Source organism: Artibeus jamaicensis, unplaced genomic scaffold (genome assembly GCF_021234435.1).
Source record: "Artibeus jamaicensis isolate MK-2021 breed Jamaican fruit bat unplaced genomic scaffold, CSHL_Jam_final contig_1998, whole genome shotgun sequence".
Classification (NCBI taxonomy): domain Eukaryota; kingdom Metazoa; phylum Chordata; class Mammalia; order Chiroptera; family Phyllostomidae; genus Artibeus; species Artibeus jamaicensis.
This window is the reverse complement of record NW_026521407.1, coordinates 24868199-25113068: the sequence shown is the minus strand read 5'-3', so window position 1 is coordinate 25113068 and position 244870 is coordinate 24868199. Positions and strand designations below refer to the sequence as shown.

The 244870-nt window shown below is 53.1% G+C and overlaps 2 protein-coding genes, 2 long non-coding RNA genes and 1 pseudogene across 12 annotated transcripts; 1 reads left to right on the top strand and 4 right to left on the bottom strand.

Annotated features, from left to right (window-relative positions):
• Positions 1-16890: 16890 nt before the first annotated feature.
• LOC119055910 (galectin-9-like) lies at positions 16891-31485 on the bottom strand. 5 transcript variants are annotated; one of them, XM_053656908.1, is made up of 10 exons: positions 31368-31482; positions 27318-27409; positions 26013-26214; positions 25121-25231; positions 23828-23923; positions 22213-22248; positions 20971-21012; positions 20424-20512; positions 20126-20288; positions 16891-17497 (listed from the first exon to the last, which is right to left on the bottom strand). In XM_053656908.1, exons 1-10 carry the CDS (start codon positions 31404-31406, stop codon positions 17351-17353), a joined length of 1017 nt encoding a protein of 338 aa, XP_053512883.1. In that variant the 5' UTR covers positions 31407-31482; the 3' UTR covers positions 16891-17350. The 5 variants fall into 5 exon arrangements, with proteins under 5 accessions (XP_053512883.1, XP_053512888.1, XP_053512887.1 ...); XM_053656903.1 differs by lacking the exon at positions 16891-17497 and adding an exon at positions 18301-19095 and having other exon boundaries at positions 31368-31484; XM_053656913.1 differs by lacking the exon at positions 23828-23923.
• A 22852-nt stretch (positions 31486-54337) lies between these two features.
• LOC119049892 (60S ribosomal protein L39-like) lies at positions 54338-54578 on the bottom strand (annotated as a pseudogene).
• A 3390-nt stretch (positions 54579-57968) lies between these two features.
• On the bottom strand, positions 57969-206645 carry KSR1 (kinase suppressor of ras 1). Of its 4 annotated transcripts, XM_053656033.1 has the most exons (21): positions 206039-206645; positions 122299-122439; positions 99313-99460; positions 94973-95432; positions 92771-92775; positions 90169-90229; positions 87133-87216; positions 85564-85625; positions 85361-85467; positions 82203-82371; positions 80310-80351; positions 77632-77686; positions 76800-76848; positions 75656-76035; positions 72986-73082; positions 69531-69664; positions 68731-68862; positions 67431-67566; positions 65527-65660; positions 62867-62947; positions 57969-61014 (listed from the first exon to the last, which is right to left on the bottom strand). In XM_053656033.1, exons 1-21 carry the CDS (start codon positions 206264-206266, stop codon positions 60936-60938), a joined length of 2784 nt encoding a protein of 927 aa, XP_053512008.1. In that variant the 5' UTR covers positions 206267-206645; the 3' UTR covers positions 57969-60935. The 4 variants fall into 4 exon arrangements, with proteins under 4 accessions (XP_053512008.1, XP_037001920.2, XP_053511995.1 ...); XM_037146025.2 differs by lacking the exon at positions 62867-62947 and having other exon boundaries at positions 206039-206644; XM_053656020.1 differs by lacking the exons at positions 62867-62947; positions 92771-92775; positions 94973-95432; ... (1 more) ...; positions 122299-122439; positions 206039-206645 and adding an exon at positions 90659-90679.
• Positions 206646-224808: 18163 nt separating this feature from the next.
• Positions 224809-230027, top strand: LOC119049897 (uncharacterized). Of its 2 annotated transcripts, none has more exons than XR_005082634.2 (2): positions 224809-224887; positions 229533-230027. It is a non-coding gene; the product is annotated as an uncharacterized LOC119049897 (long non-coding RNA). The 2 variants fall into 2 exon arrangements; XR_008390135.1 differs by having other exon boundaries at positions 224837-224887; positions 227207-230027.
• Positions 227302-242169, bottom strand: LOC128626210 (uncharacterized). The gene is made up of 4 exons (XR_008390136.1): positions 242009-242169; positions 239026-239223; positions 238028-238153; positions 227302-227376 (listed from the first exon to the last, which is right to left on the bottom strand). It is a non-coding gene; the product is annotated as an uncharacterized LOC128626210 (long non-coding RNA).
• Between the last annotated feature and the right edge of the window lie 2701 nt (positions 242170-244870).

The window sequence follows — 244870 nt, the reverse complement described above, 5'->3', positions numbered from 1 at the left end:
GCTGGATGGGGGCCTGTGAGGGCCAGGGCAGGGCCAGGAAGCCAGAGGGCAGGGCAGATCATTGGTGGGAGGAGGTGGAAGGAAGGGTGAGGAGGAGCTGACCCAGAGGAGAGCTTATTGTTGGTTCCACTGTGGGTCCCCCAGTGTTAGGGGGGAGGCGGTGCTGGGGAAAGTGGCTTAATGTGAAGGGTCTGCCAGCCCGTTGGCCAGTGCAGGGGGACCCAGGCCTTGTCCACATGATGCGAATCCACCATGATACTCCATCAAGAACCCAGGGCCTCAGGAACCAGGGCTCGGGCTCAAAGCATAGTCCCAGAGCCAGGAGTAGCCACTGCACCTGAAAGTTGATTTGAAATAAGGTTTCTTGGGTACCACCACACACCTCAATCAGAGTCTGCATTGGATAGACATCCCAGGCATTTAGTGTTCAGGTTAGCGTGCAAGAGACTCTGGGCTAGGTGACCACTGTGCCAAGCAACACCACCGCACTTCAGGTTGGCTTGTCCTCTCTCCTCCCACCACCCCATCTGAGTCCGGGGACCAGGGAGCCAAGGTAACACAGGCCAAACTCCAGCCGGTAGCCAGATCTCACCCGACCCTCACTTACCCCTGGCTGAGTGCCTTCCTCCTTCCCACTGGGAGAAGGACACATGGGTCAGTCCCCTGAGAAGCCTTCCCCACGGAACACCTGTATCCTTCATGTACTGCCATGGCCTTGACTGTAGCCTGACCTCACCTGCCTTGTCACCCAGGTGCCACATGATATTGGCCAAAGTCTCATGAATCAGTGGCCCCGGACAAAATGCAGCGGCTTTGTCAGAAAGCAAATGCCAGGGGACTCTCTGCTGAAGAGCTGGCACCCTGGGCAGCACCGCACCCCTACGGCACTCCCCCCCCCCCAAAGGTGCCTCCTGTGTGAGGCTGGGCTGAGGCCGGTGCTCCCTCCCCCATCACAGGTTCCCAGACGTGCACCCCCTGTGCAGCCCTCGTACCCGGTTCAGAGAAGCCACAGAGTCAGGCTGGGCCGGCACCAGTGTCCAGGTCTATATAACTCAGGGCTGTTTCCTTGTGACACACACACGCACACACACAACAGGCCTAAAACAAAATGCATTTCATATAAATACCTCCATCAAGGACTCTTACAGGGAGGGTTTAGATGGCCCTCAGAAGCTGCCTGGGCTTTTGTTGCTTTGGTTTTTGTTTTTAAATAGGAAAGCTTAAACAACCTTGCCCTGGAAAAGGGCGGGCCCACAGACAGAGTCGTGCAGCAGCTTCTCCTGGTGGTCGCTCACAGTGGTGCAATCAGGGGAAAAATCCATCCTCACCCACTGGCCAGGCCTGGCATTGCTGCTTTACTCTCCAAGTACCAAGGACTCCCCAATATTCCAGTATTCAATGAAGGGCGGGCTCAAAGGAGACAAGTGGTTGCCCTCGGTCCAGGCTGCTACTTATAACAAGTCAAGCAAAGGGGCAGGGAGATGAGGAAGTAGGATGTGTGGCTTGAGGATATAATTTCCCATTATCTCCCTGTGGCCTCAGAAAATGGAGAATTGAGACCATCCTGAAATTCAGCTGTGGCAGCTTTAACTTCCACCAGCAGTTGGAGCTCTGGGCTGACTAGGCTTTCCCGCTGCCCCACCCTCTTTCTCCTTGTAGGGTAATACAGCTCTGAGATATCTTCATGAGAGCGCTTCTGGTTCTTCAAGGGAAAACAGAAAGCTCGTGTCAGCTCTGCTGGTGCAGCCACCTCTCACTCATCGGGTCCAGGATGGAACCAGCCAGCGTCCTGCGTCCTCCCAGCTTCCCAACCACACATACACTGCTGAGCCATCTGCCTTCCCCATGGCCATGCTTAGATTGCCCTTGACTCTGATTGAGACTCTGTAACCCCCACCACCACCTGCTCTGCCCACGACCACCTAAACATAGGGTGCACAGGCTTTAGGATGCACAGAATAGCCTGCCTAGTGCTTAGGCCACAAGATGTTCCTTGTTGGTGTTGTTTTACTGTGTGTCCTCCTGTGTTAGGGGTTAGGGTGTGGTGGGGGAAGTGGCTTTCCCAGCCCTTGACCTGCATTTCTAGCCTACACACCAGCTGTCATACCTTAAGCTGGAAGGAATAGTCCTGGATCTGTTCCTCACTCAGGCTCACTGGCAGCCACCAGGTGCTTCAGTGTGTCACACAGATCGTGGGCCCTGTGCATGTCCCTAAGACATAGAGGTGGCCATGTACCTCCCTGCTAGCTGCTGCTGAAGGATGTCTTGATCGAGACCTGAACCAGAGGAGATGGTGGATCCTAGCCCCTGCTGCTGTGGCAGGAGGGTGGGGATGGTCGACAAAGTTTGTAGTGAGGCCTGCTGGCCATGGGGAGGCGGTGAGGGGGCGCCATGGGTGGCAGGGTGAGGACCCTCCACCCCAGGACTCTGCACAGGGACCAGGCTGAGCATGAGGACGTGCACTGGCACCTGCCCAGCCCAGGTCTAGGGTGGAGAGAGGAATGCCAGTCTCACCGCAGCCCTCCAGGAGCAGACGGTCCAGGGGGGCTCCCTGATGTACTCTGGATTCACATGCTTCAAAGAGGCACCATGAAGCCACTTGCCCTATGCAGGGCCCTGAGGCCTACCTGCCACACCCCATAAAGGGAATCTCTCACTGGGCTGGTCTATGGGACCTCCGCTGTTATGCAGAGCAGGGCACAGAGCCCTGGGCTCCCCAGTGACATGGAAGTCCAGGAGTCCACTGGGCTCCCAGTGACCCAGCCCTGGCCATGCAGCATGGCTCTGGGAGCTGTTCTGACAGGACTTATATATAAGGGAGGGTCCAAGAGTTCTCCTGACTCCCCGGGTTATGGCTCAAGCGGGCTGGGGCAGCAGGGCCCATCAGTGGGCTTGTGGCAGGGGCAGCCGGTGCCCTCCAGCCTTGCTGTGGTGGAGTGGAAAGCCTGCCTCGAAAGCCTCTTCTGGGACAGCTGTGAAGGGCCTTTAGCCCTTCAGCAGCCTGGGCCATGGGGGTTGCTACTATGAACAGTGTTCTTCATCTGTCCACCCCAATTGTCACCTGAAACAGTCCTCCTGTTGGTCGCCCCAGCTGGGGTGGGCTTCACAGCTGTGCCTGGTGAGCTCAGCTGGGGAGCCAGTGTGTGCTCACTCACAGCACCGTGGGGTCAGGTTTTTCCTACTGGGGTGGGCAGCAGCAGCGAGTGGGCTTGGTCCCCCACACATCTCCTCCTCCTCCCACACACTGGAGCAACCTTCCCTGGTGCCCAGCACCTGGTGTGGATCCTGGTGTGCAAGGTCCACCTCCCCAGGCCTTGGTTCCACACAGTGCCTTGCCTTAGCCAGCGCCTAGCAGCAGACTTAGAACTGGCACAGACAGCCCATCATGAAGGGGAGTTCCAGCCAAGTCATCCTGAGATAAGAGACAGTAGACCCCAGGCTTCGAGAGGCTGCCAGTGTGCTTATTTCCAAAAAGGAAGTTCTATTTTGTTTACATTTCTATACCTGGAATAGGGGCTATTTTTCAGCCCCACAAAAATATGTCATCTTTAGATATTATGGCCAGAAGGACAGATAGGGAGAACTGGACAATTTTTCCTATGCCTCTTAATATTTGGGGCTATGGTCTCCTCACTCAGTGGGGAATGCAAATCACCCTACTCTCAGTGTTAACCTCAGAGGGTTGCAACCTGCACTGATTTGGCAAACAGATGTTAATCCCAGACCTAGGAACTACCAGGTCCTGAGAGCAATAAGGTAATAAACTCATTGCAGCTTGCAGAAACAGCAGGACCTGTCTTTCCAAGCAGACACTTACTTGGGTGTTCTACATGCCACTTCCCTCACTGGGGAATCAGTGAAGAATGTTAGAGCTCATTGGCTGGAGGCCTTCAGCCACGTAGGCCGTCCACAAGAAATCAAGACAGATAATGGTCCCGAGTACATTGCACAAGCCACCCAGGCCTTCTTAGAAAAATGGGGAATTTGGCATAAAGCAGGCATCCACTGTAGCCCTACAGGTCAAGCAATTGTTGAAAGGGCTCACCAGACCTTTAAAACATTATTAAAGAAACAAAAAAGGGGGAGTCAAAAATATCTCTCAGGAATTTAACCATGCTACCAATATATCCATTAAAATTTTTTGAATTGTGATAATAACTTAAAATCGCCCATAGACAAACACCTTGTGCAAAACAATTCTACAGGCCCACACCCTTTGGTCTTATACAAAGACCCACTAGGGGAAAGAAGATGGGAAGGCCCAGTTGAACTATTAACTTGGGGAAGAGGGTATGCTTGTGTTTCCTCTCCAGAAGGACCTTTGGAGCTGCAGGCCAAGAGGCTGAAGCCATATCATGGCTACTCACCCTCGACTCACCTCTGCTCCATTGGACTCCCCAGATCCACACTTCTCTAAGCTGTGTGTTACCCCACTGAAATGGAATTCCAGTCAGCATTCCTGGGCAGACATTTGTCATTGAGTGGAAGGCGCATTGTCTACCAGTCTCAGAGGACAGACTGATGAGCTCCAGCTTGAGCTCCACCAGCAGCTCAGTGACAGCAAACACCTTACTGAACAGAAGGTGTCCCAGACCCTCCATGATAATCTACAATTGCTGGCCCCTAAGAACTGGTTCTATGGACTGAATTTAGAGGTTTGGGTCATGACAGCCCTTGGGTGCCTCCTTAACTTTCTCCTTCTCCATAAATTTGTGCTTTACAATGTATATGGAGGTGGTTTCCTCGAGATCTCGTTTAGGAACAGCAAATAGTAGGTTTCACAGGCTTAACAACTATAGTTGTATTCACACAAAAAAAGAAGATTTGGGGAACTGCTCTGCCTGGTTTCAGAAGCTGTAACCCCAATGGTTAAGGCTGAGTAAGAGACCTTGAAACCACAAGCCACTAAGGAGACAAAGCTTATCTTCCTCCTAGAGACACCACCTCTGCCCTCTTTTTATTTCACCCTGCCTGGCCCCAGGTGGATGACTGGTTAGCCAATGATGGGTAAGATTCCTCCAGGGAGGAAACAACCTAACACAGGCAAGGTTGTGAAGGGGCCCTTAGGGAAGGACTTGGGGGGGGGCTATAAAAAAAGGAGTAATGGACCCTCACCACTCGGCTTTGACATAGTCTAAGCCCTCATGCTGTCCACGAGAAGTCTCCTGATCTCTTGGCTGCCTTAATTCCCCTTCCTGACTTAAGCCTGAAACAACACTGGAGGGTGGTGCAGCCCTGGGCAGGAATAGGTGGTTCCCTGGGGCTATCATACCTAAGAAAGAAGACATAAGATCCTGTGAAACCTGCTTTGCTAATACTCTCAATTTAAATGATAAGGAACCAAGCATAAAGTGAGTTTGTTTCCCAAAGATTTATGGCCCTTTAGGTAACTGACCCTGACTCAGAATAAGCTCTCATAGTTCTTTGAGTATTATCTACAAGAAGAAATCAGCAACATCCTTTCCTTTGTTATCTGTAAAAGGTAACCACCTACAGCAAACCTGAGCATAATGAATGAGAACCTTCTTTGATGTGTGCTATTTGAAAGCAATAAAAACCTGTCCAGGCAAGGATCTGGGTGTTTCCCTCGCTCAGAAAGTGGCTGTGCTGCCCCTTTTTCTCCACAGGACTTCCACAGTCTGTGTGAATTTGTTCATCACAGCCACAACATATAAAGTCTGCATCAGAAAGAGCTGTTCAAAATGTGTGTCTGCCACTTCTCACCCTTGAGAATGGCCACTGCCAAAAACCTAGAAAGTGAGAAATGTTGACCAGGATGTGGAGGAAGAGCCCTTTGCACTGTTAGTGGGCGTTTCAATGGGGGTGGGGGAGGGGCAGCTTGCCACATGTAGTGTCATGGAGCCCTGGTCTGGGACTAGACCCCTCTTTGGTTTGGGAGAGCTCAGTCCTCAAGAGGCTGTTCTAGTGCTGAGATTGGCATCAGCACCTTGGGAAGGGGTCCCGGGGCCTCCAGTGAGGGGGCAGAGGAAGGGGTGGGCTCCTTCCTGTCTCCATTATGGCACAGACTCTTCCCCTGGTTCTAAGAGGCCCCCCGACCCAGGTTCCACCTTCTCCAGCCTGCCCTGCACAGGTCCTCTGCATGGCCACCTCCCTCCATTCTCATCCTCTTCCCCTTCTCCTCCCGTGGGCACATGGTTTCTTTCTGTCTGTCCCTTTGGTCCAGACCCAGCCTGACTGCTGATGACCATTTTTTAGCCTCTGCACTTCAAACAAAATGAGTGTCTTCCCTTCAGCCAGCAGCTCGGTCTTCAGTGCTTGCAGGGTCCTGGGTGCTGTCAGGAAGGAAAAGGAGAACTGGGCCTGACCCAGCCACAGCTACCTGACCCTGGGGGGGGGGGGCGAGACGCCCTGGAGGACCCAGTATTTCTCCTTGGAGGGTGGACTAGAGGGACTTGGAATGTGGCACAAGAACCAAGAGAAGTCACCCAGGGAGGTCAGTGTTGTCTCCCACTGTGTGCATTGCTCTTTCCAAAATCACACTGTGCAGCAGGTCAGCGCTCACAGTGACTGTGTAATACACAATTACTATGTACTGTACAGACTGTGGTTTGTGAGGGGGAGATTTTGAGGCTGGTGTGGGTCCCACCCCTCACAACCTTGGCCCTTTTCCACAGGTCAGAACACTGTCTATGGGACTTCAGAAGCCATGAGGAGGACAGGAAAGATGCCCGTGGGTTTTGGGCACAGCTGAGTTCACCGGGATTTTGAACACAAAGCATGTTGGAGTCCCAGTGGGACCCTGGGAGGGGCCGTGGGGGGGTGCTCTAGGGAGCTTGGTCCCTCAGTGTGGTCTCAGTGCTGTTGACCACATTGCTGGCAGTGTTGTCCAGTTCAATTTTGTGAATACTCCTGTTTGAGTTATTTCACCTGTGTTTTTCAATCTCTCCCTTTTAAGGAGAAAATGTGACTCTCGTGAAAATGCTTTTAAGAAACCCCTTTCACTTCCGGCCAAGATGGAGGCATAGGTGGAAACATTGTGCCTCCTCACACAACCAAATTTAAGGACAACAAAGATTTACAAACAAAAACACAACCAGAACAGACAGAAAATTGAACTGTACCAAAGTCCGACAACAATGAACCATTCATCCAAACCATTAAAAGGGGCGGAGTTGGTGGCCAGTGCGGAGGGGTCCCAGGAGGAAAAGGTGGTGGTTGGTGACCCAGGCGCAGAGAGGAAACGAGCAGACCCAGTGAGGCACACAAGGCGGCTGGCTGACGGGGACACACATTCATGAGCACATAAATCAGGCAAAGTATGGGCAGTGAGATAGACAGTGCTACTCAGGGTCCCAGGGACGGGAAATGAAGCCTAAAAGCACCAACTGAAAAAAACTTGTTACATCCCGTCCTCGCGAGCAAGAAGGGTCGGAGACTGCTGGGCAGTCAGAGGTGTTTTATTGGCCAAAGTTTCAAAGTTTTACCTGCGCAGGTAAAACTCGGGGTGCCTCCAGAGACACACGAGTGCCAAAATGGCTGCAAATGAGAGTCACACCTAATGCTTACAGGCTAGGGTTCTTATAGAGGCGAGGAAGCAAGCAAATTCCAGAAGCAGAAGGTGGCAGTTAGCTATTGGCTCAGGGGCTATACTAAGGTACGTGATCTGACCAAGGACTGGTTACTAGAGCTCGTGGACAGCTCGTGATAGTATGGCTGATTGGCTCTTAAACCTCATGCTGTGGTTGTGGTCTTTTTACCTCCCCCCCCCGCCCCCGCTTGGCGTTCCAGGAGCTGACTTAACACAATCAGCTCTGTACCTCCTTTAAGTGCACCCTGTCCTTATGGTTGAGCGAGCAGCTAAAATTGAGAACAATCACTTCCTCATTTCCCTGGCTCCTTCAAAACTTGTAGGGGTTGAGGTGCCGGGAAAGCTTATTGGAGAAACCCACAGGGTCCTAGAACATGCACAAGCCCACCCACCCAAGAATCAGCACCAGACGGGCCCAATCTGCTTGTGGGGAGCAGCAGAGGGGACCAAAATCCGAGAGACCAACCAATGCCATTGCTCCCTCTCTGGCCCCGCCTCCACATACAGCATCACAAACCAGCTACTGGGCTGCCCCACCCTGGTAAACACCTAAGGCTCTGCCCCTCATACATAACAGGCACGACCTGACCAAGAATCACTCAATCAGAAGAACAAATCAAAGCCCCAGAGCCAATACTTTTAAGTGACAAAGAGATAGCCAACCTATCAGATGAGCAGTTCAAAACACTGGTGATCAGGATGCTCACAGGACTGGTTGATTTTAGTCACAAATTAGATGAAAAAATGAAGGCTAACCTAAGTGAAATGAAGCAAATTGCACAGGGAACCAATAATGATGGAAAGGAAACTGGGACTCAAATCAATAGAGTGGACCAGAGGGAAGAAAGAAATAACCAAACAGAAAAGAATGAAGAAACAAGAATTCAAAAAAAATGAGAAGAGGCTTAGGAACCTCCAGGACATCTTTAAACATGGCAACATCCAAATTATAGGGGTACCAGAAGGGGAAGAGGAGCAGCCATGAGTGGAAAACTTATTTGAACAAATAATAAAGGAGAACTTCACTAATCTGGCAAAGGAAATAGACTTCCAGGAAGTCCAGGAAGGTTAGAGAGTCCCAAAGAAGTTGGACCCAAGAAGGAACACACCAAGGCACATCATCATTACATTAGCCAACATTAAAATGAAGGAGAGAATCCTAGAAGCAGCAAGAGATAAGGGGACAGTCACCTACAAAGGAGTTCCCATCAGACTGTCCACTGATTTCTCAAAAGAGACCTTACAAGCAAGAAGGGGCTGGAAAGAAGTATTCCAAGTCATGAAATAAAAGACCTACATCCAAGATTGCTCTATCCAGTAAAGCTTTCATTTAGAATGGAAGGGCAGATAAAGCACTTCTCAGATAAGGTCAAGTTCAAGGAGTTCATCATCACCAAGCCCTTACAATATGAAATGTTAAAGAAAGTTATCTAAGAAAAAGAAGATAAAAAATATGAACAGTGAAAGGACAGCAAACTCACAGTTACTAACAACCACATCTCAAACAAAAGCAAACTAAGCAGACACCTAAAACAGGGGGGGAACCACAGAAATGGAGATCACATAGAAGGTTAGTCACAGGGAAGTGGGAGGAGGAGAAGGGGGGAGGAGGTACAGAGAATAAGTAGCATAGATGGTAGATAGAAAATAGACAGGGGGCAGGGCAAGAATAGTATAGGAAATACAGAATCTAAAGAACTGTGACACATGGATATGAACGAAAGCGGGGAATGGTGGGGAAGGGGGTATGCAGGGTGGAGTGGAATAGGGGGAATAGGACAATTGTAATGGCATAATCAATAAAATATATTAAAATTTTTTTAAAACCCTTCCTTCTCCACCCTGTTCTTCCCCTTTACACAACAAATCTGGTAATTAAGGTCATCACTTTTTATTTTTGCTTTCCTTTTAATGAACATGCCATTCAGAATAGAATTGTGTGACTATGTTTAAGTGGCAAAAACAAAGACATAAACAAACACAATTTTGTGCAATTGACAAAAGGCTACTGCAAGCAGGATGAAACCTTTCCTGGTAATGACAGTCTGGTCTGACCTCCCATAGGGCGCCCCAGCCAGCAAGACACGATATCGGAACCCACAGACCAGGGCGGGACAGCACCCAAGTAATCAGTCAGGGACAGGACAGTTCCAGGAACCAGAGGTAGAAAGCCACGGGAAGGAGTCCCAGGAACTGGACAGCTGCGGGACAGAAACACCCAATGAGAGGAAAGTAGAGCAGGTCAAAGTCACCAGATTACAAGACTACTTCCCCACAGTGCGCAGTCTTCCCTCTCCAGAAACCCTGCACGGACCCCCGGGGTGGGAACTGGTCTGAGCTGGGAACTGGCCTCAGGTGACTGCTTCCCCCTCTTGCTCCCAGGAGCCCTGCTTTTAATAAACCGCTGCTTTGCTATTAGCTCACTGTCTTCTCGTGGTTTCTCATAGATAATGCACACATGCCCACACACAGAAAGAAAAAAGAAACCTGTAGTGCAAGTGCCTGGTGCTAGCTTTTTTGATAGTAATGTAAGTGCCTAACATTAAGGCACCATTTCAACCATATGGCATGTTGCCAGCCATGCAAGAGCTTCTGTCTAACCAGTTAGATAAGCATCCAGGGTTCTCCCACCCATTAAGTTCGCCTTTAGAAAGCCTTGGGTAACCTAGATTACTGACCACGTGAGTGACCCCATGTGGGGTCACCTTCCTGCACCCTAATTCCCACCTAGGCACCCCTGCCTTGGACCCCAGTGAAGGCAGAACTCCAGGACCCTGACCTCTCTCTCTTCCTGGAACCTTCCCACGTAGCCAGCAGGACCTGTCAGTAATGAACCTGTGTCTGAAGCTCCCTGATGACTGCTGCTGAGGTGCATCTGGCCGTCCTGGTAAGAACCGCAAGGGCCGGTTCAGTCACCACACTGGCTCCGGTGGGGGACACGTGTGTGGGGGCTCAGCACAGGTGGGATGGGCCGAGTGAGTGCCCCAGGCCATGTGCACGGGCACCAGAAGGCTGAGGCCTATGCAACAGAAGAGCACGGCAGTTCCCTGAGAAGCTAAGCCCAGAATTGCCACCACGGGACCCAGCAATTCCGCTCCTGGAAATAAACCCTAAGGAACTGAAAGCAGGGGCTTGAAGATATGTTCGTACACCATGTTTCCAGTAGCATTATTCTCCACAGCTGAGAGAAGGCAAAGACACAGGTGTCCATCCATGGGTGATTAGATGAACAAAATGGATATACATATGCCCCTGGCTGGTGTAGGTCAGTGGACTGAGCACGGGCCTATGAACCAAAGGCTTGCCAGTTCGATTCCCAGTCAGGGCACATGCCTGTGCTCCTGGCATGGGCCCCAGTTGGGGGAGCCAGAGAGGCAAACACACACTGATGTTTCTCCCCCTAACTTTGTCCTTCCCTTCTCCTCTCTATAAAAAAGTACATAAAATCTTTAATAAATTTAGAGCACATGCTCGGATTTCTACATCAGAGCTATTAAACTGGGAAACTCTGGAAGGACCAGAGCAAATCCCTTCAGAGTGGACAAAGGAGGGCACCCAGGCTTTTGAGTCCGGGCACCTGCCCCGTGCAGCAGCCTGGGGACTTCCAGACCTACTAAAGCCCTCTCAGGTGTACGTTCAGGAAAGGCCAGCAGTGGTTCCAGGTGTCCTCACCCAAGTGCTTAGTGACATTTTGCAGCCCATCACTTACTTGTCAGGGAAACCAGACCACAGTGTCCAGGGGAGGACAGCCACCTGCGATCTCTTACAGGAAGCTGAAAGTTTTCCTTGGGACAGTTTATCACCACCATTTACCCAACCCATCAAGTTCTGCTCTTGCTGGAGCAAAAGGGAATGTGGGGCTCACGGCCCAGAGAATGGGCACGACCCAGCATTTCTACTCGACAACCCCAACGTCTCCCTCAAACGGTCAGGTAAACCCTGCTCTCTTCTCCTGGAGCCTGACTTGGCTGCGCTGGTCCCTGGCGGTGCCAAAATTACTGATGAAGCAGATTCTAGCAGAACTGGTGCACAGGGCTGGCCCGTAGAAGAAGCAGAGTGGCCTCTCTGTGCAGATGGACGCAATTCTATGAATGAAGGAAACCGAGAGGCTGGGTGCACAGCTGTGACTCTTCAAGGAGGAGTGGAGGCCACGGCCTGGCTGCCAGGACCCCCTGCTCAGAAAACCAAACTGCCTGCACTGACCAGGGCCCTGCAAGGGCTGCGTGAAAGGAGAGTGAACAGGTACAATGACCCACAGTCAGCTTTCCTCATTTTGCAATCACACCGTTCCATCTGGAAGGAACAAGAACTGTTAGCCTCCAATAAAGGGGGAAAAGGACGCAGCAGAAAATTTAACTATTAGAGGTTGTTCAGGTACCTTTAGAGGTGGCCGTTACGCTCCCCTGGGGCATCAGAAAGAGGAGACCTCAGCCACTTGAGGAATAATCTGGCTGCACAGAAGCAAAGGAGGCTGCCAAGGGCACCTTGATAGTGGTCTTGGTAGCTATTTGGACTTTTCAAACTTGACCCTGAAAATTCAACTGCAGACTTAGAGAAAGGTGAGAGCTGGGGTTTTGGTGCAAAGGAGAGCTGGGGTTTTGGTGCAAAGGAGCTGCTAGTGGGTGGAGGAAGAATGAGAAAGGAGCTCCACCACTGCCTGACCTTTAGTAGAGCCAGTCATGAAGTCGCCTGGGGCCACTCACACTGGAAGGGACTCATTAACTGTGTGTAGAACAGTGGCTCCCAGGTCCTGGGATTCTAAAGCCATAGGAAAAGTAATTGCTAGATGTGTTGTGTGGCAAAAGGAAAAAACCCCAAGTCAGGCCCCCCTCCAAAGAAACCAGGGAAACAATACCCAGGACACTGCCCACTTGAGGACTGGCAAATAGACCACTGAGATGCCAAGGTCCAAGGGTGGAAATGCTTCCTAGTCTCTGTTGCCACCTTTTCAGGGTGGGTAGAAGCCTATCCGACTAGAATGGGGAAGTGCTCAAGCTAGCGAAAGGCTTAATGAAGGAAATAATTCCACACTTTGGCCTACCCAGCAGCATCCAGGGTGATAAGGAACCTCTTTTCATTTCAGAAATTACAGGGAAGTTTAGTAAATTTCTAGGAATCTACTGGAGACTCCACAAAGCATGGAGACCTCGGGCTCCTGAAAGACAGAGAAGATGAAACCCACCTTGTAGAAAAAGACAGCCAAGCTGTGCCAGGAAACTCATCTGCATCGGGATCAGGCCTTACCTATTGCCCCGCTCAGGGTACCCGAGGTTCCCTGAAGTGGGATTCATTGAGTCCTTAGGAAATTGTGTACAGGTGACCGTTTGGGGTGGACAGACGAAGAGAACTGTTCATAGTAGCAACCCCCACAGCCCGGCCTGCTGAAGGCCCTTCACAGCTGTCCCAGGAGAGGCTGTCCAGGCCGGCTTTACCCTCCCCCACAGGAGGCTGGAGGGCACCTGCTGCTCCCACCGGGAGCCCCCTGCTGGGCTCTGCTGCCCCAGGGCTCTTTGCCCAGGACCCTGGGGAGTCAGATCATGCTCTCGGCCCTTCCCTGATGAACTGGTCCTCTCAGGGCTCCTCCCAGAGCCATGCTGCATGGCCAGGGCTGGGTCACTGGGAGCCCAGTGGACCCCTGGACTCTCATGTCACTGGGGAGCCCAGGGCTCTGTGCCCTGCTCTGCATAAGAGTGGAGGTCTCATAGACCACCCCAGTGAGAGAATCCCTTTTCTGGGGTGTAGGCAGGTAGGCCTCAGGGCCCTGCATAGGGCAAGTGGCTTCATGGTGCCTCTTTGAAGCATGTGAATCCAGAGTACATCAGGGAGCCCCCCTGGACCGTCTGCTCCTGGAGGGCTGGGGCGTGACCAGGATTCCTCTCTCCAGCCTACACCTGGGCTGGGCAGGTGCCAGTGCACATCCTCATGCTCAGCCTGGTCCCTGTGCAGAGTCCTGGGGTGGAGGGTCCTCACCCTGCCACCCATGGCGCCCCCTCACTGCCTCCCCATGGCCAGCAGGACTCACTACAAACTTTGTCGACCATCCCCACCCTCCTGCCACAGCAGCAGGGGCTAGGACCCACCATCTCCTCTGGTTCAGGTCTCGATCAAGACATCCTTCAGCAGCAGCTAGCAGGGAGGTACATGGCCACCTCTATGTCTTAGGGACATGCACAGGGCCCACGATCTGTGTGACACACTGAAGCACCTGGTGGCTGCCAGTGAGCCTGAGTGAGGAACAGATCCAGGACTATTCCTTCCAGCTTAAGGTATGACAGCTGGTGTGTAGGCTAGAAATGCAGGTCAAGGGCTGGGAAAGCCACTTCCCCTACCACACACTAACCCCTAACACAGGAGGACACACAGCAAAACGACACCAACAAGGAGCATCTTGTGGCCTAAGCACTAGGCAGGCTATTCTGTGCATCCTAATGCCTGTGCACCCTATGTTTAGGTGGTCGTGGGCAGAGCAGGTGGTGGTGGGGGTTACAGAGTCTCAGTCAGAGTCAAGTGCAATCTAAGCATGGCCATGGGGAAGGCAGATGGCTCAGCAGTGTATGTGTGGTAGGGAAGCTGGGAGGACGCAGGGCACTGGTTCCAGCCTGGACCCGATGAGTGAGAGGTGGCTGCACCAGCAGAGCTGACAAGTGCTTCCTGTTTTCCCTTGAAGAACCAGAAGCGCTCTCATGAAGATATCTCAGAGCTGTATTTCCCTACAAGGAGAAAGAGGATGGGGCTGCGGTAAACCCTAGTGCGCCCAGAGCTCCAACAGCCGGTGGAAGTTAAAGCTGCCACAGCTGAATTTCAGGATGGTCTCAATTCTCCATTCTGTGAGGTCACAGGGACATAATGGGAAATTATATCCTCAAGCCACACATCCTATTACTCCATCTCCCTGCCCCTTTGCTTGACTTGTTACCAAGTAGCAGCCTGGACTGAGGGCGAGTGCTTGTCTCCTTTGAGCCACCATTCCCCAGATAATGGAATATTGGGGAGTCCTTGGTACTTGGAGAGTAAAGCAGCAATGCCAGGCCTGGCCAGTGGGTGAGAAGGATGGATTTTTTTCTCCTGATTGCACCACTATGAGCGACCACCGAGAGGAGCTGTCGCACTGTTCTGTCTGTGGGCCCGCCCTTTTCCAGGGCAAGGTTGTTTAAGCTTTCCTATTTAAAAACAAAAACCAGATAAGACCAAATTCAAGGAGTTCATCATCACCAAGCCCTTATTATATAATTATATTATTAAATGTTAAAGGGACTTATCTAAGAAAAAGAAGATAAAAAATATGAACAGTGAAAGGACAGCAAACTCATGGTTATTAACAACCACAACTAAAACAAAAGCAAACTAAAAGGACAGCTAGACCAGGAACAGAACCATAGAAATGAAGATCAGGTGGAGGGTTAGCAACAGGGGAATGGGAGGAGGAGAAGGGGGGAGAAGGTACAGAGAATAAGTAGTATAGACAGAAGATAGAAAATAGATAGGGGGGAGGGTAAGAATAGTAGGGGAAATACGGAATCTAAAGAACTTGAGACACATGTTCATGAACTACACGGGGGGAATGGTGGGGGCGGGGTGTGCAAGGTGGAGGAGAACGGAGGGGGAAATAGAACAAATATAATGGCATAATCAATTTAAAAAAAGAAAGAAAGAAGTCTTTCCATATAAATAAATAAATAAATAAATAAATAAATAAATAAATAAATAAATAAATAAAAATAAAAACAACAAAAGCCCAGTCAGCTTCTGAGGGCCATCTAAATCCTCCCTGTAAGACTCCTTGATGGAGGTATTTATATGAAATGCATTTTATTTTAGGCCTGTTGTGTGTGTGCGTGTGTGTGTCACAAGGAAACAGCCCTGAGTTATATAGACCTGGACACTGGTGCCGGCCCAGCCTGGCTCTGCGGCTTCTCTGAAACGGGTACGAGGGCTGCACAGGGGGTGCACGTCTGGGAACCTGTGATGGGGGAGGGAGCACCGGCCTGAGCCCAGCCTCACACAGGAGGCACCTTTGGGGGGGGGGGAGTGCCGTAGGGGTGCGGTGCTGCCCAGGATGCCAGCTCTTCAGCAGAGAGTCCCCCGGCATTTGCCTTCTGACAAAGCCGCTGCATTTTGTCCGGGGCCACTGATTCATGAGACTTTGGCCAATATCATTTGGCACCTGGGTGACAAGGCAGGTGAGGTCAGGCTACAGTCAAGGCCTTGGCAGTACATGAAGGATACACGTGTTCCGTGGGGAAGGCTTCTCAGGGGACTGACCCATGTGTCCTTCTCCCAGTGGGAAGGAGGAAGGCACTCAGCCAGGGGTAAGTGAGGGTCGGGTGAGATCTGGCTACCGGCTGGAGTTTGGCCTGTGTTACCTTGGCTCCCTGGTCCCCGGACTCAGATGGGGTGGAGGGAGGAGAGGGGACAAGCAAACCTGCAGTGCGGTGGTGTTGCTTGGCACAGTGGTCACCTAGCCCAGAGTCTCTTGCACGCTAACCTGAACACTAAACGCCTGGGATGTCTCTCCAATGCAGACTCTGATTGAGGTGTGTGGTGGTACCCAAGAAACCTTATTTCAAACCAATTTTAAGGGGCAGTGGCTACTCCTGGCTCTGGGTCTATGCTTTGAGCCCGAGCCCTGGTTCCTGAGGCCCTGGGTTCCTGGTGGAGTATCATGGTGGGTTGGCATCATGTGGACAAGACCTGGGTCCCCCTGCACTGGCCCAGGGGCTGGCACAACCTTCACACTGAGCCACTTTTCCCAGCACCGCCTACCCCCTAACACTGGGGGACCCACAGTGGAACCAACAACAAGCTCTCCTCTGGCTCAGCTCCTCCTCACCCTTCCTTCCACTTCTGCCCACTGATGACCTGCCCTGTCCTCTGGCTTCCTGGCCCTGCCCTGGCCCTCACAGGCCCCGACCCAGGCCTGGGCCCATCTCAGAAGCATGGGGGCTGCGTCTTGGCTGCAACTCTGCTACCAAGCTTCTTGTCAGACATTCCATGCAAAGAGCCTGAGTCCAGCTGCTTTCTCCCACACACCTGTGGGATGTGTGGGGACCCACTGAGAGCAGAAATGGATCAGGACACTCTCACCCAAGTGTGCCTGGGCTCCCTCCTTGGCCAGACCTCCCCAATTCCAGGAACCCAAGTGCCTCCAACACACTTGATAAACCACAGCCATCCCGTGTACGCGGGCACCAGGGATATTTCTTTCTCACTTTATTGAAGGACAATGGAAAAGGGGGGCCTCCAGCTGAAGAGGATCTTCTCTGTTGGCAAAGACCAGAGGGTATCAATCAGGGTCACTTTCTTGGAGAGGGAGGGTTGGTGATCATACAAGGAAAGGTTAAAGTTGGACAAGAGGAAACCTGAGGAGACCACCTCCCATGTGAGTGACCAGCTGGTGGCTTGAGCCTGAGGTGGACTTGAATGGAGGCTGGGACATGGGATCCAAGGTAGACAAGGGGTCAGCTGGGAGCTTGGGAAGGCCCACGGCCCTCCCTTTGTGCCCAGGGGACAGAACATAGGGCTTCAACCTGCACACACCCGCTTTCTTGGATGTTAGGATTGGACAGCTGGAGCCCCAGGTGGTACCCAGGCTGAGGAAGGCAGTGTCATCCAGCTGCCATCTGCACCCCAGGGGGGCTGCAGACAGAGGCAGGGCCACATAGGGACCTGGTTCTTCCAGATCCTTGGCACGTTGGAAACGGCCGGAGAGCTGGGCAGGGACAGGGACAGGGAAGGTGGAGGTGATGAGCAGATCCAGACAGCGACGTACTCTAGGCCGAGTCCCCAGGGACAGGAACCTGCCTATGTTTGCACGTGGGTCACCTGGACATCACCTGCCACTTCTAGGTTGTTGATGGCGGCCAGGTTCTTCAGGCGGTGGTTATACTCCAACAGGTGATGACCATTCACTGCCACCTTGAAGCAATGACCTTCAGATATGATCCACACCTGGACAGACAGATGGCCGTGTCATTTCCAGTGCACTTGGAAAGTCAGCAAACCTAAATGCAGGCTGGGGTCTCCTCCCTCTTCCTGCCTTTGACTTCCATCCATTAAGGAGGCTCCACGCCCACATCCAGTCACACGGGATTCACTTCACAAACACGCTCTCCTTCCCGTCCTTTTGCATGTTCTGTTCCCTGGCATAGAATGCCCTTCCCCCAGGCGCCGCACCACACACCACCCCACATGGGCAACTGCTCATCCCCCTCAGGGTTCACCCCTCTCCAGCTGGCCTTCCCTGCGTTCTGCCACCGCCTGACCCCTGCTACTCAAGTCAGGAGCCCCCTCAGGTCCTGTCCCCGCCCCCATCCTCACTCTCCCACTGGACCCTGAGCCTCCAGGGGCAGGGGCTCTGCCTTGTGCCCCCATGTCCCTGGTACCCGCACCCAGGAGTGCTCCAGGCCGGCACTCCTGCAGCGGCCCCTCCTAACTTGTCGTTTTTTGCCCAAATACCCTCTGCGAGGCAGTGGGAGCACATGTGTGACAACGCCGTCATCCCCCACACACCCGGCACGTGCAGCACGCTTCCTGTGGGCCGGGCTCTGTGCTCAGCCTGTCCCAACACGAGGTAGGTGCACTCCCACATCTCCAAGGTCAGTGTTGCTAGTAGTCCCATGTTTCCAATGGAAAGACAGAGGCTCAGAGCAGCCACATCACTTGCTCACAGTCACACAGTGTGTCTGAGTAGAAGGAGAATGCTCTGAGGCTGGAAACATTGCGACTCACTCTGTCAAAATCCAGACTCCTTTCCGTGGCCCTCAAGGCCCTACAAGGGTGGTGTGCTACCCGGGGGAGGAGTGTCAGGGCCTATTCAAAACACGGATGCCCAGGCTCCCCCTGCTTGGCCCGGGGCGGGGCCAGACCTGGGCCTTTCCATGTCAGGCTCTCTGGGTGACTTGAATGTGTAGCAGGGGTTGGGAGCCCCTGCTGTGCTCTCCTGGCCTCCAGCCTCCCGGGCTCCCCCTTCCTGCACAGTCCACGCCCCTGACCCTCACTTTTGCAGTAACAGCTGCTCCCTCCAAGGTCTCTGAGGAGGAACCCCTCAGGTCTTCCTGGGTGGCTCCTTGAAACCCTGAGGTCTCCACTGCACTGTGGCCTCTGAGAGCTGCCCCCTTGTCAGGCAGCGTGGCCCTACCCAGGCCTCACTCTACCAGGTGAGTCCTAGCTTTGGTGTCTCTAAGTCATGCTGGAAGAACAGTTGACTTGGGCCACACATTTGGACCCAAGAAGAACACCCTAAGGCACGTCATAATGTAGTCACCCAAGATTAAAGATAAGGAGAGAACCTTAAAAGCAGAGAGAGAAAAGGAGACAGTTACCTACAAAGGTGTTCCCGTAAGGCTGTGAGCTCATTTCTCAAAGGAAAACTTAGAGGCCATAAGGGATTGGAAAGAAGTATTCCAGGTTGTGAAGGGCACAGACCTACATCCTGCCAAACTATCATTTAATATGGAAGGGCAGCTCAAGTGCTCTCCAGATAAGGTCAAGTTGAAGGAGGTCATCATCACCAAGCCATTATTATACGAAATGTTAAAGGAATTTATCTAAGAAAAAGAAGAAGATCAAATACATGAACAGTAAAATGACAGCAAACTCATAACTACCAAGACCTGAACCTAAAAACAAAAACAAAATTGAACTAAGCAAACAAGTAGAACAGGAACAGAACCACAGAAATGGAGATCACATAGAGGGTTATCAGTGGGGAAGGGGGTGGGGGGAGAAGGGGCAAAGGGACAGAGAAGAAGAAGCATAAACGGTAGGTACAAAATAGAGAGGGAGAAGTTAAGAATAGTATTGGAAATGGAGAAGCCAAAGGACTTATATGGACAAACCAGGCACGTGAACTAAGGGGGGCATTGCTGGAGGGAGGATGTGAAGAGAAGAAGGGGAAAAGGGGGAAAAATGGGACAACTGTGTTAGTGTAGTCCATAAAGTATACTTTAAAATAAATACATCGCCATCATAATCACAAAAGATCTGGTGAGGTTTGAGGTGAAGTTTCGGTTTTGTGTCGGGCGGCAGTCACAGCCGTCTGGCTGCATCGGCCCGAGGTGTGCACACCCCTGCTGCACAGCAGGCTCTTTGGCTTTCAGCAAAGCACCTGTGGTGACCCGGGGTGATTCGCTGCCATCTCAACTGTGAAGTTCAGGGGCAGGACCTCCTTGCTGGCTTAAGGCTCCCTCCCTCACTGCAACACCTGGACTACTTCCTGCACTAAGCAGCCTTGATAACAGACCTAATGAGTGATCAATAAGTGAGGGAGTGAATAAAGAAATGAATGACAGCTCATTTGGGTGCGATCTGCCACTTATTGTCTGTGTGACCTCAGGCGGGGACCCTGCCTTGAGTTGTTTCCCACCTGTGAACAGCAGATAACATCACCTCTTTATGGGGGACAGTAATGCTAAGACCATAACAACAAATATTTGGTGACCACATTCTGTTCTTCTGGGCCCAGCCCTCACCCCAGAGGCCTCAGCTCCCAGCTGCTTCCTGGGGCCCACAGACACTCCCACCCCGCGCCCCACTTGCCTCTGGGAGCCCCTCAGAGCTCGAGGCTGCAGCACCTACCGAGAAGCCCTGGCCTCTGGAGAAGGGCATAGCTCGGGGGAGGCCGCGCTCCTCGGGTCCCCAAGAGCCATTGATCTGTGTGTTTCGAACCACAGTGTTTTCATCGAAACGGGGGTTCAGGTGGAAGGCGATGTCACTCCCAGATCGCAGGTTGATGTGGAACCTGGGGGTGGGAAGCTCGCAGGAGTTTCCTATGCCCACTGAGCTCTGGACCCTGCCCCTCTCCATCCTGCACAGAGCCAGGGGAGAGGCAAGAATGAGCTTGTGGTAGCTCTCTTTCCCAAGAGCCCAGGCTTACCTCCGAGCGCTGGGCAGGACAGTGCCTGACACCGTGATGCTCTTGGAAGGGTACATTCCACTCGGGATGGCAGTGAAGTAGGGTATCGGCTGTCAAGGAAGAGGGGCAGGTCAGCCAGCAGCAGCCAGAGCAGCGACCACTGTAGGGGGAACCTCCTGCCAGGTTCCATGAATTCGGACTATGCACTGAGTCTGACCACTGTTCCTGGGAGTCGTATCTCTTCAGGAAAGTGGTGCCTTCACTTCGTTGTAAATGCCAAAGGGAAACTTTCCAGGGATCCTCAAAGTAATCAGTGGGCTCAGACTGTCATGAGAAGGACTTAGGCCTGACACAGGGGACACTGGGGCTGAGGAGGGACAGTCACTAGTAAGGTGCTCATGATGAAGGGACACTGTTGAAGGCAAGAGCTCCTTTCAACGACTTCTCATTTACTTGGGTGTTGAACTTCAGCTTCCTCAAGGACTGCTTTTCATTTTGTGAGCCGCCCTTCACCTCCCACGCTGCCCAGCACACACCAACCCTCCACCCTCCCTGAGAAATCACTTACATAGGTGGGGTTGGCGTACATCTCAGGTGAGATCACAGGGTTCTGTTGAAAAGAGACCAGGACATCGAGTGTGGGGTTGCGCCCACACACTCTGAGGGGATGCTCCAACGTGAAGCATCAGCCCCTGGGCCCCCCCTTCACCCCCTCTCCGGGCGGCCTGGGTGGAACTTCCTGCCACAGTCCGAGACCCACCACAGCCGCCCGGCCTGGGCCCTCCACAGGCAGCTCTGCTCCCTCCAGGGCGCCCGTCTGACTTGCACCAGCAGGAGGAAGAGAAGCAGTGACTTTTGTGTGTCACCAGCAGTGACATCCCAGGGATGTGAGCATGCAGGGCCTCAGACCCAGATGTCCTGGCCTCAGGACACTGCACCCCCCACCTAGTCACACAAGGACGGTTTTCCTGCTGGTCCCGAGGGTCCTGCCTCTTGGGCTTCTGGGCAAAGGCAGCCTGCTCTGGAATTCCCACAGGCCCAAGGGGAGTCAGAGTTGCAAGTCTCCTGAGCAGAGGACCCAGCCCCAAATGTTCCCATCCTGCTTGCTAAACTGCTTCCGCCCCTTCTCTGGGACGAGCGAATTCAGTCCTTGGTGAAGGGGGATGTCACAGGGGCTGTGAGCTGAGCAGAGTTTTCAACTTACAGAGCACATTTGTCCAGGCGCACTCTGCCTGGCATGCATGACTGAGTCTGAAGAGAGAAGAGCAGGCTTTCACCAGCTCTCACCGCTGTGATGACCACCACCTGCCACCAGAGGGCACCATTTTGCACACACTTTGGAAGTGGGCTCTGAGCCAGTAACCAGCTCAAAGGCCCTGACAAGGCCCCCAAATCGGAGCACAGAGATCTTTCTCCTCTCAAGGCGATGAGGTAGGGGCAAAAGATTCTTCTGGAGAAGAAATATGGATTCACTTGAGGCTGCTAGTCCCATCTTTCTTCTCATAGGAATCTCCCCTGCACAGTGAAGCTGTGCAGGACTGAAGTGAATGTGGGGAGCAGGGCTCCTGGGGCTGTGCTCAGACTGGCAGGGGCTGGGGCAGCTCGGCTCATGGCCCCATCCTCGGGCCGGCCACCTCTCCCTGCCACCCAGACCGGCCCACCACCAGCACCACAGTGGGGCCGATGGTCGAGGGGGCTGGCTCCAGCTGCCCCTGACCTGTGCTGGAGGCCTAATGCTGGCCCTGCCTCCTCCTTCTAACTCACAGGAGAACAGAATGAAGAGGTTCCATAGAGACAACAAGATACTCACCATGAAAGCTGCGTTGGCTTGCCAGAACCCTAGGGGCTGATGGGGAAAGATCATCAACATGAGGGTTAACATTGGTGCCTCCCGAGGCAGAAGCGACGGCAGGAACTGGTAGGGATGCGTCCCCAGACTCACCCTGGCTTCCCTCCTGCTCCTGAGCAAGCCTTCCTGAGCCCGAGGTCAGGTCAGGGCTGCAGGAGGGGCGCACCCCCACTGGCTCCTCCAGAGACAGCACTGTGTCAAATACTCGTGCAGAACACGGAGCTCGCCCTGGCTCCCTGAGAGAGGCTCAGCCATCGATGCCTTCCAGCCCCACCTTCCACCCGGAAGATGCAAACTGGCATTTACGGCGGACTATTGTGTGCCAAGCTCCCGCTCAGGGTTTATGAGGGAGGTATCCTTAGCTTCTGTTCTGCTCAGTGAGACAACCAGGCTCAGAAAGGTTAAGTAACTTGCCCAAGCCTGTCCAGGTGGCCAGTGATAAAAGGCAATGGCCACCCAGTCGTGTCTGACTGTACGCAGCATTCCTGGCCCTCCCCAGGCCAGGGCCAAGGTCGGGCTGCCCAGCAAGGCTTCCTGGACCTCCTACCTGCACCGTGACGGGTCACAGGAAGGTTGGGTAGAGGGACACCCCTTGCCCTTTGTCTCCACTGCTCAAGTGGCCTAAGGAAGGGCCCAGCCCTGCCCTTTTCCTGTCCTGGACCCTTTCCCCACCCAGCAAACTGTCCTTCCTGCCCTGGCTGGGGTCCGCTTCTGCTGGCTGTGCAAACCACATTCCTCATTCATTTATCCAGTCCCTCCTGCATTCTAGGCCCTGTGCACAGGGCAGGGGATACACATAGGGACAAGTCACAGTTCCAAGGTCATGGGTGTGGGGAGGGGGCATGTGGAGTGACAGGGACAGACAAGTAAATACAGTTACAACAAGACAGGGGGACTGGCATAGCACAGCTGTAAAAAGTCCGGGACCGGAGGTGGTAGGGCATCCAGCCATCTGCCCCACAGGGGGGACGGCCCGAGGCAACATTTAAGCACAGCACTACAGGGGAGTTAGTGACTGGCTGGGGGTGAAGTGGCAATGGGGACTTTTGGCACCAGGACAGCAGATGCAAAGCCACAGTGGCCTCAGACAGCCTGGAGGGAGCAGTGGAGGCTGTGTGAGTTTAGTGGGTGGGATGGGAGGCCGGGAGGGGGGCTGGGCCCCTGGGGCGAGGATCCTCCACATCCCATTGGGGAGTCAGAGGTCTATTGAGAAGGGCTTGGGCCCTTTGGGCTTTTTAAGCAGGGATGCTAAAAAAATGTGATCGGATTTGCTTGTGAGAAGGTCACTGTGGTGGTGGGTGGGTGTGAGGGGGGCACCAGCCCAGGTGTCCTGCACTCAGGCCCTGGCTGCGGGCAGGGGACACTTTGGTGCACTGCAGAGATATTAAGGGAGGGAAGAACCAAGGACGACTCCCAGGTCCTGGCTCTGGGTGCCAGGTGGATGCAGAGAGGGAAGCTTTGGTGGGCAGCAAGGGGCCTGTGGCCCTGGCTGGCCTGCTGCCTGGAACTCGCCTCTCTCAGACCCTCTGTCCTTCCTGCTGGCTGCCCCCCTCCCGGGTTCTCACGTGAGACTCACTTTTGGTTTGCGCCCCTTGGGCTTTGGGGGGAAACAGGCTGTCTGGGAAAATTGCATCCCGGAGAAGGCAGGCTGGACAAGGACGACACGGGTGTTCTGTTAAAACAGAAGGAGCCACGGGCTGAAGAGAAGCTGTAATGGAGCCAAGGGAGGGTGGAAAGGCGGGGTCCGGGGCAAGGGGTGAGAGCAAGGCAGGGGGGAGGCAGTGGGGGCCAGCGAGCGCTGGGTAGGGAAGGAATATGAGGGTGAGGACCAAAGAGACAGGAGCTCATATTCATTGAGGGCCTAACATGGGCTCTTCTCATCTGAGGCAGTGCATCCAAATGCCAGAGAGACGACCGCCCCCATGCAGCTGCGGGGGCCCTGCGGGAATGGGGGCCTGGAGACCCCACTCTTCCGAGTTCTCACACCACACCTGGAAGTCAGATTTCGACGGGCTCTCCCCCAGGTCACCAAAGTTTTTGGTCAAATGCACATAGAAGTCACCACCCGAACCGCTGTTCAGTGCAAGTGGAGCAGCACCAAGCACATTCCCGTCACCACGCGGCCGTCACCCGGCTCAGCTCCCAAGCACAAAGCTTCGCCTGACCTTTCAGAGGTCGGCAGCACAGGCAGAATTTGCAATCCCAGAGAGAGCGTCAGAGTCCCTGGTGTGGGCCCCTGTGAGCCATTTCTTGTTTAAGATTTTATTTATTCATTTGTAGAGAGAGAGAAACATCCATCAGCCACCTCTCACACGTGCCCTCACTGGGTATAGAACTCACAACGCAGGCGTGTGCCCTGACCAGGAACTGAACCCCGACACCTTGCCTGGTGGGGTGATGCCCCACCCACAGAACTACACTGGTTGGGCCCGTGTGAGTCGTTTTGTGACATCTGACATGTGTCCTCTCACTGAGCTCAGGCAATATCACTGGGGTGGCAGTGACCATGTCTCTGCCACAAAGGAGGACACTGAGGGTGGGAGAGGGGAAGTCACTGTCTAAGATCCCACAGCTGATGTGGTGGCAGAGCTGGAACCTGAGCTCGGCTTCTTTCCGGAACCACATGGCCTCCGAACCAGGGGGGCAATAGAGAGTTGACAGAGCAGAGCGGTAAGAGGAGGGAGGCTGAGGCAGGTGTTCTGGGCACAGATGGTGCCACAAGTACAGGACAGGACAGGGAGCCAGAGGTCTGACCCCAGAGTCACCTGGGCAGGAAACTGCCTGCCTGGTACATTTGGGCCCAGCCAACAGGGCCCTGCACCGGGCGCTGCACCCAGACCTGGCACAGGGGTCGGTTGGACAATCTGACCTGGAAGCTGATGTTGGTCAGCCCCACAGCACCAGTGACAGAGATGGTGTCCGCTAGGTGGAACGGCACGCGATGTGAGTACTTCGTGAAGAGGTTCCCATTCACTGTCACCTGTCAACAAGAGTGCCCAGTTCAGCTGTGGGGTCCCAGACCAGGGCAGGGAGCACACCTGAGCCTCCAGGAACCCTGGTTCTAGAAATGAAGTCCTCTCCGGTTTTCACCTCCTTCCCCCTTGGGTCGGGGCACCAGCCTCCCTGGCTGCGCCAGTTACGGGAACATGCATGTGACCTAAAGAGCATCCAGGCCTGGTGAGCCCTGGGTTCCAGCTGTTGGCTGCACGGCTCTTAGGATAGTTTGTTTATTGAAGTAGCTTTGTCTTTCCAATCTTAGCTCACCGGAGGTGTCATTTCAATGTGCACTTTTGAATATGCATAAAATGCCCCTGGGAGCAGAGGAGAGGGTCTCAGGTTGCAGGCTGATGGGACAGGAACACCCAGGTTCCCACAGGGAAGCGCTGACACAGCCTCCCCGGGCCTGCAGCTCCGCTCCACCTGCAGAGCACTCATGGCGCCCAGCAAGGCTGACCATTCCCAGAGCCTGGACGAGGGCGGCAACAAGGTCACCCACCAAAAAAAATTCTCCCGAGCACCTGGAGTATCAAGGGCTACTGCCAGAGCCTGGAATGGACTGGGTAGCTGAGGCCAAAGACCCGGCAGTGACTCATTAGTCCTGACTCCCTGGTAACACAAGCCCGGGTGCGCCTGCAGGTGCAGGTGAGCCTGTGTGAGGTCCTGCGGTGGGCAGAGGCCCTGCATGGGGCGTGGGGAACTGCTCACCTGGTGGGGGGCAGGGGCCCAGGCAGTGGGAAGGCGGGAGGAGAGTTCCTGCTCACCTGGAAATCCGTGCTCTGTACCAGGAAACGGAGCTCAAAGGGATTGCCCTTCTGGAAGGGCATCTGCATCTTCCTCTCCTCTGTCCCCCAGCTTCCTTTCTGCTTTGTGTTACAGACCACATACCCGCCCTCTTCAAAGCGAGGGTTGAAGTGGAAGGCAATGTCATGGTCACTGAAGCCCGTCTGAAAGTTCACAGCAAACCTGGGCCCAGGGAAAAGAGAGAGTGTTCTGGTTTTCATCCAGTGGTAGGAGCAGGAAGGCCTCTTGCCCCTGACCTGCGTGTGTGTGGGAACCTGCGTGCACCCCGTCAGGCAGCTTTGCTCCCAGGATGTCTCTGTCGCCTTCCTGCTTGTTTACCTAATTTGCACTGAGTGTGTTTCTGTGTCTTTACTGCATTATGTCCTTTCCAGTGTGACTTTCTAAAAATAAGTAGAAAATGGGTAATGAAAATGTTGACACTATCCAGAGGAAGCAAAGAACTGATGACAGATTTGTATCGGAGGTGGTGATGGGGATGTGCCTAGAAGCAAGAGGACTGGGTGGGAAGTGGGCACTTGGCAGAGGGCGGCCCACCTGTGAGCGCGTGGGCGGGAAGAGAACAAACGCACAGAACTGGTGACGTTGATGGAATATTTCTCTGGGATCGAGATACAGGGACTTCCCTGAGAGTGTTACATGCCCAGAAGGGCTCCCCTGTGCCACGTGCACAGACCCCACCCAGATCAGGAAGAACCCACACCTGCCCCCACCTGGACCTCAGCAGAGGCACCTGGGCTGCGGGAGGGTCCAAGCACCCAGCAGCCACAAGCTCCGCCCTGTTCCCAAAGTGCCCTCTCGGGTGGGAACCGGAGAAGACGTTTGTATTTTGAATGGACTTGGTATTATCTGGGCAAGAACTTTAGACAGAAAGTGACCACAGTAAATTTAACTGCAGATTTAAATATTTCCATTTAAGCAATGGCTTCGAGTAAATGAGGGCAGTTGTGGGTAACAAAGGAGGTGTTATTTTTGCATCTCTGAGTCTTTGAGTGCATAGTTCAATCCTAGACCACAATAATCAGCGTCTGGGCTGCCTGAGACCGTGAGCTCCTGCTTCCCTGTGTCTACTGGACGTCTGTCTATGATAACGGCGTCCCGATGCTGGCAGAGAGCAGGGGTGCCACCCAGTGTGGGCCTCGGCCAGGCCCTGCTCCCCCGGCATCCCCTGAGCCAGGCACAGGCAGCTTGGAGGGTGTGGGGGGAGCCGACCCCAGCTGACAGGCAGCATGGCCGGCTGAGGGGCACAGCGAGGCAGTTCCAGGTACCTGGTCGCACCAGACTGGTGCACAATCCCATTGAGAGTGATCTGAAGCCCGTCCTGGAGGCCCCCTTGGATGGGCCCAGTGAAGGGGACGATCTGTAGGGAGAAGAGGCAGGGTGTCAGTGGGCCGGCCTCCTTCTGGCCACGCTCCCCCCCCCACACTTGCTTGGTGGCCGGCCTGGTGTGTCAGGGGGCAGCTGGGAACTGAGGCAATGGCCCCAACCCGGGTGGTTGCACACACACTCCGAGACTGGTAAGGACACCTCCAGGCTCTGAGTTCCTGTGACCAGGAGCTGACCTCCCCTAGGAGGAAGCAGCATGTACTTGACCCTGAGAGGGGAAGGCACCAGGCCAGAGAGAGGGGCTGCTGGACCCCAGGCCAAACTCCCAGCAAAGGCCCCAGAGCCCTGGCTGAGGACTCAGAAACCCAAGGCACCACAGAGGCCGCCAGCCTGTCCCCAGGGTCACCCTTCGGCTCACCTGGGAAGGTCTAGAGGAAGGCATCCTCTCAGCTCCCGCCCAGCCCACCAGAGAGCAGTGGGGGCCACGGCCTTTGCCCTCCCAGCCACCTCGGGTAGCGCCTCTTCCTGGGTGCTGTCTGCAGCCAGGGGCAGCTGCCTCCTCCTCCCGCCCCTGGGCTCCCCGTTGCCTCCCCCAGGCCCTGCGCACCCTCCGGAGCCCTCACGGGGTGTCTCCACACCTCCCAGGCCCCGTGGGCACGGAGTTTGTCCCATTGTGTGCCCCAGGCCACTGGGAAGCAGCCAAGGCTATGGTGAGGTGCTCATCACTGCACAGCCAGACACAGTCCAGGTCTGGATCCTCTTTCTGCTGCTTGTTGCCTGAGGGGCCTTGGGAAGCTGATCTGCCCTCTCTTTGCCTCAGTGAGCTCATCTGAAACGTAGGGATCCATCGTACCTGTCAGGAGCCAATCAACAGCGGCCCCTTGACACAGCCGGGACAGATGAGATGCATCTGCAGAGCAGAGGCAACTGTGGCTGGATTTCCTGTCTGTCTCTCCTTGCATGTCTATCTTTGTGATATATAGGTGGTGGGATTTTTAGACGCCTGTATTTCAGGCCCAATGATCCACAGAATTCCAATGAAGTTGTACCAGATGATTTCTTGGCCATAGAACAAAATCCTCCCTGATGGGGTAGCCCCTGAACGTCTAAAAGTTGATGGAGTAACAGCCCCTCCTCCACCTTGCACAGGAATATATATTAATAGAATTAGGTAAAGAAACAGGAGCAGCTCGTTAACTATTACAAACTGAGCATGTAGAAACGATTGCTAAGGAGTTAGAGTCCAAAGTACAGAAAGATTCTAGACAGGAAGATAGATGGCTAAGTTAGACACCACAAAGGCCTTGTAATAAATTTCCTAGAACCACTGCTAAGTCTAGCATATCCTTTTGACCCATGCCAAATTCTAAGAACTTTAATAAACATCTATTCATCAATAAGATGTTTAAAACTCTGTACATACAGCTATTTCTAATTGTCTGATTGATGGCTCTCCTGGGCAAAATACCCTTTGTTTAATGTAACTGAATCTATGTAATTTCCTGTACTTTTCCTAGTTACCTCTGTATTGATTTTTTCTGCTTAACTGATCATGCCATACACCTGGTCCTTTAATGTTATATAACAATCTCTATAAAAATAAAGCTTAATTCTAACTTTGAGAGTTCAGTCAGACCCACAGAGGCCGGCCTGTCTCCGGCATCCAACGGGGTCTCTGACTCTTCATTCATCACCTGTGCCGTCCATTCTTCGGGGACCCTGAGACCTGCAGAGGCTGGACCCCGGCACTTACCCCCTGTGTTGGAAGGACGACTCAGTGAGAAGAGTCTGGGTTGGAGAAGGGCGCATCCCAGCTGCCTCTACCCCACCCCCCCACCTCCCCGGTCTCTCTGGGCAAAAATCCCCACACTGGCTGCTGCTGGACTGTTAAGGCTGACCTCCAGATGGCCTCAAAATCCGAGGTCGTCTGTAATCCGCATTGCCCTGGGAGAGAACTCCCAGCTCCTGGTCAGTTTAATGTTTTTCTTTCCTTTGTTTTTCCCCTCACCCGAGGACAATTTTTCATTGCTTCTTAGAGAGAGAGGAAGGAAGAGAGACATCAGCGAGAGAGAGAAGCATCCAATGCTTGCCTCCCAAATGTGCCCTGACTGGGAATCGAACCTGCATCCTTTCCTTACAGGAAGACGCTCCAACCAACTAGGACAGACCAGCCAGGGCCCATGCTTTTCACCACCATCTGGCTCCTTCGTGACGAGACACAGAACATCCTCCCTCCAGGCTCGCTGAGTGCTTCCCCAGACCACACGGCCAGCCCTGTCCTGCTTGTGCCTCCACTTCCATCCTAGCCCCTGAGGAGGCTGGGCCAGATGGGCTGCTGGGGGGCAGGAGTGGGGGGTGAGGTCCGCAGAGGTGTTCAGCTCTTCAGCAGAACAGCCGGGTCGTGTGACCTCCCAGCACTCTTTGGAGGAAGAGGAAGGTCACTCCTGACTCCTGGGAGTTGGGGGGACACCAGAAGGGGAGACCATGTGGGGTGGATGGGTGCTCCTGGCCCCTGTGGGGGCAACACCCACCCTCATTTCTGTCTGGCCTACAAGGCCCTGTTTTAACCGCTCATGCAGGATTTTCCTTCGCATTTGAAAAACTGTGTGTCCAGGAATTGAAGAGTGAAAGCCACCAGGATAAGAATATGTCAGGGCCTGGGAGGAGCCCTGGCATCCCCCATCCTACAGGAAGGGGGCCTGAGGTCACACATTCTGACCCTGGTGCACCAGCCAGGCCTGGCTCAGCTTTCTCCAGCCCAACCACCAGCCCTTCCTCAAGGAGAGCTCAGGGGCTGGTGACTGTGGGGAAAGCAGGCCATGCCAGGGGCCCTGCTGAGGTGGGCTGCAACTCGAAGCCCAGGCAGCAACTGCCCCCACCGACCTGTGCCCCCAGCACTCTGCTGCTGCTGCCCACCCGCCTGTCTCGTGGCCCCACCCAGAAAGACTCTGTCAGTCCATCTCCCCCGCCCTCAGGAACAAGGCTGGGGGAGGCTTCTAGAGACACTATGGTGTCGGGACCAGGACGGGGTCACCTCGCAGGCCTCCTGGGCCTGGGGCTGCCACTTGCCTGCCTTCCCCCATCACTGCTCCCTCTGTGGGCCCCTCCCTCCTCTGGAGGTAAATACAGGCACCTCCCTTCTCTGCCACTTACCGTCCGGGCACATTTGGCCTCAGTGTCTCAGAGCCTTAGTTTTCCCATGAATGCCGTGGGGATCATAAAGCTCAGAGGGTCCAAACAACCCACCTGCACACAGGGCCCTCACACCTGGCACAAAGGTGCAAACCAGCCCCAGTGTCCCACTCTGCAGGGACGGCCCCGCTCCTCCCTCCCTCCCCAGAGGGCCCCTCTGCAGCCTCCCTGAGCTGCCCCTGCCTGTGTGCTCAGCCCACAGGGAGCAGACCCCTCAGGACTCTTCCCTGCTGCCCCCACACCCCTCATCAGACTAAACCCTGAATCACCCACAGCGTGCCGGGCACTCTTCAAGCACCCTAGAATGGACCTCACCGAATTCTCACCCCGATTCTCGACATGGCTCTAGGATTCTCCCCTATTCTACACATGTGGAAACTGAGGCCCAGAGAGGAAAAAGTAGCTTGGCTGTGGTCACCTATTTCCTAGGCAGTAGTGACTGAACCCAGGGAGGCCACCTCCAGAGGAAGTGAGACATGCTGGGCTCTCGTGCTCCCCAGACGCCCTGTGTACTTCCCCTTTCATTCCCACAAACCATCACTGTCCTTGTGATGAGCTGTGCGCTCCTTCCCCTGAGCACGAGGATGGACGGGAGCCCACTGGGAGCTCAGTCAGCATTTGTCCAATGCACGGATCCGGACTGCCCCTCCTGGCACTTCTGTCCTTCTGTGTTCTCTTTGGGAAGCCCCCTCCACCCCTGCCACCCAAGTGTGGTGTCCTCAGAAACCACGAGGTGCAAACCTGCACAGGCAGTAGCTCAGCCTGGCAGCACCACCCCTGCCTGATGCACAGAAACTCACTGGGTTCAGGAAGGGAGGCTGGTTGCTGACGAAGTTCATCTTTCCACCACCTTTGTGATCCCGGCTGCTTCTCACACCAGCCAGGAAGTCCTCTGCACTGAGGAGGAGTCAACAAAGAAATAGAAACCAAACCAATCTGCCAATAACTCAGTGGGGAGGAGCCAGGAGCCAGAGGAAATGGGTCCAGACAAAGAGAAGGGAAGGGCTCTGGGGGAAGAGGGGCGAGCATGGAACTCGGGACAGGAGAGTAGAGACGTCCCCCCAGGGCTCTCTCCTTCCTCTCCTGCTGTGCTCCACCCAGAGACTCAGTCAGGGGGGTTCCCTGACTCACAGAGCCTGGCCCCCCTGATGCCAGCAGGTGTCTACATGGTGCCGCCCATTAGTGAGGCTGTGTCTCCCGAGCACCCAGTCAGTGTCCAGAAACAATGGGGCTGCTTGACACGGTCGCTCTGGTAGATGTGGTGCTGGGGTGGTGGGAGGCCTGGTTATACCCATTTTACACACAGGGAAACTGGGGCTCAGAGAGCTAGCGACACGCCGGAGGTCTCACAGCACACTGGTGGCCGCCTGCACTCTCTGAAGATACTTAGGTTCTCCAAAGGGTGTTTCTTTTGTTTAAAATCCTGCTCCTCACGTGAAAACATTAGCATGTACAAAGAAGTGTACAAGATAGAGTTTGTGTTTGTAAATGCAAACCCTCACCATGGGGGCTGTGACTTCCCTGGTTATAGGTCCGTCCTGGGAGCTTCTGCGTTCCCGCTTGGACAGCTTACCTCTTTCCTCTCCTCTCTCCCTGTGTGTTAATAGCCTCACATTTTTATTCATGAACCAACCATTGCCAAAAAATCACAGAGAAAAATCATTTTTTCAATAATTTCCCAATGGAAAAACCCAGCTATCTGGATAGTAGTGACTTTTTAGCGATTTCGAGAGGCAGACAAGCTGGATGGAACCTAAGTGTGGAGCCGTGTCTCATGTGCCAGTCCTCGTGCACCCAGTCCGGTTCCTCCCCAGTGTCTCCTCTGGGAGCTGTGCCTGGTCTGTACCAGTGGAGCCTACTGGGGAAATGGGCCGATTCAGCTGCTGTTTCTTCACCAGGAACCTCTGGATCCTGAAAGTCTCATGAGAAGACATGGCAAAGAAGGATCAATGGACCACGATGGTGGAGACAGACAGACTCCTGTGTCCCTTCTCTTTCCTGGCTTCAGAACAGAGAGATGAGAAGTCTCGGAAACAGTGGAACATTCCAAGTGACATGGAGGTCAGGGTGACACATTAAATAAACTGCCTTTCAATGGCTTCAGCACTGAGGTAAGGAAAACGGTTGAACCAAGACTTGGCGGAGGAGGGGCTAGGAGTGGTGATGATAAACTTACCCGAAGTCAAGCAGGTCCCTTCAATGTGCTAGACAAGAATCCAATGTGCTACAGGTCAAGCCTGAGTGAGCAGGTAAGGGGTACCTGGGTGCCAAGTGGGTAGAAGGTGCCCCAGGGTCATGCATGTGTGTGCACCCCTCTTCTTTCTTGAACCTCGTCTAGATGCACCAGAATTTGCAAAGACTGGCTTCTTGGAGAGGCTCCGGTTTCCCCTCAGCCCAACCTCCACCCCCATTATATTCCTGGATCAACTAGAATTTAACTGACTTGAGGGGCAGACAGCACTGCTGGAGCAGAAAGGAGGGAAAGGAAGACAAATTCTTTGCAATCGTGTGCAACACCGGGGACACCAGGGACACCAGGGAATATGTCATCATTGATTGAGATATGGAACAAGTGGAACTCTCATTCCTTGCAGGTTGGACTGTGAAACAATACAACTTTGGAAAACAGCTCAAGAGTGGTGAGAACACACACCCATGTCCATGGCAGCGTTACTCGCCATGACTCCAAAGTGGGAAGAACACAGATGTGAATAAAAGGAGGAGGAAGGAGCTCATTGTGGGGTTCACAGGATGCAGTGGCCCCAGCAATAGAAAGGAACTGGGACATAGGAAAAGCCAGAGAACTCAGAGTGGAACCGGGAACTTGGGAGGGCACGCAGGCATCTTCTGGGCACTGGAAGTGCTCTGGACTTGACCTGGGTGCTGGTCACACGGCTGTTTCACCTCATCCAGCACACTGGGATCTGTGCATTTATCATGTAAACACTGTCTCAACAAAGTCCTGTGGAAGACACCCAAGACTCCCAGAGCCCCAGGTGTCACGAGGAGAACAGGGACAGCTGAGTTCCAGCAGACAAGCAGGAGGCATCCCTGGTGCTTTGGAAGTGACTCACAGGAAGTCCAACTGACAAGGAGAGCCCCAGGGCCCCCTGCCCTAGCTGTGCAGGGTAGGGCATTCTCAGCCCAACTGAGACCCTGAGGGGCATTCTCCAGGTGCAGTGCCAGGGCATGGTCAACCTCAGCAGGGTGGCATCGGCACCGTGCAGTCACATGACCCATTCCCAGCGCTCAGGTCCAATCTTAGGAAGGAAAGGGGCCGCCCTGGAGAGAGTCCCTTCCCAGACTCTGTTATTCAAAATCCCAGACCCTGACCTGAGGCTCTGAGTTCTCTGCAGGGTAGATTGAAAGAGCCGTTCACAATGTCTGCCTCTTCTCACACTTGAGAATGGCCACTACCGAAAACCAGAAGGTGAAAAATGTTGACCAGGATGTGGAGGAAGAGTCCTTTGCACTGTTAGTGGGCGTTTCAATGGGGTTGGGGGCGGGGCAGCTATGCCACATGTAGTGTCATGGAGCCCTGGGCTGGGACCAGACCCCTCATTGGTTTGGGAGAGCTCAGTCCTCAAGAGGCTGTTCTAGTGCTGAGATTGGCACCCGGCCCTTGGGAAGGGGTCCCGGGGCCTCCAGTGAGGGGGCAGAGGAAGGGGTGGGCTCCTTCCTGTCTCCATTATGGCACAGACTCTTCCCCTGGTTCTAAGAGCCCCCCTGACCCAGGTCCCCTCACGTGGTCCCACCTTCTCCAGCCTGCCCTGCACAGGTCCTCAGCACGCCCACCTCCCTCCGTTCTCCTCCCCTTCCCCTTCTCCTCCCGCGGGCGCACGGTTTCTTTCTGTCTGTCTGTCCCTTTGGTTGGTGACGCATGCACTGGCCTGCAGTGCCCATGGCATTATGGATGGAGAATCAAGACAAATTCACATGGACTACCAAGTCCTGTGGAGGAAAAGAGACAGCACGGCTACTCTCTCAAGGGGGAGCGCCTCAGAGGACCCTGCAACTCTCTCAAGGGGAGAGCACGCTGACCCTTGTCAAACAGGTTTTTATTGTGTTTGTTTTTTTTTGCACAGAAGTTCAGGTACAACTTATTAATAATTGTCAAACAGTAAGGATCAAACAGTAGATAGCATACAGAGAACTATTAGGGCTTCTTCTAAGTCAGGGTCTATCAACTAAAAGGCTACAGAACTTTGGGAAAATAAACTCGTTTTCTGCCGGGGCCTTTATTATTTAACTAAGAGCATTCTTAGCAAAGCAGGTTTCACAGGGTTTCACATATTCTTTCTCAGGCCTAATTACCCAGGGAGCCCGCCATTCCCAGCACAGGGCTGCACCACCCTCTGTCATTGTTTTCAGGCTTAAGACAGGCAGAGGAGACTTCCTGCAGACAGACTGAGGACTCAGGGTTCGTCAAAGCTGGGGAGTGAGGGTCCATCACCCCCTTTCTGCTGCAGTTCCCCTAGTCCTTCCTTGAGGGCCTCCCAAGTGATCGTGTCTGGCTTAGGTTGCCCCTCCTCTGAGGGGTCTTACCCGTCATTGACTAACCGACCAGGGACTGGGGGCAGAGATGGATGAAGCAGAAGCAGCACTGCTGCCAGGGAGATAAGCATTGTCTCCTCATTGGCTGAAGGTCCAAAGGTCGCTCATTTAGCCTTAGCCATGGCAGGTTACAGCTCCTGAAACCAGGCAGGGCAGTTCCCAACAGATTGGGACCCAGCCTGACCAGTGATGTCCATTTCTCAGGCTGAGCACTTCAAACAAAATGAGTGTCTTCCCTTCAGCCAGCAGCTCGGTCTTCGGTGCTTGCAGGGTCCTGGGTGCTGTCAGGAAGGAAAAGGAGAACTGGGTCTGACCCAGCCACAGCTACCTGACCCTGGGGGGGGGGGGGGCGAGACGCCCTGGAGGACCCAGTATTTCTCCTTGGAGGGGGGACTAGAGGGACTTGGAATGTGGCACAAGAACCAAGAGAAGTCACCCAGGGAGGTCAGTGTTGTCTCCCACTGTGTGCATTGCTCTTTCCAAAGTCACACTGTGCAGCAGGTCAGCGCTCACAGTGACTGTGTAATACACAATTACTATGTACTGTACAGACTGTGGTTTGTGAGGGGGAGGTTTTGAGGCTGGGGTGGGTCCCACCCCTCACAACCTTGGCCCTTTTCCACAGGTCAGAACCCTGGCTATGGGACCTCAGGAGCCACGAGGAGGACAGGGAAGATGCCCCTGGGTTTTGGGCACAGCTGAGTTCACTGGGATCTCATATTCTGTCTGCACACAAAGCCTGTTGCAGTCCCAGTGGGACCCTGGGAGGGGGCGTGGGGTGCTGCTCTGGGAGCCTGGCCCCTCAGTGTGGTCTCGGCGCTGTCGGCCACGGTGTTGAGGGTTCAGTCCAGTTCTGTTTCGTGAGTATTTCCTTTCCAGTTATTTCACCTGTGTTTTACAGTCTCTCCCTTTTAAGAGAAAATGTGACTCTTGTAAGAAACCCCTTCCTTCTCCACCCTGTTCTTCCCCTGTACATGATAAATCTGGTAATTAAGGTCGTCACTTTTTATTTTTGTTTTCTTTTTAATGAACACACCATTCAGAATAAGTTTGTGTGATGGTGTTTACATGGCAAAAACAAAGAAACAAACAAACACGATTTGGTGGAATTAACAAAAGGCTACCGCAGCAGGATGAAATGTTTCTTGGTCACACACACAGACACAGAGAACAGAGAAACCTGTAGTGTAAGTGTCTGGTGCTAGCTTTTTGGATAGGAATGTAAGTACCTGACATTAAGGAACCATTTCAAAGTTATACATCTCAAATACTCATGTTGCCAGCCATGCAACAGCTTCTGGCTAACCAGTTACGTAAGCATCCAGGGTTCTCCCACCCATCAGTTCCCCTTTAGAAAGCCTTGGGTAACCTAGATAACTGACCACATGAGTGACCCCATGTGGGGTCACCTTCCTGCACCCTAATTCCCACCTAGGCCACTCTCTCTTCCTGGAACCTTCCCACGTAGCCAGCAGGACCTGTCAGTAATGAACCTGTGTCCGATGCTCCCTGATGACTGCAGCTGAGGTGCATCTGGCCGTCCTGGTAAGAACCGCCAGGGCCGGTTCAGTCACCACACTGGCTCCGGTGGGGGACACGTGTGTGGGGGCTCAGCACAGGTGGGATGGGCCGAGTGAGTGCCCCAGGCCATGTGCACGGGCACCAGAAGGCGGAGGCCTATGCAACAGAAGAGCACGGCAGTTCCCTGAGAAGCTAAGCCCAGAATTGCCACCACAGGACCCAGCAATTCCGCTCCTGGAAATAAACCCTAAGGAACCGAAAGCAGGGGCTTAAAGATATGTTCGTACACCATGTTTCCAGTAGCATTATTCTCCACAGCTGAGAGAAGGCAAAGACACAGGTGTCCACCCATGGGTGATTAGATGAACAAAATGTACTGTATTTTTCAGACCATAAGACTCACCTAGGTTTTAGAGGAGGAAAAAGAAATATTTTTTGAAGAAATAATTTGGTGAAATATTTTAATAACACTAATAGCATAATATTTCACCAATGTAAATGTGAACAGAACTCAACAGCCGCATGAACAACCATTATTCCTCCCAAATTGGGGGTGGGGGCGTGCATCTTATAGTCCAAAAATACGGTACATACATATGGAATCAATCCTTAGAAAGGAAAAAAATTGTAATTCAGCAACATTTATTTTACATGAAATCATTTTCAAAGTGTACATTTAAAACCATCAATTTACGGATTTCTTTGAATTACAAAAAATGAGAGGCACACGTGAAGTCACCGAATGAATTGTGAGGCATGGAGACCTGGGGGTGGTGCCTGAGGTCGCTTTTCAGGTCGTCCCTTAGTCCCTTAAAGGGTCTGGGCGCAGGAGTCTCTGCCACAGGGCAGGCGCACCTTCAGGAGGGGCACATACAGTCCGTACTTTTATACGGAAAGCGTTACTGCACTGTTGCCCTCCTCACTTACGAAAACTTCATTTTAAATTGCACAGACGTTCTCCTTAAAATTGACAAATCCTGGAAGACAGGGCTTAGAACCCAATTATCTGTCTAAATACTTCATTGCAAGTAAGTAGGTTTCCATCTCACCACAGAGTCAAGCAAATCTATGAAGAATTACATGATTCCAATGGGATGCCAAATTTTTTTCATTGTTTACCCATGTGTCCCTGGTCAGCTAAATTCATTCTCTCTCCACTCTAAATCAAATCACAAATGTCCAAAGCATCAAGTGAGAGTACCTACAACCCCAAAGCATCCGTGTAAGTGCTGACTCAGGTTCATTTCGTGTACCATCCTCCTGTGCTATGAAATTATCGCAAAGGCGCAACAGGTACAGTCTTTGGAACAGGTTTGGTTTTCTTTTTTTAAATCACATGTTTATAAGCAGTGATTTCAATCACGTTTCAAAAAACCAAAAATACTCTCAGCAGACTCATTTGTTCCTGGACGTTACGGCCTTTGAAATTTTCCCCGAGGTTCCCCAGCTCGGAGGTTAAGCAGGTAGGTTAGTCCTGCACGAAGAACCAGAAGAACCAGTCGCTGGCTCCCGATAGATAACAGGTCAATTTCGTTAAACTCATTTCAGGAAGCAGTAAAGCTGGTAGGCTCCCCAAGGCAGGCTTAAGATGCAAACAACTTCTGATACAATACTGTATTATCTGTGGAAATAAAAGAAAAACAAAAGTTAATGATTAGAGAAGTCTGTTAACCCAGTCTGAGTGTGGAGGGCAGCCAGTCAAGAAAATTTCTACACGCCTGGCTTGGGAGTGAGAGGACATTGGCAATCTGACAGATAGTCTTAGTTTGTGGGTCAAGTGTCTCTAGACACGAAGGTTATCCATACACGATCTGCTCTGTTCACTTCTCTGAAGTTTATATCAAGTGGTTCGACTTGAGGTTTCATGGTTTTGGACAAGGGTGGTTTTAGCACTGGAGGATTCCAAGTCCAAGCACTGGCAGTAGACCCCAGGAACAGCAGTTTGGGGGGCTGGAGTCAGATGAGGAAACTGGAAGCGTTCAGGATCTAGTCCAGTTTACAGGTAGGAGACACTCTCTCAAGGACAGTTCACAGGACTAGAATCGGATATCCACCGGGGTGCTAGAGTTTTTCGTAAGAAATCTCACAGTGGGGTTTTTAAAAGTCTCTCGGGCCGAGAAGCCCAACCAAGAACTTGCCATCAACCTTCCCCTGCAATACAGATAGATTCGGGTGCAGTCCTCTCTGCTCAAGGTCCCCCAAATATCCTGAGGCTCCTGGGCTTCCCAGGAAGTGACCTTCCTTACTCACCTTGTTACGCTGTGAGGAACTCTGCAAGAAAGGCTCCGGGCTGGTTTTTCCAAGAGGCTTAGATATATTTGCTCCAAAAATGTCAATCTTACTTCCCAAAAGCTGTCTGGTCATATGTGAGTCAAGGCACAGGCTCAGATATGAGATTCCAGTCAATATTTGACATACACAAGCTTTGGTGAAATAACCAATGTCCAGAACGGGGTGGAACAGAGTGAAATTGAGGCAGGAAGTAGGAAGGAGGAAACTGGGGAGGTGCCCCAGGGCGAAGGTAAAGGACAGCAATGCAGGACAGAGACCCTGTTCTAAGACCAGTTGTTCCCAATTTCTGGAAAGGCGACTCGTGGTGACTCGTGAATGCACCTGTGCAGAAGATGCTACAGGACCCCTGCTTCATTATAGTAGCGTTATAATAAAGGAACATTGTTCGACCCCTTCTCCAGTGGCCAATCAAGGAAAATCATGGGAGACACATGCACAGTAGCTTTAAAGTAATACAACTACTTGTACATGTGCCATAACAGCCCCCCAAAACAAGCCAGGAAGGATTGCCCCGTAAGAATAGAGTTCCTCCAGGCTGCCCGAGGTCAATCTCTGCTCGGACTTGGCTTGCTCCCATGTTCTGTGGAGTGTGCTATTGCTTAATAAATCTGCTCGCTCTCTCTCTCTCTCTCTGCTATAAACTCTGTATGTTCACTTTAGTTCTTTGTCTGCAATCATCAATAGCCTGGTTACCTCTGCCCATCTGTGACACAAGGTTTCCTGTCTCTGTTGACCTTCAGGTTGGTTATACAGATGACAATTAACTAGAGGAATTGCACTTGAGGCTTGAGTTTTTGCCAGAGCAGTGGATGCTCTTCCAGAAGAGATGGGAAACATGCTCAAAACAGTGACCATTTAGCAAAGGTCTACAGGGCACTGGAAGACCCAACTCAGATCAGCTGGAGTCAGTCAAGAACAAAGGAATTTAGAAGCTTCGCATTTTCCCTTCTAGGGGACTAGCTGTCTATGGCCCTTACTAACATCTTGCCTCACCCACCCTCCCTTCCCTGACATATCAGAGGCCTGAATTTTGAGCTTTATAAGATGCATCTGGGAGTCAGTTCTCCCGTCTTCTTGAGCTAGGGCTTCTCGATCAATAAATCTTTCCTCACTCCAAAGCTCTGATTGGTTGAATATTGGTTTTTCTTTGGAAGAGTCGGGCACATGAACCTCACACCTGTAACGCAATTGTGTGCTGTTTTGAGAAAAGATTCTTAGTTTTCTCCTCCCAATCTGTCTTATGTCATTTTAATTATTTGACCAGCCCTAATGTGACAGTGGGCAGCTAATTAGATATTAATGAAAGAGAAGGGAACCAGACAGCTAACTAAGCCAGATTAACTAGGAAAGACAGCTTCGCAGACAACGGAAGAGTAGGCAGGAAAAACCAGTTTTCTCATCACCCTGAGGAACAACCAACATTCCGGATTAAGGGGGCGGGGCAGGGCAGGGATACACTGGGAGGGGAAAATTCCTCTGCTCAGGCTGTCTCAGTAGAAGCCAGATAAGAAAGCCCCACTTTGAGGCCTGTGCAGCAGGAGCCAAAATGGTCATCATAGAGGAAAGGAGTAGGCCTGGGAAAATCTGGGGAAAAGACCAGATAGGATAGGAGCAGAAACTCCGGAAGATCTAGGAAAGGGATTAGATAGTTTGAAAGAAAATTTACCCCTTACAAAACCCAAGGAAATACAATCAAAGTTTAACAAAGGCCCGAGGCATTCTCTCTCTCTCCCTCTCTCTCTCCAGCAGCCCCGAGGCCCAAGTGCAGTGCGGATTGGGGATGAGAACAGATGCCAGGACAATGGCACAGCAGCTCTGGGTCCCGGCCCTACTCCTGGGCTTGCGTGGGGACAAGTGCGGGCCTGCAGGCCCAGTGGCTGAACTTCTTTCGGAAGCAAGGAGCTGAGCCACCGGGTCGTGCACGCGCAATACCTAAGCGCTTTCTTTGTTTTCATGCCAAGAAGTCTTGCCACTGTCCCTCAGTCCTTCCTTGTGTGTATCCCTTAATCCCATGGAAGAATCCTACTTCCTCTGGCAACAATATGAGCCAAAGGGGAAGGGAGAATTTTCCCAGGTGACCTCGAGTACAGGTATTTGTAAGACAATGTCCTCTGATCAGTGATGGCTGACTCTGTGACAGAAAGTCCAGGAGATTTATGGGCCTTGTTTCTGGGAGCAGCTCAACCGAAAAGGGAGAGGCACCACTTTCCTACGAAATGCCAGCGGCTATGCCTCGTCATCACTTCAGGTGTGGGGAATCTTGTGTTTCACTCTTTAATGCGTGACTCACACCTTGTTTGTTCTAGCATAGGCAGCGGCTTAGCTCCACCACGTTGCAGTACATTCTAACACAGATCACATACCCGCCCTCTTCAAAGCGAGGGTTGAAGTGGAAGGCAATGTCATGGTCACTGAAGCCCGTCTGAAAGTTCACAGCAAACCTGGGCCCAGGGAAAAGAGAGAGTGTTCTGGTTTACATCCCGTGGTAGGAGCAGGAAGGCCTCTTGCCCCTGACCTGCGTGTGTGTGGGAACCTGCGTGCACCCCGTCAGGCAGCTTTGCTCCCAGGATGTCTCTGTCGCCTTCCTGCTTGTTTACCTAATTTGCACTGAGTGTGTTTCTGTGTCTTTACTGCATTATGTCCTTTCCAGTGTGACTTTCTAAAAATAAGTAGAAAATGGGTAATGAAAATGTTGACACTATGGAGAGGAAGCAAAGACCTGATGACAGATTTGTATCGGAGGTGGCGATGGGGATGTGCCTGGAAGCAAGAGGCTTGGGCGGGATAGTGGGCACTTGGCAGAGGGCGGCCCACCTGTGAGCGCGTGGGCGGGAAGAGAACAAACGCACAGAACACTGGGGGTTGATGGAATAGCCCCCAGAGATGGCGACTGATGGGGAAGGCACGGACTGAAGGTTAGCTCTCCCGGCACGAGGACTTCCTCCAGGGGGTGGGGCCTGTGTCCTCATGTGGGGCGTGGAGCGCTGCCTCCCAGTCCACAGGCCTGGATCCGGGCCCCAGCTCTGCAGAGTTTGTCCTTGGCGGTGACCCCGAACCACCAGACCTTCAAGTCACCGCACCCAGGAAAGGGAGAGCGCCTCTCCCGTGGGAATGGTGAATGAGCCAGTGTTCTCGAAGCCCCCGTGCAAATGAGTTTTCGTTCCTCTCTCCGTCCCCAGGAGGAAGCCCTCACCATCAACACTTCCTCTGGGTCACGCTTTGGTTCTAGGGTGAGAAACTGAAACCAAATCTCCTTCCGAGGAGCCTTGGCTCACAAAAGGGGAGTGATGAGTGTCTGTGCTGCCTCTGCCCAGACCCATGTCCTGACCCCAGTTCCAGTCCGAGGTTCTCCACCACGGGATCGCTGTCAGTGCCCCCAGCCAATGCGCAGAACTCGGAAGGCCCCCTATTTTTGTGTCTCCTGCAGCTGTCGCAGGGCCAAGGCCAGGGGGTGGCCCTGGACAGACATTCTATTCATTTCCTGCAGAGCCCATGTGATTTCTTCATAGAGGAGGGAGATGCTGGGTGCTGTCCTCAACACCAGATCACTCGGTGGCCCTCAGGCAGCAGGGCCCGCCGGGAACTGCCCTGGCCCGGAGCCCAGCCAGCACCCCCACTCTGGGAACACTGTGAAAAAGGGAGACTCTCGGTGACTCTGGAACCAGAAACCAGTAGTCCGCGTTCCTCTTTAAATGGAAACCCTTGTTTCTGAAATACCTCTGCAAGTGTCTGTCCTTCTGTGGTCCTCCAGCTCCATTCCTGTGGTGCTTTGCCCTGGGGAAGAGGCAGGGACGGTTGGGTGGGAGCAGAAAGTGCTCCCCTTGGTGGGGTAGGGAAGGCAGAGGGAGAAGGAAAGAGAAGGGAGACAGGTTCGGAGGTGTGGTCCCAGTTTCCCTGCCGCAGGGTTGGGGGATCCGGGCGCCTCACTCTGCTGGGAGTCCTCTGGGGGCACCCAGGGCTCTCTGACTGGTGCCAGGGTGAGTGTGGTACAGACACCTGGCAGGGACGGCAACGGCAGGGAACGTCCTCTAGAATCTGCACGCTGAGATGAGGTAGGGCTGGGCCTGGGCTTGCTGCGAGGGGGTCCAGGCCCCAAGCAAGGCGACAGGAGGATCACTGGGGGGGAACGATATCTGGGATTGAGACACGGGGCTTCCCACAGAGAATGATGCCCAGAAGGGCTCCCCTGTGCCACGTGCACAGACCCCACCCAGATCAGGAAGAACCCACACCTGCCCCCACCTGGACCTCAGCAGAGGCACCTGGGCTGCGGGAGGGTCCAAGCACCCAGCAGCCACAAGCTCCGCCCTGTTCCCAAAGTGCCCTCTTGGGTGGGAACCGGGGAAGACGTTTGTATTTTGAATGGACTTGGTATTATCTGGCCAAGAACTTTAGACAGAAAGTGACCATAGTAAATTTAACCGCAGATTTAAATATTTCCATTTAAGCAATGGCTTCAAGTAAATGAGGGCAGTTGTGGGTAACAAAGGAAGTGTTATTTTTGCATCTCTGTTTCTTTGAGTGCACAGTTCACTCCTAGACCACAATAATCAGCGTCTGGGCTGCCTGAGACCGTGAGCTCCTGCTTCCCTGTGTCTACTGGACCTCTGTCTATGATAACGGCGTCCTGATGCTGGCAGAGGGCAGGGGTGCCACCCAGTGTGGGCCTCGGCCAGGCCCTGCTCACCCGGCATCCCCTGAGCCAGGCACAGGCAGCTTGGAGGGTGTGGGGGGAGCCGACCCCAGCTGACAGGCAGCATGGCTGGCTGAGGGGCACAGCGAGGCAGTTCCAGGTACCTGGTCGCACCAGACTGGTGCACAATCCCATTGAGAGTGATCTGACCCCTCCTGGAGGCCCCCTTGGATGGAAACAATGAAGGGGACAATCTGTAGGGAGAAGAGGCAGGGTGTCAGTGGGCCGGCCTCCTTCTGGCCACCCTCCCCCCCGCACTTGCCTGGTGGCCGGCCTGGTGTGTCAGGGGACAGCTGGGAACTGAGGCAATGGCCCCAACCCGGGTGGTTGCACACACACTCCAAGACTGGTAAGGACACCTCCAGGCTCTGAGTTCCTAGACCAGCGGCTGACCTCCCCTAGGAGGAAGCAGCATGTACTTGACCCCGAGAGGGGAAGGCACCAGGCCAGAGAGAGGGGCTGCTGGGCCCCAGGCCAGACTCCCAGCAAGGCCCCAGAGCCCTGGCTGAGGACTCAGAAACCCAAGGCACCACAGAGGCCGCCAGCCTGTCCCCAGGGTCGCCCTCCGGCTCACCTGGGAAGGTCTAGAGGAAGGCATCCTCTCAGCTCCCGCCCAGCCCACCGGAGAGCAGTGGGGGCCACGGCCTTTGCCCTCCCAGCCACCTCGGGTAGCGCCTCTTCCTGGGTGCTGTCTGCAGCCAGGGGCAGCTGCCTCCTCCTCCCGCCCCTGGGCTCCCCGTTGCCTCCCCCAGGCCCTGCGCACCCTCCGGAGCCCTCACGGGGTGTCTCCACACCTCCCAGGCCCCGTGGGCACGGAGTTTGTCCCATTGTGTGCCCCAGGCCACTGGGAAGCAGCCAAGGCTATGGTGAGGTGCTCATCACTGCACAGCCAGACAGTCCAGGTCTGGATCCTCTTTCTGCTGCTTGTTGCCTGAGGGGCCTTGGGAAGCTGATCTGCCCTCTCTTTGCCTCAGTGAGCCGTCCGTAACGTAGGGATCCATCCTACCCACTGCGTCGGACGGATGACTCAGTGAGAAGAGTCTGGGGAGGAGAAGGGCACATCCCAGCTGCCTCTACCCCCCCACCCCACCTCCCCGGTCTCTCTGGGCAAAATCCCCACACTGGCTGCTGCTGGACTGTTAAGGCTGACCTCCAGGAGGCCTCAAAGCCGGAGGTCGTCTGTAATCTGCATTGCCCTGGGAGGGAACTCCCAGCTCCTGGTCAATATTTACATTTTTCTAGTTGTTAATATCTTCTCCCAGTTCTCCTCTAAGCCAATTCCCTTCATAAAGGAAAGGCTTCTAGGAGCCAGGCAGGTGATGTATATGGGTGAGATGACCCAGTTGGGGACAATAGGGGATGGTAGAGACTATGGCAAAGCAGATACCACGTCTCTCATCTAAAGGGACAGTGTCCTCTCAGCTCTCACCAGAATGACTTAATTCATTTAGGACGGGTTAATCCCTCAGGTCCTCACCAGGCTGGGAGGCTGAGGACTCTTTTCTCCTCTTCCCACCTGGAAATTCAGGAGACAGGGCCAGGCCCTGCAGGCCAGGGGTCGGCAGCCTCCTTCTAGAGGCCCGGTGAGCCCACGAGCGCCCGGTCACAGCAGCAGCGGCTCGCCGCAGGGGGCAGTGCGAGGCTCTCAGTCAGAGGGCACTGCTGCCCAAGGGCTGGAGCCACTTCTTGTGGCCAATTTCCCGGTCTGATTTCTGGTTATGTTTGCAACAACCCTGGCCATTATTAGTGTCACCTCCACAGATGAGGACACTGAGGCACAGGAAGGTTTGGGAACAGCCCAAGGCCGTGCAGCTGGTCAGAAATGCAGTGGGGTTTGACCGCCAGAGGCGTAGTTTCAATTTGACCACCGCACAGCTGATTCTCATAATGAGACACAGAACATCCTCGCTCCAGGCTCGCTGAGTGCTTCCCCGGACCAAACGGCCAGCCCTGTCCTGCTTGTGCCTCCACTTCCACCCTAGCCCCTGAGGAGGCTGGGCCAGGTGGGCTGCTGGGGGGCAGGAGTGGGGGGTGAGGTCCGCAGAGAGACCCTCATGGTGCTCAGCTCTTCAGCAGAACAGCCGGGTCGCGTGACCTCCCAGCACTCTTTGGAGGAAGAGGAAGGTCACTCCTGACTGCTGGGAGTTGGGGGGACACCAGAAGGGCAGACCATGTGGGGTGGATGGGTGCTCCTGGCCCCTGTGGGGGCAACACCCACCCTCATTTCTGTCTGACCTACAAGGCCCTGTTTTAACCGCTCATGCAGGATTTTCCTTCGCATTTGAAAAACTGTGTGTCCAGGGATTGAAGAGTGAAAACCAGCCACCAGGATAAGAATGTGTCAGGGCCTGGGAGGAGCCCTGGCATCCCCCATCTTACAGGAAGGGGGCCTGAGGTCACACATTCTGACCCTGGTGCACCAGCCAGGCCTGGCTCAGCTTTCTCCAGCCCAACCACCAGCCCTTCCTCAAGGAGAGCTCAGGGGCTGGTGACTGCGGGGGAAAGCAGGCCATGCCAGGGGCCCTGCTGAGGTGGGCTGCAACTCGAAGCCCAGGCAGCAACTGCCCCCACCGACCTGTGCCCCCAGCACTCTGCTGCTGCTGCCCACCCGCCTGTCTCCTGGCCCCACCCAGAAAGACTCTGGCAGTCCATCTCCCCCGCCCTCAGGAACAAGGCTGGGGGAGGCTTCTAGAGACACTACGGGGTCGGGACCAGGACGGGGTCACCTCACAGGCCTCCTGGGCCTGGGGCTGCCACTTGCCTGCCTTCCCCCATCACTGGTCCCTCTGTGGGCCCCTCCCTCCTCTGGAGGTAAATACAGGCACCTCCCTTCTCTGCCACTTGCCATCTGGCACATTTGGTCTCAGTGTCTCAGAGCCTCAGTTTTCCCATGAATGCCGTGGGGATCATAAAGCTCAGAGGGTCCAAACAACCCACCTGCACACAGGGCCCTCACACCTGGCACAAAGGTGCAAACCAGCCCCAGTGTCCCACTCTGCAGGGACGGCCCCGCTCCTCCCTCCCTCCCCAGAGGGCCCCTCTGCAGCCTCCCTGAGCTGCCCCTGCCTGTGTGCTCAGCCCGCAGGGAGCAGACCCCTCAGGACTCTTCCCTGCTGCCCCCACACCCCTCATCAGACTAAACCCTGAATCACCCACAGCGTGCCGGGCACTCTTCAAGCACCCAAGAATGGACCTCACCGAATTCTCACCCCGATTCTGGACATGGCTCTAGGATTCTCCCTATTCTACACATGTGGAAACTGAGGCCCAGAGAGGAAAAAGTAGCTTGGCTGTGGTCACCTATTTCCTAGGCAGTAGTCACTGAACCCAGGGAGGCCCCCTCCAGAGGAAGTGAGACATGCTGGGCTCTCGTGCTCCCCAGACGCCCTGTGTACTTCCCCTTTCACTCCAATAAACCATCACTGTCCTTGTGATGAGCTGTGCGCTCCTTCCCCTGAGCACGAGGAAGGACGGGCGCCCACCGGGAGCTCAGTCAGCATTTGTCCAATGCACGGATCCGGACTGCCCCTCCTGGCACTTCTGTCCTTCTGTGTTCTCTTTGGGAAGCCCCCTCCACCCCTGCCACCCAAGTGTGGTGTCCTCAGAAACCACGAGGTGCATACCTGCACAGGCAGAAGCTCGGCCTGGCAGCACCACCCCTGCCTGATGCACAGAAACTCACTGGGTTCAGGAAGGGAGGCTGGTTGCTGACGAAGTTTATGTTTCCACCAGCTTTGTGGTCACGGCTGCTTCTCACACCAGCCAGGCAGTCCTCTGTATTCTGGAGGCCTTAACAAAGAGATAGAAACCAAACCAATATGGCAGTAACTCAGTGGGGAGGAGCCAGGAGCCAGAGGGAACGGGTCCAGACAAAGAGAAGGGAAGGGCTCTGGGGGAAGAGGGGCGAGCATGGAACTCGGGACAGGAGAGTGGAGACGTCCCCCCAGGGCTCTGTCCTTCCTCTCCTGCTGTGCTCCACCCAGAGACTCAGTCAGGGGGGTTCCCTGACTCACAGAGCCTGGCCCCCCTGATGCCAGCGACTGTCTACATGGTGCTGCCCATTAGTGAGGCTGTGTCTCCCGAGCACCCAGTCAGTGTCCAGAAACAATGGGGCTGCTTGACAGGGTCGCTCTGGTAGATGTGGTGCTGGGGGTGGTGGGAGGCCTGGTTATACCCATTTTACACAAAAGGAAACTTGGGCTCAGAGAAGCTAGGGACATGCCGTAGGTCACACAGCACACTGGTGGCAGCCCTGAGGCAGGACAGTAAGAAGCTCAAAAATTCTTGGGCAAGTGAAATGGGCAAACAGACAAGAAAATGAATCAAAGCCAAAAAAGTTGAGCTAGACTTTCTCAGAAAGTGCATAACCTCCCTGGCCATTAAGCTGGGGTGGAGAGGAAGGGGAACTATTGGGAACCGAGAGATAGAGAACAGGAACGGAGGAGCCGGCCTGGGGAGAAGCAGCAACTTCCCTTTCAGCTCCCACTCCCAAGACACAGCTCGTCTGTGCTCCCCCTGGGAACTTCCCCTCTCAAATTCGTAAGTTTGCCCCACATAAACTTGCTTCTGAAGGCTCAAGGTGAGGTGGGTGCTAGGGTTCTAACTCCCAACCTTCTCAGACTGCTGGCCTCTGATATTAATAAAGGTGCACTTACAACCCTTCCCTGCCTCCGATTTGTGGTTGAGTGGTGACTGGCAGCATGAGCCCTCCAGTTGCCCTCCAGTTTCAATTCCTGCAACTCTGTTGGGACAGATTTCGGGACTGTCTGGTAAGTCGGAGGATTTGGCAGGGAGTCCCATTGGCCACCTTGACTGGGGGGCCCTGCTGTGCAGATTTGGAGACTCCCAGCAGCTGTTGGGGGATTTCACTTGAGGACACTCCTTTTCCGACTCTCAGGGCCCCCTGTCACCTGACTTTTCAGTAAGAAACTGGATTTGTGCTCAGAAAGTCCATCTGGTTCATGGCCTTGGCCATCTGGTGGCCCAGGGACCAAATTTGGGCTTTTCTGTAACAAATATCTGGTAAAGTGGTTTTTCTGGGGGGTTGACAGACTCCAAGCGTCCAAACTGGGTAAGTCCCCAGTGTGCACAGCAGGACCTCCCTGGCCCCGCCAGGACCCCCGCCCCGCCACTCTGGGTCATAGGCGTGGCTCAGTGGCAAGAGAAATCCCAGTTCCAGGGGTGGAATTTGGTTGGAGCAGTCTTCTGGCTTTGGTATATGGATTGTATGTATTTTTTTCCTTTCTTGTTGTCTGTTAGTCTTGTTCTCTGTTCCTCCACGGGAGGAGGTCAGTTTCTGTTGAGAATTCTCCTGTGTCTCTCTTGTCTGTCCAAACGAAAGGTGGTGTGCGGTGAGTTTCTAAGGCTAGTCCCAGTTCCCCCTTTTAGAGGAGGACTCATTCGTTTGAACTTTGTATTTTGTTTTGCTTCTGTTTGGAAAAGGAGAGGCTCGATCTCTATCCCATCAAGAGTCCATGAGGTCGCATTTTAGCTGACTGGTTGACTTACAGCGATAGGCCAATGATTAGTTAGAATTGTTTTGCCAAAGGTCTGGTCAACAAAAGATTCCTTATGTGCAAGTTTTCATGTTGTTAGGTCTAAGGATTCTACTCAGAAAGGATTTAAATTGATAATCTAAAAAAATGAGAAGCTCTCACTTCCCTCCCAGACTGTAAAACTCAGAAAGACAAATAATAAAGAGATAAGTTTTTAAACATTCTAAATCCTCCTGGCCGCCTGGGGGCCGGAAGTCCCGGGAATAATGGGGCAATTAATGCCAGTCCTCAGACTCTGCTGGTTGTCAGAGCAGGAGGGGCGTCTGCCTCCGCAAGGTGGGGCCGGAACGGGCCTGATTGGTCCCCGCCTCTCCTCCAGCCTCCTCAGAGTTGTCAAGGACAAAGATGAGAACTATATCAAATGTCTTTTTGATCATGTGGTCTGGAAAATTATTTGATACTAAACCTGGTTTAAGTTTAATATCTTTTAAAGTTATTAACATAAAGTATAAGTTTGTTTTTCTTGGGTTTGCAGGAATAAGTTTATTTAATATGTCACAAAGATTGCTTGGGTAATAATTGACCTTCAAAATCTCATGAAGTTGTTAAAAACTAAGAAGTAGATGTAACGAAAATAAAGAATTTTGATAAAACTGTTTGGTAATAATTTTATATATATATAAAATTTTCCAAAGTCTTTGATGACTTGGAACTTTTGAGTTTTGCTGGGCTAAACAATTAAATATCTATATATTTTGAATAACAGGATACTGAAACATTGATTGATCTGGGTTTGCCTACTTTGGCTTTTAATTATAGAGAAGCTAGAAAATGCATTTAGTTATGTTAATGGATATAGCTTATTCTTTATTTAAAGTACGTCTTGAAAATGTGTGTGTTTGCCAAAGAAACTTTGCAGTAGAGGTTATCAATATGTTCATAAAAGTATCAATCTGAGGAATGTTAATTACCTACTTTTAGTTGTTGCTAACTATCAAGGCTTCTAAAAATTAAGAATTCTAGCGTAGTTGGAAAGAAATTGTATGGTTGGGTAATGGAAGATACAAGGCATAAAATCACTTGCTGCAGAAAAAGAGGGTTCGTGCAAGTGGAAAAAGGTCTGTGAAGGGGGACCTTTGAGAGGTAATTAAACAGGTAACCGAACAGTCAATTTAATTAGATAAGGGAATCCAAGTATCATAAGTAAGCTAACTCAGAATTTGGCTCTTTTTCAGTCTGGTAAAAGAGAAAAAGGTTTTTCTTATATGTGCCTAGAAAGCAGAGATTCTATATTTTTTTAAAAAATAATGTGTTATATGTCATGTTAATCATGTACTTGATTACTCAAAAGCCCATATTCTTCTTTTTTAAAGATTTTATTTATTTATTTGTAGAGAGAAGAAGGAAGGGAGAGAGAGAGAGAGCTGATGTGGGAGAGATACATGGATAGGTTGCCTCCCACGTGCCCCCCATGTGAGCACGCAAGAGGCATGTGAGCGGACCTGGCCCACAACCCAGGCATGTGCCCTGACTGGGAATCAAACTGGCTAACTTTCGGTTTGACCGTGGCAACCAGGGCCAAAAAACCCTATTCTTCAAGAACTGAAGTTTTACTAGCTTATAGTTGTTTGATGACTTTTTTGTCACTTGGGGTAAATAAATAATTTAATATTGTTTCCTAATGATATACAATCTTTTTTTGTTAAGCTTTCCAAATGATTCTTTAATTGGGAACTACTTTAAGATATGCAAACACATTACATTGCTACTAGAAATCGGAAACCAAACCTCAAAGGCAGTTCCATGACTTTATTTGACAATCAGCAGTTCGTTCTCATCCACGTTAGCTTTGTAGATGTTTGAAAGTGGTGACAGGTATGTAGGTGACCAATGTCCAGAGCCCATTTGGTGTGTCTTCATCCTCATTGTGTTTTCTGGACAACTGTACCCGGCTGTGCTATGGGGACATCCCTTCTTCTTTGGCCCAGATGGCTTTGTTAAGCCTGGTGTCAACGTGCACATCTGGAGTTCCCATTTCCTTCATGACAAATCTCAGGACCCCTTGGAGGGGGTCCCTCGGGAAGGAGCATGCTTCTTGAAACCCACTCCATGGGTGCACTTGTGGGTGTGGGTAGTGTACTCTCTGGTCACTACCCTGTTGATGGCAGAACAGCCCTTTCTCACCGCCCTTCTTTGTGGGAGCTATCTAAACTCGGGTAACAAGGGCACTTAGACCGGGCCCAGGTTGGGAAGAAAGAGCGCGAGGTATTGTGATATACAATTTTTTGGTCAAGTGTATTTGACAGCCTCCCCAGGCTTTACATTTTAAGAGACTTTTTTTGATCTAAAATTGGCATTGTAGCCCTGGCTGGTGTAGCTGTGGAGAGGGCGGCTGGGTTCGGGGTTGAGGAACTACACTGTGTTTCTCTCCCTCTTTCTTCCCTTCCCCTCTAAAGTATCTTTAAAATATTATTAAAATTGGCATTGTGTCATTCCAATGGGTCCCTGCAATACCTCAGGGGTTTGTTCTTTCTCCTTAATAAGAAAAAAAAATTGAACTCATTAAGCCTAGTTGGTATGCTTAAAGCACATGGAAAACTCTGTCAAATAAAGAAATAATATGTTCTATTTGTGTGCACATATTTTTATTATGAAAGTAGATGTTCTAGCAGGTGTGTCCAACCTGTGGCCTGCAGGCTGCATGCAGCCCAGGATGGCTATGAACGTGGCCCAACCCAAAATCATAAACTTCCTTGACACATTATGAGATGTTTTTGTGATTGATTGCGTGTTGCAAGCATTTAATGTGTGGTCCAAGACGACTCTTCTTCCAGTGTGGCACAGAGGTACCAAGAGGTTGGACACTCCTGTTAGAGATTATATCAAAATCTCCAAGATTCCACGAAGTTTTGATATACTTTCACTTGTAATTTTAATTATTATCTTAAAATGTTGCAGGAAAGCAAAGTCCTTTATCAACTGCATTATTATCAAATCTGTAACTGTGTCATTTTAAGGGTTTTTTTATTTTTGTTTTTGTTTTTTAGTAATTTGGAGATAGCCGCTGTTTTACTCTAATGCATTTGCAAAAATATATTACATCTTTGGAAAAGTTTATGGAAAGGACTCTGACATACTGCAAATTGCAGCTTTCAGAGTAGGTCGTCTCTTTGAAGTAAATAAAGATTTGCAGAACCCTGTGAATAATTGAATTTATGGACATACTGGCAAATAATCAGGATAAACCAAAATTAATTGTGGGACATTATAAACTGAGATAATTGTGGCTTCTATAATTTTTTTATTGAAAAATACTGCTAATTTTTAATCCTTTGTATTTCACACATATAAGAAAACTAATTTCTTTCTTAAAGCAATCTAGTAAATTATACTTTCATAAGAAATATTGAGGCATTTCTATTTTTCTCCCTACCTGATCCTTCTGGAATTTGGAAACTCTTAATGACAGAGTAGTATTTACTTCCATAGCAATATGTTTTTTTTTAATAAATTCAATAAAAATGTAATTTCTTTATAACAAGATGCACAAAGACAGTTTCCAATTATGGTTTTATTAACCAAGTCTTTGTCTGGAATGTCATGATCAAAAAGACATGCTTGGACTCTGGATGTCACCAGAAAGGCTGAAGAAATTAAGGTTGACATTTGAAGCCAATAAAAGCCCTTTGGAGAAATGGCCTGGTACCTTATGTATTCAGAAGGTTCGTGGCAGTCTTTCTGGGTAAGGGACAAAGGTTGCTTTTCTGAAAGATGTCAAGGAAAGAACCTCAACACATTTGGGAGACCTCAAGAACCTGAGAAAAATCCCCCAAACTGTAGGTATTGCAGGCAAAGCATGAAGGCAGCTGTGTGGCTTGGCTTCTTTGCCCTGAGAGACAAATTAAAATTCAATCTGAAATGTCCTTGTAACATTCCAGTGAGGCAGATTTCAGAAAGTTTATATGATCGATTACTATTTATTTTGTATTTATGTAAATAACCAGGCCAAAATGAAACGGGACTTAATGCAGTCTCTTTGATAAAAAATGAGGGTAATTTCAGGGAGAGAAATTGTGTTCTTCTGAAAATTAGTATACCCAACTGTGGATATTGGACTCCAGTTAAAGTTTTATTTTTCACCTACAAACTGAATTGGATCCTGAATTTTTATAGTTTTCTTTTAAGCTACTGTTTTATTTTTCATTCATCCTTTGATTTAGAGTTATTTAGAACTAGTGATGCAGTGTGAACCATACATAATTTACCTGAGCATCTGATGATATCACTAGACATTTAAACCACAGGTAAAGAGGACCTATTAGATTGTCACTGCTTACTTTCATTTCAGCAAAAGTCTTACATTTGGAAGGCTTCTCATCTGACATTCTTACAGGCTCAGAATCTGGTTTATGATTTACTGTGCTTTTAATCTTTGTGTTCTGCCTTTGTAGAGTATATACTAAGACCTTGTTTACCTGATTACTTGTTTAGACACTATAAGCCTTATTTTAGATGCCCATGGGCATTGCCACCTCCTGAAATGAGACGCAATGATTTGGCTGAATGAACTTGTTGTCAGGACTAGATGGTGGAATTGGATACCATTCCATACAAAAATGATGATGCTTTGGGGATTCCAGCCTATTCCTGCTTTGGAAAAATCTAACAGACTTTCTGTTCCAGTTTCAAATCCCACTCCCTTGTCTCTCTTATATCAGGCAGGGAGAGACTTCCATACTCTTCATGGGCAGTGACTATGGCTCTTATCAGCAGGAAGCAGTTATCGATGAGAGAATCAACTCTCTCATCACCCCTAAAAAATTTTAGGGATGGAAGTCTCTGAGAGGGGAGTGAGACAGGATAGTAGAAGCTAGGAAATTCCTGGGCAAGTGGGATGTGGAAACTGAGATGAGAGAATTAAACAAAGCCAAACAGTTAAGCACAAGACCTCATCAGAGAATGCATAACCTCCCTGGGTATAAACCACAGGACTCCAGGGAAGAAAGGAAGAGTCCCTTGTCTATGAATTTTTCTCTTTCTTCTCTCTTCCTTCTCCTCTCTTCTTTTTTATTGTTTTGGTCTACATGGCCTCATATTTATTAATGAACCAACCTACTACAGCAGAAAAAAATCAACAGAGAAAAATATTTTTTCAATAATTTTCCAATTAAAAGGCCCAACTGTCCAGACACTAGTGCATTTTTTAGCAATTTCAAGTGTCAGACAACCTGGATGGAACATATAACCATGTCTTATGTGCCATTCCTCATAAACCCAGTTGGGTTCTTCTCCAATGTCGCCTCTTGGAGTTGTACCTGGTCTTATTACCAGTGTTCATCTGAATCAATTGAGAAATGGGGCCAAGTCAGCTGCTGTTTCTTCACCAGGAACCTCTGGGTCCTGAAAGTCTCGTGAGAAGACATGGTGAGGAAGGACCAACGGCATGGACCACGATGGTGGAGACGGACAGGCTCCTGTGTCCCTTCTCTTTCCGGGCTTCAGAATAGAGAGACAAAAAATATTGGACACAGCAGAACATTCCAAGTGACATGGAGGTCAGGGCGACACATTAAATAAACTGCCTTTGAATGGCTTCAGCACCAGGGTAAGGAAAACGGTTGAACAGAGACTGGCAGGATAGGCTAATCCATGTTCTGCTTATCTATTGCTGCACGGAATTATATGAAAACTTAGTAGCTTCAAATAATATTTATCTGGCTCACAAATCTGAACTTGGGCAAGGCTAGGTGGGGAGAGTTCTTCTCTGCCGGAGAGAGTGGGAGCCACTCTATAAATATAACCTAACCCCAGGAGCCAGGTAGTGTCATTTCTACCACATTGTATTTGTTAGGGCAATAGAACAGCTTGTACCACTAACCACTGCACCACCCTGCCGCGGTTCTCAGATGCCTTTTCGTGGAACAGGCCTCCTTTCATGGGCCACAACATTTGTCACAGGGAGTGTGGCTCTGTGCTCTGTGCCTGCCCAGGGCCGAGGAGGGTTCTGCCAGAACCAGACCCCTGGTTTCATTTTTGAACAATATTTTCTGTGCCTGGAAAGAAGCCCATGGTGTCAGGCTCAGCTTTGGGTCCATCTCATCCAGGGCCTGTTCTAGAGACGTGGTGGGGAGTGGGAGGTAGAGGCTGCTCTGCTGAACAGGAAAGAACAACGAGTCTACTCTCTGATACCCAGGAATCTCCTGAGAAGAGTGTAATGTGGAAATGATATTTTCCATGGAGTGGCCCATTACCCCAAGGAGCCCAGGTGTTGCAGCAAAATCACCGAGGCAGCCAGAGGTGGCTTCAAGTCCACGCTGTTCCTTCTCTTGCCCGATGGATGACCCTGAGCAGATTACTTCACCTCATGACCCTGTTTCTCCCTCTATAAATGGGTGTAGAAATACTTGTCTCACAGAATTTGTCTGGTATGAAATGAGAGAATATAGGTAAAGCACCTCGCATGGCCCTGCCACTTAGGAGGCGCTCAGTGGTGTTCTGTCGCTTTGCTCTGGCCTGCTGGTGCGCCCAGAACTAGACCCTGTACCCTCTGACCAACACATAACAGTGTGGGGCTTTCACCTCCCTGGCATCTGGACACTCTGCGTCTAGTAATGCAACCTGAGTTTATTATTTTTGGCAGCCGTATCTCAGTGGTTTTCACCCATTTAAGTCCTACTTTATTTCCACATGGGGCAGCTGCTCCACAGTCCCTTCACTGCAGCCGTCTTAATGGGACCGGCTGCAGACAGGGATGGCTGTGGTGCTCAAGAAATAGGGCAAATCCCCGGCCCCATTCTCCATTCCCCATTGCCACGGAAGGCTTGCCCAATCCACCCAACAGAGGAGGTAAGATTAGGAAACCAGGCCCTCTGAACCCCCCTTCCCAGCCCTCCCTAATCCCATGATGTGTAGGCTCAGCCACAGGCTCAAGGGGATAGACAGTGGACGGTCAGTCCTACTCGGTGATGTGAGACGGATGAGCCTGCGTGCGGATGTTCTCAGGTGCTGCTCTGCCGCCTGGCCTAGAAACTTACAGAAATGACTGACAATTAAATGTTTTAAATTTATTGATTGGAGAGAGGCAGAGATAGAGAAACATCAATTTGTTGTTCTACTTACTGATGCATCCATTGCTCATTTCTTGCATGTGACCTGACCGGGGATCAAACCCATGACTCTGCATACTGGGATGACGCTCCAACAAACTGAGCTACCTGGCCAGGGCAATTTTTTTTTTTTTTAAAGGTGGGAGGGGGTGGGAGGTGGAAACCTGCACCCACATTGGGATCCAGAGAGCGTCGTGGGCCACTGCGTGAGACAAACACTGAAGAAGACCCACTGCTGGAGCCCCACTTGGGCCGGGGAGAAGGGAGGCATCGGGGTTACAGTGCAGCTTCCCTTCCGGGAACAGGCCTGGTGTCTCCACCTCATGCTGAGCGCTTCACACGCTTCATTTATCCCATCTTCACAGCAAGTAGGCCAGACAGCAGGAGCCCACTTTCTTCAAAAACAAGGACAGGGGCCAGCAGCTGTGCGTGCTGGCTCCAGGCAGGGTCTTAGCACCTCCCAGCCCCGGCTCTCCTGGGCTCCACCTCCTGGTGATGTCCCTCTGCCCACATCTTACCTGGATGCCTCCTGAGCGCGACCCCTCCTCTGACCCCCAACCATAGGGTCACCTTCTCAGTGAATGAGTCCATCAGTCACAAAGGCAGACATTTGGGGGATTATCCTGAATGCTCACCTCTCCCTCATATCCAGTCGAAGGTCTTTTGGTGATCTCCTGCCTCTAGTTTAGTTCTGCCCCAACCCATCCTATGTAGCTAAAACTTAAATCTGATTATGGTCCTCCTCTGCTCGAGAATTTTCAAGGCTCCCCAGGGCTGTCCTTTAAAGCTTAAACTCAGTGGCTTGGCACCTACAGGGTCCTCTGCAGATTCATTCTACACCCGGGTTCCATTTTACAACAGCTGAAATACTCATGACTTTGGAGCGTACCGTGTATTCCCAGAGCCTCGGCCTATGGCATTCCTGCAGGGTAGAATGTCCTCCTTCTGCTTATATGCACCAGACACATTGCTCACCCTTCAAGTCAGCTCCAAGGCCACCTCTTCCACGAAGCCTGCCAGGCAGACTGAGAGACCCTTCCTTGGGCCACTCACTGGCTCATGGCTGAGGGCAAGGGCACTGCCTTTTTATCTGTGTCCCATCTACTGAACACAGTAAGTAGATGCTCAATAAATTGTCTGCTCTATACATCTCCTGACTTCTGATGAGGAGATTCCAGAGTCTGAGTCCTGGACCCACTACCTGTGGCATCTTAAGTGAGGCCCTTTAACCTCTCCGTGCCTCAGTTTCCTCAACTGAAACTCCAACAGTTCCTAACTCGTGGTGTTGTGAGGGTTAGATGGTTAGATGATACAGGGATAGCACCTCCCAGGCTCAGAGAAAGGGGTCCCACAAATGTTCACCTCTCCCAGGTTTCCCATCTCCTCCATCTGTTTCGCTTACCCAACCTCTCAGGCACCTCGCTGTTACTGGCAAGGAAGGGCTCCTAGAAATTAGATAAATGACCACTCCCCCCACTAACCCAGGCTTCTACAAGGCAAGAGCACCTCTAGCTGAGGAGACACGACTCCCAGCTGTCACACCGGGGGCTGGATGACCTTCCCTGTGCACCATGCTCTTCCCTCTCCATTCTTCCATCTGTTTAGAACTACCTGCCCTCGAGGTCCACACATAACTTCTCTTCCTCTGGAGGGCGCTCCCCCAATCCTGCCCTCCCATGCCACCCGGCTGAGCAGTCCCCCAGGCCCACCCGACTGACCCAAGCAGACACAAGCCCCAGACACCTTGGTATATTTTTATTCAAACTCCAGATTCCCAGGCCTGGCCTGGCAGAGAGTATGTTCTTGCCGGTGGCAAAAAGTGATACAGCACGTCCGTTAATACTAATCATTTTAATTTAAATTAATAGCATTTCTGGAAGACAAATGCAGTTGATAGAAAATATAAAAACTTTTACTGTACAAATTTTACATCACATTCAAAAACGCAAGTGTGTGCCTTGTGGCCAGAGACTCGGGGTTTGCACGCACTGACGAAATCCTGGCGAACGGCGCAGAACCCCAGCAGCCCCCTCCTGGGTTTCACATTCACGTCTCCACCTGGCGCCCAGATCAATACAGAACAGAGGTTCACAGGGCATCCCACCGGCTCTGAGGTCACAAGAAATGCCAGGAGGGGCAGAGAAACTTCAGGGCCCTGCAAACATCTTTCATTTGGCAACACGGAGAAGTCAGCCTTGCTACCCACTGCTCCCAACAGGGACCTCGCCAGGATTCAAGACCTCAAGATGGGTGCAGACCCAATGGTTGCGACTCTGGTGGTTAAAGGCAGCAGGGACAGACCCCAGGGTTTGGAGGTGAGGCTGGGAACGGGGGAGCCCTGAAGGACCAAAGTGCAGGCTGTACGCTCAGACCCCAGCGGGGCCTCTGCAGCCCCCACTACTCTCACCATGGAGACCCTCCCAACTTCCCCTTCACAGCTGGCCATTCGGGCTGAATTCACAGTATCTGCCATCCTTCACGTGTTTCCAAGGCAGATGAGAGCACACGGAAGGGCAAGCGTGTCTTCCTAACCTCATTCACAGTCAACTAGAGAGAGGGAGAAGGGGGCCACATGGGGGTTTCCTCAGGAGCTTCTGGTAAATGACAGGGAACGCTCAGGCTAAGTGGCTGCCCAGGGCCTTGGAAAGGAAGGGGGTGACCCCAGGCCCTCAGCTACACTCTTGGGGCTCCTGGCAGATCATCAGTTCCCTAAGGGCGGGGACTGTGACCGCTCCGACCCCAGGCCCCCAGCACTTGCACAAGATACGGTAGGTGCTCGATGAAAGCTTCTTGAACTGACCCCCAGGTGTGACACTCACGAGAAAAAACAAAGCTCGGACTGGCTTTCTGTGGGCTGAGAGTCGGGGCTGGGGAGGTGCAGAACCCGACCTGCTCAGCTGCCATCCAAGTCCTGGGCCCCCAGCATGGCCACGGGTTCGGAGGGCAAGGTTGACAGGCAGCAGACACACGAGGTGGCTTTGGGTGGGGAGATCGTGCAGAGGGCTGGCAGGGGAGGCCGAAGGCATGTTGGGGAGAAACGATGGTCCCGCAGAGAACAGAACCCCATGAATCGAACTCACTGGCTTCCGGCTCCCATCGAATGCCCTGCACACCGAGCAGGGGAGGGCGCGCGCGTCTGGCGCACTGATGGGCAGCAGGAACCTGGGTCCCTCTCGCTGCCTCACAGCTGTGTGGTCACAGCCAAGGGATGGTGGCCTAGGGAGGGTGAGCTAGGGAGGGGGACACAGCCCACAGGTCCACGATCTTCCGGCCAGTCTCCAGGGAGGGCCCTGGACATCAGGAGCTTTACTAGGTGCATCTGAATGGAAGGGGCCACACGCCTCCCCATCTGGGCTCAGAGCACGGACACCTGTTCTGGGCCTAAATCCGACCACCTGGCCATTCTCCTCCCCCTTGGTCAGTCCTGGTGTCGGAGCCAAACACGATGGAACACCCACCAAAGGGCTTCTTCGCCACTTGAAACTTCTCTCTTCAGGCAACAGCTTCCAGCGAGGACAGGCCAGGTGCTCTCCCGTCACGGACTCCCCCAGATGGAGCCCTTCCTTCCAGTTCAAGCAGAAGCCTGGCAAGCAGGCCTCGGGAAGGCTCTGAAGACTGTGGGGCTCACCGGGTGGCTCTGAATGAAAGGGGGGACACATGCCTCCCTTCTTAGCTCTGGACATGGGCGGGGGGAGCCAGGAATGGGCTGAGGGCTTCAGCAGGGCTGGGGAAGTGGGAGAGGTGGGCAGGTCTGGAGCCTTGGGTTCCTAAGGGGCCAGCCAGGTTGCCCTGGGGCTGGGAGGGTGGCTGCTGCTGTTCCCTCCCCTGCACCTGCCTTGTTCTCAGGGAGCCTTCGTGGCACACACAGCCTCAGCTCTGGGGCCACGTGTCAGTCAGGGGCTGGGACGTGTCCAAAAGTGGAGGCGTTTCCTTGGTGCCTTCCTCAGGGCTTCCTGAAGGGAACATCTCTACAGACAATGGCAACCCCAGTTAGGAACCCGGGGTCAGTGCAGATGCCACTTGGATCTTATCTGTCTCTAAGTTTCCAGCTTGTATGGGCTGCACTGCAGGGGTCAGGGGTTCTCTCTGGGATCTGCTGACCTTCGTAATTTAGCTCGGCTCCTAGCCAGGGCCTGCTGTGCGAGAGGAGAGAGGCCTCTTTGTCAGGGTGAGGGGCAACCCCTGCAGAGGGAGACTCCCAGCTGACGGGGTGTGAGGCCAGAGCAGGGGCCAGAGCAGCAGCCAGGCCCGAGCCTGTGGTCCCCCCGTACCACCCCAAGAACGTCCGCAGTCACAACGCGCTTCCTCCTTCTGGCCCCGTGCGGGCTCACTGCCTGCAGGGCTCTCCAGGGGCACGGCCACTTCCACTGCCCCGGCCGAGGGTGCCAGCGCACAGCCTGGCATTATTATTACCTATTTGCAAAACAGCGAGTTCGCTCCGCAGAAACATACATGTAAACATTTGCTGCCTGTGGGGACAGGTCTGGTTGTTGGCGATGTCATTTGAGGGGCAGCAGGCAAGGCTCCATCTCCGGGACCAAAGTGTTTTTCGAGAACGAATGCTCTGAACTGAGGACTCTCGCTCCCGCCCTGCGGCGCTTCAGAGAGAGGCTGCCGTTCGCAGAGCGCTGCCTTCTGTGGTGGAGGATGGGGTGTTTTAGAAACACGCTGAAGGAAAAAGAAACCATGGAAAAACCGCACAGCTGGCTACATCTTTGGATTGCTGGACTCCAGGACGCCCGGGCCAAACCTTTCAAACCGGGGCACCACTTTGCTGCTGTTGATGCTGCAGAGAGGGACAAAGACAAGGGTTACGGCCCTGTTGGTCTTGATCGGCACTGCGGGGGGGCATCAGCGCAGGAGCGGCCGGTTCCAGAAGCTCAGCAGAGGGCCCAGCCCACCAAGAAGGGAGGATGATTCCACCGCTGAGCTGCCCTGGTCAGGCCTGGCTGGGGGGCCGGGCCTCGGCCAGGCCCTCCTCCCAGAGGGGAGGGCGGGGCTTGTTTATCTCGGAGTCCCCAGCACCCATCAGGCCCAGTGGGGTCGCCTGAACTGCAGTCTCCTTTGCCGCCCAGGAAAGCTTTAGCTCCAGGAGAAACTGGGAGAGAGGAGCAACCTGACCCCCAGAGATGACGGAGACATCACGTGTCCCTTTTAGACACGGTCCTTCTGCCCTGGAGAGCATCGGGGCCACCTGGGGAGCAGGTTGAAAGGTGGGTTGCCAGAGCCTGCCTTCAGAGACCTGGATTCAGGTCTTGGGGCCCTGGGAATCTGCATTTAGTAACCACTACCGTGATTGTGTGCATGCCACACTCCTGACGAACGCTGACTCGGGGTCCGGTACTTTCCATCTGCTCTGGGCAGATGTAAAAAGTAACACTGAGGGGCAGGAAGGGGCAGGAGCTTTGTTTTACTAGTGAAATTGTTTGGAGACAGGCCACCCCTTGCTGTAGGACCACATTCCCGAGTGTGCTGCTGAGGACACTCCCACGCCGGCATCTCTTATGGGAACAGAACTTATGGTGTCCACACCAACAGCCCTGCAGGGGGGACTGGCCCTGCGCAGCTCGGAAATCATCCCACTCCCTGCTGGACAGGATCCCTGCGGGTTAACAGCCAAGCCAACCCCGGCCCCCAACCCCGGCCCCCGCCCCTGTACTTGGAACCCAGCCACTGGGAGGCCAACTTGCTGGCTGGCAGGGGGTTGGGAGGAGGGAACAGATCTCACTGAGCTGTTAGTAGGGAGACAGGAGCACCCAAACAAAAAACGATACCACCCCGCAGAGGAACAGCTAGAGAGGATGGAGTCAGGTCCAAGGAGGCAGTTCTGGGGGGATTTGTTAGGGGATCTTCCCTGGAGATCAGTTATTGAGGCGCACACAGGCCGTGGAGAGGAAGGGGCCAGTTTTAAAAACAAACAAAGCGAAAGAAGTCTCAGGAGAGAAGTTGGAGCAGCAGAGGTGGCGTCCCCTGGGTTAGTGCCAGCATCTCAGTTTGCGTCTGAGCAGAAGTCGAGGTGCTGAGTGCCGATTAGGAGGAAGAAAGCCCCAGGCACATGCGAGGCGGCCAGGCCTACAACCTAGGGGAGGAAAGAGAAGGGGAGAGCAGCGTAAGAACTGAGCCCCGTGGGGCAGGGTGGGGGCTTGGGAGCGGCCAAGGCCTGGCCAGATGGCAGGGGACCCTCTTTCCCTGCAGAGAGAGAAAGGGGCACCCCTGCTCCATTCCAGGCTGGGCAGCAGCGTGCACAAGGCACGAGGAGCCCTCCCCGAACTCCCGGGGTCCCAGTCACAGGACATTATACAGAAGCTGGCCAGTGCGTCCTTTGCCCTTCAGTCCCTGACTTTCAAATAGACTCCCTGGAGCTGATTATCTCTGTTCACTGCGCTCCCCTCTTTAAACTCTGAGACGCGACGAATCTCCTCACAGCTGTGCCATTGGCTGTCTCTCTCAGCTCAGCGAGAGAAGTACGAGCCTGCAGATCCCTTGCTGGTGGCCTGACAGCCGCAAAAGCATCCCTTTGGTTTATGAGGAAAAAACACACAAAGATGAGGTAGCTGGATGCAGGCAGAACAGGATGCAGGGTGCGCCAGGGGTAGCTGCAAACGGGCAGAGCAGGAGGGAAAGAGCACAAGACACACTATTCCTCCAGAACCGGGCAGGAGCTCTTAAAGTCAGGGTGGCCGTAACGTCCTTTCCCGTAGTATCGGCTCCGCCAGCGACTGGGAGTGGCCCCGCGATCATTTTGCCAGATGTGGGAAAAGTGAAGTCCAGCAGGTGATGGAGTCGGGCCCCCAGAGCACACGGGTTGAAGAGGAGCCCCAGGAATCAGGACGGCAGGGACAGGGGGAGATGACAGGACAGGCCATCGCATCAGCCACCCCCCGAAAATAAAAAAGCAACAAGACCGATGGAAAAGAAAAAGAAAAATGAGAATTAGAGGCTGAGTGTGCAGAAGTCACAATCATGTACAGAAAGCTCTGACACGGGCTCATTCAGGTGCGCCGGCATTTTCTTTAAGAGGCTAAAGCTGATCGTGTTGGGCCAGACACAGCCCTCGTCTGCGACTCAGTTTGCATCCGTGAAATGAGAAGGTGGGGCTCTCTGGTCTCTAGGAAATCTGGGACCAGCTCCTGAATGCCAGCAGTCACCTAGCGCTGCTTTCTCTCTTGTAGATGAGAAAGCCGGGCCCAGACTGGTAAAGGAGTTGCCCGAGGTCTGACGAGCCCGATCCTTGAACTTCCTGCATGTCCGGAACCCCCAGCTCCTGGCCACTGCCGGGACAGCCCCTGCTCAAAACCCAGCTCCAGTGGCCTCTTCTGGAGACCCTCCCCCAGCTCCCTGGGTGGGCAGAGGCTCCCACAGAGGCTGTGCTTTCTCGCAGCCCTCAGCATGTTGCCGTCATTCCTCCACTCGCTCGGTAAACCCACTGGATGTCGGCTGAGAAACTACTGTGTTCCCAGGGCCATGAGAGGAGCTGGGAATACAGAGGTGACCAGACAGAGTCCTGCTGTACAGACTTACAGCGTCTGTTTGCTTGTCTTCACCCCCTGGGACTGTAGACACTCGGGGGTGTTAGACTGTAAACTCCTCGCTGGCCGACGCCTGGCCTCGACCTTGTCTCCCTGGGTGTGGAGCAGGTACTCAGCAATGGCTGGGTCGAACCCACACATCCAATGGCAACATTCTGTCACCCCTGTTTGTACTGGATCCTGACTCATCTTAAGAACAAGAGAGTAAATCTAATTTTGCATCCGGAAATACAGTATTCCCTAACCACTCATGGTCATTCCTCCAGACCATCCCTGCCACTGGCCTAACAAATTTACTGCGTTTCTTCAGGTTCTGCCTCTTGTGGAGTCTGGTCTTGCAACCCATTCTGGGCCTTACTTCACCTGCAGCTTGAAGCTGGTTTGCTTTGTTTTCAAGACAGGAGCTAGCAAACTATGTGTAAGCCACATCTGACTACAAAAAGGCTTTGCCTATTTTAAATAGTTGTTACAGAAAAAGAAAAAGAAAAAACAACAACTACCACTAACATGTCAGAGACCCGCAGGCCGCACACACTCAGTACCTGGCCCTTTCGAGAGCGAGAGCAGTGCTGCTGGACCCGCACACCTGGGCAGCAGGTGCGAGGCCCGGGCGCTGCAGGTGCCCACGCAGGTGCGTGGTGACTGGCACCACAGGGGACAGGCTCTTCGACTGTCTGTGTTCTAGGGCTGTAGGAGATTTCGCTTTCAGAAAGTGCTCTTTGCCTTTTAAAAGGTTAAAGCAATGTACCTTGCCCAGAGGCTCAGCCACACAGGGCCCGCCACGTGCTTCTGTGCCATCCACAAGCTAAGAATGATTTCCACCTTTCTAAATGATCGGGGGTGGGGGGCTCAAAGGTAGAGTTCGTGACAAGTCAGAATTCCACGGAATCCACGTTTTGGTGTGGCTGCAGCTGGCCGCCCCCACAGCAGAGACTGCGGCACCGGGTGGCAGGGATGGACATGGAGCTGCCGTCACGGCTCCACACTGTCCCAGCGACAGCAGCTCTGACTCAAATTTCCCTCTGAGCCTGAAATACATCCCACGTGGCCTTTTACAAATGTGGGTGCCCCCCAGTCCTCACACCCCCCACTCTTTAAAGCTCTGGAAACTGAGGCCCACAACAAGGAAGGCCTTCCCGAGATGCTCACGCAGCGTGTGTTCTCACAGAGGAGGCCGGAGGGCGAAGGAGAAAGGGAGTGAGGCAGAACAGGGAAGAGATGGCGGGTCTCCACGGCCCATGGAGGCCACTCCTGCTCCCTGGGGGGCAGAGGGCTGTGTCATTACACAGAAGCAGGGACAGGCTGCCAGCACTGAGGTACCGCATGAACCCAGGCCATGAGGTCCCCCTAAAAGGTAGCTGATTGGGGGACTAGAAAGCTCTGTCTTGAGTCTGCGATACTTTAAACCACAGCCACTCTGCTGATTCTGGTACCCTGGTTGCTCTGACTGCCAGCTGGCCCCGCCTGGCCCTGTCCTAGGGCAGAATCTTCTCGTCTGGGCCCAGCCTGGGCCCGCATCAGCACTGCCCCGAGAACAGCAATAGGTGAGTGCCCAGAGGAGAGCTAGAGATAGCCACCCATCCAAAAAAGTCTCTGAAATGAACACAGTGAATGAGATCTTGGCATCACTGGGGAGGCACGAATCACCCCTGGCTAATCTGCTCTGAGCATCCCCAAACAGTCTTGGGCATACAGGGTGGACGGTGCCGTCTGAGAGCCTGGATGAGGCCGCCCTGGCCGGCAGGTCTGGTCACTGAAGAGGTACTTACTCAGCAGACTTCCAGAAGTGCCCGGGGTGGGAGAGCCGCCGGTTCAGCTTGGGCAGTTTCTCCAGCATGTCCATTAGCAGCGTGAAGCTGGGCCTCTCCTGCAGCTCAAAAGCCCAGCAGGCAGACAGGATCTCCTGCGGACAGAACAGGGGTTAGTTGGTGTGGGAGGGAGCTGCCTGAGAGGGAGGGAGGCACAGCTGGGGCCTCTGCACAGGGTCCCTTTCCTGCTTGTAAGCACCCCCAGTGGGTGGTCCATTGAGCTGAGTGGCCGTTGCTGGAGCAGGGCTGAGAAGTGACTGAATTTCAGAAGAGCTCTCATGCTTGCAGTTCAAAATGAAGTGCACGAGCCTATCCCCCCTTCTTCCTCCTTAGACCTCCCTGAATAACAGTAGAGAAACTGAATAATAGGTAATAGAAAAGACATCAGAAACGAGGCCACACATTCTTGCAACAGGAAGTGGATGGCAGCGTGTGGGCAGGTGAAATGCAGGACGCTCTGAATGTGCGTGGGGCAGGGCGGCAGCAGGAGTGGCCACGGCCACACAGGAATGGAGGCTGCGAGGACCGGACTCAATTCAAGGCGGCAGTGAGCGCAGGCACCACAGCGGCCCCGGGTGTCTCCAGAGCAGACAGAGCCCATCTCCCTCTGGCACACTGCTGCCTACTCTTGGGGTCCACGAGTGGACACGGCACAGCCCTTCAGCCTTTCGAGCTGGGATAACCGCCTGTGGGTAAACAGGACCGCACACACAGCGGGCAGAGGTGCCCGCCTGACAGAGCAGGAAGCGCCCGTCCCCTGAGACTCGGCAACTCAGGCTTCTGTTCAAACATGACTGGACCCCACCGGGTTGCCCCGAGTCCCAGGAAAACAGGAGACTAAAGATGGACGGACCAAACCACCGACTGGAGGAAACCGTGGTGCATGCCTATGAGCGCGTGAAGACGCTACTTTATCCATAAAGCCAGGCCAGGGTGAAATAAAAAAAGCAATCAACAAAGTGGAAAAAATGCTTGCAATTAATAGTGCAACTTCCAAAATAAAACATTTGGTAGACGTACTAGAAAATAAAATCAAGGAAATGCCCCAGATTGTGCTGTAGGAATGGGAAATATGAAAGAAGGTAAAAGACATGGAAATTCCCTAAGAAGGACCCAATTCTGTCTAATGGAAATTTCCACAGAGAAAACCAAGAAGCCATAGGGCAGGAAAAGATAAAAGCCAGAATAAAAGCCAGAATAAAAGCAAATGTCTCAGAAACTTGCAAGAAACAGGGATCTTCAGCGGCCCAGGCCCATTCTGTGCCGCCCAGACACCCCTGCCGTTCTCGGAACACCCAGGCTGGCGCAGCTGCGCCCCTGCCCTGCCTCACCCGCGGTTACCACTGACTGCACCGGGAGTCGACCTTGGGGCTCCCGGCATCACAGTGTCAGGGCCAAGGCACCTACAAACTGCAACTCGGAGAAACCATTAAAGGTACGCGGCCACATGAGGTCGGCAACGGGACGATGACTCAATATTTTAAAACCAAATTTTCTGCAGAAACTTCAGTCAGTTCTTGAACCGCAGAGGAAAACGGGGAGGAAGATATGATACTGAAGCACAGCCCCACTATTTGTATCTTGTGCTGTGATTTTTAAAAAATCTTCTTTCCTTGTAACATACAGAGCTTTACTCTCTTTCCAATTTCTAATTCAATTAAACCTATTATCTTTATTTCCCCTTCCAGTCTTTTTCAAAAGACAGTTTTTTATTGTTGTTAAAGAAAAGGGTTAACTGTGGGGTAACAGCGACACAGTCCCTCCTGCCAGCAGGCCCCACTTCTGGGTGAGGGGACAGAGTGCAGCCCAGTCCTGTGCCCTCCAGCGCTCCTTCCCCCTCCCAGAGCAAACAGGTGGCTACTCACAGTGACTTCCTTCCCCAGGCTGACGGAGGCCAGGACCCGCTTCACTCCCTCTCCACTTCCAATCTGCCAGATCAGGGCCTCTGCAGCTTGGTTCTTCAAGGGCCAGTCTCTTGCCTGCAGCTCATACCAAACAGTCCTGTGGAGACCCATGCAGCGTGAGCTCTTGGCGGCTCAGCCCAGCTCACGCCCAGGGGCTCCCGCTACCGCAGCGCCAGGAGCCCAGCCAGAGCCTCCGGACCCTTCCCTAGCCTCTTCACCCACCCGGCTTTGGGAGTGTCGAGAGGGGTCCTCCCAGATACCAGGGGATCTGCGGCACCCCGCTCGCACTGTGTTAAAAAGTCTGAGGCGGTGCCAGCTCTGAACAGAGGTCCCGCTATCACTGTTAACCTCAGTGGGGTGGGTGCCTACGTCCAAGGTTGTCTGAGGAGCAACGAGATGCCAAGCCCAGTGCCTGGCTCACACTGGGCTCCAGAAGCGGTAAGGTCAGGGGACAAGAGACCACCGCCGGGGGAAGCATCCCCGGAGGTTACAGGCTGAGGCCTCACTCGGCCTCTCCGAGCCCGCACCTCTCCCGACTTATCTGGACGGGACTTTCTCGTTAGACCCACACTGTCCAACGTGGGGGCCGCTGAGCAACTGACTGGCGGAGAGTGGAACTGAGTGTGCTGTTAGGAGGGAAATGCACACCGGAGTCTGAACACGTTGTAGGGTAAAAACCTTAAACTTTAATTTTGATTACATGTTGAAATTATCATATTTTGGATGTTTTGAGTTAAATAAAATATATTACTGAAACTGACTCCATGTGTTTTTTTCTTTAACGTGTCCAAGTGAAAACTTTATATATCCGGCTCACATTGTACAGGGAGGGGCAGGAGTAGGTTTACAGTTGTTCGTAGGGGAAATAATGCAATAAAAAAATAATAACGCAGGGACACAACCCCAAACCAACTTTTGCCCACCCTGTGTTCTCTATCTTCCTTTTGGTCAGCTTCACGGTCCACCAGAGTGGCTGGCAGGACATCCCACCTCTCCCACTGCGACAGTTCTTAGCTCTGGTGAGTGTCCTCATGGGCAATAGGTGAGACCAGAAATGACCCAACTTAGTTCCCATGAAGCAACCCTGCAGGGAGGTGCCACTACCCTCCCACTTTACAGGTAGGGAAAGGGAAGGTCAGTAATCTGGTCTCTCACTCAACGAGCCGCAGAGTCAGGGCTCAAAGCACGCCTCCCCGGCCCAGCGGGGCGCTCGCGTTTGGCCACGGTTGGCCTCAGAGCCCCAGGAAGAGGGCCTCCTCACCCAAAGGCATAGACGTCAGCAGCTTTGGAGAATGGCAGCTGGTCCTCGTCTTTCCCGGGGGTCATCTCGCGGACGATCTCGGGAGCCAAGTAGCACAGCCAGTCGTGGGACAGCTTCAGCTGGTTCTCACGCCTAGAGGCCGGGAAGCCAGGGCAAGGACACGGGCCTTTCAGCGGCAGCCCAGGGGCCCGCCTGGCGCTCCTGGGCCCCAGGGCCGGCACGCCACCCACACGCGGCCCAGGGAGGCAGTGCAGACTGCACCGGCGCTTTCGGGGACTGTTACAGAGCAGTGATGACCAGGTTCTTCCAGGAAGGGAGGCCAACAAGGGGTCTTAGCAGGGCACTGCACTTGAAGGTACTGGGGAGACTAGAGTATGTCTGTAAGCAGGAAATCAGATCGGCCTGTGCTTCTCACAGATGCCATTCTGCCTCCTGAGGGTCCCCAGGAGGGGACAGATGCTTGGAGAGGAGCCTTTCTCCCCACCCCTACCCCTTCAAGATTTGGGGAAATAAAACCTGACGTTCTTCCTCATATTGGGGACTTGAACCCTGGTCCTCTGCCCAAGTTGGTAAATGTGAGTGAAGGGACCCAGCTCCGCGGGGGTCACAGCCTGAGAAGCAAGTGTGTCAGGAAACCACACGTCACCCGAGTCGGATCCTGGACCAGAACCACGAGGGCAGGGCCAAAGCAAACCTGGCCTTTCCTCCGGGGAGGGCTGCTCCCCAGCAGCAGAGCGGGAGCGCCCGGCCCACGGCGCTGCCCAAACCGCCGGTCCCGCCAGATGCCGAGGCCTACTCACCGTCCCTCCCGCACCACGCCCGACATCCCGAACAGCCCGAAGTCCGTGATGACCACTTTGCCATTGTCGTAGAAGACGTTCTTGGATTTGAGATCTTTGTGCACGATGCCCTTGGCGTGCAGATACCCCATGCCCTGGAAGACATGCGCCACACGTCACAGGCGGGAAAATGAGTATTGATGACACTGTGCACGCCAGGGCCGCGCACGGAGCGGGGTGCCTTACCCAAACCCCCTCGTGTAACCTTCACAGTGTCACTCAGGGGAACCGGCTTCATTTACAGATGAGAAAACCAAGCTCAAAGAGGGGCGGGCACCAGCTGCAGGCCGCACAGCTGAGACCTGGTTTGGGCTGGTCCTTGCCCTTTCCAGGCCTTCCTGCTGTCCAGCTTCCCACTTAGACTCCGGGGGCGTGTGACGTGTGGAGGGGGCATGCGTGGGAGGCAGGGGGTCGGGAAGTTTGTAAAGTGTGAGCAGACCGTCTGTAGTAAGTCAGAAAGGACCTGAGTAGTGTGGGGTCCCTCAGGCTGTACCCAGCAGGCCTCTTCCCTCAGGCTGGGCAAGGGCTCAAGGCGGGGAGCAGAGAGGACTGCCACAGAAGGAGTCCCCAAGTTCAGGAGGCCCCGATATCTGTGCTGTCGTCAGAGCCCCGGACTAAGAGCAGAAATCTGGGGTCCAAGTTCCATCTCAGCTCACGTTCTGATGTGCTGTGCGGCCCTGGGCACTTGACTTCTGAGCCTTAGTTTCCTCATCTGCCACACAAAATGGTGGATGGAGGTGGGTGATTTCTAACCAACACTCTGCTTGGACTGAACCCTGATTGGCCAGGTGTATGCAGTGTGGCCGACCCTACGTAGGCATGATCTCGTCCAAGGTCCATGCTGTCTCCTAACACCAAACCCAGGGCTCCTGGGTACCCCGATGCCCTTGGGAACAGGGGCAAGATGCCATGACTGAAATGCCCGCCCCAGCCTGCTCAGAGAGGCCCGTGCACATCCCATTCCAGGAAGCGCCACGCAAGGTACGAAACCTCTCTGGCTTCGAAGTAATTTGGGCTCAGGGTGGAAATGTAAATAAGTCATGTTTAGGAAGCAGACAGCACTTAGCCAAGGCCAGAGCTCGGCCCGAGTGGGTCTGGAGAAGGCCACAGAAGAATTCCCACAAGGCAGACGCTCTTCTGCGAGAGACAGGAGGGTGCAGGGTCCACTGTGAGCACCTCCCTCAGGCCTGATAACCGCTGTCACCCTGCCGCAAAAGCAGAGAGTTCCAGAAAAGGGTGACTTGTTCCTCCCCCAAACTGTCCTGAATGTTAGACAATCCCTAAAACATCTGCCCATTTCCCAAAGCAAAGCAACTGCGCACTCCTTCCTCAGTGGCCTGCGAGCCAAAGACCTCACCTCGTATTGAACAGGGACCAGCTGTGTGTCACAGGACAAGTGGCTGCACCTCTCTGAGCCTTGTTTATAAAACAGGTGCCACCACCTCAAAAATCCAGCTTAAAGAGACAAGATAGACCCCACCTGGGTCCAGGACACAAACTCTCCTTCCCACAACTCCACAGTGTTTCCAGAGAGGCCCCCGGACTGAAAACTCTCTCACCAAAGTCAGGCCCCTTCTGCTGCATTTAGAGATGCAGGACATCAGAGATGAGTCCAGAAGGAAGTGGCTCAGAAGCTCCCAGCAAAAGGTCAAAGGGCAGAGAAAACAATGAAAACACTAGCAGAAGCAGCTTCTGGCTCTGCAGGTACAAAACCTCCGAGTAACTTTTTTTTTTAATCCTTACCCGAGGATATGCGTTTTTTGTTTGTTAGTTTTTTTAAGGGAGGGCAGAGAGAGAGCGAAACATAGATATGAGAGAAAAACATCAGTCAGTATGAGCCCCAACTGGGATCAAACCCGCAACCTTCTGGTGGGAGGGATGACAGACCAACAGACCGAGCCACCAGCCGTGGCTCTGAGTCTGTCTCTTCTGCCCTGGAACCTCCCAGGCGGCTCAGCGTCCTGATAATGAGGGGAGACGACCGTCTGCGGGGAGAGAGCAGCAGGGCCCAGCAAGTCCGGGGACGAAGAGGAGCAGGCGTGACACTGCACAGGTGTGACACGGCACAGGTGACACTGCACAGGTGATACTGCACAGGCGTGACACGGCACAGGTGTGACACTGCACAGGTGTGACACGGCACAGGTGTGACACTGCACAGGTGTGACACGGCACAGGTGTGTGACATGGCACAGGTGACACGGCACAGGCATGACACGGCACAGGTGACACTGCACAGGTGTGACACTGCACAGGTGACACGGCACAGGCATGACACTGCAGCTCTCTCCGACTGCTCTGAGATGAGGGCCTCGGTGAAGGCGTAAATGTGATATTTGGGGGTTGGGGGCTTCAAAAGCTTAATTCATTAGCTCAGCCGCATGGAAATGTCACATGGGAATCTTAGTTTGTCCATAAACATCACTGCGATTTTTTTTTTCCTTTTAAAAGACATACTCACAGATGGACAGGGGAGGGAGGGGGAGAAGGAAGGGAAGAGGGCGGAGAGAAGGCAGAAGAGAAGGCAAGACAGGGAGGGGCCCGGGCGCGAGGGAGGGGCCGAGGAAGCTGGTGGAGGGGACACAAGAGAAGGGAGCACCCTGCCCCACCGTGTTCTAGTTTCTATCTGGGCCTGTTGCTAAGTAAGCAACAAACAAGTTCTCCTTCAGTTTAAAAAGTTTCTTTTCTTCTTTGTTTTAAATTAATCTGAGAGAGAGAGAGAGAGAGAGAAACGGCTCTGTGGTTCCACGTATCTGTGCACGCTCTGGTTGACGCCTGTACGGCCCTGACCGGGACCCAACTGGCCACCACGGCACCTGGGGATGATGCTCTAACCAACCGAGCTACCCATCCGGGCCGTTTTCCTGTCATTTTTACTTCACTACTTTAAATGAATGAAAGAAAGAAAAAGGGCTTCCTGAGTTGAGCCTGTCTCCTTAAAACCTGGATTTGGGAACGACAGGGTAGAAAGTGTGGGTGCTCCCCCCAGTAGCCACAGAAGGTCCCCCTACCAGACCCTCACCAAGTGCTGGCCCCGGGCACCAGGCTCTCGCCGCGGATTATCCCGTGTCACCCTCGCCATGTCACCCATGCCAGTCCACCGAGGGCAGCTAGGTTGGTATCCCCGTCCCATAAAGGAGGCAGCCAAGGCTCAGAGGGGCTAAACCACCTGCCCAAAGTCACACGGCTGGCGTGACCAGGACTCGCACTCGGGCCATCTGTCTTTAAAGACTGCCGCGCTGCTCCTTGACCAATCCACGTCCACTGCTGACCTAGTTTCCTGCTCATGGCTCCAAATGGACAAGACATGCTGGAGGGAAGAAGATGGGGTCCCACCCTTGAAGCGCCCGAGCTCGGCGGGGAGACAAGGCTGTCACCCTGACACAGGCGGGCAGGGCAGGCAGACACCCCTTTACCTTGATGATCTCCTGGGCGATCTGCCTGGTCTTGTTGATGTCCAGGGAGATCTTGGGGTCCCTCACAAACGAGTGTAGTGTCCGCCCCTTGCAAAAGCTGTGTGGAAAGCAGGGGGTCAGGCAGCGGCCGAGGCCAGCGCGGCGGCCTGACCCCAGGAAGGGCTGTGGGCAGAGAGGCCCCTGGAGGGCTCTCGCCAACCCCCGGACGGTGGGCACCAGAATCCTCGTTCTTAACCAGGCTGTGCCCATTTCTTCTGGGGCCTGGCCTGGATGCACGAAAACATTCCCGCAGGCAACCCACTCCCAAGGCCCAGGGCCTGCCCACCCCAGAACAGGGAACCGGTTCACCCAGGCCCCTGGTGGTACACAGCAGCCAACCCGCGGGGGTTCAAGGCGGGTGAACACAAACTCCAACAGGAGGCATCTGGCCTTTCAGGGCGACCGCAGGGCAAGGGAAGGGCGCCGGGCTCCCTGTAATGATGCTTGTGATCATTTCTACTGTTTTCTGCTCACGGAGTTTGTTGTAACGAAGGGGTGTACAGGAGGGGACAGGGTGGAAGAGCCTGCCAGGGCGTCAGAGTGACCACTGGACGAGGGCCCACATTTGGGGGTCTCCATCCACACTGACCCCTAAAACCTGCAGAAGAAGCCCAGAGAGAATGTGTGGCTCATTCTCCTGTCCCAGGGAGAAGCTGACTTGTGTCCGCCGCCTGAGGAAGGGGCGAGATTTTAGGAAAGTCTCCAAGGAGAGAAGATTCTGGGGGCCTCAGAACCTGAGAACGGGATGAGGGTCTGGAAGAGTGGGAACAGTTCCTAATCTGTGTTCCGGTACCTGCAGAACATTCTGGAACATGCTACATCTTTGTTACTGAATGTTCTGTTATGTTATCATAGGTATTCCCTTTAGGCAGACTCAGGTAATTTTTGAAACTGGGTAGGTAAGATATGGAAGGAGGGACGGACAGACGGACAGCACTGGGGGCTGGGGGGCTGGCACAGCCAGAGTAAGGACGGTTCCCTAAAACCCCAAGGTCGTGTGGGGGGGTTTTGTCACGTGCTGTGGGGGCCTGGCGGTCTCGAACGGCCCGGGAGTGTGGTGGGTGATTACTTACATCTGTTTCTGATCAACAAACAAAACGGAAGTTAATTTTTACTTAGTAGATAGTTTGTTTGAGGAGAAAGTTTTTTTTAAAGCATTTGGGTCCAGCTACAGGGAATACCATCAGAATATTAATGGGGGTTCTCTTGGCTCATGGGATTAAAGTGATTTTTAGTTTCTTCTTGAAACCTCCACGTACGTTCCAAAATTTCTTGATGAACCTCATATTGCTCTTCCCTGGTTTTATTCTTTGAAATATTTTACTTATTTACTTTTAGAAGGAGGGAAAGGGAAGGAGAAGGGAGAGAGAGACACCAATCAGCTGCCTCCCATGTGCGCCCTGGTCAAACCTGCAACGCAGGCATGTGCCCTGACCGGGAATTGAACCGGCGACCTTTCGCTTGGCAGGGCGATGCCCAACCAACTGAGCCCCACCGGTCAGCGTGCTTTTCCTGATTTTAGAAGTAAACACCCAACAACAACTTTTTCAAATGCGGGGGTGTTCCTGTTTCACACCCCCTGGCACTGGGCGGCAGGGACACGCGTGCAGCGGGACCAGGTGGGAGAGGAAACAGGGTGAACACTTTCCGGACTGGAAAAGGGCAGTACACGCTGTGACCCGGCCCAGCACGTGTCCTCCCGGACGGTCACCGAGACACGTGCACACTTGGTCACAGTGACGGAAGAGTACTGGCGAGATGAGGGGACAAGCAGTGAGCCCCGCGACAGAGAGCCCAGAACCCGGCTGTGGGACTCCCTTCCCAACCCCACTCCCCTTTCGTCGACCCCAAGTCGGTGGCTGAAATCAGCTGTGGTCAGAGCGTTTACACCACAGACACCGACGGCTGCCACGAACCAGGGCTTCCCTCCCGGCCCCCCGGGAGCCGGCTGTTCTGCGCCGCTGGCCTCAGCCACGTCATGGGAACACGGGGCAGGGGAGGAAGGACTACGTGGACCTCAGACCTGCACTCAGGTGAAGAGAGCAAGGTGTGAGCCAGTCCGGTCTCCGCCGTGTGTTTTTACAAAGGAGCAGGTAAATAGTTTAACAACACGAGTATATGTAAATTCTTCCTTCTATTCCGTTCCCAGTTCCAGTGCGGGCAGCAGCACCCTGTTGGTGCAGCAGCGGACTGGCCTTTGCCTCGAACCTTTCTGCCGCATTCGACTTTCCTCTCTCCTGGGGCATCTTTTACTTATTCGTTTTTAATGTCAGTGCTGTTATATGGTGGGGAAATTATACCCCATTTTTCGTACCTGTCTTCGGGAAAACTTCCACGCCCTCCAAAAAAGGTGAACATTTTTGCCAGTTATAAAAATAGTCATGGGAATGTTATGTACAGACAGCATAGGAAATATAGTCGATAATATCTTAAAACTGCATATGGGGCCAGATGGATTCATTAACAGGACCACTTCATAAGATGTATGAGCTAACTGTATGGCAACTGTAACTGAAAACTAAATAGAAAAACAAAACCCTTCCACGCCCTCCAGGGTGCCCACATCTGTAAGAGGCCCCAGGGACGGGGAGGCAGGGGCGGCCCCCTCAGCGAGGGCCAGGGCGCGGTTACCTGGTGATGATGGCCAGGTGGGGTGGGTTCATGCAGGCCCCCATGAAGAGCACCACGTTCTCATGCCGCGTCTGCCGGTAGTTCATCACCTCTTTCTTGAACAGCTTCAGGTGGTCCTGGTTGTGGCCGTCCATCTCCAGCAGGCGGATGGCCACCTCGCCGTGCCAGCGGCCACGGTGCACGCGGCCCCAGCGGCCCTGGCCGATGGGCTCGCCCAGCTCCACCTGCTCAAAGGGGATGTCCCACTCCTGCAGGTACACGCTGGTCTGGCTGGCCTTGCGGGAGATGGGGCCCCGCCAGGGCCGGCGGGGGCTCGGCAGGTCGTCCACCTCGTCCTCGTCGTCCTCTGCCTCTGACTTGCCAGCCTCCGGCTCCTCGGCCTACAAGGAGAGGAAATAGAGAGGGGCCGTGGGTCTGGGCTCAGCTGCCTCCCCTTCCCCAGAGCCCCCACCAGGTAAGGGAGGAGGACAGGCAGGCGGTCAGGAGGCACTGGTCAGCCCTGCACTGGCTTGCCATGGACAGCAGGCAGGTCACTTAGCACCGTGGAGCCTCAGTGTCCTCGCCCACAAAATACGGCCCTCAGCCCCGGTGGGCCCTGAGGCCCTCATTCCACCTGGCCCGCCTAGGTCTACCTACCAGGGACCAGGGAAGACTGTTAACATCCCCTGGCATGAGGAATTTAACTGCATGCATTCTTTCTGGGTATTCTTTTGTTTAGAGTTTCTGTTAACGTTCTGCTAGTGCTCCCAGAAGCCAGGCTCAGCCCACGCTGTGGGTCAGGGGTCAAGGCAGTGGTCCTGGCCCTGGCAACAGTCAGAATCACCTGGGGAGCTTTGACACCTGGGGTGCCTGGACGCTCCGCAGACAGAATGACGCAGTCTCCAAGGCTGGGGCCTGGGCTGCCAGACCAGGGGTGGGAACCATGGGACTCAGGAGCTTACTTTAGCCCCAAACAGAAAAGAAAAGGAAGTTTGCTTCACTGCGTTCCTCATCATTCTTCCCAGCCGTGCACACCTGCCCGCATCTGCTGCAGTGGGCACCTGAGACGGCCCCTGCTGGGGCCCTGCGCCCGACACTGCCTGACCTCCTGTGCGTGCTGGGATGGACGGGGGAAGGGGAGGGAGAGGCGTTGTCTGTGGCTCACCTCCACCTCACGATCCTCCAACACATTTGGTTTTGGCTGGTCGTCGAGCCTAAGAGTGAAACAGGGTTCGTCAAGGAGACTCTGAGGGTGGGCCACTCGGCTCTCAGCTGGGCAGGGAACTCCCCAAGTGAGGTCTGAGCAAAGGTCCGCTGGCCTGGGTCCTTGCTTTGACCCACCTGGCTGTGGGAAAGGCAGTCCGGATGCTGTGGGAACAGCCAGGAGGCCCAGGCCCCACTCCCCTCCTCCAGACTGAGGGTGGTAGGGCGGAGGGGCGGGCAGTAGCCACCAAGGTCCCTTCAAATCTGACAGCCAGTACAGGGGCTCCAAGCCCAAGCACAGAACTTGAAATTCTACTTGAAAAGTGTTTCCGTCACATCCTAGCTGTGTGACTTTATACAATTTCTTAACCTCTCTGAGCTGGCTTCCCCATCTACACATTGAGGACCACAACTACTTCAACGCCTTCTTGGGAACACGAGTCAGGTGCTCAGCACAGCCTCACATGGGAAACCGGCTCCAAAAGCAGGAGCTACTCTGAGTAGGTTTCTATAACTCTGAGTGCCCTTTGCCCCCTCCTCCTGGGTCAGGTTTACAACCTCTTCCAATACCAACTGTACTGATAAGGGGCTAATCAAATCTGTGTGGCCGAGTTCACGGGCCCAGAGGGTGAATGAGCCCAAGGAGTCTGCCATTTGCCATCTGGCTGGCCTAGGTACATGGCAGTGATCAGAGTGGGAGGTCAGGGATTTGGGGGCAAGGGGATGACAGAGATGTGGATCCAGCTGCCACAAATTGCCACCGAAGAGAAGGGACACAGCACAGGAATGCCTACCGGGTGCTGTCCGCTGCGTCAGGGAACGGGGCTGCCGGTGGAAATGCTGAAATGTCTGGAGGAAACAAAGCGAACATGAAGCATGAGACTGCCTTTCCACTCCCCCGAAAGGACACAGCGCTTGCACGCAGGGAAGTGGGTCCTCCCCTAGCGGTCCTGCACAGGGCAGCATGCGTGTTCCCCAGGCCCTTTCCACTGGGGTCAACTTGTGCTTTCCCTGAGACCAAATGCAAATGCAGCCTCTACAGCACTTGGGGTGTCCCAGGAGGGGACCCAGGTGTGCCAGGAGATTGAGACTTCTTCTCAGTTAACACCATTCCCCTGTGGTCAAACTGCCTCATACAAGCAAGTGGCGAAAACAAACCGGGCTATTCACTGGAGGCTGGGGCTGGCAGCATGAACCCTTGAAAGCGGAGACTCCTTCACTGAGGCCAGCAGAGGAGGAAGGCAGGACTCGTAGGTGGCTCGTTAGTGACACCTGCTGCCTGTCACGGTTCCTGGGAGTTTCTGGTGGGAGCTGGAGCCCCACCCCCTGGGCTTCCAGGTTTGGTCTGCTGCTGGACGGGCTCTCAGGGGACAGGAGGAAACGCACAGTGCACACATCAGCTGGGGCTGGCCCCGGCCTGAGGCTTTCCCAGGTTTAGCACTGACAGTTGCACAGGGGACACCAGACAAACGGTCACCCCGCGGTGGAACCAATGTGTCACAAGCCGAACCCTCCATAGCGGCTTCTGCTGCCAGCCTCCTTCTGTCATCTCCACCCCCTTAGATAGCACTCAGGGAGCGGCGGCCCCAGGGCTGGGGGCGCCCTTTGCTCCCTCCTCTTTTATCAGCACAAGGGCATTTACTGGAGTTAGCAGTGGCTCAGGCGAATCAGTGGCCTCTCCCTGCCTCCTAGGTGGGAGAGCCTCCCATCAGCCATCACACCTCCTTGGACCTCGCTCCTGGGCCTTCTCCCAGCCTACCCCTGAAGGCCATCTGAACCACAGGCTTTCAGCGTCTCACAGACTTAAGGATGTGAGAGAGGCCCGGGCCTTCTCACCAAGGAAACACACGTGTGCACCCACCACCCTGTGCACGGTTTCTGGGGGGGTCCCAGGCCCTGGGAGCCTCTGCTGAGGCCTCTGGCCAACGTCACTATCTGCTACATCGTGTCCGAAGACTGCCAGGGCGGCCCGGTGTTTCTACCTGTCCATGTCGCTCAAATGACTCCACAGAAGGAAAACACGGCGGGGGGTGGGTGTCCAGGGAGAAACGGCACTCCAGGTGGGAGGGCAAAATGTGGCTGGAGCCTCATGTTTTTCCTTAAACACAGAGAGTACACTCTGCGCTCTGCTCCACGATGCGTCCATGATTGCTTTGATAGAAATGTATTTCCCTCCCTTCCCCACAACGTATCTTCAGAGCAAAACAGACCCCTCCGGAAGGAGAGGCACGTTTTCCCAGTGCTCTCAGGTACTTCCCTGTGCACCATCCTAGAGCCGGTTACCTGGGAGGCTCCCGCAGCAAAACCACAGCAAAAACCGGCATGAAACCAGAGGCAGGTCAGGGAGCCTGCCCTGACCCCAGCCTGCGCATGCCTGCAATGCCACATGGGTGATCCAGTGAGAACTAACAGATGCTCCAAGTCGCCCCCCTAATAGAACTGAGTGAGGGTGCAAAAAAGCCTGGAATAACCAAAATACCATGACTTCAGGACAGACCTGTTTAACCTAGGAAAAAGTAACAGTTAGCTACAGTCTTTGCCTAAAACACATAGAATAGAACCTTCATGTGGCTAAAGTAGGAATTAAAGTTGCAGATTACTTATAATAATGCTTGCCACTTTCAGCTAGAGAAACCAGGACTAATCGGATAACTGCCTTAGGGGCAGAAATATGGTCAAATGCAACGAATGGCTCATAGTAGGTACACAAAACAATTTCTGTAGAAAGGAAACAATGACATTGTCTTACTGATTGAAAATTTTTCCTTTAAACTTTCTGCACTGAAGCATTTTTAATAAATGGCCGGCAGATGGTGCTATGCAACTAGACTCTGGAAGGTGAAGCCCACTAAGTGAAGCCTGCAGACCTTCCCCCACTTTTTAAAAAAGATTTTATTTGTTTCTTTTTAGAGAGAGGGGAAGGGAGGGAGAAAGTGAGAGAGAGGCATTAATGGGTGGTTGCTTCTCATAGCCAGCAACCCAGGCGTGTGCCCTGACTGGGAATCGAATCAGAGACCTTTTGGTTTGCAGGCCGCCACTCAATCCATTGAGCCACACCAGTCGGGGCTGGCTTTCCCTTTTTAAGATAGAGTAGCAGCTAGTTTCCTTATTATTGTGCAGAGGGGACTATGACAGATGCTCACAAGACACTAGTAGAAAGTCCTCTCTTCCATTATGCAAACTGAGTTTTTGCCACCTGGCTGTGTGACCTTGGACAAGTTTCCTGTAGTCTCTGTGCAAGAGGCTGCACAGGATGGATGTCAAGGTCCCTCCCAGCAAGGCAATGCCCCTGTGAAGGCTACAACTCACCCTGCCCCCCTCCCCCTTTCCAGCCTCCACAGACAGGCAGCTCTCAGAACAGGTGGGTGTGAAAATCAAGCACCTCCAAGGTACCCAGGGCAAGGGCACCCAGCTGGACTGGACAGAGGGGTCACAGCAAAGAGCAGTTAGTGGAACCATGCAAAGGACTCACCTGGAAAGATAAACTGCTGTCTGTGATGGATGAAGTAGGCAGCTTTAAACAGAAGAGGAGGTGAATCACACACAGAGCAGCAAAGGAAGCGAGGGGGGAGGGGGCACAGGCATGGGCAAGGGAGAAAGGGGCTGGTTACTGGGCTGGGGCAGGTAGGCCCCGGGTGGGCCTGGCCAGGACAGGGTGATCCATGCAGGGAGGAAGAAAAAAGCTGGGAAAAACAGGTGCCAGCAGGAGTCCTCAGGAGTGAAGGGGTTTGCCCCGGGGTCTGCGTTCAGAGACCCAGTCTCCATGGCCACTCTGCCTCAGAGCTCCGGCCAATTCCGTCCACCCCTTGGGCCTGCTTCTCTGTGAAATGTGAGTGCACCCAGGAGGGTGAAATCCAATGGGCAGATGAACAGTGATTCTGAAAACACGTAACAGTGGTGCTGAGGCTTCAGTGACTTGAAAGCAGGGGGTTCTTTTACCGGATTTACCCCCCTGGGCAGCCCGACACTGACCGTGACTGCGGAACCAGAGAGACAAGTGGTCCTGGAGAGAGAGTGAGGGCTCCGAGTAGGGACAATGAGGGACCAGCCCGGGGACATCAGGGAAACCTGAGAAGCTCTGGCTGACATCACAAAAAAGGCTTTCTCAGCAGCTGTTGTTTTGTAAACAGGACCTTCCTTTTAGAAAAACTCAAAAGTAGGAGGGTTCGCAGAAGGCCCAGTTTCACAGCATATTAATGACAAAGCAGAAAGGGAGAGAGGAGGTTAATCAAACAGGCCATCGCTCAGCGGCTCAGTCTCAGGGGGGCCTGGAGGCCAAGGGCTGATGTCAGGAGGTAGCCAGCCATGTGCGTATTAAAGTGAAGAGAGAGCAAAAGAGAAAAAGATTCCTACAAAAATCTCTGTCTCTCGCCATCCCCAAAGACGTCCCTAGAACCTTGCTGAGATGGATTCAGAGAGGTTGCCAGGCCTACCCCTGCCTGCGGGTGGCCCCCACTGGGGGTCCCTTGGCACAGGAAGAGCTGCGCTTCTGTCCTCCTGGGTCTGGAGCCTCAGGGGCCAGTGACAGGTGGGGCCTGACCTGGACTCCACGGCCAGGAGCAAACCGGAGCATCCCAGCCGCCCCTCCTTCCTCCAGGCTGCCAACTGAAATACGCTGAAGGCCAAGACCTACTGCTAGGAGCTGCCAGGGAGGCCAAGGCCGAGGCTCAGTCCTCAAATGGACAAGTGGGCTCCACTCCTCTCTCTGCGGAGGTGGGACACCCCAAGGCAGCCTCGGCTACGGCAGAGTCAGAGGTGAGCTCTGGTCAGGTCTGCTCCAGCACGCACACCCCTGGGGGACTCGGTGTCCTAGTCTACACCCAGGGATACGCTGATGCCAACTTCACAGAGTCTCTTGTTTTACGAAAAAGACACACTTCCACTTAAGTAGCCTGTCCAGACCCCAGAGCAGGTAAGAGACAGGGGCCAGACCCACTCTCCCAGGCCATCTGGGCCCGCCCGGGCTCCTGGGAGCGCATAAGCCTCAAGTGAATGGAGTGAGCAATGCCCTGTGGGAGCCAGGCGTGTGCAGGGGGCACCATGGGGATTAAGTCGAGAACAGTCTTCGCGTCAGACAGACTCGCTTTGATCCAGGCTCTATTGCTTATGTGCTGCAGCTCGGGGCAAGCCACTCCCTCTCTCTCCACCTCAGCGTCCCTGTGTGTAAAATGGGTACAATAACAGTACCCCCCTCAGAGCTGTTACCAAGTGAAACATGGCAATGTGACTGAGCTCGGCCCAGCACCTGGCTCCCCACAAGTGCTCGCAGTGGCTGCGGTACATGCCCTTGAGCCTCCCGGGGTGTGCTGAGAAGGGGCATGTGACCCCACCCCTAAGAGCCCAAAAAAGCCCAGAGGTGTGGTACCTGGGAAGTTGAACCTGTTGTCCCGCTGGCCGGGCGAGGGGTTGGGGGGCGTGGTGGCGCTGGGTGGGTTGGACGAGCTCGGGAAGGGGGCGGGCGAGGAGGGTGTGGAGGACGTGGTGGAGGACGGGTTGCTGCTGGAGTCCAGGTGGTTCGTGGCCGGAGGGTGCTCCTGCAGGAACAGATGTGGCACATGGCAGGGACTGTCACTGCGCCGCCCAGCCTGACTCCCTCACCCCTTGCTGGGACCCTCCCTTCCCTGTGTGAAAATGAAGAGGCCAAGCCTGGGCATCCCGATGGTTCACTGGTCTAATGTTTGAAAGCAGAATAGCACGGGGAGACCCTCACCCCAGTGCCCACCCCCTGGAGTCCTGCTCATCTTATCTCGGCTCGAACATCCTTCCCTCTCAGGAGCCCTTCCTGAGCCCTGGCTGGGCCCATGCCCCTCCTCTTCATCCCCCCGTAGCTCCCAGCACTTCTCAGGACAACGTTTGTCAACCGCAGGTATCCGGGCTGGTTCTGTCCCGGGAGGGAAGGGCGGGAACCATGCCTGCCCATCAACCCCCAGCCCCTGGCTCTGAGCCTGCACGTCGTTGGGTTTTTTAGTGAATCAAATTCAGCCTCTGACAAGTATTTGTTGAGTGTGCGGCACAGAGGCTGTCAGTGCTCCGTCCACTCTTCCGCTGGTTCACCCAGTGGTTTGGGCCCCAGCAGGACCGAAGGGCCACCTGACAGAGGGCCACAGGGGACCAAGCTGTGCTAAGTGGTACATTGTTCCCCAGATCCAAACATCAGCAGGGGGCGTGGGGTTGGATTCTGTGGTCAAGAAAGTTGGAGCCAAGATGGGTTCAATGCTAAATTGAACAGGCTTCTCTTCTGCAGGCCCTGGAAGCTCGGAGATGCACAGCAGACCCTGAACTCACCGAAGCTACGCAGCGGGCCTGCAGCCCAGGGACAGCCAACACCGCCTGGAGCCCAGCCGTCCCCACCCCGCTCCAAGGCCCAGGCCCCCCAGCCCTGTCGGGGCCAGGCAGCCAGGGCAGGGGGAACGGCCACGAGGCAGGCTGCCTCCCAGCTCCCCCACCCAGCACCCGCGTGCAACCTGGACATAACCACCCCACCCTTCTGAGCCAGTGTGTCATCTATAAAATGGGGTGTCAGCTCATCTGCTCAATGCCTACTGTGTGACAGGCACCGCTGCAGGTGTCAGGGACCCAGCAGGATTAAGGGCACCTGACCCCAGAGCACCCGCACCAGGGAGACGGACAGCACGCGGTGACTGCACCGGACCACGGCCGTGAGGACCGCTGGGAAAGCAGCGGTGCAGCTGGGGCCCGGGCGCGAGGCCGCGTCTGGCGAGGCCGCCCCGACGATGCGGGTGGTGGGAAGGCTGGGAAGGAGTTCCAGGCAGAGAGCGCGGTGGGCACACAAGCCCCGGGGCGGGAGTGAGTGCGCAGAGCCTGTCTGAGCAAGGATGGGCGGGGTGGGGGGCGGCTGGAGAAGAGCCCAGAGACACAGGCTGGCACTTGGAGATGAGCAGGATAAAGCGTGGCCCTGAGCACAGTGCCTGGCACCCAGCGAGAGTAACTGCTGGCTTGGGGGACGGTAACGACCGCAAATGGGATATGGGGAGGCCGATGCAGTCACTGCTCCCAAGGAGACAAGACCCGGTTCTCCGCTGGCTAAGGGCCAAGCAGGCGTGGGCAGGAGGGGCTCCTGGACGGGGAGGGACCCTGAGCGGGTTCTGAGAACTGACAGGAGGGTGAGGGGTGGGTGTCCAGGTGGGTAGAAATGCAGGTGCGCACGTGCCAGGGCGTGAACGGACGGGCGGTGGGTGAGGGGTGTGTGAGGGTGGGGTGCATGTAGCTGGGAGGGGGACAGGTGCAGAGACAGGGCTGGCAGGATGGGGAGTGGCAGACCCGGGGCCTGGCGCACCACCGAGGAACTGCACCCACCTGTGACAGGCAGGAAGACACGGGTGACCGGGGGCGTGGCTCCTGACAAGTGAGTCCATGACTGTTATCTCGTTACCTGCAACACCCTGTGTGTGCAGAGTGTATCTCCACTTTACAAAATAGGAGAACTGAGGCTCAGAGAGGGAAAGGAATCCACTCAAAGTCACAGAATGAAGGGGCATAGTCAGGACTCGAACCCAGGATGGTGGAGCCTATCATCTCTCCACTCCCCTCACTGTTCCTAGTGGGCATGCTGTCCGTCATCAGGAGGGAAATGGGACGCCGGCCGAGTGGCGGGGCAGGGGACCTGCACAGCCCTGAGGAGACGGCAGGTTTGGAGGACCTGGCCGCCTTGGTTTGACAGCGACAGGGGACCTGCACTCTCCCTGAGCAGCCCCGGATGCTGCATCTTTGGGTCCTCGCTTCCCTCTGCCCAGACCTCCCCCCAGGCTGGCCCAGCCCTGCGGCAGCCAGTCACTGGGCCCCTCAGTCAGAGTCAAGAACACGCTAAGTCCTGGTCTGGGGCTGGGACGTAACATGCTTGAAACACACAGCCAGACCCACAGTGGCCCGGGGGAGGCCATCGTCCCAGTGGCACCAGGACAGCAGTGGGTGGCTGCCAGAAGCCATCAGCGTGGGAACCCCATTGATACCACGCACGGCTGTGCACGGGGGTCCATGACAGGCCTGCAGACCCTCCGTGGGGCACTCAGGCCTTCGAGAATCTGTCTGGCTGCGGAGACATCCGTTCACACTTGTGGGGAGGCCCCGCCCAGGCTGCGTGAAGAAGTGCACTTGCACGCGCTACTTCTGAGGGCCCGTGGGCCAAGGCACGGGCTCCGGGGCTGGGCCTGCCTCTCACTCCCTGGGGACCAGCGCTGTTTCCGCGTCTGTAAAATGGAGGTGAGGTCAGGATGTGCCTTTTGGAACTGCTCTGAGGGTCAGCGGAAGCACCACTGGAAAGAGTTCCTGGCTCACAGTCAGAGAAATATTAGCTGACAAAGGAAGGGCAGGGGTGTTACTGCACGTAACTCTAAGTGTGAAGTCTGCTAAAGGGCTGAAGACAGGCTCCCCAGAGGCCGCACTGGCCCCAGGCCTGCATTCCGTTGTCCCGCTGGACATCCACATCGGGGGCTTTACAGAAAGGCCCCCGGGGGGGCTTCTCCTGGCAGAAGCAACAGACCCCTGGGCCCTCACCCAACCTACCTTCTTTGTCAGTGCTTTGGGGAGGGTTCCAAAATGGGGTTCGGCTGCTCTGTCCACTGGGTTGTTGATGTCCGAAGGGACAGACTCCGTCCTCCGAATCCTGGCTACTGAAGAGGGGGAACCATCAGCAGGGCCCAGACTGAGCCAAAGAAAGACCCACCCCGAACGCAGAAGGCGGGGGAGAGAAAAGGGCCGAGACTCACTTGGAAGGAAGGATATCCGGCAGGCGGGAGCCTCTTTCGTGCACTTGTTGTGGCACTTCAACCTGGGGAACGGACGGGGGCGGGCTCAGCGCAGCGCCGGGGCCTGGCTAGTGGACAGGGGGCTGCCCCATAGCCGGGCAGCGCACCCCCGACCCCAATCGCCTTGCACCGATTTCTCAACAAACACTGGCTCAGAAATGCAGAACCAAGGTCAACAGTTCTGGCCACCGCCGTCTGTGGGCATCACCACGTCCAGCTGCTGCCTGCCTGGTCCTCGGAGCAAAGCAGGCTGGACTGTACCTATTTTAACTTGTCATGTGTGGGTCACACATCTGTCTCTCTTCCCTAAAGGAGAGAAGACCCTCCACTCTCGTTCAGAAGGCTCCAGAGGGACCCAAACTTACAAAGTAAGGTGAATGAGAAGAACGTCTGCCCCACCCAAGGATATCCCAGGGATGCGGGGATGGCCCAGTGGTCGGAGGGTCAGCGGGGCCCTCAGTGGAAAGGGCTGGGTTCTCGTTTGGAGCCTGCCTGCTGGCCGGTGTCTCGGGGTTCTCACCGATCACATGGGCCCCCAGTCGGGGCCCTACCAACCTCACACCTCAGCTGCAGTGCTGGGCTGAGCAGTGGCCCTCCCCCACCCGAAAGGCGGTACTAGAAAGGGAGCAGCTGGTCCAAGTTTAAAGCTAAACGGCAGGAGCCACAAGGGACCGAGACTGGAGAGAGAGCTCTGGCATCTCCTAGGTGACCAGAGTCATCAGAAAAACAATGTACCCACCAGACACGGATGCGACCTGTCACCTGCAGCCTCGTAGGGGCCCAAGTGCTTTTACACACACTAGCTCAGATTCTTGGAGCAATTCTGATGGGCGTAAACCTGAAGTGTACTCCAAGATGTATCAATGACAAAAATGTGGCCCAGGACAGGCAGGCACCTCACCCCAGGTCACACAGCAATGTGGGGGCCAAATGAGCGGGAGCGGAGTCCAGGTCCACCCTCTGCAAGGTGAGGGCGGCTAGAAAGCAGGGCGAGGACCCTGCTCACACCACACTGTTCCCAGCCCTTGTCCTTCTCTCCTCCCAGAAACCGCCGTGGTGTGAAGAAAGTCGGATTTGTGCAGAATCTGCATCCTTTCCCGCTGTGAGCACCACGAGCCGCCCTCTGTTCTGCCATTGCCTGTTTCCTCTCCCTCGTGTGCTAAAGTGTGGGGCTAATTGCAGAACTGCTTACACTTTCCCCAACAGTCCTCCCACTCCCCTCGGCCTCTGTGCAGGACACCCCCTTGGCCTGGGGTTCGCTTTCCTCCTTGGTCCGCCTGGCCAACTCCCGTTCACCCTGTAAAACCCACCTCAAATAGTCCCTTCTTCTGTGAGTGCTGTGCTCGATGCCTCCTTAATCCCCGAGAGGGGGCTGATCATTCCCGGGTGCTGAACGGGATCCTGAGTCTGGGTCTGGGAGAACCCTGCAAACGCTGACTTGCCCCAAGGCCGACAATCCAGGGCCGGACTGACTAGTCTGCAGGGCTCAGGTCGGCTGCCCGCCCGCACTCCTCCCCACCCCGCCCTCACCTGCAATGCTTGCACTTCACTCCAAACATCATGCTCTTCTGGCACACGTGGCACACCTGTGACAGCCAGGACTTGGTGGAGAACCTGCAGGGGTGGACACACAAGGGCGCTCGCGTGGGCCAGGAGACCAGGGCCTGGGCAGAGAAGGGTGCCCACCCAGCACAGGGAAACCTGGAGTCTTCTTCCAACCCAGACCCTGGGGCCTCCGCCTCCCACCCTGCATTCAGAATTCCCAGCTGCAAAGTCATCATTGCCAAAATCTCAGCGTTGGTGTGGTCACCGATGCCGGCTGGTTGGCAAGCAACCCGGGAATAGCTACCAAAAGGACCCGTGTGCAGACCCTCTGGCCCAGCAGCCCCAGGCTCAGGAAGTGGTCCGACAGGCACTCCCACAGACGGCGAACGATGCGCAGACGAGGTCCCTGGGTGCAGCGCATTTGCAGCGATGGAAGACTGGAAGCTACCCTGCCGTTCGGGTGAAGACTACAGAAAGCCCAGTCCCTGCACGCAACCCAGCGCCAGGCGGCCAGAACGGAAAACCAGGAAGCTCTTTTTGTGCAGATAGGGAATGATCTCCAAAATTGCACCGTCCGTGAAAAAGGTGAGGCAGAATACTGTATGGCTCCATTTACATGGAGCTTAAGTAGCAGACACTAACGTACGATGACAGGTAGTGACTTCCAGATGGTAGCGCTGTCGCCTGGGAACTTTCTGGGGGCTGGAGCGTGGAGTGTTCATCTGGGCGGTGTACGTGGGTGCACATGCATGTAAAAACTCATTTGTGTGCTTAGCGCTGTGTAAATCACACCTCAATTATATATACATATACCTATTGAATTTTCAATGTTTAAATATATGTCAATCCAAACAAAATCAAAATTTAAAAAATTGGAAGGCCCGGAAGGTGCATTGGAAGGCGGGACGGGGCTGAGTGGGTAGCACCCTCCGAGAAAAAGCCCGAAGCCAGTGCAGGGGGGCGAGGCCTGGGGGCAGTGGGGAGGCAGGGCCCCGGAGGCACAGCCCTGGCTCGCTCAGTTCTTACCACCACCCCCGGGGGGTTGGGAAGCTCCGGGATCCTTAGTACACAGGCCAACAAGACACCAGCTTAGAGAGGCTGGGTGACTCTCCTGTGGTCACAGAGCTGGGGTGCTGGGCCGTGGGGGCTGGACCCCCAGTCTCCAAACTCAGAGCTGCATGGCTCCTCTCTGCAAGAGACCACCGGGCAGCGTGGAAGGGGCAGAGCGTGGCTGTGTGTCAGACGCCAGGTGGCAACCCGCTGACCACCATCTGTGGCGTGTGGCTCGGAGCCTCTGTGAACAGGCCCTCACGCTCACCCCACAGTGGCTGGGGGACCACGCGTGTGCCCTGTGAACGTGGAGTGTCTGGGCTGTGGAGGAGGCAGGTCAGTGTTACTGTCTCCACCAGCCGAGATGGAGCTCCTGGCGGCAAGGACAGTGGCACCCAGTGCCCTGGAGCCGGTGCCTTTTAAGCAGCCCTGACCCTGCCTCCCGGGGACCTGCCCTACCTCTCCCTCTGGGTTTTCCTCTTCTCTCAGATCAACACCAGGGGAAGAGGAGCAGCTCAGGGGCATCTAATGACCCCAGGTCTGGACCTGGGGTGGGTGGAGGTGGGGTAAAAGCCCTGAGGCCACGGGAGGGTCATGGTACAGTTTGTTCCCCTGTGATTAAACCAAAAATCATCAGACCTTCTCATCAAAAGGGGCCCAGGTCAGGGCTTTAAAACACCACAGGACACAACTGTGACAGCACCTACCCAAGCCCAGAACCTGGGAGGGAGGGACGGGGAGGCCTGGTGAGGCTGGAGAGCCGGGTGCTGTGCCCTGCCCGGGCAGCAGCTCTGGGCCGAGCAGCCACAGGCGGAAGGGATGGCAGTCCAGGACAGAGGTTGGAGGCAGGCGGCTGCAGCCTCGACCCCCTGCGGAAGTGGGTGCAGCCAGACATGGAGGAAACAAAGGGACCTGCTGACCCTGCTGGTGTCCCTCGGGTAATGTTGGCTTCTCTTAGGCTACAGGCAGGGGGAGACACTATGGGGTATCCCCACTGCTGGACATCACCCTACTTTATCCTCATGACAAGATGAGGAGGAAGGCCCGTGTGCAGAGGGGAGGCTGAGGATCGGGGAGGTCGCTGACCACAGGTGCGTGGCTCGTGACGGAGGGTCCTCACTTCAAAGGCCCTCCTCTTGGCAGCCCCCCGGCCCTGGGCAGACCGTGCTGGCACCTCAGGCGGGGCTGACCAGGCATTGGACCTCCTCTCCTGGAGCCTACCTGGGTGTCCACGGTGCTGGGGCCACTGGGGCCCTGGGACACGGGCCTCCCTGCTCCCACGGGGCTGCCCACAGGTGACAAGGCGCCGGCAGATGGCCCAGGCACTGCCTCACCGGCTGCATGACCTCAGGCAAATGACTCTACCCCTCAGGGCTCCCTCGCTGGCTGGCTCCCAGTCCAGGGGGGAGTGAAAAGCCCAGGCAAGTTGCAAAGCTCTTGACAAGCACGCCCTGTTGCCTTCCCAAGAGCCTGTGACAGGGACAGCCAGACAGGCACCCGAGGCCCTGTCCTGCTGCTGGTCATGGGGTCCACATCAGCCCTCCCCAAGGCACACGGGCACCAGGAACCCAGATGTCAGGCCTAGAACATCAAGGACGAGGCCCCTGAGTCTGGAGTTTCAACAAGCTCAACGGGGCACTGATGTAAACAGTTTTAGGGCCCACATGACATTGAGCTGCACTCAGAAGCAGCTCCTGGCTTCCCCTCCCTGAGACCGTGACCCTGTTTCTCCTGGGACCTGGTTTTCCCTCAGCAGACTGAGGAAGAGACCCACGGAGGCGCAGGGGTGGGCCCAAGTCCACGTGGCTGCAGGAGACAAGCTGGGGTTCCCGAGGGGTGCGGGGCTGTGTCCTCCACAGAGGTGATGGAGACAGAAGAGAGAAAGAGCCCCGAGAAACGCGGACCAGGACAGACCCCACCGCGATGAAGTGTGACCCCGGCATGAGTGGGTCCCCACCTGGCTGGGCCTACCTGTGTGTCACCGAGAGCCCGATGTCCCTCCGTACCATCTGTGGGGAGCCGTGCGGGAGATCTGCAGGGAGAGAGGCCAAGTTGGCAGGCGGAGGAAGCCCTGCAGGGACAGCTGGCGCCTGCGCCCTTCTCTGTCAGTGATCACAGGCTGGATGGGCACGAAAACGTACTGAAGGGCAGGGAAACGCCCCTGAACTGCATCCACCAAAACGGGGCCAGGGCAGGCTAGACCAGGCGGGACACGCGGTCACCCTCCCGCCTGGCCTGCCTCTCTAGTGCACGTCGCTGCCTGACCTCCGAAGGCTGTTCAGAAACCGTCTGTGCGAGGTCTCCGGCTGCGGGGGAGGCCGGCTCGAGAGGCAGAAGGCAAAGTGTGTGAGGGCAGAGGCCCCCCCGCCCTGGCACTCTCTCGTGCACACACCCACAGGTCACCAGGGTGCGAGGGCTCTATTCTGGTTACTTCGTGTTAGGTGGGGGGAAGGGTTCTGACCCTCGGCAGGGGGCTTGAGGCTGGTCAGCGGTGCAGCACACCCAGCAGCTCCCCAGCCTTGACGGCGTTGCCAAGGGCAAACACCACAGACCTCGGCAGGCAGAGAGAGGGAGAGTGAGGCTTTCCCCATGCTCCCGGGGCCCACCCCACCTGGCACTCAGTCTGAGTCTTTGGGGAAGTCTCAGGCCACGGGCTTTGAGATGCCTCTTCTGCCTGCCTTCTTAGTGGGCACCCTGAGCTCTCCTAATCCTCGCTTCCTCCTGAGAAGAGGCATCCCCAGTATCTGCAGCATCACAGGTTGGCATGGAGGACCAGCCAAAAGCAGCCCCTCCATCTCCCGACAGCCCACGCGTCCAACTCCCTCCCCCCTTCCTCCACCTGTGTGCCCCCCCCCCCCCGCACTGCCTTTCTCCTCATGGACAGGGGTCTCGGCTGAGCCCAGGGTGGGTCTGGGAACTCTCTGGACTGCTAAGCAGACAGCTGTACACTTTTCCTTGGAAAGAGGATCTAAACTTTCATCCAATTATCAGAAACCCGTGACTCAGAAAGATCAGGAACACAGTGTTTAAGGAATGTGTGGTCATCTCATGGCCTGTGAGTCAGCAGCCCTGCCCTCACTGCCCCCAGAAGGCCACCGCACCCTCTCGAGTCTCTGAGTCCAGGCCTGGCCCACGGTTGGGGCTCATTAAGTGCTGGCTCCCTTGGGGCCAAGGACCACATACCCGACGGCGAGGGGAAGGGCATGCTGGAGCTGCTGACTCCCCGCACACCAAGGGGAGTCTGATGGGGACCCAAAGGCCCTGTGTTGCCCGGCCGATGACCAGGAACCCACAGCTCCCTCCAGCACATCTGCCATGGGGCTGACTCCTCCCGAGGCCCTCCAGGGATTCGCCCCAGTCAGCAGCCGCTGATGTCACAGCACGTGGGTCTAAAAGGGGTTAGGCTGCCGGCCCGAGAGACTGGCCACTGAAAGAGATTCCAACCTTCTCTCTGAGCGCAACCTGCGACTGATGTGCAGGGTGCCATGGGCACACGTCCCAGGACACAGGGAGGTGAGGGCACCCATGCCGGGCACCAACTGTCCCTCACTAGATGAAGCCCTGGCCCTGAAGGCCCCGTCCCACCTGCCTGGGAGGCGGGAGAAGCAGCCTCACTGGTACGGGCCCTGCATCACCACAGCACCCAGGAGAGTCACGGGGCCAGGCTGCCCTGGGGATGCAGGTGCCGGGCTCTCCTCTCCTCTAAGGCTCTGGGAGGCCCCGGCGTCTTGCCTACACCCTGGGAGGGGGAAGGGCAGCCTCCCTTGTTCTGCACCCTACGCCTCCCCGGTGGTCCTGCAGCCAACTCCATTTTGGCAAAAGTCAGTGCCTGCCCTTCCTCATCGCTCTGCTTGGCCAGCTTAGGACAGGACGAAAGAGACTGCTATTTCGCTCGGGCAAGACCCGGAGAGCTCTGCACCTGCGCTGAGACAACTGAAAGCAGGCCAGAGGCAGGCCGCTTCCCTCCGCAGAGAGAGAAGGCCCACGGCTCAGCCACGCACAGGACGGCTCCCAGCCCGGACGTGCCCGGGGGGGGAGGGGTCAAGGCTGCTCGACTCCCCGCTCTCCTCCCAGGGGTCGACTCTCTCGGGACCTCGTTCAGAGATGGGTGGCATTCCTGCCTCGAAGGACATCCCTCTCCTGAAGGGACAGGTCCTGAGAAGTCAGCTGAGGGCTGCAGACGGCCACTGTCCACCTGCACCAGACAGGTGGTGCCTCCCTCTCGGGAGAGCGGGGTTCCCACAGCAGCCCAGCAGGTAAACACTCCCTGCCGGAGGTCACCTTGGGGGAGGGCAAGGTGCAAAGAGGGCCTGCCGTGGGGGACTGCCCACAGACCATGACACTCGAGGTCACTGCACACAAAGAGAAGCTGCTGGCTGGGCTGAGGTCACCTCGCCCTGTGAAGGCCACCTGTCCTAGAGTTACTTCTGGAGGCAGTTCCCAGCACCTCCGCTCCTGGACTACGGAAAGGCCAAGTGCACTCGGAGAGAGTCAAAGAAATCCACCCCCGATGGGGACAGCGACACAAACACAGCTCCCGGTGGCAGAGAGGATGAAAATGAATCACTCTTACCGAACCTGGAGAAGACAAAAAAGAGAGAGAGAGCAGGACTGGGTCACCCTGCTAACTGGGCATGTCCCCAGAACATCACCCCTGGGGAAGGAGGGGCAAGCTGCTCAGTGAGAGCTGTGAGGCCCTGGGCTGTGGGCGAGGGGGGCTGAGGGAATGGGGGGCGTCTCCTCCACGGGAAGGGCTAGAAGCACCCCCTCAAGAGGGCAGCGAAGCTACAGCTGTGCAGGCTGATACACGGGCTTCTCTGAGCCTCGCCAGCCATCCCGCACGGTAATTGGAGCACCCCCACTGCACGCACGGCTGAGGGAAGAGGGGCTCTGAGTCTGTATGGGGCGGGGGCAGGAGCGCTCGGGGTCCAGGCAGGAGAAGGGGTCAGTCTGCCGGAGAGGAAATGGCCGGGGCAGGAGGGCAGGGCAGACTGTGGTGAGACACCAGGCAGGTCCAGGTGGGGACATGCCCTGAGCAAGGCTGTCGCAGGACGAAGAAAGCTGGGAGACCCGGGCCATTCGGACGGCCCCCGGGGCTCCCTGCGGGCTGTCGGTGGCCTGAGTGTCCACATCAGTGCTACTTCTGGTGGCTCTGTGGAGACTCGACTCAGAGGCCCTGGGTCCCAGCCCAGCCACCAGCCATGGGATCTGAGGCAGTGGTCACCTGCCTGCGGCTGTTCTCTGCCTGGAGCCAGGATGAGGCCAGAGCCCTTCTAGTGCCCTTTTTGGGAGAAAATGAGAAGCAGGCACCTGGGTTTTGCCCACTGAGATGCCCTCCGATTCACACATGTCTGCGTGTCATCCACACAGCGGTCGTCACTGTGCTCTCTCAGACAAGGGCCCAGAGGGAAGGAAGGCTGCGTCCCTTCCAGAGGAGCCGGCTGGGGGCTGGGGAGGGGGGTCCAGCGCCCTGCAGGACAGCCTGATCGGGGTTTCTCTCCTCGGGTGACACACTCAAAACCATCAGCTAAGGGGACTAAATGGTAACGGGAAAAAATATAATAAAGATAAAAAATTTAAAAAACATCAGAGATATCCAGGATCCATCCCATGAGGGGGCCAAGGCAGCCTGCACTGGGACCGGGGACAAGTCCCCTCGAGACTGGAAAAGGGCTGACCTGTCCAGGTCAGACAGGAGCCACGGCCCAGGGGCACAGAAGGGTGACAGGTACCTGGAGAAAGCTCTCCCCTCCTCCGCCCAGCCCACAAGGCTACACTGACAAGGATAATTGTTGTAGTAACGAAAGCGACAATGAACTCAATGTCCACTGGGGGGGGGGGGAGAAGTTAGTTAAAGATAACAATGGAATGACATAAAAGTGTGAAAAAGATGAGACATTTGGGTAATTATAAATAAGTACAAACCTAATAACCTGGCTGCTCCTGAGAGGGAAGCTAGGTGACTCAGGGAAATGGGAGGGGTCACTTTATACTCTGTGTCCCTACAAAGCTTTTTGCATTTTAGACTATGTGACTGTTATTACCTATTTAAAATACATAGAGAAGAAATTAAAAAATAAGAGAGTAAGGTATAAGGTACTTCAAAAAGTACTGACAAGAAGCTCCCAGAAATATCAAGGGGAGCTGAAAAACAGACCACAGCAGAGTGCAGGGCGTTCGTGAACATCAGAGGTCTTGGCAGCTACTCCAGTTCCCTTTGGGGCACGAGAATCACATTCCTCGGTCCCTTTGGGTGGGATCACGAACGGTGAGCGGAACTTTCGGGAAACAGTGTTTAATTGTCAGTGTGTCCCATATGAAAATCTTTTTTCTGCTGCCACAGTGGAGTGTCCCAGATGGTGGCTGTCCATCAGCCTGGGACCCGGAATGAGGCTGACCCATGATGGACAGGCAGCACAGGCAGCAGAGGCCAGAAATAAGTCTTTGTTTTAAGACCCAGGGGTCATCTGCTGCTGCAGCGGAACCCAGTCTATCCCCTGACTGGTACAGGGCATCGTTTCACTCGAGTGTGTGTGTGTGTACACGCGTGCACACGTGTGCAAGGAACCTAGCAGAACTCGGCCTGAACCTTAAGGTAGCCGGGTGAGTGAGCTAAGGGATGGGCACCTTTCACTTTGTACTGTGCATACTCACATATTGGTTGATTTTATGTCCCTTTAAAACTGAGTCTGTGTCTCCTCACAAAGAGAAAACTGTAGGCGGGCCTCTCCGTGGACGACCAACCCGGCACCCGTCTGGCAGGAGCACTGCTCACCTCAGTGCGGAGACCTCATCGATGCGGTTCCCCAGCTGAGACTCGTGGGACTTGCTCCGGGTGAGTGTGGGAAAGCTGGGCAGCAGCTGGAAGACCTTGCGGCTGGGCGGGGGCGGCGTCCTCGGCGGCTTCAGCTTGGTGTGCCGTCGCAGCTGGGGCGTGGTTGGGGGGGTGATGAAGCTATGCAGGGCGCGGGGGGTCAGCCGGCCGCTGGCGTGCAGGGGGATACAGGTGTCCGTGAGGCCCTCGCTGGGGCCGGGGGTTGGGAAGTCCGAGGTGGGCAGGGCTGACACGGAGACGGAGCGTGGGCCCTGGGCACTGCTGCCCACCCTGCCCAGCTGGGAGCTCCCCGGGGCCCAGGGCAGGCCGGCCGGTGAGAGGGTATCTGCCGAAGGCCCTGAGCCACTTTCCCGCCGGGCATCCGCCGAACTCCAGCTCGAGTCCTCCTTGTGTTCCCCTCCTGTGGGCCAAGAAGTGAGTCATGGAAGGCTGGGGCCTGGGCCCCAGGCGGTCAAACGCCTTGTTCAAGGTCACACAGTTCCTCAATAGAAGGCTTCAACTACCGCCCTTTACCTGGCGTATAAAGGCTCGCCCCACATTTTCTTCCGCCTTTCCTAGCTGACAGTGAGGCCACCGGTGTGGACATTCCGTTTTACAGAGGGAAAAATGAGGTCCAGAGAGGGGCTGGCTTGTGCAGGGCGGCTACTGGCAGGCCTGGGAGGAGCAAGCCAGCAAAGCCAGCCCCAAAGTGGGCGCCGTCAGAGAGGGAAGTGGTGACTGACCTTTGGAGAGTCAGGAAAGAGAAGCTGGGGTGTGTACAGGGATAACTCTACTTTGAGAAAACTCAAATGTCAGGAAGAGGGGCCGCACCAACCTTCTGACAGCAAATTGCCCTGGGAATTTGCTAGAAAAGAGATCCAGCTAGAAAGGGATCAGCAGCTACTGAGAGGAGCCGGCCAATGACTTCCAGCTGCCCCCACAGTGACCCTCGCCTGAGCCCCCAAGGCCTCGGGGCTCCGCAGGGTTCCAACTCGGTGGCACAATCTGTCCATTCTTTCAAGCACATGCTGGACGCCAGGTATTAAGGCACAAAAAAGACACACCCACTGAGCCTGTAGAGTCTCGTGAGCATAGTGAGTTGGGTGCTGACATAGAGACGGTGGGGAGAGAGGAGCACAGGGGAGGAGGACCCTCACTAGCCCGGGGGTGAGGGGACTCCCCAGCGGAGGTGTACCAGGCAGAGGGAACCGAGTGGGCAAAGGCAGGGGGCGTGCAGCACCTTCTGGTAACCACTCGGAGTTCCATGTGCCTTGACCGGTGAGGATGAGACGGGCAGACATAAGAGATGAAGTTGGAAGGCCAGCTCAGAAGGAACCCTGGATGTCTCGCTAAGGACTTCAGTTTTATCCTTACAGGAGACGGCATGGGGGGCAGGGAGCAGGGACCCCATCTAGAGACCCTTTTGTGGGGAAGAAGACACCTCCCTCCTCATGTTTATTAATGAGTACACAGTACAGGAAGACTGTTTCTTAAGATGAAATGAGCTTCTACCCTGGAATCCTGCTGTGTGCCTTGTACCCTGTCTCCCCGCATCCTCTCAGCACGCACGGTCGCTGAGGCTCAGGGAGGCCACGAGCGCTGCTGAGGTCAGCCAGCCAAGCAAGCAGTGGGATGGGAGCCGAGCAAGCTGTCCTGACCCCAGCGCTGGCCTCCTCCCCCAAGAGTGTCAGTTCTGAGTAACCACAATGGCATGGCCTCGGGAGGCCATGAGCTCTCTGTCACCAGAGGGAGTCCTGCCCACCCAGCCACACATCGGGTGCTGCGGTGCAGAGAGATTAACCTGCGTCACTCTGAGGGTTTCTGTGCGCGGCCCACCCCCTCCTCTAAGACCCTCCCTCTTACTTCACTGCACGGCAACTCTCTCTTCATGAGCCAACCTGGCAGCGTGAGCTACTCAGCCTGCGTGTTCCTGGGGCTTGCTCCATTGGAACTGCTGCCATGGCTTAGTTTCACTCACTCACCAACCTACAGGCGGCACTGACACGTCTCTGGGTCAGGGGATGAAAGAATGAGTCCCTCGAATCCATGGGTACGTCTGCCACCAACGGAACATGCCCCAGGTTCTCCAAACTGCCTACTGGCTATGACCACTGCCCAGAGCCAGCTTAAGAGGGACAGTCTCACTGCGCGCGTGAACACCAGTCAGTCGGCACTGGCTCCTGAGAAAGACCCTGGAGTCGCGCAGCAGGAACAGCCTGGGGACTGACTAGTGACAAGAGCTGTGAACGAACAGGGAGCATCGGCCGTGTACCAGCCACTGGCACAGAGAAGCACCCTTCACTCGCCTTCAATACCGGAGACCACGAGGGAAAGAACTTCCACACTGCTCATCACACGACAGCCTGATGCTGAAAAACACCTGATACGTCACAGGCTCTGTTCTAAGCACTTGGCCGTAACTAACTGCATCCTTGCAACAACCCTAAGAGAGAGGTGCTATTATTACCTCCATTTCACAGATGAGGAGGCCGAGGCACGTGGGGTTAAATCAGTGACCCAGCTCCTTCTGGCTGTCCATGACTGAGCGAGGCTGATGCTAGGCTGCTCTCACCAAGCCCGGCTGTGTGCAATGAAGACCCTGTTTGCACGGTTTGCATGGTCCGAGAGACGGGTGAACGTTAGTGCCCACCCAGTCCACAGTGCCCTGCAAGTGTGGCTGCCACTGAGCAGTCCCACTCGGGTGGGGTGTAGCCAGGACCCGTTTGGGGATGTGGGGACACCACAAGCTGAGAATGAATGAGAGGGAAGGACCCAGAAAAGACCCTGCCCCGAGGGGCCTCCTCCAGGGCTTAGTGGAAAAAGCACCCCTGGGGAGGAACTCAAATTCCAAGCCCAGACCCGCTACACGCCAGCGTGGGGACCCAGACGATCCGCCCAATGTTGTCCCATGTGCCAGCCATTAAAGGAGCTTACCACCACCTCTCAAAGGGGTGTTGCCACACGAGTGTCAAGTGCCTGGCTTAATAAATCAGTGCTTCCAAGTTAGTGACCTCCCTATCCTGGCACCCACGACGGGCAGACAGCAGCCTCCCTACCACGATGGGTCGCCACCACGCGACAGCTGGTTCCTCCGCAGTCCTCACAACTCTGGCATATGGAGGGAGGGGTGACACATGACTCCCAGATTTCTGCTGGGATGGCAAGTACTTTTAAATGTCCACAACGTGGGAACAAACCAACCAGCATCGAAGACTTAAACCCCCTCTCTGCCACCAACCCCTCTGTGTGTGTGTGCGCCCAAGCCCTCGCACACCCTTGGCCTCCCCTCTCTGGGCTCAGCCTCCTCCTCTGTCAAGTATGGGGACCAGAATGCTGGCCACGTCTCTGCCATGTTTCTGCGTCTTTGGCACCTGCCGGGAGGGCTGGCGTGTCGGGGTTTTCTGCACTGAGGGAAGCTCGGCTCCACAGAAGCTCTGTGTCCGGAGGAGGGCTTGGCACATCGGGGCTGGGGAAGAAATTCAGCCCAATCCTCCCCAGGAGGAAAACCGAGCAGAATATAAACCTCAGTGCCTTCCAGAGATAAAGACAGGTGACTCAGATAATTAAAAAACAGGGTTAATTCTACTCATTAGGCTCATTTCACAGCCTAATCTGTATGGTTGGTAGAGGGAGCGTTAAGGCAGGGTATTAGAAGCTGTTTCCCAGGCAAGATCCAGGAAGACAGCAAACAACCCCCGGGAGCTGATCTAATGCCAGGAGCACACCCTCCGCCTGGGGGCCGCCGTGCACACACCTGGGGCTGAGGCACTGCAGTTTGTCGAATCCTGCTTCACTCGGGCTGGGCCCACCCTGGCGTGAGCCTTGTGAGCACACAGCCCAGCGATGAGGTCAGGAGGCAGGGAGGGGACTGGGTGTGACCTGGGGTGAGGAGTGGGGCTGGAAGGCAAGGAAGCTGCTGGAGGGTTCGCGGACCTAACAAATCTGCTTTAAATGGGGGCAATTGTGCAGGGCCCGCCCAGCAGACCAGCCTGGGGTTTCTAACAATGGCTAAAGCGTCCCTGCGTTAGTACTGGCCAGACCAGTCCAGATCCAAGCCCTCTGACTCTGTCTTGGGGTCAGGTCCATCACGCATTTTCTGAATATCTACTCTGACCTTTCCAAGCTACCCCAGGAACCCTGGGCTACACCTGCTCGCCACCCCCACCATCTGCCTCGGCAAAGAGCGTGGCCCCCAGGGAACCAGGCCAGGCCTGGGGAGGGAAGGCGGGTGTCTAGGCCGAGGTGCAGGGACAGGGAGCCAAGGGGGCTGGCTCCAGTGCCGGGAGGCAAGCCCTACCTACCCAGGCCTGTCACCTTCCGCAGGCAGGTGAGGGCGTACTGCAGGCGGCCGCACTCCTCCACACTGGCCCCGCAGCGCCGCAGCGTCTCCTTCACCTTGGCCTCGTTCATGTCCAGCAGGGCATCCAGTGTGAGCTCTCGGAGGATCTCCTGAGGAAGCACAGAGGGACAGGCAGAGAGCCCGTGAGCACTCAGGCGCCCCCACACCCTCTTCATGCTCCCCCTGGCCGGGGCCGGCCTCCCGCTGAGTGGCAGGGGCCAGCTGCTGGTGGGCCCGCCTCCGACCTGAGGCCGCCACTTGTCCGGGGCTCAGGCAGCCAGCTCTCACCCCACCCCCCCCAACGCTCCCCCCCCGAGGAGACAGCAGCTGAAGGGTGGGGGGTAGGGGGGAGGAAGGCAAAAGTCTGAACAGTTCTGATCAGGGCACGTTGCCCCTCTTCTTTCCTTTTATTCCACTGCCCAGAAAAATGACGATTCATGACAACTTTTAGAATGACAAGTACTTGAGATGAAGACAGCCCTTTCCAGCAGTATCAGAATCAGACCGGATTCCAAACAACGCTGGCTCAGTGAGAAACCAATTAAAAAGAATTAACCCTCAACAAGCACTGCATGGGAACTTACTACCTGGCTTTATTTAATTCTCAGTCAAAGCCTGTTCAAGGCAGAGGAGGGGACATGAGAGACGAGAAGCTGGAAAGAACACACGCAGACTAAGACTTGGAAGATACAGGGGCCGTATGAAAAGGAATGTGGGTTCTCTCACTCCCAAAAGGCTCTGGAAGACAACGGCCCCGCAGTGACCTGCAAGGAAGGGGGACTCTCACACCTATGGCCACCAGGGACTGGGTTCTGCTGACAACCTGAATGTCCTTAGACATGGTTTCTTCCTGAAGCTTCCAGGTAAGAGGCCAGCCTGGCAGACACCTGGGCTGCGGCTTGCTGAGATCCCCAGCAGGAAGCTGCCTGGACGCCGCCTGGACGCCGCCAGCGGCCTTCCTCCTACAGAACTGCAAGCTCATAGATGGGGTTTTAAGCCACTAAGTTTGTGGTGACTTATTACACAGAAAACAAATACAAAAAGTGGTTATTTGAACTGAGGCCTAACTGGCTTCAAGGCTTGTACTCTTTTCCCTCATCAAGGAGAGAAGAAACCCCTCTGGTTCTGATTACTTTGAGCCACATGTGATACCAAGCCTGTGTTTGCATAGGTGGTTCGCTAGTTATCAATATGGGGGAGGGCAAAGGCGATCAGACATCATTAAGCATCATCAACTAGGGAGCACAAGCCTGCTTGCTTCACCAGAAAGCCACAGCTTCACACACGCCCCAGGGAAACAGTGGTCCCTTCCCTGCAGACTCCTGGGGCGGGGGGTAGAGGGACAGAACAATAGAGCAGGAGGCCGGCACATGCACAGTAGGAGCCAAAATGGCAACTTAGAGGCCCTGTCAGTCTGGCCTGGGGAAAGAATAGATTGGTTAGGAGGTGGAGCCATCAGAAGCCTGCAAAAACTTCGGAAATTTGATTGGTTATTTTGAAAAAGCACCAGGTATGCCCCAAGCCCAAATTAATAAAATAAGCTTAACAGAGAAGCCCCTTCTCTCTCTCTCCCCCTCCCTTCCTAACACAGGTCTAGTACCCCATGCCTTGCGGAATTTCGTAGTTGTCACAGGGGTTTGGCAGCCATCTGGGACCTGCAGCGGAGCACAGGGGCTCCAAAGGACTAAGCGTTAATACGGCACAGAATCTCTGGACACTGGCCCTATTTCTGGTCCCGAAGAAGGCAAAACTGCACTTTTTCCATGGTGGGATAGACGAAGGTAAGATATCGGACACCCAGGGCAGCCCTCTATTTTCACCCAAATAAACCTTACCACCGGACCTCATTCTCCCATGTGTGAGTCTCCCAAAATGCTTTGCTCGTGACCCTGTGAAAGAGCCCCAGTCTCCACTGGCAGCACCTAAAGTAGACACACAGAACAATGGGACGTGTCCCCGGCCCCAGGTGGTGTGCGGAGTGACCGATGAAAACAGTCACTGCACCGCGATGAGCTGCGACCCAGCAGAGAGACAGCTCCGAGATTACGGGACCAAGGGTGAGATCTGGGTTTTTCCTTCTTTGGCCCCTTTTCTATATTTTCCAAGTTTTCCACAGCAGAGAAGGCCAGACACCCCACATCACTCGATTCATATGAAGCTCACAGTTCTTGAGAATCTAAGCTGGTTCTCATCGATTTTAGCAAGCTGTGTCTAATTTTATTTTAAAAGAATAACATTACTGTCAGCCTATCCAATTTGCTGTGTATCTTAGACTCAGGTGTCAAAACTGAACCTGATGAAGACACTGGCTGTGAGTCGTTGGGGCAAACGTTTGGGGCTTTGTGATGCTGGGGGCGGGAGCCACGGCTGAGGTCTGGGGCGTGACCCCGAGTCTGCCCATGTCCCACCCTCCCAACCTTTGGGTCTCAATCTGTATATTCTTCAGTCTCCAGAGTTGTGGGCAAGAACCTCATAGCTGTTTAGAGTGACTGAAACCAACAGTTAGAAACAAACACACAAGCAAAAACACCAAGAAGCTCATCACTGGCTGGACAAACCCGTGGTTGTGGGAAACCCTTCCAGATGATAAAACTAGAGTGTCAGAAGGTGACAATACGAACACAGAGCGGGCTGATTAGATAATGGTCCAGGGCAGAACCTGTCCATCAGTGCACTTCCCTTTATTGCCCTCGACAACATTCCGCACCAAAATGCAGTTGTGACATCTTTTCCCCTCGTTTTACTATGAAAAGCAAGGTGGCAATGTTGTCAGGGGACGGACAGATGCCAGCGATGCTGGTCTTCACTCGGGTGCGGGAACAGCCCTCCGCCTCTCCCTGGAGTGTCCTCGGCCCTCCCGCCACCCCTGCGTTTCCCAAGGCTGTGAGGACTCGGTGGGTTTCCCAGAGGAGATTCCAGCATCTGCCTGGTGTGGGAGGAGGGAGAGAGCCAAGGGCAAGGGGCACCAACGAGCCTAGAAGTCCCATCTCCAATCTAACTTAGAGGCAAGGGATTGTTTTTCTTTATTTATATTCCTCTCTTCCCCAGCCACACCAAGTTTCAGTTTTTCAAACATAGTAACTACAGTTATTATTACAAACCCCTTGCCAGTATGTGGTGCCCAGTAGTTCATGTACTATCCCCATTCGAAACAATTCAGCAAGGATAAGCTGTTAGGCCCATTTCACTGAGGCTCAGAGACCTCATGCAAGCCTGCCAAAAACCCAGGCATGGCGTCCCCAACGCTCCTTCGACCCTTCCCACCCAGGGTCCCGCTTACACTGGAGCTGCCCCGCCTCTCCCAGGATGAGCGCCACTCCCGGAAAGTGAGCTCTGCATGTCCGCCAGAGAAAGGAGCGTGCTCAGCGCACCACCCTCACCAAGGTTTCTGCCTGTTCCTTCCGTTCTCTAACCCCTCCTCCCTGCAGGGCTGGATCCCTGAGCTGGGGAGGGGGACCAGCCCTGTCCACCTAAAAGCTGCAAGTCAGTGAAGCTATCCATCCAGCAGTCAGCAGGCTACCTGGTGGAGTGAGGTCTCAGACACACAGCCTCAGGGCCAGAGCTTCGGAAGAAATGAGATCGGAGGGAATGAGGCCTCCTGGAGCCACCTTTGGATGGAGACACGTGTATTAGAACCACTGCTCTCACCTCGACTGGACGGCGAGAGACCCGGCAGCAGCACGGGTGATACTGGTCAGAAACCCACCCCCCTCACGGTGCTGGGGCCACAGGGCAGACTATGGGAGGGACGCCAGGTCTCTGGTTTTAAAGCAGCCTGAATTTTTATGTTGTTATTAGTATTATTATGTTAGTCCTTGCCCAAGAATATGTTTATTGATTTTAGAGAGCAACGGAGAGAAGAAGGGGGGAGGAGGACAGAGAGAGAGAGAGAGACACACACACACATATAGGTTGGTTGCCTCCTGCATGTGCCCTGACAGGACCGAATCCGCAACCTTTGGTGTATGGGATGATGTTCCAACCAACTGAGCAATCCAGCTAGGGCTGAATTGTTATTTTAAAATAGAAAGTTTAGCCCTGGCTGGTGTGACTCAGTGGACTAAGCGCCAGCCTGTGAACCAGACTGTCGCTGGTTCAATTCCCAGCCAAGGCACATGCCTGGGTTGCAGGCCAGGTCCCCAGTGGGGGGCATGCAAAAGGCAACCACACATTGATGTTTCTCTTTCTCTTTCTCCCTCCCTTCCTGTCTGTCTAAAAATAAATACATAACATTTTTTTAAAAAATAAAGTTTTGCACGGTGGCAACTGATGCAAGTCTGTGCGGACCAAACAATCGTACCCGTGGCTACACGGAGCAGCCCCCAGACTCCCACATGGAGACCCTGTGTGAAGAATCTGACACCTACCAAACATCTAACCAGTGGCTTCTAAAGCTTTACTTCTGTAGGCAAACGGGGAGGGATGTGGCCCAGCAGCAAGCACCTTGGCAACACACCAAGAGCGGCCAGGTCTCGGTGAGGTGCCGGCCCCGGCCCAGGGACCCCATCACGGAAACAAAGCACCCAGCCTTCCAAATCCTGCAAACGGCTTTGGACTGGAAGTCATTTCAATCAAGAGGGGCGAGTGCCTGAGGCAGCCGTGCTAAGCAGGGCCACCAGCTCTTGCCTGGGCCTCCAGCTAGACAGGAGTCGGGCTGGGCTGGTGACTGCCCAGGCCCCGGAGTGGCCCTGCTGTCTCCCCCACCGTGACTCGGGCAATGCCCCTCAGCAGCTCAGCACCCCCAAACCTCACAACTGGGTGTGACTTGCCCACAGTGCCAGGCACAGCCAAGTCTGAGTTCAGCAGTTGTTTCCAACCAGAGTAATCCACACACACATTTTCTGGATCCTCTCGCAACCAAAAGCAAATGAGGCAATCAGTTTAACCACCTGCTGCAGGCGAACTCACAGGCCTGCTGACAACATGGCAGGTAGCAGAGTGGCTCTGACACCCTCTCAGGTCTGAGAGGCCCCAAGAGAGCCTCCCAGCTGCCTGCAGGTGCAGGGAATATGGCCTGCTGCCCCAAAGCCAAGGGCACAGAACCTGGAGTCCTGGGGAAGGGAAGAAGGCAGAGAGGCTATATGCTCTGAGAAGAATCATTGCCCACCCCTCCCCAGCTGCTGTGCAGAGAAGAGATGCGAACGAGAAACCGAGAAGGGAGGGCTGCCCAGCCCGCTTTGAGAGCCACCCTATTGCCCATGAGCCTCGGGGAGACTGGAGCACAGAAGTAGGGCAGTGAGAACACACACCGGGCAGAGTGAGAGCCCCAGGCGGCGCTGGCTCCCGCCTCTGCCCAGCCCCTCCAGACACAATGTATACATACTCTCCAGGGGCTGACGTTAAGTTACTCTTTCTGATCATAGAGAGCAGGGTCAGCTGGGCACTGAGGTCACTCTCAGGCTGTGAAAATTAAACTGCTGGTTCTGGTCTCCATAGAGGAAGGTGGGGTGGGCTGGCCCATGCAGGGCTGCCCTGTCCCCTCAGCAGCTGGCAGTGGCTGGTGTCACAACGGGCCAGGCGGGGTATCAAATGGTATCATCCTGAGACTTACCAGCAGCCACGGGGCTGCCTGGGGTCTATACTTAGAAACTGTGCTGGCTGACACCAAGAGCCATCCGTGCTCGCCATGGTCAGTCAGCTAGACATCAGCAATGCCTTGGGCGCTTCAAAGCCTGTGTTTGGGCCGCATGGCAGCTCAAGCTGGCATGCAGGTGAAGGCCAGTTGGAAGGAAAAAAAAAGGCAAACCCAAACTTTGTGTATCTGTTTAGCTTCCTAGTCCTAGAGCACAGGACGGATCAGTCAAGTTAGCAGCTGCCACTATCAGTGCAGCTGGCACTCACGGTCCATTTGCAGGACCTGGACTTCTGGGGTGTGTGGGCAGAGGCCTCCGCCAGCTTCCCTGGCTGGGGGTTCATTAAAGGGCCAGGGCCCTTCACCACAGGTGCTTCCCTGGGAACTGGTCACACCAGAGGCCACAGGTGGACTCCCAGAACCCTGTGGATGGTGACGTAGGACCCGCACGCCTCTATGAGGCGAGGGCCCAGTGCAGGGGGCAGGGGGACGGTGGGAAAGGACAGAGAGAAGAGCAGGGAGATCTCTCTGACAGCCCAGCTGGGAGCCCGCATGCCTCTGGTTGGCAAGGGAGCACCTGACAGATGTTCCTTCCTTCCTGCTCCCACCACTGGGGCTGAGGGGGAGGGGGGGGGCGAGACTTGGGTAAGAGTTGGGGATTCTGGGAGGCACAGTGTGGGGGGGCTCAGGTGGTGGGGGCCTGAGTCGGACAGCCTCCTGGGGTTTCCATGGAGATCAACAGTAGCTTGGGGACACTGGCTTTGCCTGTGGACAGGGTCTGCACCCAGCCTCTTTACCATCCCAGCCTGGGAAACAAGAAGCCCCTCCTGGGCAAAGTCGGCCGCTTCCCGGAGTCCTCTCCACCACCCCTCAGCTGGCCAGCGCGGCGAGGGAAGGATTTGGTCCTTGGAGCCTGCTGGGCTCCATCTCCTGGTGGCCCTGGGCCTCACTGCCCCCTCCTTCCCGGCCTCCCACTGTGCCGACTTGCCTTCACCCCGCCCAACACCCAGCGCACTATCAGCAGAAGGAGGACACAGGGGAAGAAGCTCCAAGGCAGCCTGTGTTCTGTCACCTTGTCACCTTTCTCTGTGGCACCAACACACATTCCCCAAACTGCTCCTTCTGGCTGCTTTGTGAAAACAGCCACACACTCAGCATTAGAAAAACACACACGCGCACACACGTGCCGGTTTGGGGGCTGCATGCTTCCCCCCAATATGCTACACCCCAAATGGGAGAGGAGATGCGTGGGCTTCTACAGGGGGTTCCCTACACCCGGAATGTTTGCTGGTGGTGGAGGAAAACACCCACTGCTGTTCCCCAGACCCCACAATAAAACTCAAGTCAAAAACGGGATACTCTAAAGCAAACAAAAAAGACTGGGGTCAGGGTAGGATGGGGAAGGTTTACCAGCAGCCAAGTGCAGCACTAACCCCTGGTGATGCTTGGCCTCTGAGGAACCAGTGAATGAGAAAGTCGGCCCCTGCCCAACCCGGCCGAGGAGGCGGAGGGGCCAGAGCTGAGTGAGAGGGGGTCAGAGGCCCTTCACCGCCTGGCCCTGCTCCAGGGCTGAGCTTCCCCAGCCCTGCGCCCTCCACCCGCCGACCTCCCGGGGCTCCTGACTGACCAACAGGTGAGAAGGGGATGAACAGGGTGGCAGTGGGAATAGAGGCCGGGCCAGCAGGCGGGTGAAGAGGAAGGTTCCAGAGGGAGGGGAGGGTGTGCTGTGCCATCGCGACAGGGGCATTTCGGAGAGGGAAGGGAGGAGCCCGTGCAACTGCCCCGGGACAGCGGCCCTGAGCTGGGGCCGTCTCAGGCGAGCTGGGAGGCCTGACAATCCTAAGGCAGAGGGCGGAGGGATCGGGGTTTAGTTTGAACTGTATGTCACCATGGGAACCTCAGCTCTCCCGAGGGTGAAGGCACCGACAGAAATAAAGGGGGGTCCTTGGGTGTGGTCACATCTGCAGCCATCTCTGTGGCTTGCTGGTCCCCGACTTCCCCCCTTTCCAATTCTCCCAAGTTCAAACGCACTGTTAGAGAGAGGATTCCAGGTGCGTCGACGCCACTCCCTCTCCTGCCTCCTCCATCTTCAGAGTGCGAATGCTGAGTCCGGCCGGCGAGGCCCATCCTCCGGAGAGTGTGCAGACTGGCCGACGGGCCTCGGGCACAGGGATGTCACGTGGGCTCGGGCACACGCCTGGACAGGGCCCCCCTCGGGGCCAGGAACCAAATCAAAGACCCGTCCACTAGAGGGGCATGTCCCAGTGTGTGGCACAGGGGCTGTCCTTCTGGGCTGTTTGCTTGTCCAGGTGGGGGGATACATCAGGCAGCAGTAAGTAAGCCCAGAGCTGAAGACCTGAGACCCAGGCTGCCCCACCCGAGGACAGGGACCCCATCACCTCACAGCTGTCCCACAGGTGTCTGACTAGTTGACCAAAATCTCCCGTGAGTTCCTGGAGGTAGGCAGCCCCTCTCTGGAGTTTTTCTAAAACACTGTAAACACGTCCTGCCCCACAGCAGCAGTTGGGGCCTGATGGAGCCTTGAGTGCATGGTGGGACTCCAGCCAAGGAGGCCACTGCCAGAGTCACCAGGGTCTGAGGGCATGAAAGGGGCCAGAGGCCGTTCATGAGCTAACAGGAGAGAAACCCTTCCTCTGCCAAGTCTGAAGGAACCTCAGAGACAATCCAGGCCAGCACTCATTTTACAGAGGAAGAAACTGAGGTCCAGAGAGGGCGGGTCCCTGCCAGAACCCGGGCCCTGCTGGTGACCACACCGGGATATGCTAAAGCCCCTGCATGGCTCACATTTTCCGCGGCGGCTATTCCTTACCCAGATGCAAAGGTTTTGTTCTTGCCAGGTTTCCCGAGCTACCCTAAGAGGTGAGCCAAGGGGAAGACCTCCCTGAGGTCTGCCCTGACAACCACCTCCACGGGTGCCGGCCCAAGGGATGCCAAGCCATGCGCTCGGCTCATGGGCCCAGAGCCCTATGAAATCCAGAAGCAATGAAGTTCTGGGCTCATAGTCTCCCTGGGAGCCTGGCAAGACCCTAATATCCTGGTGGTTCAAAAGATGGTGAATGGGCAGAAATCCTCAACACCACGCTCTTGCCCACCCCTGCCCATGCCCACAGTGGTGACAGCACATACTTTTCTTCTTCTTGAAAAGAAGAAGCAAATCTCACACCACCAGCTACACCCGAACACCCAGGTTCTGAGCAGGGCCCAGGCCCACCCAGGGCTGTGCCACACTGAGTCTTGCTCAGCTTCTTGACATGCTTCCTCTTTCTACCGCCAGTCTAAGCACAAAAATAGCAGCTACTGCTACTACTGCAACCCATGCAGTGGCTACAACTGCTTGGTAGCTATGGAAAGTGAGAGCTAAGGAAAGTGAGGTTCAGAGAGATTAAGTCACTCACTTGAGACACGGCAAGTGAGTGACGGTGCCCGGATTGGACCCTGGTCCATGTAACTCCGAGGTTACCACTCACGCCTCTGCACCGTTTGGCCTCCCCTGCCTGGCTGACTAGAAGTGCTGAGAGGCAGAGCTGGGTCTGCCTGTACAACCTCAGCTTCTTAAGTTCCCTGCAAAAGGAGTAGGCACAAAACGAATGTGTGTGCCCTGCTCAAACCAAAAGCACAAACAGGCCAAAAACCATCCAACCATTCACTAGAAGGCATGGGGAAGATCCATCTCAGGGAGATTCTGCCAGTTCCCCAGCCACCTGACCACAAGAAAGGGGGTGAAATAACGAAATGGAAGTCGCATTCTACTCCAACTCGCAGATTCCTCCAGTTAGCAAAGCAAGGATTCAAAGTGCAGACAAATGTACCCGTTCCAGGGGCTCGTGGGAAGGCCGCCTGGTCCCGGGCCCCAGCGCCTACCTCGCAGCCCTCCTGCCCAGGCTGGTCCAGGCCGCGTGCCTCCTGCAGCACCACGGGGGGTGAGGCCCCTGCGCCCCTTGCGGCCCTGGCCGTCACCCAGCTCCACAGGCAATGCATGGTGAGGGGCCCGAGCGCAGGGTCCCCAGCAGCCCCGGCCCCTTGTGCGGTGTCCCAGGGAAGGACGAGGCAGGCAGAGTTTTTGTTTTCATGACTGTATGAACAGTCACTGTGGCCAAAAATAGTCTGTGCCTGGGAGCTGGGGAGTCAGCACATACCTCCCAGAGCAGGTGCTGGGTGTGAGAGGCGCAGGCTCCAGCAGGCCTCCCTGTGGGGGGCCGGGGACCCGGGCACCCGGGACACCGGGCCACAAACAGAGAGGGTTTTCCCTGCCTTGCTGCCACCTGAGTCAGCGAGGAGCACCATCATCTTCCTCCTCCCAGTGAATCATCTGGGGAACCCCCACCTCCACATGAACTCCAACTGCCCCCAATTCACTTGTAGCTCTCACATAGTTGGGACTAGGTGGTTTGGATACCCACGGAAACTGCTGTACAAACTGCTGGCTATCAAAACCCACAGAATTGTACACCAAAACCAGTGAATTTTTACTATATGTAAATGAAAAAAACAATGTAAAGGGTTAAGGAGCTGGCTACCAGCGGCTGGTAGGGTTGTGGGGGGGATTCAAATTCTCCTACAGTGAACATTTGTAATTAGATTTACAAAATGTCACTTTAAAATACTTTTTAAAAAGGATGCCCTGGCTGCTGTGGCTCAGTGAATTAAGTGCTGGCCTGTGAACTGAAGGGTGGCCGGTTGGATTCTGGTCAGGGCACATGCCTGGGTTTTGGGCCAGGTCCCCGGTTGAGGGCCTGCGAGAGGCAACCACACACTGATATTTCTCTTCCTCTCTTTCTCCCTCCCTTCCCTTCTCTCTAAAAACAAAGAAATAAAATCTTTAAAAAACAATAAAGGAAGGGTACTCCAGCATCACAGAGGGAATGTGCGACGTGGTCCTATTTATGAGAATTTAAAGTATGTGTTTCATGACCCCAGCTCTGGAGCCAGGCTTTCTGGATATGAATCCTGGCTCCGCTGCCTGCCATCTAGGGGACCTCGGGTGAGTGACATTGTCCCTTCATTTCTCTAATTCTACTACACACAGGGGATCAGAGCATCGCCTCCTGCTATGGACTAAACATTGTGTCTCTCCAAAATTCACACGTTGAAAACTAATCTCACCGTGGTGGTATTTGAAGGCGGGCCTTTGGGAGGTGATTAGGTCATGAGGGTGGCAGGATTGGCGCTCTGGGAAAAGAGACTCCGGAGAGCTGCCTGACCCCTTCCACCCTGCAACTACAGAGCAGGAAGACAGCCATCTAGGGAGCAGGAAGCGGGTCATGGCCAGAGACTGAATCTGCTCGCACCTTGACCTTGAACTTCTCAGCCTTCGAAACTGTGAGAAATAAATTTCTGTTGTTCATAAGCCACCTGGTCTGTGGTATTGTTGGTACAGCGGCCTGAAGGGACCAAGACACCTCCTCGTGGGGTCACTGGGAGGACTGAACGAGATACTCCATGGATGATTCACAGCTCAGTCTTAGGCATGTTGGGAACATTCACTAAAGAAATAGAGTATAAATTCATGAAATAAACTACTTTAAAAAAAGAAGAAAATAGGGGGAGGAGCCCCAACCCGACAAAGGAGGCTGACTGGAAGGAAGTACACCAAGATGTCTGTAGTGTTTCCTCTGAACCACAGGATTACGGGACAGACCGCCAGTAAGTGGTAGTATTACTGTTTTCTCTAATTTCTGTACTTTTCACATTTTGAGAATAGATATACGTATAAATTACTGAATATTAAGAAAAAAAAAGGCCAAGAGGCAATGATTATCTCCACGCACAATTATAGATGAATTACTTTCTTTGCTTTTCTATACTTTAAAAGTGAAATATTCATTACTTCCATAGTGAAGAAAATGAAGAACTACGAAAAATGAAAACTGAGGGATAGGCTCACCTGCCATATTCTAGAAATACAACTTCTGCAGACCACCCCCAAGCCCTCTCTGAGCCTGAGGCCCTTCACCTCCCACACACACCTAGACACACGGAGCTGTGAGGCTCTGGTCAGGGACAGGATTGGGACAAAAAGGCCACTCCTGAAACACCCAGGGGAAAGCCAGGTGACCCGTCCCCATAGAGAGCCCATGGTGAGCATGTGGGCGGGGTGCGGCAGCAGCTGCGGTTATTGTTTTTGGAGAGAGGGAGAGTATTTGTGCCCGCCTCTTCAGCTGTTGGCAAGACTGTCTTTCCTCCAGGAACCCATTTCTTGGTGCAGGCGGCTCTGACCCTTCAGATCCTCTGCCACACTCCACCGAGCCCATAACCCAGTTTGGGCCAACTGGAGTGCTTCATCTTCCTAGCCCTATGATTGGTTCTGATATGAACACATGACCAAAGCCAAGCCAATCACAGCCTTCCTGGAATTTTTCAGCTTCCATTCTAAGGGGAGAAACTCTTTATAAGCAAGAGCTACTACTATTACCCTGGAAGGAAGTGAGGCTCAGCGGCTGCTGCCCTTCATTCCTGCCATGTGGAAGCGGTCTATCCGAGAAGTGCACGCTAGTAGCGTCAGCTGAGCCCATGCGTCCAGACTGCGCCTGTTACCGGAACTGACAGAAATCTTGGTCTGCTCAGGCCAGCTGATATTAGAACTTGGCGTGGAAAAGTTCTAGCTAGTAGGAGAATATAATAGCTCTTACTTAATAGGTCACACTATGTAAAGTCAAGCCATCCTTCACTTAGTAAGTTATACATGCCATCCTCCATCTGTCTATCCATCCATCCAATCAACAGACAGTCACTAAATACCAGGAACTTTACTTATTAGCACTGGGCTACAACAGTGAACAAAATACATGGTCTTATTCCTTAGGGAGCTGATGTTCTAATAGGAAACACAGAATTCAAAAGAACACCCAAAGGTAACTAAAATATGTCACTGAACTTTGTGAATAAGTGTGAAAAAGGAAACAGCATGCCTAGATGAAGTGGTGGGTGTGGGTGGCATCTAATTTTAGTCGGGGTGGCCTCTCTGAAGAGCTGACTTCTAAGCTCCTGTCAGAGGGAGAAAGCGCTAGCATGAGGGTACAGAAATTTCCAGGCAGAGGAAAAAGAACATACAAAGCCCTGGGCTATTCCAGGAAACGACCTGATGTGTTCTCTCCAATGAGGGGAAGAGAGAGGAGGGGCAGGAGACAACACGGATGGAGGCAGACACCAAATCTGTCGGAGCCTTGAAGGTAGTGACAGGGGAGGAGTCTGAGTTTTGTGCTGAATGCAATAGGACGCCGATGAAGGGCTGTACTCAGAAAAGCGAGATAAGGATCGGACTGGGGTTTTCAGAAGAATCGCTGTTGGCTCATGAGATGTGAAGTAAAGGGGAAGGCGAGAGTGGACACAGACTGCGCTGCAGGCGCCGTTGCACAAGTCCGTGCAGCACTAGGACGAGGGGGGTGGCAGTGGTAAAAAGGGGGGGGGGAGCATAGACTCGGGATCTGTATGTGGAAACGGACCTCACGGAATTTGCCAGTCAATTAATGGTGGAGGTTGAGGAAGCAGGAGGAATCAGAAATGACTCCTCGGTTTCTGACTAGAGCAACTGACGGATGAGTAAACAGGCCCAGTCAGGGAGGCAAGGGACTTGCCCACGATCACACCACTGCCAGCGGCCAAGTTAAGGTTCTGTCTGCCTCCCAACACCAGGTTCTGGGCTAATTCCAGGGCTCATGCTCCTAAGCAATCTCGTTTGCTGACCTTGCTGCCTGCCCAGTGGTATACAGCTGGACGTAAGGGCCAGTGACATGTATATGCTGATGTTTTTTAAAAAGAAGGGTGAAGAGAAAAGACTTTTGCTTTATAATAATTAAAACAGCATGGGGTTGACACACCCATTTCCCAATATCTAGTTCATCAGGTCTGGTCTAGAGCAACCTTGCCCTTGAAGCAGTTCTGTCCCTGGAGTAGGGACAGAACACAAGCTGGCAGCCCAGGAGCTCGGTGGTCCAGACGAAGTTCAGGGTCACACTAAGCTAAAGGCATCTCGTAGCAGGGGTACAGGCACAAGTGCTTGCTCAAGTCCAGCCCGTCACCAATGGAAACCAGAGGCAGCCCAGGAACCCTAGGCCTCAGCAGGTCATCGGCAGCCCAAACAGTTCCCCCAGAGACCCTTGCAACTCGACCTCTGCAACCCAGATGAGAGCTCCCGAGATCCCTCGGCCCAAGACAGCGAACTCTCCGGATGATCTTACCTGAACGGAGTCATTCAACAAGAACGCCTACTCTGTGCCAGCGCAGGGAACAGTCGCCAGGTACTGCCCGTGTGGCACTTCCAGTCTCACACGTTTCCACTGGGCCCGGCAGCTCAGAAATCCAGAGAGTGAGGAGATGCGCTCGTCTTTCAACAGTGCCAGTCAGTACAGGGCTAAGCAGTTTTTCAGATTTCTAGAAACCAGGGGTACCCCACTCTCAAAGCTGAAAACATGGCACTTTGGCTCAGGATCAGAAAAATAAACCACTTCATTAATTGGACAGAGTGATGTTTGTGAGTTCCGTAAGGACAGGAACCAAGGTATAATGCCTAGAACAGCACCTGGCACACGACAGGCGGTAAATACACTTACTGAGTGAGCACAGGACTGGACCAATAGGAAAAACAGGAATAGCCCCCAAGTTCTGGGTTTTGCCACATCTCATCCTCTCCTCCCTTGGGGCAGGTCAGTCCGCTGGCATTGTGGTTATTTGCAGATGTTTGCATCCCTGTGCCTTGTAAGGCCCCCAAGAGCAGACTGTATGTTGTTCAAAATTAATCCCTGTGATGATTAATCTGGGTACAAGGTAAGTCGTTAATCAGTGTAGAATAAATAGATTTAAAGAAAGGAAGGAAGGAGGGGAGTGAGGAAAGGAAGGAGGCAGAGGGAGGGAGGAAGAGAGAGGAAGGAAGGAAGAAAGGGGGGGAGAACAGGAGGACAATGAGGAGGAAAAAGGGAGACGGAGAGAAAGCTCAATTCAATTACACAACTATATAAGGTAGCCCCAGACTGGGTTACTCTGGGTAAGATATCAGATGACAAAATCACGTAGAAAGAGAAGTCTGGCTTTGGAGTCACAAGGACATGAGTTTGAATCTCAGCCCAGCTACCAGCTAGCTGTGTGATGCTCACACATCACTCAACATCTCTGAGCCTCAGTCTGCCTAGCTATGAAATGGGGTCCATGGTGTCTTCCCCACCCCGGGTATATGGATTATACAGGATGACATATACCACCCTGCAGTTTGCCCCCTTCCCTCCATATTCCAACCTCAGCTCTTCCCCTGGCTCGCTGGGTTACACCAGCCTGCCAGTCCACTGCCCAGACCTCCGTCTCCCCCTCCTAAGCGGAGGGAGCTCTGTGGCCCATTCCCACCGGGTTGGTACTGAGATCTCAATTCCTCGGTACCAAGGCAGCCCCAAGCACAGATCTCTGGGGTGTGTGCCACAGTCTGAGGGGGCAGAGCAAGGCTGTCACGAGTTCGGCCTCTGGCTCCCAAAGGGAGAGGGTGGGACGAGAGGAAGAGGGATGGGAGGGGAGGCTAGGAGCCAGGCGGCAGGGTTCACGACGGTTTAAGCTGCACCCAGGAGTCCAATGCCAGTTCGCTTCTCTGGTTTAACCCTACAAGCCTCCCGCTTCGTATGGCCTACAACTAGGGACCCACATAGAGCAAAGCCCACACCCAGGAAACGGGACGTGGCAGAGGTCAGACACCATCCTTCCCCATCCCCAAGAGGAGGCCTGATTTGAAATGTGGGAATGCAAGGATAGAAAAAACGGGGAAAGAGAAACATGCCCATTCACGGCCACAACCAAATTCCCTTACCGGACCCACCTCCATCTTCTGTTCCAAAAACACCACCAGGGAGAGCTGACTCCAGCGACCCTGCACCCGTGCCTCGGGCCTGGAGCCCCAGCTCTGCGGCAGCCACCTCTGCCTGCTAGGACTGACCCCAGCTAGCGCTTGCCACTTCCTTTAACGACTTCCAGCGGGGAAATTGCTAAAGAAAAAAAATGGCTCCATGCCAGCAGGCTGTGAAATCATTTCCCCAGCTGCAGCCAGAACATGAAGCTGTGATTTTTTAATTTTTAACCCATGAAAGGGGGTTGGGGGGTGGTGGAAATAGCCCCTGTGTGACTTTGGATGGCTAGGGAGGGATGAAGGGGCCCGGCTTCCAAACTCATTCACTCTCCTGCTCATTCAGTAGTCAGCCCTCGGCCCTCCAACCCTGTGGGCGGTCAGGGTGGGCACGCCCCATCCCCAAACCCATCCCCATGATGAATCTAGCCTTCTCGCTCCTAGGAGTCTGATTTTCCTTAAAACAATTCGACATTTCTCTCTCCCTTGCCCCCCACCCCCGCACACACTTCGGTGATGTCCCAGATAAAACCCCAATCCCTGCACTTCGCGTGAACCCACCCTGGTTGAAAGACCAGGCCCTTTCAAACCCTCGGGATCCTTGGGGGTCCTGTCCCCTCCCTCTGGTGCACTCTCCCCTTCCGGCCAGGCTAGCTCCGCTCCCAGGGAAGCCATCTCTGGGAAAAGCCCTTTTTGCCCTCCCCAGGCCGAGATCACCCACTTGCTCCCACAGACCCCACTTGGTGCCAGCTCTCAACGCGTGTGTTTCTCCCCAGCCTGCGAGCTCCTGGGACCGGGGAGAGTGTCTCCAGCATCCCGGGTCTCAGCACAGGGTCCACCAGGGCAGGCTCCGGACCTGCGCTGTCCAATACGGCAATAGCCACGTGTCTATTTAAACTAAAGTTCCTAAGGGTAAAACTCAGAATTTGGTTTCTCAGTCACACTATGCATATTTCAAGTGCTCCATGGCCATACGTGGCTGGTGGCTACCGTGGTGGACGGAACAGTGTAGAATGTCTCTCTCAGTGTAGGAAGCTGCATCAGACAACGTCACTCTAGACCAAGGTCTGACAACTGGGTAAACTCATGAAGGCGTCTCCTAAGGTACCTGTCTCCAGCGTCCCTACAAGAGAGAACAAAGGAGGAGTCCGAGCCCCATGCGTCAGAAGTGCCACAGCGACCCTGAGGCCGCAGAGAGCTGGGATGGGACTCGGGCGGGGAGGGAGTCCAGAGGGCAGACAGAGAGTCCCCTCACCCGCCCCGAAACCAGGAAGTCCAACCACCACCCCGTGGCCACTACCACACCCGTCCCCTCTTCATTCTGCAGAAAGGCATTATTTCCTAGAAACTTTATGACCACAAAATGGGGACCACAATCTACAGCCAGAAGCTGAAATGACACTTAGATAACCCTAGAGAAACAGACCCCAGGAAAGCAGTATCAAAAGGAAGAAGAAGATTATACACACACATACAACGCACGTGTTTTCCAGAGAGAACTATCAGGGCCCCAGTCAGGAAGCCACAAATGGTCAAGTTCAGCAGAGAGCTGGTCCGAGTGGCTGGGGGGACAGATCCCACTGCACGAAGACGGTCCCCAGAGGTCTTAGGGTAAATCGCCAAGGACTGACTGCACCAGTTCTGGGCCCCACGGCACTTGAGAGTTCAGCAAAGGAAAAGCATCAGACTTCATGGATTTCGATACCTTCCCCCAGAAATGGAACCAAGAGAAGGACGGACAGATAAGAGACCCCGTTTTAAAGTCTGGCACCTCAAGCCTCCATTCCATGGTGACTTTTGGTCACTCCTGCACCCAGCAAATACTTGTGAAGGGCTCCCCGCAGGCCAGGGCTGTGCCTCTGGGCACACGGCCTCTTCGGGCACGGGCCGGCGCCTTCCACACGTGCCTCGATGGGCACAGGTGGGCACCCCTCAAACACAGTCCTGCCTGGAGTGGCTTGAAGAAATCTCATCTCTTACTAGTCTACTGTTAAAGAAAAACACAGAGATGAGGTTGAGACTAAAACCTGCAGAATGATTTATAGTCTATGCTCCCATGTTAGTCACCGTAACAAAAAAGGGAAACCAATTTATGTGTAAATAAAAACAACGTGGCATCCTAGACTGGCTCCTAGAACAGAAAGAGGACATTAAGGGAGAAACTGGTGAAATCCAAACAGACTTCAGAGGTTCGCTACGAGTAATGTATCAACACTGCATTCTTGGTTTTGACAAGTGCACCGTGAAAGAGGTTAACGATGGGGAAAGGGGGTGCAGGTGAAGGTTCGTAGGGGAACTCTGTACTACCTCTGCAGACTTTCTATGAACCTGAAACTTTGCCAAACAAAACCATTGCTGAGGGAGCACATAATGGTCTAGACTTCTGAAGTCCAAGGAGGCTCCACTTCGGAGGCCGACCTTGGAAAGGCAGGGCCGTTTGGGCCATTCGGAGCCTTGGTTCTGGAGTGCGCACCGGTCTTGGGTGGGCAGACCCAGCTGTCACCGAGAGCGCGTGGGGGCCCGCGGGGCCTCAGGTGAATGTTCCAGACCAAAGAAATGTCGGGTTAAAAAGAGGGTAAAACCAAATCGCACCCTGGGGCTGGCTTTGAGGGCTGTGCCCAGGGGCCCTCTAGCTCGGGGCTGTGCTCCCAGACGGTACAAGGAGAAACCCAGACCAGGAGCAGAGCTGAGTAAAGGCAGCCTGTCCCCGAGCCCCCCACAGCAGGGGCTGCAGCGACTAAGGGAAACAGCCCTTCTTTCCCCTGCAGCACAGTCCGGCCCAGGCGAGGGCCAGAGTGAGGTCTGAGGGAAAGAAGCGGAGCAATCCTGAGAAAAGGGTCTGGAGAGTTTGTTTGGAAAAAATGGTGTGACATCCAGGAAACGATTCCTTGTGGTTGGGAAGACGCAGGCAGAAGGCTGCTCACTGCCCCCCAGCCCCGCACCCTCAGACAGCCACCCCTCCCACTGGTGAGGACGCCCTTGTGTGGCCCTTGGGACCCACAGCAGGTAGGGAGCAGACACCAGGCCCCGCTCCCATGTGCCACCCTCTGTCTTGAGCCCTGGGCCGACTTCCACTGCCTCTTGGTTCAAAAGGCTGCTCCTGGTCAGCGCTGGCCCCTGCCGTCCATCACTTGCTCCTCCTCCCACCCCCTGGTGGCTGCACAGAGCTGCGCCATGTGTGGCCTCCAGTGCCCTCGCCAGGGAGTAACAGCAGCTGAGGAGGAGGCAAGAAAATCGCCTTGTGTTCCCTCCTCCACCCCAGCAAACACTGCAGTGCCTCTGCGCACTTGACCCTACTACGGCCCCGACAAGCCAGCATGCAGCACACAGGTCTTCTCCCATTTTACAGAGAAGGAAACTGAGGCTTAGAGAGGTGAAAGAGTTTGGCCAGGTTCCCAGAGCCAGGACAAGAAGCAGGAGAAGATCAGGGCTGAGGGCGAGGACTCTGAGAGTCTGGAATGGAGGACGCCCAGCTCCGCCCCTCACAGCTCTGAGGTCCTGGGCCAGTCAGGACACCCCGGGGGCCCCAGCTTCCTCGACTGAAACGGCAGGAGTGGTGCCCACGCCCAGTGGCGCTGCGACAACTAGATGAAGCAGTGCGCGCAGAGCAGGACACGCAGGACACGCTCTCTGCAGGCCAGCTTCGAGGCAGGCAGAGGCTCCAAGGGGAGCTGGGAGCCAGCTTCAGCCGTGGTGCTGCCCAATAACCAGAGACTGGAGCCTCCTGGCCAGGGCCTGGCTGGACTCCTAGAAGCAAGACCCCTTCGTGGGCAAGGAGAGTCAGTGTGGTCAGAAGGGGAGTGCCGCAGCGGTGCCAGGACTGCCTGTGGCACTGGCCCGCCCCGCCTTCCCAAACAAGGCCCTCTCGCTGGCCACAGGCTGACTCACGGGCAGCTGGGCACAGCAGGGAAGGTGCATTTGGGGAGCTCTGGTCCCTTCCACTGGCCTTTCTTGCAGGACTTCAAAAGCCGGGCCTTGGAGTCACCTGCGTCATCACCCACTCAAGACCAAACCCTTGACTCCTGGGAACACCCACCATGTCCTGATGAGGGTCATCCTTCCTCTCTCCGCCCTGCTTCCCTCTCCGATAAGCAATGGCCATATCAGGCCCAACATCAAAGAGGGTTGTGTGGCAAACAATCCAGAGAAGGCAGGTCCCAGTCTCACGGAGGTTATATTCCAGTGGGAGGGTAGGCAGACCAAATTGGACAAATTAGATAAACTCCACCAAAGAGTCGGTGTCGTTGAGAAAATCAGCCGAGGTGCACTGGTGGAGAACAAAGGGTGGGACTGAGCCTTGGATCAGGTCATCAGGGCGGGATGCTCGGAGGAGGTGTCGGTGGGCCTGACACTAGAATGCTGTCCACGGGCTCAACCAAGGAAATGCACCTCAGGGAGGGGAAGAGCCAGTGCAAAGGTCAGAGAAACCAAAGGGGATGTTGAGCGAGATGAGAGGGCAAAGAGAGACCAGCAGAGGCCAAAGCATGTGAGGCATCTGGAACTTATTTGGACAGAAATGGGAGCACTGCAAAATGACGTGATCCAATTTCTGTTTCTTAGTGGGCACTCTGGCTGCTGTGTGGAAAATGGAATGAAGGGGGTACCTGAAAAAGTAGGGAGACAGTTAGGGGGCTGCTGCAGGAGCCTGGGCAAAGAGCACGGTGGCCTGGACCTCAGTGCTGGACGCAGAGAGAGCTGGACAGGTCTCCGGCATGTCTGGGGGCAGAGGCCACAGGGCTCACTAGAGGACTGCACATGTGCGTGAGGGCAAGGGGGGACGCGGGGATGGCCTCCCGGGTTTGTGAGCAACCGGGTAGACAATGCTACCATGTCCTGAGACGAGAAGACAGGGTGGGAAGAAAATGTGCTGTATGTATGGAAGGGGAAGAACAAGAGCTCTGCTTGAAACATGTTCGTTTCGGAGCCGCCTCATGATCTCCAAGTCACTGGAGAGGCCCCTGGGCAGCTGGAGACGCCCCTGCTGCCTCATCCCGACCCCTCCCACCTCACCCAGCGCTCTCTGCCCAGACCCTGCCCCAGGCCTGCAAGCCGGGTAGCATCCTGGCTCCCACACCACATCAGCTTTTGGCCTCTGCTGCCTGTCTGACCCCTGCATACAAAGGAGCTGGCGCCTCATTGGCCACCCAGCTCTGACGCATCACCCACGACTTGGGGGCTGCCACACCATCTGACTCCGCATCTGCTACGCCTCTGAGACTGGCTGGAAGACCGCTGTCCCAGCTGCCACCACGGGGCTTCCCAGGACCAAACGGCCCCTGCAGCTGGCCTCCATAATACTGGCATCTATCCTGGGCACACCTGAGTCTCCTGAACACTTCAGATCTCTGGGTCTCCAAGGGAAATCATTCAAGGAGCTAAGTCATCTGCCAAAGATGTCTTAGGCCCAAGAAAGGAAGTTGGAAAGCACAAGTGTGGAGTCCAGCAGGCTCAGGTCTGAACCGTGCCTGCTACTAGCTCTGGGACCCTCAGAGAGCCCCGTGGCCTCTCTGAACCCAGTGGTCCTCAGCTCTCAGGCAGGGATGATGCTGGTGAGATGCTGGTCAAGTCACTGTCCTTGTGGGGCCCCAGAATCCTCAACTGTAACCACAGATCCAAGTGAGAGAGAAGCTGCTTTCCATCTCTGAGCTCTGAAGGAGGGGAGGGGCAGATGCTGAGGCTGCGCTGGGGGCTCAAGGGACCATTGGATTCTCCCTGGTCTCCAAGTCCATCACTTTAAATCTGTCATCATGGATGAACCCTGCATCTTCAGATCTGCTTCCTAAATGGCAGAAAGCTGCTGGGCAGGTCGGTGGGTGAGGAGACGGATGGCGAGGTGAGGCTCATCACACATACTACGTGCGTGTGTGCACGTCACTTAGGGATGCTCCGGGAGACTTCATCTCGCAACACGGTCTCCCTCAACCTCCATGTCGGCCGACTGCTTCCTGCCAACTTCTTCACGGCTGGCATGGACCGCAAACACGGGGGCAGCTGGGGCCGGGGCCTGTAAGCCCCGTGGACCCCCCTTCGCCATCCTCCTCCCCCCGCCCTCGTGACAGGAACCTTTTATGTTCATGTCACTTCCTGTCCCAGAATCTCTCCTAGAGAAAAATCCCTAAATAAACAAATAGCTTCATAAATAACATTAACCGCTATATTGTATATAGTAACCAACGAATTAACTTATACCTGGTAAACTTCATCACATACACTCAATCAAAATTATACAGCCACTTTTAAAAAAAAGAGGTATGAAAATATGGGGAAAACATCCTGATTAGCGTATCAAATAAGCAAAATATAATAATGTTTCTTCCAGATGGTTTAAACCAGTGTTGCCCAATAGAAATGTAATGCAAGCCACACACTTCAATTTTAACTTTTGAGTAGCTGCATTTTAAAGAGGAAAAAATTCATTTTAATAACATTTTATTGAATGTAATATATCCAAAGCAGTGTCGTCAACATATACTAAATGTAAAAAGTTGTTAAATATTTTACTTTCCTTTTTCTGTCCCAAACCGTAAGGCTGCAGCACACCGTCAAACTGCAGCCCATCGCGACATGGGCTCGCTCCTGCCAGGCGGCAGCAGCCACGCTGGCTGGTAACCGCCTCACCAGGCTGCACGACCTAACCCAGGAAGAGGTTGTTAGAAACCCTAAATAATAGAAAAAAATGACTAGAAAGAAAAATCAAAGTCCTAATGATCACAGACTTTCTCTGAGTGGTATAAACATGAATGTGACTTTTCCTTCCTCTTTCTGTTTTCTAGAGTCGTCCACACACAATGAATGCATATTACTTTTAAAACAATAGGAAGAGTCAATCTTTTTTAATTTTAGAAGGAAGGGTTTAAAAGGCCTGACCGGGTGGACTGCACCTGCCAAGCCCGGACGCGTTTTGCCCCACAAGAGCCGCCCGTGCCCGGTGCCACACAGCGGGCCCGCTCTCCGTGCAGGCTGCCCAACGGGTGGTCAGCTGGTGGGTGGGCAGCGGGACGGATAGGAAGACGGGGCAAAGGAGGGGAAGCCGTGCACTACAGCAGCTACAGGAGAAGGTTAAATCCAGACTCCTGCTATTTCCAAACCCCAAAGCTATCCCTCACTAGCCATATGGTTTTAAAGAAGTAATTGAACCACTCTGCGCTTTAATTTTTTCAAGCATAAAATGGTAATAGCATTAGTAACTCCTTCACAGGATTTTGTGAGAGTTAAGTGAGATTATCTCTACCAAGTGTTGAACACAGTGTGTGCCGCATGGCCAATGTTTCCAGAAATGTTGGCTGCTGTCCTTCTGGTGAACCAGTAAACCTCCAGTGTGGTCAGGCATCTGGCCCACACAGCAATGGCCCCCAGGACACACACTAGAGGCACATTTATCCCGGGTCCCTCCTGCGGCTGCTGCCCCCACCCAACACCCCCTTCCTGAGAGCAGACAGCACCACCCCTCCAGTGCAGCCACAGTGGAGCTGTCCTTGGTTTGCATGTGGCCCCTCTGCATGACCCACCCCCTACCCCAGCCCCCATGGCCCCCGTACCTGCACCACCTCTGGCCGCACATTGAAGGTGTACAGCCAGTCACTGAAGCGAGGGTAGCTGTTGAGTTCTGCGGTCCTCTCACCAGGAGCCACGCTCAGCTTGCACTGCCGTTGCTTGCAAATGTACCGGACCAGCTTCGCCTGCGAGGAGCCCAGAGAAGAAAAGGCGGTTCATTCAGGGCACACACAGGTGGCCACCCTGAGCATGCTGTAAGGAAGCTCCGGCAAACAGGAGCCTGCTGGATTCCCCTCTGCTGCCATTCTGACAGTGCTGCAGAGGGAAGGGAAGAAGAGCCTGGAGAGCCAGCACGAGACCCGGAGAACCACCCGTAAGCCCCTTCCCCACGCAGGGACGGCTGACACTGCCTCAGCCTCGGGGGCCGTGATCCTCAGAGAGTGATGGGCCAGAATCGTCCGAATGGAGAAGGACTTCCTGCCGCAGTGTGGGAGGTTGGGCTGGGGGAGAGGGTTAGCAATGGATGATAAGGAAGATGTGGGGTGATGAGTAACTTTCCACTCAGGATACAGACAAATTACTTAACACCACACCCCCAGAAAAGCCTCAGTTTCTTCCTTTAGAAAATGAGGATAATAATAGAGCTTCCCTGTCAGGGAAGCTGAGAAAAAAATAACACACTCAGTGTGTGCCTGGCCCCCGCGTGCTGGCCATGCCTACGGGGCTACGGCAGTACTGGCAAGGCTCCATGACTTGGGCCCCACCACAGGCTTTCAGGGCCCCCACCCTGAAATGTATGCAAATTGCAGACATGCGAGTCTGGGCATTTTTCCAGGGAAAGACAGCCCACAGCTTTCTGAAGACTAACACTTCGAATAAAATATGTTTGAACAATGCCAGCCCGACGGTCTTTTTGACAAATACAGGGCTCCTCCACCTGGTGGGCCGCGTGGCGCTGAGGAACACCGAGGGGTGAGACTTGCAGGAGGGTACAGCCCAGGGCGGATTTAACAGGAGGGAAAAGGCCTCCAAGAGACGGAAATAAGAGCCCAGCGAAGAAGGCCAGAGTCCCGGCTCAGCTGCGGCCACCAGCGCCCCCGGCCCAGCGAGAGCTGCCGAGATGCTGACTGGACTCCAACGGCCCCGCACTGGTGACTTTCAAGCTGCCCCAGAGGACAGGCCACCTTCAAAGACTTGCGCGGAGACCCCACCACTGCAGCCACTTCCCAGTCCCGCTGCCCCTGGAAGGGTGTGGCTGTTGTTAATGCGTTCCTTTATCTTTCATCTATCATACTTCAGCAGATGTCTCTAAACGGCATGGTCACAATACTAAAAAATGGTGAATGATATTATAATTTAAAATTATCATGTATCTAGGAACACTCCCAATTTCCAAAGAGGAGCTCTTGACCGTTTCTGCAGTGCAGACCCCTCTGGCCGTCTGGGGAGGTCTGCATCTCTAAGAATAGTGCTATTAAAGTGCATAAAACAAAGCGCGCAGGATAGCAGAGAAAATCAATCACACGTAAATACACTCATCAAAGTATTACTTAAAACTGTGACAGGGCACTAAGGCTTCTTTATTAAAGCAGTAAATCCTGCCGGGCAGCGGGTCTCAGAGCCGCTGTCACTCTCAAGCCCTGCTTTCTCGGGTGGCTCCACCGCTGTAACACAACGGGAAAACAGCTGTGATCTCCACCAGCGACCGAGGCACACGGATTTGCTAAGACAAACTGTGCTCTCGTTGCCTACACCCAAAGTGAACAACATACTAAATTTCAGGTGAGGTTAATGCAAATGAAGATAACAATTTTCCGATCCAAACTGATGAACCCCCTGAAATTCTCTCCACACACTCCAGGTAAAGAACCCCGTGGCTAGAGGGATGGGAAGTGTGAAACGAGACCCATAGTGACAGCAAAAGCATTGCTTCTATTGAGGCCTTTCTGAAATCGTCCCCAGAAACTTGTTTGGTCCCAAGCTCACCATGTGCCAGATTCACAGACCCTGGCCCACTCATGTGGCCCTGAGCTCTGTTAGGTCCTGCTATCTTCAGAAGGCTTGGTAGCAATGGAGGACAATTGCTAGAGAGGGAACACTGAGTCAGAGCAAAAATAATTCCACTGAGTTGACAGCTTCTATGTTTAGTGAAACCTAGAGAGAGGCAAACCCACAGTGTGCCTGCACGCCACGCCCCTCAGGTACCCAGAGCAGACATTACTAATCAGACATTCTCTGTGGAGGCTTTATGCCTCGGAGCAGACATTGCTAATGGAACGCTCCCAGCTAAGGCTGGCAACTCCGAGGGTGCCTGCCACACAAGAGGTGTATTTGCTGGCCTGTTATGGAGCCAAAGCCCCTGGGGACATCTTCAGAGCATGAAGTTCACAAACATGAGGACACGGATGCCTCCTGTGTCCTAAAGGGCTAAGCAGAGGCACTCAGGCCCCTCCCCTGGGCTCTCCTCACTCTGGTCCATCCCTCCCAGTGTGACCAGAGGCCAATTCCAACACCGGGGCCCCAGCCTTCTCTTCCAGGATCGTCTCCACTTCACTCCTAGCCACTGTGCCCTCCAGGTACACACTCACCTAGGAAATATTCCTCAAACATTCAATATTTCCTGTACTCTCCTATTCCCTGGGCCTCTGCTCAAACTGTCTGCTCTGGCCAGAAGTCCCTCCATCCTCCAGCCAGTGTCCTAGGCCTGGTCAAGACTTCCCGGGCCTGGTCAGTATTCCTGCCTCCCCTTCCGAGTGTGCTGTCTGCGTCTCCACGGCAGCCCCTATCACTGCCGGCCTCCTATAGTCAAGCTTCTGGCACATCACATGCGCTCCCAGGGCAGCAGGCACAGAGCAGGCTTTGGAGTTTAACAGGATCTGGGTTCAAACCTAGGCTCTGCCATTTACCAGTTGTGTGACCTCAGGGAATTTCATTAACTCTTTTTGAGCCTTGGTTCTCTTGCCTGAACGACAGGAAAGGTAATGCCAGCTCATTCAGTCTATGGGGGGGGGGGGGGGGGGCGGCAGCTAAACTATAGCGTGAAAACCCTCCAATGACTGGGTTAGTCGCTACACATGAGGGAGGGACCATGTCTACCCTTTTGTGACTGTCCCCACATGCCTATGACTACATGTGGCACACACATGTGCTCAAAAATCCTAAGGAAGGAGGCAAGGAAACACACTGGCCTGATCCCCACATTAAAATGTTTCTCACGGCCAGTCCTTCCCTCCACTCCCAGCTGCTCTCGAACTACAACTTCGAAGGCCAACCACAGACAAGGCAATAATTCGAGTAACTGTGCCAAGGTGAAACCATTCTTTTCCACATTAAGTGAGGAGGCCAGGCTGTTGGCACTACCAGCAGCAGCAGTGAAGGCCATCGCCACGGGCACGAGACTTTCCAGGGCCATACTCCTGGAGGCCAGTGAATAACATATTGATTCCACGTAAGACTTTGGCCACCAAAGGCCAACATCAAGATCAGCCCATCAGCCTGAGCAATGAGCCAGCTCGGGGGCTCTCTCTAGTTCACCCCCTCCAGTATGTTCAGCCCTTTTTAGCCACCAGCCTCTACCAGGAAGGTTCGTCCCAGTGACCCCTCGGTCTCCACAGCTCAGCTGGATGTGCATCCCCCCAGGAGGCCTTCGGCCAGCCCTTTCGGCCCTGCTCCTCTGCCCCCACCGTCCCCTGCATCAGACCACACGTTGCAGTTCTAATATTTCACTAATCTGCTTCCTTCTTTAGACTGTAAAGTCCATGAGGCCAGGGGCCTGGCCTGTGTTCTTGCTCCCCTCTAGGTGCCCCCCAGTAGTTCCCCACTAGGAACCAGCATAGCACCTGGCGCACTGTCGTAAAACCTTTGTTGAATAAATAAATGAACACACACTACATTTTTGTAGCCTGACGGGCACACACATTTACCAAAATGACAATGGAAAACAAATGCCAACTGGGCGAGTGATGAGTCAGGAGCCTGAGAGTCTCAAAACCCAGGGCAGGTTCCCCAGAAGAGGGGCAAGCAGTTTCTTTGTTGAAAGGCAGCAAGGATGCCTGCTGGACAGACGGCCCGAAGCGGGCCTGCGGGCAGGACCGTGCAGCAGTGGGCAGGATTCCTCGCTGCACCCAGTTAACCTGTAAGCCTGGGGGGCGGCGCCGTGACTCAGGGGCCAGCAGGTCTGGTGTCCTGTTGGCGGCCCTCTCTCGGAGCTCGTGGAGAAGAAATGACACCCGCAGGTCTGGGTTCTGCTAAAGGAGCAGAGCCGTTCTCATCCACAAGGATGGGGGTGCTGGGGCTGCTGCTCACATCTGAGCAAAATAAGGCTGTGCTCACTCTTTGGAAAGTTGGTCACCGTCACAGAAGCGCCAGCGGCTACTTTCCCAGAGAAACCACAGTGGGGCCTGTGAGGGGCCTTTCATGGGTACAGTCATTTTCTCTGAACCGCAAAACCGCAAGATATAAATTTTCCGGAACAGAAAAGCACCTGGGGCTTCAGCGATGGAACCGGCAGCAGGAGGGGAAAGAGCCATTAGCACTCTGGCCGCAGGGGAGGACCTGGGCTGGAACTACGTAGAGTCTCACCCCACCCCAGTATTCTTCTGCTTCGTGAGTGTGTGCCCCACCCCCACCCCGATGCTCAGCCTGGTTCACAGAAAGAACAGAGGGGCATCAAGTCAGCCCGCAAACCAGTGGTGGGTCCTACCGATACACGGTACACAGCAGGTGCTCACTAAGGGTCCTACGTTAAAAGCTCCAGGTTCTGTGGCTGGTGTAACTCAGTGGATTGAACACAGGCCTGCAAACCACATGATCGTGGTTAGATTCCCAGTCAGGGCACATGCCTGGGTTGCAGGCCGGTTCCCTGCAGGCCAGTTCCCAGCAGGAGACGCACTAAAGGCAACCACACATTGACGTTTCTCTCCCCTCTCCTTCCCTTCCCTCTAAAGATAAATAAATAAAATACTTTTAAAAAGCTCCAGCGCTGACATTTAAATCAAGGATCTCAGGGAAATCCCCCTTAGCTCAGCTTCCATTTCACCACCTATACAAAGGGTATCATTTTATAGAAGTTGGGGCCACCATAACTGATATAAAATGCTTGGGACAAGAGGAAAAAATACATACAGGTCCCACTACGTCACTGTGGTTACCCAGTCATGTCCAAGTGCAAGCGCCGACCTGTGAGGAAAAACTCCAGCTCCTGAGACAGATGAATCTGGCCTCAACGGCCCTCACCACCACACCACCTCAACAGGACACTTCACCTTGGCCTCAGTTTCCCCATTTTTAAAATGGGGTGATCTGCTTCAAAGGGCTGTTGTGGAGAGTTACATGAGATTATATGGGTGTGAGATGCCCCCCGACTCAGTGGCAGCTGCAGTGGGTGGTGTCCTCGCCAAGCGAAGCCTTCGGGTTCTCTTAAAACCTGCTTGGGCGACAGGGAAGATGTGGGTAGAGTCCTGCCCGTTTCAGAGGTGGAGCTAAAGAAGACCCTGAAAGCCAGTGCTGGCCTTCAGGACAAGGCTGGTAGAACTTACAGACTAGGTTTTTTTATTTTAAAGTCATGAAAGCTGAGGCCCAGCTTACCAGTTGGCTCCAGGGAACCCGAGTCCTCCCAGTTCTCTGAGTGCTCACACCTCCACCGGCATCAGCAGAGGCCACGGCAGGAGGGGAGCTGCAAAGACCCCAGGCAGGCAGCCTGCCCAGGTTAAGTGCAGGTGTGCCTAACCGGGCATCCGGGCTGCACTCCAGCTCAATCTGCCACCTGTAGCCACTCGGAAGAGTTCCAAACAGGCCTCCAAAACGGAGGCTGTCGTGAGCATCGCTTCCACGGAGGTGAGGCCCGCCAGACGTCCCTGAAGAGCAGACACCTGTCAGATTTTCCAAAGCACGTACCACAGAGAGAAACTTCCGCAGGAAAAGGAAGCAGCTTCCAGAACTGCAAGGAATGCGGAAACACAAGAGGCCTTACACGTCTGCTCTGCTTGAAGCTGCCAAGTGCAGGGAGCACAGCCCCTCCTGGGGAAGGTTCCTTCCTCACCATTCTTTATGTCCAATCCCATCTCCCTGTAGCTGGCACACACAGATCCCAGGTTCCCGTTCAGAGTATATCGTAGCTGCCACAGGGGACCCTAAGCCTGGCTGATCTGGGACCCGAGGCTTCTCTGTAGCCGCAGAACTGAAACCCTTGGAGGCAGCCAGTGTGCCAGAGTGGTAGCTGCCCTGTCCCCCAAAGAGAGAGGTTTCATCCTAACAGAAACCTCTTGCAGGCTCCCCAGGGTGGCTGGACAGGGGCCAGTCACTGTGTCAGGATGGCCAGGCGGTACAGTGGTAATAAGCAGGCAAACATTTCACCTGGTGCACAGGTGCGCCCATGCTGCCTGTTTCCCATCAGCCCCTGTTCTGACTGGTCGGGGGCCACGCCTACCACTAGTTAACTGCCCCACCACATCTAGTGGGAAACACAGGCTTGGCAGCCGGGCAGCCCCAAGTTCTCCCCCTGGTGCCACCACTTACCGGCTGAGTGGCAATGATCAGTATACTTTATCTGAGTTTCCTCATCTGTAAAGTGAAGAAAATAACATACACTCCATAGCCGAAAATTCCTCGTGTGATTCACACATTCAAAGTGCTCTTCCACCCAATGTCCAGAATATATGAGTGCTCACTGAACTGGATGTTGTCAGTACTGGTCCTGTTCAGCCCGCAAGAACGGCCTTGACGAGGGTAGAGGAAAGACTTGCAGCCAGTGGGGCTTGCACTGCATCTCACCCGGGCCTCCACACCTGCCCAGACAGCAGGCCTTTCCAGACAACTGGCTGCACATGAAGTCCACTGCACCCTAAAACTTCAGTGCCTGGGATAAGGAGGCCCTGCCTGTGGGTGACCCCCACATCCATGATCCAAGCTATGGCAGTGGCCAGATGTCTCGACATCTGTCACCTCAACCCTGATTCAGGTGTTAACCCCAAGAAGATCACTACTCTTCTCAGTATCTCAGGTCTTTATGTCTCAAGCAGGGCAAGCAGTTCAATCTATGGGGACAGATGGGACAGGGGCAGACACTGAAATATAGATGGACAACCCAGGCACAGGCAGAGGACACCAGATTCTCATGCACAGCAGCAGGCTCTCTCGGTCACGAACATCAAGTCCATACTCAACGCCCAACCCTAACAGTAATGACGATCTCTTCTGCTTACATAGCACCTTATGACCTTCTTTTCCTGGATTCTCTCTCTTTTATAAATGTATTTTCCTGATTATGCTATTACAGTTGTCCCATTTTTTTCTCCCCTTTATTCCCCTCCACCCAGTACCTCCCTTCCTACCCGCATTCCCCTCTCAGTTCATGTCCATGGGTCATACATGTAACTTCTTTGGCTTCTCCATTTCCCATACTGTTCTTAACCTCCCCTGTCTATGTTGTACCTACCGTTTATGCTTTTTATTGTCCGTACCTCCCCACTGATAACCCTCCATGTGATCTCCATTTCTGTGACTCTGTTCCTGTTTTAGCTGTTTGTTTATTTCATTTTTGTTTTTAGGTTCAGTTGCTGATAGTTGTGAGTTCGTTGTCATTTTACTGTTCATATTTTTTATCTTCTTTTTCTTAGATAAGTCCTTGACATTTCATATAATAAGGGCTCAGTGATGGTGAACTCCTTCAACTTGACCTTATCTGGGAAGCACTTTATCTACCCTTCCATTCTAAATGAAAGCTTCACTGGCTAGAGTAATCTTGGATGTAAGTCCTTGCCTTTCATGACTTTCCAGCCCCTTCTAGCCTGTAATTTTTCCTTTGAGAAACCAGCTGATGTCTTATGGGAACTACTTTGTAGGTAACTGTCTCCTTTTCTCTTGCTTCTCTTAACATTCTCTCTTTATCTTTAATCTTGGGTAAGGTAATTATGATGTGCCTTTGTATGTGCTTCCTTGGGTCCAAGTTCCTTGGGACTCTCTGAGCTTCCTGGACTTCCTGGAAGTCTATTTCCTTTGCCAGACTAGAGAAGTTCTCCTTCATTATTTTTTTCAAGTAAGTTTTCAATTCCTCACTCTTCCTCTTCTCCTTCTGGCACCCCTATGATTCAGATGTTGGAACATTTAAAGTTGTCCAGGAAGTTCCTAAGCCTCTCCTCATTTTTTTGAATTCCTGTTTCTTCTTTCTGTTCTGGTTGAATGTTTATTTCCTCCTTCTGGTTCAAACCATTGATTTGAGTCCCAGTTTCCTTCCCTTCACTGTTGGTTCCCTATACATTTTTTTCCTTTATTTCACTTTTCATAGCCTTCACTTCTTCCTTTATTTTACAACCATACTCAACCATTTCTGTGAGCATCCTGATTACCAGTGTTTTGAACTCTGCATCTGATAGGTTTGCTATCTCTTCATTGCTTAGTTCCAGTTTTGGAGACTTGATCTGTTCTTTCATTTGGGCCATATTTTTTTGTCTCAGCACACCTATTACATAGTAAGGGATGGAGCCATAGATATTCACAAGGGCAGGGCAACCCACTTGGATGCATTGTGGCTCTGTATGTGGGGGAGGGGTCTGAGAGGGAACAATACAGCTAGCTCAGCTCTTGGCTGGCTTTCAGTCACTTTCCCTGCTACCCACAAGCAAATTGGGCCCTTCTGGTGCTGATTCCCAAGTGGGTGGGATTGTGTATGTTCTAAGACCCTGTGGGTCTCTCCACTGAACTCTCCCATGAATCTGGGAGTTTCTCCCATGGCTACAACCCCCATAGGTGTTTTCAGTCAGAGGTTTTTAGGCTTTATTTCCCGGCACTAGACCCCTGGGTTGCTTGGCCTGTCTTGCTCCCCAGTTGTTCCTCCTGGTTTATCTGCGTGCAAATGTGGGACTGCCCTGTCTGACAGTCACCACCTTGCTGCAAGTCCTCTCCACCTGCTGCCCGTCTCTGCCTCTCCTGCTGTCTGGATGAATGTTTCTTCTTTACCTTCTTGGTTGTTGGACTTCTTACAGTTTGATTTTTCTGGCAGTTCTGGTTATTTTTTTGTTTTTAGATTTGTCGTTGTCTTTGTTTTCATTGTGCGAGGAGGCAAAGTGTATCTACCTATTCCTCCATCTTAGCCGGAAGTCCTTTTCCTGGATTCTCAATGAAAATTCCAGGAGGTAAAAATTATAATAGATCCCTGACAGCACAAGAGTGACATCCCAACCATCACACCTCCACCAAGTGGCAATGTCCCTGAGTGTGTCATTCCCCCCCACAAAACACAGTTACATATAACTGAATACATCACAGATCCTCGCAGACTCTTGACAGGAGGCACTGTGCACTGAACATCAAGTGGAGGAAAACAGAGCCATGTCAAGATGTGAGTGTTGGGCAGCCTGTTCAGTCTGCTCCCTGGCTGAGAGATGTCCATCCACCCCGCAAACAGTGATGTACAATTCTGAGTCCAGCCTCAGCACAACAAGGAGTACGGCTCCTCACTTACGGTCACTCACAAATAGTCAAACCACACGTGCTAAACCCATGAGACTTACAGGTGTGTCTTATCGTTCCATCTTACAAGTGAGAAAATCAAAGCACCAAGAGCTTTATAAGTTTCTCACATCATGAAGGGACTCAAAATTCAGCCTAATATTCTGTTTCACTGTACCATACCATTTCCCAAAAATGACTCCTGCCATTCACCCCTAACTCCTCTAAGCTGTCCTGACCAGCACAAGCAGGGTGGCAGTGGGCAGGGTGGCCCCCTTGTGGCCTGAAGCCCCAAATCCAGCAATGCCCAGGCTGTTCCAGGCAGTGAATCCTCTGAACAAAGGCTGCACACTGTCCCCACACTCTCCTAATATGTCCCATAGTGGGCCACCACCTCTGGTCCTGATCTGCAATAGCCTACCCTCTGGGCTATACCTGACCCCTGGCTCCAAACCAGCTCTAAATTCCCTAAAACTGGCCATCATCCTGCCCAGTACCTGGGGCTACCCAGCATGCTCGAAGAATGAGGTGAGGCACCTAGATGGCCACTCCACACTTCTGCCCCCTTCCCCTCGGTTTATTCAGTCTTCCAGCCAACAGGTGCAATTCCAGGTCACCAACACCTAGGGGACCCTGACTCCTTCCTCCCAGGAGGGCAGCACTGGACTCTTAAGAGGATGTCCACAGCAGTCTTTGTTAGTGCAAGGTCCCTGTCTACTCCATCTTAAACTTTAAAGTCACCAAAAGTTCTCATGACTTACTTCACCCTTCCTTCGACCGTACCTGAAGCTGCCCAGGCCTCAGGGCTGGTTGGTCCCCTCACTTCTCCTCCCTCCTCTACAAAGCTGGAGTATGCTTTGGGGAACTTCCTGTGAGCACAGGCAGCTGAGCAGTCTGGTCTGGCTGCCATGGCCAACTTATTGCAAAATGATTTCTGAGAATGCACGGAGGCCTCTGGAGGTCATGATGCAGCCAGCAGCGCCACACACGGGCACAAACCAAGCCCAGCCCTCTCCCCCTGGCACTGTTGAGCCCTGCAGAGGAGGGTACCAGTGGGGCTGCTGTTAGAGGAAAAGGGGCAGAGCAAGTAAGAGCACCAGGGAAAGTGGGGTGAGGAGAAGAGAAAGTGACCTCAATCCCCAAGCCAGGCATTTTGCAACTGACCATCCTTCACCCGTCTGCCTCCGTCCTGCGTCCGGGCTCCCCTGGGGAAGCTGCCAGACATGTGCATTTGTGCAGAAACGATCTCCCCACCAAGCCTCCCACCAGCAACCTTGCCCTGACGTCAAACTTGGAGTCGGGAAACTTCAAACACAAACAAACAAGTCTGCCCCAGACCACAAGTGGAGCTGTGCCCAAAGAGGCTGGGCTGCAAGGGCCACAGCAGGGAACTCAGGCTTCCCGCCTTTTCCCGGCTCCACAGGGGCTGCTGCAGACGAGAGGTTCGAACCCCGGTGGAGACAAAACAGGATCACTCTTTGGCCTGGCCGATGGCTCTGAGTACCCACCAGAGACCCTGCCCAGAAGCACCGCCGAGTTGGCTAACTCCCTCCATGCAATTAGCACCCCATTAGCGTCTGTCACCCGTTCTAATCGCTCTGGTGCCGAGCATGAGAAGGCAGGGCAAGGAGAGACCGATGTGGCTTAGAAGCACGCACAAAGCTTCCTGGGACAGACGGTGCTTGAGCTGGGCCAGGGCGGACAGCCAAGGAATCAGGTTTTCTCAGCAACACCTGTATCCTTTCTCAGGCTCCACTGCGGTCGTGAGACTCAACAGGAAAGGTTTCGAGAGGTAGGCATTTCCCTGACCAAAGTGTCCTCAAAGAGCTCCCACTTGAGAACCAAGGTCGAGTGAAACAAAAGTGCTCTTCAGAAAGCCATCTTTACCTTGAAAAGTCGGTGAATGAACTAACTCAGGGCTGCCTTTCCAGTTCTGCATCTTGCCTTGATCCAATACCTAAGGCCCCAACACCCCATGGGATTTTTTTAGAACTCGCAGTCCTTGGTGCTGTGGGAACAGAGTGGACGAGATCATGAGAAAGCAAGACCCCCGTTCATCCCCTACCTGCCCTGGGTCTGGAGTGATCGTGCAGGGAAAGGAAGGAGAACCTCTATTGATAAATAATAATAATCCACTCATTCAACAGCTGGTTGGTAAACTTCAATCAGTGTCAGGCACTGTGACAGGCACTGCCAAATAGCCACCAGCAACCTGGGGCACAAGCCTGAGGAGCTCACACAAATCAGGGACAGATGTGTCCACAGACAGACTTGACCAGAGGACAATGAGAGGCAAAGATGGGAAGCAGGTACGGCCACCCTCCAAGCATCACCTACAACCCCAGTGCTCGGTGCTCCTGCTGGGAACTTGAGGGGACAGCAGGTGTCAAGAGCCAGCTGTGGGATGTCACCCCCAAATCAGATCTTAATTGACGAAGCCTTTGTCCCAGTTCACTTATTCCATGTGCCCGTCTTAAATTCACCAGGCCCATGGAACACAGCTTAGCCCTCAGCCCCTCAGTTACAAGAGGAAGGGACCTCGGTGTGAATTACCAAGTGGAGAACTAGGGAAAAAAGGCAGACCCGCACCTAATGGCAAAGGTAGACTGCTGCCGATGGGCTGGCTCCCCAACACAGCCTTGAGGCCTGGTCCCCTGAAAGCCACTGGAAAGGAGGGGTAGGGGAAGATGAGGCGTTTCACACTCTGACCTGGAAGCACCAGCTATGAGCAGGAGATTACCCCAACAGCGGGGAGACAGAATATGTTCCTTTCCAGGAACGTCCATGACTGTCTGCCTAGCAACTCAGGCCACCACAGGAAAGAAAAACAGGGCCGTGCAGGGAGCAAAGGGCAAGGGGCACTTCAGATACCAGGAATCAACTGACGCGATGGCAAACTCCCCTGGAGGGATGGGTGCTGCTCGGTGAGGTGCCGTCGTTATCTACCTGACCCCCATTCCTGACCTCTTCCCCGCTCGGACTGACTTTGTCTGGGGCACCGCCCTGGCCGGGGATGAGTCAATCTGCGTCCATGGGGGCTCAGCCCTGGCTTCTCCCATCCACATGACTGAGCTGGGATGGGGACCCGTGTGGCTACTGCCACGACCCAGGCTCCACTTCCAGCAGCCCGTGAAGCTGGCTGAGTGTGACGGCCCTGGTCAGTGACACGCCGGACGCATCCACTAGAACTGCTGGGGAACTGTTTGCTTCCCCCGCAAGCTGGACGGTCTCTGGGGAGCCCACTGCCTGCTTCCTGCTTCGAAGACCAGAACTGTCCACAGAGGACCGTGGAGCCGCCAGCCCTGCGCTCTGCTGCTAAACCAACAGGTGAGTCGCTTGGCTCCGAACGTCTCTTTGCGGGGGAACGCAATGGCCTTTTTGTCGAAGTTACCTTTTCTGTTTCCTGCGGTGGAGAGCAGTCCCTTCTGCCAACGTTTATTAAGCCAGCACTATTTCCAACCTTCTAAACCTTCGAAGGCTGATGTTTCCAAGGCTAAGGCTTCCTACTGGCCTCCAAAGAACCTACAAAAAGCGAAAGATTGTCCTTGGGGCCAGGTGCCATCCAAAAGCATTCCTCCAAAAGTCCGTTCAGACGTCTAAGAGCAGCTATTTTTGTATGAAGTCCAATTTATCAATTATTTTTCTTTTTTGGTTTGTGCTTTTTACTTCCTAAGAAATCTTGGCCAAGGCCACATGGACAAAAACGTTCTCCTACATTCTAGAAGTTCTATAGTTTTATCTTTTTTGTTTAGGTCCGTGATCCACTTTGAAGCAATTGTTGTAGTCCGGCCCTGTTTTCACCCCGACTGTGTACCGTTTTTGTTCTTTAATTAGATATTCCTCTGTGTCGGACACCATGCGGCACATTTTATGTGTATTGTCTCATGTAATAAACACTCTAATAAGTACCATTATTATCGCATTGTACAAACGAGGAGACTGAGACTTAGGTACATCTACCTGGAAAAGGAACCCAGTACACTCTACTGCATGAGTGATACCTGACAGCTTTTTCACGCCCATTACACAGGACCTAAAGCACAGTGGACACTGAACCTGACCAGGGACGTGTGCAGACGTGGCACCCTTGTTGTTCTTACAACCTGCCTGAGCAGTTCACACTGAGGGCTTGGGGATATAGCCCCAGCTGCACCCCTCCTCCTAGGGAGACACCTGATGTTCCCAGGACGGCACTCGGTGGGGGTGGGAGGAAGCAGAATGTGTAGACTGTTGCATTTCTAGAGAAAAAGAGTGGGTGGAAGAGCCCCTGTTCTTCCCTAGGTGACAGTCACAGGATTGTTGGAGGCTATGACACAAGTATAGGCCCCCCCAGTGATTAAAGATGGCCACCAAGCCCTGACTGGTGTGGCTCAATGGGTTGCGCATCATCCTGCAAACTGCAAGGTTGCCGGTTCCATTCCTAGTCACAGCATATGCCTGGGTTGCAGGCCAGGTCCCCGGATGGAGACATGCAAGATGCGACCAATCAATGTTTCTCTTGCACATGGAGGTTTCTCTCCCTCTCTTTCTCCCTCCCTTATCCTCTCTCTAAAATAAAATCTTAGGCTCTGGCTGGTGTGGCTCCGTGGATTGAGCACCGGCCTGTGGGGCCACCAGTTCAATTTCTGGTCGGGACACATGCTGGGTTATATAGACCAGGTCCCTGGTTGTGGGAATGCAAGAGGCAACAAACAGATGTTTCTCTCTCACATTGATGTTTCTTGCCCTCTCTCTAAAATAAAAGAAAAAAATCTTAGGGGGGAAAAAAAAAAAGATGGTCACCAAGAATTTCACACTCCTCCAGTCTAAGGCCTATTTGCTCTCCCTTTAAATCTGGGCTGGACTGTGGCTGCTCCGACCGACGGGACAGTGGAAGATGGAGCCCTAACCACTCTGTGGATGGATCACAGAGAGGGAGAGCAGCCCAGCTGCCCCACCGTCCCCGCAAGGTGTCAGACCTGTGAGGGGGGCTCCTTGGGCCCTCCAGACCAGGACAGTGATGCCATGTGGGGCCCGTCACCCCAGAGCCTCAACAGAGGTTTGTGTCCTCGCTGTGGGATCCCAAGGGGACTGGGCCTAACTGTGGAATGGGGTGGCTGAGAGTCCAGGAAGGCAGCAAAGATGAGCCTACAATGGGTTCCGCGAGCTGGGACGAGGCACGGGGCGTGGCATGCAGAGGGTGAGGGGCTCCGAGTGGGGGACAGAGCGTGAGTAAAGGTCAGGGTCACAGAAGAACCGTATGTTTAAGGGTATAGCAAGTACCTGGGAGAAGAGAGCAGTCGGTCAGGGGGAGGGCCAGCTCATGCCGGTCCTGGAAAGTTCTGGAAGGCCCTGGGAGGCCACACCAAGACATCTGTGCTCAATCTCGCAGGAATGGGGAGGGAAGCAAAGGAAGAAACACGACCAGATTTGCATTTCTGAGCAGTCATCACTCTGGAAACCATGTGGAGGACAGACCGGAGTGGGGGTAGAGAATCCAGAGACAGGAAAATCAATTAAGAAGCAACCGCAATTCAGCAAATGGTGAGAACAAAAGGTAATTTAGTTAGAGGCAGCGGGGGTGGAAAGGAAGGAGCAGATTCTAGAGATGTTTTATTAGCATTTTTACTATAAAGACAAGACTTCCCTGCTTGCTTGTCCAGGGAATTTCTGGCATACCAGCTCCCTGGAATGCAGGAAGCTGAAGAGCTGAATTTCTCCAGCAAATGAGCCAACAGGGCAGAGATCACTGGTCTTATTTACTAAAACTCAAAGCTTCTCAGCAGAGAGGGTCTCCTGTCCCATCAGAAGCCTCGGCTAAAAGTCCAACTCGGCAAAGGTGCCTCAGCGCACGGTCAACTAACTCCCGGCTCAGGTGTCTCCCCACTGCTGAGCCCCACCCCTTCTCTTCCCCAGGCGGAGGGGAACCCTGCACCCGCCATGAGCAAAAGCCACTGTTCCAACAGTTACCTCTCCAACCGAGGGAAAGACAGCATCTGCCAGCGTGGCCAGAGCCACGAGGGTCCTTCCCCAGCCAGTGTGGGGCTGTAGTCCTATCAGCCCTCGTATGTATAGGAAACTCGACACCCCATAATAGGAGAGCGGGCCCAGGCAGAGGGGAGAGAGAGAGAGAGAGAGAGATCCCTATCTTGATCAGAAGCATCACGGGAATTAGTCAGAAAGATCCACGTTTAAACCTCACCCCAACTTCCCACAAGCTAAGGAACTGTGGGCAGCTGACGGTGTCTCTGAGCCTTTGTGTTTTCCTCTGTTGTAAACGAGGGGGAGACCAGCCTCAGAAGATCACTGGGGCTCAGCACGACATAGCACGTGTCCTGTAGCTGGCATGCTAGGTGCCCAGCGAATCTTTGCGGCCACCTTCCTTCTCTGTGGTCTTACTCGTGGGAAAGGCCAGGGCTTTGACAGCTGACAGGGAGACATCCAAAGGTGAGTGTCCAAAGGCAGGTGGTGATTGCTGACCTGCTGGCGTGCCTGCAGGCTCCACGGACAAGGAGGACAAGCTCAGAGAAACAAACGACTCTTGAGTATGAGCTCTCCTCCCCCTCCCCCACCCCAGGGGTGGGCGGCATGGTTTTCGGTTACTAAATTTTTTTTTAAAGATTTTATTTATTTTTAGAGAGAGGAGAAGGGAGGGAGAAAGAGAGGGAGAGAAATATCAATGTGTGGTTGCTTCACATGCGCCCCCTATTGGGGACCTGGCCCCCAGGTTACCAGGTTAAGTTACTAGATTAAAATCCAATCTTCTTGAAACACTGAGTCCCACTGGGGTCACTCCCAGCTTGGGATCCTTCAGCTGCCTCTTAGAGAACAGAGCCCCCTAGGGGCACCTTCACAAGGTTATCCACGCCTCTCTGCATAAGGGATCTGTGAAGGCCATTCGATTACCCACAACGGTCTTCATTATAGAATCCTGAAAGCTCTCTTTTTCAGGGACCATGTCAGCTGGGCAGAGGAAGGTTAGGAAAGACACTGCAGTGGGTGTGAGGAGACACCAGCTCTGGGAGAGAAAAGCAGGACCACCCTCTCCAACACGCAGAGGCCCAAAGACTGCGGAATTTTCCCCCCTTAGCCCGGGGCACCTCAGCTCACACAGCTACACTGGGCTCACATCATCAAAACTACAGTTATGGACAGTGAGAGAGGGCTCAGGTCACAGAACGTCACTGTTGAGCTATTCCAGGAATGTCAACCTGGGCTCAAATCCAAGGTCTACTGCTGTCCAATTGCCTGAACTTGGATTAACTTCACCTTTATTTGCCTCGGTGTACTAGTCTGTGAGGGGAAGGGTCACCAGTACTACCTTCATGGGAGGGAGATATAAAGTGCTTAGCACACAATTGTCAACACACATCATTAGCCGTCTTTGTCGTGAAAATTCAGTATCTTGTCATCTTTGAAAGCAGTTAAAGTCTGACCTGTTTATTGCTTTCAGATTCTTTCTGAATGAGTCCATTTACATGGCAAATCCCATGCCACTCTCATGTGCTCCCTGAAAAGGGGTAAATGTAAGGCCAGGCAAGGCCAGAACAACACACTCACCTCAGAGGATGGCCTTTTAAAAACCTGCTTTATTCCGGGGAGGTCAAGAGCAGGTCAACACACAAAGCCAGACTGTGCAACAGGAACCCCTGCCAGGGGACTGAGCAGAAGATCGAGGCAAACAAGACACCCATTAAGATGCAGGCAACCTGAGGAAGCAAGCCGAGGAGCGCTCGGGAGGGTCAGGCTCCAGGCCTGGCACACAGGCCGTAACAGGCGCTGTTCTCCAGGCCTGGGCGGCTCACAGACAGACAGACAGACAGACACACATACACACACACTCTCTCTCTCTCACAACAAATATGCAAGAATGCGCACACACCTGCCACCCTGGACAAGTTCTGGCTGAACCGAGAGGGGCCCCGTTTCAAAATAAACAGAACAGGTGGACCGCCAGCCTCCCGAGGAATCAACTACTCACACCTCACTGAAGGAGGCAGACACCAGCTCACACGGACGAGGCACCTGCTACGTGGCAGGCACTGCTTTAAGTGTTCTACATACATTAAGTCACTTAGTCCTCACAGCAAATCTGTGAGAGAGGCCTTGACATTATTTCCACTTTACAGAGAGGTAAACTGAGAACAAGGAGCAGTTCCGAGTCACACAGCTAGTTTGTGGCAGGGTGAGAATTCAAAGCCAGGTCGTTTAACTGCTGAACACGTACTCTAAACACAGGGTGTATTACCTCCCTGAGTGACTGAGATGGTTGGGACCCTCACTGTGAGCTAGGCCAGTGCCGGGCATCTTGATATATGGGAGTCCTTATTTACGATACAAAGGACGACCTGGAGGCTCAGGCAGATAACCAAGCTCTCCCGGCAGGTACATGCCAGAGCCAACTTCAACCCAGCAGGGTCTGACCCATGCTGCACCTCCCCACACAAGACACTTGACCTCATAGCAGGCCACCCCCTGCCAAACCCACCGTTCAGACAAGAAGCCTTCCCCGAGGGATGAATGCACCGCTGACGCAGCATATAAACCCCTGAGAGGCTCTGCCACCTGCCAGGAGGCCTGGGGGACCAGAGGAACAAACTCCAGGGAGAATCCACCAGCCTCAGCCTCCCTCCTCAGCACACAGTGCTCTCCTCCCCAGCGGCCTACCAGCCACACCCAACTCCATCATACCTGTTCGCAGAAAGAAACAGAATGTCTACTACTGGTTCCCTGATCGCATGAGCTTTTGATTACTTAGCTTTCTGATGTAACAGCTCCAAGTAGAGATACACAGCGGCGCTTGCACAAGACCCAGTTTCGCTCACAGAAAGACCTCAGGGCAAGCGGCGAGTTCTGTGGGCCAGGGCGCACTGTGGCCCACGGAGCAGAGGCGCCGGCAGCCCACACCTCAGGCCCCGCTCCGCCGTGCAGGACAGCACACGTCTCACATTCCCAAGGAGGCTGGTTCTAGCTGCGAACCGTTCCTAGGTGACCCAGATACTCTAATTCAGCCCCCAGGTGGAGGAGGGTTCACCTGCATAGAGAAAATCCTGGCAAACCCTAAAGGGCCCCGGATCACTTGCCGCCAGTCTCTGCGGTCAGCCCAGCTAAGGACCATGCCAAGCAGGAGGGGCTACTGGCAAAACTGGACCCTTCTTGAGGTATCAGAAATACCTTTGAATCACAAAAAATCCCAGAATGTTCTAAGATGAGAAGGGCCTTCAAGGTCATCTCACACATACTATGAATAACCTACAGAAATCACCAAGAAAACTAAGGCCCAGGGCAGGGCAATGCCTTGGTCAAAGCCGCTCAGAGTCAGGAAGCAGTGTCAGGACAGACCCCGGCCCCCGGCTCCTGTCCAGGGCTCTTCCTCTCGTGCTGGACGGCAAGAGGCCTGGGTCCAGCCTCCTGCAGGAGCAGGAAGCTCAGCTGAGCCTTTGGGTCCCTTTTTTATTTAGCAAATCAGGGACTATTTAAAGACGCTTATAAATGCTCACTCATTGGAGGAGGCAGGTGTTATTATTATCCCCACGTGGGGATGAAAGTAAAACAGAGATAAAGTAACTGTCAGAGGCAGGATGTGAACCCAGGCGGTGTTGCTCCAGAGCACAAGGCCTGGCTGTTGGGCCATGCTGCCTTCGTAACTGCAGTCCCTCCGCGGGGACAGTTAGCCGTAGAAGCTCAGTGGTGTGCCCTGGCCAGCTCTTTAGAGGAGCAGAGCTGAAGGTTGAGTCCAGGACAGCTCCCAACCCAGCAGCCCCTGCAGGATGGGTGAGACACGCCCAGGATGCCCAGGGAGGGCAGGGGGCAGAGCAGCCATGCCAGTTCCAAGCCTGGGGCCAGCCAGAGAATGGGGGACCCAGGTGCTCACTGTAAACTCCGGTGGGGACTTGGGGAGTGCGACCAGAGCTTACTTGTCGAGGAAAGCAGCTTGGCCAGGTCCCGGGTCTGCAGCCCCTCCGAAGGCTCAGCCTCTGGTCCCCTGCATTCTCTGCAACCCTGGGCTAGGAGGGGAGGAGGGCCCTGCAGTGCCAGGGCCCCCAAACCCCAAGGGCATGAAAATGCACTCTTGTGTGGCCTCCTTGAGGCTCCGGCACTTGAGGTTTCTTCCTGAAAAAGGAAGCCATTACTCAATATGTTGCTACACACAGATACTGAGAAACACAAACCAAAAGCAACTGGGGCACTAGCCTCAGAGGTCGGGGAATGGGGGTGGGGAGAGGGCTGGCCTGAGTCAGTCGGCCTGGGGCTGAAGCTAGAGAGATGGCCAGGAATCACTGTGCAGTCTGGTCCGTCCCTGCTCCTAAGCGTGACACGGTGAAAACAAGCCCAGACACAACGATAAAATCAGGACCGCCAAGTTATGGTAGAAACACATAAAAGGCTACAAAACCATTGAACAAGTTTACAGAAAACATGGAGAAGTTTTTTGTGTTATTCTATTGTGGGACAAAGGCAGGACACAAAAGAACTGCATGCTACTCTATGGAGGAAAAAACTTGGAACATTTTTGCCTAGAACACACAACTGAAGGAAAACACGGCAGGAATGCTGACCGTCGGGAGCAGAGTGAGCGTCGGTGGGAAAGCTGCGGGCAATCAGTCCTCCTCCTACGTTTCTGGTTTCCAAATGTTCCACAATTACCATGATTTTATAAGGTGATTAGTAATAATAACACACTTTAAATGGTCAAAAGAGGAAAGTGGAGGGTGGAGGTGATGCTCTTCCACCAAGGCGAGGAGAGTGTGGGCAGGTGGCCAGTGTCAAAGTCCATGGAGGTGGAGCCCTGCTGGGGGGAGGGGGCCGCCACACCCAGCCCTCCCACAAAGCCTGGCCTGGCTCGTCACCCCACCTGGCCCACCGGATCTTTGATGGAGCAAAACCTCCCTGATTCGGAAAGGAAAGGGCAGGAAAGAAAGAAAACAATTTCATAAGACGGCATTAGATTCATTTTGCTGGGTTTTTTTTTTTTTTTTACAACAGCGGGTGTCCATCCATTCATCCATCCAAGAACAGCAAGTTCGTACTGGTTACACAGCCCAGTGCCACACCCTACAGTTAATACAGAAAAGGAGTGAAGTCCCATTTCTCACCCTAAAGACTAGATTATAGTAGAGGCTATCAAGTTACAATGCAAAAAGATATTTGGCAAGCTGCTGTGAGAATTCAGAGATGAAAATAAAAATAACTTCCAGCTTCAGACAAACAACAGGTAGCAGGAAAGGGTTCACGGCAGAGGTGAGCTTTGAATTGGGTCTGGAAGAATGAGTAAGAGTCCATCAAAGGGGTTTTGGCAAAGCTGGCACAGCCACTGCAGACGGCCCCTGGTGTGGGCTGCGGTGAGCGCGCTGGGCTGTCGGCCCTCCTGGAGGCCGCCTGAGAGCCGCTGCAGCTTCGCAAAGTGACGCCCCTTCGCACCAGAGATCCCACTTCTGGGCACGCTTCCTAAAGAAACAAGCGTGAGTGAACCGAGTCTATTCTCGAAAGTGTACCTTAAAATAGCCACCCGTGGGGAAGTGGGGAACTAAATTCTGGTGTATTTATGTAGCAGAAGACGGCGCAGCTAGTAAAAGAAATCCCATTTTCACAGAATATTTCACGACATGGGCAAGAGCTGAGACATTATGTCAAGTTAATAAGAGAAGTGACTGAAGTGACTACAAAGGCCCAAGGTAGCCTTCTTTGTTCTTTTAAGGCATTCTTTCTTTTTTCAGCTCTATCGAGGTCAATTTATATTTTATAGAAAAATAAGTACCTTATTGTTTGCCCTGAGACGCACCCTCCCCCCAATTTGAGAGGAATAATGATTGTTAATGCTGCTGTTGAATTCTGTTTACATTTACATTGGTGAAATATTATGTTATTTGTTATTAAATATTTTATCACATTTTTTGCTTCAATTTTTTTTTCTTTTTTCCCCTCTAAAACCTCCTTGCATCTTATGGTCGGAAAAATACAGGTACATTAACATTTAAACACCAGAAATACAGGCTCTTATTCTGATGTTGTTACTCTTTTTGGAAACTTCTGCAAAGAACATGTGTCCTTTTTTAAATCACAAAATGTTATTTGAAATAAAAGAATAATAGGTGGGCCTTCAATGGGAAGAGAAAGGGTCATCAGAGACTTAGAAAACAGCAGAAGCCGGGAGTAATGAAGCACAGGTGTGTCCGTGGGGGAGACGGCGCCAAACTTGAGAGTCCGATGGAGCCGGGCTCCAGCCCTGGCCCCTCCTCTCCCAGCAGCGCCACCGCTAACAAACACTGAACCACCCCGGTTCGGTTCCCGTCTCCTTCAAAGGTGGACTGTGCTAACAAGACACTGGCCTGGGGCCCCACCAACTCACTCCCTTCAACTCTCTCTCTCTCTCTCTCTCCCTCCCCCTCTCTCTCTGAAGTTTAATAAAGTTAGAGCCCTCTCTCTGACCAAGAAAACCAAGTCTGTTCTGGAGGTACGCAGGTAAGGTAGGCGTACTCACTAACAAGATAATGCCATCCATATACAAAGAGTATTTGGGGAAAACAAACAAGTATTACATTGAAGTCAATGTACAAATGCATCTCAGTATGAGAAATAATTAAACCATGAAAAGACATCTGTCCTAAAATCAAGAAAATACGAAAACCTCTCTCTTCTAAAGATGCCGATGACCAGATGAAGCCCTTAGTCAGAGCCCAAGACATCAACGTTGTTCTCATGCTTCTGAAACGATCTGATCTGTGTCCCGAAGGAGGAGCTGGAGAGGTCAGGTTCCAGTTCCCCAGCAGACCTGCAGGCCGGAGGGGTGAGGCCCCGCCTCCCATGGAACCGGTTCTGGATCCGTTCTGGATCACAGAGTGCCACCTTCATTCTCCCTGGGGCCCACTTATACTTCTCCAGTCTGACATTTTCAGAGAGAATTTAGGCAAAATTCTGAACAAGTCTTACCAGCCTACCTGGGGTGTCTTTGGCTCCTCACCCCACCCTCTTTCAGATGAAGAAAGCACCCAAAATGCCCAAGTCAGCTGCCTTCAAAATAAGCAGCTGTAGCCTGCAAAAGCCTAAGGTTTGGAAAACATCCTTTGGAAGGAAATGCAAACTCCGTGACCAAACTGCACCCAGTCAAGAGTCCCAAACCCTCTCAAATGCCAGGCTTTGGTTACCCCAGCCAAGATAAGCCTTCAGATAAAGAGATTCGGCTCACTCCCCAAATACATGTAATCACCGCAGCTAATCCTTATTTATGGTGCTTATTTAAATGTGCCAGGCACAGTTCCAAGCATTTTACATGTGGTAACTCGTTTATCCTTGCAATGGAAGAAACACATGCACAGAGAGGGTAAGTAACTTGCCCAAGGTCAGGGCCAGAACTAGCCCACACCTGCCTTCGTGCACGTTGGAAGAGAGTTTCCTCTTCCTCTGGGGAGCACAGCGCAGTCAGCACGGCGCAGTCACACACAGGACAAGTGCCTGCCAAATGGGAGCGGTAGGAGGTTCAGTATTCTCTCCCCTCCTTGTTCACAGCACAGCCCTCACGACTGTACACTCTCCCATCCACAATCATGCGGATAATAAGAGGCAGAGCTGAGATGGGAACCCAGCCTACCTGGCTCCCAAGTAACAAGTGAGAATAGTTTAATATTCAATGAGTGGGCTGCAAATTAACGCAAGCCCAGGTGTACAGAGGCACTGGTTTGGGTGACTGAACATACCAACTGTGTGTCTGGGATGATGAGATTTTCAGCAATGGTGGGAAAATGCTCTGACATTTACAACTGCGTGGGCCAAGGCTTTTTAGCATTTTCGTCATTTCTAACGGGAATACAGGCATGCCTCAGAGAGATTGAGGGTTTATTTTGGACCACTGCGGCAAGGTGAATCGGAATCTTTTTGGCTGGTAGAGGCTCTTGCCTTCAATGTGTAACAAATGCAACATCTGTGAGGTGCAATAAAGCTAAGTGCAATGAAATGAGGTATGCCTTATTTCTAAAATGTGTTTCATCCTTCTCTCCCATTTAGGACAGCGTGCAGCAAATATAATTTAACCTTGCCTGAATTCCACACCACCACCCCTGACCCGCACCCAGGGACACCAGCCTCTTGCCTTTTCCTGACACCCGGCCTGTGCCTCCTGATACTGGGTAGCCAATCTCACTCTGCTTCTATAATGGCTATTGGAGAAAACAGAATGTGAGGTGGGCTGAGGCCAGTTAAAGGTCTGGGTCTTACCCTTCCCATGGCTTAGCAGTTCTTGTACTTGGTCCTACCCAACTGCCCTCTCTTTCCCAGTTCCTGGGTCTCCCTGGCTTCATACTCTGCCAGCCACCATCCCGAACTCTCCTTCCTCCTGCTGGGAACTCATCACCTCCCATGACCCCCTCCCTCCCTCCCTCTGAAGGCAGCTGGGTGTTAGGGCAAGGGGTCCAGCTGCCCTTCAGCCTCCAAACTCTCCTTCACGTCTTTCCAGCCTTAAGAAAACACTTTCCTGCCACCTTCTCTCTCCTTCCCTTCAGGCCCAAAGGTCTTGAAACATTCTCTCAGCTGCTCAGTTTACTTACTCCTCCATCTGTCTCTCCACGTCACAGAAGCAGTCTTCTCATGTCTCCACCCATCCCGCTGGACTCCCGTGGGCGCTAGCACAGGGAGTCTCTCCTCCTCCCCCGTGGGCCTGCCCCCTGCTTCCCAGCTGTCCTCCACCTCTGACAGCTCAGCAGCCTTCTTCCCAGCAGCACTGCCCCCACCACCTATACAGGGAGGCCTCCTAAACCACAGACGCCGAACCCCACCCCTCTCACAAGCTCCGGACCCACCTACCCAAACCCCAGATGAATGGGCTGCCTGCCTGGCCCAGAGGTAGCGCTGACTCAGACGTTCTGACCCAACCTTATTCTCTCTCGCCTCTCGTCCTCTAGTTGCCTCCCACTTCCCAGTCTCCATTCTCCCTAACAGAATGCTGACGTTTAAAAGTTGACCTATTCCCATCCTCCCTTGCAGCTAGGTGTAGCTGTACGCCTAACATCTGGCCAATGACATGTAAATGGCAGTGTCACGTGGTAATTTCAGAAAGAGTATTTAAAGAACACTTCCTTCCTTCAGCCTTTCACCCATCTACTGCCTGGATTGATGTGATAGCTGGAGCTCTAGCAGCTACCTTAGAACATGAGGACAAGGAACAGCAAAGGGACTGAACTAGAAGAAACCGCCCCATGAATCTGCGGGCCCACTGCTCCAACCCTGGGCTTCTTACCTCTAGATGTCTTTTATGTGTAAGAAAAGTTAACTGTCTGAGGCACCGTTATTTTACTTTGCTGACGTTGTAAATGAAGCCAAACTTAATTTTAACTAATATTCCACCTAAAGCAATTTCCTCTTACCTTCCTTGTCTTGGTCAATAACATTAACATTCACATCTGGAGCCCCCGGTTGTTTACTGGCCCATTTTCCCCACTAGATTATAAGCAACTAAATAACGGGGCCGTGTCTCTCAGTTTTTAAACAAAATGATCAAATATCCAAAAACAACAGAGAGCAATAACATTTTATCATATTTGCTTCAGACATTTTTAATTTTAAAAAATGAAACATTATAAATAAGGTTAAAATACCCTAATACTCCTCCCAGAGCCTTTTGCTGCCCCTCCCTTCACAGGCGGCCACTTCGGGGGCTGGTGGGCAACGTCCCTGTCTAGGAATTCATACTTTCGCTACCACTATTTTGGTTGTTCTAACTTAACAGAAATAGTTATCCTTACTTACATGTATTCTGCAACTTGACTTCCTACCCATCTTTTTCTTAAAGGTAGCCAGACTGACCCCCGCACATTAGATTTAACCTCTAACTAGTTCTACGTTACATAAATACACCACCTCTTATTGATGTGTTTCCCTGCTGTTAGGCTGCTCCCAGCTTTTCATAATCAAAAAGTGTGACAATGAATGCAGCACATTCCTCCCGACCCTCAAGGGCCTGTGGGGCAGTTTCCTAGCACAGGTAATGGAAGTGAAATTTCTGGCTACAGGGCATGTGTATCCTTAACTTCACAGATACAGTCAACTTCCTCGGAGAGCAGCCGTACCAGTTTGCACCGCGCCGGGCCCTGCACCGGACGGGCCCTCCCCAACCCCGGCCATGCCACCTTCATTTCTGAACCACCAGCTCCCACCTAGCTTGACGGCGGCAGGGCACATTCTCATACGTTTGTCCATATTCTCCCTCTCATCTGAACACTCTGAATTAGCTTCAGCAGAGACACAGGGAGACCCTTGGCCTGGGCTCCTCTCCCCAAAGGGCTGCCTGGCTGCTACGTGAGGATGGGCCACCCTGCGAAAAGCAGAAAAGCAGAAAAGCAGAATGGGCTGCCGCCGCTCTGAGTGGGCGCACACGTCGTTCTCCACACACCGCATCTCCATCCAGACGGGCAGGGACTCGTTTCCCTCCCGCAGCATCTGAAAACAACAAAGCCCTCCGTGTCTACCCCCAAATCCTTCACATCGTGTCCTCCTCAAATGCTCACATGAAGACAGAAGAGGGCAACTGATCGGCGGCATCTGACCCTCCACAAGCCCTCCCTCTCCTCCCCAGGGTCCACCAGCTACAAGAAAGAAAACATCTCAACTTGTCTCGGGTGGTGGCTCGTGAACGTCCCCTGATAAAGGAAAGTCCCAGGCAGAGAGGGGGGCCAACTTGTTTATTTCCAAACACAAGCCAGATTCCAGCTGTGAAATGTACACTGGAAAGGAGCTGTGGGGGGCGGGGGGGGGGGGCCCTAGGGCTGCACAGGAGGGGTTGTGGCTGTTTATTTTGAGGAAAGCAAGTCCTCCCAAAATGGAGAACATAGCCCCTCGCCAGCCCTGGTTTTCCTGACACTCTGATTCCTCCTGGCCATGCACTTTTCATCTGGAACTGCCTCAAATGTGAAGGGTGGCTGCCTTAACCCACTCACCCCAGGGGCTCAGAAGAGCGACAGAATGCTCCCGGATGGGTACCCACCCCGCCCTCCCGGCCACACACACACACACATTTACTGAATGCCTGCTCTGTCCAGGCACTAGTTTGTGACCATGGCTATAACCCAGAGCTTGCCCCAGGGAGCTCACAGCCTAGAAAATAATAATTGTGATGTTGCCTGAAAAGATGCATGGTAAATAACGTGCAGGATAAAGGGAGCACAGAGAGCGGAAAGATTAAGCACTAACTGGGAGGTTTTGGCCAGTCTTCCAGGGTGAAGTGACGCTAAGCCTGGTCTCCCTACCAGCATGGGTGAGCAGCAGACATTTTTACCAACCCCATGACCCCAACATATGCCTGCCTTTCCCTCAGCCATGAACATGAGGAGTAACAAGTCAGGGTTAAGGGGGAAAGCCCTGAGTTCCGTAACAGGGATCTGGTTCCCATCCCATCTGCCTCCACCAGCGTGACGTCTGCTGTAACTCGTCATCTTCTCGTGGGCAAACTGAAGGCTGAGACTCGCGATGCGGAACGGCCTCTCGGCTCTAGCATTCTAACCCGAGGTCCTCACTGCTCCCTGTGTATCAGAGTCACTGGGAGGGGCTGTGGGAAGGGAGAGGGACCCCGGGCTAGGACCCGCCCTGGAGATACTGCCCGGACACTGTGCCCCCAACCATCCGTGCGTCCTAAAAGCACACGGCGATTCAAACGTGCAGCCTGTGCTGAGGTCTGCTGCTGTAAACAATGTTCCCAGTGCCCGAGGGCCCGGCGTCCCGTGTCACAGACTGACCCAGAACAGGCCTGAGCCAGGAAGCAGGGACAGAGCCACAAAGGGCCAGTCCTCCTCTCACGGGGATGGGGTGGCTGAAGGCCGAATTCTCTGAGTCCCGTGACAAAGACGAGCAGGCAGGGAATCACCCAGTAGCCAAAGCTCTCTCCCTCTCCACCAGCCAGGTGCCCCCTCCTGGGGGGGGTCTCTCTCCTTTGTCCATCAGGAGAAGTGGGTAAAACCACAGGGTGAGGGTAGCATCCCTCCCCCACCCCGGCACTAACAGGGGGCCACCTTCCCCGCAGAGGAGCCCTGGTGGAAAACAGCAGGAGCGGGAGACAGCGGGGCCTGGGAAACTCGGGCGAGCGGCCCCGCCTCCTGCCTGCGAGTCAGCCGTGCAGAGGCCTCTCTTTCAGACAAAGGGGCGAAGAACAAAGCTCCATTGTACATGCTCCGCACGGAAAAGCCAGCCGAGACAGGGCGACTCTAGGGCCAGTGCAGGTGTCATTAGCATTTTACCTATTTGTTTATTTACATTCATTTTATCGAACAAACACTTAGTGGGCACAGCACCTGGTGTGTGCCAGGCACAGTCCAAAGCCTTCCAAACATGAACTCACTGGATTTCCGATCACACTGCTGGCCACACATCCCGAGGTTTGAGCTTTCCAAAGTTAATGTCCTGGGAGGGGAAATTTAATCCTCCCCCTCCGCAGGCACGTGGGCCATCGAAGGACGACGTGTACCTCCCGCCCTCTGCTCCTGCGCGGCCCGGGAGAGGAGACAGACACCGCCTGGATGTAGGAATGCGTCCCAGGGTGTGACCTGAATCCCCTCGCTGCAGTGTATGGAGGGCCACCTTCTGTAAAAACAGAAATTTCGTCACGTTGAGGTGGAAAGAATTCAGGAGTCAAACTTGCTTTGTGAACTTGAACACATCCAGTAGCTTCTCAGAACCTCATCTGTGAGTCTGTAAACGGGAACAGTGCCCCCTGCCTCCTAGGAGGTGTGAGGGGGAAATGAAATAATTAGAAGAATTGGGCCAAGGGCCCGCCGTCAGCTGTTGGGGTCTTCCCCTTCTCCCATCTGCAGAGCGCCATGGCCCCGGTGACTGAGGCCTCCCTCTGCCTTGCGCCCATTGTCTCCCAGCAGCCCAGAGAGATTCAGTGCTTCTATCCCCATTTCCGGATGGGGAAACTGAGGCTCCACTGGAGGAGGAGCTTCTCCCAAGGTGGTGGAGCCCAGACTCCCAGTCTGTGCCACAAACTTTCCTCTGGTCCTGCTTCCACTGCCCTCACCACTGCCCCAGGCCCCACCCAGGTGGACGGTTTAAACCATCACAAAGCTTAACGGCGCTCCTGCTTTTGTGTTTTGTATTTGGTTTGGCACCACTAAGCAGGAACCTTGGTCCTCACCACAGCCAGGGGTCCAAGGCAAGGCCGGGCAAGGGGAGGTCTCATTTGGGGACAGCTGCAGCCCTGTGTCTTTCAGTGTGGCCCAGACTAAACGTCATCATCCCAGCTCTGTGCTCTTGGCATCCAACCTGCCTCAGCCAGGAAGTCAGAGAAGACATTGTGTTGATACCACAAAAGCGGAACACTTAGGGTTCAATAAGCCTCAGTTTCCTTGGCTGTAAAATGGGCATGGGGAGGTGTGATGCTAGACCAAACTTTGAAGGCATCTCCTGTCCTCCTGCCTCTAGAAGCCCCATGGGAGTAACTGATTCAACCCCAACACTGCCCCATGCCGGAGCCAGAGGGCAGGCTGGGACCTGTGTTAGGAGAGTGGGAGACCAAGGCGCAGAGAAGGCAGCAGCTCCCAGATTCCCATATCTGAGGGGTGTGGAGCTATTAGGGATTATTAAGGGGTGGGGGTCTATCCGGATAATTAACTGTTTTGATTAAACAGAAGTCTCTTTTCCAAGCCATCAGAGCTGCCCCTTTGCACGGGGATTACTGCCAGGGCTTCCATTTGCTGACCACAGGCTGCCGTCCAGAGAGGCCTCTGGTCAGGCATCACTTTCCCCACCCCCTACTCCCCACCCCCACCCCCACCCCCAAAGCTTTCAAGGCCCAGAAGTGAGTCCTGCAGCCCAAGGTTTCAGGGTCGAGTAAGCTTGGAGTACATGCCAACAATAGATTTATCTCCGTCATCGGGTAAGTACAGCTCAACCAGTTCTCGGCTACGTGACCTGGATGGGCCACCCAGCATCTGCACCCTGACTTCCTTGCTCGAACACACTGCACAGGGTTCATGACACGTGTCGCACACAGTGTCCAGCCAGAGCAGGCCCCAGGGAGCGGCTGTTCCCTGGAAGGCTCCTTTAGTCTTTCTGCCACCACAGCCCAGCTGAGGGGCGCTTTGGGGGTGGGGGGAGGAGAAAGGGGTCCCGATACACTTTTCCTCCCCTTGGGGCATCAGTCTGGAGCTTCCCTCACTCCTGCTGACGGAATTCTTGTCCGGCCTCCACCTCCCCACAGAACCTGTCAGCACAGAACATCGATTACTAATGTAGATGTCGTGTCTCTCGACACACTGTGAGGGCCCCTCAAGGGCAGGGTCCCCAGCCTAGCAGAGCAGGCACTCAGCTGATGGACAGGTGCTGGACCGGTGGGCTGCAAACAGTCACTAGAAACCACTTTTACACTGTTCTCGGGAGGGAAATCTACACTTCCCAGAGAAAGTACGGAAAGAAAACATTCAGGTGTTTTCAAACTAAGGATCTTTGGTCTTTTCTTTTCCCTTTAAGAATAGAAAAGTTTGTGCCAAATTTCACAAGTGCAGCTTCCCTGCCCAGTATTAAATGCTTTGAGAAATGAAAAGGTGTAACTGTCTTCACCTGGCTGCTCTGCTAATCTAATCCATGGGAGCTGTTTCACACCTCCGGGGCCTTGCTGGCCAGGCTCCCCTGCCCGGAACGCCCTTTCCCCTGCAAAGCCTTTGGGTTCCAAACATTCCCCCCACCCTCCACCTTCCTGCCCCCTGGGGGAGACTGACACCCCCCTCCTTGGGGCTCCCTTTGGGAGAGCACCCCTGAGGCCTTGTTCACAACTAATTTTCTAAGTCTTCCCCCAGAGACTGTGACTGTGGCTAAGCGTGCAAGCGCCTTGAGGCCCCAGGCCCTGTCTTGTTTGCTTCTGTATCAAGAACATGTAGCCTGATGGGGGAGCAGGTCCTTAATAATGACTCAATGAACAAATAGCTTGAACTGCGTGACTGGTTTAGCTTACAGTGGGTCTTCTCCCTTAACTGTGCTCTGCCTGCATTTGAAATCATCCCAGGCCCCCAAATCTACTCACGATCCTAGCTTACAACATGCACAATTCTAGAACATAGGGACCCACCGTAAGTCATTCGGTCCCTTGGCTGGACAAAAGTAGGTTTTACAATATGGAAGTGGTTGGGGGAGGTTTTCCCGAAAATAAGCCAGGAAAGCCAGCCAGTATTCACTTCTCAGAGGTCTCTTCCAACTCCAGGCGGGAATCACCCCATGGGGTGTTACACAGCCGCACTTAACAAATGAGCCCACCCACCCACTGTGCCGTCAGGGGGAAGCAGCGTCCGGAGCGGGAACCACCGGACGGACCCGCCTTTTTAAAGTTCATTCTTTCCCCCGCCCCCTCCCTCCCTCTCTATGCACATACACACATATGTATATGTTTTTAAAAGTGATTTAAAATTTGCTTCTATGCTTTTATTTCTCAAATCTTCTATAATAGGCATATGTTAGTCTTATAATCAGATATAAAAATTGTTATGAGGAAGGGAGGAAGTGGGGGGAGGGAGATTGGGAGGGAGAAAGGGAGGGAGGGAAGGGAGAGGGAGGAAGGGAAGGAGGGGGAAGGGAGGGGAGGGAGGAGGGAGGGAGGGGGGAGGGAGGGAGGGAGGTGGGGGGGGGGGGGGGGAGGGGGGGGGGGGGGGGGGGGGGGGGGGAGGGGGGAGGGGGGAGGGGGGGGAGGGAGGGAGGGAGGGAGGGGGAGGGAGGGAGGAGGGAGGGAGGGAGGAGGGAGGGAGGAGTTCCACTCTGCACTGTCATGAGGAAGGGAACAGGGCAAAAACACATTAAGACGTTCTTGGTTCTTCAGTGTTGTCGCAACAATAGATTACTCTCTGTCATCAGGTAACTAACTATAACTCAGATGTCTTTCCAAACACTTTCCCAGGGTGGCCCAACCCCATAATGAACACATCCCCATCTACGATAATAATGACAATATTAATAATAATAGTTTTGATTGAGCACTTATCACGTGGTAGGCACTATTCCATTCTGTAACTCATTCTCATTTATGTCTTATAATGACTCCAAGGCAGTTATTGTTACCCCCCTTTCACGGATGAGGAAACAGACACTGCGAGATTAGGTAACTATCCCAAAGCCACGCGGCTACCTTTTCCTGATTTTCTACTTTGGTTACTGCCTAGACATGATCTATCTTAATTGGACAAAGCCAGGTTTTATAGCTGTTGTACTTTTAAAATAGGGCTTGACGTTCTCAGGGACAGGTGAGGCAAGGAGGGAGTTATTTTGAGTGGTGAAAGGAAAATTAGCATTAACTCAGCCACATAAAACCAACTGGCCATTGGGGTCCTGGCTGTAAAATGTGAAGGGATTATGCAGTATAAACTGGTAATTACACAAACCACAGAGATGCAGATTCAGCATAGAGAACACAGTCAGTGGGCTGGTGGTAACTAGGTATGGGGCCAGGCTGGCCCTTGACGTGTGTGTGTGTGTGTGTGTGTGTGTGTGTGTGTGTGTTGGGGGGGGACGGACACTCTGTAAAGTACAGGATTGTCTACTAAACAGTCTGCTGTGCACCTGAAACTGACACCAAATAATAGTGAATGTAAACTGTCATTTAAAAAAACTACCCTATATCACCTTGATTAAAGGATATGATTGGAAACTCCTCTTGCTTTTTTTTTTCAGTATAGTAATTAATTCTCTTATCTGGTAGGCCGGAAGGGATCAAATGCTTCTAAGCTGATGAAACAGACTCCACAGCCTACCTATAACAGCTCCGTCCAACCGAGTCCCTCCAGCTCTCACCTGGCACCTCCCCCTACCGATGGCACTGTGACATCTGGCTACCTGCTGGCTCCCACACACAGAATATATATAGAAAGCAGAAAAACTGAAGGTGAAAAGAACCACAGGACAGTAAGTCCTCAACACCATCCATAGGTTCTGCAACTTTAAGTGAAATGATGCAAAACAAAACTGTTTTTCACCATAGGCTAAATGATATGAGAGTTAAGTCATCCCAATACATTTAATAGAAAAAGAGTTAAGCTCCTATGGCATCCATCAACATTATAACGAAACCACATTAAATAAATAAAATGATGTTAGTTGAGGCCCAGCTTTATCTAGAAGTAAGTACACAGAGCCCATAAGATGTGACGGCAATATGGAAGAACTGGAAAAAACTACCAAGACTCAAAAAGTGTACTTTTCCAGTGGAAAAAAAAAATGGTCTCATTAAATCGTTTTGAAGAAAATGCATGTGCCTTCCTGAACCATTTAAAATGATTAAAACACATTTTCATGCTCCCAGAAGTTTACTACCGAGAAAATTCACTTTATATGAAACGACTTGTCCCCTGCACCAACAAATTATGGTGCCTGCTGTTAGCTGCCTTCCCTGTCCATTCTCCCCTTCTTCCTGAATTTTGGGTATTCCTGATTTTGTTCTGGGTCATAATATGTTCAATTCCCAGGCTCCTTTGCAACAGTAATTGGTAGTTGTCACGTGACCCAGTTCTAGCTAGTGAATGTAAGGGGAAAACTATTACATAGTTTCCAGGAAGTTAGTTTCCCTCATTAAATGGAAAGAGTCAGTTGGAAAAAGCCAGCTTCCCTCTTGTCTGGAATGCAGATGTGACAGCTGAAAATACAGCAGCCATTTTGAGAGCGTGAGGGAAAACCGAGGATGATGGAGCAAAAAGAGGAGTCAACATAGGGCCCCAGGACTGCCTGCCTCTGGATTTCTTCTTTCATGAGAAAATAAGTCCCTTATTTGTTTAACCCAGTGTTATTTGGACTTTTTAAACATGGAGCCAAATGAGCCCTGACACATTAAATTACAATTCAGTGTGGTGAAAATGACTCCTAATATCTTAGTGTAACCCTAAGTAGCCTGAAAAGTGTTTTTGTCTCTGGGGTGCCCCGATAAAACACAGACTGGCCAGCCATTACTTACGAGGAGCCTGCCCAGCCACTGCCAGTGGCAAAGGGCCATTGATTGGCATTGTGTCTTTCTTTGCTAAGCTGACTTGCTTCTGCAACTTGGAATTTTGTGAAGAAACAAAAAGCGCTTTATGGCAAGGGCATTGGTGCCACAATGGGACCTTTCTGCTTTGATTATGAAAACACATTAAGAGCTTAGCTGCACCGCAAACAACGGCCAGGAGACTCATCAACTGAGGCCTCAGCCATCCTGACCATCCTCCACTCAATATGCTCAAAGGGGGACAGAGCTACTCAGGAGAAAATGTTGCAGGCAGACACCAAAGATTAAAGGGGCTGAGCAGTCAGGTCCCCCTAGAGGATTGGGGTGAACAGGCTGTGCTCCCGATGCTGCCTATACACGCTCCTGACAAGCCCTCAACAACCCCCTTACAGAATCAGCCGCACACAAGCTCTAGGACTGATCCCCACACCCATAAAGGTGATGTGGCCCCAGAGGAGCTCAGAGACAACCTGAAGGGCGCAGAAGCAGGACACTGAGCAAGCTGCCCACGGTTGCTGAGCTAAGTCAACCTTCCCTATATGCCAACGAGGCCCACGTGAAGACAGAATGTGATGCTGTGATTCCCCCGCCAGGTCCCCCAACAGAACACGTGGGGGTACGTGCACACGCACACACACAAGCTTACCAAGAAACACGCCTGACAGCAATCACAGCAGCGTTCTTCAGTACCATGCCCGAACTGTACACAAACCAAAAGTCCATCACGGGAGAATGGACACAAAATTTGGTGCTAATCATTCAATGGAGTAACACACAGTGATGAAAGTGAATCAACAGCAGCTATGTGCAACAAAGGTGCATGAATTTCACAGTGTAGAGCAAAAGAAGCCAGACACTAAAGAATCCATAAATTATGACTGTCCTCACAGAAAGTTCAAAAAACAGGCAAAACCAAATCGCAGGGCTTAGGAATGTGTATTGGTGGTGCAATAACTGTTTTAAGAAGCAAGGAAGTGATCACTATGAGTCAGGCCAGCGCTGCTTTTGGTAGTAAGGGAAGGAGTTACGACCAGGGAGACTTCTGGGTGTTGCCAGGGTCCACTTCTTGATTTGCCAAGTGGCTACGAGGGTGGTGTTCACTTTGTGAAAGTGCGTCAAGCTTTACACTTATGTTTCGTGTACTTTTCTGAGCCTGTGTGACAACTTTGCAGCATGAACAGTTAAAGATAAAACAGGAAAAGGAATCCTGTGTCCCCCACTGTCCCTGCAGAGGGCGGGTGCTCACGCTTGTGGTCGGAAACCCTCAGCCTGGACGTTTCAAGTACATTCATCTCTATCTCCCAACAGCAGAAGGGTGAGATCCTGGAAGGAAGGAAACTGTTTTCGATACACACATGTATTCCCTAGATTAGTGACGGGTACCCAAGAGAGAAGCTCAGAAAGTACTAGAAAAATCACTAGAGAAGGAGACGGACTTTGCCGCATTGTCAGGGCACAGGCTAGAGCCCAGTCAGCGGTCAGGACACCTCAGTAAGGTGGCAGGGGTCGAGCCTGGGCCTCCCCAGCCCCGAGAGTGGGTCCCAGGTAACCGAATGCACCCCGACTGCTAACACTGCACAAACCCGCCTTACTATTTTATGGTAGGAAATTGCCGTCTCCAGTTCTACCAGCCCAGAGAGTTTGCATATATCAGTGTATTCTCCCCTGGTAAGCAGGCTTATGCTTCCACAGATGTCTCTGGGTGAGCTTATCCTTATCCAACACCTAATTTGAGAACTGCCACGTTTGGTGGCATCATGTAAAAAAACCACAACAGCAACAGCAAAGCTGGATGCCTGCAGCTAACCGCAGTGGCGGAACTCGCGGACGTCGAATGGCCAGGCGCCCGCCCTCTCCCCTGGGCAGGTGGCTTGCCTGGCTGGGCACTGCCAAAATTTGACTCAGGATCCCGTCCTTTTCCTAAGCTCCTATGGCTGACCAAACTGCTTTTAAATCTCACATTCTGTCTACAGAGACACCTAAACCGAGCACAGCCAGACCCTGCAGGCCTGGGAGCCCCAGGGGTCCTGCAAGAAACCTTGAACTACCCTCCACAGGCCCCTCATGAAAGGAGTTGGCCAGCTCCAGAGGGTAGGCTGCTGCCCTTCTTTTCTGAGTTCTAGTCCCCAAATGCCCACTGATGCCCCCACCCACTGGTGGGTATGCAATTTCTTCCCAGAGGAGCACCGGCAGCCTGCAGTCCCCAGCACCCTCCACTCCCCACCAGCAAGCTAAGCTGCCCCCAGGTGCCCACCTGCCGCCTCCCCAGAATCCTCAAGTGCTCGGCTTGACAGAAATAAGAACAGAGACCGCTCCTGGCTCTGAATCATCACAATGGTATCTACACCCAACAGTCAGCTCCCAGGGGTTTATCGACGGCAAGTTTCCAGCCACAGCCAGCTGTCCCCACCCCACCCTTTACGTCTACCTCCCCACAGCCAATTGGTCTGCACAAACCAAATGAACTAAAGTCTCTATTGCACCTTGGTCACCTTTTCTCTGGGAAAGAAGTGACCAGCAAAGAAGCTATTGGGCAAGGCTTTTCGGAGATTCTAGATTGTTTTTCCAAGGTCTGCTCACCCCCGCCTTCTGACACCCAAGAGGGGACAATGGCTGTCCTTCCCACTCTCATGACAGATGTGAGGGTCCAGCCATGAAGGTACTCGGCAGTTAGCTGTCAACACTGAGATGATGCTGGCCCCAGAGTGTGCCTGGGGGTACAAGGGGATGCTCAAAGGAGAATTCAAATCCATTCACTATGGAGATAGCAGGAAATGCTATCTGCAGGCATCAAAACGAGCCTTCCCTCAACAGCCTTCGGCCACGCAGATCGCAGCCCTGACACTCAGGAGAAGAGGCAACTGAGCACAGGCCAGGCGCACAGAAGCTGTTCAAATCTTCTCAACACCCCATTTTTCAGACAAGGGCACTGAGGCTCGGGAGGTTAAGTTGCATAATTACCTTAAGCTAAGGCTACTGGGCTATTCAGGGTGAGGGCGCAGTTTTCTCCAGCTCTTGGATTCCTTCCAATTCTATCCTGTCTGAGCAATGTCCATGAAACGGCACAAAATGACCCTCACACTGGTGTCATGTGTTTCACCAAATCCCTCCACGCAGTCTCACTTAATCCTTGCAGTTCTTCAAGGTGTTTCATTATCGCCAACATTCCCCTTTCACAGACGAGGAGACTGAGGCTCGGGGTGAGGCAGCGCACACGAGGTCACCAAGGTTGAGGAGAGCAGCCGTGGAGGGCAGCCCTGCCGCCCTCGCAGGCTAATCGGGAATGGTTCTCTCAGATGGCTGGCTCTGCCACAACCCGCAGCCCTCAGAGGAAGGATCGGCAGTCCGTGGAAAAAGGGAAAACCACCAAGATGTTATGTCAGGCCAGGGTGTAACAAATGGGGAGGAAGTGGCCCAGGTGGACTGATGTGCAGACTACCCTATTCCCAGCATGCCAAGGGGAAGGGGGCAGGGGGTGCTGGCCTTTGCAGGCCCCAAGATAGGATTATGAGAAGACCCCCACTACCTACCTGTGAGCCAAACCTGTGTATCCCTGCGCCCTGGAAATGGGACTGAGGCCAAGTCTGGGTATCACCCCTCCTCCCCCAACACATCCCTGACAGAGACCCTGGCCTCTTTAACCCATGTTTATTCGGTGTTTAAAAGGCACTTGGCCTAGGGAGCCGGGCTGTGCCGTGATACCAGGGTTTTCCCTCACTCTCTAGGGCATCTGCTGGGCCAGGTGGCCTGGCTGGCCAGCCTCTGGTCACCTGGGTTCTCTACAGGTCTGTTCAAAATTAAGGCCAAAACTTAGTTAACACAGGAAAGAAGCGCCCAGTGGAGACAAGCCCAGGAGCCCTCTCTCCAGGACGGTCACCCTGACCCTTATGCCTGCCTCCTTCCCCTCCTTTGTTTACATCAGGGATGGGGGCAAAGGAAAAAGAGGGGCTGGGCCCAGGCAGGAGAGGTGCGGGCACACAGCACAGCTTAGAGTCAGATGGGGGCTCACTGTAAGCTCTGGCACTTAGCGAAGAGCAGGCTCCTGGCCGGTGCGCTACTGCTTTGGCCCCCAGAGATCCTCACCTGCAAAATGGGCATCACAGCACCTCCCAGCCAGGATTCGCTGGGATGATAAAATGCCCAGCACAAAGCTTGGCACGCCACAGGTCCCCAACCAATGGAAGCCACTACTCTGACTGCCCAGAGCCGGGACTCCAGCCAGGGCTCATGACACGTCCAGCAGGACACCCCTGAGCCCATGTACCCCCCTCAAAGCCCACCCGAAGCCAGCCGTTCTGCTCCACAGGACGTGACCTGACTTCTCTTTCCCAAGGCCCCAGAGGTACTGCCAGGACGGCTGCCACAGTGGACACGCTGCCCGAGGCACTTGTTCCTCCTTCACTCAGTCGGCAGGGAGGGGAGCAGCAGACACTGGGGCCTGTGGAGGGAGGACTAGTGCCCGAGTGGGTTTCACTTCTCTCCAAGCCCAGTCAGCCCCCCATGGGGGCAAGACAGCAGCTGCCCATCTACCTTCTAGAACGGTACTGTCCAACAAAAGTATAAGGCTAGCCCCTTAAGAAATTTTATATTCCGTAGTAGTCACCTTAATAAACAGACAGATGATTTCAATTTCGGCGATACATTTTATTTAACCGAACGTATCCAAAATATCCCTTCGGCATGTTACAAAATATACAAAATCAGTATTAAAAACTATGGAGGTATTTTACATGTGTTTGCTCACATAGTCTTCTGAGTCTGCTGTGTGTTTTTAGTTAGAATACATCCCAGTTCGAACGAGCCGCATTTTTAGGGCTCGGCAGCCGTGTGTGGCGATGGCTACCACGTGGGAAAGAGCAGAATGAAGGTTTCCATGGTTGCAGAAAGCGCCGTGACACCAGGCGGATGTCTTCTGTTCATTAAATCCTGGGAGTTTCTGGCCTTGGGGTTCGGGGAGTGGCATGGGTGGGGCTCCTCCTTCTGAATTACCAAGGGGACTGACTTCTCTGACAGCTGGGGACTTCACAGGAAATACCTGTTTGTCTGGCTACGAAAAGTTTTCCCCTCCTTCTTCCTCAGGCTTGGGCAGGGCTGGGGGGTTTCCATGACACCTGCAGAACCCAAAGCGCTTGTCCCCCAGGGAGCCAAACCAATACCCAGACACGGAAGAGAAAAATCCAGCATGGGGGGGGGGGTTGGGGGGGTGGCTAGACAGAAGATAAAGGCTGGCCCTCAGCAGGGGGACAGGGGGCCTCTTATCTGGATCAACCCCTATGAACACCAAGTTACCAACTGCGAAGGGGAAGGTTTGACTCCCCAGGTTCCCAGCCACCAGTGCCCAGGGCCACGCCCTCCACAGAGATGGCCGAGAGGGAAGGGAGGGAAAAACAACCAGAACGTCCAGCCCCACAGACAGGCTGGATAAATCTGGCCACACAACTGAGTATCAGGGAGCCATTGAAACACTCTGTGAACACACACATGGCTCTGCTCATACAAATATGCCCCGTTAAACACCCACACTGAGCTAGGATTTGTACCTGTACGACCACGTCTCATTACTGCCAAGTCATGAGTTACAGCAGTGTTACTACCAGAGGGAGAAAGCAACTCTTCCCCCAAATCAAATTAGCTTGCCCAAGATGGCCCAGCCAGGAAGGGCCAAAGCCCACCCATTACTATTCTACGGGTGTATGTTTTTTGGGGGGACATTGTCAAAAGTGCCTTTGCTCTTTAATCGCATGGGCATTATTACAGACCAGGTGCCTGCAGACAGGAAGGAAGAGGGAGCACGGGGATTTGAAAATGGTTTGAGTTAGGTCGGGGCGGTAAGCCAACTGTTTTTTAAACATTATTATACTGTTTATGCAATGCATCACTTTTTTTAAAAGATTTTTATTTATTTATTTTTAGAGAGAGGGGAAGGGAGAGAGAAAAAGAGAGAGAAACATCAATGTGTGAGAGAAATATCAATTGGTTGCCTCTTAAATGCTCCCAACCGGGGACCTGGACAGCATCCCAAGCATGTGCCCTGACTGGGAAGCGAACCAGCGACCTTTTGGTTGGCAGGCGAGTGCTCAACCCACTAAACCACACCAGCAAGGGCACAAGGAATCACTTTTTTAAAGGGGCTATGTTCTGGAAAGAGAGAAAATGAGAGAAGTACTAAGAACACTGAGCATATCCAAAGCTGTCCTGGCCACCCCCCCAGTCTGAGTCCCACACCCCCCACAGCGGGTGGGGCTGAGGCTTGAACTATGTTTGCATGGTGCTCCAGGCGAGACTGAAAACATGTCAAAGAACTAGGTGGGAGTGGAGCTGATGGCAACCCCTTGGTGACAGCAATACCTGTCACAAAATGGGAGAGACAGCAGCAAAAATATTAACAACTAACATGCTTATGGTGTCCCGGCACTGTGGAAAGCATTTTGCATATACTAAAATACTAGCTCATTTAAACCACACAACCACCCTACTGAGGTAGGTAATATAATCGCTCTCATTTTCCTGATAAGGCAACTGAATCACAGGCTCGAGATCACAGAGCAAGGGAATGGAGAGGCTGAGATTCAAACCAGACAGTCTGGCTCCAAAGTAGAGCTCTGAGCCTCTCTGCTACACTGCTTCTCTCCTCACAATACTAATAAAAAAGCCTCTGCTATGTGAATCACTCAGCAGAGGTGCAGAACTGTTGGCACCTTCTTGGATTAAGAAACAATCCCTCCTGGATTAACGAGGGCAGTTGGAGGTGGAGGGCCAGGCTTCCAGGAAGCACGCCCATTCACCTGCAGACTTGCACACGGTGGGAAAGGCAATCTTGCGGGGCAAGCAGGGTGCACTGTGGAGCCTGCATGAGTTTGGATCAGCCCATGAGAGTAGCAGCACCTAGAACAGGGAAGCTGGGGCTGCAGGAGGCAGAAGGACAGACCCCTCTGGCCAGCAACCAGAGGATGCAGATGGACAAGCCCACTGACAAGCCTGCTCCTGGCACTAAACGACCATCCTCCAGGCCTCTGAGGGAGATGAGCATTAGTTAATGAGCCCTCAGAGCGATTCCTGTAGCAGGACACCCCTCCCAGGGCACGTGCTGCTCCAGCAAGGCTGTACCTGCCCAGAGACCCTCTCCGGGGGTGGCTAAAGGAGGACACACCTTACAGTGCTGCTCCTTCACAGCGACCCTGGGGTTGTGGCACTTCCTGCCCATCCGCTCCCTCCTCCGTGCCCAAACCCCAACCTGCTGGGTCTCCACCCAGAAAGTGAGCTCCATCTGGTGTCCTGCGGGCCACCTCAGGCCACCTCTTCCCTCAAGGCCCTCCAGTGGCACTCTACCACGGGACTGCTCACCATCTCTCCTGTGCCTCTGGCCCCAATTCACTCAGAAAACATTCCTGTGTCAGATGCTGCAGGACGCCGTAGGCAGGTAAAGGTGGACTTTGCCCTCGAAACATTTGCAGACCAAGAAGTGACTTAAACCCATTCACCGGGTCAGGTTAGGTGACCAGAGCCTCCCAGAGCCGCTGTCTGAGTGGGGTTTCTGGATTCCCACAGGGGACTCGCAGGGGGCTGGGGAAGTCACTCCACTTCTTTAGATCTCAGAAAGGTCCAGGTGGGCCTGACAGACCTTCTAAACGCCATTCCCTTTTTGCTATGAAACAATCTGCCAGCACCTCCAAACCTCCCAAAGGCTGAGCACTACCGCTTCTCCGGAGGAAGCAATCTGCAAACGCTGGATGCTTACGCTGTTACCGGAAGCATTCAGATAGATGCAGAAACACACACCACCTGCCTCATCTGACTCCTAACTTGCCATTGTTGTTCTAGTCAGGGTCCATCCATCAGGATCAGACAGGCTCTGCCCTGGTGACAGCCACCCTGAAACCTCGGTGGTTTGCACAACAAAGGTTCTTTCTCATTCATACTGCAGGCTGCAGGGAGCCAACCTTGGGCCTCCTCACACAGCGCCTCCCTCATCAGGGAGCACTGATGATGGTCACAGTTGGGGGGAAGGAATGCGGTGAATTGCACCTGAGCCCCTAGAGTTTTCCACTTCCAAGTGTCCTCACGTTACTTCCTGCTCACAGCTCACTGGCCAACAAACGTCACATGGTTACCTAACTTGAAGAAGGCAGGAAAGCGCAATCCCACCCTGTGCTCAGTGGGAGAAGGAGAAACAGGTGATGAGCTGCACCAGCGACCCCAAGCAGGGTTGGAGCAGAAGTTACTATCAAACTGGGTGAAAAGTGCAGGGTCGTTTCTTAACTCTTTTTAGATCAGCGTTTTTCAGCCTCCCACTACTGACACTTGCAGATAGAGAATTCTTTGTGGTCGGGGGCTGTCCTGTGCATGGCAGAACACTTAGCCTCTATCCACAAGACGACTGTAGTGAATCCCTCCCCAAACTGACAATCAAAAATGTCTCCAGTGCCCTGGCTGGTGTGTCTCCGTGGATGGAGTGCCAGCCTGCGAACTGAAAGGTTGCGGGTTTGATTCCCGGTCGGGGGCACACGAGAGCCAACCGATTGACATTTCCCTTACACATCCACCTTTCTCTCCCTTTCCTTCTCCCTACCTCCCTTCCCCTCTCTCTAATAAATAAATAAATGAGTAAATAAATAAATCTTTTAAAAAAGTCTCCAGACATTGCCAAATTTCCCCTGAAGACAAAACGGCCCCCAGTTGAGAACCTCCACTTTGGACTTAAGAAGCACAGTTCCTATTACAGAGAAAACACTCAGAACGACCGTAAGAAACAGATATCTCAACTGCAATATAGAAATAATCACCACGTCCACGTCAAAGGGTTGTTGTGAAGAGAAGCCGGCAAACTCGAGTAAAGCTCCCAGCCCGGGTCTGGCACAGGGAGACTGCAATGATGTCACCTCCAAGGGGTGTCACTGTCACCCTCAGAGCCTCCGGGACACCGCGGTCTGGGAACTGACAGGAAACAGCAGGGCTCCCTTCCGGCGGGACCAGCAGAGCCGTCCACCGGGCCCAAGACCGTCCCTGCCCCACCCCCGAGCGGCCCGAGGCTGGGGGGCTGCTGCAGGATTCCTGCCCCTGCACTTTTGCCCCCAACGCCTCAAGTCCGGCAACATCTGTGTCACGATTATGCCAGACGACGGAGGTAGAATGTGCTGACGCTCGAGTGTGGGCAAGCACAGCAAGGTGACAAACAGGCATCTGACCAGAGAAAGGCTCCTGGCCAGTGACCTGGTCACCGGCTCGCTACAATGACCATCTGTGGAGCTGTGGACGGCGGAGGCCGGCTGCACCCCTCCCAGCACCCACACCCAGACTCCTCAGAGTCAAGTGCCTTTCACCCAGAACAGGAGGGGAATGGGAGGGGACAATAGACTTGATTTTAAATTAGCCACGGGAAAGGAAAGGAATGTGAAGAAGCCAATGTCAGAGATATTAAGACGTTACGTTTTTAAAGGATACCTTCGTTGGATCACGGGCCCTGACAGACAGCCGCCTTGCCTCGAGGGACTCCTTCCAAGGGCTGGCCCTGGGACGGTCCTGGCCACACCGGAGGGCTCGGACGAGTGCACGGTTCTCCCTGCTCAGCGCTGGTCAGGCGCACCAGCTCTGGAATCCAGCTCTGGCATCCAGGCCAGCTCTGCCGATTCCTCGCTGTGTGGCTTCCAGGAGTTCCTTGGCCTTGCTTATCTGCAGGGGCCGTCACCCACAGCTGTGCAGCCTGAGCCCTGCACTGAGGCACCGGTCCAGCAGGCAGGCCTGGTGCCAGGAACCCAGCCCACACCATCTTCACCAAACCCCCGCAACCTGGCCTGGGCCACCTGAGGGACACATTTTAGTAATTTGCATAAAATTTGCCCTCCAGATCCTCAATTCCTCTGCCTTGAAGCAGGGATAACAATCTCTACATCTCCCCAGAGTTATTATGAAAATTAATGATAATGCACACTAAGTGTTTATAAGCACCTGTCATGGGAGAAGTGCTCGGTGAGCGCTGTGATGAAAATTACGATAACTCCTGAAAATAATGACTTAGTTTATAGGCTCGGTCAATGTCCTGCCTTCCAAGCAGCCAGAACAAACCTGAATGATGCCTTGTGGGGCTGCAATGAGGATGAAAGGAGACAACGTAGAAGGCAAGCTTAACAAAACAAAGGGCTCGATGGACGTCAGCAACTATTATCCAAGGCGTACGCAGCCCTCGGTCTGAGTTCCGCACAGTGGACTCACGCGTGTGCAACCTTAGCACAGTGCCTGACACGTAGGAAGGGTTCAGAACTGTCAGCTGCTGTCATCCCACAACTTGCTGCCCTTTGGCCTGAATTTTTCACACTGGAAGTCCACAACCTGGCAATGCTGTGCCAAGGATTTGGCGTTAACAGACGTGAAGGGGCTCCGCCAGTCCTGCCCCTGGCAGGGTTGGAGCCGGGACCCGGCAGCCTCCTTTGCTCTCGCCCCCAGGAAGACCTCAGGACCCCTGAATGTGGAGATCGACACCCGCCTTCCACCGGCCTTCTCTTCCTGCCTGCCACACCTCTGTTCCAGACTCCCCACAAGCCTGTCGACATCCCTTCCAAACTGTAGCCCCCAAGTTTTCCTCAGTTTTCATGTGTCCTTATGTTTCTTGTAGAATTTTAAAATATTCTTTTCAATATATCAGTTTCTAATTTAACCAAGTAAGTTAAAGATGAAAGTGTGGTACCCAGAACAGACATGGACACCCAGGTGAGGCCTGGCTGATCCGGGTGGAGGGAGCCCAGGTGGCACCTGACACCAAACCGCAGCTGGCGCGCCTACGCCTCTGCTTTGCTGCAGCCACACCTTCAGCACCTGCGAATGACATCTGAGTCTTTTTCACGCCGTCACACCTAGACTGTTCCACGTGCTTGCACAGCTGCCGCTAACGGGCCGGGTGGGCTGGGGAGTGTCAGCGCACCTCTCCAGTCGCAACTTGGATCAACTGCAAGATCGCCAGGGCCACTTCTGACTCTAATCCTTAAAGGGTGGACTTCAATGGTGTCACTTGCAGGAGTCTTCTGTCCAAGTGCAAAGAGTTTCATCCCTGGCCTTACAGGAAATCTCCCTAATGCAGGTCAGCCCACTGACCCTACACTCTTTGTAAGTCAATGGTCACCCTTCCTGACTCTGTGCTGCCCACCCTGGGCCTTCGGGAGACAAGTCTTGATCTAAGAGGGAAAGGCCAATGGGCATTTCTGCAGATTGACGCGAATCCACGAACGAGACGAGGGTCGACGTGGTGCCGACGTGGCAGCCGCCTTCGGCCCCTCGACCTCCGCCAACCCTCCCAGACTGCCCTCCAGTTAAGAGGTAACTTAATGAACTGTGTACCCGCCACACTGTCGCGTCCCCTTTGCTCCACTTCCACGTGGAAAGACTCGCCAGACCCCCCTCTACATCCCATCTCAGGGCTCCCTCTGCTTTAAGGACGCGGATGCACTCACTCTGAAGCCATCTGGCTGTGTCCCATCTAGTCCCTGTTTCCATATCGTCCCACGAGGACTTTCACAGACACACGGAGCGCCTGGCTGAGCCAGACCTGGCCGCACTCTGCAGGGCCTGGAAGAAGACATCACGGGTCCTTTGCTGCGAGGCCTCAGGCATTCCCTGACCTGGCAGTCGGCTACGCACCAGAACAGGACAGGGTAGCCTGGCATGCCTGGTTCTGAAAAAAGGAAGTGGACATCACTTTGACCCAGACGGGGCCCCATACCTGCTCACAAAACAGTGGCTTAGTAATGTTTTCTGGGAGCTCCCTGGGAATGGAGCCCAAGTCCACCCCACTATGGCTTCTGGAATTCACTTTTTCCTAACTTCTTAAAAGCAGGGACAGCTTTCACCCCCTTCTAGTCTTCGGGAGCCTGGCTCTCACTTCCCAGATCCTCCACCTGGTCAGCAACCGTGGAGTGACCAGGTGCCCTGGGAAGTCAGTCCTGCGGGGAAGACGGGGTAGCCTCACCTAAGGCCATGGGCACTCTCTGGCCATCTCTGCCTCAGTTACTTTGCTCCTGGTTGGGTTGCCCTCACTGCCCAAGGTCCTAACAGAAACAGAGCAACCGTGGGCTGACACCCTACTTCCCTCCCCCTGCCAGGGCTCCCACGTGGTTATTGGGCCTGGTCTCCTAGCTCAGAACAAATCCTCAAGAGCCCCCCTGATGCCCTTAGCAATTTCTAAAGCTGTCAATTAACCCTCCTGACCCGGTCCTAACGAGTTGGTGCTGCTTTCCCACTCCCCCCACGTTACTTGGCTCTTTTTTTTGTAGAAGAGCTCTAAAACCTGAATGCAGGTTTGCAGATTTCTTCTGCTGCCACATTAACTTCTTTAAATGCCTCACGAGTCCCTTTGCTTCTTCACGGTGACCACTCCCAGGTGTGGTTACGGTTCCTCCAAAAGTCTCCACCAGCCCACAGAGCAGAAGCATCTGGGGAGCATTTAAAAATCCCAATGACAGCCCTGGCCGGTGTGGCTCAGTTAAAACATCGTCCTGTTTGCCAGAAGGTTGGGGGTTCAATCCCCAGTCAGGGCACATACCTAGGTGAGAGGTTTAATCCCTGCTCAGGGCGCCCATGGGAGGCAACCAATTGATGTTGCTCTATTTTTTTAATTTTTTAAATTTTAAATTAAAATAAAATAAATAAATAAATACTCTCCATGGAGGCCTCACCCCCACGGATTCTGCTTGGGCTTCTCTGGGGTGGGGTCCAGGGCTCCAAACCTTCAACAGATCTCAAGGTGACTCTGGGGCTGGTGACCTAGACCATGAGCTCGGCACTGGCGTGCACCGGGACCACTTGGGGCACACAGCGGCCCCACTAGGGGGGTAGGACAGGGCAGGCCCTGTGATTCAGGCTACCACTGAGGTTTGAGAGCCACCGGACTGTCTAGAAAGCAGGACATCGGACACAGTTTAAAAACAGGATTTGGCCAATCAGGCTGGGCCACTTCTCTGTGGTTAAAATGACCTGAACAGACTGCCACACGCGCTGGGTGGACGGAGAGCCGGGCACCCCCAGGAGCGCAGCACGACCCCAGCAGCCCTCCCTGCTCTGTAGTCTCAGTGACCCGGGTCCAGTTACCCCACTCGACCTTGGGCCAGAAACACGGAACTAAAAATTCCAGAATCAGTGCTTCCTAAGTGAACCGCACACGACTCTGAGCAGCAGGACAACAACTCCGACTGTCCCCGAGTCACTCGGCCACCTTCATCTCACCAGGCCGACTGCACCATCTCACGGCACCACCAGAACGGTCCGCACAGTAAGATGTTTTGAGAGCGGCCATGTTCATATTCAATCTTGATTGCAACACAGGGTGGGGCAAAAGTAGGCTCGCAGTTGTTCATATGGACAATAATACAATCATTCATAAATAAAACAACAAAGTCCGTGTTTCATGAATTCTCAACAGTAAACCTACTTTTGCCCCCTGCCCCCGTGTATTACCACAATCGTTATTAATCTCTGACTGTGTATAATCTGTCAATTAAACTTCATCACTTTGATACGAGTGCACAGGGAAAAGCATGATATACAGGGTTTGGCACTGTCTGTGGTTTCTGGCACCCACTGGGGGTCTTGGCGTGTGCCCCCCCCCACAGAAAAGGGGGGCCGCTGCACTGCTGAAGGCAAGGCAGCACACACCCGTGCGTGCACACGTGCGTGCACACGTGTGCACACGCTCCCCACCTTCGCAGCACAACCTGTCCGGGCCTGTCTGCCGATCCCGGAAAGAAACTGCCAGCGAGACAGTCTCGTGTGCGTGTGCACGCGGCGACTCTGCCAGACCTGCCGGAGGATGCGTTTCCCTCCCGGTCACCTGCCGGGTGGCCTTGTGGCACACGTTTGCTGTCGCCGGGCACAGTTCCCCACAGGGGAGCTGTTCACTTTTGGCACATGCCACCAGCGCTATTATTCCATATTTTCTCTTATACCTACTCGCTTTTTAAAAAATTAACAATAGCAGTGCCATTAAGAGGACACCGTTATCTGTGCCAAAGAGGATTTCCACAAAAACAAGCACAACTGAAATGAAATACGACTAAATCTAGCAGACCCTGCTGCCTGGGGAAGCCCGGGGTCCTGAGGCCTGTTCCCGCCCGACCCTGCTCCTTGCTTCTTCCAAAGGGAGACGGTGTTCAGACCCTTCCTGGAGGCCAGGGAAGGACTGGAGGGGGCTGGAAGGAGACACTTCTTCGTTATGGGGTTTGAGGTAATTAAGGCCGTACCTGAACATCACCTGAAACCGTCTGGGGTACTCGCCCCGCACTTTGTCCTTAGTTGAGTTTTCTAGAAATGACAGCAACGCTGAGAAGTGAAACACACTAGGATTGCAGGCCCCAGGGCAGTAAGAGGACAAACGTCCCCCCCACCAGCCAGAGCTGCATACCACCAAACCTCACTTACTCAACATCCACCCCCACCCCCTGCAGCGTCCTTGTGGGGGCTGATGGTCCTTCATCCTCAGGGAGATGTTAAAGGGCGAAGGGGATTATCGAGAATGCACACGGCAAGTCACAGATGACTGTCTGCTGTCCCCATACAAAAACGAAGGTGCCGCCGAAAGAACTGAAGACCAAATCACTATCTGCTCACCTGCTGACCTTATGGAAGGGAGGAAAAGACCACGGACTGCTGCCCCCTCCAAAACGCCAGCTCAGTTAGGGTCTGGTGCTTCCTGTTTACATAAAAATGAAAGACAAAAGTGGGCTCTTAAAAGCATCTGAAACGACAGCTGAACTTCAGAGCGGGCCTGGGTGGACTGGTCCTGTGTTCTCACCCTGCTGGCCCGGACCCTCGCCTGTACAAGGTGACAGGGCACCTGCAGCTACAGGCGAGTTCACCAGCTCCACTGTCGGCCGGGTTCCCAGCCTCCACACCGCTAGCCCTTCGGGATCTAAGACATCTTCCGTCTTCACAGTGTCTGAAAGACTAACAGAAGTAAAAGGCGCCCACGTTGAGCTAAGGGTTGGGAGTCCTGAGGGCCACCGACTCAGCCAAAATGGCATGAAGGCTTTAATCATTAACCTGAGGTCCCCCAGGCCTCCCTTGCCGGTTACCATGGCACCTGTGAGGTTCCCAACCCGGGTTTTGGTCCTCGGGCCCCTTCAGCCACAGGCCCAGCTGCGCAGCACCCATGCCACGCCAGGGCCTCCCCTATGTCCAGGGAGGTGAGGGAGAGGACCAGGAAGTGTGGCTGTGATAGATTCAAAGACTGAAAACCAGGCAGAATCAGTCACAAGGCTGGAGAAAACAGAAAGGCAGCAAATCATCTGGATGTTTCCATTCAACTGCTGGGTTTTAGGGTTTCTAATCTGAGGAGTAATTGGGGTTTCATTAACTAGAATTATCTCTTATATGCATCCTTCTCCCCCCCCCATGTATTTATTACACAGAATTGAAGACAAACAAAAGCAGCATCCGCTGTCTCTTTCTGGTCATCGTTAGGTAGGAAGTTGGAGGTGAGGCATCCCCTTAGGCGAACATAAAACACGGTCCTTGGCCTCTGCCTCTCACCAGGAATCAGACTTGTTTGCATGGCCCTGAGTGAAGAAGAGGCGGGCCTATCCTGGGAGCTTGGCTGAGTGTAGACTCAAAATGCCACGCCTGACCACTGGCCCACGAGGTCCCAACAAGCCGGAGCCTGGGGCTCCTCACAGGACAGTGAGAAGAGCCCAGAAGTTTCCAGAAACATTTACTATCTGCCCACATAAGACGCAGCCATAAATTAGGCTTACAGGCAACGTCATCCTATCCCCAAAAAGGATGCATTTTTCCAAACTGTTCCCTCTGGGCTCTCAGGCACAATACCAGGAAACAAAAGTTATCAACCATAATGGGCAAATAGGATCCCACCTAAAAAAAAAAAAAAAAGAAAGTGTTCTAGACTTTGAAGCAAACGTCTGTGCCTGGTTAGTGACAGACAGCTCTAAGAAAGCTGGACCCACTGTAGACGCCATGGACTCAGATTCCGCAGGGACTGCGTGACTGACGAAGCAGTGAGCCCTCTGTGAGAACGGGCCCTGAGTTCTGAAATCCCGGTGACTGAAATGCCCACTTGGCAGTCATGCGTTACCTGGTGGAGTCGGTCTTACCGGACAGCATTGCTCATAGGATTTCAGAGCGGGAAGGGGCATCAGAAATCACCACCAAGCCTCCCCTCTCGCTGCCTATCTCCACCCTTAGGGACAAATGACGGAGCTGTGTGCCACGGAGACCGAGGAACCAGGCCTAAGCCATCACCGGGCCCCACGCCTCTCCAACTCCTGGTCATGGCTGCCCGCTGCACCCTGCCCTCTCTGTGAGGGCTTCCTTGGTCCGTACTTAAATTAGAGAGACACACACAGACACAAACAAACACACACCCAGCCACACAAAGACTTAATCTTTAACCTTAATCATTAACCACATAGAAAATGCTTTTCTACCAAACAAGACACAGGACAAAGCCAGGGGACGGAGTGGTCTGGGAGGAAGGGGGGAAAGAGGAGTGGGAGGAGTGGGTGTGAGTTCTGCTCAGAGGCAGAGGCTTCTGAACACATGCCCCCCATTTTCCCTTGACCTCTGAGGTATAGATTCTTCTCAAAAGCCTACAAGTTTCTGCTTTGCAAAGAATAAGCTTCCAATGGACGACGTCTCCAGAACCAAGCTTGACTTGCCCAACTTCTTTCCTTGCCCAAGACATAAAGGCAACAGCCAGAAAACAAACCTAGCCGGCCTCTGGCTCCGAGCAGAACTCCCGCCTGCTAGGAGCACCTGAGGCCTCCGCCCTGAGGAAGCCCTCCCTGGCTCCCTGCCCAGCCACCCCACTCACCCACTGCCTTATCTCATACCTGCGCTGCCCGGAGCCCCTTCCTTCTGCCTCTCCAGCGGGCTGTGGAGTACAGCAGGGTCACCTGAGGCACCTGCTCAGGGGCTGGGCCCAGAGACACTGCCAGGGCCGCCTCCCAGGGGCGGGAGCCAGCAGGCCACACTGAGTCAGCGGCCAGGGTCCAAAATCAGCTTCCTGGAGGACCTGGCCTGGGCGCTGCCCAGTGGCATTCTCGGAGAAACAGCTTCTATTATGAGGATATCAACTCAGAGAGGGCTGCCTGCCCAATCAGGAAACAGCACTGTCGAGATTTTTTATCCGGTTGGTTTTTAAATGGCGCAAATGCCGGAACAGAAGTCTCCTTCCTGATCTTTATTGCTTTTAAATGTAAATTAAAAGATCTGTTCATTCATGCCTCTGGAATTCAAAATGTTGTTCCCTAAGAAAACATTAACCCTGTAGAGTCGAGGCAGGCTGGACTGGTGGCAGGGCAGGGACCCCGTTCCCGGACCCAGTGGAGGCAGTGAGCAGGCACGGACCCCAGGCAGGTGAAACCCATCCCTGCCACTTGCTTTAACGTCTGGGGTACATGCATTCTCGGTAGCCTCACTCAGAGGTGAGCTTCCCTGTTACTACCACCTGCTGTTGCCTTTCCCTCTTCCCTTGAGACGGCCCAGGACGCTCACCTGCCAGGCAAAATGCCCTTCCTCCTGCACATGCCCGCCCCTCCAGGAATAATCCCGTATACTTCCCGCTAGAAGCCCCCATGGCAATTCCACTGTCAAGGTTCAAGGTTTTGTGTTTTTTTTTAAGAACCTTAAAAAAAATCCCTCTCTTGTTCCGGGAAGCTCTTTGTACTTTTCCCCCTGCCGTCAGAAGGGGAGGCAGGCGGGGAAGGAGGCCTGTTTCCAGTTCACAGTGACCCACAAGCGTTTCCGGGCCTCTGTTCCCAGCCCTCGCGACATCAAAGGCCGAGGCTGATGGCAGCTGCCTTGAAACCAAACCACCTCGGGGGCCCCAGGTTTCTGTCCCGCCAGGCAGAGGAAGAGGCGGCGAGGATCCAGCCAATCTCACCGCAGAATGGAAACCTCAGGTACCCCAAATTAAAGGGAATAAACTCAAGAGCCAAACTTCTTGGCTGAAGCAGGGGCTGTTTTGCTTTTTAACTTTCTCAGCAACAGGCAGTCTTCAGCCCTGCTACTGAATATAACCAGTGCCACTTAGAATGCCCTGATGGTCCCATTATTTCCTATTCAGTGCCCCTCCCTCTCCACCATACCCCGTAATTACAGGGAGTTGAGGGTTGGAACTTTTTATGATGCTTCTTTTCAAGCACATGACAATGCAGAAGGAAGGGTTATTTAAATCTGGGTTAGAGGGGGAAAATTATCATTGTTAACAAGGCAAATTAAGAACACATTTCCCTGGGTTTTAGGTGATTCAAGGTCACTTGCAGTAAACAAGACAAAACTGAATCATCTGGCCCATGTCAGCTGTGGGGATCCACAACTTCGCAGGGTCTGACAAGCCCTGAGCACTGCATGGAACTCGTGGTTAATGTGTGCGACTTAGAAAATCTACCACGTTAAGGAATTCATGGGCATGATTTCCTGTCTGGCTGTCCAAGAGGGTTTTTTGGTCCCTTAATGCCCCCCCCCCCAAACCCTGTTCCAAAAGCACACAGTATGGCTAAGGACAAGGACTCTACGACCTAAAAGATGTAGCTCCATCCCATTTTCGCCAGGCACACAATTTCTTCATTTATAAAATGGGGACAAGAGTCCCTATCACTTCAGCGAGTTTTACAAAGATTCAGGAGATTAGAGTTGTCACGTGCGTCACATACAGTAAATACTCGGTGGAGGCCACCCACCCCCATCACAACGAGGAAGCCACACACTTGCTTTGGGAAAGGCCGGTAAGTCCCCGGGCCAAGGTCTTCCGCGCAGTGGCACCTGCAAAGCAAGATAATGCTTGTTTCCCTTTCTACAGGGAATATATCTTCCAGCTACGACAAAAAAGCAGGGTTGAAAATGCCAAGTACTAAGTGCATAATACCATTTAACGAGCTCCTACGATGTCCCAGGAACGTAACTGCATTTCCACAAATCCACATTATCCTGCAAGGCAAGTACCATTAGTCCCTTTTTACAGTCGGGGAACCCAGACTCAAATGTGCCCCCCTCCTCCCAATGCCAGGCCAGTCTTAATGCAGGAGACAGATCAGGAGGCGCTTCCAGGCCCACTGGGAAGCTAAGCACTAGGGGTGGGGCCTCGGTTTTCTGGGGTTTGTCTAGCTCCTGATTCTCTCCCTCCAAACAGCACATGTGGGCATATTCTGTCAATGTTCTAGAACTATGACAGACCACAGGACTGCCCTCCTCTGATCCACTAAGTTAGGAGTGTTAGAAACTCAGCCCCAGAAAAAGAAAGTGGCTTGTCCAAGGTCACTTGCTGGGTCAGAGGCAGGGCTGGCATCTGGGTCAGGTCTACTGGCTCTGAAGAACCAACGGTTGCCCAACAGTTCCTAGAGGAATAAGCCAGCGACGGGAACAAGCAGGCGTAGCTCTGAACAGATTTCAAAGCAACACAAAGGTGAGCTCAGCAGACCGCGCTCTCCCCAGACTGACAGGAGAGGAAAGGCTGCCTAAGTGTGCCGGGCGGACTGTCTTCAGCTTGGTTCGGCCGTGAACCACAGCCTCAAAATTATCAGTGTTTAAAATTACCTTCCTAGATGCTTCATGAATTTCTGTTTCAAGGCCACCCACTCTTAACTATTGCAGCCTAGTCTCTTCTCCCCTCCCCACGTACAACTAACTGCTTGTCAGTACTGTCGTCTCCAGCAAAGGAGTTTCATCAGGTGGCTGACCCTTGTAAATTATTAAAGGGTGATCCCATAGCCATAAGTGAGGCCTATTAAGAGACGGGTGGCCTGTTAAATTAGATATGGGGGAGGCACGGCTCACAGCCTAACAACTGCTTCCTCGACAGATGGACAGCAGAGTGGGTCGGGAACACAGCCCACAGCGCCAGCCTGCAGAGGGGAAAAGCCGGGCGGAGCAGTGGGCCTCCGTTCAGCAGGCTGGCTTTAATAACATCAGAGCCGCACCCGCAGCCAGCTCCTGCAGGGGCTGGCGGGACCCTGGGCAAATCCACCACCCACGGTGGAGCTGTCTTCTTACATCTAAGATGATCTCCCTCTTTTTAATTTGGAGGAAAACACCAACTAGAAAGCAAAATTATCCTCAGGGCTAATTTGTGGGGGGACAGGGAAACTCCATAAAGTACAAAATGCCAGCTGCCCCTCAACCCCCCACACTCATGTCCTGTTAGCAGTTAGGTCAGAACCCCACACACTGGTTTTGCACGGGCAAGCCACAGAGTGCTCCATGCGTCTGCGTCTACAGGTGGAGGCGTAACGTAGGTACATGCACATACGCTCTTTAAGAAACAGGAATACACCATATAGATCATTCACTCTGCGTCTGATTTTTTTTTACACTTCATATATCATGAAAATCTTTCTAAGACAGCCCGCGGACCTACTTTGTCCATTTTACAGTCATACGGCATTTCAATAATTGATTCAGTCTCTTCCTTACCAGCGAACCCTTCGGCGTCTCTCACCTCTTCCTTCCACACACTGCGCTAAAATGGACGGCCTTGTGCATACACCTATGTTTACACAGGCTACGGTTTCTGTAGGTGTCAGACCCCCAGGGGCTGGACTGCTGAATCCTAAGAAATACACACTTGCAATTTTAGTAAGTCCCGTCCAAGTACCATCCAAAAGGCGTTACTGATGTGGGTAACTCAATTGTGTCAAAGAGTTGTCAAGTTCTGGACCACAGGAAAGAGGCTCAGGGACTCAGCCTCTGGTTCCCGGGCGCCAGGGCCTCTGCCACCCACATTCTCCCACACCCACCCCGCCCCTCCTCCCTCCACCCAGTGCTGCTTCTGTTTCGGCTCCTTTATACCCGGGCTTTCCACAGATTTCTCTAGGGAAGGAAGGGAGGCTTGGTCTGCCTGGAATGTTTAAAAATCACCTACAAGATATTAATGGCTGCTAACATGTGGCACTCACTGTGTGCTTAACACTTTATAAAGATAACTGCATTTAGCGCTCCAACAGCCCCCTTTTATAGATGTGGGACCTGAGACTTAGACAAGAGATTTTTGTAAGCTCTCTCCAACGTGCTGGTAAGAAGATGTGGAGGCTGGACAGCCCTGGGCGACCTGCTCCGGAATCCACACACATGCAGAGCACTTTCGTGCCTTCCGGTGAGGAGACTGAGCACACAGACACAGACCCACAGAGGTAAAAATGCCTCCAGATCTAGGCCCGTTGGCCTCTTTGAACCAACTGACCTTACTGGGTAAGCTTCTGGGTCATCACCTTTCAGACTGGCAAACCAAGAGAATACCATCACTTTGAGAGGTTACCTTCTCCCCTTCTCCCTGAAGACCCTGCCAACTCCCAGCCCCTTGCCTCCCAAACCCAGCGGCCATCATCCCTATAGCTAACCTTTTCCTGGGCTGTCTGCCCTCCCCATTTCACAACCTGCCGGAGGAGGAAGCAAAGACACCAGAGGCTAAAGATCTGCTAAACAGAATAAAGAAGAAGCAAAAGGCCCCCACTCACTGACCTCTGACCTTAGTGCCTAGCGCCCCACAATTTCTATGCTGGGAACTGTCCACATTCAGAAATGGGAGAGGAAGGAAAGAATAGCTGTAACTTTTGCACATGTGGATGAAGGAACCAGCCAGCTTACCAGGAATTTTAACCCAAAGGGGTTGGTGTGGGGTTGAGGAAAGAGAAAAAGAAAAAAGAACAAATAGGTAGAGAGAGGAAACAAGGAAGAGGCAGCTAAGGCAGGGAGGAGACATTGAGGAGGATTGTCTCAAAAACACAGTGGCCCGGGCTTGAACCCCCAAACCACCCCTCCTGCCTCATTCCCATCTGCAGAAGACAAAGAAAAGCAGAAGGGCAGACCCAGGCCCCTCGCAGGGACATTGCATAATCAAAAGAAAAGGAACCTTTCTGCCTGGAGTGAAGCCGGCAGCGGAGTTCCCACCAGCACACTTCTCCCGCGACAAGGCGGATGCCCAGCTGTGGACCCCACACTCTCCCAGGGACCCGGCCCCAGGGGGCTTCCAGAAAAGAGTGGCATCAGACAGGCAACACTGGCTCCAAGAAGGTGCAAGGAGAGTGGCGCAGGATGCCCGTGTGCTAGCAGACCAGAGCCGTGCAGGGCTCCCTGCTGCGTCCATGTTGTTCTGGAAATGATGGCAGGTCGGGGAGACTTGCAAGAGAGCCTCTTACAGGATATTTTGATTAATGTCAGTCAGTTCCTGGAAGCCAGAGAACTTACTGCAGCATTGTTGGTAATGGAAAAAGACTGGAAACACCCTAAAAATATCCGTCAGGAGGGGACTGGAAGAATAAAATAATGACGCGTCGTGCAGAGGAACCATTATTCCGCTATTAAAAAGAACAAGACAGCGCTGCGTGCGCTGATGTGAGCCAGACTCCCAGATACGACCATCTATATTTTTAAACAGTGCAGAAGAGCATAAATGCACGGTCATTTGGGCACATGGGACACGGAACACAGTAAAGGGACGGCTTCCAACAAAGACATTGAGAGTGTTCTTTCTCAGCCTGAGTGGAGGGCACGCAGGCGTTCAGTTTATCATTCTTTACACTGTACCCAGATTTTGTACATGCTTTTGGATGTATGATACTTCACAATTTAAAGTCTGTAAAGGTGGGGACACATGCATACATTTATGAGTGCCTGCACATGAAAAATCTCCAACAACTCCAGTGAATGCCTCTGAGAAGGGAACCTGGGGGGCAGTGGGGTGGGGTCAGGAGTAGGCTTACTTTGACTCTATGTATGTCCTTTTATAACCTCTCCATATACAGGGTCCAGCAGAAGTAACGCCTGCTTGAGTGTGGCTGCCAGGGTAATAATAGGGGTATAATAATTTAGTTTCAATTTGAACATTTCATCTAAAATGTCATATGGTGTGCTTGAGTGTGATATTGTTATGTTACAGAATCACATGCTTACGATCTTGTAGTAAAAGATTTTGTAGCCCTGGCTGGTGTAGCTCAGTGGATTGAGCACGGGCCTATGAAGCAAAAGGTCGCCAATTCGATTCCCGGTCAGGGCACATGCCTGGGTTACAGGCCAGTTCCCAGTAGGGGACACATGAGAGGCAACCACACATTGATGTTTCTCTCCCATTCTTTCTCCTTCCTGTCCCCTCTCTTTAAAAGTAAATAAATAAAATGATTTTCAAAAGATTTTGTAAAACGAGGAGACATTATTTGTGCCAGACCTGGTATTTTACCACACGTATGAATTGCCTGTCAAAAAGAAAAAAAAAACATGGTCACTGGCAAGTCTCCAGGGTGTTTCAGCATCATAGATCGGGAAAGTACCCAAGGGGCCGGTTTCCCCATTTTACAGCTGAGGAAGCTGCAGCCCAGGGCACCTAAGTGCCCTGCCCACGGTCACACAGAGAACGCGCAGCAGGCTCAGAAAGAGAAGCTCAGTCTCCAGCAGCCAGCTGGTGCTCTCCCGCCCCTGACATCTCCACCAGGGGTTCCCGGGCTGCTCAAACACAAGGACCCCCTGCCTGGCCTGGCTAAACCCTCCTGCAGCCTCTCTCCCACCTCAGTCACAGACGAGGCAGAGAGAATCGGGGGAAGGGCCCACAAGTCCCAGAGTGAGAGTTGGGGGCACTGTCAATCCTGGAGCCCCCAGCTCTGGAGCTTCCCTACCCCCCTGTCCCCTGGGCGGCCGCCTCTAGCCTGTGGGCAAAAAGATGGGAAGTGGGCAGGCTCCAGGGGTCCAATCTCCCACCCCATCACTCCAGGCACTGCGACCTCCACGGCTGCTCCTGTGTCCTCAGCAGGCATCTTCCCGACAAACCAGCACCCAGCAAAACCGCTGGGGCAGTTCCACATTCTGGCCACGCTGCAGTCACAACCACATCTGGGGGGAACAGGCACTTACCCTGAGGTCTCCGTGCCAGCTGCCAAGCACCAAACCGACCAGCTCAACAGCCATAGATCCCAGACACATGCCAGCGGGTGGGCACCAGGAGCCAAACCAGACTCCAGTGGTCAAATGCCACCCTGGTCAGTGTGTTTACATTGAAGAAAACCCTTAAGGGCTGTGCAGAAGAATCATAAAACCTCATAAAGCCAGGGGGAGTTAAGAAAGCTGGATGGTTTTCCCTGCAGTAAAAATCTACCTTGCCTGCTTCACTTACTGGAGTCCAGAAACAACTCAATCCAAATTTTAATACTTCCTTATTCAACAAATGCTAACAAATCTGAGTTCATACAGTGTTTTCAACAAACAGTGCCCCACTGGGTACCAGGCACACCGGGAGCACACAAGGTCACGGGAACAGCGGACACTCGGAGAACCGTACTGCGTAGAGCACAGTGCGTCCAGGCGTCTGCGGAGCTCCCTGCACTCAGTGCCTCCGCTGGTCCTCACAGCAGGCCCACGGGCCGGCTGCTGTCATCCCACTTTGCAGAGAAGAGAGTTGAGGCGATGGGCTAAGTCTGAGGTAAGAGAGCGGGTGGCAAACTGAGGGCTGTCTGGCTCCAGAGCCCCTCCCGCACCCACTGAGGGAGACACAGCCCATGCACAGGAGCTCTTCCTCCAGCGGCACGGGCCTTCCTCTGAATCTGCTCCGCCTGAAAGGGGCCGGCCTGGCCTGCTACTTCCCACTCCCTCCCCCACTCCGAAGAGGGAGCGTTTCCCTAGCAGTTCCAAATAAATCAAGAGCCCGGGATCCGTCCATGACTTTGCCCTTGGTGCTTCAGCTCCAGACCAAATGGGTTGGGTCTGGGGCCCTGAAGCCCTGGCTGACCCTGAGCCTGGATGAGCAGGATTCCTGTGGGAGGAAACCAGGCACACTCGCTGTCCCCCTCTCCCACCGCTGTCCCCCTCTCCCACCGACAGCCGGCCAGCCCTGCAACAGCCCGCGGGGGCAGCAAACCTCTCTCCATGCACCTTGCCAGGAAGGAGAAGCTAGCCCTTCCGGCAGGCAGGCAGGCAGGTAGGCAGGCAGGCAGGCAGGGCCGGCCCAAGGGCTAGGCAGGGGGTTGTAATCTAGTCTCCCACTGACCCTCTCTGGGAAATTACCTAAACCTCCCTGGGGTGTCTCGACATCTGTAACAGTGGGGATAAATCCCTGACCCCACAGGGAGGGGAGCACTGTTAAAGGAATCCAGTCACGTCAACTTCTCCAGAGACCTGGAGAACTCCAGAGGACTTTTACAGATGGCACCACTCCCCGCACACCACGGCCGCTGCAGACAGCAGGGCGGCTCCCAGGAAGCCCGCCTCTGCCCGGAATGTCCTCCGCGCTCTTCCAACCCGCAAGGTTTGAAGGTCAGATCGAGCACCACCTCCTCTGAGAGGTGTCCCTGGTCCCCCGCCCCTCACTCAGGGGTACCCCATGCCCCTGGGGTACCTCCCCATCGGGTACATTCCTGGACAGGAATTGTGCATCTACTGGTCAATATTCTGGGGGCAGGGCTCCTTGGGGTGCTGTCCTTCTGTGCTCCCAGTGCCTGCTGCATTTGTGTCTGGCATACATTTGGTGCTACAGTAAGTGTTTACCAAGTAAGTGAAAAAGGTGGGTATTGTTATTATCACCCTCTGGAATTTGTAAACAAGACAGAACCCTCCTCGGGTGTGGCTGCCCACAGGGACCACCAGCCCGGAGACTGACCGAGACCCTCAGAATGCCCGAGCCCCCTGCACTGTCTGCTTCCCTGCAAATGCTTCTCACACACAGTGACTAACTTCCCCCCAGAAAGCAAAGCCGCCTCATCTGCACCTGGCACAGAGGGTGCAGAGGACACACAATCCCCAACAGCCCCCAGGAGTTCTCAGCCCTGGAATTCCAGTCCAGAGGCCTGCAGGGAGAAAAATAGCCCTTTCCTTCTCTCCTCCTTTCAAATGTCCATTTTTGTAGCTGTTATAATGGACGTGCTATAATAGCACAGCAGTGTGTGGATGTAACTTGTAAGTGAAAATACCTATGTTGGAAACACGTGGTCAGAAGTTCTTTCCTGACAGGTCTGCAAGCACAAGCCTGACAGCAGAGGCGCGGCTAGGAAACGCAGGGAGGGAGCCCGTACACTGAGGGCAGGGCCGCAGCCGCTTACCAGCGTTCCCAGGGTGGGGGCCCCAGCACAGGAACAAAGGGGAAGTCTCAAAAAATGAGATGCTCGGGGTCAGGGCCCAGCACGTTCCCTGCTGGGGAAAGATAGGCCAGGAAAGAGAAAGGAAACAGATGAGGGCCATCCAGCGAGACAAGGGGGATTCCAGGCATTCCAGGGAGAGGAGGCCCCAAGGCAGGAAGCAGCAAGGCCGCAGGCTGGGGATCCGCAGGCAGGGGGCTTGCGGTGCAGTCTGGTGTGGCTGCGCTCTCGGATTCCGGGGGCGGGGTCAGGAGGCTGGAGAGGCAGGTACAGTGCCACGCTGAAAAGGGGGATCTCTGTCCCACAGGCAGGAGGAGTGGCCCCCAACCAAATGCTAAGGAAAAAGCGTCCGTGTATCTGTCAACAAAAGGCCACTTGATTTGGTACCAATTTTTTTATTCCTCACCTGAGGATATTTTTATTGATTTTTACAGAGAGAGAGGGAGGAACAGCGACATGAGAAACATCAATCAGCTGTCTCCTGTAAATGCCCCAACAAGGGACTGAACCCTCAGCCTAAGCACATGCCCTGATCAGGGCTCGAACCCACACCTTTTGATGTACAGAATTATGTTCCAACCAACCGAGCCACCCAGGCAGGGCTTCATTTAGTAACATTTCAAGAGCTTTGTAGCAGTAAAGGTCAGTGCTTGGATAGCCGCTCACACACTGCTGCCAAAAGATTCTGGGCACAGAATCCACAAGAACCCACCTTCAGGTCCAGACCCGCACCCTTGTAGGGTAGCCTGTCCCCAGTGATCAGGGCCAGTCTCTGGGAGCAACCACATTAAGCAGACACAGGAGGTGGACATGGGGGGAGGCGCAGGCCAAGAGCGGTAATAAGCAGATACGCCAGTCCCCACCAATGTCTGCGGGCTTCCGTTTTTACTGAGGACCCCAGGAACCTAAGCCACTTGCTCTGAACGGGTGAGAGGACAAGCTGCTAACGCCAGCTGCAATCCTGACCACCCATCTCCTCCCTTGCGCCGGCCGGGAGCGCTAGAGCTCAGGAGGAGGACCCCACTTTCTTCTCTACGACCTTCTTACCATAAAATCGGGGGTCGGAGGGAGCGTTCCCCAGGAAGCAGACTCCGAAGCTGAGGCCTGCCTGCAGCAGCCGTTCACACCGTGAGGCGGGCAGGCCTCATAGCAGCAGCCCCTGTGTGACGCACAGGGGACTCGGGAGCTGGGATGGCCCCTCGGAGCTCTCCCAAATGGAGGCAATGACCCTCATCTTTGGGGGAGGGGGAGTGTTATCTTGGGAGAGGAGCTCCCCCGAGCTGAAGGCAATTCCTGGGGAGGACTCAGCTGTAAGCTGGTGGCAACCATCACTCAGGGCAGCTGGGTTGGGAGCATGACCCTCTGAAGGAGCCTGGGCCCTTTCGATGCATCGCAGCCTTTTCAAGAAGTATCTTCTCTAGAGTAGACAAGTCGCAGAGGAGAAGCCACTTGTCTGTTATTTTTATGTCACTCAGAACTGAGCTGATAGGATCTAACGCTCTCTTCCTGGTTTTAGATATTTTTTTGAAAAACCCATCATTTCACTTCAAAGAACCCGTCAACAATTGCTCTGTGAGTTTTCCACTTATCCCTCATCCTTCTCAAGCTCCTAGTTCTCATTGGTAAACATCTATTTTTTGATCTGTGTACTCCAGCCTCACCGGATGAGCAGACATCCACCTAAGGCCGGGGACAAGGCCTGGGTGATCAGGGGTTAAAACTTCACAGTGAACATAAACGTCACAAAATGCTCGTCATACCCCAAAGGACATGAAAATCCACGAAAACACTTCTATGTTTACAACATGCTCCCCACCTGCCCCCACGTGAGAAATGCATGTTTGCTGAAGAAAAACTGGGAAAGCAAACAGGAGCACCAAGAGGAAGGTAATTTGCTGCCCCACTAGGCAGGGAGAAGCCGCCGCTGACGGACGAGCACACCCACTGCCTCCTCTGCTCCTCCGTGGATTTCACTCTTAATAATAAAGTAGAGTCCTGGCTGGTGTAGCTCAGCGGATTGAGCGCGGGCCTGTGAACCAAACCACAGCGGTTCGATTCCCAGTCAGGGCACATGCCTGGGTTGCAGGCCAGTTCCTAGCAGGGGACACAGGAGAAGCAACCACACATTGATGTTTCTCTCCCTCTCTCCTTCCCTTCCCCTCTAAAGATAAATGAATGAAAGCTTTTAAAAATAATAATAATTAATTAGAGACAGACTGTTTAACCCGTTTTTTGCTAGTTTGTTTGTTTGTTTGTTCCCGTTAACGGCACATTGTGAACACCTTCTCCAGCAGTCATCCCTCACAGCAAGTTCTGCTGTTTCTCTTTAAAAGCCAATAGATGTCAACATGCTCTGATTTCCTTATGCCATAGCCCAACGTTGTAGGTTCAGGACATTGGGTATTTAGGTTATTTGCAATTAATTCTTCATCAGTATAAACAATGCTGCAGTTCACATCCTTAAGGCCAAATCCTTTTTAGATCCTAGTTGGCCCTTAACCCAAACCCCAGTGCCCGCACTCACTCGACATTATCAAACTTGCACCCTAAGAGCCTAAACAGCAGGTCCCTCGTGTCTGCAGCGCGAGCTCTAGCCCAGAAGGGAGTGCCCAGCGCCCTCTCGGCCTCAGTGACTGACAGGGGCGGGGGGGCTTCCTTCCCTTTGCTGGTGCTCTGCAGCAGGACCTGCTCCTGCAATCCCAAAATGGGCTGAAGGGCCAACCCCCCAAGTGCCCGCTGGCCACTCCTACACCCCGAGCACCTGCCACGGCTGAACACTGGCTTCCCCGGGGTCTGCTGAGTCCCATCTGACTTTCAACCTGCTCTATAGCCAAATAGCACAAACACAGTGAATTCTCGACCTTTTATATTCAAAATTTTGTTTTACAGATTACAGATTTCCCAAGCTTCCCTTGCCTCTTGTCAGCTTTTGGAGATGGTCTTCGCCTCCACAGGACAGTTATTAGCATCATCACCATCAACAATATTTGTGCTTTTCACCAGGCAGTTAGCACACACTGTTACTTTTAACTCTCAGAACTGTTCTGAGAGAGACTCCTGACTGCTTTTGCTGGATGACAAAACCGAGGGTCAACGTAAGGAACTCAAGCAATGCACACAGCTAGCAGCACGCCAGCTCTCAGGATTCAAACCCACTCAACTCCCAAGTCCAAAGTCAGTAGATTCCAACTGAGGGGATAAAACCAACAGTTCTGACGAAGGCAGGACAGTGAAGCTAAACCGCCACATGGGGCAGTTAGGGTGGGATGGCACTGACCTGCCGTGGAAACACTGTGGCCGTGGGCCAACACGCCGTCCCGCCAGGGAGCCCAGCAGGAGGGCAGTGGCTCCACAGGCCCGAGCACACCCACTGGGAAGCCCAAGGCCAGCCCGCGCCTGCGGAGCCGCAGCATGTAACTTGTATCTTCTTACACACAAAGTGTAGACAAGTTTATTGGCTAAAATAAGGCACGTACGTGTTACAAACTGAAATCACGATCTCTGTTAGTCTGGCCCATGAAAGACAGAATCGGAGGGTGGAAAGGGATCTCAGAGGAATTGAGGGACTGACCCCAGTGCCTCAACTGCACAGATAAGGAAACTGAGGCTCAAGGCCCGTGCGTCCCAAAGCCAGTCACACAGAACCAAGTCTCCAGCCCACCGACGAAGTGGTGTGAGAGCCAGCTCACGGCAGTCTGGTCTACACACAGCGCGTGAGGGCTCTGTGAAAGCGACCCAGAGAAATTTCCTAGTTTAAGAAAAAACATTTTTTTAAACAAAGACTGAGTGTCCAATTTAAAGGACTTTGATCAGGGATTCAGGTCAATGTCTCTGGTACATTTGACCTTCCTCCCTCCCAGACCTACCCCCAAAAAGGTCAAGAGATGTAAATAAAGTCAGCAACAAGAGCTAAAGAAGTGATAAACTGTTTCAGCCCAAGGTTGTTTGGTTTTGTAAATTGACATCAGAGGGTTATTACAACCTTAACCACAGAAGTCTGGGACACACCCAGTATGATCCTGACAGACACAAAACAAGAAACACACACACACACACACTCACACACTCACTCCTGACAGACGGTTCTTGCCCAGATCCACTGGAGTCCTGACTGGTGTTACGATGACTTCAATTTTCTAAACTTGGAAAATTACTCAATGGGCCTCACTGGGCTCAGACAGCCAGGCAGCACCGGGCGTTGACAGTTTTCTTTGTAACTTACTTTCCTCTTTCATTCATTTGAATGTTACTGAAGAGTCTATTCTAGTTAGATGTTGAGGGTACATCAGTGCAAGAAACAGACAAAAATCCCTACCCTTCTGGAACTTTCACTGCAGTGAAGGGTGACGGCAATCGACAAGCAAGTAAACCACACAGGGTGTGGCAACAGTAGAAAAGCATGCGGGGAAAATGAAGGTGGGCAGGGGACAGATGGCGGGGAGGGTCCCTGTGCACCTGTGGTGTTCAGAGAAGACCTCGATCAGGCAGGAGAGGGAGTGGCCCCGTGGACACCTGGGGGAAGAGCATTCTGAGAGAGATGAAGGCTCTGAGGGGGGAACACTGGACCTGCCTGGTGTGTTCAAAGAACAGAAAGGGGGCCAGTGGGGCCGGGGCAGCATGAGAACGGGCAGGAGAGATGCCGTGGCCTTGACTTTGGCTTTGACACTGAGTGAGATGGGAGTCTCTGGAGGGTTCTCCCCAGAGGGCTGGCATGAGCTGACTTACGTTTGTAAAACAACCTGCTATCACTAAATCTTTCCCTGAACTTAACCCACATCCTAAACGTCCAGAGCTGCCTGACACACACACACACACACACACACACACACACACACACACACGAGCAGGCTAGGGCACCCACCTCCCCCAGCCCAAACACACACGTTGCAAGCATGGCCAGTATGACACCCACCTCCCCACCTGGCAGCATGGCTGGCATCCTGCAGAGAATGTCCTCTGACCCCAAAGCCCAGCAGCACAAGTCACCACTAATGTCAGCAGTCACCCTAAACATCAGTCCCAGCCCTCTGCGGTTCAGCTGCACACCTATCCGTCAGGGATCCTCACGCCCAGCTAAGGCTGCAACTCTCTCCTGCACCTGCTGCTCCCATCCTTCCTCCTTCCAACCAGAACCCACCCCATCCCCCTGGGGACCCAGCAAGAGAAGTCCCCCAGCAGAGGTCTGGGGTGACCACCTTTAATGAGAAGACTGGAAGCACTTGAGGCGAAAAGGGTAGGGTCTGACCTGGGAAAGCCAGGGGACAGCCAGTGTGGCTCAGAGTGGCCCATCTCTGTCCCTGCATCAAGAGACACTTTCCTTAGCTTGAGGCACATGCCTCAGAACAAACAAAAGGAAGGGCACAGAGAGGGAGGTGGGTGAGGAGAGGTCAGCTCAGCTTCGGGTGCCGCAGCTGGAAAGAGAAACCAGCCGTCCACGCATCCTCCCCTTCCTGACACACGCACTGGGGGACGCATGTCAGTGTAAGCGTGGTCCTTGCCTTCCAGGATGAGAAAGGAACATCTGCTGAGTGCCTGCGACACCCTGTAACTCTCGTCATTGACCCTGCCCTCACCCCATAGTGGGGTAGCTATGATGGGTCTCACTGCCCACGTTAGGCAATGGGCTCCTGAAGGCAAGGGGGCTGTCCAGGGTCACAGAGTGACAGAGCCAGGACTCAGGCCTGCCTCTGCCCCAAACTGCCCAGCCTCCAGTGCATGCGCTCTTCCTGGGAAGACAGGCCCCCGCTCTGCACGACCACCAGAGCTCCACGACGAGGGAGGAGGAGGCCGGGGGCTGGCGGCACTCAGTCCGGACTCGGCGGCCACAGGCGGGGTAAGATCCCAAACCTGGGAGCTGCAGGGTCTCCCTGGGAGTCGAGCTCTGCCTCACCCTGTGTGTGACAATGACCAGAGCAGAAACGGTGACAACTCACATTTGTCAAGTGCCAAGCTCTGTTCCGCCAGCTCTGCACGTTCACTCACTTACCCCTCACAGCGGCCCAGACCGGGGGGTACTGTGATTGTCCCCACTTGAGAAAGGAGGACACATGCCCAGAAGAGGAAACCGACTTGGCCAAGGTCAGAAACAGCCAACGGCACAGGCACATTCACACCTAGGCTGCCGATCCCTGAGGCCACGCTCTCAACTCCTGGCCTTTCCATTGATTCACATTCTTCCTCTAGAAATGTCAGGAGGTTAATTGAACACTGATTACAACAGAGCCTCATTAATTACTCAGCACCTACCACGAGCCAAGCACTGGACTAGGCCCTGAAAGTTCTGGGTAAAGAGGTCACACATAGTCTTTGTCCTTCAAGGGACAGGAAATCCTTCCTGTAGAGCTTAAGGGCTCTAGCCAGCCTTCCTAGAGACCGGGAGGCCGTCCCAAAGCATTTGGTGTGGCAGGTAGAAGGGCTGCCAAGGGGAGAGCAATGCATTCTGGGAGGGCAGAGAGGGGGCCACTGGTACAGCTCACTCTGTGAAGCCCCATCTGGCACCTCTCCATGGCTGACCGTGCTGTGACTCGGGAACTGCCAAGGTGTGGTGGGCCTTGTCACCAGCCGGGCCCCAAGCTGCATCTCAGCTCCATCACCGTCACTGGATGTCAGCAGGCTAATCCACCTCTCTGGGTCTCGGTTACCTCCTGCGAAATGGAGGTGAGAACTACACTGACTCCCCAGGGCAGCTGGAAGGACCACTGGGGCACGGCATTCTGAGCTATCCGGGAGCCCACTACAGAGAACATTCGAGAAATGTTTGCTCTAGGGGTGCACATATTCTTTCAGATTACTGTTTCAGGTTTCTTTGAATATAATTCCCAGAAGTGGGATCATGGGGTCAAAAGGCAGATCCCTCTTTAGTTTTCTGAGGAAATTCCATACTGTTTTCCACAGTGGCTGCACCAGTCTGCATTCCTACCAACAGTGCACTAGGGTTCCCTCTTCTCCGCATCCTCTCCAACACTTGTTGTTTGTTTGTTGCTTTGTTTGTGATGGCCATTCTGACTGGTGTGAGATGACATCTCGTTGTGGTTTTAATTTGCATTTCTCTGATGATTAGTGAGACTGGGCATCTTTCCACATGTCTATGGGCCATCCGTACGCCCTCTTTGGAGAAGTGTCTATTCAGGTCCTTTGCAGCATTATTTACAGTCACTAAGATTTGGAAGCAGCCCAAGTGCCCATCAGTAGGGGAGTGGATTACAAAAAGCTGTGGTACGTGTACACAGTGGAATACTACTCAGCCATAAAAAAGAAGGAAATCTAATCTTACCCTTCGTGACAGCATGGATGGACCTGTAGCACATTAGGCTGAGTGAAATAAGCCAGTCAGAGAAAGACAAGTACTGTATGATTTCACTCCTATGTGGAATCTAGCGAACCAACTAAACTAGCAAACAAATAGAACACACACATAGATGCAGGGAACAGACTGACAGCTGTCAGATCGGGGGTGGGCTGGAGAGCTGGGCGGAACATGTGAAGGATTAAGGGAAAAAACCTCATAGACACAGACAGCAGGATGGTGATCACAGGAAGGAAAGGGTGGGGGCGGGGTAGAAGAGGGTAAAGGGGAGACAAATGGTGATGGAAGGGGACTTGACTTGGGGTGGTGAACACACAATATACATACAGGTGATGTGTTATAAAACTGCACACCTGAAAACTATATCATTTCATGAACCAAGGTCACCCCAATAAACTAAATACAATTTTTAAAAATTTTTTTAAAAAGAAATGTTTGCTCTAGTCATAAACATCCTTGTCAGCACCACCGCCGCCCTAACACCTGCAGGACGCCTCTCAGAGTGTGGGCAGCGGGGACCGCCAGCGGCTGTCCAGCATTTCCACATGAGTCTGTCTGAGCCGGCCCCAGCTTCCTGGGGCCACGTCACAGCCGTGTTTACCCTGCGAGTGCTTAGCACCCAGGAGACGGAGCCCAGGGTAGCAGTTCTCCTTTCTGGGACAGCCCCTCATGCAAAGGACCTGGGGGCCAGAAGGACAGAGGAGCCCCCTCAGAAGGCTCCAGGGAGCCCGACTGGCTGACTGGGAGCCCCGGGGGTGCTCAAGTGGGGCAGCCCAGACCCGGGATCCCTCTTGGTGCCGGGCAGGCACTGCTCCCACAGGGCTGCTTGCTAGAAACGGCAGTACCCTCGGGAGGGGCGGCAGCTTCGGGAACTTCCCTGCTTCTCAGCCAGACCCAACGCTGGCTCTGCAGAGGCCTGAACACCCTGGGTGAGGCTGCAGGCCCAGGTCTCGTTTTTATTCCAGAAGGAGTTGAGTTTTGCAACACACCACAACGTGAGCCTCGGATCCCTGAGCACTGAGAAGGGGCTGAGGCTGAGCCATCGGCGTGACCTGGGGGGTGGAGGTCTCTGGCCAGCCCACCACCACGTCTGAGCACCAGCTCAGGGCCTCCAGTGTGGCGGGCACTGGAGTGTTCGTTCCTTTAGTAACAGAATAAGTGGAAATAATAACAATAATAAAGAGATTTTTTCACAAACAGTTCCCTACATACACAACTCACTTCTAGTTTTTCCCATCTGCAGGCATATTCTACATTTCTCCACGCAATGTGCACACATTTTATGTTCACTTAATGTAATATCACAAACATGGTCGTGTTTTACGCGGTCTCCACCATGCCCAGCTACATTTGTAACCACCCGTCTGGTACGACACTACCCACCCTCTCGCCAGCGACATCTACCTTGTTTCCCTTTTCTTCCTGTGTTGCAGATAATGCTCAAGGATGTTGCTTTTCTTTTGTACTGAAGGGTTGCCTTAGGATAAGCACCCTGGAAGGCCAGACAGAGCAGAAGAGTAGCTGTTGCCTGGTGTTAGAGACGATGAGATGGTGCTAGTGGGGCCCAGGCAGGAGCCGCTCTCGAAGTGCTGCGAACACTCCTGGAATGAATTAAGGCAGCTCGCCTGTGTGATGCCTTAGAGAAATGCCCCAGCCAGGCTCTGCCAACCCCACCCCACCCCTACCCCCGCCACCCCTGACGTCAGAAACAGGGCTCACTCCCTGGCACACATTCAATAAACCAGCAACAGGGCTTTAGGTAGCAGGTCAGTGACTGGACCAACCCTCACAACTCCATGCTTTAATGACAAGTGAGGGTTAAGTTTCAAAATCCCTTTTGGACTCTACAGGATGGAGGCGAGGACTGCCGCAGAGCCCATGCAGAGCCCCAGGCCTCTCGCCACCTTCCACGCTCATCAGGTTTCCCTCCACGTTCCAAGGCTTTCGACTCAGGGGCCCGTGCATGTAGGTAGCACCTGAGAGCTGCATCTCCTGAAGTGCTTCACCTGGGGCACCTCCTGGCCGCCCTGAGAGGCACTCCAGCCTCCCAGAGGCGTCCCAGCAGCCCAGGTGAACCCCCTTAGGCCTCTCTCTGCACTTGCTCGTCCCCAGCTTCCAAAGCTCTCTTCCACTCTTTCGAGGTCTTTACTCAAATGTTATCTTCTCCGCAAAGTTGTCCTGACCCCTCGTTTAGAATTACACCACTCCTCACCCCCGGTGCTCTTCCCTACTCTTGTTTCCATAGCACACTCACCATTTAACAACAAATTTCACTCACTGTCCAAATGTCTCCGCCTAACACCAGAACCTGAGTTCCACAAAACTGACGTTTTTGTCTGTTTTGTTCACTATTATTTCCCCGATGTTCAGGAGATTGCCCAACCCATCGTGGCTGCTGATTAAATACTTGTTGGAAAAAGTCATAACATGTAAAACAATTCTTACTCTGTGCCAGGCATTGTGCTTTGCAAGGCTCATGTCATGGACTATGAACAATCCTATTAAAATCCCCATTTCACAGATGAAGAAACTGTTGCTCAGACAGGTGAAGCAATCTGCCCAAAGACACACAGCTGAGCCAGGAAGAGAGGAAAGTATGCACCCCCACCAGCTCCAGAACCTGCACCCTCAGCCACTGCAGGGCCAGGCCGGCTCACCCTCTCGGCCTTTCATCAAAATACAAGAGCAGCCCATGAACTCGCCGAGCTTTCCCAAGGAAGGCCAAAGACCTAAGCTAAGATCAAAATTGAGGCGAGAGGGCAGGAGCAGGGAGCCCAGGCAGTGGACCGAGCCTGGGAGTCTGCCTCTGCTCCACCTGCCCTGGGGAACAGCCAGTCTGACTTTCAGAACACACACACAGCCTAGTTTGGCAGCCACGGGGTGACAGGGGCCAGTCTGCTGTGACAAGTGGGACTGGGGCTTTGACAAGCTGGGTGCTAAGAAAACAAATCCTGCCAGACCAGGAAACTGCTTAAACCAAACAGGGCCAGAGAGGAAGTTTAGTTTAAGCTGTTAGATGCCCGAGACAAGGCCTGGTCATTTGAGGCCACCTAAGTCTTTTTCTAAGAATAGTCAAAAGCCCCTCTGGTTTCAGGGCCGAAGGTGGGGGGGAGGGTGCAGAATAAACTCATGCAAATGAGCCAGTTTCCATTAGATACGCGGCAAATCATGGCCCGCACGGCTGTCTCCACACAGGTACCATGAGTAACAACGTCTTTGACTTTGGTTTCTTTTGTTCTTTTTTTTTAAACTACTTCCTAAAACTCGCAATTGTCAAAGATGCAGTTGCAAGACTGGCCCAGCACTTGTCTCAAACGCTCACCTCTCCTCATAAACCACCAGGCCAACCACACAGAAAAAGTTTCCTGTCCCTGAAAGACAGTTTCCATTTGCTGATGGATTGATTCTTCCTTGCTGTTCAGTCCCCATGGCCAGGGTGAGTCAGGGCCACCACAGGGAATCTCCCCAGGGACTTGTCACCTTCTTCTAAGATTTGCTACCAATATTTAAAACACAACCCGGCCTGCAAGCTGTCTGTCTCCTCTCTAACCAGAGGGCTTCAAAACAGAAGCCAAGCTACTTGAGATGATGGAATCAGATAGAGAAGCCTTTGCTCTGAAATGACAATCCCCTCCCCAGCCTCACCTGCCCTGACCCCCCACCCACCCAAGGACGCTTCTCTCCCCGTGATGAGCCATCCCCAGAGCCGTCCACACCCCACACCTCCTTTCTTCTGCAAACAGTCACCTGTCAGGTTGGACTCTAACACTCTGGTCATCTCATCCTGTTTACAACTCTGAGGTAACCCTGTGCAAATGGTGTAGGAAAGGGGACATTTTTCAGACCCTTTTCCACACAGTGTTATTTCTGCCAAAATGCCGAGCGTTACCGAATCCTTTTCTGACCTCCCTCTGCCCGGAAGAGACCCAAGTTCAAGCAGATTGCTGAGGAGGGCAATGAAATGAAATGGGAATTGAGACAATTCTAGATTTGCAAACCAGAGCCACCAATTACTGTGACTTCAAGACGTATTTCCTCAACTGCAAAGTGGACCAATGAGGTTATCAGTACTGAGGGGCCAACAAAGAAATCTCCTGTAAGAAGCTGGACATGTTGCCCTGGCTGGTGTGGCTCAGTGGATTGAGCGCTGGCCTGTGAACCAAAAGGTCACTGGCTCAATTCCCAGTCAGGGCACATACCTGGGTTGCAGGCTGGGTCCCCAGTTGGGGTGTGTGAGATTGATGTTTCTCTCACACATTGATATTTCTCTCCCTTTCTCCCTCCCTTCCCCTCTCTCTGAAATAAATGAATAAACTCTTTAAAAAAAAAGAAGATGGACATGTTAAAACTGGGCAAGCCTACCTCAGGTCAGCTGTAACTGAGGGAGGAGGGCGGGGGGGGGGGGGGCCAAATGATTACGTTCCTAGAATCTGGCCTTCCCTGCCCAAGAAGCCAGCTAACTGTGGTCAAAGCTGGCCCCAACTCAGTGGCATCAGGGCACCCCAGAACTTATGGATCACCTGGCGTAATGGCAGGCAGCGCCTTCCAGGCCCTTTTCCTAAACTGCCATGGGTCCCCGCTCACCGGGCAAATGAATACACTCTAGGCCGTCCCAAAGTTGAGTATCTTGAAGCATCTGCTCAGTCTTCATACCCCCTCTTTGCCTCATCCTGAAGGAAGAAAATGATGAGAAGCACCATGTCCCCAAGTCTACATTCCCAACAGGAGTCACAAATCAGAGTCCCCGGGTAGGAAAGATGAGGCCGGCAGAGCAGCTCGGCGAAAGGGGGTTTCCCACGTCTGCTTCTCACTCTGGTTTCCCAGAAGCGCTGCCCCAACACTCGTGCTGCGACCAGCGGCCCCGCTTCTGAGCTGGCAACCTCAGGCCCCTGGCAGAGGCCCAGGGGACCCTCGCCTGGAGCGGAGGCCGGCCAGGCCTTACGGGAGCGAACCGAGTTTCGGTTAACACGGTGAAAGCTGGCAGCATAGAGCACAACTTGGTTCAAATCAAGCAGCATTTCCCAGTTCTTACAGGGCTCAGGATGCAGAGATGAGTCAGTTGTGAAGGGCCCTCATTCGCACCTCACCAGCACCTTCTATTGGCTTACTCATCTACAAACTCCCCTGCTAAGCCGATGCTCTCACTCACTCTACGTCCCAGAAGAGCGCCTGGCACCGTGCTGCGAGGCAACAACTATTTGCTGAGTTAGTGCATTAACCCTTTAACATGGCCCGACTTTGGGGAAACAGCCCCCAGCCCTCACCTACCTACCTCCCTGACCACACTGGCAACCACAGTCCTCACAGACCACTGCTCCCACGGTGCTGCAGGCACTCGGGGCCCCTTTTCGGTCCTGGAACCCACCCGGCTCACTCTGCCTCAGAGCTCTCACACAGGCCGTCCCTCCGCCTGCAGCACCCCGAGCACAGCTTTTTGCTAGGCAGCAGTCTTCTCGTGCTTTAAGACAGTTCCAACGCCACCTTCTCCGGGAAGGAGACTTTCCTAACCACCCCATCAAGAGTAGCGACCTCGTCCCCTCGCTCTAACCCACTTACAGTCCTCATTTTCTCAGGCCACTCTCCTGTCTATTCCTTTGCTTTTTATCTTTCTCTTTCCATTCAAGGAACCACTCTGTCTGTCTTCTTCACCGCTCTTTTCTTCCAGTGCCCAAAACAGAGAGAGCCTGGCGTGTTCAAGGACCAGGAATGGGACCGTGTGTCTGGGGCATGGTGGGGAGACACGAAATAATTAGTCACTGAGGGAAGGGGCAGAGGAGATGAACAAACTGCAGATTCAAGAAGGGGATATAGTTGCACACTTTGAATACCTTATCATTTTATTTGGCAATTATGTCTTAATAAAGCTGTTTTTTTAAAAAAAAAAGATGAGAAATGACCAAACAAGGCCAAAAAAGGGGCGAGAGGAGAAAAGCACAGAAGCCAATAGACTGCAAAGCGAACAGAAGGCGTTCACCCACAAGTCCAATATCTAAGACAGCTACCATTCCAAACGCACACGGGGAACAGTGCAGCTACTGCCATCGCAAAAAATACCCACGCTCTTTGCCCCAGTAACCTCATCCTGGGGAATTACCCCAAGGAAATGAATTCAGAATAGGAACAAAAATAAAGAGGCACCTGTGCGAAGATGATTCCAGTCTCACTGTTTATAACAGCAGAAATCTGGGAACAACCGAAATGTCCAACGACAGGGGAAACGCTTTGGCCAGCTGCAGCGTAACCACCGCTGGGACACCGTGCGGCAACTCGGACGACCAAACGGAAGATAACAGAGAGACAGGGACGAGTGCTTCTGGAATACTGCTCAGTGAGAGGGCGTTAAAAATATACAGAATTACCAGGAATTGCCCAGCACACGTTCCGTCTCTCAGCAAGTCCCCACGAGAGTCTAAAATGAACCATTCTTATGCCCGTTTAACTTTAGCTTCCTGACGTTCAGAAAGCTGAGAATCTCGCCCAAGGTCACAGAGCCAGCAAGAATGGAGTCGCGATGTGAATGTGACTTTCTCCACCCGGAGCCCACACTCCCCCTGAAATCCACATCCTACCAAGTGCTCAACACCATCCTTCCCCGTAATGACATCGTAACTGTGTCTGGGGAGCCAAACTCAGACACTGGACGCAGCCAGCAAGAAATGACACGGCACCAAGACTGCCTTGTGAGAAGACAGTGGGAAGCGAAATAAAACAAACAAAAACAACACAGAAAACTACCTTTGTTGAGGGCACGCGTCTACTGAGAAATGATACAGAGCAGTGAGCCAGACCGGGCCCTGGGAAGGTCGGAGCAGAGCTGTGAGAACAACCACAAGAGGCAAGGAAGCCCCTCAGCGGGTGCTGGGTCCCATGTCAATGATGGAACTGCCCAGACGAGGCTTGCAGTGAGCTCTGGAGAACAGGGTCTGCCCGTACTCACCAACTCTCCTCCCAGGGCACATATGGTGGCGCTCAATAAATGTTGGGTGAAATACACCCAACTCGTGACATGTGGATAAAGCAACCAAGACCGGTAGAAGAGGAGATAGGGAGTTGGGAGAAAAGGCTGGAAATCGGGACTGTGGGAGCGGGACCCTGCGGGTCTGGTGGCCAGCCTCCCTTGGACAGCGCGTCCCGGTCTCCGGCAGGGCTGTGGGATAAGGAAGGTCACACACCACTCCCCGACTTTGCCACCTGAGAAGTTTCAGGGGCAGCAGGAGACAGTCATCCATGGGAAAAGGTGTGGAGATCCCTCCCAGCTCTGCCTGGGTGCAGGCGGCTGGACCAGAAGGCCTCCCAGGTCACTCCGCCTCCCTGCCACCAACTGCCCCGTGCCACCTTTCTCAAAACCAGGTTTGCTGAGAGTACAAACGCCACAGATGACCAGGATCAGCAACGAGCCTCATGACCCCGGAAACCATCCAAAAGAAATGCAGATGTCTGTGGGTGTGTTTGAGCCTGGGGCTGCCTGGGGCAGGGGAAGGGCTGGGCTGAAGACAAGGACTGGCCAGAGGCAGTAGCTGCTGAAGCGAGGGGATTAGTACGAAGGGCTCTATCAAACCATTCTCTCTGCTTTTGTTCATGCTGAGACATTTCCACAATAAAAAAAAAAAATTAATGTAAACTCAAACCTAGGCATTTCACGTAAGAATCACCAGGGCCTGGCCCCCTGCAGCCAGACAAAGGTATGCTCTGCTGATTTTCCAGGGGGAGATGTACGTGCTTCCAACTGTAAAGTCCCTCCAACTGTAAAGTGGGGATAACAACAGAACCTTACTCCCAGGGTGGTTATGAGGAGCAAATGCCACATGAACTCCTCATAAGGGGCCCAGGCATGGAGTCAGCTAAGCAGTAAAAGCAAAAGTGAGCTATTGTGACACATACATTTTGTAACAGGCATAAATATTCATCTCGGAAACCACAGGTCCATTTGATCGGTTATCTGGAGAAAATGAAAAGGCGTGGAACCAGCACTGTATTTCCGAGACCTCAGGCAGTGGCCGGGAGCACACTTCCAGGGCACCCAGAATGCCTGGCCAGCCCAGGCTCCGCTGGCCCAGGGGCCGCACCAGCAACAGGAAGCTGCTTCCTTTCCTTTCCATTCTGAGCCAGCATTTCCTTTTTTGTTTTAAAAAGCATTCCTTGTCTGCAGCCCAGCCCTTCCCCTGCCCCAGGCAGCCCCAGGCTCAAACACACCCACAGACATCTGCATGTCTCTTGGATGGCTTTCTGCCCACCTCGGGGGTCATGAGGCTCATTTCCGACCCTGAGTGAGCTTGCCCTCGGCACCAGGCTAACTGGCACACAGGGCCAGGAAGACACAGGACTCAAGGACTCCAGGATTACGTGAAATGTGTAAGAGCTCGCCCAGTGCCCAGGGCGCAGATCTGGGCCTCCCTTTGTGAAGGACCTCCCTCACGGAGAGGCAACCCTGAACGGCTGGTAAGTGTACGGGTCACCAGCCTCTTCGCAAGGCACCCGGTTTACATTGGAACCTCAAATGGGACCTCAGTGTCACAAAAACAACAGTAGCTGAAACCAAGCCTACAATGGCCTGTCTCTTTCCCTCTTCAGGGTTAAGGCAATGTTTTCCCAGCTGTGTTCAGGTGGAAAAAAGATCCCGTGGACAAACAGGTCTGTGAACACCTGCTGCAGGGCTTCGCAGAGCCTTTGACACACAGATCTTCCTCAGGAATCTCCAGGAGGGCGGTGGCTGGTGAGGCAGGGTCTCAACTACCTGAAGCCTTCTTTCACGGCAGCATCTTGCTAAGGGGAAAGGCTGCACAAAGCCCTTTCAAGATTCTCAGTGTGGGGGGCAGAGGATCCTCCAGATAGAGCCTACTGCATGAGAACACTCAGGTCACTTTTTAAAATAGGACCTGTAACGTTTTGTTTTTTTTTTTGCAGGCCGACAGGGTGGTACGCACTATAAGTGAAGCCGGTCCCACTAGTCCACACCAAACCCAAACCCTACTTAACTGGCTAAATCGGGACTCAAAACCACCGGTGTCTTGCCAGAGAAAGTCCCACCACTGTATAAGCAGCTTCTGTCCTCAGTTTTGCATAAAGCGAAACTCCCCTGATCAGAGTTGCAGACTCAAGCCTACAGTATGTGCTGCACGAGAAGTGATTTTCCTAGCCGTTCCTGGGCTACCCCGCACATTGCACTTCTTACTCCGCACAATGCCTTCTTACTCCTCCCCCTGCTTTTAAAAAAACTTTAAACACAAGTCTTACTTCATTCTTGCTATTGTTCTGAAGATGGAAAAATGAAAGAAGGGAGAAAAATAGCAAGCCAACAGGATTTCAGCTCCATGCCACTGAAGGACCACCCACCGGTTAAAACACACCTCCGTGCACGGAGACCAGGACAACAAACACAGACTTATACGAACATACAGGTTTCAATTCCAAGTGGTAGCAGCCTGAATGAAGACTTTTTCAATGAGGATGAGAAACAGTCGTGCCCGGGAATAAATGACAAAGTATCCTGAATCCCGGAGTACGCCCCGCATCTCCACCTGGGGCCTGGAGTAGAGGAGCGAGCCATAGTAAGCTATTTATAACATTATCTTGACATTAAAACCAACAGCAATGCATTGTGGTAGAGAATGCAACACCCGTACAAATTTAAGGCAAACACTGGGCCTAAGGAATAAAAGGTTCCCCCACCGAAGTCCCTGGGATGAGAAGCCCTCGCAAGCTAGGTTTGGTTCAAGGGCTCAGAGAGCCCATTCAGGCTGAGCCAGCCCGCTGGGTGGACTGGCTTTCAAAACAGCCCCCACCCACAAGACACCCCACATAGCTCTCCAGTCCACAGGATCCCTAAGGCAGTGATATGGGGCCAGGAAAGCGAACCCTTTTGCTTCCTCTTGCAGGAAACTCCTTGAGGCCAAGGTTCAACCCCTCACACAGGAGGGCATAAAGGCAGGCTGCCACTTACTCTCAGGTCTGACTCCCAGCTAAATGCTCCTTCACGAACCCCCCATCTCTTTGTTAAGGTTATTCCCTAACACGTATTCCTGGTAAGTCACTTCCCCTTTGGGCCTTTGGTTCCCTCACCTGCAGAGAGGGCTGGACCAGATGGAAGTCTCAAGACCCTTTGCAGCCCTCTTAGGAATCTAGGACTCTACTAAATCGACCCTAAAGCCAAGGCACCCCAAATCACTCTCTGATCAATACTATGGTTGGTGATAAAACCCAGGCTACGGTTCAGTGAGGTGTCGTTCTTGAGCCTCAAGTAATGAAGACCTCAACATTTGGCTGTGCATTGCCCAGGGGGTACTGGTCCCTGCACACAGAGAGCCTGGCATCCACCTGCCTTTACCCCGCTACCTTGGAGCGAGGAAAGGACCCTCTCTTAATTGGTCAACCCATGGGTTCCCCTGTGCTACAGGGAACCACAAAACTATATCCCACAATCCTTGACACATATCCCAGGCCCTCATCCACAAAGGCTGTGTCCTGTCTCCTTACACAGGTGGACACAGATGCGGTGGCAAAGGGGCAAATGCATAGAGGCTGTCGTTTTACAAATTCTGGCGTTCCTGATGGGGAGGTGGGAACTCAGAAGGCCCTAAAGATTCTAAAGAATAGGACTGACGTTAAATGTGTTCACACACTTTGACCCAGCAAATTCCACCTCTAGGGGTGCACCCATGCACTGGCGGCAACACTCGGCCACAGCCTGAACAGTGGACAACGGACAGCTGGTTCCGTGAGTGTGAGGTCTGAGCACACGAGGCAGCTGCTGAGCGATGCCGTGTGTCTCCCGCGCTGCTGTAGACAGAAGACAGGTAGAAGGCAAGGCCCCAGGTAAGCACGTACCAAATGCAGAGGGCGAAAACATTGGAAGAATACTTACAAAATGTTCATAAGAATTAACTCTGAGAAACAAAGACATTCCTGGGAGGCCTGACATTCCGAAGGAGTAGAGATTACCTCCCAGAAACCAAAGACAAAGGTCAGACCTTTTTGAGAGCAAGTTTAAGATCTTCACTACACCAGTTGGAAATGAAGGACCCCAGATGGCAGGGCCCCGCACAGGAGTCTCCATCGCTGAGTCTCTGTTTGGGGCACAGCTACTAGGACAGCTGCCTGACCCAAACCGGGCTGTGATGTGGCAGAGAAACAAGCTTTTACTTTGGCCTTTTAAACAATGGATGGAGAACGGGAACACCGGGATTAAATCCCCAGACCCACAACGACTGGAGAATTTCATGCTGTCCCATTATGTCTATCCGTCAACAAATGCCTTGCCATTTAAAAAAAAAATCTGTGTAAAATGTGCCAGTGATCTACATATTGTGCAAGCAGTTTAATATTATTTAGTTATTTCTCAGGAACATATTAAGTATTAATTATCATGGAAAAAAGATTAATTCAGAGAGGTAGCATTATGGGTGATTTTCTTTTCTTTTATTCCTCTGTATTTTCTTTTTTACAGTGAGCATCTATCATTATGTGTATTTTATAACATTTTAATAAGAGCAGAAAGTTAAAGAATATGCAGCTAACCAGAGGAATTATTCAAAAAGAACAAGGTGGGCAACCATTAAAAAAATTACAAGTAACTTGACCTCTGGGCAGCTTCTCGTTTCTCAGAATGAGACCAGCACCGAGGCGGTTGCATCACTCTGCTGGCAGAGACCTCTCTGTCAGAGTGTGCGGGGCTGCCCTTTGGGGAAGCAGCCCCAAGCCTCAGCTCGAAGGCTGCACAGTCGGGGTGGCCGCCAGCAGGCCCAGTCATCTGGCTTAGAGCCAAGCACCCCTGGGCAAGCTCTTTTGGTTATTAGCCACTTCCTCGGGCTCAGCAGCTATGGCCTTGACCCAAACCCCCACCATGGTTTCTAGAGGTACTTGGGAGGGTCAGAACGCCAGGTCTGAAGGCCAGTCAACAGCGCAGCTTCCACCGCCTGCCAACTCAGTCTCTTAATCCCTCTGAGCCACCATGTCCTCACCTGCAAAATGGGGATAGAACCTCATAGGCTCCTTGTGAGCGTTAAATGGGGAGACATATGCCAAGAGCCTAGTGGAGTGCTCAGCACGGAAGAGGAGAATGTCTCTTGTCCCTCATTGGCCTTTACTATGCGTGAAAGTCACTCCCATCACCCCAAAGGCACCTGCGAAGCTTTCCCTCTGAACTGAGGGTAGGACAAGATTCTAACCAGTTTATTTTGAAACGATGTCATCCTTGTTAAAAAGCACTGCTTAAGTAGACTTGGCCAGACACTGTTAACCTCCCCCTACTGTGGCAGACACTGGCCCCAAGGACCAGGGCCTCTGCAGTTGTTCTCCACACCACAGCCAGCAGGCAGCGCCAGCAGGCTTCGCAGGGGCAGGGGGCTCAGGCACAGCGTTCCCGGATTGCGAGCCAACCCAGGGAAGGAGCTTTACATCACTGTCCCTGGGCTCCTGCCACTCACACCAGCCTGGGCTGCAGATCTGATAACACCTCCCTCCAGCACAGCCCAGCCCTCCCCAGTCTCAGGGAAACCGCCTGTCCCTCTCCCGCACCTCCAAGGTATGCTGATGGCAAGTTTAATCAAGAACAAACGTTCTCAAAGCAAAAGCTGACACCAAGGGGGCAGTACCCCAGCTCTGCACCCCTTCAGGAATGGCAGGAGTTGAAACCTCCAGTAGGCAGTTGAAACTACAGTGATGGAGTCAAAGCAGAGAAAGGCCGTACTGGAGGCAGTGGCTGGGTGGGGAAAGGAAAACCAGGTTTTGCTCTCAGTCCTGCCAGGGACCTGTGACTTCAAACAAGTCACCAAGATTGGGAGTATTTCTCATAAAACCAGGAGGTCGGACTGGCCAACCCTCCCAGCACATTCCCAGTTCCTAAGCACTCTTAGGAACACTGGAGTTGGTACTGTTTGCCCACTTGGCTCCCCCATTAGACTGAAAGTGTCCCCAGGGACCTAGAGAGCATCCTCTCTGCTTCAGAATCCTTGCCAGGGCGGCTGTCACTAGGACCTCAGCAGGCAAACCAGTAATGACGGAAGGTGTGTCAAGCGACTGCATCTGCATGATCACCCCAACGACCTGCTCTGTGAGGAACAATGGCACCCCTCTCACTTCCCAGCAGTTCCACTACCCAGAGGATCTGGGCAGCAGGGAGAGGAGGCCACAGGAAGAGCTCAGGTCCCCCAACAGCAGGGTTCGGACCTCAGCCACAGTGCGTCTGAGTGAAGGTCAAGCCTCCCTGATCTTCCCAGCAGCAGCTGGGTCGCCCAGGTGCCTCCTGGCGACTCCTCCAGGAAGTGGCCAAATCCTGAATGTCTCCTACCCAGCAAAGCCAATGGGAAAGGTCCTTTGGGGACCCTTTCTCCAGGTCACCCTTTTTAGGAGAGACTTTTCTCCAGGAGAGCACAAGGTGGGGAGACTTAGTGTGCAAGGCCTGTCTCTGAAAAGTACTAGAAGGCTGGTAGGAAAGGGCCCAGTTGCAGTGTCCACAAAACACGAATCTTCATGAGGTGCCACTGTCTTTATCTCCAGTGCCCAGCACAGACTCGGCCCAAAGAGGGTGACGGCATGAGGGGGTGAACTGGTGTGGGGCTCCAGGCTGAGCGGCAGAACCACTAGGTGTCCCTATGTGCGTGCACCTGGGGAATGAGAACGTTCCATCCTTCCTCGGTGGATTTCTCAGACCCTCTAGGAGGCCCCAATGGGGATGGGGCCCCAGGCTCTGGCGGGATGAAGTAGCCTCACAACTTCCATCCGCAGATCCAGACCCTGGGTACAGATTTTATCTCCTCCCACGTCCCATGTAGAGAAAACCGAGTGTGCCACAAACACTGGTGGATTTCCAGGAACTCTCATCAGGCTCAGGAGGGTCCAGCACATGGGCGGGCAGGGAGGAGGCAAACACTAAACCTTGGCTCCCGCTACTCTTTTGGATCCAAACTGGACCACTACGTGGAGAAAGTCATCACAAGCTGCTAGACACGCTGACCCCATACACCATCACGACCTGCGATCTCAACTCCAGCAGCTGGGCTGGGCATCAGGGACTTCCGGGGGCATCTCACGTGCTGTTTCTCCCACTGAGCACTTGCTCAGTAAGGGTCAGAGTGGGCTGACCTTACCCACTCTGTAGGGCAGAGTCCTACAGACTCTGGGAGAAGTCTGGCGTGGTTGCATAAGCCAAGCCCTCTGGTCAATCCCTTCTTCAAAAGCCAGGAATCCAATGTTGCAAGCACTGCCTCTGGAGGCCCTGCCCTGGAATGTGAGAGAAGACTGCAGAACAGGAAAGAAAACCAGACTGGATACCACCACACTCCCACGTGACCTCACCACATGCTGCTGGGATGGTTTCCTAGCCTGTGTCACCCACCTCTGGGAAGTAAGAACCGGCTAGAGAAGAAGCTTCACCTAAAGATGACCTGTGGTATGAACGCCGCTGGACCCTCACAAGGCAAAGTCTGGAGAATCTCTTAGTAGGAAGAATATGAACTTACAGACTCACAACAATGCTACAGGTTTAAGCAGTCTCATTCCCATTTTACAGACGGGGAGGCCTGAGATTCAGACATCGTGGGACTTGCCCAAGGTCACGCATGCAACAGAACCTGGACCCGAAATCGAAGCCCTGGGCTTCCCATTCGCAACACTGCCCCCATCATCAGGATTCTTAGAGTAATAAACTTCCCTCCTGTTTAACCACTTTAGTAAATCTGGACTTTGGAACCATTCTTAAGCAGGAAATAAATTTTTAAAAAATTTTCTTATTAGTCTTTCTAAAAATTGAACTTATTGGGGTAACATTTACTGGTTAATAACATAAATTTCAGGGGTATGACTTTATAGCACAAAGTCTGTATCCCTGATGATGTGTTTGCCACCCAAGTGTCACCTTGTACTTGACCCACTTTACCCTCTTTGTCCAACCCTCCTCTCTGGTAACCACCATTCTCTTATATCTATGAGTTTGGTCTTTTGTTTACTAAACAGGGATATTCTCAAACACGGGTATGTATAACAAACACTGATTCAACCCACCTGGGGCCCCTTCACCAGACCACGGAAGTCCACTCCAGCCTCCCTGTTTGGGCGAGGGGACTGGGGCCGCTGGGGTGAAGTGATTCAAGCAAATCAGCTCCTGGGGTCTACACTCCCATCCTCCCAAACTGAAGTCCACCTCCTCATAAAGCAGGGCAGACCGGAATCCACAAGACATTGGAAAGGACAGGGAGCTGGGTACTGGTTTCCAGGTTACCCTGCAAATCCCCTTCAGGCTTTGGGACAGGTTTCTGGCTGCTCAGTTGGATCAGCCAATAAACCAGCTCAGAGACACAAAGGGCTGGATGCTCTGTGGTATCATCACGCTGCACCTGGGTTAACAGGAGTGACTCTGAAGTCACGGCACCAAGAGGGCGAAGTGCCAGTTCCAGAGAACAAACAGCAAATGGTGCTCCTATATCCTCACTGTGAACCGGGAGCACTTCGGAGCCACATAGGGGCAATCCAAGAGAGGCCAGCATGGAGAACATTCTCCCAGCCCAACAGCCCCATGGTTCAACCAGACAGAGGCGGCTGGACGAGGACCCTCCCCTCCCAGAACTAAGCCACATAGGCCCCCTATTGTGTCACTTCAAATACTGAACTTCGCTGGACAAAAACACACTTGGCTGTCTGTGTTCGAGAAAGCAGTGTCTCTGGCCACTTGGAAAACAGCAGGAGGTCTGCAGAAGGAGCAGTTGTGTGGGGTATTGTTGGTCTGTTTGTTTCTTAAGCAAAGCCCTGGTCAGCACTGCTATAGCAACTGTAACAAAAATAATAATAGCCAGCACTGATTAGAAGCTTCCAATGTTCCTGGTTTTATAGCTTGAAGAAAATAAAACTGAAGGAGAGAAGTCACCCCGAAGCATTTTGGATCAAACAGGAATTCAGGTTTATGGCGTGCAGAGGATTGGGTCTTGTAACAATTACAACAAATCACCACTGGCCCTGTGACAGTTGGCAGAGGCAATGAGCAATAAAGGGAGGGAGGGGGCCTGGATGAGAAATTAAGGTTCTAACAAAAACAAAACATCACCAGATCTGCAGAAGGCCAGTGTGGCAAGGCAAGGTGGAGCCCCTTCTTCAAGTCAGAGTGAGCGATTACTAACTGGGCTGTGCATTCCACAGCCTTCCCAGCTTCTGGACAAAAAAGCAAGTTGGGAGTACACTAGTTTCCCTCTGTTGTGTAGGGGGGATGGGGAACTCCCCATACTTCTGAGAACCCAACACTTCTAGCTGCTTCTTCCAAATTGTGTTAATACTGCATTTCCCAGCTATAATTTGAGAGAGGAGGGCAAGCATATCTTATTTCTTCTTTACACTGGAGGCTGTCTCCACCAGAAGCCCTTAAAGAGTGTCATCTTCACCCCAAAGGCTAGTTCCCCAGCAAAATCCTTCCTAAAGCAAAATCCAATGTTTGATGGGAGTCGGTGGGTAATTACGTTTTGAGCAGTGAAACGCTGTGGCAGAGCGAAAGGAAAGCACCAAATGCCTGAAGAGGAAAATGCAGTTTCAGCAAACACTTTTTGAAAAGCGGCACACAAGAACCTGGAGGAAAGAAAAGCAAGGGACGAGACAGTGTCTGGGGTGTGAGGCGAAAGTAGAGAACGACGGGCCTCTGTTCACACTTCAGGAGGACCTCCCCCTGCCCAGTCACCCGGGCCCACGGCTGCTCGGCTCAGTCACACAGTGAAAAAGTCCAGCGTATGACTCAGTGAGAGCATGAGTCCTGCAGCCAGGCAAGCTGGAAATGGGGTTGGGGGTGAAGGTGAAGAGGCAGGGGCTGTCCGCACACAGCCCACCCTGCCCACCGCTCCCAAAGCCCACATCCCAGTTTCCACTCCGCCCCTCCCTGCAAAGCCCGCCCAAGGTGAGGGGCTGGCCCTGGGTCCTCAACCAGCCGCATCACTGAGCCCAGGAAGGAGGTGAAGCTTCAAACAGGGCGACCCAGGCTTAAGGATGCAAGTAAAGGTGTGGACAGGAGCATAGAGCGCGGTATTAGGGGCCGCTACCCGGGCCGCCTACCCCTGCATCTTGGGCCCAGCCCGGGTCCCTGACCCTCGCGGCTGCTTTACCTCCAGGGTCCGGATCTCCTGCTGGGTGAGGTCGTTGGACACGGAGCACTTCGTGCGCAGCCCGCGCAGGCTGCCGATGGAGATATCGATGAGCTTCTGGAGCTGCCCGCACTGCTGCAGCGCCCGGCTTGCTGCGGCTCCGGAGCCCCTCTCCGCTGCTGCTGCGACCCCCCCACTGCTGCCTTCCTTTTCTCCCATCGCCGCCGCACGCCGTGCCGCTCTATCCATGCCTCGGCATCGGTGCTGCAGGGTGGCCGAGGCAGGGAGCCCGGGGACGCGGGCTGGGAAGGGAATTTCGAAGCCGGGAGGGCCGCACAAGTAGCGCCCCTCGGTGCCGCTGGAGATGGGACGCTATTGGAGCCGGCAACCGAGCCCGCTGCTCCCGCCCGCCCAGCCGCCGCCGCAGCAAAGCGAAAGCCGCGGCGACCCGACGGCTGCGGCTCCCAGAGCCTTTAAGTGGCAGCAGGGGCCGGGTCAGGGCAGCTGGGCATGCTGGGATTTGTAGTCCAAGCCGTGCACCTGCCTCCCGGCCCGCGCCTTCGGAACCCTGGCCTCAGCCCTACGCCTAGTTCCCGGCGGTCCTGGCCTTCCCCTCTGCGGTGGATGCCGGCGGTGCGGGAGCGACCGCCTCTGTGTCCCGGGAGTGGCTGCTTCGCGCAGACTCCACCCACGGGCGCCCAAAGCCAGGGAGCCTCGTCTCCCCGCCCATCCCTGTCCCCCACGCCCGCCTCCAGTCTAGGGGCTTTCCGCGACCCCCGGATGGGGCGGAGCAGGGGTCGGGTCGCCTTTGGAACGGAGGAGGGTTTGCATCCCGCCATTCCTCAGCCGCAGCCAAACCCTGGAAGATGGGGACAGCGGAGGTTCCAGAATTTCTATGTGAGTTTTAGGGGCCGCCATCTAGTGGGAAGGGGCCTTAAGTGCTTGTGCTGTAGCAGGTTCTCAAAGCCCTGGACTCTCAATTGTTCATGCCCAAGGAAATAATTGCTCAGGCGTGGAGAAAGACGGAAGGGCTTTCTTCTGGACCCTTTTCACCCACCAAAATAAGTGTCCCATCCCTGTGCCAACCCAAACCACCCAGACAGCCTTAATTCTTGGGGCAGCGAACTGATTTGTCCTGCATTTAGGAGTGCTCTAGAGCCAACCAACACCTGATTTTAAATTCAGTCTCTAGTGCAGCCTAGCTGTGTGACTATGGGCAAAGTTAGCTGTCTCCGAGCTTCTGAGTTTACCCATCGGCAAAACTGGGGCGATAACAGTACCTATCTCATAGGGACCACATGAAGAACTAGTTTAGCCCTGGTCGGCGTGGTTCCGTTGGTTGGGAGTTGTCCGGAAAAGTGAAGGGTCGCGGGTTGGATTTCCTGCCAGGCCACAAGCTTGGGTTGCATGCCTGGTCCCCGTTGGGCACGTGCCAGAGGCAGCCTATGGATGTTTCTCTCTCTCTCCCCCTTCTCCCTCTCTAAAAATAAGTTTTAAAAGTATTTTTTAATATATTTTTAAAAAATGAGTTCATGTCTATACAAAACTTAGATTGATTGCTGTCACATGTAGTCACTGAATAAATGTTAGCAATTCTTACTATCCAACCTTAGATCACCAAACACGGCTGGAGACCGGAGCAGTGGGCGTGTGCGCAGTGCTGGCCCTGAACTGGCAGCCTTTCCTGCCTCAGCGTTCAGACCCCATCCCGTCTTCGCCCCACCCCTCCCACCTCCTACCAGTTCACACTGCTCCGTTTCTCTGGCTAAACTGAAAAGCCAAGCCACCCATCTAAGCTCCCACACATCCAGACTTCCAACGAGAAGAAATACCCCTCTTCTGAATTGTTTTCTCTTGTAGGCTCCTTGGCTGTCTAAATGGCTGGCTAAATTACTGTCGCATCCTCTTCAGAGAGCCAAATACAGTGCCTGGCACACAGTAGGAACTCCACAAAGTAGTCCAGCCCATCCCACAAGTTCTTCAGGCGTGCCACGCTTCTGTTTCTCTTGGGCCAGCTTAATAGTTTCCCTCTTTCTTCACCCTTTTTTTTGTTTTGTTTTGTTTTTATTTTTTAAGAATGAGGATTGGACAGGAGGTAGGGTCCCAGCATGCACACAGAGTCAGTAGTGTCTGGCAGTTTATATTACACCTTCCTTTAATGTCATTTGAAATGTTAAAATAAATTACATATTAGGTCTGAAAGACAAAACCATCATAACTTTAAAATGTGCTTTTGCGAACTAACCCCTCCTCTGGAGATTTTCTGAAACACGGGGGTCTCCCTCCCCAATGCCTGACCCTCCCCACTAAGATCACTGATCCCAGTCATCACTTCATCTGTCACAGGACCCTCTGTGCTGTATCTATTAAGGCCCCCAACCCTGACTGTTCCCTTAACCCCCCACCCGCCCCCATGCGGCAGAGTGATAACTGTGCTGAGAGAAAAACTGCCCAACAGTGTTCTCAGCCCTGACAGTGGGTCAGTCCCCCGCAGGGTTCCGTAATGCACGCTGAGGACCCCACCCCCAGGGTTTCCCATTCGGTGAGTAGAGGACAAGGCTGGAGACTTTGTGTTCCAACAGGCTCTCGAGTGATGCTGATGCTGCAGATCTAGGGGCTAAACTTTAAGAAGCCTGGGCACGGGGGAGGGTCAGGTAGGCAGGTCCACAGTGCAGCCTGGCTGGTGTCGAAGCTGCAGTTCTTCAGTAGCCAGAGCTGCCAGGCTCCAGCCGACTGACTCACTCTAACTCAATTCACAAGAGATTTCCTGCTTAAGTGCCTATTTATGCATTTCCATCAAGCTCGTGATTGCCATAGCGGCCTGGTCCACACATTTTCCCCTAGGGCCAATTGACGTCGTGGGAAGACATATCCTGAGAGAATACTACCAGCCTGCGGCATCCACACCTCACATGCCACCGTGGCAATGGTATGGGGGCTGGAGACTGGTCAAGCCTCAGCTCCTTGGCTGCTCCAATCTTACCTCCGGATTGTTGGAAGCATTCATTCAGTAGGCCACAGCTTTCCTTCCTGCTCCATCTCAGACGCGCTCCAGCCCTGCCGACTAGGTTTGGGTGTCCTGTCAGCCACACGGTTACAGAACTGCCTCTCAGAGATGCAGAAAGCAACGATTTTTAAATAACCCCTTCGTGCATCCTTTTAACATTCACCAACATTAATGAATAAGGACTCATTAAGTGTCTAGTTATGCAGCAGACCTCTGTGTTCTGGACTCTGAGAAACCAATAGTGAATTTATATTCTGGTAAGAAGTCAGATGTAAGTAGAAGGCACAGGATATTGGGTGGTAAAGGCAGAGCATGGCGTGGGGAAGGCGGACAGGAAGTGCAGCGTTGGCAGCCCTCAGCCGAGCTGTATTAGGGAGTGGGGTTCGAAGCTCTGCCCCTGAATTGCCGTCAGACCTCGGGCCAGTCTTCTCATCTCGTAGTCTCTCTCCTCATTTACAAGATGGCAGTTGTATGTTTGGGGATGAATGCAGGTGATGGTGCAAAGTGATGGTCGCAAAGTAGTTCAACATATTTCTTTTGATTTATTTGATAAATACCTACCACGTGCCAGGTACTTAATTAACTCATTTAACTAATGTTATTTACATTCCTCCTCCCACCCCTTCCAGGGTTTGTCTCTTCTGGAATAGATGCATTCATGTGTTATGCGCCGATTCTTAGGTCCAACTTCAGCTCCAGGATCTTGAGGCTCTCTGTGGCCCCCTCAGGACAGAGAGTTTGCTCCTTCTCTCCTTCCTCCCCTTGGCCTCAGACACCTGCAGTATTGTCACTCTGAGTTTTCCTGGTGTAGACTCCCCCGAGTGGATCTCAACACCACGATAGCTATGCAGGCTTGTTTGTGTCTATGCCTCATGCTTCACAAACATGAAAAGGGCACCCACCGTGGGCCAGGCTCCAGGACAGGCGAGGGGTAAAGGAAACCAAGTCCGTGTTCACATGGAACAAGCGGGAGTGGAAACAGAAAGTTAAGAAGTCAACAAATACAGCACCAAAATGAATTCAGAGAATGATAAGGGCTATGAAGGGGGGAAAGCAAAAGTAATAGCAAATTCCCAGGAGGTAAGGAGCTTCATTAGAGGAAGTGGTCAGAGAAGTACTGTCTGCTGATCGTGGAACTAAGATCTAAATAATGAAAAGGACCAAGCCATGGGGAGCCCCCAGGAAGGGGCATTTGAGGCGATGGGAACACCACATGCAAGGGCCCTGCGGCAGGGACAGCTTGGCACACTCCAGGGACCGAACGAACGCCAGTGTGGCCACAATGCGATGAGAGGGAATGGGGACTGGAGATGACGTGGGACTGCTGGGCAAGGGCCGGATAAAGTGGGACGTGGGCAGGAAGTTTGCATTTTTTCCTAAATCCGAGATTGCTGCATGGCCTGGGAGCTTGTTAGAAGTCCAGTGTCTCGCACCTCATGCCAGATCATCTGCGTCTTGGATTTTAGCAAGATCACCTTGTGACTTGAATGTATGTTAAAGTTTTAGAAACAGCTCTCAAAGTACACGGAACGCAAGCTACACTCGTTGCCAGGGAAGGGTTTTTAAAAGCTCCCTCCAGCCACCGTCTGGAGAGCGGACGGTAGAGAGAAGCAGGGCAGAGACAGGGGCCTGGTTTCTAAGACCGCTGCTGTGGCCAAGGCAAGGAACGGGAGCGGGAGGAGGGTGGGAGAGGAGGCCATCGCGAAGGAAAGGGGGTGGAGGGCGAGTGTGGAGACAGCCAACGGGACAAACCAATGGATCGAAAGCGGAAGAGGGAAAGAAATGATTTTAGCCGTCCTGGCCGTATTGCCTCTCCTCCAAAGACAAAGCAGGGCGCTGTGGGAGGAGCCCTACCCTGCAGTCAGCGTGGCCACGCCCTCACATGCCGCAGTGGCTCCCCCTGGATTCCCACCTCCACCCTCCAGCATCACCTCAGTCCTCAGCAGGTTTCTCTCACAACCCAACACAGTGCAGGGAAGATCGGTTCCAGGATTTCACCTTCAGTGGAATTGTCCAGGAAATGGGTGGAGTCGCCCTTGAGAGATGTGCTTTATTATTATTCGCACACCTGTGTTCATTCATTCAGCAAATATTTTCTGAGCCCCCAGTATGTGCTTGGCACTGTGCTAGAGTAAGAACAGAGCAGTAAATGGTACATACTTTGTAGCTTACAAAAGACTTTGATTCGAGCTCACAGTAACCTGTGTTGTCTTCCTAAGAACCTTCTCGTGTTGCTCACCAGCTAGAAAATGCCTTGGGCTCCCCTTTGACCTCAGAGTGCTGTATGAGTTTCTCAATGAGGTCCTTCATTCCTGGGCCCTGCCAGCATTTCCAATGCTCTTTTGCTACTCAAGGCTTTTCTTTTCTTTTTTTTTTTTTTGGGGGGGGGGCAGGGGGAAGGAGAAAGAGAGGGAGAGAAACATCAATGTGTGGTTGCCTCTTGCACGCCCCCTACTGGGAACCCAGCCCACCCAGGCATGTGCCCTACTGGGAATAGAACCCGCAAGCATTTGCTTCACAGTCCAGCACTCAATCCTCTGAGCTACACTAGCCAGGGCTACTCAAGGCTCTTTGGAGTCCATGTCCCAGTTTAAAAATCTGATGAAAACTAAAGGTGTCTCTCCAGAAAAGAAGAATAAGCACACTCTCACGATTGTGACACAACTTCAAAGGATTGGTAGGCCCCCTTACAGATACCCGTGAACCCCAGGACTGTAAACAGAATTAGGAAGCCTGCCTCGCTGTTGATCCCCACTGCCCTCACTCAACCGTCTTGAGTCGCACCGTGGACATCACGTCACTGTGCCTTAGCTCCGGCTGTCACTTCCTCCCGCTCCGCTTCCTCTCCATCTCCCCACACACACTTCTGCTCATCCCATAGATCTGGGCCACGTGCCCCCCACTCCCTGGCCACAGTGGAATCAGTCTTTCTAACGTCTACAGCCCCAGAGAACCTTTCACGCCTCACATGCTTTTGGTTTTCTTCCTGCCTGTTTCCCTAACTGGACTCATATGGACCCCGTAAGATCTAGGAAAAGTGTTCACCTCTGAGCTTTTTCCTCATCGGTACAAAGGGGTATAATTATCTCTCTCCAGGAGTGAGCTGGGTGGGATAAGGGAAGCAAATGCGGCCTGGGACACAGCAGGGTTTAACACACGTTTCAATAATCAAAGGATGGATTGCATTTTACAGGCGAAGAAACCAGGGCCTCTCTTGAAGGCTACTGACCCTGTGTGGCTCAGCCCTACTCTGAGTCAGGTCGCAGGAAGGAGCCAAATTTTAAAAATGACCCACTTGACCCTAAACCTGAAGACACCTGTGTTGTCACGAACTTTTGGGGGCAACCTAGCAGGAGAGAGCCTCTGTGGCAGATGCAGGGAGAAATCAGCCCAGGGAAGGCCAGGAGGGGACATGGGTACTCTCTCTGCTCTCAGTTACCTCTTCCACCAATTTACCCTCCTCCACTTTCAAGTCCTTGCCCTTCTGAAGCGACGAGGGCACACCCCGTGCTCTCCTGTTTGCGGTTTCTCGTACCAATCTCCCAATCACTTCCAGGTGTTGGCTGTGGGCTCCAGCTTCCTCTCCACCCCTACGCTTCTTGGACTCACATAGACTCCATGTGATCTAGGAAAGGTTTGCGCCTCTCTGAGCTGGTATTTCCTCGTCTGTAAAAAGGAGCAGAATAATCATCAGATCTCCCATCCATTGTCGTCATCACCTACTCTCGTGAGCTCAGGGCCTTCCCTTCCTGCTTCCCTCGTGTAGATTCCCTGCTGCATCGTGACTCTCACTCCATAGCTACCCCCGTCCAATAAACATGCCCTTTTCCCATCATGTGAACCAGGCTGAGGCCCAGCCTCCGTAAAACTCAACCCCAGGCCCGCACCGGAGCAGCTGAACGATGCTGGAGGAAAGGACACAGCCCTGCTGGTGGGTTGTTCTTTAAATTCATGACCACAAACCTCAAATTGGCACTCCTCACGCCTGGCAAGCCTGCCAGCCTTTCCTAGAAAGTTCATTTTCCTGTTCTCAGAGATGGCTATTTTATACTTTCTTCTATCTCTACAAACTACCCTGCACTCTTCACCCTTTACTGAGAAACTAGAAGTCATTAGACCAAATCTACCAGCCTTCCTGCAAGGCATCTGTGCTTCCTGCCTCTCCTATACCCGAAGAAGAGGCATTCCGGTCCAGCCTAAGACCGACCCCTTCTACTGGACTCACTCCCCTCCTGCAGCCTTGAGGCCTCCACCTAGCAAGCGTCTGCTTTTCTCTGCATCACCGTTTTCTCCTTTCCGCCCTGTTACTCTCGTTTGTACACAAACATGTTCTAGTATCTCCATGAAACAAAGAAGGAGTGGGGAGGAAGAAGGGGAGGGAGGGAGGAAAAGCGCAGTTCTGTATCAGGGCTCTGGCAGGAAACAGCTCACTCAGATGATTCAACTGACCTTACAGAAGGGGCTACTTAAAAGTTAAGGAAACAAACAAAGATGTTGAGCCCCCAGAGACAAGCTGTGCTGGGTAGGGGTGGTAACTCCTAGTACCGAAAGGGTGAGGGGAGGGAACAGTGTTTTGAGAGCCGTGGAGGAGGGGTCAGCCCAGCGAGTCTTGCAGGCTAGGGGACACAGCCCCTGCTAGAGCCGAGGCATGGAAGCAGCGGAGAGGGGGAGGGGGAACACCCGACCTCTTCCAGCCCACGGCTCTCCTGCCTTTGCCTCCCCTTGGCTGCACCCATCTGGGAACATTCTAGCAAGAGAGTCTAGGGGATGCAGTACAAAAGGCTGGGCCTCCCAGGGCCCAGAGCATAACACGTACACATCTCGGAGGGGAGAACGATCAGCACGCAGATGCCCTTTCAGCTTCCAGCCTGTTTCTCTGCTAACCTTCATAGCAAAGTGTCTTCAGTTCACGTGTTTTCTCCGACCTCCTAGTCTAGCTTTTGTCTTCATCATATAGCTTGACAGCCTTGCCACTGAAATTCTTCAACGAAGAAGAATTGAACCCACCCACCTATGTCCCCAAATCTGTCCTTAAAACAGCTCTCTCAGCTTCCTTGCCCTTAATACTGTGCTTTTCCTCTTCCCCTCTGACTGATACTTCTTGGTCTTTCTCGCAGGCCCCTCACCCCTTAGGCAGCTTGCTGCAGAGCCCGTTCACGGCCTCTTCCTCTTTCCCATGGGGCTGCACTCTGGTTGACCAGATGCACGGTGCCTTCTCATCCGTCAGCTCTCAGCTCAAATGCCATCGCCCCAGAAAGGGCTCTCCCTAGCCAAACTCCAGAGCAGCCCCTCCCTGTCCCTCGTCATTGTGTCACACTGCCCCGTTTGCTTCCTTAACCCACCTTATCACTATTCGTCAACCTGATTGGTTTATGGATTTGTTTCCTTGTTTGTTTGTCCAGGGACTTCTTCTCTAGCAGTCTTGCCCATCCCTGTATCCCTAATACTTAGAATAGCACCTGGTACATAGTATTTGGCACTGTTCTAAGGTGTTAATAAATAGTTGATGAATGAATGGTCAGGAAATTTGCAACTATCACATAGCAAGATAAAGCCAATAATTTAAGAACCCTGTTTTGCTTTTGCAAGATGGAATTTCCTGAAAGGCACTTAACTATTCTACCGTGTCTTTTGAAAGAAACTTTCTTTCCTATTAAATATATACTAACATATTACACATACATGTAAAAGTAATCTAAGCAGAGAATCTGGCAATACAGATCTGCAAGTAGATGAGGTCCCATATTATCATCATATGAGTTTGCAAAGTGAAGGTTCACAATGGGATCATGCTTTTGTCCCCTCCAGTTCTAGCCATGAGGCAGCCTGGGGAATGAAAGGTCAAGGGCCAGCACTGTGGACTGAGGCAGACCTGGGTTTCAATTCCATCTCTCGCCCTTATTCACAGCATGATCTCAACCAAGTCACTTTATCTCTCTGGGCCTCAAGGTTCTCCTGTATAATTGCTGTCCTAGGGATTAAGTGAACAATGCATATAAAGTCCTCAGCCTCTGAGCCTGGCACGTGTGAGCACGCTGTACCAATACCCATCCTGTCCATGGCTATGGCATGATTTTCCAAGGCCAGAAGCTTCCCAACGATTACAGCCTGCAAAAGGGAGTGATGAACATGGACTGGGGAGTCAAGTTGAGGGCTGGAAGCTGTTTCTGGGAGGTTGTTTGGAATGGGATGAAAGTGACTAGAAATGAAAGATAATATAAATAACCTTTCCAAGGTCAAAGTATTGAAAAGATTATGGTGCCTACTCCCACAAATATGAGCCAAAATTTTAAAAAATAACACAAAATCTGCATGTATGCTGAAATAAAAACAGCTTCTTTCTGGATTTTCTGATTGCATAATTCTAGGTTAATTCATTGAAGCCGAATTCTTCACTTTCCAGCGCCCTGGCTGCGCTGCCTGCCTCCAGGTGATCCACCACAACACATCGCTCCCAAGTTCAAACATTCACAGGACCCGAGTGCCCAGGGATACTTCCTGTACTTGTGAACGCATTGCCTTTCTGTTGTCTCATTGTGTCTCTAAACTCTTCAAAGCCCTTTTACCGATATCAGCTTGCTTGAACTCCCCGTCTTCTGGATGTGGTTAGTAGGATCTAAAGCCAGAGAAATTAAGGGATGTCAAGGGTCGCCTCCACATTTACCGAATAACCAGAAATGTAGCCTAAGTCCCCAGACCTATCAAATCACAAGCCAAATGACCTTCAAATGACCCTTTGCCTGGAGACCACCCACTCACCTTTTACTCATGACCTCCAGCTCGCTGCTCAGGACTCAGATGCCACCTCTTCCTGGAAGAACCTCCCTCACCTCCAGCCTGGCCCAGTGCACTTCTTCCAAGCTGCCACGATCCTCAGTGCTCGTCCCCCACATCTTAGGACGACCTGCCTTGAAACACTTCACTTCCTCTCTGCCTCTGGCACTGGACCGTGAGCGATGCCAGGGGCCTTTGCTCATAGCATGGTGCTCCACGAGGTCTGTGCCTCACTGCGGAATTAAATGAGCCAATTTCATTAATATGAAGATCTTTCTCACGCTGGATTTAATATCCTGGGAGGACTCATTTTACAGAAAGTAGAGGCAGCACTAACCTTGTCTCAGGTAGAAGACATAAACCGGGAAAGCTTCCCTTCTGCCACCCCCACCCACCCATAGACAACACCCACCCTGATAACTGTGGTCCCTGAAGCACCATGGTTTGAGAATAGTTCATTGTCATCTTCTACTGACATTCTTTTTCCCCTAGGTGGGACTAGAGGGCAGTAGGTGGGTGGTTAAGGGCTTAGGCAGGGAGGGGGCTACCGAAGATATTAGTTATTACAATTATTTACATACCTGCAACTGTTATCGCACTTCATGGAGGCTGAAATGCAGCAAACCTGCACCTGTTCCTTGTGTCTTGGGCATCTAACAGAGCCTCAAGGCTCCAGAGTATAAAACGAGGTCACATTTCTGTTTCGTAGCACAATTGCTAGAACTTGATACGCTCACCCTCTTTAATCACCGCCTTCAGCCAGGCCCCATCCCTGAGGGTGTCTAGGCCTCCCCTTTGGGAGCCAAGTCTATCGCACAATCCTGCTGGGTCAGCGATGTGCCTTGGCCAGCCCTAGGTGCCCAGCGCCTGGACAGCCCGGCCCAGACGGGTTCCTACCCTCCCCAAGCCTCACCTCCCGGCTTAGACCAGCAAGCAAGGTTTAGCAGTTCATCAGAAGGGTCAGAGATAAAGTGCTTATCTTTAGCTAACACACACAGAGCCCTTGCTACGTGCAAGGCGCTGTTCTGCATACTTTTAATGCATAGCCCAGGATCCTCACATCCACCCTAGGAGAGAAGTACTGTTAACCCCTAATCCTTGGTAACTTTAAGGAAACTGAAATTTAGGAAGATGAACTGCACCTCACTGGCTGCTCCTTCTCAGTCTCCTTGTTGGGCCTCCCTCACTGTCCAAGTCCCTGAATGCAGAGGCCTGGGGCAGGCCTTCATCCCACCTCCTGGGGCTCACCCAGCCTTCTCATCTATAAGCTGACCTTGCCCCTGAGCTCCAGGCCCCTCCTGCCTCTCTGCATCTCCATGCAGAGTTCTAACAGCCAAACTCAACCTCGGCACACCCAGAACAGAGCTCCTGATTCCCCCACACTCAGCCTGCTGCTCCCACAGTTGTCCCCCATCTCAGCATGGCAACATCATCTTGCCACTTGCTCAGCCAACACCACGCAAGTCACTCTGGATTCTTCTCTTTCCTTCCCCCACATTCAAGGCATTAGCAGATCCCGTTAGCTAGAATTAAACACACACGTGCATGCGCGCGCACACAAGATTAGCAGTTTCCAATCTCAGCACAAGGGCTGGGGCCTCTGTAAAAAGGAACAGACGTGGTCCCTGCCCGCGTGGAGATGACATTCCAGTGGTGGAAGATGGGCAACAAATAAGGAAACAGTGAAGCACCGGGATACCCTCAAAGAGTGAAAAGTGCTTTGGAGAAAAGACTACACCATGATTTGGTAGATTCAGTGGCGTTTGATCTGAGCCTTGGATGATGAAGGGCTACCACCTGCAGATGCAGGGTCGGGGAGCGAGCAGGCACGGGAGCAGCACACTCAGGCCCTGAGACAGGAGCAGACTGGGCAAGGGGACTCTCAGGAGGCCAGGGAACAGGACACAGGAGATTTTCAGTCTGACTGCCACAACAGCCATGGGAGGAGGGCCATGGGGGGGCTAGAGGAGCTCTGTCACAGCATGGCCCTCGGGGACCAGCGTGGTTGGTTTCAAGGGCAGAGCAGAGCCCCGGGAGCGAGAATGGCAGCAGGGAGAGCAGCTGGGAGGCTACAGAAGTGTGCTGTGAGATAGGCGACAGTCGCCTTCAGGGGCCGAATATACTACAGACCACGGCCAGGCCATGTCTCAAAACAGAGCTCTGACCCACCACCTGCAGTGACCAGCCCAGGCCGCCAAACCACAGGCTCTGCAGCGATTGGCCCCAAATGGCCAGGACTTGATCGGTGAGGGCTTTCCTAATTTTTGCCCCTTCTTCCAACTTAGGGCCAAGTAGTGAAAGCCAAACAAGCTCCCCTAACCAACCACACAGAGCACCGATGTCCTTGCCCTGGGCACTGAGCATATTCCTAGAAGTAGGATTGTGAGGTCAGAAAAGGAGAATGCTTTCCATTAACTAGGTATTTTCAAACTGCTTTCCAAAGAGCTCATAACAATTTTTGCTGGTAAGTGAGAAAGAAATGCCTGTTGGCTCACACTCCTTTTTAAAATGTTTACTTATTGATTTTAGAGACAAAGAGAAGAAAGGAGAGGGGAAAAGAGATTGAGAGAGAAACATCGATCTGTGTTCCCCTTATTTATGCGTTCATTGGTTGTTTGTTGTGTGCGCCTTGACAGGGGATCAAACCTGCAACCTTGGCATTTCAGGACGGTGCCCTAACCAACTGAGCTGGCCAGCCAGGGCTGTTTCCCCATGCTCTTGCCAAGACTGGATACTGTAAGTCTATCTAACTTGGTCAATACTGATAGAAAGATTATATTGCATTATTGTTTTAATTTGCATTTCTTAGAATATAAATAAGGTTTCTTATCATTCTTCATATGCATTGCCCATTTTGCTGTGTGTGTGTGTGTTTTTTTTGACTTGTATTTACAAGTCAAATTCTTGGTATATTAGAAGAATTAGCCTCCTGTCTCATCTGGTGTTACAAATATTCTTTATTGATTTGTTCTTATCTTTATTTTTGTCTTAAAAAGTTTTAGAATTTTATGTGATCATGTGCAGTAACCTTTTTTCCTTCAAATTTTGTGTGCCATGCTTATAAAAGCCCTCAATATTCCAAAACTATTTTCTAAAACTCACTCATCTTTTTTCTAGAACATTATCAGTTTTATTTTCTTACACGTAAACATCTTTGGACCATCTGGAATTCTTTAGGGGCTGAGAGATGGGGAGCTAGTTTCTCTTCGTAAATATTTATTGACTGAATGAATAAATGAATGAGGCATTCTGCAGTCCTCAGTGAAGCCGATGGCCTCCTAAGCGTTTAGATCAGATGATTAATAAACTTGTTCACTCAACAAACATTTCTAAACCCTGTGCCAGTGTGATGGAATACTTGTAGGAGACAGATCTCAGCCACAAATGGACGCAAAATTTATACAAGAGACTTGTGCTCAGGAAGAGCATGTAATCAAGGACCTGCCCTAGCCCGGGAGGTCAAGGGCAGCATTACTGGTTAGAGACATTTCTTGGGACAGGCTCCCAGGATTAGCACCTGTGGGGAGTGAGGCAGCAGGCCCGGGGAGAGAGAACCCTGCACTGCACTTGCAACACGGGTCTCAGCTGGATTTCACGGGGGGCGGGGGGTGGTTCTGGAGTGGAGACGACCCTCGAGGGTTGCTCTAAATTAAAGCCAGGGGTCTGGGCCTCCATTACTCAGGCCTCTTCTCCTCCAAAGCACTAGGCAATGGATGTGAGCTGCCCACGGGCCCTTCCTTTGTGGCAGCTGACACTCCATGGTCAGCGTCAGCTGCCAGCCCTCCCGGCAGCTCCTGAAGGGGACTTCATGATTTTCTGCAGCATCCACTCCAGAAGTCTTTTCTAAAGCAGCAGGGGTGGGCTTTGCGCACTGATGGGTGAGCAAAAGTCAACTAGGCACAGGGGATGGGGGCTTTTTCCAGGGGCGAAGTGCTGTCTCTAGCACGGTGCCATGGGAAGCCACCACGAGGTTCAGGGAAGGAAGCGAGGAGACCCATGAGGAGACTATTTGAGGAACAGGTTCACATAATGCATTAACATCTGCATATGAACGTATATAAATTAGAAAGGCAGGAAAGGCAAGTCTCCTAATAACCCCAGCCCTCAGAGACCACTACTACTTGATGCTATAATGTAGTCTATTTCTTCTCCATCTTCTCTCTCCACAATTTTATTAAAAAGCTAGGATTCTACTATAGATGTTGTTCGATTTTATGCTTCTTACTGCAAAGTTTTTCCTATGTCTTTACCGTTTCTAATCATAAAGCAGTAACTGCCAATTACACAGAACTCATAGAGTACAGATTTAATAAGAAAAGGAAGAATACTCACAATTCCCCCTCCCCAGCCTTGTCCATTATTGACATCATCTAGATGCTTTGCTATGCATATCTGTAGCATGCTTCTTAAAGAATGAGCCTTCAGAAATCATTTATCATTTTCTTTGAGATTGCTGGGCTGTGAGCCAGGAGCCCTGAGCTTCAGACCCAGGTCAGACATTAGTAGTTGTAAGTCGCTCCCTTCTCCTTCCCCTCCCCTTCCCCTCTCCTCTCCATCCTGAGTGCTGAATTGTGCATAATGGCTAAGCCCTTCCAGCCTAGACTTAGGAAGGGTGGGAGATCAGCAGGCCCCAGGGCTGGAGGCGGGAAGGCCCAGAGAAGAAGCCTGGTGCCTCCATAGGAAAGCTTTGCTCTCCCCGGCCTGCTGAGCAAAGAGCAAGGCCCCAGCGCTGCTTTTGTTCCCTGGAGTCTCCCATAACTCCTTGCAGTTCCCCAATTACACCAGGCTCTTTCTGGCTCATCCCAGTTCTCTGCTTGTGTCTCTTTTCTCCTCCTGACTCAGCCTGGTTAACTCCTGCCAATCCTTTGAATCTCAGTTCCAGGGACACCTCTTCCTGGGAGCCTTCCCTGCTTCCCCAGGCTGGGTTAGGCTCCTCCTCTGGCCTCTCAGAAACTTACATACCTTAGAGCACTTACCATGGGACACTGTAGGCATCTGTTTGGTCACCTCCCACCTTGAGGGCAGGGACCCAGCCTCACTCACCTGGTATCCCAGGTGTGGGGCACAGGCTGTGAACTCTCTGCCAGTGAACATCACTGAAAGGAACAAACCTTCCACACAGGCTGTTCTCCTCAGCAGTGACCGCCTTCAAGGAAATCAAATCTATGGGTGCTCCCTAGATGGTTCCTCACTGGCAGAGCAGCCACCCCTGGAAGGTGCTGTGGATACAGAGGCAAAAAAAAACCAAAACAAGAAAGCGCAACCAAGAAGTCCCGAAGGCCGACTCCACAGCAGAGGAGCGGTCTTTCTTTAACTCACCATAAGCAGGCAGGACAGGAACCAGGACCCCAGACCTCTGGATGCCCAGCTGCAGGCCTTAGAACAGCACCCCAGGAACTTCTGGGTCATGCCTGACTCTGTTTCCTGTTTCCTGGGTGCAGCACCTCTTGGAAGATGAGAAGGGGGCCAGAGGGCTTGGCGAAGGAGTGGCCTCTACCGATGCAGGGGAAGATTTGGTTTCTTTTAGAGGGTGAGGGAGGTGGATTTGACTCCAGGAAGCTAAGCAGCTGCCTCCCCCTGCTGTGTCCTGGGAGGAGATAAATAAGTGAGCTTTGGTGGCAATGGAGGTGAGTTGGCCAAAATAACCTCCAGCCAGACAGGTAGATGGGTGCTGTCCCCTCTCTTCTCATTAAGGGCTTTTCATCCAAGCCCAAGCTACAAGTACAGTAGGGGGGTGAGCTCCCTGCGAGGTTTGCAGCATTCACACAGAGGGTGGATGGCCCCTTGTCAGGAATTCCTTCAGAGGGTTCCTAGAGCCAGCTAGACTAGATATTCTCTGCGAAGCCTCTAACTCAGAGACCTGATGATTCTGGTAGGAGAGTTGAGAAGAGGCCTAGAGAACACCAACCCCTTACCTCCAAGGCATAACGGCAGGGGACACAGAGCAGACGTCAGAGGGCACTGAGTCATGCCCCAGGAAAGCCGGGCAGCACTGGGGCAAGGTAGGGTGGGCACAGACATCAGCAAGCTGGAACTGGGTGGGGGTGGGGGGCTGAGAGGGGAGTTTGGCTGAGCTGGAGGAGAAGCCACAGGGACTCCAAGTCCAGGGACAGCGGGATAGGACAGAGCGCACTCAGGCACCGCACCAGGAACTTGCCAGGCCGTGACTTTCTGCTCTGTGACTGTAAGCAATGAACAATTTGTCACCAAGCTGGAAATGACAAGCAAAACCTTGAAACGCCACCTCCTTGTAAGAGCTCTCGGTTCCACAGCAGAGCACAGCCCTGGAACGACTGTGGCCCCACTGCTCTGAAGTTAAGATCACAAGCCTTCATGTGACCCTCAGGCCCCGCGTGATCTGGCCCCCTCTGCCGCCTGCCGTTGAGCTGCCATCCCCAGGGCCCTGTTTGCTCCGACACGCTGGCCCTCTGTCTTGTCCTAAAAGGCGGGACTCCCCTCCCTCTGCCCTCTCCACTACTTTGTCTCTGCTGCAGGGGCTCCCCCTCACTCAGCTCCGCAAGTCCCTGCCCTGGATGATCCCACTTGTTCTAAGAGGCTCAGCTCAAATGTCACCTCCTCCAGAAAGCCCTTCCAGATTCCCCAGACAAGGTCAAACTCCTTTCTCATGGCCTTCTGTGTCCCTCCCCTCCAGCATCTGCCATAGTTGTATTTAAGTGACTGTGTTATTTAACATCTGAAAACCCTGCTAGGCTGTGAGCTCTGTAGGTAGGACTCTGTCCATCTTTTCACACAGGGTCCCCAGCATCTAGCCCAGAGCCTGGCAGAGTGAGCTAAGGGAGTATTTGTGAAGGAAGGGGGGGAGGGAGGGAGGGAGGGAGGGAGGGAGGAGGGGGGGGGAGGAAGGAAGGAAGGAAGGAAGGAAGGAAGGAAGGAAGGAAGGAAGGAAGGAAGGAAGGAAGAAAAGGAGGGAGGAAGGAAAGGAGGGCAGGCAAGCAGGAAAGAAGATCCCTGAGAAACTCAGTATTCTTAGCAATAGAAAGATTATGGACCAGGAAACACCATTAAATCAAGCAAATAAACAGAGGCCCATATGTCAAGGTTCTGTTCATTCTGTGACAGTGCAAAACCTGCATGTTTATTATCGGGATGGAAACAACAAACACAAAACCACACGCAGCATCTCCAGAAGAGACCTTCTGCCAGAAGAGACCCAGGTGCCCTGGGAGCTCGTCAAGGCCATGGAGGAGCAGGTGGGCCCCCAAGTACAGACAGACCTGGTCTGGGTCCAGGAGCTAGGACCCAGGAGCCAAGCTGGAGGTCAGGAACCGAAGGCAAGGAGATCAGAGGCAGGTTAATTATCTCCTCCATGCCAAGCACTGAGCTTGCTGGTTGGCTTGTTTAATCTGAAAGTCTGTGAGGTGGGAACTGTTATTCCCATTTTACAGGTGAGGAAACTGAGTTTCCCATGGGTTAGGATATCTGATTAGAGTCACATAGTTCCGTGTACATGCTTCTGGCACAGAACTTCAGTTCGTACCCAGATCTTCTTGACCCCAACAACCATGCACTTTTGTCCCTGTAGCTTCTCTGCATAAGAGGCTCAGGCACTGTTGTCAGAAGCTGTGAGTACAGTATCGGCTTTGGAAGTCAATTGACAGGCAATACCTGCTATCTTCATTCTGTCTCGCAGCCCTGCCCCTTTGTGGCAACACATTACTCTTTCCAGAAGATAATTCATCTTGTGAAGTTCTGCTGAGCTGACCCTGCCAAAGTAGACACACTCATTCCTACCTCCACAGCTACTAGTCCTGGAATAGACATGTGATCAGGCAGGGCCAATCAGAGGCCTTCCCTGGATTTTGGGGCTAAAGCTACCGGGAAAGACAGTCATTCCTATGGCTGTACTACATGTATAGGAAACAGAATTGGAGCTGCCACGGGACAACTTTCTTGCCATGTGGAGAGAGTTGGCTCTGGACTCAGACCGGCAGAGAGAGAGGAACGGAGAAGAGCGAGGTGATGGAGAGTGCCCTGCAGACCTCCACTGAGCTCTGGACCCAGCCGTGCCCAAATTGCCCTGGGACACGCTGGGTACCAAAGTTGATCAGTTCTCCTTTTCACTTGAGCAGGGGCGAGCTGGAGGAAGGGAGGCACACCAGGGTGAGAGGTGCCCTGGGAGCTCGTCAAGGCCTGGAACCATCCAGCAAGACGAAAGGGGACAGGGAGGGGAAACAGCCTTTCGACTCCATGTGGCACCATCTTTGTCACCCACCCACCACACTGCCACGTGACTTTGTACCCGTGGTTTACCTCTCTGATTAGGCCTGCCATCTGCAGAGCAATGTACTAATTTGCAAAACCACACCAGAGACTGCTTGTTCCTGGGAAACTGCAGAGATATGGGAAATTTTCCAGTGAAATAAATATAAAGAGATCTTTCCCATTCCAGAGAGGAAGGGGCACCCGCATTCGCCCAGTGGGTGTCACACCGGGCGCCTTACCTGTTGCGCTGTGGGTCACTGAACTGAAGGGAGAGATGCAACGCCGGATACTCGGTGCATACCATTCATTCAGTAAAGACATGTTTTTGGAATGAATGAAACGTTTATCCCAATGAATCAGCACAGAAGTACGATGAGAAGAGAGTGAGAGAAGAGGAGACTGATTCACAGCGAGGGTCAGAAAGTCCCTCAAAGCCACAGAGTTGGTTAGTGGCCAAGGCAGAATTCGAGGCACATTTTTCTGGCCTGAGAACTTGCATTCTTGCCATTCCTTGTCCTCGATCACCAGAAACCATTGCCTCTGCAGGACACGCTCACCGTGAGGGCCTCTGAGAACCCGGCACAGAGCAAATAGAAAGAACGGGTTGAATTATATGATGTATGTAAATAAGATTGAAGACATGAGATGATGAAAGATGTGTAAGTGCTAACATGGAGGAGAAAGCCACGCGGAGGGTGGGGGCAGGGCAGCAACCAGATCAGGGCCAACAAGGGGGGGGGCAGGGGCGGGGGTGGTGGGAGGGAGGTAGAGAGGCGGGCGTTGCAACAGAAAGTGATGATGGCAGGGGGAGGCCGGGAAGAGAGGCTTTTGTGGACTCTTGCCTTTGAGGATGGAGTTCTTCTCTGGTAAGGAGGAGGGAGCCGAGAGACACCGTGGTCGGGAGGAATGCCTAAGACTGCCAGAGGAGGGTGTGTGTCTGCTTGGGGCAAGGGAAACAAAGCAAGAGGGACAGCAAGAGAGACCTAGGGTAGACAAGGGGAAGCTTTCTTCTGGGCAAGAGTGAGGAAGCTGTGGTCTGGGCGGGTGAGCAGACGTGCAGGCTCTGTGTGCAGAGCAGTTGTGTGAGAAAGGCTGCTGGTCCAACACACGAGCTCCGAGCTCTGGGGTAAGCCAGCCGTGGGCTGGCTCCCAGCTCAGCCTGTCCCTGTGTGACCCTAGGTTACTTCTTTCTGAGCCTCCACAGGCATCTGAGAATCAGCACAGTCCTTCACCAAGCCTGGCACAGAAGCGGGTACAACAGGGAAACAACGAGCCGAGGAGCTGAAACCTCGAGCCCAGGGATTTGCCCTGGAGGGGAACGTGGTCTCCTGTTCCCCCGCCTACGCCTGACGTGGGACCGGGCTTGGGGACAACCTTCTGCTTGCAGAGGCTCCTAGAAGGGAAAGAGGGGAAGGAGGCCCGAAGCCCAGTAACTTTACCCTTGAGCAGTGTTTAAAACAGTTATTTGAGACTTTTGAAACTTTTTTAGGGAAAAAAATAAATACTAACCTCAAAGCTTCCTTTTTCTCTGTGTAGAGAGAAGAAAAGTCTTAAATTAGCCTTTGGGGCACAAGCCCTTCTTTTATGGGCCTTGGCTGACCAGGGGTTAGACCGGATCTTATTCTGGAGCCGCCCAAGGCAGACAGAAAGGGCAGCCTTCAATGTGCTCCGTGGTGTTTTCTTTAGGAACGAGGTCCCAGCCCCCGCCCTGCTTCGCATATAGACATGGACCTCGCTGCTTAGAAAATTACCTGTCCCTGGGACAAAACCGTATGTGTGTGTAAGTGTGAGTGTGCATGAGTGTGTGTTCAAGGGAGTGTTTTTTGCCCGGGACATTCCCCAGGGGGTCAGGCCTGCATTCACAGGCAAGATTCAGAGGCCCATCCTCACTTCCTGTTGGTGACGGAAGCCAGCAGGACTGGGCAGGGAGGGCTCAGCCCCCCAGTGCCGAGGGCCCCTGGTGTCATTCTAGAAAGTGAAGGAAATCCTCAGGCTTTGGTCACATACAATGGCAAACACCTGAATTCTCCTAGCTTGTCTTGGGAGGAGAGTTTTATTTCTTGAAGTGTCACTAGAAAGGGACTGGGCTCAAAGCCTGCTTTGCCTCAAGCCTATAGCGTGTGGGTTCTTGATTTTGTGTAGAAAAGTTCACAATGCGAGTCTGGGTGAGAGGACATTTATTAAAGCTGGGGACAGGGAAACAAAGGGTGGGCTTGTGACAGAAGGAGTACAGGGGAGAGCCGAGGTGGTGGTCTGCCTCAGCTCTCTAGAAACTAACAGGGAGGGAGTGAGCCCAGGCGGGGCTGCTGTCAGCTCACTGGGAAGTCAGAGAAAAGGGGCCTTGGGGACAGGTCAGGGGGTTAGCCTGCCCTGGTTGCAAGTCTCATGGGGACCCATAGAGTTTAGAAGAAAGTAAAAAGTTCATGGCCCAGAAAAGACATGGGCGTGCCCACATTGGCCTTTTGTCTTGAGGGTTACTGTCTGTCTTCTCCAGGGGGTGGGAGTCTTCGGGGAGGTTTTACGGGAGGGTTTCAGTAGAATATTCATCAGCTTTCCAGGTGCGTGTTTTAATATGCTGGTGCATTAAAATGAATGAGCATGTAGCAGAGTCAGGGGTCATTCTCTGCTCAGCTTCACTGCTTTCCTTTTATCTTGAGATTTTTTTGTTATTTGTTCCCCTGACTGTATCCATTCTTGGGTTTGGCTGGCACAAATGGCACTAATTAGGTCTGTGTTACCTGTCTCCCTGACAGGGTGGTTTAAGCTGTGTAGTCTCTGGTTAGGGAGGAGATGTGTAAACCGTTTGTTCTCAAGGGTCCTTGGTCAGGGAAGATAAAGGCTTGTGATTCACTAGCCGGCTGTAAATTGGTCAGACTATCTGGCCTTCTTTAATTATCTTGTCTCGGTTTCCCCATTCCACTCAACGAGGAATTTTCCTAGCTTCTTATTACCCTGCCTCATTAGCAACCAGCCAGTCCCCCAATCAGTCATCCTAGAAAAATGCCAATCTGCCGGCAGACAGTGAAGATCCAAGGCTGTACCTCTCTCTGGGGAGGAGGGAAAAGGACGGAGGCGCAAGCGAGTGAAAGAGGCCAACAGTAAGGCCAAGCTGGGCCCTGGGCCAGGTTCCCCAGGAGCAGCTATTGTCAGCTGCCAGGTTGAAATTTGTTTCTCTAACATTGCAGTTCTCTCCCGCCACGGCCAAGCCTGGGGTAAACGCTGGGTTGACCACGACTGCCGTCCGGCCTTTGCCGTGGGACATTGAAGGGCAACGAGTGTCCGTGCTTGGGGCAGGCCCACGGAGGGGCTGCTGTCCTTCCCCGCACCGCCTCTGTCTCGATGCCAGCGCAGACTCCTGTCAGGGGAGACGAACAGCGGCGTGAGAGGGGTCACGTGGAGCAGGGGAGACTATGAGAGTCACACAACTATGTGGTCACGGTCACAAGCACTGATGGATAGATGACCCCTCTCTCCCCAGTAATGGAGGGGAACAGGACTCACCAGCTGGAGCCTAGATCCCATAACAGAAAGACGCAGATTAGTCACTTATAAGTTTGGTATATTGATCCCTTGCAAGGGACCTGATTCATATTAGCTCAGACAAAAAAAGAAACATATTGGCTCATGTAGCCAAGACATTCAAGGAACTCAGCGATGGGCAGATCTAACCGAGTCATGGGCCTACGTCCCCCTGCCTCTCAAGTCCGCTCACCTCCGCCTGACTTCACTCCCCAGCGGGATCTTACTCAGGCTCCCAGTAGCTGCAGGTTTACATGGACGTCGACACTGTAATTCAAGACGGAGACTCTCCATTCCAGAGTATGATAAAACTTCCAAAAAGATGAAAACTCATGATGTTTGATATGGAGAAATAGGAGAGAGTCCCCCAAATCCTAATGAGCACACCTGGGGCACAGCCCTTGGTCTTTAAATGTGCCCTGCACTGAATGGGAATAGAACTCTGTAGGGACAATGACTGACTCCTGGGCTGATTTGGGAAAAGTACGAGGTGAACCTAAAACATCTTATTAAATCAGAAAGCAAGGAAGGTAAGGAAGACAAATGGTGATAGAAAAAAAAGGAAAGGAAGGAAGGAAGCACTTAAAGACTAACAGGGACACGTCCAAAGGACACTTGTGGGAGGAGCTCCCACAAGCCAAACATGAGACAATCTGGACATCAAAACAAATGATGAAAGCAAAGATAATAAACCCACTGCACAAAGTAGGAAGCCCTGAGCTCACAGTGAGATAAGTAAACAAATAAACAAATAAACCGATTGCTCGATGAGAAATGAGACATTCACATTGTCTCAAAGTAAACCCCCTCAAAACACTCATGAACTGCAAAGTGGAAGAGCGTTACCTCCACGGTGGAGAAGCCTGGCCAACACTGTCAGAATTCAGGGGCAAAGTGAATGTCACCAGTAAGGGGACAATTCAAAATTGCCTGATAGGAGGCCTTGAGAAGAACCCAGCTGCGCTTCTGTAATCTTCCCTGCCACACGCGCACCATCGGAATCTAATCATAAGGAAACAGACCAACCCAACAGGAGGGACATTCTGCGAAACAACTAGCCGGTAATCTTCATAGGGGTCAAGGTCATGGTAGGAAAGATCAAGGAACTGTTTCAGATGGAAGGAGACTAAAGGGTCACGACAAGTAAATGCCATGTGTGATTCTGAACTGATTCTTTTGCTCTAAAGGATATAACTGGGACAGCTGGTGAAACTTGAATGGGATCTGAGGGTGTGATGGTAGTAATGTATCAGCATCGATTTCCTGATTTTGATAGTTGATATAGTAGAGTCCTTATTTGTAGGAAATACATGGGGATAGAGCATCACGTCATCAACGTGTTCTAAATGGTTCAGGGGGAAAAAGTTATTTGTATTGTATACTTTTCTTTGTATTGTAACTCTTCTATAAGTCTAAAGTCGTTTCCACCCCGAATGTTTTATCTACCCCAAAAGGATTGTGATACGCCCAGCTTATGTCTCGTATCTACGATTGGCCAATGGCTGCATCCAAAGGCTTGAGGTTCCCTGATTGGCCGGTTTGGGTGCTTTGCCCACTCCTGACATGGGGTGCCTGCATGGGCAGCTGGAGCGACAGCCCACCAGGATCAGGGGGACTGAAAAACAGCAGGCTCCTTAAGGAGAGGACTCAAGACAGACCAAAAAAAGTAACAGTTACCTACTGCATTTATGTTACACTCTATTATTAACTTTTGGAAAATAATTCAATCATTTGAAAGCATATAACCTTTGACTCAGTAATTCCGCTTCTTGGTAATCTATTTGAAGAGAATCATCTCAGTAAGGAGCGATGGAAGCTTTATATTCAAAGAGGTTGGTTCCAGTGTTATGTAGGGTACTGAAATGCTGAGAGCCACCTCGACCCAAGTATCAGAGAGAGGCTGATACCAGGGCCGGTCTGTGGCCAGGTGGCTGACCAGCCCTGGGGCCTCTGGGTGTCCTGCTCACAGGCCTCCCGCATTTCCTCCTGCAGGTGACAGCATCTCAGTCCACCCGGCGTGTCTGAGCTTCACAATAAGTCACGACTATGTCCTTGAGAATGACTCAAAGTAAAGAGACTAATTATTTCAAATGTTGGGTAGAGGGAATACAGCTGAACAAGAAGAAGTAATGAATTGCAATATATTACAATTCATATGCGACAACATGGAGGACTCTCCAAAACCTGCCATGCTGAGGCAAAGAAGCCTTACACAGCAGTACACAGTGTGATTCCGCTTCATGGCTATGGTGTGATTCTGCTGTGTGATTCTGCTTCATGGTGTTCAAGCACAGAGAAAGGCCCTCACTAGCGACAGACATCGGAACAACGGCTGCTTCTGGGAACTTTCTGGGTGATCGGCAGGCTCTGTGTCTTGATTTACATGGTGGTTCCATTGGGTGGTTCCTTTGGTTACTTTAAAAATCTGAGTGGTCTACTGCATGGGAAGTATAACTCTATGCAAAAAAGAATAAAATTTTTTAAATATTTTAGGCTCCAAAGTTCTGAAAGACCAATAAAGGGAGAGATGCATGTATTGTGCATAGTTCTTGACTATTTGCACTACATTCTTATAGCCACGGTCCTGGTATCCAAAGTCCTTACCGGGTTGACTACTTTCTCACCAGGTTCTCTCCTAGTTACTGTTCCTCCCTGGGTCCCTCGGCTCCAGCCCCACTGACCACTCCCTACAATTGCAATTCCTTAAACAAGCCAGCCACGTCCCCACCTTGGGTCCTTTGTGCTTGCTCTTCTCTCTGTCTGGAATCCCCTTCTCCCAGGGTCTGGCTGCTCCTTCACTTCCTGAGTTCTCTGCTTAAATGTCACCCTATCGGACACAAGCCCTGCCCCCTGTCCCTCTCTTTTCCCCCTGCTTTATTTTCCTGCGTTGCCCTCACCACCACCTGGCCCCGCACCCGTGCGCTGGCGTGTGGCCTGTCTCCTGCGCCAGAACGTCGGCTCCACGAGGCAGGGGCCCTGTTTTGTTCACTGCTGTACCCCCAGCGCCTAGAATAGGGTGTCCACTAGGCATTCGTTGAGAATTTGGTTTTAGCAGGTGCTCACAGCAACCTAGGAGAGTTTTACAAACTGTAAACTTCAAAAAGGATAATTATTATAAACAAGTGGCCTGACACAGTAAATGTCAATAAATGTGAGGTCTTTTCTCTTCCAAACCTTTCCCTGGAATGTATAGGCATGATTTATCACTCTCCCCATTTTTAAGTCAGGAAAATAAATTCTTTTTTATTAGAGAGGGGGCAAGGGGAGAAAGGGAGGGAGAGAAACATCAATGTGTGGTTGCCTCTCATGTGTCCCCTACTGGGGACATGGCCTGCAGCCCAGGCATGTGCCCTGACTGGGGATCAAACCAGCGACCCTTTGCCTCACAGGCCTGTGCTCATTCCACTGAGCTACACCAGCCAGGGCAGGAAAATAAATTCCGAATGATCTAGTACTTTCCCAAGAGCGCCTTACAAGTGGCAGGTCTCAGTGTTGGGTCTGGGTCTCTTGATCCCAAGTGGCCTCCATGCAGCCAGCAGCCACCAGTTAAGTGCCAGACCATACAATGGAAGGCAGAGGTGTTAGCACAGAGGCGAATTTGCTGACCACTACAGGATACCAGCCAGGTAGACTCCCCTCGCCCAAGTTCACGCGGTGGGATTAGGGGCAGGGAGGAGCTCAGCTGGTGGAAGGCGGCCAACCGGAGAACCAACGTGCAGTCAAGCCTAATACACAATTTCTCCAGGGTGGAAAACGGCTTATCACTGTGAGCAGAACACTCGAAGGTGGGTGCTAGTATTGGGCCCATCTTAGTGTCTCATCTAACTTGTAGCACATCCCAGCTGGCTTCTGACTCCCCGTTCATTCCAAATCACTCTCCCTAGCCCCTCAGACCTGCTGCCCAAGTTCCTCTGATAACTACCCCCAGATCAGATGTCCAGGCATGGGTCACACACCCCTGTCGGCAGCCTGAGAAAAGCTGTGGATCTCTTTCCCATGGAGAAGCCCATCCACACGAGAATGCAGGGGGCCCTGCCTCCCCTGAAGCCCGTCCACAGAAACTGACTGGAGGACATCTGCTCTAAGGATACAAATGCTCTGTTTTTCAGAGCCTTTGTTAAAGTCCTTAAAATGTTCCTATTCTCTGAAGCTTTCCAACCTTTAGATGATTGGGGGTGTTTCCCCCTTAATTACAGACGAGTTTCTGCTGGAAGAAGACAGATCTAGTGGTAAACGAAGCTCAGGACTTGTCTGGGAGAATGAAGATGAAAAGAATAGCTCAAGTCCCGTGTTTTGCCAGGAAGAGAAGGAACACAGCGTCCTCGTGCTCCAGGCTCGTTCTAAACTTAGCCAGCTCTCATAGTTCCAAAGTCGGCAAGATGAGCTCCGTGCCACCCTAATAAACACGCCGTGGTGCCGTGACTCACTGAGACAGCGGCCCATATGCGGGATGTGGCTCCTGTAGCCAGCCAGACAAGGGACCGTGACAGGCTGAGTCCCATCCCAGCAGAGACATCCAGTGCAGCAGCGAGGATGGCCTGGGCATCGGGCTGCCCTGAGGAGCCGAAGAAGCTCCTTAGTGGCAAAACTTAACTTGTCTTCACACAGAGAATGAAAAAATGGGGCTGGGGAAGGAGGACCTGTGAGGTCACAAGGGTCAGGGCATGCAACAAGGGAGACTGGTGCCACGTGGGTACACCACCCCACCTGAGCAGGGTGGCACACCTAGATGCTAAGGGTTTCCCCTCTCTGTGACCTTGCACATTCAGGCACTAATACAAGGTGGCTTCTAGAAGGAGAAAAAGGTAAGGCTCCCCTGCCTGCCTGCCTGGCCCTGGTCAGGCTGTGCTGAAACCTGCGGTCAGTTCAGGAGATGGAACTCCTACCGAGGTGGGCCGTTTGAAGGGGGTGATGGACTTGGGATTTCCCACTGAAGGGGAACACGGAGACAGATGGGCAAGGTTACTATCTCCAAAGAGTCGGTGGGCTCTCCAGTTGGTCATTCTGCCGAGGCTGGAACAACCCAGCAGGACTACCAGCCACAGACTCAGCAGGGTGGGGCAGGGCCTTCCGGGACCAGGTGGGTGTGGAGCGTCCCTTGCAAAGGTCATGAAGAATATTCATCTGAGCAACAAGTGGAAGTTGCAGCTGGAAAGGGGAGCAACCCAGGCATTGTACAGCAGCAGGTCTGAGAAGTAAAGGGAGTCTGGGACAGACGGCCCAGGCCAGGAGGGTAAGGTGCAGGAACGGTGCAGACCACTGGCCCTGAACAAGGCAGGAGTGAACAAGCTCGCTCTGAGTGGGGTGTGGGCTCCTGGCACCTAGCAAGGGCCCAATGAGGTGGGCTCTGCTGGGAGTCATAGCACAGATATTCATCGCATTCCAGGATGCCCTCAGGAGAGAACTAAGACTAAGGGAGAGCTTGCAGGAGTCAATTCAGTGTAAGGAAGGGCTTCTCACAGCCACACCCACAGCTATTGAGCAATGAAATGGGAGACCTAAGATCCCTGGCAGTAGAAGGCTTTAAGCAGTTATGCGTGGTGGGGAGAGTAGAGGGCAGATTCAAGCATCAAAGTCCCTTCCAGCCTTAACTGTCTTTGTCTTGGATTCCTTCAGAAGCCTTATTGAGACAGAAGAGCAGAAATTCTTTTCTTCTTTTCCAAAGTAGGAAGGCTGAGACCCAGAGTGAACGCTGCACCCAAGGTTACAGAGAAAGGCAGCAGAACTGGGAACAAAACCCACATCTGCTCCTACCCAAGCCCCAGACTTTCCCATCTGCTTTCCCAACTGGTGTCCCGACCTGCGCTATTTTGGGCTGGCTCCCTCACCAGTACAGAGGGTGTCTACAGGACAGGCAGGGCGCTGCCTGCTGGCTCCCAGGTGAGGCTGGTAGGGAGCGCCGAGGGGCCTGTCCTCTCCCTGGGTCGTAAAGGGGAGAAAAACCTGCTCCATGTTTATCCAGCCCTGGCTCTGTCTCTGCACCCTCGGGAGGAAGTGTAAGTGTGCAGGCCTCTACTGGCTGTGTCTCTGGCTCTCTTAGCAATGAAAACCACACTGGCTTCGCTCCGGGGAAGTTCAAGATCTATCTACAGGTGAACCTGGTCCTCCAGGGAGACCCAGCTGGCCTGGCTTAGATCTCTGTTCCCCAGGCTCCTTAGAGCACCAGTCCTTCAAAAAGCTCCATGAGGAAAGGGGTGTATGTGTGTGTGTGTGTGTGTGTGTGTGTGTGTGTGGTACCAGCTTTACTGAGAGAGAATTCACATACCATACAATCTACACATTTAAAGTGTACAATTCACCCTGGCTGGTGTGGCCCAGTGGATCGAGTGCCGACCTGTGAACCAAAGGGTTGCCAGTTCAATTCCCAATCTGAGCACACACCTGGGTTGCAGGCCAGGTCCCCAGTAGGGGGCGCATGAGAGGCAACCACACACTGATGTTTCTCTCCCTCTCTTGCTCCCTCCCTCCCCTTCTCTAAAAATAAAATAAATAAAATCTTTAAAAATAAATAAGTAAATAAAGTGTACAATTCAGTGGATTGTTATCATTTTTAAAAGAAACTCTGTTCCCTTCAGCATTCACCTTCCAATGCCCCATCTCCCCAGCCCTAGGCAACAACTACGCCACCTCTGTCCCTATTGACGTGCAGGTCTGGGCAGGTCAGACACGGAATGAAAGGAGTCATACAATATGCGGCACTTCATGCCTGGCTTCCTTCGCTTAGCCTCCGCTTTGCAAACTGTGTTCTCTAGCAGCATGTGTCAGTACTTCGTTCCTTCTTCAGGGCCAAGTAATATTCCATCATTTGGATATATCACACTTTGATTGTGTATTTCTCAGTTGATGGACGATGGAGTTACTTGCACCTTTTGACTAATACAATTGATGAAAGGTTTTGTGATCAAATAAATTTAGGAAGCGATGCCAGCTTGATCTCCCTCTTGGAGATCCACACTGTCCCTTTGCACATTAAGGCCCTGAGGGGGCCTACAATAAAGTCAAGTGTTTCTTTTTCTCTGTCTAGACTTCCCTCCCAATCCTGCACACAGAGAATCCCAGGAGTCTGCATGTCGAGGGCCACACACAGAAAAGCAGGGACGTGGCTGAAGAAACGCCACCAACATGGGATCTCAACCAAAAGGCGGCAGGCAGTCTGTAAAAGGGGCTCCAGGCCCCCTCCTGCTGCTGCTGCCGCCACTGGAGGGACTTCCAGATGAGCTGGCAATCACAGGAGTCCTGAGAAAGCCAGCAGATTGGGAGCACTTGCCCAGCCTTGGCCAGCCCATTCATTCACTTCTTCCGTCATTAAAACGCATAGTTTGAGCACCTACGAGGCTGGAGTAGAGGCTTTCCACCTTTATGACCACAGGAAGTAATACGTCTTCATTCATGACTCAGGGTTACACACACACACACAGTTGAAAGTGTGGGAAGCGACGCCCTGCTTTTACGGTGTGCGATGTCTCCTGTAAGTGATTCGTCTGGTCTCCTCTGCTCAAAATATCTATACTGGTACTGACCCATTAAACTGATTTCATAACTCATTAATGACTCACGATCTGAGGTTCAAAAACCACAAAGCTTACAGACTGGGGAAAATATTCGCAAAATATATCTGACCAAGAGCTGCATTTACCACATTTTAAAAACTTAGAATTTTTAAGTGAAAAAAAGTAGAAGAAGAAGAAGAAGAATTCAAAGAAGTGGGCAAAAGCTATCAACAGGCACTCACAAGAGAAGACATGTAAACGGCCAGCAAGCACAGGAAGAGGCGCTCGCTAACATTGCTAGTCATCGGCGAGTGAAACAGCCCTGTGACCCGTCAGGATGGCTGAGGGTAAACAGCTGACAGTATCACCTGCTGCAGAGGATGCGCAGCGCTGGGAATGCAAAACTCTGTTGCCATTTTGGAAACCAGTGTAACAACAGTGTTTTATAAAATTAAACGTGCACTGACCATACAATCCAGCAATCACACTCCCAGGTGGGTACCCAAGAGAAATGCAAACATTTGTCCATACAAAGACTAATACAGTGATGTCCACGGCATCGTTATCCACATTAGCCAGAAGCTGGGAACAACTCAAATGTCCATCAGTAAGTGAATAAACAGAATGCAGTACATTCCTACGGAGGAATACTATTCAGCAATGAAAAGAGTGAAATATTAACACATACAGCAATATGCACGGATTTCATCACACTCAGGGAAGTAAGTCAGACACAGAAGATTACAATCCGCATGGTCCTGTTTAGGGGCAATTCTGGGACAGACAAAACAGTAGTGACACAATGCAAGTGACACTTGCCCGGGGTTAGGGGCGTAACTGCGATGGGAACGCAGGGGATGTTTAGGGTGATGACAACGGGACTCTATCTGTAACGTACGATTACCCAAAGTTGACAAACTCTCACCTAAAATGAGTGAATTTTATTATATACAAATTATACTTCCATAAAACTATTTGTTAAAACTTTGAAGACAGACTAGCTAGGGAGAGAGTACGCCAGGCGAAGGGGTTTGCACCGCGCCGAGCCTGTGCCCGAGAGCCATGGGGAGACTTAGGGCCTGGGGCAGGGGGGTGTCACAGTCCATTTGTGTTTAAAGCAGTCACTCAGGCCACTGTGCAGAGAATGGGTCTGGCGAGGGGACAGAGGGGCCTGACCTGAGGAGCCGAAGAGGAGCCACAGCAGAGAGTGACATAGGCAGTAGAAGAGGCTCTGAAGTCGGACTGGAATGGCGTGGACGAGGGGCCTGGGAAGTGGTGGGGGCACAGAGAAAGGACCTGATGCATCTCACGATTCCGTGTTAGCAACCAGGTGAACGACAGTGTCTTCAGAAAGCAATCAGGTTTGGTGGGGAAGAGGATGAGTTCAGGCTGGGACATTCCTGAGTCTGAGGGGCTGTGGGCCACCCTGAAAAAATGTGAGGAATGGCCCATGGCTCAGAAGAGAGATCTGGGCTGACTGCAGAGCCTCGGGAGTCATGGTGAAGACTTGGCCAAGAATGAGAGCCTTGGGGAAACGTGGGGATGTGCAGGGAAGGAGAGTTAATGCTATCTGGGCGAGCACTCATATCTAAGAGTGAGCTCGTGAGAAGGAATGGAGAGAATGTGGCCAGCGAGATCAGAGGACGACAAGAGGGTAGGCTGTTACAATAATGGCATGGTCAGAAAGGTGAAGTGTCACAGAGCTGGCATAGGGCAGGAAACCTGAGAATGGGGGCAGGAGAGCAGGGTAGGGACTCTGCTGCAAGAGGTGAAAGGGTACATGCTGAGGAAGAGAGTGCAGGGCATGCAGACACTCTTTGAAAAAGTCAAAGAAAAGAGAAAGAGGGGTCTGTTCCTAGAGGGAAGTAGCGTCATGGGATGAAGTTGGGGGACAGGAGCGAGAGCGGCAGCAAAGGGGTCAGGAGTCCTGTTTCTGGTCCCAGTGCTGGCTTCCTTCACTTGGAACAGATGCAGCTTCTTTTCTGGCAACTGTTTTGCCCTTACTCATGCTTGGATTAACAGCAAATCCTCATTTCCTTGCCGACTCATTTCCCACCCTTCGGGGAGCCTGGAAGGAGGCCCTAATGCCTTCACTGAGCCCTCCCCTCCCAAGCAAGAGTGAGGTGGGGGACCGCTGCAGATGGTTCTCAGTGGGATCATGCAGGATGAGTCCAGGAAGCGGAGCGACACCGGGCAGGCCACCCTGCCAAGTCCCCCCATTTGGGGATGAGTTGAAGCTAAGACCCAGAAAAGGGCCTTTCGTTTGCCCAAGGCCACTAAGCCGGCTGTCCCCACACCACAGCGTAGACTCTCTGTGGCAGACTTCCCAGAAGGCTCAGGTGAGGAGGCGATGCCTGGCCAGCCTTCAGAATCCAGGGGACACCAGCCCACCCAGCAGGAACTCCAGCTGGAAGGACCGCAAGCGAGAGATAATAGCGTGACTCTCGCGTGACTGGCTGGCCGGTTGCCCTGGTTGCAGGGTGGGGCGGGGCCCAGCCCTGTGTCTGTCTAAAGGCTCCCTGAAGGGTAGGAAATGAGGCGGCCTGGAAATCGGAATCCACTGTTACCCCAGGCATGAGTAAGGGCAAAACGGTGGCCAAAAAGAGGCTGCTTCTGCTCCAGGTAGCAAGAAAGCTTGTGAGGGAAGCTGGCACGGAGACCAGAGCCAGCTCTCCTTACCTACTTTGCTGCTTTCTGGCTCTGTGACCTTGCACGACCTACATAACCTCTGGGAGCTTGGAAATCCTACACATCACCTTCTACAAGCACAGTTTCCTTGGCTCATTCATTCATTCATTCATTCGTTCACCCAAGAAGCATTTCTCAGCATCTGCTTCCCTGGAAAGAAATTTGTGGTGGAAAGGGCTAAGGCTTTGAAATCAGAGGCCCAAATTCAAGTCTCTACCTGCCAATTATGAGCTATATGACTTTGGGCAAGTCATTGAATCTCTATGTGCCCAGTTTCCTCATCTGAAAAGTGTGGGTAAGAATACCTACCTACCAAGGTAGATGTCAGAATCCAGTTCGCCCTGACAAATGCTGCACACTGCAGCTGTAAGGATACAATGGCGGCAGCCTGGTGGCGCTGACGATGACCTGTGAGGCCCCAGTCGGTGGCGGATCCTAAAAGGGGCCCAAGAAGCTGCAGTTACTGTCATTGTGTTGCTGTTGGCATCAATCACAACACAACAATATGTAAAATGCTTAACATGCTCCCTGATGTAGCAGCTACTCAGGAAGTGGTTGCTATTAGTGCATTTATTTCAGTGGTGCCATCATAATGCGTGGGTGCTCAGCGATAGTGAGTTTTCTCTGCATCCACACAACCCTCAGAGCACCCTGACCCTACCGAGGTGTCCGTGGTCATCTTGGATAGAGTGAGGCACTTTGGGCCCCAGGGCAGGGTGCCTATAAATCCCAGCATCCTGTGGAGACCTCCACCCCAGGATGGCTCAGGACCCAGATCTGTCCCACGGGCGCTGCTGGGAGAAACAGATCTTTCTTTCTAACCACAAGTTTTGTTCCGGACCAGCCGCTGTCCCCCGACCAGCAACCCCCCACCCCCCACCCCACTCCATGTTTCTTGGCCCAAGAGCGAGCTGGACTCTGCTCTTTCTGCCCAACATTTATATTCCCAGCTATTTATAACCCAGGCTTAGAGTCGCCAGGGCTGGGCTGAATGGGCAGTGAGAAATCTGGCCTCCTGTCACATGAGCGGCCCCAGGGGCCCCTGGCGCCCATCAGAGCGTTTTCTTTTCCAAACTATCTCTTTGGCTTGCTTCCTCCTCCCCTGGCTCCCTCTGGTCACCATCCAGCATCTCCTTAACATGGTTCAATAAGAGATCATTTCATCTGTCCCAATAACTCTGTTTTGGAGTCTGGTAGACCGTGGGGTCCTGGCCTGCTTGTGGCCCTCAGATGCTGTGCTTTTCTTTCACTAAGAGGGGAGGTGGCCCTGAATGCCTGCAGGGAAGCAGAGGAGCAACGTCCAATACCTTGGGGGGTACAGTGATGGAAGGTCAAGGGAGGGCAGAGGGCCCTGTGCTGTCTGCCGTTCCAGAGAGGCCAGTGGGAGGGCCAGAGCCACGTGGTGAAGAGGCAGGAGAACAGGCGCTGGAATCCCAGATCTGCTGCTTCCTGGCTGTGCGCCCTTGGACAAGCTGCTTAACCTCTCTGAGTCTCTGTTTCCTACCCTGAAACATATGGAAGATAATCCCACTGCAGGGCGGGGAAATATTTGAGGAGCTCCCGCAGCACAGTGCCTGGCAAGCTAGTGCTGCATCTGTTTTTCTTTCACCTCCCCCCAAACGCTGATTCCTGGAACACGGAAAGCCAGAGATCTGAATCCCTTGCTCCTCACGCTTTTCCCAGGATTTGCTATTTAAAAGGGGGATCAACTTGAGAAAGAGAGCCCTGCTGGAGACTCCCAACCTAAAGTGCCTGATTTGGAGCTGCTCTGACAGTCAAGGGCAACAGCAACCCCAGCCTGGGCCTGAGCAACCACAGAAACTCTGGATGAACGGGAGGGGAACAGCCGGAGGGGGAGAGTGTGTCTGCAGGCTCCAAGGAGAAAACTGAGAGCTGAAGGCCAGCTATGGCGACACACAGGCTCCAAGTGACTTTTTGGCAACATCCAGACACGGCATTGTGAGGCAGATAGGTCTTCCCCACAGGGCTGGAGTAGGAGGGGAGGAACATGGTGACACAAGAGGCCAACATGAGGCTCAGTTGGGGAGCCCAAAATCACTGAAGGGGAAGCTGAACTGAGTTGAATGCTTGCAGTTACTAGTGGGGTTAGAGAGACAGCCTGAAGACTCCTGCTTCCCACCCTTACAGCGCCCCCTTGTGGCTGGGTGGCCTGGGAAAGATGCTTGGCCCAGGCTAAGGGCTAAATAAAGTAGGTTATATTATTCATTACACCCGAAGAACAGGTGGACTGTGTGTACGTGTGTAAAACTTGAGGTTAGGGAAACTGGATTTAAAATTTACTCCAAATCATTTCGAGTCTTCCTAGGGACCCCACTAGCCTGTGAGCTCTGGAGGGGGAAGGGCTCTGTCTATCTTGTTCACTGCAGTCTCCTTAGGATCTAACCCGCAGCTCAGGAACAAATGGATAGATGAATAAATGTTGAGAGAGGATGGCCTTCTGGGAGAATCTGCCAGGTGTGGGCGGGGGAACTCCACCGAGAAGGCCCTGGCCTGCCGTCCCCATCCATTTTCACACCTGGCCAAGCCACAGCTTGGGATACGAGAGGCAGCTGGTCGATGCAGGGCATGGAGCAGCCCAGCTCTGCTACTTACAAGCTGAGTGGCCGCAGGCTTCTCATTTAACCCCTTTAAGCCTCTTGATCCCCATCTATTAAAAAAAAAAAGAGACCCTAAGGCAGTCTAGGCAAAGTCTCTTGAAAATTAAATAAGTAAAATGGGTAAAAGACAAAACACGGACAGTGCTCTATGCATGGGTACGTCCACAGAAAGGTAAGGCTGGGTGGGCAGAGGCTCACCCTCCCAGCCCAGCACAGTGCTTTCGCTTCCTGCCGCAGTGCAGGGATGCGGTGCCAGCTCCCCACGAGGGGCTGGCAGCTGCTGTGCTCGCTGGTTGTTGCCTGCTGGCCTGCATCCAGGCCCAAGCCAGACCTGTCCGCCCTCGTCCTGGCAGCAGCCGCTCGTTTCTTCTTCCTCCCTCCTCCTGCCCACTCACCAGCTCCCACTCCCACCCTCCATTCCTATCCTTCTTTCTTCAGTGACTTCCCCGCCTCTCTTTGTTTCTTCTAAATACCGTTCCGGCCCGCTGGAGAAGAATAAAACCGAAGACTCCTCCTCATCCCTTTCTATCGCCGAAGTGCTCACAGCCCCCCGCGTGGGCCCCCGGACTATAAGAAGCACTCCCACCGTGTGGCCGGCTGAGAGCCACACTGCCCACCCCCTGCTCATGGGGCTCAGCCTGTGAGGGGGAAGGGAAAGGGAGGAAGAAATGTGACCACGCCACTGACTTAGGAAGCAGAGCTGGGGAGCTGGCCTGACCTCCCTGCCCCGCTATGGATCTCAGGTGGGAGCTGAACGCCTTCTGGACTTCCTGTCTTTTCCCACAAACATGGACCCACTCACCCCACTCTGGGCTGAAGTGACAGAAGCCCTCCCAACAAGGGATGTCACCAATGTCCTCTCAGCAGTGTCCTGGGCTCAGGAACCTATGTGCCATCTCTCTAGGGGAAATACCTCGCGTAGCATCCCACGCGGCCGCCCTTCCCTCGGGGCAGGTAAAACCCAGCAGGTCTCCTTTATGACAGCTTCCTGTACTGAAGTACGGGAAGCCCTGTGATTTGACCTTTGCGTGAAGTATGTCATTTAATCCTCACCACAACCTTTTGAGATCAATACTGTTGTTTCCCCACCAGTTGTGGATGAGGAAACTGAAATGACTCGTCCGGGGCTGTAACATGTCAGAGGCAGGATTAGGTCACAGATGTCTCCAACTTCAAAGCTGAGGCGCTTTAACACCATCCTTTCTCAGGACAAAAAAATGAACAGACGGGGGGGAAAAGCAATAAATAAAATCCCTTTTTTAATTTGGACAGATTTCATGCAAAGGGAGAGTCAGAGACTCTGGAAGACCCCACCACTGCCACCCGAACAGTCAGGAGTCCCGGGCCTCTCTACACAGGGACGGCAGGCAGATCAGCGGGATAAGAAGCACAGGCAGGGGCTGGAGCTGCTTCGGCCTGTGGGATGAATGCCAGGCCTTCAGCTCACTAGCTGGGTGGCCATGGGCTGGGCACGTTACCTCCCTACCCCTTGTTGTGGGGCTGGGGGTTCTCCTCCCGTACAACCAGGTAAGATCCTACTGAACTGACCCTCCCCTCGACCGCACACACAGCCAGACACAACCTCAAGGTGATGGAGAGTGAATGAAAGCAGGGGACTCCAGATAAGGGTCAGCACTGGGGAAAAGGGAACAGCATGGGGGGAGTCACCCACTTTTTATGGCTTCGATCTTGAGAGCAGGCCATGGTCAGCACAGCACAGAGAGGAGAGCTGCAGTCTTTCCGGCCTGAAGAAGCAGAGGACAAAATTCACATCAACCACATCAGCTGGAAAGGGTGAGATGGGGGCCGAAGGGCGAGACCCAGGGACGGAGAGCCCCGGATCCTGCACAGAGACTCCTTCCTGGTCTCTGGCCGATTACTGAACTCACGTGCATGGGAATGACTTCAGTTTAAAAGACATCAAACAACAACAACACAAAAACCCAGAAGTGGGATTTGGGCTGCCGTCCCAGAGCAGAGTTTGAAGATAACTGCCTAATAAAACAACTAATGAACACATGTTGAGAATATAACAGAATCCAGGGCCCTCACAACATAAAATGCACAATGTCAGGACATAATCCTGTTCCTCCATAAGTATGTTCTCAGACCACAGTGAAGTTAAACAGGAAAGCAGAACAGAGATGAAAAATTTCAAAGCATTGAGAGATCAAGCAACATACTTTTAAATAGCACGTAGGCCAAAGAAGGCTCAGGAGAAATTTTAAAATATTTGGAACAATATGAAAATGCAAATTCAAAATTTGTTGGCTACAGCCGTAGCAATGCTTGGAAGGAAAGTTATAGCACTGAATGAATATATCATTTTAAAAAAGAAAGATCTAAAATCAATTATCTAAGTTTCCACCTTAGGAAACTAGAGAAAGAAGGGCATTATAAGCCTAGAGCAAAGCTGAAGGAAAGAAACAATAAAAATTAGAACAGAAAACAATGAACCTGGAAACAGAAGATAAATGGAAAAATAAATGAAACCCAAAGACTGTTCTCGGGAAACATCGATGAAAATGATAAAACTCTAGCCAGGCTGACTAAGGAAAAAGAGTGCAGGTAAGAGTGCAAATGCCAGCACTGAAAGAGGAGTCATTCACACCGACTGCCTGGACAGTAAAAGGATAATTAAAGAACATAAGGAAAGCCCACCACACACAGCACCACGTATCTGACTGTCGAATCGAAAATGGGGGGGATCAGAAGACAGTGGAACCACATCTGTCAAGTGATGAAGAAATTCTACGAAGAATTCTATATCCGATGAAAATACCCTTCGAGAATGAAGGTGAGACTCTGGACTGCCAGCCAAGATGGAGGCGTAGGTAGACACACTGTACCTCCTCGAACAACCAAAATAAGGACAACAACAATTCAGAAACAAAGTAACAACCAAAACTGAAAGAAAATTGAACTGTATGGAAGTCCGACAACCAAGGAGTTAAAATAGACACATTTATCCAGACCGGTAGGCAGGGCACAGTCGGGCGGTGGCACAGGAAGCGGTGACACCAGGCGTGCAAGGCACCCCGGGCGCCAAGGTGGCAATGGGTGCGTAAGGAGGCACTGGGAAGACCCTGGGCACCCAGGCGGCGGCTGGCAGACCCCGGGCGTGGGGTGGCAATGGGCAGACCCAGCCAGGCGGTGACTAAGAAGCAAAACACCGTAAGCAAGGTGGCTGGCTGACCAGGCAGAGGTCCCACATTTACATGCAGATAACTGGAAAGCAAGACAGATCGTGCAACCCAGGGTCCCAGCGCCAGGAAATAAAGCCTCAAAGTACCGATTGAAAACACTTGTGGGGGTTGAGGCTCAGGGAGAGACTCCCACCCTCACAGGAAAGTTTGTTGGAGAGACCCACAGGGTCCTAGAATACACACAAGCCCAGCCACACGGGAATCAGCACCAGAAAGGCCTGGTTTGCTTGGGGGAAGTGGTGGAAGGGACTGAGGTGCAACAGAGTGGAGCAAAGTGCCATTTTTCCCCCTCTCGGACCCCACCCCATATACAATGTCACAACCCAACAACTTGGGTTGCCCCACCCTGGTGAACACCTAAGCTCCACCCCTCATACATAACAGGAGCAAACAGACCAAAACATTATGGCTCAAGAAGAAAAACAGCTCAAAGCCCCAGAGCCAATACTTTTAAGTGACCAAGACAGAGCCCACCTATCAGATGCACACACTTCAAAACACTGGTGATCAGGATGCTCACAGAACTGGTTAATTTTAGTCACAAATTAGATGAAAAAATGAAGGCTACACCAAGTGAAATGAAGGAAAATACACAGGGAACCAATGGTGATGGGAAGGAAACTGGGACTCAAATCAATGGAGTCCCAGAAGGAAGAAAGAAACATTCAACCAGAACAGAATGAAGAAACGAGAATTCAAAAAAATGAGGAGAGGCTTAGGAACCTCCAGGACATCTTTAAACATCCCAACATCCAAATTATAGGGGTACCAGAAGGAGAAGAGGAACAGCCATGAGTGGAAAACTTATCTGAACAAAAAATAAAGGAGAACTTCCCCAAGCTGGCAAAGGAAATAGACTTCCAGGAAATCCAGGAAGCTCAGAAAGTCCCAAAGAAGTTGGACCCAAGAAGGAACACACCAAGGCACATCATCATTATATTAGCCAAGATTAAAATGAAGGAGAGAATCCTAGAAGCAGCAAGAGATAAGGGGACAGTCATCTACAAAGGAGTTCCCATCAGACTGTCAGCGGATTTCTCAAAAGAGACCTTACAGGCAAGAAGGGGCTGGAAAGAAGTATTCCAAGTCATGAAAGACAAGGACCTACATCCAAGATTGCTCTATCCAGCAAAGCTTTCATTTAGAATGGAAGGGCAGATAAAGCACTTCTCAGATAAGGTCAAGTTCAAGGAGTTTATCATCACCAAGCCCTTATTATATGCAGTGTTAAAGGGACTTATCTAAGAAAAAGAAGATTAAAAAAACATGCATACTAAAATGACAGCAAACTCATAATTACTAACAACCACACCTAACATAAAAACAAA

What these genes read in the sequence shown, in the direction of transcription:
- KSR1 (XM_053656033.1), bottom strand. Translation starts at nt 206,266, where the DNA reads ATGGATAGAGCGGCACGGCGTGCGGCGGCGATGGGAGAAAAGGAAGGC. An exon ending in CCGGATATCCTTCCTTCCAA is followed by an intron (nt 85,468 to 85,563) that starts GTGAGTCTCGGC and finishes CCCCCTCTTCAG; the next exon opens with TAGCCAGGATTCGGAGGACG. An exon ending in TGGAGGATCGTGAGGTGGAG is followed by an intron (nt 76,036 to 76,799) that starts GTGAGCCACAGA and finishes CTCTCCTTGTAG; the next exon opens with GCCGAGGAGCCGGAGGCTGG.
- LOC119055910 (XM_053656903.1), bottom strand. Translation starts at nt 31,406, where the DNA reads ATGAACTTCGTCAGCAACCAGCCTCCCTTCCTGAACCCA. An exon ending in AGCCTCCCTTCCTGAACCCA is followed by an intron (nt 27,410 to 31,367) that starts GTGAGTTTCTGT and finishes TTCTCCCTACAG; the next exon opens with ATCGTCCCCTTCACTGGGCC. An exon ending in GTCCTGCCCAGCGCTCGGAG is followed by an intron (nt 20,289 to 20,423) that starts GTAAGCCTGGGC and finishes TCCCACCCCCAG; the next exon opens with GTTCCACATCAACCTGCGAT.